Genomic DNA, 222862 nt, shown 5'->3' on the forward strand with positions numbered 1-222862 from the left:
ATAATAGGCATTTGATTTCAGGGATGATTTCAAAATATTTAATAATCCGTGTGGTGCAATCATTGGCCAGTCAAAGCGGGTACTGGTATGGCTGTCTTCGTGTGAGTAAGTAGGTCAGCCCTGAGTTAAACGACGTGTGAAAGTGCTTTGGACCATCAACAGGTGATAGGACATAACATATTTTAGTGGCTTCAAAACCTCATTCACACAACTCAGAGCTACAAAAACTGTATAACTCTATTTTTAAAAGAACCAAATTTAATTTTTTTCCCGAGCCCCCATTTTGCTGTTGATAAAAACTTAGGCACTTCAGAGCCAAGATTTTCTTAGTTGATTCAGACTTTTCCCTCCCTGCCTGTGTCCCTGGGGTTCCAGCTAAGTTCTAGGGCACTAACATAGTGCCACGTGTTAAGGGATCATGCCCCTGCTTGCTGTCGTCGTTTACCTGGGCTGCTGTCTGCCAAGATGCGCCCTATTTCCCCGGCCCGGGGGTTGCAGAAAATACTGAGAGAAACACAGACAAACCCATTTAACAAGATTATACCTCCGCATTATTATTACTATGCTGACAACTGCTTGCTGAATGAATATATGGAAAACGTTAATCAAAAAGAAGACATTTAAATTAGTGTATGAAAGGTCCATGATTCTTTGAAGCAAACTTTACAAAAAATTCAAATTTTACTGTTTCAGTACTGAATGCAAGAGTTTACACGTTTTCTCATTTAATGTCCATCAGTCTCTTTTTAAATCTGATGTTTTTAGAAGAGAAAAGTGAACCCAAAAAAGTTAAGTGACCTCGCTGCACAATCTTGCCAGTACGGACAGAATAAGAACAAGGACGCAGGTCTCCTGGCTTCCCATCCACAGCTCTTCCATGGCATTTCACAACTGGAGGTGCAGGAGAAAAGAAGGGTTGGGGTTCAAAGTTATTGCAGTGGGGCTATCCAGTTGGCTTGGCTGGCAGTGTCGACAGGGTGATATTTTTATATTTGTCTGGGTTCTTCGTGACAGCTCTCGGTTGCAATGCCTTTTCATTAGCTGAGCTTGGTCTATAATTGAGCCATGTTTGAACTCCAGTTCACATCAAAATGAAGCCTCCTGGATGGGAAAGTTATAGATGAAGGAGCTGGAGGCCAGACTCCCAGAAGACAGCCCTGAGGCTGCCAACCTCCTCCCTGCCGGCCCGGCCAACACCAATCAACCACGCTTGGTAGGCAAGGCCTGCGAGCTGCAGCGTCCAGAAGGAAATTTGAGATCAAATTCAGCCCCAAACTTAGCTTCTCTGATTGTCTACTAAAATTAACTGCTTCTGTGATCTTCAGATTTGCCCAGAATTCAGGCCTCTGCTGACGAGTTGGCAGAGGTGAGACGGAGTTCGGGGAGGATACAGAAGTCTTTCTTGGCCAAACTTGGGTCTGTCCTTCTACCAAGCCCAGGACAGTCCTCATCGCCTTCAATTCCTGTGACAAGGCCAGGGTGTGCCTCCTGGCAGGCCAGACCTCACTGTGACGTGTAATCTAAATCTGCCAGCAGTAGACAGAACTGACCCCAAATAGGTCCCCCGTGACAGACGACCTGGCTGGGAGCATGACTGAAGATAGCAGGACAGTGGCTCCTTGGCTGGGGTCAGTGCCCTGCGCAGCCGGGGGAAGAACGTGCCCGCCTGGAGGTTAGGTGATTTGATCAAGAAAGCTTTACCCTGGCCGTGGAGGAGGGCGAAGCACGCTCAGCAAACTTGCGAAACCGGTTAGTGACTGGGTAGGGAGAGTGCGCGCAGAAGGGGCCTGCTGATTCCCAGGGGAAGGAGCCTCACCCTAGAGCCTCAGAGGGCGCCCTGCCCGCACAGGAGCCACGGGAAGAAACAAAATGGGTTTGAGGCCATGACGCAGGACGGCCACTCCAGTGGCACCGCAGGGGCACCTCCTGGCACGCTGGCAGGACTGGGGTCCAGCTCGATGGGCCGTGGAAGGGACTACCCAGAGCACATGACGATGGCTCTCATCACAGGCGCACCTGGCTGCAGCTGAACCACCATCCTCTCCCTCACCCCCTTACACTCCCTGTTTTGGGACTGGCTAGAAACCAGCCTTGTCCTTCCGCCCTGGTCCCCAGAGCTGCCCAGTCACTGACCGGGCACTACGATCCAGAGTCGTCTGTTAGTCTCTCTCTCTCCTCTCCATGCCCTTGCCGGTTGCTTCCAGGCCACTGTCCCAGCCTCCCCGCACACCCGCTGCCTGCAGCTTTCCACACTGTTGCTGGGGACATCTTGCCAGGATGCAAAACAGACCCTGCCGTTCCCTGCTTAAAATCCATCAAGAGCTCCTCCGTGCTTGTAGGGTGAAATACGAATGACCTTGGCATGACACTCAAGGCTCTTCACAGCCCCATCCCTGCCCGTCCCCCCAGTCTTACTCCTCAGCTGCCTGCCAGCACGCTCTGTGCCCTGCTCATTCTGAGCCTCTCAGGTCGCCCAGACATCCGAGCACGCGTGTCCTGCTGCTGCGCTTGCTCTCACCCTGCCTGACACTCATCCCACACCTAGTGGTCCTCCAGGACTCAGGTCACATACCACTTTCTAGAGAAGTCCCTGGCCCCCCTCCTCCCGCTACCCTGGGGTGGGAGCCCCTGCTCTGGGCTCCCTAGCCTCCTGGTTTACCTTCGTGGGCACTAGCATGTTGCGCACAGACCCTTGGCACTGGGAAGCCTTGGTGAGTGTAAGAATGTTGGCACAGGTGCCTGGCCTTTCCCAAGTCATGTTTTTAGCGCAGACCCCCGAGTAGAAACTAAGTTCCACCTGCTGACCGTTTTTCACAGGGAAACAAATTCTTTCACTTGTCCAGGTGTTGTCACCAGTGACAATAAGTCCAACTGTGGCTGGAACTGGACTTTTGGGCAGGTTCCTCAAGAGCTGGTGGCCAATAGGGCTTCCAGGATAGCAGTGAACTAGCCAGACTTCTGCCACGGTCATGGCAGCCTCAGTCCATGCAGAGTGCCCCTCCCCAGGGGAACAGCCTCGTCCCGGGAACTGCCCCCGATGCCTGCTAAGGTTCATCTCCCCAGTCACCAATTATCTGGTAAAGTATCCTAAGCCACTGCTTCCCAGTAGTGAGTACGGGACAGAGAAAGGCTGGACAGCCTCCTCCTTCACTTCCTTCCTGGTGAGTGGGGTGAACAATCCCTCCCATGCGTGGGAACACCAGGAGTGGGAAATCTCTGTATCCCTGGGATCCAGTGCCTAGCACACAGTAGCTGCTTAATAAATGTTTGCTGAATAATCGAATGCAGGAAGAACATGCAGCTACTCATGCAGCACAATAGTTAAGACCCTGGGGGATTCTGAAATCAGACTGGTTCAAAGTCAGGCTCCATCGCTCACGGTATGACGTGCTGCAAATTGCTTAACCTCCCTGTGATTTGTTTCTTTATCTGAAAAATGACTATAATAACAGTACCTATTTTTTAGGGTTGTGAGAATTTAGTGATTGAATGTATGTAAACCAATCAGACAAGTGCTTGGCATATAGTAAATGCTCAATTAGCATCTGCCTCTTAGAAGGAGTGTTGCAGATAGGATCCAAGTTGTTCCTAATGCCAGGCAGTCCAAGAAGAATTTTTCTTTGTAAAAGGGAAAAAAGAAATACGATTAAATATACATGCATATGACCCAACAGACCAAGAATCGTATTACATGACCTGTTAGTGGCTGTTCTGTTAGTTATTCCAGAAAGACTCCAAACCGAATTAAATTCCCCAGGTTCAGCAATCTCCCTGGGGGGTGGAGAAAGGAATATGTTAATATGTGTATGCAAACTGATTTTTTTTAAAAAAGGGGCAAAACATTGTAAGGTAAAATGCCAAAATACATGGAATTATTCTCATGGGAGGAATAAAGTTCTGGATTTGCTATTGGAAACACGGAAGTACCTTTGTGCTAAAGTCATCTCAAGAGAAAAAAGAGTGGATGAATAACTGTAGCTGAAACATAGTGTTCTCCTCTTTAAAATAATGTAGCGGGATCCCAGTTTGAGCCTAATCTGTGCCCACCCTGAGATTTATTCACATTTGGCAATGATGGAGGAACAGTGGGGCACCAGAAGGATATATTTGTTTTTGCTTGGTTTTGGCTTTTTATTTTTCAAATTTATTTATTTTTAATTGGCAGATAATGATTGTGTATATCTATAAGGTACAATGTGATGGTTTGATCTATGTGTACATTGTAACAGGAGGATATATTTTAATGAGGGAGAGAAATAAGAGTATTCTGGTGGAAAACAACTCACCCTAAAGAGAACAAGTTCCTTTGTACAAGTTTGGCCAAAGAGCAACATGCTTGCATCAGCGGGGCAGGGTGCGGACAGCTCTTACACCATGTATGCAGGGCTCTGGCCTGATGTGTGGAAAGGGGACTGCCAGCAAAGAGCAAATCCAAGTTAGAGGAATGAGACAAGTTTAGGACAAGGTGTCTGCAACCGTGACACCAACATCCCAGACAACGCTTGGGCATGGTGCATTTGTGGCCGTCTCAGCAGCCACATTGCAGGCACTGGTGAGCGTCCGTGGCCATGGTGGAAGCTCTGGCGGAAGACTTGTGGCTCTAGAAATCAGGAGCAGTAGAGGAGCAGGGCTGAAGCCGCACAACTCAAGAGGACAAGTTCCTAGAGCACACAAGAGGTACCCCTTTTCTTGAGATTCTCAGAACCATTTGGAAGAACTTGAGGGACGCTTGAGGAAGCTGGAATTCCCTCCAAGTAAAGCAGAGCTGCTTTATTTTTATATTCCATGGAATATGATGCAGGGAGCCACCCTATGTTCCCTCAAGATAGCACAGCCTGGGCAGCAGAAGTGTCGGTAGGGTAGGCCAAATGGAGCTCTGCCCAACAGTGGTCGGAAGATAATTAGAACATGGAAATCCTGGGTTGGTTCCACTATGTCAGGCCCTGTGCCCAAACAGACATTAGAGATTCAAACCGAGACCTGCTGCCAGATTTCCAACTCTCTCTCCTCTCTGGATTTCCTGTTTATAAACAGCTGCTGCCCATTTGCCTGGACGTCCTTGGACAGAAACACTCAGTGATCATCCAGGTGATGAAATGAGATTAGACTCCTCCAGACGCAAATCAATGCAAGTGATATTTAAAACCCTTGGACTTGAAAGGAGGCCTGTTTGCTGGTGATTGAATACTCTGTTACCTGGTCTGTTATGCAAGAATCTGTGCTTTCCACCACTCAAAAACAAAAAACAAATGACCCAGTTAAAAAATGGGCAAGAGACATCAATAGACATTTCTCCAAAGAAGATATACACACGGCAAAGAAGCACATGAAAAGATCCTCGACAGCACTAATGGTTAGGGAAATGCAAACCAAAGCCACAAGGAGATACCACAACAACTTATGAATGGATGAACAAAATGTGGTCTCTCCATGTGATGCAATATCACTCAGCTATAGAAAGGAATAAAATCCTGACATATACTACGACATGGATGAACCTTGAAGACATTATGCTAAGTAAAATAAACCAGACACAAAAGGACAAATATTGCACAATTCCACTTATATGAGGTACCCAGAGTAGCCAAATTCATAGAGACAGAAAGTAGAAGGGTGGTTGCCAGGGGCTGGGAGGACGAGGGGATGGGTTTTGTTTAATGGGTACACAGTTACAATTTTGCAAGATCAAAAAGCTGTAGACATGGATGGTGGTGATGGTTGAACAGCAATGTAAACGTACTTAATGCCAGTGAACTGTATACTTAAAAATAATTAAAATGGTAAATTTTGTTACATATATCTTATCACATTTTTTTAAAAAAGAAAAATATTGGTGTATATATACATACTTATATGTATGTATTATTATATGCATACATACATACACACATAGATATGCATATATATATACACATACATAAATGATATTTTTACAACTCTGAAAATTATGTCCTTTGTGTTATTTTGATATTAAAATGCCCTTCATTTCATCAAAAGATCATGATCATACATAGTCATTGTTGTTTTTAGTGTTTTAACGAACCAAAATATATATTGGTCCCCCAAGTGCTTTTGGAAATGTTCCTGGTCTGTGATTACAAAGGCCCAGAGAACATTCTGCTGTCGGCCTGGCATCTCCAGGGACTCTCTCAGTCATGACACCGTGTAGCTTAGGACAGTGGTTCTCAACCTCAGCTGCACATTGGCACTGCCTGGGGAGTTTTTAAAACAGTGATGCCTTGGTCCAACCCTCAGGGATTCTAACGTCACAGGTCTGGGTGTCACCACTTCAAATCCAGCCAAGGAGAGACAGGCGGGTGAGCCGAGGCAGGGAGCCAGGCGGCGGCCATGTATTTCCTTTTTTGGAGTTCACTAATCAAGCACATATTCCTCTTTCCTTATTACTCCCAGAGTGGAAAATGGACAGAAGAAAAACAAACAGGAGTGGGAAAGGGCAATGAATGGAAAGAAAAAGTAGCAAAACATTTGTCTGATAATTGATTAGCATTTTGAAACCATATCTTAGCAACTATTTTTTCTCTTTATGCCCTTTAAGTTTAGGAACCCCTCAATTTCTAATTATGTTCAAGAAAATCTTCTTTTTCTTCTTATTTCATTTGCAAATAACTTTTCTTGGGAATAATAAAACAACACAAGGAGAAACATCTTGCAAAACATTGCCAGAGAGTCTCTGGCATTCCTCTTCATGCCACGATTATGACATCATCCAAAACATTTGGTCACCCAGAAATGTACTTCCTCTTAGCTTCAAAATTCCTTATATATTAAGATACATTTCTAATTATATTTCAAATAAAAGCCAGATGCTGTGAACACTTTACTTTGAAATATCTCCCTGGGTCTTGTCTGGAAACTACGAGGAAGGGGGTGGCATTCGGCTTATTCTTCCCCTACTCTTTCTGTGTATTTCCCAAAGATTTAACATTCTCAGAAAGTTTTCCTGGGAAGTTAAAAATCTGCCTCTAAGAGAAAATTGTTTACATCAACTGATCTTTCACCAGGCTCAACTGTGAGTATTAAGAAAAGGAACGGGTTAATTTTGCAGGAAGTGGTATTTGAGTTTTCTGGAACATACTTAAAACTAGAAAATAGCTTTCCAGCTGATTACTCCTTTCTCTTTGTCAAACCTTGGCTCTCACCTTTCCTGTGAATGGAACAAGCCTTCTTTGTCGTAACACTCACTTTAACTCATGCTGTATCTTGCCTCCAGCACGCTGGCTGCTCATGTAATAGGGAAGTACAAAACAACAGGGGAACAATTAGCCTTAACTTGGAATACAAATTTTCTTTTCCTCCTGGGATCTTGCCAAATCACTACTAGTTGGAGATCACACATTAGCCTAGATTAGTTTAAGACTTTCCCAATCATGAATTGTACAGAGCATCAGCTTGTCACTCTACACAGAGTCAGTTGCTGGGGTCTGGGTGTGAAGGGGCATCCCCACAGGTAGGACTAATAGAAATGGAGGCTTCCTGTGTCTTCAAAGGTCAAGACCACGCTGTGCTTCCTACCCACAACCAAGGTGGCCGGAAATGAGAAGTGATCAGACAAAAGCATACGAGGCGTCATGAGACTGACTCTGCCAGGACAGTCAAGCTGCGCAGAGGTGGCTCCCCTGGGAGGTAGGTCTGGAGGAGACACCTTCCGTTTGGTCCTTTTCCTTTATCCATGGGAGCCTGCTGTGCAGAAGGTGTAAAGGAGACTTGGCACTATTCCACCCTCTGGCTGGTGCACAGGGTGGAATGAAATGTTTACCTCTTACCCTACTTTTCTCATAGAATATGCCAGAACAAAGGAAAAGCTTCTTCTCCAACTGCATCTTCTGCCCACCTCATCATCCCCTCCACCTCTTGCTATAATTGGGAGATGCCCTCCCTCTACAGGTTTTCTTCCTCTTCTGGGTCTAGTGAACTCACATTCAACCCTTGAGACCCAGGTCAGACATCACCTCCTCCGTGCAGTCTTCCCAGTGCCCCCATTCAGCTAGCTGTTGCCACCTCCATCATCTTGTCATAGTGTAATTTTTGGTTCATGGCTGTGAACCTCACTAGGCTGGGAAGAGAGGGTTTTCTTTGTGTCTCATGAGTCTCAGTGTCTGAGAAAGGCTTAATTTGGTGGAGTCACAAAATATATTTGTTCAAGGAGGGCGAAAGAGAGAGAGAGGACAAACTCGGAGTCCTGGGTGATGCTGCCTCTCCCTGAGTGACCCCTTGGGGTGAGTGAGAGAAACCTGGAGCTGCTGATTCCTGCTTGCTGTGGCCCTTCGATAATGAATGCACCCCCAAACACAAGGCAACTGCTTTATCTAGTGTTAGCTGGAGACACAGTAAACCCCTTCAATCTCAGAGGCAAAATTGGCTATTAGACTAAGAGAAAACAGAGTACTATAATTTATAGGCAACTTAAAAAGGTTTTCTAGTACAATTTTGACTCTATACCAGTTTGGCCTAAATGCTCCTTTGGGAACCCAACCCCACTGTAGGTAGCACGAAAGCCTCATTCCCTTTTTAGGTTTGATGAGCTGGTGGAAGGTAGGAGTGGGCGACAGACCAGAAAATGTTACTGTTCTCTTTCTCTAGGGGGAAAACAACAGAAAATACAACAACAACAATACTACTCTAAATATGTGGTTTATTTAAAACACAGAACACTGCACCATATGGTACTTGCACCAGATATGGGAGGGTGTGACACTGATTAAAGTAATCAGAACACACCTTGCCACCTCCTTGCAGGAGGTCTTCAATCTTCAAGCAGCTTCTGTTCTATGAAATGATGAGTTACCAGCTGCTCTTATCGGATTTGAGATACGCCCCTGTTATCAACCACTTACAACTTCCGAGACATGCTAATGTAGGAACCGCAGGGATGGTACCAGGCCATTTTCCCACAGTAAGGACTTTCCCAAAATATCTCTTCCACAAACAATTTGTTTCTTTGGTCTCTGTTTTCTTTTCTTCATTTGTTCTTCCATTCTTTCTTTCATTCAACCAAAGTTTACGGAACAACTAGCCTGCTCGTATGCAGGCATAAACAAGTCTACTGTAGTTCTAACCCCTCGGGGCTCACAGCCAGGAGAGGAGATGGGTGAGGATACCATTAGGAAAGGATCACACCAAGCTCATTTTTTCTCACTGAGCCTCAGTTTCTTTTATACTGTGGGAAAAATGGTATTTACCTTGTAGGGATTTTTGGAAAACTTAGCAAATATAAAATATCTAACAGGTGTCATTGTTTAAGAAGTAGGTTGTTGTTGTTTTTTTTTTTTAACCTCCTTTGATCTAGTCACAAACAGGAAAGACTAAATTAAGAAAATAGTGTGAGGCTGGGCACAGTGGCTCACGCCTGTAATTGCAGCACTTTGGGAGGCTGAGGCTGGAGGATCGCTTGAGCCCAGGAGTTCAAGATCAGCCTTGGCAACATAGTGAGACCCTGTCTGCAGAAAAATTAGCTGGACATGGTGGCACGCGCCTTTAGTCCCAGCTACTCAGGAGGCTGAGGCAGGAGTATCGCGTGAGCCCAGAAGTTTGAGGCTTCAGTGACCTATGATGATGCCACTGCACTCCAGCCTGGGTGATGGAATGACACCCTGTCTCAAAAAAAAAAAAAAAAAAAAAAAAAAGGAAAGAAGAGAAAGAAAATAGTGTGAATATGTGTATTAATAATAATATAAAAATTTGTACGAACTTTCTTTTCCCCTCTGTTTCATTAAGTAATTAGCAGCCAGGCAGTGGAAAATTATCCGTCAAGACTCCTGATTCTCTGTTCGTGTGCTGGCATTCTGCCACTAGTGAATGTGGAGGCACGCGTCCTGCGGCTGGAATGAAGGCCCTGACTCCTGCCCGGCCTCTGTGCGTGATGAGGCACACCACCTCGTAGGCAATCATGCTGGGAAGGAAGGTGGCCTTTGCTTTAGAGGACTATAGTACTTACCGCCAAGGACGTCCATTTAAGACAGCAGAGCCGAGTGGCCGCAGCTTTCACCTTCTGGCTTTGGCTATCATGTCACGTAAACATCAAGTGTTCATCTCCCCACTACCTAATTCCATGACTGCTGCAAACTTCCTTGGGGACAGAGAGGGGACACAGTGTCCTTTGTTCGCCTGTTCATGCCAAGGAAGAGTTATTTTCCAATTGATTTCCTTCTGTCTATCCACAAAGCACCCAGAACAGATGGGAGAATTTGAATAACGGAAGCTTTGGTAGTTCATTTCAGATAGCCTCAGCCATCTTCATGGTTTGGGAGAACTTTCCAGAAAAAGTCAGTTGTGTACCTGAAAAGGGCCTTATTCCTCCAGGGTGTAGCAAAGATGAGATTTCAAATCACAGGGGTGGAGGTTAACTTCGGGTTGAGCCTGCCACTGACAGGGCAGCTCTTTTTAGTTCCAACTTGCTGTGACGAGGATGTCGTATTTATTATCAGTCCCCCAGTGTGAGGAGGGGGAGCTGAGATTTTCCCTCCTACCTTTCTAACCCTCCCAAATGCCAGATTCAGGTTCTTCTGGGTTGGATTTGTGCTCAGGGCAGAAGCAGCCTCCGTGCTCACTCAACTCTCTGGGTTCCCCCTACAGATTTCAACCTGGTCAATGCCTTACTGTTGTACCTGAGCTTTCAAGATTCTTTTAAAAATGTATTTTACTGAGCAATTTTAGTTGTCTTCAGTGGAGGGCTGTTCCAAATAACCTACCCTACTCTATTCCTGAAAGAAAAGTGTCCTGTTTTATTTTCTTACCAGCATTGTTAAACCTGGAGGGTCCCCTTTGCCCTTGTCTCTTGTCTGCCTCCTCCAACGACCACATGCACTCCACTGCCGCGTGTCAATATCAAAACAAGGAGGATCCTTGTCTTCTATAATCAGAAAGACTTTATCTTGTAGGTTCTTAGAGGCTTCCAAATATAGTTTATGGGGCTGAGCAGTAGCTCTGCTAATGGACATGTTATTTAAAATTATTATCATGCTCCAATTGTTTGACATCTTTTACAGATGGTTGAGAGCCTAATGTTCTTTTGCTTTTTGTTCTTGGTTTATTTTTATTCTAAGTGCATGAAAAATTTCATCAGAGGTCTCATTTTGTTTAGAGAATATAGAACTAGAAGTTAATGCTAATAACAACAACACAAAATTAACTCTGACTCACACTTCTGATCAGCAGTTCCTGTACCCTTGTTGAATTTCTCATTTGCACTATCACTACTGAAGGCCACCACCCTAAAAAACAGAAGCCCAAGATAGCATTTCTCTGATTTCCAGAGGTTGGGTTCTAAAGACGGAAAGTTCCAAGTTATAAAAGTGAACATTTGAAATCTTGTGTCTTCAACATAATGTGGTGCTTTTCTTCTGAAATAGGAGTTGGAGGCTATCTGTCAATTGTATTAATGTGAGAACAAGTCACATCATCATGTCTGGTTGACGACTAAGACCGAACGAAGTCCTACAGAAAGATATGTGTGGTCAGTGTATTCCCTGTGGGACTTTTGCAAAGGACCTAGAGAAGAAGGCAGGAATACTCCTAATACTCCTGCAGGAATTAAGGAGATCAGATTGGTCTGTGGCTAATTTTTTGAACCTCTTTTGTGGTTCAGGAGAGAAGTTTGAGTAATCAAAGAAAATACCCTGGGAAATAATGCGTTTGGGGTTGACAGTCTGACAACTACGGGAAAATGAATCCTACAAAAGGAACTGTTTTATGGATCACAAACACACAGCTAGGAGAAGAAAACAAAAGAGGATGTACAAAAGAAATTTGAAATTACATTTCAGAGAGACAAACTCTTGGAGGCAGGAATATCATAGGCCAAGATACCCAAATCAGAGGCCAGAAATCTGAACCAGAATCCAGGAGACTCAAATTGAAGGAATTAAGGGCTTGGTGACTGGAGGATGCCAAAGGTTGCCTGATAGACGTGCAGCCTGCTTGGAGGTTAAACCAGGTAATGTCTCATAGGGTCTCAAGTCTGACATCTTGTTGATGATGCTGGAGGCACAGTGGTGTGGAATGTGTTGTATCCAGACAAGGTTACTTGCCTCAAAGCTGTCCTTGCTACGATCACTGCCAGAAATACAGGCCTCTCTGGTCACCCAAGGTCACACCTCCACACTGCCGTGCAACGGGGGCCTGTTTCTCTCTCAAACACACACCCCTGGACCCCAGGACCAGAAACAGAAGTCACCATTGTCACTTGCAGACCGTGTCTCTTTCTCCTTATTGCACAGACCACTGTTTTTTGAGACTTTCACCACTCACATGCCACTTCCTCCTCCTAGTAACTGTCACGCACAGATTTCCATAATCCCCCCCACTACACATGCGCTCGAGCATGCGCGTGAGTATGCACACACGTGGGCACACACACACACACACACACACACACACACACACACTCACTTCTTCCGCCACAACTCCTGCAGCATTTTTGGCTACTTCAATGTGCGGGGGGGGGGGGGGGGGGGGGGGGGCGGGGGGGGGGGGTGACACATCCACCACACTGGCCTCTCAGGCCCTTGACTACTCGTCTGGGCAGCAGCCACCCACAGGCAGGTCACACCCTGGACTGTGTCATCACGTTCCCCAATCTCTGATCCCAGCACCCCTTCACGCACACCGCCGCCTTCCGGCCCATCTCTGGCTCCTGTTCACAGGCCATCCTCGACCACCCTCCATCCAGACCACATCGCTCCCCACTCTCCTGCAGCCGGGGCCTTTCTCCTTTTCCACGGAGAAAACAGACATGGACAGGCCCTCCTTTCTCTCTTCCCACCCCCAAATGGACAAACCCACTAGCGCTGGCTCCTTGTTCCCTCCTGTCTCCTCTCCCTTGCCTGTGCGTCGCTGTCCTGAAACAGCACTCTGTCCTGGCGCTCAGGTCCGCGTCCAGCTGCTCGCCGACGGGCTCCCGTCTGCACCGTCCCCAGAAGGAACCTCCCAGGGCTGCAGGTGCCGGCGCGGGCGTGCTGGCTCCCAGGAGCTGACTGCCAAATTTTCAGGGTTTTGCATCACCTTGGTTTGACTTGGGCTGTGCTGAGGGTGTTTGTTTTACCGTAAATGAAGGCTTTGGCTTTCCAGAGGGTGGGTGGCTAAACATTTGCCAGCGCACCACTGCCTGTTCCTCATCCTCCCGCTGCTCCCAGCACCGCTCTCCGCTACCCTCGCCTCCAAACTAACCTCTCAAGAGCCGCCAGGGTGCCGACTCCCCCATGCGCCCTCACCCCCACTCCAGTCCAGCCGCTGTCCTCAGACTCCCCCAAACCGCTGTTGTCCAAGCCCCCAACACCTCCGCAGTGCAAATCCCACCAGCACGTTTTCCATCTCCACCCTACTCCACCCTCGCCCTCCACCTGCCTCACCCCTTCCTGGCTCTGCAGCACACTCCCCGCCGGCCCTGGACACAGAGCTTCCTGGTTTGTCTCCTTCCTCTCAGAATCTGTCACAGCCTTCGCTCTGCCTCCTCACACAGCCGCATGGCTTCTAAAGGTCACCTTCCAACAGCTGGCTCTGGCCTCTGTTTCCTTCTCTGCTCTCTGCCCTGCACTCTCTTCCGGGTGGCCTTGTCCTGTCTTGTCACTCATGCTAAAGATTCCTCCAAGTGTGCCCCAATCCTCTCCAACCTGTCATCTAACTGCCTATTTGACAACTCCACTTAAAGGCATACTTTGCTTTTCCATATATTTATCTATACACTTCGTTATATCTGGTTTTTAATTTTATTTGTTTGTTTGTTTGTTTGTTTTGGAGACAGGGCGACCCTCTGTCACTGGGGCTAGAGTACGTGGCATCATCATAGCTCACTGCAGCCTCAAACTGGGCTCAAGTGATCCTCCTGCCTCAGCCTCCCAAGTGGCTGGGACTACAGGTGCGCACCACCACGCTCAGCTAATTTTTCTCTGTTTTGTAGAGATGGGGTCTATCACCCAGGCTGGTCTCAAACTCCTGGTGTCAAGCAATCCTTCCGCCTTGGCCTTCCAAAGTGCTAGGATGACAGGCATGAGCCAGCACACCCAGCCCATGCTTTGCCTCAAATGTAGCATGTCCAAAGTGGAACTGTCGATTTCTTCACAGCTGGCAGACCAGTTCCTCTCCCGAGCTTCCCCATCCCCATAACTGGTGACACGATTCAACTGTGTGCTCGGGGCACCATCTGGGATTCCTCCCTCATCCTCACCCCCACATCCAATGCACCAGCAGGGCCTAGTTGTCTCCACCCCTGGGCACACATGCATCTCCACCCCTCCACTTCTCCCCAGGGCTACACACATCATCTGAGTTCCTCTTGCCCCTGACTCTCACAATAACCTACTTCCTGGTCTTCTAGACCCCACTGCTGCCCCACTTGTTATACTGGCCAAAAAACAGCCAGAGGCAACTTTTACAAAACAAAATGCTGGAAATCAAAATCACTTAACAACTTTAAGGATATATAGAAAGTAATTATTTCACTGTTGAAATTGCCAGTTACAAAACTGTATAAAATAAGCTGCAAATAAAACAGTGATTTAAATTACATAGGCATGAACAAGTTCATATAAGATTTCAAGTGAGAAAATATAACAGAAAAATGTTACCCATTTGGTAGAAATTATTCATCTTTTAAATGTATGGAATTTGCACGGGTCCCATTTTATCACCTTTCATTTAAAGAAATTATTTCCATTACATTAACTTAAGCTTTGGAGTAGTAGCTGTCATTTTAAAAACAGCAATGTATGCAAGCAGAATTTCACAATTCAAGGCTTAACAAAATCCTTTCAAATGACCGTTAAAGTTTTTTGCATACTAGATATTAAAATAAAGTTTCTGAATATCAAATCTGCCTGAAATTATCTAATCAAAAAAATTACTCAACTAATATTCATTCTTTGCTATGGTATAAAAAGAAAATTAAAATCTTACAAAGGTTTAATATACCTATGGACTTTAATAAATTTGCTTTTTAAAATAAATCAGCTACCCCTCTTAACTCTTCCGATACAGTCCTAGAAATTCAAATGGCTTTTAACAATTTCAAAGATACATGGAAAAGTCACTTTTCCTCTTAAAATTGTCAATAACTTTTCTTTTTAATCTATAGAAGTTTACCTATTAACATGAAAGACTCCAGAGTCAGACAATCTTTTTTAAAACAAAACAGATCATCTTATTACACTGCCTGAAATCTTCCCCTTCCACCTCAGATAAGATCCACATGCCTTTCCTACAAGGCTCTGTGTGGCCTGGCCTTTTCTCTCTATGTCATCCCATCCTTCTTTCCCTCTAACTTTGCAAGCATCAGATACACCAGCTTCCGCTCGGTCCCTGGAACACTCTCTATTTTTCTGGTGAGTTGGTGGGGTTAGAGGAAGTAGTGGGAGGTAGGGGGTTTGTTTGATTTTTGTTTTTGCCTCAGGGCCTTTGCACAAGCTCCACCCTCTGTCCAGGGACACATTCCCTTCCACTTCCTGCTGACTTCATCTCATCTTATCTCAAATACCATCTTCCCAGAATAGCCCAACAGGCAGAGGGTCTGGTAGAGCAAAGATGGGCAGATTAGGTAAACAGCACGTTGCCTCTTTCTAAAGTACGTAAATAAGTCTCTTAAACTTACTGTCTGCTTGGTAAAGCAGCACTTCTTTGTATTTGTTGTTTATTCAACAATCCTTTGAGGGCAGTCTTTGATTAATAGTCAGGATAAAAATATGCAGTGAACATTTATAGCCATCAACATTTATCAAGTGCTTACCATGTTCCAGGAGTTTGCTTTATAATCCAGTCCTTACCTTCCTGTGCAGACACTCTGCATTTACCTGGATAAGCCTGTTAATCCTCACAATAACTTGAGAAGAAGCTAACATCATTATCCCCATTTTACAGATAATGAAACAGAGTCATGGAAAGCCGACCACCTTGTCCAGGGTCTCAGGAGAGCAAGGGAGAGAGCTGGGAACATAAGCAGCCCAACCCCAGAATCTACTTCCTTAAGCACTAAATATACTCCAGCACACCCCAAGTTCTTATTAGGTACTGGGATATAAAATAAACAGAGAGAGTTCCTGAACTAAAAGAATTTAGATTACAGGGAAGACAATGCAAATAAACAATTACGGTAGAATGAGAGCTGCTCCGGGGGTGGGGTAAACAAGGTGTGGTTCGAACCAAGAGAAAGGATCCCCGAAGTCAGCCTGTGAGGGAAGCAGCCTTGTACATCTCAAACTCGAAGGATGAGCAGGAGATTGCCAAGTGTCAACAGGGAAAGGCAAGGGACCAGCATGTTCAGAAGGTAGAATATTTGGGGAACTACAAGTAGGTCTGTGTTTTCAAGGGCTAGATGTATACAATGGAGAGCGGTAAGAGACATGCTGAAAAGGCAGGTAAGGGCTAGATCCCAAGAGCCTCTGTCATGCAATGGGTGGTTGGCTCTCACCCACGGATAACGGGGAGCCTTAAAGAATCGAATGCAGGGTCAGGCTCTGATCTGACTTGCATTTGGTAGAAGATGGCCATGGTGGCCATGGAAATCTGGAAGACAAGAGGCAGGGGACTGGTGCACTGAAGGAGAGAGACCAGTTGGGGTTGTCTCCATGGGTTAATTTTCGTTGTCTAAAACTGAAAGCCGTAACTCATCCTCAGCTAACTCCAACATTTACTAGAAGGATTTAATACTGTTCCACTGGTTTTGCTGATCACAGTGTGTTGTTAAATCAGCTTCCGCAGGAGCTGCCCTCCTTGGCGCTGGGTTGGTCAGGGCTTGGCTGAGCCTCCAGGGGCCAGCGGTCAATGGCAGAAAAGCTCTCAGGAGTGAGCCAGCTCCCATCAGCTGCCAGGGGCTTGGCAGTGTTTGGTCCATTTTTCTGTGCTCTGCCCTCTGCCCACTGACAAACATCAGTCATGGCCTGGGTCTTGGGTCAGGGTCCCTAGAAGCAGAGCTGACAGGGAGATTCTTGTACAAGTGGCATTTGGAGGGCACAGGGAAGAGAAGGGGAGAAGCTAAGGAAGTTGTGGTGACTTGGTCAGCTCTGGCTGCTACAACAAATTGCCCTGGACTGGGTGCATAAGCAACACACATTTGTTTCTCACAGTTCAGAGGCTGGAAGTTGGAGACCAGAAGGCCAGCATGCCTGGTTCCATTGAGGGCCCCCTTCCTGGCTTGTAGAGGGCTGCCATCTGCCTGTATCCTCACACAGCAGAAGGAGAGCTGGCTGGCTCTCTGCCCCCTTTTTAAGAGGGCACTAATCTCATTCATGAGGGCTCCACCCTCTGACCGAATTCCCTTCCAAAGGCCCCATCTTCTAACACCATCACATTGGGATTAGGGTTTCAACACATCAATTTTGGAGGGACACAAACATTTAGTTCATTGCCCAACCCCAGATGTTCTGGAACATGAAGGTACCATAGAATTGTCTCTCTCTGAAGCCAGGGCTTTGGGCTTTTGTACACCTGTATAGGTCAGCCATTGGCTGAGGGTGACTTGGTGGGGGAGAGGGGAGAGTCAGGCAACCTCGAAGATGCTGAAGTGGCTCCTCCTCAAGTAGGAGGGATCTGGGTGGAGAAACAAAGGTTCAAGATCATCTTAGGATTTCTCAAGCTCAGCACTTTGGAGGCTGGCTGGTTCTTTGTTGGGGGAGCTGGCCCAGATATAGAGCATCCCTGCCCTCTACCCACAGGATGCCGGTAGCACCACCACCACCTCGATTTCCAAACATCGCCAAATGTCTCCTGGGGTGCAAAATTACCCTCCTCTCCTGACTCACTCATATGTTCTATGGTGTCCTTGTCCAACCTGGCAGGGGAGCTCTCAGCAATTGCACTACACAAGGGGTGGAGCATCCTACATGCACATTGTGTGTGTGTGTGTGTGTGTGTGTGAGAGAGAGAGTATGAGTGTGTGTACTTGTGTGTAGTGAGAAGCCCCAGGCTTCTCTGAATATGACTTTCCAAAGCAAGACAACTGGGTCAAGCCAGAATGAAAAGAAGGAGCAATGAATCTGATAGCTAGCCAGCAAACAGCATTAACAGAATTAAGTGACTGAGTGAACATGGGGGTTAAGGCAGAGGTGGACTGGCAGGTTTCTGGCTTTGGCAGATACAAAGACAGGAGCAAGGAGTACAAGTTTAGAGGGGGAAAGGATCGGGTAAGATTTGGATACAGTGAGTTTGAAGGGCTGTGAGCTCCCCCATGCCCATGTCTGGAAGGCATATAAGTGTCTGGGTCTGGGCAAAGCTGGGGCACTCAGTCTGGGAGTCATCACTAATCAAAGTCAAGTTCACAGCCACAGTTGTTCAAGGAAGGTACCCAGTGAGAAAGAAAAGGACTGAGAAAAAGCAGAAGGAGAACCAGGGGAGAGTGAAGCCATGGATCATGAAACCAGTAGGAGAAATTTTTGATTTAAAAAGGGGTACAGGTTCCTGCACTATTGTTGGATAGTGGATATTGTTGCTTAAAAGGGGATATTGTTGCTTAAAAGAATCCCATGACTCAGCCCACAAAATGGAAGAAAATATTTGCAAATCATACATCGGATAAGAAGTTAAAATCCAAACTATATAAAGAACTCCTATAATTCAAAAACAACAAAAAAACAAACAACCCAAATAAAAATTAGGCAAAGAACTTCAATAGATATTTCTTCAAAAAAGATATACAAGTGGTCACTAAGGACATGAAGAGATACTCAACATCACTAATCAACAGGGAAATGCAAATCCACCCCACAATGAGATACCTCCTCACACCCATCAGGATGGTTACTGTCGAACAATAAATAAATAAAATAACAAATATTGTCAAGGATATGGAGAAATTGGAGTCCTTTTGTGAGTGGGAATATAAAATGGTACAACCACTATGGAAAACAGTATGATGATTCCTCAAACAGTTAAAAACAGAATTACCATATGATCCAGCAATTGCATTTCTAGGTATATACCCAAAAGAATTAAAAGCAGGGTCTTGAAGAGATATTTGTATACCCATGTTCATAGCAGTATTATTCACACTAGCCAAAAAGATGGAAACAACCCAAGTACCCATCAACAGATGAATAGATTAAATGTGTTACATACGTACAATAGAATATTATTCAGCCTTAAAAGTGAAGGAAATTCTGCCATATGCTACAACATGGATGAGGCTTGAGGACATTTTGTCAAGTAAATTAAGCCAGTCACAAGAATACAAATATCTGTGATTCCACACATATGAGGTCCCTAGAGTAGTGAAAATCATAGACAGAAAGTAGAACAGAGATTTCCAGCTGGTGGGGAGGGAGGAATGAAGAGTTTGTATTTAATGGGCATAGAGTTTCAGTTTTGCAAGACGAAAAAGTTCTAGAGATTGTTTGCACAACAATGTGAATATATTTAACACTACTGAACTGTACACTTAAAAATGGTTCTGATGATAAAAAAAAAAAGAAAGAAAGAAAAAAGAATCCAGTGATAAATTATTTGGAAAAAGAGGAAAAAAGTCATTTGACAAAAAAGTAAAGTAACTGCTTTATAAATACAAATTGGCATATTTTCATATTTGCCTAAAGCCAGCTATACTGTTCTAACAATTAGTGGCAGGAAATTATTTAAATTTGGAAGGGGGGTGTTTTTATGATCTGTCTCTTATATAATCAATTTAAAAAGATAATTGCTAGAGTAGAGAATTATAAGGAAATATGAGTCTTCGGGGTGGCACTTTCATTTTTAGAATCCTTTGCAGGCCTCCATGGGCGTTCACGCAGCACCCCCAGCCAGCCCCTGCCCACGCAGACCCTCCCAATGAAGTCTGCAGTTTTCAATATTAGGTTGGCTGCAGGGAGTTTCCTGAGTTAAGATGCAGTTCCAGGATGAATAAGACTTTCTCAGAAAGCCAACTTGGTACGAAGGCGCTGCTTCCTCCCGGCATAAGAATGCCCTCCCACGCCACCTCCAAGTCATACTGGATCGTGGAGGGAAGGGGCAAGTTGCTTACACAGAGCACAGCGCCTTAGAGAACAGCAGAGCAGTTAACACTCATCCAGTTCATTTCTGTACAATTTGACTTAACTCAAAACAAACTTCCACACAGACCCATCCATTCGTTCAACTATACCAACTCTATGCAAGTCACCAGAACGTAACTATTAAGTAATGAGGACAGTTTTATTAAGGTATAATTTACATACAGTAAAATTCACCCTTTTAGGTGTGTGGTTCTATGAGTTTGACAGATGTATATTGTCATAAAACCACCACCACCGGGATATGGAATATGTCCATCACCCCAGAGTGTTCCCTTGGATCCCTTTGCACTCAAGCTCTGCCTAGACCGCCAGTCCCTGGTAACAACTAATCTGATTTTTGTACCTATAGTTCTGTCTTCTCTGTTTTTATTTTATTTTAATTTTTATTTTTTTTCAGGTTTCATTTTTTCTCTTTTATTTCAGCATATCATGGGGGTACAAATGTTTAGTCATATAAATAAAATCATAAAAGTATGAAAAGTACGTAGCTTTTGTGTCTGGCTTCTTTCACTTACCATAATGCATTCAAGTCTCACCCATACCCTTGCACGTACCACTAATGCATTCCTTCGTATTGCTGAGTAGTACTCCACTGTGTAGAGGTACCGCAATTTATTTAGGCATTCGTTAGTTGATGAACATTTGAATACTTCCCAGTTTTCAGCATTATGAACAAGGTTGCTGCAAACATTTGTGTATAGGTCTTTGTGTGGACGTAAGTTTCCATTTCTCATGGGTAAGTACCTAGGAGTAGGATGGCTGAGTCATTTGGAAAGTGTATGTTTACATTTATAAGAAACTGTCAAATTGTTTTCAAAAATGGCTGTGCCCTTTTGCATTCCTACCAGCAACACAAACGAGTTCCAGTTGTTCTGTGTCCTCCTCACCAGCCAGACAAAGCTTTTTGCAAATATCAGCATCTTAATTATTTCAAATCTGCAATTTTCACGAACACTATGCCATTAGCAATGAGTGGTTGTATCTTAAAACTTCCCAGTCTGTAAGCTGGGGCCCGGAAAAGTGCACTTCCACGATGCATACTTTTTTTTATAAAACAGTGATATAAAAGTACCTTAATTGATCTCATTATGTTTAAGAAATTACAGCAAGGCATAGTTAGCCCTCAGCAAGATGGAAGTAGGCAGATAATAGAATAGAACATGTGCTGTGGTGGCAGGGATCCTAAACACCCCACCTCCATCCCACCATGGGATGCATGCGTCACCTCTTACTACATTCCTGGCTAGGGGTCATCCAGGTTCTACTGTCACTTAATTTCTTTCAGGGATCTCACTTCCTCCCAAGGCAGCTGTATTAAAGAATACACTCATCAGAAATTGTGTGAGCTATAGATAGTCACTCTCATTTTGCGCTTCTCTGGCAGGACCTGCCACCTTGGAACTACTTTGACTACTTGAAATGCTTGTTTTTGGTGGTGGTGATGATTGGTGGTGGTGATGGCGGGTGTGTGTGTGTGTGTGTGTGTGTGTGTTCCAGCCCAGTTTCTCTGAAGTTTTTGCTCATTGGTCTTTGGTGTATGGGAGCCTACATGATTTCAATCCCTATTTTATCTGACATCTTTTCAAATATTTGAAAGCAGCTCTCCTGTCTCCTAAAGTATCTCCTCTTTTCCAGACAAAGAAACATCACTATTTCTTTGACTGTCCTGACACAACAGGACATTGAGTTCCTCCTCCATTGGGTCTCTCTCCTCTCAATGTGCACAGTCATATCTAATCCCTCTTTAAAATGGGAAGCTCATTACTGAACCCAGAACCAGCTGTGCCTAGAAAACACAAGGTGGATTCCCATCCAGAGCAGTCTAAGGCCACATTCACCTTTGCTGGGAGATGTCTCTGGTGCCTTCTCTCATTGAATTTACTGTCAGCTGCCAACTATGTGGCTGGCTACTCAGTCATATCTTCCCCAGTCTGTACTGGCAGAATCAAATCTTGGGAGACTCAAGAGAGAAGGACATTCAATGTTCCCATTATAGATTCGCCCACTGCTCCATTTTGCTAGGTCTTTGGGTGACCCTAACTTTATAATCAATTATGTTTACTATCTCAACTTTATGTCACCTCCAAATTTTATACGCAGGTCTATAATATCTTTGCTCAGCAACGAATATTTTTTGAGTACCTATTATGTTCTATGCACTTGGCCGGGTCCTGGGAATACAAAGACGAATCAAATGGGGCCACTTTCCTAAAGGGGCTCACAGTCCAAAGGAGATGGCTGGGTTGTCTACCACAAATGGAAGCTTCCCGTAGGATTAAACCAGTATTGTGATCAGAACACTATGGGTTCTGTCTTCCAATCAGTCACTAACACACCCACTTGTGCCAGCATCTAACCTAGATGTCTCTATTTTGCCCATGTGGCTGGCATAAGAAAGCCTGAAGAACGTTGAGAAATGTAGATATGCTACACCTGCAAGCCACTGCTGAGCTAGGGGTCAGAGTGGTCAAAGGGGGAGGAGGACATCAGTCTGATACGAATGGTGTTTAGTAAGAGGCCACCCCACACCCTCACCACCTCCTGGCCCTTAACTCTGTTTCCATAATCAAAGAACATTACATAGATGCATTCACATAGCATTAAAGATTACTGTAAAGACAGACTAGTGTGAGTAGATAGTGAGCTCCTGGAGTAACCCAGTCATGTGAGGAGGTTAATAATAAGTGTGTAAGTAAAAAGTAAGCACCCTATACAGGGGAAATTGATTTGGGGGGTATAAGCTTTAATTAATAAATCTCATATGCAATTTGGGCGGTGTCTAAGAGGCTGTTGGAAATACAGGTGTAAAGTTGGACTATTTAAGCCAGCGGTCCCCAACCCTTTTGGCACCAGGGTCTGATTTCATAGAAGACAATTTTTCCGCGGGGGTTGTAGGGGGCCGGAGGGGCGGAACTCAAGCGGTGATGCTGTAAACACAGATGATGAAGCTTGGCTCACTTGCCCTCCACTCGCCTCCTGCTGTGCCCCTCACCCAGTTTCATGGCAGACAATCTTCCCACGGAAGGTGGGGCAGGGGCACGGAGCTCTGCAGCCGAGTCCCTAACAGGCCACGGACTGATACCGGTCTGCGGCCCAGGGGGTGGGGACCGCAGACTTAAGCGGTCCTGCTTGGGCCATGCAGACCAGCAGTCTAGAAATTAGCTGAGTCTTCAAAAAAAGAAAGAAGAGGCCCAGAAAACGCTTCAGCACCAGCTCACAGAGGCCTGGCTGGCTGGGTGGGCCTGGCTCGCTGGGGAAGGCAAAGGACTGCTTTGAGCTCTGGAACGCCAGGTGAGAGAAATCAAGGTCCACCCGGTAAGCCTGCAGGGGTGTATTTTCGACAGATGGTTTATTGTACCCATGGAGCATCTGAGTTCCCAGGTTTGGATTTTGATGCCCCTCCCTTCTGTTTCAACAGGTGATGGAGACTTTCTTTACATCAGAAAATCAACACAGAACCACAGGTGTGAAGGTGGTTTTGGTGGCTGTGATCCCAAAGAACAAATCTTTGGGAAAAAGTTGTATCCTCAGGAAATCCTTCATTCTCCTGGTCCAGAAAAGCCCCCTCATCTCCAGAAAGGTTTCTTCCAGAAAGTGCCCAGGAAACATGCTTCTTAGCCAGAGCGTGACAATTGCCAATCGTTTAAAGGACAAAGTTTGAGGCGCGCGTGTGTGTGGGTGTGTGTGTGTGTGTGTGTGTGTGTGGTGTGTGAGTGTGTGTGTGTGGTGTGTGTGTGGTGTGTGTGTGAGTGCGTGCGTGCGTGTGTGCGTGCGTGTGCAGCGTATGTTGTGTTTCACTCATGTCCACTGGGAGCGACCCCCGGAGGGGAAGGAGCCCGCGTCTGATCCCTCCAGGGCCAAGGCTCCGTGCGCGAACTCTCTTCGGTTCTGTTGTTTACTTCAGGTTTTGTTCGGCCTGGGGAAGCTGCGCTGCGGCTTTTCAGAAGTTATTTATCTTTTCCTGCGAGGGACTGTGACAGCCCAGGGTGTTGTGTATCCTGTGCGATTGTTTATCGCCCGGCCCACGCGGTGGCCCGAGCAGCCTCTGCGCCGGCACTTCACGTCCCGAGCCCCGGGACTACGTGAGCCAGCCCAGGGCGGGAGGTGACGTTAGGGCGCCGGGATGAACCCGCGTCCTCTGCGGCCCGCGCCGTGTCCTCAGGCCGGGCCCTGACCCCGGGGCGCCCAGGTGCACTGACCCGGCAGCTGCGCGCTGCCCCCGCGCCCCCGCGGAAGTTGCCTCCGACCGTCGCCTCGGCCCGGAGCGCGGCGCCCCCGGCCCTCCAGTGCCCCCCCCGGCCCCGCGCGCGCACGGAGCCCCAGCCCGGCGAGGGTCGGGGCGCACGAGACGCTCCCGTCCCGAGTCACCGCGACTCAGGCGGCCGGGTGGCGGGGCCCTGGGGACGCTCCTACGTGCCGGGCTGCTCTCGCCCGCCGCCCCGACGCCGCGGGGCTTCGCACCCGCCCCCCAGCCCGCGCCCTGGAGCCGCGGCCACCGCTCTCTGCGGGGCGGGGAACGCGAAGCGCCGGGCGCTTTCGAGTTTGCGTTTGCCCCGGGCCAGCCGCGGGTTCGAAACGAGCCTCCGGGAAGACTTTGGGGCGATTTTGTTCTCTTTTCCTCTGCCCTTTTCCTTTCCTTTCTTTTTTTTTTTTTTCCTTTTCTCCTCTTTTCTTTTCCATTTATTTATCTCTCTCTCTCTCTCTCTTTTTTTTTTTGGAAGTTTTAGAGGGCTGGGTCTCTTTTGCCATTTTTGGAAGCTGGCCAAGGGAGCAGAGGCAGGGCGGAAAGCGGCAGCGCCCTGGCCCTCCCGGCCGGCCTGTCCTTACACACACGCACAGAAGCACACCCAGCCACCCCCAGACACTGAAACGCACGGACACGCCCACCCACACCGACCCGCGCGCCCGTGCACACCGACCCGCGCGCGCAGACACTCCCACCCGCATGCTCAGACACATCACACTCAGACACACACACCCCTACGGGGAAGGATCAAACGCTCACGCGGCCCTGAGGTCTGTTTTCTCAGGCTCCTTCCCCATCACCACATTGTTAGCGGGACAATGGGCTCCTGTGTCCGTCTTGTTGGCACCAGTGTTGTACGATGCAGGAAACAGCATTTCCTCTCGGCGCTGGAAAATTAACTTGGATCGTGCTTTTCCCTTTTTATTGAGAATCCGCACACACCCCGGGAAACCCAAGCTCCCGGCGAGGGGAAGGAGCGGCAGCAATAGACATCCCGAAGGCTCCCGCCGCGTCCGTCCCCTTCCCGCTCTGCTCGCCGCTCCCTGCCTCCGCCAAAAGAGGAAGCCCCGGCCTTAAACAATGAGATGGGGCTGGTGTCTTAACCGTGACCCTCCCACTGGGGCCATCGGGACGACCGTGCCAAGCCTCAAGCCCTCGTGTGTCCCGATCTCCCTGGAAGGGGAACTTGGCGGGAAGGGCTCCCGCCTGCCCAGAAACCCCCACCTCTGCAGCGACCAGCGTCTGCTCCCAGCAGGCCACGCTTGGGGAAGGGCTGAATGGTCTAGGTGGTCCCGAAATTTACAAACTACTAGCTAACATTCCCCTATTCCACTTAGACTTCTGTTTTGGCATTCATCTCATTCTGTCCTGAATTACTAGTGTTCCTGGTCTCTTGGAACAGCACTAGATTGCAAAATCGGGAGGCAGGGAGGGGTCTTCTTTGTTTATGCAGAGGCCTGGGCTTGGGACATAGTAGGTGCTTTATTACTATAAATATATATTAAATGTATATTAAATGTAAATGTATATTAAATACATAGACATTCTTGCCTCTCCTAGACACCCCTAACACCATCTCTTGTTCACGTTTGTATGCTGGGAATACTATTCATCTGACTGTTGAGTATACACACAGAATTTCCACCGTATTTTATAGGCACAACACATGTGTATACGCACTCATACTACTGGTACAGTACAAGAGTACAGTATGTGTTTAATAACTGCAATCCCACCGCCATCCCACTGTCCCCCACCCTACCCTCCATGAGAAAGGAAGCTACATTGGGAATTACAGATGTACGTCTGCCTCTCGTTAATCTCCTTTTGCCACAGACAAACTCTTTAAACATTTTGTGTAAATTCAATTTTGGAAAATGTTATTTCCCATCAAATTTTAAACTACCGACTTTAGAGTTTCTTATCATGCCTATTTGATGTTAAGATGAAATAGAGAAAGTTGCAAGTGCTTTGAGGACAGTCTATCCTATATAATGGTAGGACATAAGCAAGGATTGGAATTATTGATCAGTTGTTAGCAGGGACTTTCTAACACCTTAGTTTTAAATCTCTGCTTTTGCCTGGCCACCCACATCTCTCCTGCTCCCCTCCCCCAGCTGCAAGAGTTAATGGTCTGTAAAACGATACTTAAATATTTAAATCCTCTAGGGAAGCACCCTCAAGGAACCCTTTGGGACTCTTTGTAATGTGAAAATCATCCTCTAATTGCTTTGCTCCCAGTTGCTCGAGCCTCTGTCGCCTGCCCAGCTAAGCTGAGTCAAGCCAGGGGTAAAAGCCAAGGCTGCTTAATGCTTCTTGAATGAATGATCATATTCTATTTTTTTGTTTGCATGTTATTCATGTTATTTTCTTTACTAGCTCAGAAAAAAGATTATAGCTTATGGTCTGTAGAAATAGATTTGGGGAAAACTAAGTGGAATAATCCCTAAGAGGTAGGAATTGGATGCATCCTAAATGCTTTAATAAACGCTTTTTAATAATGACAAATATGGTTCACTCCTATGGTTAGCCAAGACAAAGTGAGACTTAGGGCAGCAGAGCATGCTGTACCCTGTGGCACTGAGTTCATCTTTGGAGAGTCCTCCCTACTTTTGTAAAATACTTGCCCCTGAGAGCCATGTGGCTGTGGCTTTTTGGTGTAGTGTGCTACTCTGATTTGAACCTACTGTAGTTGTTATTTATCTTTTGATATATGTGTTCCGACTAGATTGGGAGCCCCTTAGAGGACCGCTTTGTATCTGCAAGCCTAGCACTGTTTTCTTACCTAGAAATAATAGATGGATAAATGTCTGACGGTGATAATGGGAATAACCTGGTGACCTGTGTGAAATGAATTGAGGTCAAAAGTCATCATGGAGCAAATTAAATGATGTCTAATGCCCTCCAGTGGCAGTTTTCCAGTGGCATTCCATGGATGTGCTTCAAGGGACCAGTGCAGGAGAGTATTCTACTAGAGCAATTTTATATTTGGGGTCCCACTGTTCAGGACACATTTGCAAACATCTGTCTCAGAAGAATGACAGCAGTAGGCAAAGGCAGGTTGCTACCCCAAACCAGTGAATTGTGTGTAGGGGCGGAATATGTAGAATTGAACTTTCCCCATCATCAACCCTTAAAATTTTTTTTCTGAACATGCTCTATACTCTACGAACTAGAAGGAAAATAAAGCTTTTTCAAAAAGAAATGTGCAGATCTCAGGAGGTAAGAGGGGAGACTTGAATCCTTTGTTCTCTTTGATAGAAATGGCCCTCTGTCCCCAGCAGATCCAGATTCTCGCCCCATCTGTCCACACACCCTTGGCATTTCTACCTCATGTTTTGCTGCCAGCAGAGAGGCAGGTTGTTCCCCACAGTCTTCTCACAAAAGGATTAGCCAGAATTGAAGCTTAACCGGTCAGGGGCTTATTGACTTGTGGGGTTTCTTTGATAACCTTCAGCTGGGAGGATGTCAGGGCCCCTCAGCAGCTGGCAAATGCAGAATGGTCGCATTCCCACCTGCCTCCCTAAGGACCGGTCATGCGCTTACCTTGCCTAGGTTACAGTAGCCAAATCTGTTATTTTCTTCATGTACTGCTGAAACTCTCGGTACAGCTGTTCATTGTCTGCAGTCAATAGCAGTCTGGATGAAATAAGTCAGTTCAGGGACTTAGCCACAAACCATCCTTTGCTACTTGAGGTATCCCACTCTCTAACTTTTTCTCCACTCTATTCCTGGGCCTTGGGTCTGGTCCTAGTTTCCTGCCTAGTGATCTTCTCCTTCTAGGACTGTTGCCAGGTCCCTTTTTCTAGAACTTTGGTCCTGAGGCTGGAGCCTGGCTTGGAGCCCTACCAGATACCTCCTGCCTACCACCTTCCTGTGAAATGCATCCACCCAGATTTCTAACCAAGCTGATCCGCCCACATTGTCAGACATCCTTTAATTCACTTAGACTCCTTTTCCCATTGCTGATTAATTTCCTGGACTTGGACTAGACGCTATGATCACCTGTGCCTTTGACAGGAGCAGGTCACCACCTCTCCTGGCCTCTGTTCCTCTCCTTTGCTGGGAACTCTCTCTTCCTCACTTGCTGCAGCTTTTGCAGGCGTCTCACCATTTCCCCACTGGACACAGTGGCAAGCTGAAAACCTCTCTGAAAGGAGGCAGGTCTAAATTAAAAAAAAAAAAAAAAAAGAGGCTCGTAGTTATGACACCTTAAAGAATAGAAACATGTGCATCACAACAAGGCTTAAAATGCCCAGGGATGTTTGCAATCACCTTGCAGGTTTGGGTCTGAAAGGCTAGATTTCCTGACTGCTATTTCCTCCTGGGTGTTCTGCTCACAGTTTAAGCAAGCTGCCACATGTTAAGCAGGTGAGCAGTAGTACCTTAGATTTTTAAATGACTAGGTTCTCCCATAAGTAAGATTCACTAAGTCCAAAGGTAGAGCATGCCTTTAGTAAATTATACATGTAAAAGATTCTCTTAATACAGAAATCAGTGTACTAAACATTCTTTAAAAATCTTAAACATAAGGCCGGGTGCAGCGGCTCACACCTGTAATCCCAGCACTTTGGCAGGCCAAAGTGGGAGGATCACTGGAGGCCAGGAGTTCGAGGTTGCACTGAGCTGTGTTGGCACCACTGCACTCCAGCCTGGGTGACACAGCAAGATCCTTTCTCAAAAAAAGAAAAAAAAACCAAGAACTTAAACATGAATATTAAAAAGCAATATGTGTTGACTTCCTGTTGGCAATGGTTAGTAATATTTTAAGTTTTAATTTCTAAATAGCTTTACCCTGTCCTAAGTAGTTAGGACCTGTAAGTTAATTTATTTTATTACTAAAAGCATGATTTAATTAAATAAAACATCTGGATAAAATGTAGTAATAAATACAATTCAGTGACTTTGTCACCAATCTTCAGCTGTTTTCAGTTTCTGGCCACATGTATATATTTAAGTTAAAAACACCTTCTAACTCACCCCAAACCCTTCCTGGCTCTGGTTTTCTATCCTGCACCCACCCCACCCCCAGCCTCTCCTGTGTATTAACTCTCGGTTCATAATGACAAAAAGGCTGTCCTTCACCAGTATAGATGGAGCCTTTTTAATAGTAATGCCTCCCATCCCTCTCTAGCCCTCTTTGTTTCCCTCCTGTCTGCTCAGGCTGCTATAACAAATTGCCATCAACTGGGTAGCTTAAACAATAAACATTTATTTCTCACAGTTCCAGAGGCTGATGTTCCGGATCAAGGTGCCAGCATGGCTGGTTCTGGTGAGGGCTTTCCACCACTCACAGGTGGCCACCTTGTTGCTGTGTCCTCACACAGAGAAACGAGAGCAAGGCCACTTCTTATAAGGGCACTAATCTCATTCATGAGGGCTCCAGCCTTGATACCTAAATATCTCCCAAAGGCCCCACCTCCTAACATCATCACATTGGGGTTAGGGTTTCAACAGATGAATTTTGGGGAGACGTGAACATTCAGTGCATTGCACCTCCCGAGAGCCATGCATGAAGGGGACAAGCTGGAATGGCACATGCAGGCAGCACCGTGGGCACCACCATTGTCTCCTTGTTCATCAGAAGAGTTTATTTATTACATTTTGGCCACCTATTTTAACTAGGCTCTTTGCCATTCGAAGCTAGAGTTCATGTTCGGGCATCTGATATGCTGGTATACCCCTCTGGTGCATAGACACACACACACACACACACACACACACACACACACACACACACACACCCTTGTCACCCCACCCAGGGCAAACCAATCCACAGGCTTGACTGAACCCATAAGATTCAATCTCTTAAAAATTTAAACCATGAAGAGATCCAGGCAGAGCTGACTGACAAATGTAGCATTTTAATGGGGAAACCCTAATGATTATAAATACTGGGCATTTATAACTCGCTTGTCACATTAAGCACCTACATGCTTATTCCTTACGATAGTCCTTGCACTGTTTTTTATCCCTGTGCTACAAGTGAGGAAACTGAGGCTCAGAGCAGTTCCGTCCCCTGCGAGGATCACCCAGCTAGTCAGTGATGGGGGTGGGATCCAAGCTTCCTCGATCCCTGGTGACGAGAGAGGAAAGACCCTTGCTCTGGCTGCTGAGGTCTCCCAGGCTCCTCTGTCTGAGGCAGGGTGTGCAGCTTTCCTATGATCCTATTGGATCCAAATCTCAACCACCCTCACTTCTTTTGACACCTTTTTTACCTGACCTGGTTGTTTTGATCTCCAGCTGGTGTCTAAGAACTCTTCAGAGCTACTGTGGAGATGCTGAAGCCTACTTTGTCTCAGGAACTAAAAATTCATTTACATTCTTCTAACTTTAGAGATTAAAAATGTGAAAAATTTAGAAAAGGATTTTATGAAATGAAGAAAGCTTAGTAAAGAAAATTCCCAAGGAGTTAGGAGAAATAATTTCTAGAGATCTCATGTATAAACATGGTAACTATAGTAAAAAGCAATGCATTATATACTTGAAAATCCCTAACACAATAGATTTTATGTTCTCCCCACAAACAAATGATAAGTATGAGAGGTAATACATATATTAATTAGCTTGATCTAGCTATTTTACAATGTATACATATTTCAAAACATCATGTTGTGTACCATACATTTGTTAATCAAAAATTAAAGAAAGAAAAAATTCCCAAGATGAATAAGAAGGTGAATAATTGTTGCTAATGCAACAGAATTCAGTGACGTTGATACGGAAAAGATTACGAATCAGGATTACTTGAGTTTTACAGTACGTGTAGTCTACATACAGCAAAACTGTATCTGTGGTGTAGTTCTTAAATTGCTAGATTACTACGTCTTCCTCTTTCCATTTGTATGACTTCCCACACATGCTCTCTAATTTTCTTGAACACATAATGACATTTTGTAACTTTCTAAACTTATGGCAGTAATATCTTGTAACACCGGGAATTACTAAACAAATCAGATCTTAGATTTCTGTGAATCCTAAAAATAGTGAAGAGTTAAGTTTTGTAATACCCTCAAAATGGTGAATTGAGAAACTGAAGGTTGACTTTTTACAAAAGTAAATTTCTTAAAATTTTTTCACTAGATTTTATTTTTTTAGAGCAGTTTTAGGTTCACAGTAAAATTGAGTGGAAAGTACAGAGTTCCCATATACTCCCTGCCCCAACAAGTGCATATAATTTTTAAATGGAGGAAAAGGTTCCAATAATTTAGTATTTTCCACAAATTTCTGCTCAAAACCTTGGTCCAATTCCTGGGCACCAGAGTTTCACAGAAACATAGTTTATAAAGTTTTGATCTAAACTATTCAAGAGAAAAGACTACTTACTTGGTTTTTAAAGATCTTGGAGGACAAATGATTCATAATAGGCACTCTCGTATTTGTTGAATGAATAATTGACTTAATCAGGAAGCCATTTTTATGTCCTAACTTAATGCCATGTCCACCTCTTAATAGCATCTCTTTGGGATGGGGAAGGAACCCGTGTTCTCCTGGTAATAATTTTCCAAGATGCTACTGCTGAAAACATATGAAGATAAAAATGCCATATTGTGTCTGACCCCTGATCTGCCCAGCTCACAGTCTGATGAACATCCAGGGCCGAGGGCTGGTTTGGAGAGCTCATGCCAATTACCCTTTACGGTGCTGACTTCAGGAGATGGGAAATGTGCCTGGGCTGCGAGCCCAGCAGCAGTGTGGCAGAGGACAGAGAACTGGGGCTTGAGTTCCTGCTCTACCGCTTACTCATGTGTAATCTTGTACAAATTACTTGACTTCTTCAGACTCGGTTTTATCTGCCAAATCTTGCCTATAGAGTTCCTGGTTTGGTATCAAGGATATAAATGGTTGCTGTCATTGTTATCCCTAAAATCCCTTGACATCAAAATACCTTTGAAAATATGTCTACACAACCTGTCAGAGCAAGACTCTGATGTTCTGATCAATACAGCACATCCACGTGTTATTTGACAGACAGAGCTATCCATGCGACGGACTGCATTGAGCCGAGCCCCATTCTGCTTTGTTCTTCATCATTGAGGACCAGGCTGGGAAGGGTTTGGGGGTGAGGGGGGTGGCATTGTGGGGACGTATACTGTTGGTTTGGGCATGCCTTGTAGCCTCCTACTAATGCAATCACATGGTCTATTTTTATAACTTATGTTCCCCTTCAAGATGATGCTTCATGGTTTTGTAGTTTGATTTGGGATTAAAATGTTGAGAATGGGAATAGTTTGAGTTGCTCAATGGCATATACTCTGAGAGAAATAGCCTCCCAGCCTCTATCCTGTCACAGTAGCCTTGGTCATAAACTTTCTACCTTCAGGTTTCATGGTGAAGACGTGATGGGAGAAAGTCTACATTCAGATCAACTACAGTCTTCACTGCCTTGTGGATTTGAATCATGCCCATATCATCTTCTTTCCAGCCTGAGGAATTCCCATTGTCTCTCCCATCTTCGTGGGCCAGTAGAGCTAGCCGGCTGACCATTTTTGCTGCCCTTCTATGCAGGACTTGCTGCATAACTTGCAAAGCCCAGTGCAAAATGAAAATGTGGAGCCCCCTTTTGAAAAAAAGTATTATGAACTTCAAGATGGCAACAGCGGAGCGTGAAACCAAGTACGGGGACCTCCTGAACATGGGGCCCTTGGGACTGAATGGTTGCCCGCCCTTGAAGCTGGCGCTGCTCCCGTAGACTGTTTCTAAATGCCTGTGTCTTTCTCGGGGACTTATCAAGGGAATTGTTGATAATGATATTCCAAGTAAAAAAGTCATGTTTTTTACAATGATAAGCTTTTTAAAAAGATTCAAATATGTTTTCTGAGCCAATTTATTTTTTTTTTTTAAATCAGAGTACCTATTTTTCCACTCTATTAATTATCACACAGTGGAATATTGCCTAAATTATTACTCTGTATCCTTTAAAACATGTGGATACCAAACAATATTTAGATAAAGCAGGAAGCCTGACAAGAGTTCCAGACAGTAGAACCAATTGCTCAATACGATTGAAGCATCAAACTTTGTCATTTCTCTACAAAAAAAGGAAATAACAGAGTGAAGAAACCACCTACTTATTAAAAAAAATATTTGCAAGACAAACATCTGATAAGGGGTTAATATCCAAAATGCACAAGGAACTCAAACAACTGTATAGAAAGAAAACAAATTCAGGTCCCTTGCCTGTTAAAAACCAGGCAATTTTTTAACAGGCAAGGGACCAGAATAGTCCCTTCTCAAAAGAAGACATACAAATGGCCAACAGATGTATGAAAAAATACTCAACATCATTAATTATTAGGGAAATGCAAATTAAAACCACAATGAGATATCACCTCACACCTGTTAGAATGGCTGTTATCAAAAAGATAAAAGGTAAGAGTGGGTGAGGATATGGAGAAAAGGAAACCCTCCTACGCTGTTGGTGGGAATGTAAACTAGTACAGCCATTATGAAAAACAGTGAGGAGGTTCCTCAAAGAGCTAAAAATGGAACTACTGTATGATCCAACAATCCCACTTCTGGTATTTGCTCAAAATATTTGAAATCAGCGTGTAGAAGAGATAATCTGGCTCTTAAAGGATTTCTAAACTACGTGACAAGAGGAGGGTTGGTGGGTAGGAAGGAGACAATTTTTTTTGACATTAGTCTTCTTAGTTGCTATTGATCCATTTGTGTTTTCTATTTTTTTTAGTAAAAAAGTTTTAGTTTACATTTTTAATTTAAAATAAAGTAAAAAGAAGTAATAATAACCTAAATTTCTATCGCCATTTTAAATATTTTGATAGTTATGCTTAACTTTTTTTGAGGAAAAACCTATTAATTTTGTCAAGGTAATACATGTAGAAAAGTACAAAGATGAAAGTTTTTAATGTTATTCCAAACCCCACCATTAAGAAATAACCATCATTAATCAGATCAACATTTATTCCACACAATTTTCAATGCATTCATACAGATAGGATGGATGGATGAATATTTATAAATGCTATTGTTAGGAGAATGTTTATAAATTTAGTTTTACTCAAATTTATTCAAAGAAAAAAGAAATTCAAGTGGAACTGAATTACAAAAAAAAAAAAAAGGAGATTAATTCCTGTTAGTTTTCTGTAAGGTTAAGACAAGAAATTTTTAAAAATTAAGGTATTAGAGCCATTTCAGTTTTTTTAGTTACCTTTTTAAAAAAATAATTTAAACAGTATCAAGTGACTCCCTGCCATGAAAGAAGAGGACAACAGCATTCTCTTACCTCCCCCCACTTCTCTTCACCTCCTGAGCTTTGCTCATTTTACCAGATTTACATTCTATTAAGTTACAGAATTCCTTACATGTTCCATACATGTTTAGCATGTACGTATGTACATGTATGTATGTCTTCAAATGGATTTAATGTTCACTTTCAGGACTTTGACCACGGTTTTCTCACTCCTGAGTTCTCACATTTGATTAAGTTTTTTAATTGGCTGGATTTTATTGTCCAGGCATGCAGCTTTTCCATGAAGAGGGATGGGCATCATATTCCCTGAATTCTTTATTCTTGAGAAATACCTACCTCTACATTTCTGCTTGAATAACACCTTGGCCTCCTCTCTCCTCCTTTCCTTTGGCGTTTTGCAGGCTGTGCTCTGTTGTCATCTGCCCCTGGAGGTTGCAATGGACAAGTCTGTGGGCAGTCTAATTTCTCTTTGTTTCTCTGTCTGAATATCTGACAAATTATTTTTTATCTTTGAATTTCAATAGTTTACTTAAAATATGTCTCCTTGGTATTGTGCCATATTAAATTCTCTTGGAATACTATTTGTTCTCTTGATCTGCAGAGTCAGGCTTTTTCTTTATTTTATGAACTTTTAAAAATATATTTTGAATAAGTATTGTCTTTTATTTTTAGATTCTTTGCTTCAGGGACATCAATTATCTTTAAGTTGGAATAGCTAAATCTTTTTTCCATTTCTATTAATGTCTCATTAATTGCTTAAATATCTTGTCTTTTTCATATGGATTACTTCAAATATTTCAAGACTAACCTTTATGTTAGTAATTCCATTTTCCATGATATCTAGCTATTCCTTTTGTTCCTGTTGTATATCTATTATGGCCAGTTCTGCACGTAAGAAGCTTGGAAGTTGCCACACCCTCTTAACAAGTAAAAAGCTAAACAAACTGAAAAATCAACCATTCTTCTTAGACCCATAAGAGAAGATCCACAGTGAGAACTGTGGCCCCCAAAATTGGACAGACAGGTAGATGCAGAGAATCACAATATCCTAGAGCAGAAGCCTCTGTGGGAACCAGCCCTGGAGTAGGAAAACCTTAACCATAATGACAAATTGTTGGAGGCTCAGTGTGCATAAGTCAGAGAGTTATAGGCTCCAGGGGACCTAGTTTTAGGAAAGCCTCCACACTTTTGTGATTTTTACCTCCAGAAGCTCAACCAGATTCTCTCAAAATTTAGAGAAAAATCCTCTTGTGCTTCCAGCAGGGAGAGGGAGAAAAGGACTATTCTGAAATACAGAGCACCCTGTTTTTCTTAACAAGGTCTGCCTTCGAGAGAAACTAGTCAACCAAAGCCTAACCTGCTGGGGTTTGATTAGAGCCTAAGTGACATGGGGAAAGGGAAATACCCACCTCCAGCCTGCTCTAGCCATCCTGTCCCACCTAAGAGGGGAGGAAATAACTGAGAAGCACTTATGAAGTTCACAGTCCAGAGGCACAGGCTCACTAAAAGACGGAGGTCTAATCACAGGACTATAGAACACTTCCCCTCCCACTACACTTTACCTCTACAATGCTAAAGGCCTATTTATAGCAGTTCCTTTTACCAGCACATCATGTATGGCCTTTAGCAAAAAATTACAAGGCATACTAAAAGGCAAACAAACAAACAAACAAACAAAAAAAAAAAACAGCACAGTTTGAAAAAACAGAGCAAGCATCAGAACAGGACATGGTAGAAATATTAGAATTATCAGATGGAATTTTTTAAAAACTATGATTAATATGCCAAGGGCTCTAATGGATGAAGTAGATAGCATATAAGAACAGATGGGCAATGTAAACAGAGAGATGGAAACCCTAAGAAAGAATAAAAAGAAAAATGCTCGAGAACAAAAACACTGCAACAGAAATGAAGCAGACCTTTGATGGACTTAGTAGACTAGACACAACTGAGGAAAGAATCTCTGAGTTTGAAGATGTATCAATAGAAACCTCCAAAACCGAAAATCAAAGAGAACAAAGACTGAAAAAAACAGAACAGAATATCCAAGGACTCTGGAAAAACTACAAAAGATGTAGCTATTCATAATAGGAATACCAGAAGGAGAAGGAAGATAGAAGGGAGCAGAAGAATTATTTGAAACTATGATGATTGAGAATTCCCCCAAATTTATGTTAGATATCAAGCCACAGGTCCAGAAAGGTCAAAGAACACCAAGCAGGATAAATGTCAACAAACAAACAAACAAACAAAACCCCTACATGTAGGCATACCATTTTCAAACTACATAAAATCAAGGATTAAAAAAGACCCTGAAAGAAGCCAGAGGAAAAAATACATCTTACTTATTGAGGAGCAAAGATTACATCTGACTTCTCCTCAGAAACCATGCAAGAAAGAAGAAAGTGGAGTGAAATATTTAAAGTGTTGAGAGAAAAAAAACCACCAACCTAGTATTCTGTACTCTGCAAAAGTGAAGGAGAAACAAAGATTTCTCAGACAAATGAAAATTGAGGAAATTTGTTGCCAGGAGACCTACTTTTCAAGAAATGTTTAAAGAAGTTCTTTAGAAAGAAGGAAGATTATATAGGTCAGAAACTAGGATCTACATAAAGAAAGGAAGGGCATCAAAGAAGAAATAAGTGAAGATAAAATTTTCTTTTACCCTCTTATTTTTCATATTCTTAATTGATCTAGCAGATGTTTGTTCAAAATAATAATAGCAACAATGTATTTGATTATGTATGCTTATGTATATACCATATATGTGCTTATGTATGCTTATATTAAGTGAAATAAATGACAATAATAATACAAGGGACAGGAAAGAGGGCTTAAAATTATTTTATTTTTATAAGATATTCACATTACCTGTGAAGTGGTATAATGTTATTTGCGAGTCACCTTGGATAAATGTACATTGCAAACTCTAGGACAACCACTTAAAAAAATAAAAAGAAAAAAAGATAACTGATATGCTAAAAAAGAAGAGAAAATGGTATCATAAAATGCTTAACTGAAACCACAATAGGCAGAAGAGAGTGAAAGATAAAAATAGGAAGAACAAGGTGACCAATAGAAAACTATAACAAATGTGGTAGATATTAATTCAACAATATCAATAATCACTTTGAACATCAATGGTCTAAATGCACCAACTAAAAGAGATTATCAGAGTGGATCAAAAACCAAGAAACCTACTTTAAATACAAAGACACATACAAATTAAAAGTAAATGGATGGAGAAAGATATATCATGTTACTACTAATCAGCAGAAAACAGGAGTAGTTATGTTAATTCCAGACAGAGCAGACTTCAAACCAAAAAAAATGATCACGGAAAAAGATGAGTATTACCTGATAATAAAGGGCTCAGTTCTTCAAGAAGACATAACAATCCTTCACAATCCTGGTATTTGCCCAAAAAGGGACCATCAAAATACATGAGGCAAAAACTGATGGAAATACAAGGAGAAAAAGAGAATCCACTGTTATGGCTGGAGACTTCAACACAACTGTCTCAGAAATGGACAGATTCAGCAGGCAAAACATCAGTAAGAGCATGGTTGAATGCAACAAGACTACCAATCAACTGGATATAATTTTCATCTATACACTATGTCATCCAACAACAGCAGAATACGCATTCTTCTCAAGCCCTCATTGAACATTCACCAAGATAGACCACATTCTGGGACATAAAACCTACCATAACAAATTTAAAAGAATAGAAATTATACAATGTCTGCTCTCAGACCCCAATAGATTTAAACTTGAAATCCACATGAGAAAGATGACCAGAAAACACCAAAATACATGGAGAGTAAACAATATACTTCTAAATAACTCAGGGTCAAAGAAGAGATCTCAAGAGGAATTTTAAAATATTTTGAACTAAATGAAAATGAAAACACAAATTATCAAAATTTGTGGGATGCTGGAAAAACAGTGCTTAGAGGGAAATTTATAGCACCAAGTGCATATATTAAAAAAGAATAACAGCCGGGTGCAGTGGCTCATGCCTGTAATCCTAGCACTCTGGGAGGCTGAGGCAGGTGGATCGTTTGAGCTCAGGAGTTTGAGACCAGCCTGAGTAAGAGTGAGACCCTGTCTCTACTAAAAAAAAAATAGAAAGAAATTAGATGGACAACTAAAACTATATAGAAAAAATTAGCCGGGCATGGTGGCGCATGCCTGTAGTCCCAGCTACTCAGGAGGCTGAGGCAGTAGGATTGCTTGAGCCCAGGAGTCTGAGGTTGCTGTGAGCTGGGCTAATGCCACGGCACTCTAGCCCAGGCAACAGAGTGAGACTCTGTCTCAAAAAAATAAATAAATAAATAAAAACAAAAACAAAATAAATAAAAACAAAAACATAAAAAAGAATAACCATCTAAAATCAATACTTTACACTTTCACCTCAGGGAAACTAAAAAACGAAGAGCAAATTAAGTAGAAGAAAAGAAACAATAAGAATCAGAGCAGAAATCAATGAAATGGTAGACAAAATCAACAAAACCAAAAGCTAGTTCTTGGGAAAGGTTGATAAAATTGGTAAGCCTCTATGTAAGCTAACTATAAAAAAAGAGAGAGTATATAAATTACTAATAGCAGAAATGAAAGAGGGGATATCACTACAGATCCCACAGACATTAAAAGGATAATAAAGGAAAACTGTGAACAACTCTATGTCCACAAATTTGATAATTTAGATGAAATGGATCAATTCCTGAAAGACACAGTCTGCCAAAAGTCACAAGAAGAAATAGACAATCTGAATAGGCCTGTGTCTATTAAAGAAATTTAATCAGTAATTAATAACCTTCCAAAACAGAAACCACCAGGCCCAGATAGGTTTACTGATGAATTTCTACCAAACATGTAAGGAAGAAATTGTACCAATTTGCTATATATGAATATATTATGTAATGATGTTGTTTAGGTATTAAATTGGTTTCCTTAGGTCTGCACACTATTTTATTTCATTTTGTTGTTTCATAGTGTTGGTCAGGATGGGCTAGGTTGTGCTACAGTAACAAGTCTAACCACAACTTTTCAATGCCTTATCGTACTAAGGCTTATTTCTTTTTCTTGCAAAGTTAGGTGAGAGCTGACAGCTTTCCAGAGCAGCTCTGTTCCAAGAGATAACACACTATCCAGCTTGCATGTTAAAGCTATGTCACACGGAACCTATGGCTTTTAAATTGCCAAGGCAAGAGAAATAGCAGTGTAAAGAACTCACACCTGCTGGCCTGGTATTGGATTTGGCTTGGAATTCTCGTATGCCATTTATATTTATTGCTAGAATGTGTACTTTTTGACCAGAACTAGTCAGATGGGAGTATTAACTGCAAGAATGCAAAATGCCTGTGTGCCCAGGAAGAAGAAAATGACACAAGATTTGGTGAACACATAGCATTATCTCTGCCACATTTGCCATACTATATCACCCTAGAGTTCTTGTTTTATTGAATTCATGGTTTTTTAAAAATTGCTCTCTAGTGTAAAGACATTGAGAAAAACTTTCTTCTTTTATTTAAGTTTTCTTTTAACTTAAGTTCTTTGCCAGTCTTGTACTTGTCTGCCTGTCTGCTTTTTTCCTCCCTTTCTTCCTCTTTTCTTTCTGACTTCACTCCCCCTCTTGTAGTATATTTGCACTGTTATCACACTGTTTCCTTTCATCATGAACAATTCTGTTCTGACCTTCTATTTTCTCTGATATAATGTGGATAACTTTAAAAAAAAATTCTTTTCCACTTTATCTAAAAACAGGTTTTTTTCTCCAACTTATAACTTGTGAGCTGAATATTTTATATTTTATGTATTTTTTAATAAGAAAGAGGGGATAGTTGGAAGGGAAGAGTTTATCCATGGTGCTACCTAGTATTTATTAAAATATGTGATCCCTTTCTCTCTCCTGAGGTTCTGTTAAAATGCTCACACCAGGAATTACAAGGTCCGTACCAGGGATATCCTCAGGTTTGGGATTATTTCTTGTGATGTGTTGACTTGTTTCTCTATAGTTACTATTCATCAGACAGAAGAGGAAAAAGATAAAGATACCAACATAGCTTGCTCCTCTCTAGTGGGTATTAGTGGAAGATATTAATAAGAATTCTTAGAATTTTTCTACTCACTAGTATGGTTTTAGAGTATAGCAGGTAGGATTAGACACCTAAATTTGCTGTATTTTTCAGCTCTGCTCCAGAAGTTCCTTGGCTACTAATATTTGAAGTATGTTCATTGAGATGTAATTCCATCCTTGCCTGTTTGCTGCTAATGAATACTTTGGGGCTGATTTTTGTGATTTTACTCTTTAGGTATTGAGGGAAGGAAATTCTTTGATATAAATCCCATCTGTCATTTTCACCTGGACATCTCTTCAGTCCAATTTGGTTAATTTTTTCTAGAAATGATTGTCAATTTAATCTAAATTTTCAAAATTATTTGCATACTTTAGTTCAGAGAGGTTTTTTTATGATTTTTAAAAATTCTGGACTGTATCTGAAGATTTAGCCCCTTTGCTAATTTTTGTCTCCTCTGTCTTTTTTTCCCCCCAATCAGTCCCGCTAAAGGACTGTCTAGACTTTGGTTTCAAAATCACAATAACAATAGAAATTCTGAAAAATTTTAAGATATGTTCTCCACCCTTGGTGACCTTTTAACAAAGCTGTGAATATTAGAAAATTAAGGTTTAAGGTCCATTTCCCCATCAGCCAGGAAAAACACTGGTGACAGTGTTGACGTATCTTCCAAGGACAGTAACTACCAGGGCATCCAGCGCTTTGACGGAACCCCAGATGCGAGGCTCTCCGGCCAGGCGCCTGCAGTCTGGTGGTGCCGGAGCATTCGTTGTATCCCTGGGGGCTGCAGCTCTCTATAAATTTGCTGTGACTGCACCAAGAAGGAAGGCATGTGCAGATTTCTACAGAAATTATGATGCCGTGAAAGATTTTGAGGAGATAAGGAAGACTGGTACCTTTCAGAGTAGAAGGTGAGTTTGGAATATAAAGAATTTCTTTGCATTGAATTAAGTAGAACTTTGTTACTGATCTGTGTTCCTGAACCACGAAACATAAATATGTGGGCTAAGAAATAGTTTCTCTTGATAAATAAACAATTTACAAATAAAAAAAGAGTAAGATTTAAATAGTATGTTATTGACTAGAAGATAAAATTGTAGTTTTAAGAATTCGGAAAACCGTCAAGCAGGACTAGGGTCTAAGCTTGCTACGGCTGCTTAGCAAAGTACCACAGGCTGAGTGGCTTAACAGAAATTTATTTGCTCACAGTCCTGGAGGCTAAAAGTCCAGGATCCAGGTATTGGTAGGTTTTTTTCCTTCTCTCCTTGGCCTTAAGATGGCCACCTTCTCCCTGTGTCTTCACATGGTCTTCCCTCTGTACCTGTGTCCAAATGTCCTCTTCTTATATCCAGTCATATTGGATTAGAAACACCCTTAATGACCTCATTTTACTTTAATCACCTCTTTAAAGACCTTATGCTATGGTCTGAATGTGTACCCTCCAAAATTCAGGTGTTGTCAATGAAATGGCATTGTGCTAGGCCCTCTGGAGTTTTTAATGTGGAAAGTGACATGATGTATGCTGTGTTTTAGGAAGGCCAATTTTTATGGCTCTTATGTGTCCTTCATCAGTGACTATGCAGATATTGTGACTGACACTGATTTTGCCCATGCAAAAGATAATTTATCTCCCTCTTGGCTGCTAACAGACCCCCAGTCTTGTTCAGGTTGGTGGGAGGGAAAAGGAAATCATTTGTTCTAGGAGAAGTGCCCTGCCCAGTGTGTGTGTGTGTGTGTGTGTGTGTGTGTGTGTGTGTGAGAGAGAGAGAGAGAGAGAGAGAGAGAGAGAGTATAATCCTGACTGGCACAGGCCAGCCATGTTAATTCCACTCCCCTTTGCCAGTGATTGGTCTAAGGGGTGGCATGTGACCCAGTTGACATGTGACCTAGTTCTGGCCAAGGAGATGTAAAAAGGATTCTGCTGGGTGGCTTCTTAGAAGAGTTTTTCTTACTTAATAAATAGATAGGACTTAGCACGGAGAAGACCTCTTTGCCCCACTTCCTGCCTTGAATGTAGTTGTATAAGCCACCTTGTGACCATAAAAGCAGCATCAAAGATGACAAGGCAAAAAGAGAAGTCCTGCCTGGGTACTTCATCACATTGTGAAATTGTCACATCCAACCTGGAACTTCCTTCTGCAGACTCCTTACTATGTGAGATTATTCAATTTTGTCTTTATTGCTTAAGTTACTGTTTGCTGGATATACCGTTACTTGCAACCAAAAGCATTCCTAACTGGTACAGTCACCATTATATTTGCTTTTTAAGCAAGCACTTATGTGACTGAAAACATTCCCTTTCATCTCCCTACAGTTTCTAAATGAGAAAGTACCGTGTAAAGACTCAGAACAGTGCATTCTAGAGGAGAGAGGGGTTGAGTTGACCAGAGGGCTCGGGAGAGTCTTCCTGGGGCACAGGGTACTTGGGCCAGCACAAGTGGTGAGAGAAATTTTCAGGATGTTCCAGGTACAGGTGTAAGGTCCTAGTGTGAGCAAATGGCAACAGCTTCTTTGGCTACCTGAGAAGACCTGGATTCCAGTCTGCATTTAAAGTCTTGCCTGGGGACTGTCACGGATGCCAAGGGAAGCCTGCTGTTTCAGTCTTACAACACACCCTGGGGACCATCAAGCCAGGCCTGTGTTGAGGCAGGAAGCTCTGAGGCCGAACAGCACAAGAGGAGCCCTCCTCTTGCACCTCCAACTCCAGGCTGCAGTGCCCACCCTTGGCTCTGAGCTGGATGCATTCCCCACCTTCCTAATTCATCTTCCTCCTGGGGCTGAGGTCTTTGTCTCCTTCCTTTGTGGCCAAAGTCTGAATGTTAATGTTGGTGCCAGGGGACCAGACCAACAGCCTGAAAGTTTCCTTCCAGGCCCCAAAGGATTCTCTTAGGCTAATGGTACGCCTGGCGGCCTTTTGCAAACCTTCCAATTTCTAAGTATGATCAGACTCCTCAAACCATCTCACAGTATTAAGGATGAAAAATAACCATAGGGCCGTGCGCAGTGGCTCACACCTGTAATCCTAGCACTCTGGGAGGCTGAGGCAGGCGGATTGTTTGAGCTCAGGAGTTTGAGACCAGCTTGAGCAAGAGCGAGACCCCATCTCTACTAAAAATAGAAAAGAAATTACACCGACAGCTAAAAACATATATATATATATATATATATATATATATATATATATATATATAGAAAAAATTAGCCGGGCACGGTGGTATATGCCTGTAGTTCCAGCTACTCGGGAGGCTGAGGCAGTAGGATCGCTTGAGCCCAGGAGTTTGAGGTTGCTGTGAGCTAGGCTGATGCCATGGCACTCTAGCCCGGGCAACAGAGTAAGACTCTGTCTCAAAAAAAAAAACAAAAAAACATAGATGACAAAAAAAAAAATGTTTAAATGACTCTTCACCTGCAATGCCTAACACTGTGGCTATGGAAGGAAAGCTGGTCTCTGGTACTGATGTATCACTAACTCAGTTATGAGGCCTTAGCTGGATGTGTCACTTAATATTTTGGGGCTTCAGTTTTTTTCATTTATAAGGGATGAGTCGTTGAGACTTTTCTAAACTGAAACTATATTGACAGTGGCTGTTAATTGTAATTGCTGTTCTTCCCAGATACTGAAATCACAGTATTGCTTTCTTTTCCTCCTCCACCATCATTTTAAGCAGAGAATAAAGCAGGCAGCACCTTGCCAGCCGGGCAGGAGGGACTGGTGGCCAGGGAACCAGGCAGGCCAGCCACCTGTCAGCTTCTGCCACCTCCAGCCTTTTCCCCCAAGCCCCTTAGCTACGGATTCTTGCTGCTTGTAGAGCACCGACCACGTGAAATGACTGACTAGGGACAGGTGGGGCTCAAGATGGCAGCAGAAGGAGAACACCCAGTGGGCTCTGGACGGGGCATGCCACATCTGCTGTTGTGTCGTCTGGGCTGTCAGTAGGGTCCTGATAAAGGTTGTGGCCAGTCTCGGTGATGCTGGTGGAAGTTAAAAGAAGCATTTGTCCACTTGTGTGGAAGACCACAGGCAGCACTGCACCCCAGAGACCGGCCTGTGGTGGCAGGGTTAAAGAAATGCCAGGGTGAGATTTTCCCTCCAGTGCCGACTTTGGTGGATCAAGGTTTTAGTTCTACTTAAGGAGCTGGGGTGTGGGGTGCAGGGGAGGTTCTTACACAGAGCTAAGGGTTGGTAGGACTTCAGCAGTGGAGGCTGGTAGAGAGAGGAGATGAGCAACTGGACTGGGGCAGGATGGAGAAAAAGGGAGCAGGGAACGGGGCAATGATGAGCTGCCCTGCAGGGGTAGCCACGCAACCCGGTCTTACCCAGGGGCAGGCCCAGCAGACGGTATCTGAGGCCTTGCAGTCAGGGGATGGTGCCAGCAACCGAAGACTCTAAGCATCAGGGGACACTTGAAGTCAGACAGGAGGCAGGATCTCAAACAAAGCCTATGAGCAGGGGAAAGGGTCCACCCTTGAGGCATAAGGGTAGTAGGTGCAGGCAGTGTACTGGCACCCATTCAAGGCCTGATCCCAACAGAGACTTGGAATTTGAGGGCAGAAGTACAGCTAACCCATGGGGATAAGTACTGGAGGATTAGTTAGGCCGGGTGCAGAGGGGTGTGGCAGGCATTACTAATGCAATCATACTTAACACTTATCCGGCGCTTACTTCGGTCCAGGCACCATTGTAAATGTTTTTCTGGATTCCTCCTTTAATCCTCACAACAACCCTCCTGTTCTGCCATCATCCCTGCTTTGGAGACTAAGAGGCTGGGGCCCAGAGAGGTTAGATGGCTTGTCCAAGGCCAGATACCTCACAGGAGGCAGAGCCAAGATTCAAACCCCTGGAGGTGTGTCCAGACCCACTTCTGCAGCAGAAGCCCTTCGCTCCCTGCTTTCTTTAATGTGGCTTCCTGGGCACGGTACCCCTGAGCCCAAAGGCAGCGCTCTTGACCTGAGTGAGCTCTGAGCTGACTGCAGGTAAATCCTGCCTGCCTTTCACTGGCTGGTGAGATCGGCTCCCACTGCTCCAGCGATGGAGCAGTGGGTCTTTAGGAACCAGCTCTCTCCTTCAGGGAAGAGGCTGGAAGGGTTATGGGGTGGGAGGTGTAGGGGAAGAGAGGCTCGAAGCCATAAGCCCGAGCCAGTCAAGAGTGGCCCCTGCCTTCTGATTTAGGTGTGACTTTGGCCAAGCATATCACCTCACTTCCTGTTTCCTTTTAGTTGATCAAGCAGTGGGATTAGACCATCTTTAAGGTCCATGTGCACACTAATGTGTCATGATCCTACGTTTATCTCCACCAGTCAGTCTTCTGAACTTCTTTCCTTCTCTGATCTTTGGGACAGCTCTTCTTCAAAAATTCTAGAAAAAATGGCTAATTGTCTTGCAGTATTATCTTCCTGTTCTTAAAATCGCCTAGGATGTTTGCCAACAAATCCTGTTTGTTTTTGTTTTATTTTAAAAACATAGTTTTTAAAGTCCTTTTTAATAATGTCATCAGAGGATGAAGTCTGAGTCTTTATCCTCTCACCCTAAGCTTCCTTTTCTCTACTTAATGATCTCCATCCGTGATTCTTAAATAAATGCAATGGAGAAGAAAAGAAAGGGATTCTAAAAGGAATTTATTTAATTTTAAATAAATATAATGAAGAAGAAAAGGGACTTATTTCCCTCTTCTCCATCATATATAGCATTTTTCTTAATTTCCCTTTTAAAGAATTTTCCTGTTTTCTTTCTTCTTCTGCATTCTTAATCTTGTTTCTTCTTATCTGTGTTCCTTCTTTACACAGTGGTACTTTCCATATTGAGTGGGTTTGTAACACTATAATTTGTTTCCCCGTGTGATTGCTCTATCCCTCTTCGTGTCTCCTCATCAAACTTACATTGCATTTGCTGGAACCTCGCGGGGAGGACATATGTCCTCCTGACTGCCAATGACACCAAAGCTCTGGCCACCAAATAACATTCACTGTCCCTCTTTCCTCTCTAGCCTCAGGCTCAGATCCTAAAATTTACTTTGAGCTGATAATCTACATTTCCAATTTCAGGCTAGGAAAGAAAATTAAGTTTTATTAAGAAAAAATTGTAAACATATACATAAGAAGAAAAATGCATAAATTATGTACCCATGACTCAGTTTTAACATTATCAACACATGATCTGTCTTGTTTCATCTTTACACTTCTTGAATAATTTTTTAATATATTCTGTATTGATACCTGATAGAGGTACATATTTTCACAGTACATGTGATAATTTAATACATTCATATAATTTGTAAAGAGCAAATTAGTGTAACTGGGCTCTTGGATAATTTTAAAGCAAATCTCAGACTTTTTATCATTTCATCTGTGATTACTTCAGTTTGTGAAGAAAGGGTTTTTATTTAAATAAACTATTATTTGGCTGGGTTTTAAATTTTAGCAGGAAAAGCCATACTAATATTTGGCTTGAAACTTTGGACATTGATGTGTTTTATGCTTTTTTGTTTTGTTTTGTTTTCCTTGAGAGTCTCACGCTGTTGTCCAGGCTGGAGTGCAGTGGCGTGATCACAGCTCACAGCAACCTCCAACTCCTGAGCTCAAGCCATTCTCCTGCTTCAGCCTCCCAAGTAGCTGGGACTTCAGGCTTGGACCATCATGGCTGTGTTTTGTGTTTTAAAAAAAATTGTTTATCGTAGTTTGGGATTAACTTTTTTCCTCTTATGTGGATAAAAAGGAGTTGTGCTTTAAAAATACAGCAACAGTCATTCTCATATTTTAGACAGGTGTGCTAAGGAAATTTTTATCATAGAAATTATAGAAACAAAGTTATTTAGCAGTCTAAAAATTAGTGGCAAGCAACTTATGATGTTGCAACTTTCAGGTAATAATTTGAAGCAACATTCTCAGTTTAGCTACAACTTAATTTTATGGACTGTTATTTTTTCAACAGAAAAATCTAAAGCCACTCAGTTCTTCCCTCCACAGTTGGGGTTAGGTGAGCTTGGGGATCTGACTTTCTTAAAAATGCCAGCGTTGCCTCTAAGAGAGCTCCAGGGCCATGGGTCTGCACATCTGGCCGACTGCTGGCCCTGGGTCATGGCAGTGTGTGCCTGGCTGCCCCCTGACTGCTGCTGCCGCTAGTCACGAAAAGTGCGTCCAGGAGGAGCCTGGAAGAGGCGCAGGAAGGAAAGGGCTGGTCTTCCACTGAAGTCGCCAGCAGATCTGCCCTGAGGGTGTGTCTGGAGTTCAGGGAACTTTTGAAGAAGGAAGGCTGAAGATGGAGAACTCTGCTAGTGACCCCTCCTTATTCAGAAATGGAAATTAACTTAAACTCAGGCTTTTAATAAACTTCCTAATCACAAAACTCAGCCTATCTACCTATCTGTCTCATATATATGATTTTTCTCTTATATATGGTATATAAAGTTATGCTGTAGCACTATCTGTTGAGTTTCTAGTTCCTTAAAATGTTTGGACTCGAGCCATACTATCGCTTTAAACTCTGCTTTGGCTCAAAGCAGAAAGTCAAGTGGGTGCTGTCAACAGCCCACTCACATCAGCATGGCTGAGCCTGAGTCCTCCCTCCACGCCCCATCCTCCCACAACTGCCCTGTCAGGCAATGCTTGGCTTTCCTAGGGTCCTCCTTGGAACCCTGGGGTGCTCTTGGGCTCTTCCCTCTCCTTCACCTTGACCACAGCATTAATCATCTCTAGCTATCCCTCCTCTGAAGTACTAGCCAGAGCCACCCTGTGCTTCCTCGTTCCTGTCCCACCACCTCCTAATAGATTTGCTTGTTTCTTCATGAATTTATTTCTTAATAGTTCATTCTTTTCCTTCCAGTCTCATTCCCTTTTAACCTACTATTTGCCAGTCTAACCATGCTAAAGCCATTCCTTCCTGTACTGACAGGACAAAGCACATTTAGAAGCATCTACCAAATGCACAAGGCCCTCAACCGTGCGTGCAAGAGCATAGCCAGCACCTCCATCTTCCACGGGTCTCGTGCCCACACATTCTTCCACCTGCTGTTGACCGGTTGTATGCCCTTCTCCTCCCTGCTGATACAAATCTGTTATCATCTTCAAAGCCATTTCCCAGTTTAGTCATTAATAAATCCTTTCAGCAGTCAGAACTGTGTCTTGCCTTTGATTGCTTTAGAATTGTTTCCTAATGTTTCATGGAAGTCTGACCTTCCCTGATACATTGTAAGGTCTTCTAGGCCAATAATTATATCTCCTATGTTACTATTTTCAATCAGACTAGCCCAGTATTGTGCACGGGGTATGGGCTCAAAAAAATATTTACTGAATGAAAGAATACGTTTCCTGGATCACGCACCATGACATGAGCCGTTTCCTTCTGATTGCTCAGCTGGGTCACTGTTGGATGAAGCTGGTGGAGTTTCGAGCAAAGCAGGAATACTGACGAGTATGCGTGTGCATGTGTGTGCGCGTCAAACTGGCTAAAAAACATTCCCGTGTCAAGTTAAAATGATTTTGGAATTATTTATAATGTGGAAACTGGAATGTCTAGCTGTGGGGTAATAGTTTGCAGCTATTAGCCGTAACAGTTATGAAGGCTCTATAGAAACATGAAAAGATAAAAGCATGCTATGAAAAAGGCTTAAAGGAAATACACCAGGGTGATTACAGTGGCTCTGTTGAGATGATGGAATTATGACTCATCCAGACATCCCCATCTTTTCATTTTTCTAAAATGTTATATTTTATGACTAAAAGAATGTATTAAAAGTAATAAAATATGAAAAAAGAATAAGGGGAAAAGTCAATGGCCGGCAGTTAAGTGTTGGGATAAAATCGACCTTAGGGGGATGGTTGAGGATAATGGTTAGATGAGCATCACACAGCTGTCACTACTCCGCTTTTCCTTTGGGTGTTATTTGTGTCTCTGCTTTGCCTTCTCTCCTGCCCCTTGCTTCTCTAATTATCTTAGTCTGAGTTTTTTTGTTTTGTTTTTCACTTTCCTAGGATGCCTTGAATAAAACCTACCTGTCTCATTTCCTCTTGCTAGGACCACCAATTATTCCCAAATAATGACATGGTAATTGTTGGTGAATTAATATGCAGCCTCGTTTGGTGATTATATACTTAGAGATAACAGCACAAAGGAATAATTTCAGTCTTTCCTTGGGTTATTCAACCCCACAGATCTCTACTTTCATTCATTCATGTATTCATTCATTCATGTAGCCGTCATCAATGATTTTGACAATGATCCAGAAGGCATATCGTATTTGTGGATAATTTGAAGCAGGAGGTATAGAAAATCCACTGAATGGCAGAATCAGAGGCCAAAAGGATTTCAACAGGCCGGAAAGACAGGCTAAATCAAACAAGAAGTTGTAAAAGAGTATGTCTAAGGGTCTGCAATATGAGTCATCAAAAGCTGTGGCTGCACAAGTAAAGCCAGACAACAGCTCTCACGAAAAAGCCTCAGGGGTTTTAACCAGGAGCAAGTTCCAGAAGAGTCCAAGGTATGAAGGTGCTGATAGATAAGGCTTCTTTGATCCTAGGTTCCAGTAACAGAAGTATATGTGGTATCTCTGTCACAGCCCCTAGGAGCAAAAGGAGGAGCAGGGCCAACTGAGAGTCCAGAGCTGGGACACACAGCCCCAAAGAGCAGCAAAAATCCTGAACACATCGAACAGAGACCCTATAAACTACAGCAACGCCAACCTATGCAAGGGAGGAGGTAGTCAGGACCAGATGGATGTGTGTGCAGCAGGAACAAGAGAAGTGAGAGTGCCAACGCCAGTAGCCCCAGAGGAGCCACCAGATGCAGGTGCTGCCCTGCGCTCTGTGTCACTGGTCTCATCTCTAGGCAGGGGCAGTCCACTGTGCTTTTTTCCCCTTCCTGCTCTTCCCATCGGAACTACTCTCCTTCCTCATTCACCTCTGGGCCTTCCCACAGGCTTATCTTTCCTCCTGAAAGAAAAACTATCTTAGGGAGGAGGGAAATAATAATTGTGCTGCATTTTCAGTCCTGACTGTGTCACCTGTTGGGACATTGATAAGCTGGAACGTTAAGGGCAGCTGGAAGGGACTTCTAGAGCTGCTAGTTGAGGAGCGGCCAAAGGGATGTGGATGTTGAGGCTGCAGAAAAGATACCCAGGGCTCTGGAGATGGTTTTGAAAGTTCAATAAATTTCGCTCAGAGATAGATATCAGAGCATTGAAGAGGATGTTATAAAGGAAATCCATGAGTTCACTCAGTAGATGGGTTGAATGGATTTTAAAAACCAGTACCAAATGTTTGAGTTCTTTGAAAATGGGGATATTTCAGCCACAGTGGTAGACTGCCATAAGCAAGACTTTTGAGCCAATGAACTTATCAGTATCTGATAAATGAAATCATAAATGTGCCTCTTGGCCTCTTGGTGAGTGCAGCAGAACTTCCTACAGAGATTTGGAGTGTGTGCTTCTTAGACCAAGGAGCCCAAACTCTCCAGAGGCTATGTAACATGAAGCTTTTTTTCATATAACACAGAAGAGTTTTATAAGATCATTTGGTTCTCGTAACCAAGCATACATATTTGCGCTATGCAGAGCATAGCCATGGAGTCTATGTTTTCTTTTGTGTTAAGCTATCTAACCCATGTGAGGAAGAAATTCTTGACTTGAGCCTCAGTGACTGCAAGCTGAGCAGCTCCACACCTGGTCTTTTGGAGGAAGATGAGCCCCTAGGTTCCTTCCTGTCTCTTCCACTGGTCCTCCACCTCTCTCATTCAGTCTTGAATGTTAAAGCTGTTGGCTTTACCAACAGCATGCTTCTGAATAGGGTGAGAAAGAAACCTCAAGAGAATGTTTGTGGCTGATAACAAGAGAGAGTGTCTGGTTTTGCTAACCAAACAGGAGATGAAATGGTCTTTTGTATGTGAGCAGGAAGCGAGCAGATAGTCTACTTCAATAGCTTTTTATACCCACCAGGCGTGTTGAATTTGATCTTTTCCATCAGTATTATCTATAAAACCTCTTTCACTAGTGATTTAGTTAGAAGAGTGCTGTAGCCCATTCTTATTCAAAGGTATTATCTCATTCAGGGAGAGAGTTGAGAGCTATACCTTTATTCCCCATATCTAAGCTAAACTGAAATCACAAACAAAACTTGTGACAATTTGCAGCATTTTTGAGTTCTTTGTGAGAGGGCTAATGCAACTCATAAAAGTAGCAGTAAAGAAATTGCTGCTGGGAGCAGTGGCTCACACCTGTAATCCTAGCACTCAGGGAGGCTGAGGCAGGAGGATTGCTTGAGCTCAGGAGTTTGAGGTTGCTGTGAGCTAGGCTGACGCCACGGCACTGTAGCCTGGGCAACAGAGTGAGACTCTGTCTCAAAAAAAAAAAAAGAAAGAAAGAAAGAAAGAAAGAAAGAAAGAAAGAAAGAAAGGAAGGAAGGAAGGGAGGGAGGGAGGGAGGGAGGGAGGAAGGAAGGAAAGAAAAGAAAGAAAGAAAGAAAGAAAGAAAGAAAGAAAGAAAGAAAGAAAGAAAGAAAGAAAGAAAGAAAGAAAGAAAGAAAGAAAGAAAGAGAAATTGCTGACTATAATCAAAAGCCTGAAACTTTTCAAAAGAATAGTTGGGAAATTTGTGGAAGACCACTCTTACTGCAGCATGGTTTTCACATAAATCTAAGTTAGATTCAACCATGGCTCTATTAACCTTAAATAATTGAGCAATACATTAGTATTGTTGATTAGCATCTTAGAATATAAAAGATCGTTTCAGCTGTTTGGCAAATACCTGTTCTGGCTTCACAAATTTGATGTAGATTCATTTCTGGCAGCAGGTTTGGGAAGTGTTGTCGCTTTGTGAGTTTAAAAAACCAAAACAGCATTTGAAAGAAATTATTAATAAATTAAACCTTGGTAAATTGTACTATGGACCACACTTTTCCCCAGAGTCAGCTCAGTGTCTCTCCTGAGAAGCCCTTCTTGAGTTTCCCCTGCAGGTATATGTGCCTTTTCTTCTCTGAGTCCGTGGAGGACTCACCCTCCAGCGCTGTCATCCTGGTAGCGCATCATCACGGCCTCTTCACCAGCCGGCCTCCTTCTAAGCCCTTTAGAAGGCAGAGATGATGTCCTTCCATCGGAGTGTTTTCAGCCCCAACACAATGCGGGCCCCTGTTGGGAGAGGGTGCAGGAGTGACAAGCTGCTCTGAGGTGAGGCAGAGGTACACCGCGGCTCTGCCAGGGTGTCCCAGACTGTCCTGGGCTGGGGCTCCAGCTCGGAGAAGGATCAGCTCAGCTTTCAGCTGTTCCGCGGGATGGTCCCGCAGTTTGGGAGGAACCAGGTGTGCGGCAGGCAGAGAAAAGCAGCCAGGGAGAGTGGCGATAGGCACTGGGAAAAGCAGAAGGAGATGCGAAGCCGCAGGCGAGCAACGCCTCCCCTCCGCGCGGTCTTCTCTGCGTCTGAACCACGAGGGATCCCGGACCGCGGCTCAGGTGCGCGCGGCGGCTCCAGGTGCCCAAACGCACACGTCCTGCGTGGAGCAGCCGGTGGCCGCGGCCTCTCCTTGGTGTGCAGCCGCGAGATGTGGTAACTTTGGGTTGCCCAACCTTCCCAGGCGGAGAAGCAGTCCAGTCCTTCAGGAAGAGTCGCTGGCCCCATTCAGGAGCCATCGCAGTCCCTGTCTATCATGACCGTCTGACGGGTTCCAACAGAACTATTTTTCAAACCTGCGGTATTTACAGAGGCAAAACTGGACTGCTCCGTGGAGCTCAGGACGATTTCAGCCTTTGAGGTAATGGAGACATAATTGAGGAACAGCGTGGAATTAGTGTCATGGCAAATGATCTAGTGCCTCAAGTTAATTTCACTCGGATTTTGTCGAAGAGCAGCAGAGTGACTTATCTTGTGTAGCAAGCTGCCCCCAGAAAGATTTCTTTTTCAAGCATTTAGGAAACAAAGTTCAAGTGCTCAGCCCTTACAAGTTGCAGGGACAGTTTCATTCCTCAGCTTTTTAAAGGTATCATGATGTTTTTCCTTGTTTTGCTTCTAGGAAGCAGAGGATTGAGGAAATGACTTGGGCGGGTGCATCAAGGCGGCCGAAAAAGACACAGACACGCTCCCCTGGGACCTGAGCCGGTTCCCAGTCTCCCCAAAGGTGCCAGGCAAGCGTCGGGTCCCCTGGTCCAGTGCCTTGTGTCGGGTGTCTCAGGCGCCTTCTTAGGCGTCTTGGGACAGTCTGGCGAGGTCAGGGGAGGCGGGACAGCGCGAGAAGAGCAGGCGGCACGGAAAGAGAGCAGGACTGCGCCTCTTCTCCGCCGTGCCAAGAACACCGTCGCGGAGGCGCGACCAGCTTCCCTTGGATCCGACTTTCCGCCTGGGGGCCGGGCAGTGGAACTTCAGCCCTGTCCCCTCCCCAGTTGCGGGCGGCCCCCAGAGCTGAGTAAGCCGGGTGGAGGGACTCTGCAAGGATTTCCTGAGCGCGATGGGCTGGCGGAGGGGCGGGGGCAGGAGGGCATGGAGTAAGGACCCCGAACCTACCGAGGCCGCGCTCCCCGGCCCGCGTCGCCAGCACCTCCCCACGCGCGCTCGGCCCAGGGCCGCCCGCCCTCAGGGGCCCCCGCCCCTCTCGGAGCCGTGGGGAAGCGGGCCCGGGAGGAAGAAGAGGGTAGGTGGGGAGGCGGATGAGGGGTGGGGGACCACTTGACGTCACTAGAAGGAGGTGCCGGGGTAGGAAGTGGGCTGGGGAAAGGTTATAAATCGCCCCCGCCCTCGTCTCCTCTTAATCGAGGTCCGCGGGAGGCTCGGAGCGCGCCAGCCGGACACTCCTTGCGGCTCCTCCCCGGCAGCGGCGGCGGCGGCGGCTCGGAGCGGGCTCCGGGACTCGGACGCAGAGGCCAGCGGCGCCGGGCGGCGAGGATTACCCCGAGAAGTGGTTGTCTCCTGGCTGGAGCCGAAAAGAGGGGCGCTCGGGGCGCAGGGCCAGAGCGCGGGGCCAGCGGCAGCGGAGCGCGGGAGGACGGGCTCGGACGGCGGTGTGGTTGGCCGCGGGGAGCGCGGGCACTGGGCGAGCAGGCCGCGTCGCGCTCACCATGGTCGGCTGCTGGGACACCGGGGTCCTGCTGTGCGCGCTGCTCGGCTGTCTGCTTTTCACAGGTGAGGTGCGGCCGGGCCGGCGCGGAGCTGGGATGGGGCGGCGGAGGGGCAGAGCCTGTGGGGCCGGGGAGGGTGCGTGCGGGGAGACGAGGCTGCAGCCCCAAGAAGCGAGCCTCGGCGGGAACCTCGGACACCAGTGGCAGCAGGCACGCCTGGGGTCGCAGCGCCCTTTCTCCGGGTGGGCGCCTCGGAGAGTGGCTGGCCCAGGCCTGCGGGCATCACCGCCCAGAACGGGTCTTAGCTGAGCTGCCCTTTTGCGGCAGAGTCGCTGATCCTCTACCCGGCTCCTGGGTGGGGTCTCTCTGCCGAGGCTCCGGACTGCGGGCGCACGGAGCACCCGGACCGGCCTGGCACCCAGAGCCTGTCCCAGGCAGCCTGGCGCCGTTCCGCGGGGTCCTCCGGAGCCGGGAGCAGCGACTCCTGAACGCCCACGAGGCTGCCTGGGGCTGGTTGAAGCCGGAGCGTTGGCGACATGGGGCACTGGCCACGACCTCGCGCCACGAGAGGGAAGGAGGAGAACCAATTTGGTGGGAGTCGCGTGCCCATGGGAGCAGACGGGTCCCAGCAGAGGGCCAGCGCCGGTATCCCTGGACCCGCTTCGGCTCCGAGCCCGACTGACCCCGGGACGCTCGGCGGCCGCCGGCTCCTCCCCGCCGCGCGCGGACCGCAGCAGCCACCGGGCGGGGGAGCCTCGGCGGGGAGCAGGCGGGGTGCGCGGTCCAGCCCAGGTCGCCGACGCGAGAGACCCTGACTGACCAGGGCAGCCAAGGGCCCGAATACCGTTAAGTTACCGTATTGCGAGCTCAGCCTTTAACTCTGAGCCAAGAAAGGGCGGACGATTTGGACCAAAAGATGTGGTTTGAGGAGTAGGTGAGGCCCGCCCCGCCACCTAAGTCAGCCTTCGCTCGGCATCTGGGGCACAGGCGGCGAAACGGTCTGGGGCCGGGACGCTTTATACGGTATGGAGACCGCCGCCATCAGAGGTCCAAGCCCGAAGGGACGCAGGTGCTCAGTGGCGCTGAGCGGCCCAACCCCCAGTTCCGTCCCCCTGGGCGCTGAGAACCAGGTTCCCGAGCGCCTTTCTTTTTAAGCATCGTGGGGAAAAGGTAAAATATGAAACAAAACGCAACAAAACCAGTAACATAAAGTAAGTAATTGCAGTGATTCCCGGGAAGGAAAGACAGTAGGGTTGAGCATATTAAAAAACAAACAAAAACTCTTGTTAAACCCAAAAGGCAATAATAATTAAATATTCTTTGTCGGTGGGAAGACTAATTAGACCGTCAGTTTCTAAGTAACAATGGTTCCAATTGGATCGGGGCAACTTCTAAACCTGGAGGCAGTGCGAAGTAGTAATCCCTGAGCACTCACTGTGAGTTGAGAAATGTGCTAAAATAACGGTATTAAGTAAAATATTGTATTTTCTATCTTATAAATACATTTTTGTTTTGAAAAGTGGCTTGTAGTAAAATATAATTGCTTAGACAATTTAAGTAATTCACCTATTATGTAAAAGTAAATATAGGTAAATAACTGTGAGTCCAAAAATATGGGGGTAGGGAAGTACATGATTTATTGGATTTTCTGCTTCACATATATTTTTGTTTCAAAAAACATGGTTGGCTTTAGTGAAGCATAGTTTTATTTGGGACTAAGAGCATCTTAGACTGGTGGAAACTTTACAGAAACATGAGTGGGATCCTCTTGTGATTTCTCTTAGACTGTAATGTACTTACATGGGACAGAAATCTTGGAACTCTGACTTTTTTGAAAAATTTACACACGTTTTAAGAAGAAAGGGGGACAAACATTGGTAAGATGAGAACCCTTTTCCCTTACAGTTTACAGAATGTTCCGCTAGTGGTATGGGTTTGTCATTGCGAAGCGTGGATTTGAAAACCCGTACCAAAGATCTCACAGTAAACTGATCAGCTGCTTACTTTCTGAACTGCATCAGGGCTTTCAAACTGAACCAAAGGCTACATCTCTGGGACGCAGTGTCCAGAAAGAGGTCACATTTCTGTCCTGTGGATTAATCAGGACTCCTCTTGCACCCATCATGGACTGGGGTCTGCCCTTCAGGTGCTGTAATCTTTGAATATTTGTGAGTTACTAATATTGTGTGTGTGTATGCAGTATGTGCCTGCACTGAGGTGTAAAATAACCAGAGGTTCAGTAAGACTAAAAGATCATGCATTTCCCCCCTAGAGAGTATATTTACTTTCTCCCAAATATCACGGGAAATAAAAAGATGCCAATAATTTAGATACTCTCAAGTACTCTGTATTGCAAATTCTGTCTCTGTAAAGGATACCAGTCCTCTTTCTCCAGCTGGGAGTCTCATTTCTTACTTTTAAGGTGCCACACCCATGATTAAAGCCACAGATCCTTTTCTTCTGCTCCCATTTTTCTTGAGTTCTTGAGCAACTAATATTTACAATTTACTATAACTAAGTGGAAATACTGAACTTATAAATTTTGTGAGGAAAGTCCGCATAAATAATATTCAGTTAATCAAAATGTACACAAAAATAATACCTGTTTCCAAATTGAATATAATAAATCTCTCATAATAAAGTTAATTTACATGACAATTTTTGCTCTTTTCTCCAAGGTTTTATGAAGCTACACTTTTTTTTGGTCCAAATTGCCTATTTGAAATGTTAATTATTTGGAAGCTTTGGCAGTCCAAATAATTTTCCAGCTGATGGATCATGCTGCAGATGAACTGCAGGTAGCCACCACTCTAGTTCCTCAAATATTTCTACTTTATTTTTTAGTACTTTGTTACACTTTTTTCTTTCCCTGTTGAAAATTCTGTAATAGGCTGTCTAGTTTCTTTTCTAATGATCACCAAGTGGGTTTTTTGCTTTCATATGTAAAATGAAGAAGTTAGAATGAATGGTTGATTTCTAAGGCCCTTTTCTGACTCTAAAATGCAATGAATGATTCCAAGAAATAGACTAAACACAGTGTCTGTCTTTCTCTTTTCTCTCCCACACCTTATTTATATTTACTTATAGAGTGGATGATAAACCATATGATGCTGGGGTTGTAAGGATAAATTGGGTTTCCCCTGCCATCAGCAATCAGTAGAATGTACCTAGTCAGCCAATTAACTTGGCTTGTAGTGGGCTATGTTTTGTAAGAGATGAGCTGGTATAGGATGCCCATGCCAGTGGTAATCATTTTCCTGGGTTTTTTCACTAGCAAAATGTGTAACTCTATGAAGTAGACTCTTCTTCATAACTAGTTGCATTAACTCTTTTAGGGATACCAGCCATTTTAAACCTCCATACATTTCTTGAATTTTTAAAATTAACATTTATTTGATGAAACAATGGTTTTATCCTAAAAGAGTTCCAGGTTTCAACAAGGATACTAAACACTTTATTTAAAATTGAACTGATTTTATGTGACTTTTAAGAAACAAACCATTCTGGGAGGTGAAGGCAGGAGATCACTTGAGGTCAGGAGTTCGAGACCAGCCTGAGCAAAAGTGAGACCCCAACTCTACTAAAAATAGAAAACATTAGCTGGGTGTGGTTGTGCATGCCTGTAGTCCCAGCTACTCGGGAGGCTGAGGCAGGAGGATTGCTTGAGTCTAGGAGTTGGAGATTGCAGTGAGCTATGATGATGCCACTGTACTCTAGTCCTGGGAGTGAGACCCTTTCTCAAAAAAAAAAAGAAAGAAACCAAATAATTATTTTGTTCTTTCCAGAAACTATCCAGGCATTTCTAAATCTATTTTGAATGTATATAATGTAGAAGTTGAAAATATGTTGCAAAAAATGGTTTTATATTGACCACAAAAATGTAATGTCCTTGAGGAAGACTATGCAACTTACTGCCATCTACACACAGCAGAGTTATGGCCAATGTTTACCCTGGCTTGGGCGGTTGGGCAAGACAAGAACAGATAGAAGAGTAAGTACCTTCTATAGTGCTTTAAATTGAGATGTGTATGTGAGTGGGCGTAAGAATGAAGAGAAAGTGAGAGAGGCTATCTTGGCACTCAAATGTTAAATGCAAACCCTGCTGGTGTTAGCAGAGACCAGGTATGTCAGGTTCTAGGTTCAGCCATACGGATATCAAGTAAATATTATCATTTTCCAGTATGTGATTGTGGATAGAGGAAGGGCATTTGAAATCATCCCAAGCTTTTTTTTTTTAAGTAAAAATATATTAGTGTGAGTGGTTGAAAGCATAAAACCATCTGTTGCATTGGTTTTAAACAATTTAATAGAACTGAACAGTCCACTCTGCTCCATGGACCTTAGTCTACTGGAGAGGCTTGTGAGCAAATGACAAGTCTCCTGCCACATGCTTTCCAGGATCACTGTTGGTTCCTCACTCTCTTGGGTGCCTTGGAAATTGCATGCTGCTGATTAAATTGCTGGGTTTTATACCAGATTGAGAGAGGGGAAGGAAATGAGAGGAATGGGGTGTTTGAGGGAGGGCTTGAAAGGAAAGCCTCTGAAAGGAAAGCTTAGCACACGGGGCTGCACGGGGCTTCATTAAGGAAACGGTTCCATTGAGTCTGCTGAAGATAGTGGACTAGATTTCCTGCATTGCTGCTGGGGCGGATGTGGGGAGATGTCAAGAATTCCTGGGGATTTCCCATCCGTCTTGGTGACGCTGGATGCCTGAAAGCCATGTCTGATTGCTGCACCTCTCCTTGATTTTGAGCTCTGAGAGACTCGATCTTGTCTCACAGACACACACATTGTAAGAACTAGATGGAACCTCATTGATCCAATCCACTCACTTCAGAGATGAGAAAACCAGCCCAGGGAAGGTCAGTGATTTTTTTCAAAGTGAACAGCTAGCTTGTGGCAGGCCCCCGAGCAAAACCTGACATTTGTACTACAGATAACATGTCTTCTACATTTGTGTATTTCCTCTTCCCCCAACAGAAGAGAGATGTTCAAATATTTGTTTAATAACATTATTACAATGCTAACATTTCTTTCTAAATGACGTCTTTTTTTAATCTGAAATTTTCTTCTATTTTCTTAAAGCCTATAACAGGTTTAAATTAAGAATCAAAATGATGGCTGCTTAGCACACCAAGAGGTTTGGTGAGAAGATTAATTTTCCTTGTGAAGACTTGGAATCCTTCTTTTGAACAGCTGTGGCTTACATAGCTGTGGCTTATGGTACTAGCTTCATCTTTCACCACTTTCCTCCGTACACCCTGGGTTCCAGCTGCACAAGCTCTACCCTAGTCAAACAAATTACTTCTTCAGATGGGCTTTCACTTTCATCACTCTGTTCATGCTGTTCATCTGCCTGCAAGACCCTTTACCTCCCTCAGTGTCCCCTCCTCCCTCGCCTGCAAAATCCAGCTCAACAGTCACCATCTCCAGGAGCACCTCCTTGAAGCCCCAGACAGAACTGATGGTTTCTTCTGCTTCCCTATAGCCCCTCCAGTACTTCTCACCTTGCACTGTTAGGATTTTATGTGTCTGGGTCTTCCTCTTTGGGAGGGAGATCATGTCTTAGCTGTCCTTAGATCTCTGGCAACTGATATAATGGCTGGCACAGAGGCTTACAGTATGTGTTGGGACAAATGAATGAATAAATATGTAGCCACACTATGATTTCAAAGAAAAACTCTCAGACGTGAATTTATTTCCATATATTGAGGTGCTCTTGCCTGTCCATTTGGCCTCAGTTATGATGGATTACTGATAGTGACTCTTCTCAGTACGCAATATTTGTCCTCTTTAGCAAGTGACTAAGATGTAGGAAATCAGCTATAATCTTCAGCTCTCTGAGAAAACCGTCTCATGTAATCTCCTCCTGTTTGGGGCATGATGCTTCACTAGGGTCTCTGAGCCACCAAAGCCAGGCAGAAATTCTGTCTTAGCCTCTATTGGTGAGTGCTAAGCACTTCAGCTTTATCCTACAGTGTTTTATACAATTTTTAGAGACAACAGAGCCCTCAGGTTTTATGGTTTGACTTACTTGCCCTCTCGCTGGGCTGGAAGGCAAACCTGACCAACAGAGAGAGATCTGGTGCAATCTGAATCAACTATATTTCAACAGGAGCCTCTGTTATGAGACCAGACTGGTCTGCCTAGCTCCCGCTTTCCTTAGGATGGCTCTCCTCAACGCTTCCTATAAATGGTTTCCTGGCAGGACCACACTACTAGGTGTGAGAAAGGCTCTTGAAAGTCTGAATCCCATGGGTTGGGCTAAAGCTGGTGCCTCCCCACCCCCACCCCACCCTACACTGCCCATGCCCACAACATATTCCAAAACCTGCTTGTCAAAGTGTGGTCCCTGGTCCAGCAGCATCAGCATCCCCTGGGTACTTAATGAATCAAAGCCTGCATTTTAATAAAATCCCAGGTGTGGCTTTTTTTGGGGGGGGTTGCTTGTTTGTTTGCTTAGTAAAGGATTCATAGTCAGTTGTGGTCTCAGGGCCCAAGTCCTCTTCACTAACACTCTAGTGATGATCTTTGACCTGTGTGACTAAGGGACTAGACCTGGCTCAGCCAGGAGCCTCTTCTGGCTCCCACATTGTTCTTGTGTCCTGTCTTCTGCTGGGAAACCTGTGTCCTACTCCAAAATTCTTTACAGAATCTTGGACTCAGTTTGGACCCATAATCAAAGTAAACAGAAATTGTGGTCTTGAAGAATACCATGGTTAACCAAATCATGGGTGGCAAGATCAAGGTCTCAGAAAATGTGGACTTGGTGGAAAACAGTAAAAATGGCATTTAATAGATGCGTTTTAACCATAAATAAAGTGCTACAAGGCATTTGCTTCTGAAACAGAATTACTTGGTGGTAAAAACCAGCAGTGGTAAGTATCCTTCTCTGGAATCTTTGGTTGTCAAGAACGTATCATCGTGTCACTACATCATGCTGCACCTGATAACACATTTCATGTGCCTCCTAATGGCTTGAAATTTAATGTGTTTTGCACTTGCATTCTTCCTTGTCTCATTATTGCAAATCTTAACAAAGGCTTTTGCCTTTTCACAGGTTATCACAATGCTTGCAGGCACTTTTTCTCAGCCTGGTCTTCTATCCTTCTATTTAATGGGTGGAGCATACATAAATGGATTTTCTTTCAAGCCACAGACACACCCATGTGGTCTACACAAGCAGAACTACAATTATCAGATTCTTCTCTTAAAAGAGGCCTGAAGTGAACCTTGCATAAATGAAAAGCTTTGGCTGTTATTACACACAAATATAAAACCACTTAAACACAAAGCCACCTTCAGCAAAACCCACCCTGGTTATCAATTAGTCTGCCGATTGATTTCCATGAAAGCCTTCGCCTCTCTCTAGGGCTGTGCTCCCCAGCCTGGGCTCTATATTAGAATCCTCTGGGAGCTTTTACAAATCCTCCTCTGGGAGCTTTTGCAAATCCTCGTGCCTGGATGCACGCCTGACCAATTTAATCACAATCTCTTGAGAGGGACCCAAGCATCAATAATTTTAAAGCCCCTGTGTGAATTTTGTCATACATCGGAATCACCCGGTGGGCTTGCAAAACAGCAGACTGCTGGACCCGACCCCAGAGATTCTGATTCAGTAGGTCTGCGGTGGGGCCAAGAATGATTTTCTATCACGTTCCCCCGTGATGCTGAGGTACCTGGTCTAGAGACCACACTTGAGAACCACGGCCCTAGGACTAGTTTGAGAGGCCTGGCCACCAGAGAGGCACCTGCCCACGTGCCAGTCTGTAAAAGACACTAGCTCATCACTAGACATACAAAGTGCAGGAAACTGTATTTATGAGAGTTCCCGCCAGGAGAAGTCAGTGTTAGTAGAGTAGCAGAGTGTGGCAGAGGAAAACTTAGATCAAGTGCTAGGGTGTGTACCCAATGTGACTAAATGAAGTTGCCTTCTAAGGACAGTGGGTCTGCTTTGCAGAGAGGGGTGTGTAAGTTAGGGGCCAGAAGCAAATTGCTGGTCCAGATGATAGAGCTACTAGTAGTCTTCCGTCTCTGCCCTAGACTATGCAGTGCTCAGCCCTTCGTCATACAAATAGTGGCAAACATCATGCTATTGGCCTGTCCTGGGCACCCACGGGCCTGGGTCCAGCCCTGCCTTCCTCCAGTGTGCCCTGCAAACTGCTGTCTGAGGCTCCAGGATGCGTTGCCTCTCCATCTGAGCCTCCGTACTTCCTTGGCAGGGATCAGTGTGTCCCCACCTTTGCTATCTGAATTCTACCTGTTGGCCTGCTGACTTTCATAATGTACCAGGGGTCTATCCCCATTGTGAGAAAAGTTTTTGCTGGTTGGGGATGGAGCTGACCCCCCATCATGCAGAACCGTGGTGCGGGGACGCTTCTTTGTGAAACACCAAGAATCTAAGCTGCTTCCCCTTCCCCAAGAGCATCTAGGGGTACCTCTAGGGCACTGAATTCCTGACATTGTGTGAGATCCACTTCAGCACTTTAAATTTCAAATACAGAAAGAGCATACCCTTTAACTGCCAATCGGTGCTTCTGCAGGGCTGAGTCACAATAACCACTTATGTCTGCCATCTACTGCTACATAACAAGATGTACCAAACTGTAGTGGCCTAAAACAGCAATTCATTATGCCCCATGATTCGATGGGTTAGACATTTGGGCTGGACTCAGCTAAGTACCCGGGTGGTTCATGCAGCTGTAGTCCCCGGCTTTGTTACCAGGACCTTGGTCCTGGGCCTCCCTCTCCACATGGCCTTTCCTCATTCAGTATTCTTGCCGGGGCTTCCTCATGTGGAGGCAGGGGTGTTCCAAGAGTGTGATGGCGGAAACTCCAAGGTGTTTTGAGGCTTAGACTTTGGAACTCCTGCATCACTCTGCCACATTCTATTGGTCAAAGCGAGTCCTGGCCCGGATTCAAGGGTAGGGAAGCAGACTGCTCTCTTGATGGGAGGGCTGTACAGCATTGTGATAGTGTTTTTCCATCTACTGCACCGCTTTTCAACACATCACATTTTCTTTTCAGTCTAGACATTAGGCTGGGGTTTGGCCAAGAAAATAATAGTATATAAAAATAAATACTAAATAATGCCCTGACCCTTTTAAACAGTATCTGGGAATGAAACAGCGGGCCCAGTGGAAGAGCCTTCTGTTCAGGGAGCATAAGCCACGGGTAAGCTGGCATGCCGTGCGGGCCAGCAGCCGCTTCTGACTACCCTGACACCAGCAAGCGAGGATTCCGAGTGTTGGCAGCTCTGCGGCCTTTTGAGGCTTCTATGGAAGGGGCCCTGATTTAGCACTTTCTTCTGGAGGGTGTGGAGACTACAGGGAGAGATATGCTTTGGGGCGAGGGAGAAAGGAGGGAACCAAGTGCCTTTGGCTGTTAGGCACTTTGATTTACATATATTATTTTACTCAGTCCCAAGAGGTAGGTGCAGTGCTCTTCACTATGAGGAAACTGATGCATAGGTAAGTTAAACACTTTGCCCAAGGTCCCAGAAGTGGCAAGTAAAGCTGGAATTATTTGAATCTGAGTCTCTCAGACTCCAACCCTCCCCCCTCTTACGATGCCTTACAGCCTAAATGAAAAGAGGAGAAGGAAAAGGAGTGTGGATGGGAGCGTGCCAGTCTTTCCCTTTTTCTATCCTTGGAGTTTGGCCATCTCCAAAGAATGTGAGAAGCCACTACCACTCCAGCCTAGAGCGGCCTTGGGAGATTCCACTGCTGCATGTGGCAGCCACCGTTCCCGGCTCCATTAAGACAGACTTTTAATCATATGGGTTTTCTTACTACAGGCATTCAAGGACCTTCCAAAAAAGTTAAAGTCAGAGAAGGATCCCCAAAGCCATTAAGAGCACGATTTTTGGTGGGCTTCCAAACTGCTCTCCAATGTGTGGCTTTAAAGTAGTTCAGATGACAAAGAAGAACAGGAAGAGGCCAGCACTTGGATTCTAGAAAAGCTCTTATCAGCCAGGTCCTCTGAAAAAGCTGAGACTGTCCTCTGACAGTTTCCAGGAATCCAGTGCCTACACCTTTGTGCATCAGATCCCAGCAACCTCACAACCTGTAGCTTTTCTTGAAGGAAACTGGAGTACCTGAGGGAAAGACCAGAAGTGTCTTTGACCCTGAAAGCAGATGCTACAAGAATTAGAGGGAGGGAGGATACCAACTGGCCCTGAGGGAAGGGGAAGGAGTACAAGTACTGAGCCTCCCCTCAGCACAGGGCGCTTGCTAGTCAGCTCAAGTAAGTCTCTTCATAGCCATCCAGCGTGTGCACTTGCAACTGTTTATAGGCTGAAACTCTGAGGCTGAGAAAAATCTGATGACTCACTGAGAGTCACACTTATTGAGCAATCAGGCCAAGATTCAAGCCTAGGTCTTTCTGATTTTAAAACTGGTACTCTTTCCACTAACATTTACCCCAAATATCTTCAATGATAAATCTAGACATTAAAGAAAAAGATGAGAGTTTTGTTTTCAGGGTTTAGGACAAAAAGCTCTTATATCTGTGAGAAAAGATAACTGTCCAAGAACTTTTTTCTCGAGGGAGTTACTTGTCATCTGAGGTGGCCACCTGACAGGCTTTGATTTCCCTGTTTGATTGGCAGGCCTTGTACAGTTAGCAAAACTGGAAGCATTTCTCTAAGTCATGTTGCTCCTTGTGTCTCTTTCTCCTCCGTAGATCACTCCCTTCAAATAGTCAGACCTGCTAGAAGTCAAGAAACAGAAAACAGTGCTTTGCTTCTTCTTCCTTGATCTATTACTTGCATAGGGATGCTTTTTCATACCAGAATACTGTCATATTTATCAGAATCTGAGAAAAATCCTATCTTGCCACCTATTGAGGAGTTTTATCTTTCACTCCAAGGGAAAAGATGGGAAGTGTGGTCAAATGGATACATGTCTTACAGGGAAATTATATGGAGTATCCAATTATACTGTTAGATTTTTTTCTGATTGTTTTCCTTCTCTAAGTTGGCATTAGAGAAGCCAAAAATATATGTAAACAGATGGAGAGGCAGGGATATATTAGAGAGGACTACAAAGAAACAATGTAAAGAGCAATGTAAACTCTTGCTACAGCATTTCATCTATGATTAATGGTATTGCTTTCTTTTTGGGAAACATTGTTTAACTGTCTTTTCCCACTTAATGTCTGCTGCTGAATCAGATTTTTGTTCTGTGTTGTTCTTTGAAAATTTTTATAGCTTCAGGATCTTCTCCATTGGGAATTCTGCTAGAACTAGAGAAAAAAATGCACGGCAGTTGAGTCATTATAATGCCCTAGAATGGACTTTGGGTACCTATGACTTCTTGAGAGTTAGGGAATGTTTGACACACATTGTTGGTGTACAAATGAAAAATGGTTCTACCCTTCACTCACCCATCCCATCCTCTATCCTCAAAATTGGTAACTGAAAAATACCCTATGCAAAGTATTTGCCATACGAAGTCACTTAGAAGGCAAATGGGAAATTCAGGAAACTAATAGGATGCTAATTTTCAGGAATTTCTATTTCACTTTAGCCTTTTTGAACTGACATTAAACTTAGTGATTCTAAATCCAGATATATCTTTTCTTTAGAAAATTCTAAATTATGGAAACAAAGTTTGTGTTGTTGTTGTTGTTGCTATTTAAAAAATGTGCTTTACAGTCTAAACAGATAGGCATGGGATTGCCTCTCTGGAGTAATTCCTTCACCATTTTGGGAGAATGTTAAATAAATACAAACTTGAGAGGGGATGTTTAAGAAACGTATTTTCTTGCAACAATTTGGAATGCTCTTTTCTCCCATGATTTCATAAGGAAAAACAGGGATCATATCAAATTTAATTATCCTGATGCCAAATTCATAGTTAGTCATTATTCTAGATTTATGTCCAATTTCCAACTTGAGTTCAGGCTTGCATACAAGACTGTTTTAGAACATTTTAACATATTCACTTAAAAGATGCTCAAGGGATTATCATCAAGTAACCCATTATATTTTAGTTAGAGGTATAAATATGGTTGTGTTCATTATGCTACGGTTTTACCACTGAATAAGTAGTTTTTTTGTTTGTTTGTTTGTTTGTTTGTTTTTTGACAAGAAGATTTCATTGTGTTACCCAGGCTAGAGTGCAGTGGTGTCATAATAGCTCACTGCAACCTCAAATTCCTGGGCTCAGGTGATCCTCCTGCCTCAGCCTCCATAATAGCTGGGACTACATGTGTGTACCACTATGCCCAGCTAATTTTTAAAAAATTTGTTTTGTAGAAATTGGATCTTGCTATATTGCCCAGGCTGGTCTTAAACTCCTGCCCTCCCACCTCGGCCTCCCAAAGTGCTAGGACTACAGCTGTGAGCCACTGTGCCCAGCCTGAATAAGTGTTTTTATTTTATGAACTTAGCTATGAATTTTACTAAGATTAATCACTTGTGTTAGTGAAGAATTTGTGACTACCTATACTAAAGAATGTGTTCCTTAAACAAAAGCATGCATAGTTTGGAGGAGATCTCTATTTGTTGACGTAGATTATCATCTATATTTCTTGGTATTCACCTGTTCTACTTCTAAATGACACCTTCTAAGAGGCCAGCTTAGGGCTGAGAGCTCCTTAAGAAGAAAGGCTGTTTCTGATCCATCTTTGCAGGTGTGAATCCAGCAGAGGGCCTGGCTCATGGTAGTCAGTCCACAAATGCTGTTTGAACTGACCAAAACTGTATCCTAAGCTGTTCCTTTGAGTCTCAGAGTACCTCATAAAAGCTATGGTTCTGCATTGGTTTACCTTCTAGAAATCCATGTGTGTATGTGTGTATAAGTAGAGGAAGTTGGCAGAAATATATCCAAGAGCTGGCAATAATTCTCCCAAAACATATGTGATGTTCTGTTCTTTTAATCTGGGCCATCCTCCAGTCTAGTCACTGCTCTCTTGTGCTTGGCTGAGCTGGCCATGTTGTCCTGAATTGACCTGGGACTCAGGATTGAGAATGTGAGTCTAAGCTGCCCAGCCGCTAGAGAATTGATTCCCAAGAGACTGTCTTTGAGATGAGCCCTCCTGCTGGGATACTCTTCTTAGCGGGTCAAGGTTCCCAAACAGCCCACAAGAAAGACAGTTGATTGAGAACATTTAATTTCTAGGTATGCCAACGAAGCCTGAGATACTAGGTAATGTTGCTATTGCTGCCATTGTTTTTGCCACCTAGGATAAGAACCTTTTGATTGAAAATGATTTCCTCTTGGCTCTGGACCATCCACGGTATAGGCTGGGTGAACAGGGAAAAGGAAAGACAAGTTAAGCCCTAGCTAATGTATCCCATCTGATAGTCTCTTTAATGCCCTCTTTGCTGAATCTCCACCCCAGTACTCTTCCATGGTGCTCTGTTTCAACAAGCACAATGTGACCCGAGTATCTACTAATATTCTAAAACATGGTTACTTGTAACTTGTTTTCCAGTGTCAAGTGAAGTCATGTAGACCCCAGACTAAAAAAATTATGCAAACCAGAGCATTGGAAAAAGACAATAGAGCTTTCTCCTCTCGGTGAAGAGGCCAAGGAAAGCAGAGTTATAAAACACAAGAGAATTTAAGAGAAGTTGTTAGAAGAAAACAATTGTTTAAAAGTAAAGATGAAGCTTTACAGGGTTTGGAGATTTGGAAGTCTTTAAAGAGTGAAGGAGAACCTGGTGTTTCCTTTAGCAAATGCGCACTCATTCCTTCAACTTCATTCTGCTGAGAGAATGCCCCTCGCTCTCTGGGCTGGGTGAGGCACCATCACATCTGGTATTTCTTCATGATAAATATAATGTAATTTTATACTTATATAAACAGTAATTCTATATGTATAAAATTACAGACATCCATATATACTTATTTATCTGTTGTCCAAGCTAAGTTATAAACACTTTACAGAAAGCACTCTTGTTTGCCTTGTTTATTATGGTATCCCTCTCTTAGTGTATGTTCAAAAATATTAAATAAAAGAATAAATGTTGAGGTTAAATGTTGGAGAAATCAACAAGGCAAGGGGGTAAGAGGAAGGGGTCACATAGGGAATTTAGTGGGGAAAAGACCAGGGTTGGCTGGCAGTAAAAGAGAGATAAGAAGCATAGATAAACGAGAGTGAAGAGTTCCCAGACTCCTAGGATTGTGCCTGGGAGTCCAACCCTTAACCCAGTCCATCAATCTCATCCCAGGGAGGTGGTGGCTTAATTCCATGGGAACGGCTCTGGTATTGGGAAGCTTGCTACCTCTCCACAGAGGTTTTCCTTCTGGTTTTATGTAACTTCTACTTATTAGTTTTAGTCTTGGCCTCCAGAATGAGCTGATCCACAAGTTATTTCAAAGCTGTTAGGTTGGTGGCCAATTGATAACAGAAATTGTTGTTGTTTTCTTCTATCAGAGATGTAAAATCTTGGATGATATCAAAAAAGCTAATTTCTAGAAATAAAGTTCTAGATAGAGGAATGAAGATGTATGAGTAAAAGTGCCCTGAGAATGAAAACCAATATTCTCCAGGTTTTGGGTACAAACAACTCTAAAGTCTTCTATGAGTATTTGTAAGGAAGGCCTTAATATCACATACTGAAAGCGAGTGAAAACGTTCAGCAAATTATTTCTGTTAAAAATCAAGATACTTCTGGTGGAAACATATTGCTTTTAATAGGTTACTTTCCCTTCCAGAAACTTGACTCTCAGCAAAACTTATATAACATTAATTCCAGCTGAGATAAGATTAAAAAAAAAAGAGTTTGCAAAATCTTAGGAAGGCACAGCTATTACAAATATTTACTATGTAAATTGAGTCTTAAGAAAATGTGAAAATTAAAAGAACTCAGAATAAGGTCAGGTGCGGTGGCTCACTCCAGTGATCCTAGCACTCTGGGAGGCCGAGGCGGGAGGATCGCTCAAGGTCAGAAGTTTGAGACCAGCCTGAGCAAGAGGGAAACCCCGTCTCTACTAAAAAATAGAAAGAAATTAACCAGCCAACTAAAAATATACAGAAAAAATTAGCCAGGCATAGTGACGCATGCCTGTAGTCCCAGCTACTCGGGAGGCTGAGGCAGTAGGATTGCTTGAGCCCAAGAGTTTGAGGTTGCTGTGAGCTAGGCTGACACCACAGCACTCTAGCCCAGGCAACAGAGTGCGACTCTCTCTCTCACAAAAAAAAAAAAACAAAAAAAAAACAAAAAAGAACTCAGAATAAAAAAGTAAAGTTTAGTCAATATCTCTGCTCCATTTTCTGAGCAGGATTAGTCTCCAAAATATGTGTAATGAAAAGCAATTATATTTCAAATTGTTCAATTTAGAAGGAAACTGATTTTGATAATAGGAAACACAACGGCCAAGAATAGTGTTTAATGAGTCTCAGAAAGTATGCTAATGTAGCTTTCAAAAACTCAATTCCCCTATGACGGATAAGTTTATTGCACACTCTTGGCCATTTAAATCTCAAAGGTCAGAGGGTTTGTGTATAGTATTGATTGCAAAGACAGAGATCTTCTCAACTTTCCTCTTAGTAAGTGAATTTAAAGCATCCCCTTTATGGACAGTGTAAAAGGCTTCAGAAAAATGTTTTCTATGTAGTTTGGGGTTCATAAACTGTGTGAAAGTAAGCTAAAAATTAATGTCAGAGCTTTATCACACTCAGCCTTTCAATCTCATTTTATTTCTCCCCTATTTTAATATGCAAAGCCAACGGTATTCTGTCATTATTTGTGATAGATTTTAAAGTTGAAAATGTTGAAGGGTATATGAAGAGAATAGACAAAACTTTGTGTGGACTATAATACCATTTGGCTTTTCCTGCATGGATAGCTACTGTGCTAAGGTGCATGCTTATCTGTCTGCCTGCTTGCTAGCCTCTCTTCATTTTATTATACAAAAATGTTAAGGCATTATTTTGGATTCAAAATTAAAACTTGAACAAGATGCATTTTTATGATTACTCAATGGCATCACAACATTGCAGCTCCATGACATATTCATTTTTTCCCCAGAAATAACTGTGCAGATCTGAAGATTATCTGTGTCACATGACAGGTTATAAGCCATGGCTGAATAAAATAAAAAGGTTGCAATTTCGTCTCTTATACTTTAATCATTACGTGGTATGCTCCTATACTAAAATGATAAAATATTTCTCAGATCTTCTCTGTGAGGCTTTCCTTCTAAGGGAACCCACAGGAATCCACGTAGATAACATGTCCATGAAATTCAGAGACCTGCTGTCACCATCTCCATAGATTCCTGGAACTTTGACATTGAACAGTGATGAAAGCAGAATGTTTGGTAAAATATTTGGACATAGACCAAACTGTAATACTACTGCTATATAGAATAGAGGAAACTTTCATTTTTAAATTGTGGGTCATGTACATACATACTGTGCTTCCAGACTGTTAATTATTTACAGAGAATACGGAGGATGCCTTTGGCAGAACTGAAATCTGTAATACTAAATAATCTAGAGAGTAGAAAGCTGATATTAAGGCAGTTCAGGCATTTTATTAATATTACTACTACTCCTAATAACACAACTCTATCCAAATGTTTTTCAGCTATCAGCATTTTGTCACTGAGCAGAGACTGGATGATTACATAGCACTATGATTCTGGAGAGGATGTACAAATGTATAAAAGATTAACAACTCTATAAAAAAAACCACTGACTTCCATTAAGCCATGTGTGGTATATTTAATCTTGCGTATATTGAGTGTGTGTTTATTGAAATTGAACCTCTGCTGAGCAATCAGTTATTGTATCTTTTTCAGGTGTTCACAATCTGGAAATGTATATATTCTGGCCTGAAATAAGTTCTGAATTTCAACTTGAACAATAGCAATAACACTACTGGTGATTATAATCCATTCTATAAGACATTACATAAGGGCCCAGTTTCCCCACAGTCCTCTGAACAGTGACACCGGATAAGAACATAGGCCCATGGGGAGTATGTTTCAAATGGAATCAGTTTCCCACTATTAATAGAGAAAATGGAGATGTGTCCAAGTGCTGCCTAACAGACAAAACTTTCCTCCATGCTTTTTTAGGGGGTAAAGAGCATTTGCTCCGTCCACTACCCTTTGCATAACCAGATGAGGGTCTACCAGACATCTCTACTAAGTATTTTACGAGCTATGTCTTGTGCCCTGTCAACCAGATTGTGACCTTTGCTCTGGGCAGCTCAGATAACTTTCATGACATTGTATGGTAAACTGAAATGACATGTTGTTAGACAGCTCTATGGAGGTGGTTTTTGAACTCATTTAATAAAAGAACAGTGGTGTGGGAGTACAGCATTTTTTGGGAAAAGGTAACTCCTTGGTCAGCAGGAGATTTCTCCCTGACCAACCTTAATTAACTCTGATGCCACATGAAAAGGAGTTGTGCATGGCTATAGGTCACTGGAAGGGTAGGCTCCTGAGGGTAGCCTGGTGACAGGCCTAATGATCAATGAATGTGCCCTGTTAAACCGTGACCCTCCGAGAAGGCAGTGTCAAGTAAAAAGCTCAGGGAGGCACACTGAAGACACGCTCGCCTCGTAAACATTGACAGTAGGAATGTTGCTGTTATTAGAGGACTTTTCTCTTGGTAAACATTTTAAACCACACGGACCTTTTTCTTTTAAATAACTTTTATAAAGTTTAAGGAAACAAAATGAGTAAAGTCAATGACCCATGTATGGATGGATGAAGACTGTCCAAGTTCTGATTATTTCAGACAGCAACCACTTCAGTGGCTAACAGTATGATGTCCTTTGTGCAGTGAGCTGCCAAACCTGTTTATGGGTTTTGCAGACTGACAATTAAAATATGAATTGTAAGGCAGCTTTAAAACAAACAAACCAGAGCAGAATGATTGAAATGAACATACTTGTGGGAGAAGTGCCAATGCTAACTGCTAGCACTGGTAGTTTAAATAATATCTTGATTTATTTTTTGACACCTGGACTTAAGACATAAATGCTATTGTGAATTTTCTGTTAAGGCACTGAGATCAGAGACTTTACATATTGAATCCAATGATTTGGATTTGGGGATTTCCTAAAATAGCAAAAACTCTAAAGCAAGAAACCAGTGAATTCTGTGTAGTAAAATAGTGAGTTTAATATACTATAAAGATTTAAAGGAAACTAGCAGGTTCCTGGCATTAGAAAGTTTCTACAAATTAAATATATTATTGCTGGATAGCAACTACCTAAGCATTCAGTCCTTTTGTGGACCCTTAATACCAATAACACAATTTCCCTAATCTAAAATAATTCTAATTTGCAAAGTTGCCCATCTAAAAGTCACAAATAATCTTATCTACATAAGGGATTAGTGAGCAGTGAGTCAGAGCTTCATTCTATTGTCACATACAAGTCAATTTCTAAATCCTAGCCTAGAAAGAGCTTTCCCTAAGACTAAACTGAATAAAAAATGAAATTAAAACACATACCAAAAACCTTCTCTATACCAACCTTCTGGCCACAACTTAAACCAATGTGAAGTTTGCACTAAGAGGAAAGTGTATTTATGTGTGTGTGTATGTATTTATGTGCACATCCTTTCATGACTTTAGGTTCTTCCTTGGTTTAAGGCCAATTGTTTTGGAAGAAAAAAACCCCAACATTTAAAAAATTAATATCATGACTAATTGTGGCACTTAAGTTATGCCTAAGTTCATACAAATCCCCATGGCTTTCCCATCTTCTGTTTAGTCTGTTGGTAGATAGAATATGAACACTCTGGTCTTTCTCCATCTATCCTGAAAGTGAGAGAAAAAGGCGTGTTATAATGCTCTTCATCAGTGCTTGGTCCATGTCAGCTTAGCTAATAGCGTAGTCTTCATTTAATGCAGTAATTCTAATCGATGCATTCAGTTATAATGTCCACTTAATATTATCTGATAAATACTTGAGTAGAGGCATGATACAGAGGTTAAGACCAAGGGTTAACTTTTTATTAAGTACCAGAGCCCTGTAGGAATTCACATCTCAAATAAAAATTTTAGTAGCTTCTGGAAATTTCCAATTGCATCTTAACCCTTCTCTCATCCGTGCTACCAACCAAAAAGATCCTATGAGATTCAGTCTATGAGACCTAAGCTTTTAATAAGGCACATCTTGAGGAAAGAATCTTTTCTTTTATTATGAATTATGTTGAATTAACCTCTCATAACCTTTGAAAAAGGCTCATGATCTTAAATTCAAATTTTAGAAACCTGATACTTGAGAATTTCTATTTAGATAAAGAGGCCATTTATCATGTAGGATTATGTACTACTTAAACCTAGTATGCAGAATCAAAGACAGATGCATCTCATTTGAAATAAATCTAATATACAAAGCTTTGAATTAAAAACAAATCAATTAGCAATCAATATTTTTTTCTTTTTTACTTTTTCATCTTTTCTTTCTAAAGTGTCATTATAAGAAATTAATAATTTTAATATAAAAGGAAATACTAAATTTCTTCAGAAAGTCCTAGCAACATAACTTTCAATGTGACTCAGTTTGTTAAAAATTCCTGTTTAAATAGTTAAAATTCAAACTATGCAATTAGACATGATTTAAAATTAACACTAAATTAAATTTAAAAGATTGTAAATGGAGGGCAACAGAAAGGTTTTTGCAATAAGTTTGCAAAACTCCTACTACACAGTGATGTTAGGGAACATGAAGGAAAAATTATTTCTCTAAAATCAGCCTTCTAAAGCTTTAACCTGGAAAAAACAACTATTATAGAACATCACACTGATAGAGTCATGTGTGGCAACACATTTCAAAATAGCTTGATATTCTTCTAGAACTTCAGCATAACTCTCTGATTCTTTTAGTCATAAGCTTTTTGGTTTAACAAAATAGCTTTATTGAGATAAAATTCACATATTGTAAGAGACTAGAATATGACACCCCAAAATATGACAGTAGGGGACCAGAATATTAAGGTATTTAATTTAATTCAGTGATTTTTAGTATATTCACAAAGTTGTGCAACCATCACCACTATCTAATTTTAGAAGATTTTCTTCGCCCTAAAAAGAAACCCCATACGGATTATCAGTCACTCTCCATTCCCTCTGCCCCCAGCCCCTGGCACCGCCAATCTCCTCTCTGTCCCTATGGATTTGCCTATTCTGTAAATTTCATATAAAAGGAATCATATTATACAATATGTGGCCTTTTGTGACTGGCTTCTTTTACATAGCATAATGATTTATTTTTATTTTTTAAAAAAGAGAAGTTTATTTTCTCATAGTTCTGGAAGCTGGAAGTTTGAGATCAAGGTCTGGCAAGTTTGGTTTCTCCTGAGGCCGCTGTCTGTGGCTTGCAGACAGCCACTTTCTCACTGCGTCCTTATGGCTTTTTGTCTGTGTGCGCCAGCATGATGTTTTCAAGGTTCATCTGTGTGGTAGCACATATTAGTACTTCATTCCTTTTTATTGCCAAATAATATTCAATTGCATGGATATACCACATTTTATTTATCCATTCATCACCTGATAGACATTTGAGTTGTTTCTACTTTTTGGCTGTTATATGTAATACCGCCATGGACATTTGTGTGTAAGTTTTTATGTGGACATATATTTTCAGTTCTCTTGGGTAGATACCCAGGAGTGTAATTGCTGGGTTGTATGTTTAACCTATGACTAACTCAATGTTTAACCATTTGAGGAACTGCCATACTGTTTTTCAAAGTGGGTTGCACCATTTTAAAATCCCATCAGCCACGGAAGAGGGTTCTAATCTCTCCATATCCTCAGCAACACCTGTTATTGTCTGTCTTTTTTATTTAAGCTATCCTAGTAGGTGTGAAGTGTATTCTCATTGTGTTTTTTATTTGCATTTTCCTGATGACTAATGATGTCCTTCATCTTTTCATGTGCTTATTGGTCATTTGTATATCTTCTTTGGGAAAATGTCTACTCAGGTCCTTTCTCAATTTGTAAAATAGGGCTATTTGTCTTTTTACCAGCCATAAGTATTTTTAAAACGTGATTTATAACTTGCACATTGCTATCAATTGCTATGAACTCACAATCAGAATTTTTAGGCTGGAAGGGATTATAAAAACCGAGGTCTAACCTCCTCTGTTGACAGATGAAGAATCTGAGGCTTAAAGTGGCTTGCCCATGGCCACAACAGGACTAGTAAGTACCAGGGCTGGAGGATTAATGACTCTAAATCAAAAGTAGAAAAGCATAGATGTTTCATGATTTATATTTGAATAGAGCTCCTTTCTTACAGAGAATAACACTTGATCTTGATATATTAGAGGCACAGAGGTAGTATCTGGTAGGAAAAGGAGCTCTGGGACTTGTCTTGAAGTTGCATTCAACTAGCAAAAACACTGCTTTTATTTAAATTAATAAAAATAGCAGTTTTCTAAAGACACTTTTAGTCAGACTTTACATAAGAATCTTCTTTGAGCCTTAAAAGCGACAGCAAAGCTGTCTGGTTCATAATGACCTCTAGTGGGGGTTCGAGTTTATTATAGTACCCATTCCAGTAGCTTAAGAGTATTTGAAGAAAGCGCCTCAATCTGCTGGGCTTTGGATTTAGTTGCAAAATAAAGTCATATTTTACTTGGAAATTTATTCGCTTTTCCCATGGAAGTCAAAGAAAGCATTCCATTTTGCCTAATGAAATTAAGATGGGGACTTGAGGGTGGCACTTCGGAATAGTCTGTGTACAGGCTTTTTGCCTGAGGTTTGGCATGTGGGGAAGGAGAGAAGGGATTTTTGTCAGAACTATAAGGTTCTTTTCTACCTGCCAGATAATAGAGAACAGAAAAACAGTGAAAAAAATATTCAGATAAAATCAATGTAAAGTGTCAGTGTTTCAGTAAGTCCACGTTCATGTGTTGGTTTTTCAATGCTATTAGCCCACCCTGCTTGACCTTAATGATTTTTTCTAACAAAGAAGCATGTGATAAAGGCCATTTTCATGGTCTGCATTGAGTTTTTTATTTAAACAATGTTTTTTCTGATATAAGGAGATCTATGCCCCTCATGATTACATTGTAATTGGCTTTGATGAAAACAATAGTTCACAGAAGGGTGAACTCTCAATCATTTATTGAGAGGACAGAATCATTCTTTTAAATCAGATTTTTAGGCTACCATGGCAAACCGTGGAAAGTTTTGCTCCCCATCCAAACTTCACAATGGGGGAATCACTATTAAGTTATAGCACTCCACCCTTGAAAATGCAATAGCCTGTGGATTTATTATCTAAAAGGGTGAGATGACTCTGAGCTACTGAGATGAGCAAACTGAGATGCCTGTGGTGTGAATATGTGCGTATTTAAGGATATGTTCATAGATATATCTTTACATGTATCACTAATGAGATGGAGAAGGTGTCTGACATGCAGTAGATGGTCCAAAAAATGTTAGTTGAATCTTGTGGACACTGAACTGCCTCAAAGAAATGTTTTAAGGCCTAACAATGTGATTTCAAAGCATCTGAGGAATAACTATTTCACTTTCCTTTTTCCTTATTAGTTTTCCTGTTAAACTGCAGTCTTAGCATCTCCATTAATCTTTATGAGATTCTAGTTTCCTATTAACTGAAGAATGGTGATGTACTCAAAGCCACCAATTACTTGGAAATGCAGTTTCCTTCTATTTCTCTTTTCCTCTGTTTACTTATCTACTTTTATCCAGCTTCCTCATTCCAAGTGCAAAGTTCATTGATGTTAGTGATGACAAATTATATAGCCAAATGTATTTCTTAGTATTTTCCCCCAAATTTTCCAATAACCCTAATTTTTTCAGTGTCTCATAACCACTCATTTATGTCCTCGTCTTCTGGTTGGGGACATGTGGCGTGCAGACAGGAGTGAGTAGAGGGCACACTCTCTAGGAATCTTCCCGAGATAGCACTTCTCTCAGCCGGGCTTTGGGTGGTTCTTTGAGGTTAGAGATTCTCTCTGATGAAAGTCAAGCATATTGGTGTTCTAGATTACTGATAAAGAAAGATTTATATGATCTGGAGGCCAAAATGTCAGGCAGTGGGATTCACCTCATACCGTGAACAGGGGGCTGCGTCCCCATGGCCTCTCCTGGAAGGGAAAGCTCCGCATGTCCCCTCAGACCACTGAGATAACTACAAGTAATGCCAGAATTTTCCACAGGAAGCTTTGACGGATCTTTTCCAGCACATGAACAATTGCCCAATGAAACCCCCAGGTTTCCATGCCATGAAGCAGAGCAGAAACTATTCTGGCCTGGAAATGTTTCAGGGCAGTATTATCAATTGCTGGCTGTGGCTTTCGAAAAACCTAGTGTTCCCATGGATCACTGATTTTGAGCTATATGTTGCCTAAAGAAACTCATGAAGACAAGTACAAAACATGTCCCTAGGGACCTGAAGGAGCTAATTTCTTCTATGAGATTATTTGATAGACTGATTGAATTCATATGAAACAGTGATTTTAATGTGGTTGATATCAAGCCATTTTATCTAGGAGTACTTGGATACCAGGACCTATTGTCTATAAAAGTTATTTTAAAAATATTAATTTATATAATCAGCAATACCAGAAAAGTATATAATATTGATATCTTTGCTATTATGTACCCAGTAAAATATTCTCTGACAGAAGGAGCGGGGCAGAGAAGCGATTCCACTAGATGTCAGTGACAGTGGCCACGTGCCAGGCAGCGAGCTAGCCACTTACATGACACGGCACTGAGTCCCACACCCTGCCTCTGAGGCAGGTCCGGGGCTTTCCAGTTTCACTCATGAGGACACTGAGCAGCAGCAAGTTAAGTAACGCGAAGGCCATGCACATGGTCAGCAGAAAAACTTACTGTCTGTTAACAGATTAACTTAGTTAAAGATTCTGCAGATCTTTAACCAGACTTACCTGGTTTTTGTTGAGGTACCAGGACCCCGAGAAACACTAGCGAGCACTGCTGGGTGTAACCACAGGGTTTGACATAGGTATCTCATTGCACAGATCTGTGACCTAACATTAAAACCTAGAGGACCATTCTCCTCAAGCTTCTACCTTGACTTCCGCTGTCTAGACCTCCTTTTTAAGTAAAAATATTCCCGAATATTGGTGCCAAATACTAAACTTCCCCCCCCCACACACCTCTATTCCTGCCTCAGGAGCACCAGCCCTAGCCCTGATCTCCTGCTTTTATCAGGCCTTGCAGCTGGCTCAGCAGGAGGAGGAGGAGGAGGAGGGGGAGGAGGTGGAGGAGGGGAAAGAAGAGGGAGGAGGAGGAGTGAGGAGCGTGAGGGATGAGGGGAAGAAGGAGGCAAGAGCGATCCTTATGGACGTTATTCAGATTGTCGATGAGAGGCCCAACCTCTGTAGAACCTATGGCTCAAAGAATCCTGAGACTGGGACTATCAGAAATGAGAGGTCAGAGAGCCAAGGTCTAGTCCAATCTCTCTTTTACAGATAAGAGAACTGAGACCTGGACAGTGCAGTGACTTGTCTAGGGTCACACAGCTACTCAGTAGGATGGACGTCATGATTGCATTGTGTAGAGATGTATAGATTATAAAGCATTCTCACCTACCTTATTTCATCGCCTCACAGCGATCCTCTGTGAGATATGCTCGCCAAATGTCACGTAAGAGTGTGAACAGGTCCCTTTTTCCTGTATCATTATTGAGGGAACTTGGAGATTATGTAGGACAAACCAAATAGCTTCTAAAACTGATTGTGATTCTAAAATTAGTTTTCCAAATGAGGAAACTAGTTCAGAAAGGGAAATGATTAGCCCAGAATATAATTGCTCAACTAATGATTGAGCTAAGTGTAGAACCCAGGAACATTTGTATACTTTTAATTGACAAGAAAGATCATACAGGCCTGTAGGACCAGAGGACCCACACCTGTAAGAGTTCAGTATTAGAAATATACTTTGGATGATACTGATATTTAATCTTTAGAGTTTTTAATAAGTTATTATATATTCTTAATATGATTGCATTTTGAACTATATATGAATCTGTTAGTATACTGAATAAATGAGCTTTTGAGTATTATTTAGGTCATTTGGTATAAAAGGATATATAATGTGAGCAAGGCTTGGACTAGAAAAATATTTGTGAACTAACAGAAATTTGTATTAGATGTATCTTTTTACACATGTAAGTAAATTAAAGATGAAAACTCATCTTTATGGAAAGATAAGTTAAAGGAGATGAGAAGGCCATTTGCAAATAATACATTCTAAAACTTTGTTTTTCAGGATCTAGTTCAGGTTCAAAATTAAAAGGTCCTGAACTAAGTTTAAAGGGCACCCAGCACATCATGCAAGCAGGCCAGACACTCTATCTCAAATGCAGGTAAGTGACTGTGTTGCTTTGGGAATAATCTAGTTGCCTTTCCCAAGGCAAAATCACTCCCTGGCAGAGTAGAAAGGTTACCTCTCAGAGGACAAAGGTGGGGACCTCAGAGATCCCCTGTGATCTGCAAAGTGCAAGCCTCATGTGTCCAGCTTCACACGGAAGGGAGAGCATTACTCACTCAGAGGGAGATGGGGGAAGGGATGCCCTGAACTTTTTTGCATATTATTTCTGAGTATTGTTCAAAAGCTTTTCTGAACATGTTGCCTTTCAAGGAAGATGACTGCACTTAAGAGAGGACCTCAGAATAGTGCTTCCTAATAAAATAAATGCTTAGGGACTGGTGCTGAGCCCTGGTCCCAGCCCTAATTGTGTTTTGTTTTCTTATCTGTGATTGCAGGGGGGAGGCAGCCCATTCATGGTCTTTGCCTGAAACGGTGAGTAAGGAAAGCAAAAGGCTGAGCATAACTAAATCTGCCTGTGGAAGGAACAGCAAACAATTCTGCAGCACTCTGACTTTGAACATGGCTCAGGCAAACCACACTGGCTTCTACAGCTGCAAATATCTAGCTAGACCTACTTCAAAGAAGAAGAAAACAGAGTCTACAATCTATATATTTATTAATGGTAAGACTTCATTTTCTATATTGTTTGTTATTGCTTTGCAGTGGATCATAAATCTACCCACGGTGACTTTCCTAGTGAGTATGAAACAAATGGGCCAGGAAAGGGATTCTACCTTAATTGTAGATACTTTCTTGAGTATCAATTTTCAACTAGAATTTTCAAGGCCCAGTCACTTGTGTGCTCCATGAAGGGAGAGACTCTGGTCTATTGTTCCCCTCTGTACCCACAGCATATAACCTAGTGTCTGGCACACAACTGCATGAATAAATGAATGAGAGGACTTTAGTTCTATTTCTTAATTATTGAGAGGCCCAAAATAGAATACAAGATTTATGTCCTTCCACACAATTGCATTTTCTTATATGTTGGAATTGTAAAATACTGTTTTTTCTACTAAATTGATGAATGTAATGTTGCTATTGTCTCTTAAGTGTTATAAAATTGGTTCCAGTTGACAATGTTGTATTATTTCATGTTAATGAAACAAGTATTATAATGATATGAGAACTGGGGCATACCATTGTATAGTAAAAAGGGCAAAGGGTAAAAATGGATCATTTTTCTTTATAATTTTTATGGTGCTGTTTTTCCCTCTGTAGAGAACGAACAAATAAAGTAATATTCAAAGGGAAGAAATGCATCATCCTTTATGAAGCATAAATTCACAATAAAATTGGATCCCTGAGAAAGAATAATAAAAATGGCCTGTCACTTTGTTCTTCCCTGTTTAGTTCTAGCCAATTGGCAAATCGTGTTGAGAGGTATTAAAAAACCAAATAAGACTCTAGAGGACATAAAGCAAAATTAGTAAGCACATCAGGCACAAAATCAAGTTAAAAAACAAAACAAAACAACCAACCATCAGTATCAATGGCTAAATATGCATGCAGGTCCACCTCCTGGCGAGTTAAAGAACTAGGTCTTTGCACTGGAGACAGTACAAAAGAATGAAAGTTTTGGCGGAATTGATTTATTCTTTTTAGTTTTTGAAATCAGGCAACTAGACCATGTTTTACCCAAACACAATATGTAATTATCCAGATTCAGGATTAGTCTGAGGAGACAGTAGAACAGTTGCAGAATATTGACAGTAATCTCTTTTTAGCTACTATCAGTCTGATTTGACTGAACCATTTTCATGTCCCTGATCCACCAAACCCTGTTCTGACATTTTGCACTTTTGCAGAGGGTAGATAACTGTAGGGAACTGTAGGGCACTAAACATCCTCAACACCCTATTTGTGGTAGTAGGGATGCAATCAGCCCAGGTAGGATGTAGGCCAGGGAACTTGGCTTGGGGCAGTCAGTCCACTTCTGCAGGAGAGAAGAAAGTGTGGCTGGCAGGAAATGAGGCAGGGTGGAGAAGGTGCGGAATTAAGAACAGAGACTTTCAGGGAGGTAATTCTGCAGCTGAGGGAAAAAGAAGACACACACTTGATAGCGGTGGAAAAGGTCATATACTCAGCCATCTGTTCTCTTTTTCTAGTTCCACATGGTATATTATGTTCTTTCCAGCACTTGTGGAGAAAAGAAAGCACTTTGCAGTGGGTCATAGACTCCCCCTCTCTCTATGGGGGAGTGGGAGAAAAATTCATTCATTTTAAACTTCTCATAAAACTTTCTCCTATGTGTTTATCAGAGTCTGACTTGCAAATCAAACACTTAAATGAATAAAAGAAAACCATCTCTTTTTTTTCTAAAAAATAATCTTTAGCTCTTTTCACCCTTAACTCCTACACTATTCAATAGATATGCAGACAGGGAGTGCAGAGCCTGTCCACTGCAATCCCCTTTTATGATAAAAGAGAAACTTAGCTATTTAGAATTATTTCCATTTCAACTATATCTGTAATGTGTCTCCCTAGAGGTACCTGGCACATAGTAAGAATTCAATATTTGCTAAATGAATTAACAGGTATTATATGGAATATTATGCTAAAATTGACATTGAGGATAATTCCAGGTTTAATGGAGAAGAGTGCCGTGATTGATTATTGACATCTCTTATGGGACTGGGGGAAGTAGTGGCCATCGTGTCATCTGTTTACCATATCTGCTCTCCTGTAATAGTCCACAAACATTAGCATAAGGTTGCAAGTTCCAATCTCAAAATACTTGCACAATTTGTTGGACATTACGAAACAGTCTATCTCAAATATTATTCTTAGAGAAGGAAGGATTGTGAAATGCACGGTGTTTCAAGTTATCACAGAATACACATATACATATACTGTATAAGCTCATTAGAAAAATAGTTATGATAATATATTGAGACTATATGACTATTTTAAAATAGTATTAAAAGATTTTTAAATTGATAATGGTAGCCATAGAAGAGCCTCCTGAATCTTAGTTGTTTGCTAATTAATTTAATCAGCAAATATTTAGGGAACAGTGGCTATATGCCCATAACTGTACTACTATAAACAGTAACATTTATTTTGTTATATGTTTCCTGGTAGAGTCTCATATTGGTCTCATAATCACAGGTTATTAAAGTCTAAGGTCTGCTGTGATATAATCCATTGAACAATTATAACTTTTATCACTTTTTCAAATAGCCTAACATTTTATGTACTTCTATTTTCATTATTTTATTAATTCTCTTTCTGAGAAAACTTGGTCTTCTGCTCCCATTTTTATCGAACACTTCCATGACAGGTTTACTTTAGTTCAGGGGCACAAAACTCGTCTCTGATAACTCAGAAGATTGTCTCTGGGATTAATAAAATGCCAACCATTTCCTAATACATACCTGTGATTACTCACTATTTAGTATCTGGTTATCACTTACTTATTATTATTGAATATTTACTTTAGAACATGTTATTCTGTTTGGAGGATTTCTGCCTCGTAAGTATTTGCTGATTGTTGGTATTTCATTTTAGTTTTCTGTAAACATGAGAAACCCTATTTAGACACATTTTTTTAAAAGGTAGATTTGTAGTCTGATAGGGTTTCAAGAAAAAGAATCAGGAGTATAGCTTTGTCTATATATCACCAAATCCAGTATGCGAATTATGGACAAACTATTATTTGGACATTATTGATTGCCTGCTGTAACAATCACAGTTCCTACCTGAGCACTGATTTGGGCATAACATCTCATATACAGTGTACAGAAAAATCAATATCACCACTTTGTCATTACAGCTTGTAGAAATCTGCCAAACCTCTGACATAATGTATTAAATCAATTTAAGCACTCAGGTAATTATATTTAACTAAATTGCTCAATTGTCTGATAAATTAAAATTTCCATTAATATAATACTTCTTACATTTTTATGTTTCTTTTCACTCAAACAGTTTATTTACATTATGCCATTTAATCCCCACAACAACCCAGGGAAGTGTTACTCTCTTCATTTTATGAGTGAAGGAACAACAATCCACTTCACATCAAGGCTATGCGGGGAGTGATGGAAAGGTGTTAGCAGCAGAATAAGGTGGTCAGATTTCCCTTCAGAGTCTCAGAGGCGGGAAGAGATGGGAAGACTGGGGTAGGGAGACCAGACGGGGGCCACTCCGTGCGTCAGGGCAGGAGGAATGGTGTCCAGAGGGCACCGTGGTAGTGGGGAGCAGGAGAGAGTTGGTAGATTTGAGGGATTCAGTTGGCCTTGGTGATCAGAGGTTGGGTGGGTGAGGGAAAAGGAGGAATCCAAGTGACCTTCAGAATTCTGGAAAGGGCAATTAGGCAACTTGGTCCAGGCCCCATACCTTTGCCCTGCTAAATTACATTGACAAGCCAGGATGGGGATTGAGGTTAGAGCCCCAGGTTAGGGTGATTTCTCTTACATTGGAGTTTTAGCTCCTGACTTCAAACTACAAACTAGTTGTTCATAGATGATATAGTTATTAAATTTTCTTAAACCTCAAATTTAATTTTTTTTTCTTTTTCTTTTGAGGAATGATAGATTAAGCTGGTTTTAGAGTGTTTTTCTGAGTGATAGACCTTAGAGAAACAAAGCCTGATCCCAAAGAGCTCTGTGTTGTCACCTGTTGGAGACAGGGCCTCGTTTTGGCACCTTTTTCCTGTACACTGTTCCCTCCGCACTCCAGCTCACACGACACGGGAAAGACACACAGCTCTATTACGTTCAGCAGAGCTTTCAAAACTGGACATAACAATCGATTAATGAGCTATGGAATCAAATTAGCGGGTTGCAACTAGCATTTAAAAAAACAAAAACAGAATAGAATAGAAAATATTCAAGTAAATTGCAAACAGTAAGAGTATTGTTTAGTAAAACTATTTTTGTTTCCATTTTTTACACATGGTTACATATATATCCATTATATCCACATAAATGTAAAATATGCGTGTGTGTGTGTATGTGTGTGTGTGTGTGTGTGTTTTTAAGGTTCTGATTTAAAATGTATTTCTTATTGTGAAACTCAGTATAATAAGTTTAAAAGTTACCAGAGTAGGCCATATCTGTACTTTTTATTTAGGAAGGCAGGGTCAATCGTAAGCACCATGTTTTTTTGCACACCACTACCGAAACAGAGGCCTGGAGAAAACTTGTTAGTGGAAATAACCCCTCTCCTTTAGTTGATGCGGGTACACTGCTGTTGTGTGGTTCTGTGCGACATTCTCATCTCATTCCTGAAATGGGTTTTCCTACAAGTAGGCTTGGCCTAGAAGTTTCTGTCAGCAGGAGGCTGTCTGCGGATGTTGATTACACACCTGCTGCATGCAAGTCCCTGTTGTGTGTTCTGTGGGAGGCACAAAAAGCCAAATTACAGAATCCTGTAACTGTGACATTCCCTAGTTACTTTCTAGGACCATGGCTCACAGATTTGTGAGTATTTTTAAAAGTGCAGGTTTTATTTTTTAAAAGAATAACCACTGTTCAAAAGCGGTTCTCTCTAAGGAGTGAAGACTCTAGTAATCCTTAATGAGGACCTCTGTCGGTGTTCTGTGGAGCATGGACGTTGTTCCAACACGGCCTTCCATTAGATTCCTTCCCAGATCCGACACAATCTGGCGCACACACAAGATGCACGCGTCAGCACTGCCCAGCTGGGGGATGGTTGAGCAGATGTTTGTTGCCCACTTTGCCCTGCTGGTGTGGCAGGTCCAACAAACATGGCCCACGTCACAAGCAGGGACATCAACGGAAGAGTAGCAGAGTTATTCACAGAGCCTCGCTGCTTCCACCTTCCCCCGGTGGTGACCGGAGTGACACCTGTAAGCTGGGAATGCTTGAAGCATGTGAACCCTTCACACTAAACGGAAAGGAGGTGTGGACGCTTTGGATGCAGGTCAGGACTGTGATGGGCAGAGAGCACCACGTGGCTGAACAGATTGTCAAAGCCTCTAGAATACTTCAATGGAGACATTGTCATAATTTTATGAGAGAAACTTTAATGAGAAAATACTGTCTCTATTCATCAAAATTCACCTTGAATGGAAAGTAGGCTAAAACAGTTAACATTTTGAAGGAAGAAAACGAATCACAAACTCTACAAAAAAAAAAAAATCTTAGTCACATTAATTGGACAAATTATTTAGGAAATCTGTGACACTGTCTATTATTGCTTGGTTAATATCTAGAGTCTTCCCTGGTTTTAAACTTTAGTTGTCAACATTGACTCATTCTCCCCTTTCCCCACCCACCCAAAGAGTTTCTCCTCACCACTCTCTTCCTGTTTCATCTCTATCCCTAACACATGACTCCTTTCACTTAGTTTCTGAAACATGTATTTCTTCTAGCACAAATCTTCCAGTAAGAATCAGTTTCCAAAGTTTCGGTCTCAGGGATTGTCTATAATTCCTACCATAGCGTCAGTTGAGCTCTGGCATCACCAGGAAGCAGCAGATGCAAACAGACTGGGTGGTGGATCATGTTTTTCTTCTCATATCCTTATCTGATGTATTTGCTCAGGAGACAGATGAACACATTGGGGTGAACAAAATTCGGACTCTCAGACTCTGGTCTACACGTGTGGAAACCCAGGTGGGTTTCCAAGAATGGCACAGTCTGAGGCTGATTTTCATTTGCAGAATTCTTCAAATGATCTTCTGTAAAGAATTCCTAGGAATTTTCTGGCCTGTCTGCATACAGCTTCATCAAAAATCTAGTACAAGGTCAAGTTCTGCTGGATTTTTTTCCCCATTTTTATGAAGTTGTGAAGGCAGGGAAACAAATATTTCTAGGGTTTAAAATATACACTGACAATATTGTTGTTTGGAATTACAGATTTTTCCTTGGGAAACAGACCCTTCTATATCCTAGCTATGTACTCCCTCTAGAGCTAAAGCATGAAGGAGATTATCATTCTATCCATCACTGGGCGACAGCTGATGAGGACCACATGGCGAGAGTTTAGAGAAAAGTAACTTAACTCTTAACCATTTTCCTTTCCAGCCACATGAAAATTTGATGGAAGACATTTTTGATATCTTTAAGCCCTGCCATTTCACATTTCCCTTCTAGAAACATTTCATTAAACACCAAGGGAATTTGACTACAGGAAACACATGTGATTGGGACAGAAGCCACTCATGTTGGTGGATTTGTTGGCAGTCAGGAAAGTTTCATCTTCTTTCCTTGGCTCCACCCTAGACCTGGTGTTCACCTCATATGTTCCTAGGAATTTCATCCTCAGCACTCGATGGTACCTGTAAAATGTTCAGGCCATTTCCTCAGAGAGAGAGCAATTCCTGGTGTTCCCTAAAATCCATACCAGAAAATGTGGGCATACCAGCTTTCTAGATCTACATAGCTAAACCTTGCTAGCAACAACATACCTGTGTATCACCCAGCATTTAGTAGACCTGCATAAGTACTCAAAAATAATCAGAATGAACATAGTCTTGAACCTACTTGGACACAATCTAAGACTTTGAAGAGTTGATGACTGGGGTAGAATAATGAAGCCTAAAAATGGTAGTGAAGTCCAAAGACAATAAAATTGACTATATCTTCCCATGTTTCCCCTACAATCAAAAAGTGTGAAAAATAGTAGATCAAAACTTTATGGTTTTAAGGTTTTTTAAAAATCTCCTTCAAGTAATCTTTTAAGAAAAATGAGCAAGGGACTTTTTCAGAAGAAATCCCCTTAAGCTGAAAAAGCTTTAAGTTTCTGACATTTCATAATTTTAAGGATACTGAAATGCCTGTCCTGTGTGGAAATGAGGAGGTGATCTGTTTTGATCTTTATGGTCTTTCCAGTTCTCACACTCTACGTTTTTCCTTTAATTATTTAAAATATTTGTTGTTTTGTCATTTGATGCATTTTTGTTGAGTTACATTGGCAGTCATCTTGACTAACTGATTGTGCTACTATTCAAAATTGGTGCCTTACTGAAGCAGTAAGCACCCCTCCCTTCCTTCCTTCCTTCATCAAATATCAATTAGTAAGCTATAGTTGAAACAACATGATCTGGGCTTCGGATTGGTCTTAAATCTCTGTTCTGATACTTGCTATGTCTTTGACTTTGGACGAATTGCTTAACAAGAAAAATGGTTAATATTTAGGGAGGTCTTACTTTCTGCTGGGCACCATCCTAAGTGCTTTGCATATGTTAACAGATTTCATCCTCACAACAACCCTGTGCAGTAGCACTATCATTTTTTGAATGTTTTATACATATATATATATATATATATATACACATATATATATGTGTGTATATATATATATATAAAACTTTATTTTTTCTTAGAGCAGTTTCAGGTTGACAGGGAAACTGAGAGGCAGGTACAGAGCTTTCCCATATGCCCCTTGTCCCCACATGCATACCCTTCCCCATTGTCAACATCCCCCACCAGAGTGGTATGCTGCCCTAAAAATCCTCTGTGCTCCACCTGTTCATCCTTTCCCCAACCCCAAGCCCTGGCAAACAATGATCTTTTTTACTGTTTCCATAGTTTTGCCTTTTCCAGAATTCATATAGTTGGAATTATATGGTATATAATCTTTTCAGATTGGCTTCTTTCACTTAGTAATATGCATTTGAAGTTCCTGCATGGATTTTCATGGCTTAATAGCTCATTTCATTTTATTGCTGAATAATATTCCATTGCATGAATGTAGCACAGTTTATTTACTCATTCACCTACTGAAGGACATCGTGGTTGCTTCCCAGTTTGGGCAATTATTAACAAAGCTGCTATAAACATCCATGTGCAGGCTTTTATATAGACGTATGTTTTCAACTCCTTTGGGTAACAAGGAGCATGATAGCTGGATTGTATGGTAAAAGTATGTTTAGTTTTATAAGAAATTGCCAAACTGTCTTCCAAAGTGGCTGTACCATTTTGCATTCCCACCAGCAATGAATGATAGTTCCTGTTGCTCCACATCCTTGCCAGCATCTGATGTCAGTGTTCTGGATTTTGGCTATTTTACTAGGTATGTGGTGGTATCTTGTTGCCGTTTTAGTTTGCATTTATCTGATGCCATATTATGTGGAGCACCTTTTCATATGCTATTGACCATCTGTGTGTCTTCTTTGGTGACATATCTGTATAGCTTCTTTGGTAAAATGGGCCATTTTAAAACAGGGTTGTTTGATTTCTTACTGTTGAGTTTTAAGAGTTCTTTGTATATTTCGGATAACCGTCCTTCATTAGCTGCATCTTTTTCAAATATTTTCTCCCAGGGTGTGGTATCTCTTGATGTTGTCTTTTGCAGAGCAGAAGTTTCTAATTTTAATGAAATCCAGCTTATTAATTCTTTCTTTTGTGGATTGTGTGTTTGGTGTCATACCTAAAAAGTCATTGCCATACTCAAGGTCATCTAGGTTTCTCCGATGTTATGTAATAGGAGTTTTATAGTTTTGCATTTTACCTTTTGGTCTATGATCCATTTTGAGTTGATTTTTGTGAAGAGTGTAAAGTCTATGTCAAGACTGTTTTTTTTTTTTTTTTTTTTGCATGTGGCTGTCCAGTTGTTCCAGCACCATTTCTTGAAAAGACTATTTTTGCTCCATTGTATTGCCTTTGCTCCTTTGTCAAAGATGAGTTGACTATATTTATGTAGGTCTATTTCTGGGCTTTCTATTCTGCTCAATTTCTCTATTTGTGCATTCTTTTGCCAATATCACACTGCCTTGATTACTGTAGCTTTATAGTAAGTTTTGAATTCAAATTAGTTCTCTTTAATAATGTGTTGGCTATTCTGGGCCTTTTACCTCTCCGCATAAACTTTAGAATCAGCTTGTCAATATCTATGAAATAATTTCTGGGATTTTGATTGGGATTGCATTGAATCTATAGATCAAGTTGGGAAGAACTGACATTTTGACAATATTGAGTCTTTTTATCCATGAACATAGAATAACCCTCCATTTATTTGGTTCTTTGGTTTTATTCATTATGGTTTTGAAGTTTTCCTCATATGTATAGATTCTTATACATACTTTGTTAGATTTATGCCTATTTCATTCCTTTAGGTGCTAATACAAATTATATTATGTTTTTAATTTCAATTCTACTTGTTCATTGCCGGTACATAGGCAAGTGATTGACTTTAATATTTAAACTTTGTGTTCTTCAGGCTTGCTATAATCACTTATTGGTTACAGGAGTTTGTTTTTTTTTATGATTCTTTTTGGATTTTCTATATAGATGATCATGTCATCTGTGAACAAAGACAGTTTTACTTTTTCCTTTTCAGTCTATATACCTTTTATTTCCTTTTCTTGTCTTATTGCATTAGCTAGGATTCCCAGTACAATGTTAAAAAGGATTAGTGAGATGGGACATCCTTGCCTTGTTCTGATTTTATTGGGAAGTGTTATATCATATTCGTCTCCATTTTACAGAAAGGTTAAGCAATTTGCGCGAGGTTATGTAACTAGTACATGGCAGAGATCGCAGAAAAGTTCTTGCCCTTAACCACATCTCTTAGTCAGGAGTTCATATATACAGACACTTAGGACAGTGTTTGGTGTATAGTATACACTATACAAGTGTTCATTGTTACTATTATTATTATTATATCTTGAGTTTGGGTTCCTCATCTGCAAAATGAGAAGAGTATTACTTCCTGGGAGTGTTAGGGGACTAAATGTGATAATATACATAGCTTAACACTTAAGAGGACTAATCAGTAGTAATCCTATGTGTGAAAGGCACTGTGCTGGGCAGAGTAGGAAGTCCAAAGATGATACTTTCAACTTTCAAGGGGCCTATAGTTTGGTAGGTCAAATAAAATAGGTTACAACTAACCACATTGCAGAGAACTATGGGAAAAGAGCAATAAGAGGGGTATAGAATAGGCATGATATGCCTGGGGCATCCCCACCCTTCTCCTCTCTTTCCCCTAGCTTTTCTGTGCCAGCTTACTCTTACTCATTTTTTATGTTTCAAGTTAAACATAACCCCTCTGGAAAGCCACCCTAGGCTCCCCCACACTAGAGGTGACGCTTCTACTGACCTTCTCCTTTCACACAGAACTCACCTCTTAACAAGCTCTGTGACGACCAGGACTGAATCTATCTTGCTTACCATGATAGCTCCAGGATGTAGTACAAGATCTAGTACATAGAAGGTGCTCAATAAATGTTTGTTAAATGAAAGAAACATGGGATTTTAAATTTATATTAGTCTTACCTGGCTTCTTTGACTTTGAAGAGGAAATTGAGGGCACGCTGAGCAAATGAGCCGAATCTGGGGGCCAAAACTCATGTCATGTGGCTGAATCATGATCCAAAAAATTTCCAACAGACTAGAGCAGTGAACTGTGATTAGCGAAATTAGACTTGACAGGAATAAATGTAAAGGCCTGCATTTGGCTTGCAAAACCCCCCAACTACCCTAGTACTGTATGGGGGAAGCTGTGGCTGAGACAACACACATGGGAAAGACATTAAGCTTTTAGTTGACTCCACATTCACCAAGAAAACAAATCCAATCTTGGGCTGCATTAATAAATATATAATGTCCACAATAAAGGTGGTGCCAGACTTACTGTTTAGTTTATGCTTCAAGAGGGACATTAAAAACAGAAATTTCTGAAGCATGTGTTTCTGGCTTTTGGCTGGACACTCTGCCTCCCAGCCTGTCAGAATGGCCACCTATAGGCTGCAATCCTTTATGAGAAATAAAGATCTCCTTCCAAAACAGACAAACAAAACCCAGAAATTTCAAGCAAATTGTGTAACCCTTCTATACGTCATTGCCATCATCTGTAAAATGGGAACTTGCCTCATAGGGTTGCAAGCATTAAGCAATTAGATGCCTATATTATTTCCATTGGTAAGGAACAATTGAATAGAAATGTTTAATCTAAAAAAGTAAAGAACCGGGTGGGAAAATAGGAGACATGAGTGTCATAGTCTCCTTCAAAGTTTTCTTACATGAAAAAGAGATTAAGCTTCATCTTTATAATCCTAGATGGCAGAACAGCTTTCTAAGAATGAAAGGGGTCAAGACAGGCAGATTTCAGCTTGACATAAGGAAACACTTTCCAACTCCAAAGCTATCCAAAAGTGGAATGAATTATCTTGGGAGACAGTGAGTTCCCCATGCGTCTAGGTATTCAAGCACAGGACAGGCGCTCACCTGGTGGGACTGGAGGAGATGATGCCTCAGGACCTTTCCACTGTTGAGATTCATTAAGTGCCTGGTGTATGTCACTATCATTTATTGATATCTTGCTCAGGCTCACTACATATATCGTCTCATTTCATCGTCACAACAACCCAATGAGATAAGTTCTATCATCAGTATCTTTTTACAGAAAAGTTGAAGAAATTCACTGTCATTTTCAAGGTTGCATACTGCCTAAATTATCAAATCAAGCTTTGGGTCCAGGTCTGATTGACTCCAAAGACCAGAGTCTTTCCAATGTGTCCTTGCCTGCGTTTCCACCCCAATTCCCTTGGACCTTTGTGTGCAGTATGAAGAGGGGGGCAGTTGGCAAGGGTGCGGTGCAGGGCTGCAAACTGGAAGTGTGCAGGCCAGATTCACCTGGCACACATGTTTTGATTGGCAGGCATAGCACATTTGGCTGCCAATGCTTAATCATTGGAAGAGTTTAAATAAAAATCTGATTTCCTACTTATGTTTAAAAACTTGAAATTCTAGCCACACTGGCCCATACTTCCACTTGGCTGCAACTGGCTGCAGCAAGCAGGGACTGCCCTCTTCAGGCCTGGGCCCCACACATTCTCAATGGCTACCACTCCTCTTTTCTCACATCCAGTTCCTCCACTCATGTGCCTTCCTTGCCTCGCACCCCAGAGGGATGTCAGTGTGCCACACCTAGTGTGAACATTCCAAATGAATGCATAAGGAATCATGAGTTTGGGAACAGAAAAGTGCCTGCCCCGCGTCCTAGATGAGGAAGCTGAGCCCCCAAGGGTCCCCTGGTGGCATAGGTCATCAGTGCAGCACCTTAGCAGAACCTGACTCCTGATTCCTCTGCACACAACCATGAAGGGGATGCTTTCCTGATGGGACACATCAAGGCTGCAGTGTTGCAGTGTCCCGGTTTCCCAGCTGGAGAGGAGTCTGACCAAGTACCTCCTGCACTTGAGGGAATTTCTTCCCTAGTCTTCCCAGTGAGATAGAAGGGTCCAACTCCATTTTTTGCACGTGGAGTTGTTCCAGCAACATTTGTTGTAAAGATTATTCTTTCCCCACTGAATGGTCTTGTTGAAAATCAGTTGACCGTAGACACGTGGGTTTATTTCTAGATTCTTAGTTCTATTCCATTGATCTATGTCTGTCCTTAAGCTAGTACCACACTATCTTGATCACTGTTGTCTGTACTTTTAGTTTCGAAGTTGAGAAGTGTTGAGTCCTCCAAATTTTCTCTTCTCTTCTTTTTCAAGATTGTTTTGTCTATTCTGGACCTCTTGTAATTCCATAAGAATTTTAGAATCACTTTGTCAATTTCTACAAGGAGATCATCTGGGATTCAGAAAGGGATTGCATTGAATCTGTAGATCAGTTTGGGGAGCACTGACATCCATGAACATGGAATGTTTTCCTATTTATTTAGATCTTCTTTAATTTCTTTACACCATGTTTTATCATTTTAAAAGTGTAAGTTTTGTACTTCTTTGTTAAATATATTCCTAAGCACTTCATTCTTTTTGACGCTGTTATAAATGGGATTATTTTCTTAATTTCATTTCAGATTGTTCTTTGCAAGTGTATAGAAATATAATTTATTTGTGTACATTGATCTTGTATTCTGTAATCTTGTTGAACTCATTTATTAGTTCTAATAGTTTTTTAGTGGATTCCTTAGCATTTTCTAAGATCACGTCATCTGGAAATAGAGACTGTTTTCCAAAGTAGCTGCAGCATCTTGATCTTTCTAATCTGGATGCCTTTAATTTCTTTTTCTTGCCTAATTGCCCTGGCTAGAACCTCTAGTACACTGTTGAATAGAAGTGAAAGTGGATGATGTTGTCTTATTTCACCATTAAATATGATGCTAGCTATTAGTTTTTTGGTAGATGCCATTTATCATGTTGAGGAAGTTCCATTCTATTCCTAGTTTTCTGAGTGTTTTTATTATGCAAGGGGTTTAGATTTTGGTCAAACACTTCTATGAAATTTTGAGATGATCCTGCGGTTTTTGGTTTTTATTCTATTGATATGGCATATTATATTGTTTTTTTATATTAAACCAATCTTGCATTCCCAGAAAAAAATCCCATATGGTCATTGTGTATAATCTTTTTATATGTTCCTAGATTTACTTGGCTGGTATTTTGTTGTGTTCTTTTTGCATCTATATTCATGAGCGATATTGGTCTGTGGTTTTCTTGTGATGTCTTTGGTACCTGTATCAGATTAATACTAGTTTGTGATGAATTGGTATTAGTTCTTTAAGTGTGGTAAAATTCACTTGCCATCTTGACCCTGGCTTTTCCTTGTGGGCAGTTTTTTTTTTTATTACTAATTTAATTTCTAGTTATCGGTGCTTTGGGGTTATCTAATTCTTGTTGAGTTAGTTTCAGTAATTTGTGTCTTTCTAGGAATTCATCCATTTCACATGCTATCTAATTTATTGGCATACAGTTATAATATTGCTTTATAATGCTTTTTATTTTAGTAATGTCAGTAGTAATGTCCATTGTTTCATTTCTGATTCTAATAATTTGAGTCTTCTTTTTTTCTTGGCTTGTCTGGCTGAAGGCTTGTCAGTGGTGTTCATCTTTTCAAAGAACTAGTTTTTGGTTTCACTAACTTTCTGTTGTTTTTCTATTCTCTTTCATTAACATCCATTCTAATCTTTATTATTTCCTCCCTTCTGCTGGCTTTATGTTTAGTTTGTTATTCTTCACTTAGTGTTCTAAGGTGGAAGTTTAGGTTATTCAGATTGTTCTTCTTTTACAGTGTAGGCATTTACAGCTATAAATTTCCCTGTAATCACTGTTCTAATTTCATCCTATAAGTTGTGGTAAGTCGCATCTTCATTTTCATTCATCCCAAAGTACTTTCTGATTTCTCTTTTGATTCCTTCTTTGACCCATTAGTTATTTAGGAGTGTGTTATTTAATTCTCAACAGATCTGTGAATTTCCCAAATTTCCTTCTGTTATTGATTTCTGGTTTCATTCCACTGTAGTCAGACAACATACTTTGTATTATTTCTATCCTTTTAAAGTTATTGAGGTTTATTTTGTGGTCTAGTACATGGAGAATGTTCCATGGGCACTTGAGAAGTGTATCCCCACCGTGATGGGTGTTCTATAGATGTCTGTTAGGTATAGTCGGCTATTAGGGCTGTTTTAGTGTCCCACTGCCTTTTTCATCTTCTTTCTAGTTGTTCTATTCAGTGTTGACAGTGGGGTACTGAAATCTTCATCTCTTGTTGTTGAACTATTTCTCTCTTCAATTCTGTCAGTGTTTGCTTCATGTGTTTTGGTGTTCTGTTGTTAAGTGAATATATATCTATAATTGTTATATCTTCCTGATGGATTGACCCTCTTAATACTATTAAATGTCCCTCTTTATGTACACTAACATTTCTTATTTTAAGATGTATTTTGTCTAATGTTAGCATAACCTCTCCAGCTTTCTTGTGGCTGCTCCAAAGCTGTGTTTTGAATTGCCAAAGGCTTTGATGGACAGTGTAAGTTAGTGAAGAACTTGCCTCTTTTCTTTTCTTTTTTCTTTTCTTTTTGTGCTCATATTTCAAATGAAATATTTTACCAATCAAAAAACTCTCCTTGAGTATTAGTTATAGTCCACAATATGAAGACCCACATGATGTGAAAACTCTTGCATCTACATAGAGCTCTCCTCATGGGATTGGTTAGTTTCTTATCCTTTCCCCTTCATCCTCAATAAATGAAAATCACATCTTCCTTTAAAATAACTAGGAGTCCTCATGACCAGGACTTAAAGTTAAGAAAAATGAAATTAAAAGGAAAGGACATCAGGAAAAAGTTTATAAAAATCGTAAAAATGTACATGTGCTAGAAAACAAAATGTTTACTCTTGAACCCATCTTCAAATCAAAAAAGTTCCCTAAATTTTGGGGGTCATTCACTTGATCTCAATCCAGCAGAAGAACTCCCCTTTGATGCCTATTAGAAATGGGGTGGAATGAGGATGGCATGCTGGGGCCTCTCTGTCTGTGTCCCTTAAAGTGCCAGCGTGATTACAGATTTCCAAAGGAAAAAACACATTTAAAAAATAGACATAATTCCATTCTGAGCAAGGGTCCCTGTTTGATCTTTCCCTGTGTCTGAGCCTGCTTGTTGTCCCGAAGGATAAGTGACAGCCCAGACACTCCCATTGGGTGAGAAAACCTCATATTCTGTGCCAGTTTCCTGTCACTGCTTTGAGATCTAAGAGTTCAGAGAGGTGAGGGCAGCGTGACCTCTGCCTGTGTGTTGGCACGAGTCCCTGGTGACAGTGTGTCTGAGCTGCCAGTACACCGGCGATCCTTGGACTGGCTCTTCCTCACTCTTTCAACAACCAGCCAATTTGGTTTCAGGAAACCACTCTGCAGTGCTGGCTGGGTTTGGAAGTCATTTTTAATTTTGTGACAAAGACAAATGTGCCCTATGGGAGTAGTAAGTGGTTTTACTGGTGATATTAATGGAACCATGACCTCTTCTGTATCTATGGTCCTACAAAACAAAATATGTTTGTATTATAATATGTCAGGCAAGTTCATTCGTAGCCCTTCCTTGAATAAAATTGCAGAGGAAATATACTATTAATACGCCCAGAGAGTATTGTGTGTGTGTGCGTGTATCTGTAGTCATAAGTTCATCTGCAAACACAGTGGATTTACAGTGCTTCTAATGATTGTCACAAACTATGCGTTTTGAATTGTGTTGGATGGACACAAATCACTGAAGTTCTGACATCTTGGAACAGAATTTCAGTGGGCCCAGTGATGAAATTAGTACTGGCTTTTAAAAGCCAATAGTTATAGTAAAACTTAAGTGTTTGGGGGATCTAAAATAACAAAGGGAAAGAAGAAATTCAAAGGCATATTGAATTAGCATCTTCTATTAATATTTTCACTGGACTTTGGCATTCATTAGTCTAGAAATGGCTACACTGATGTTTACTATTTCCTGTAGGAACTTTTTATGCCAGTGTCATTTGTTGAAATGGTTGGTTAAGGAGACAGTAAATTAAATATGAAGGATTTACAGTTTAGTTAAATGAATTAAACCATTTCCTGGTGTTTGTGTTTACCTTGGGACTCACAAAGGAGACAAAAATACAGACTCACAGGAGGAAGGAAAGGAATGATCAAATCCCAGTAGTCCCTGACTGGATGCCTAGCTCAGCAACTTTACTTAAAGAAGGAATTTAATGCTGATAAGGAATCCTTGTCTCTGTGTAATTAACTTTTCCTCTCTGCATATGTTACTATACCTACTGAGATTTTCTAATAAATATACAACTTTATTCATCATGACAGTTAATGTCTTGTTCTATTATAGAAGACAAAACTAAAGTAAATCAAATGCAAAATTTATAGTTTTCCTTAAATAAAAGTGAATATTCCTTTATAATTTGAGTTTTGACTTTAATAATTAAAAATATTGTTTTAAAATAACATATGCCTATTCTAGAAAGACTAATGCAGAAAATAAATAAGAAAACAATAACGACCTATAAAGCCACCACCCAAAGACAATCATTGTTATCATTTTAGTGTGTTTGTTTCCAATATTTTTTCTATGCCACTATATGAATACATATTTATAGTTAAGTTGATGAGTTAATTTGTGATTTTTCACATCTACCTACCCGTCTTTCTTCATAAGTTTAAATGTCTCATAATACTAATAAAAAGAAAATTAACAGCTAATACATAGGGCTAAAGAATGCCAGTCACCATTTTAAGTGCTTGACACATATTAAGTCACGTAATCCTCATGACAAACCTTTGACATAGATTTTACAGATAAGTTGCAGAGGGTAAAACGATTTATTTGCTCAAGGTCTCATAGCTACAAAGGACCAGAACCAGGATTCAAACCCAGGCTGTGAGGTGTACTCTTAACCACCACAATCTGGGGCCTCCCTCCGACCTAAGCCTGCCACGAAGCCTGCCCTCACAACCCCATTCCTTGATGTCTCCTTTTCAGAATTTCTCTAACACTATGCAGTATGACATGGCACTTACTTTCCCCACTGGACATGCGAAAATCAGCCTCCATCTCGGAGAAACCATTGCCACCTGCAGCCCCTCCTAAGGTGGGGCTCTGCCTCCAGAAAAGACAGCCAGGGACTCAGCACCCAGGGTGGTACAGTGCAAAGAGCCCTGGATTGGAGCAGGAGAAACTAACCTCCAGGCCTGGCTCTGCTCATCCAGCCAACTCACATCTCCCATTTGCACCTCTTTTCTCACCTGTAAAATGCTAGAGCTGGGTAGCTATTGGCTCATTCATTCATTCAGTACACATGAGGCATAGAAGAACACAATCCATTTCACCTGTCTAGGAATTCACCATCCAAGGAGTACCCAGAGAAATAAATTGCCAGGTCAGTGCTTGGCATTGCAACAGGATCACTGGGGACACAGGGAGAGTCCCTAAGGTGGGCTGGGGTAGAGGAAGGTGCAGGAAGGGGCCTGGTAAGACTTCCCAGAGGACACGAGTAGGAGTCATATAGGTGCCTAGGGGCTGCGGTGACAGGTCCCTCTAGGGCCCTCTCTGGTTCTCACATCTGTGCCTCCATTCCACACTGCTGTGTGCCAAACTATCCCATCTGCAGCAGGGTACAGCAATGCCCACTTTTTTTTTCTTTTTTGGCTTAAAACTACAGGAATTTATTGTCTCGCAGTTCTGGAAACTACAAGTCTGGGGTGTCAGCAGGGCCAAGCCCCTTCTGAAACTTGTAGGGGATCCTTCCTTGCCTCTTCCTACCTTCTGGTCCTTGTCCACAATCCTTGGCATTCCTTGGCTTGCAGCTGCATCACGCCTCTGTCACAAATCTCTGCCTTTGTCTTCACGGGGAGTGAGTGGCCGAATGGCCTGTATGTCTGTCATCACATGGCCATCTTATAAGGATTAGAGACCCACTCCTGCTTAGCTTAAGTAATTACATTGGCGACAACCCTCTTTCCAAATGAGGGCATATTTGCAAGTACACGGGGACTAGGACTTCAATATATCTTTTGAGGGAGACACAATTCAACCCATAAAAATCCCCGTAGCCACCGTCTCATTTAGGCAGCCATTGCCTGCTTACTGCTCTTATTTCTCTCCAATTCATTCTCCACTCAGCATCCAGAATGAGCTTCCTAAGCTACAGATCTGAGAGCAGCAAGCAGGCCCAAATGGAGAGAGTTCACAGGACTTCTTTCCCCTTGAGCATATGAGGCGGGAGCCAAGGGAGTAGGGGAAGATCAGAACCCAAGGACTCTTGAAGAGATCAGATCATTGCCTGAGGATGTCAGTGGATTCCTGAGAACTGGGACAGGGTAGACTGTGAGAATGTTTTGAAAGGATGTCGTGCTCATTCTGGTTTCCTGGAGGAATTACAGGGAAGCTGAGCAGAAGGTGGTTTGAATCCTACTTGCCTCTGAGACTGGCCAAATGCCACACTTTTTAAGGAGGCATTTGGTGGTTATTTAAAGCCTTTCCAGACCTCTCTGCAGGCACTTGCACATACTTTGCTATTAGTAGATAAGAAGTGCATGCTAAAGAAACAGACCTAATATGCATATGAAATATACTCAACACTACTTCTCCTGCCTCTCCGCCTCCCCCTAAGCAGCCCAGATCTTATTCATTATTATTAGTCTGCCAGAAAAGGCCTAGAAAACCTTTCAGTCATGCTTCTGTCATTTAAGTGATAATCCTCTCCCTAACTTGCTACACTTCTGCATCATCTCTAACTCTCCGGAGAGTGTTGACTCTCCCCACTGCATCTGTGCCCTCTGAGTTCTTACAAAGGCACTTAGCATAGCTGTGGTAAGAAGTTTATGCAAAATAGTCTCCTTTCTCTCTTACTGCACTTTTATGGCTTTTCCCCACAGCCGTCCCCCCATATCACAACTGCATATTAGGGTATCAGGGCGATGTGATCGAAGGCCAAGAACTGAACAAGAAATCAGGTTTTATTCTTTTTCTGAGCAAAAACACAAAGGGCCAAATTCAGAGACAAAGAATGTGAACGTACAGATTACATTAAGGGGAGAACGGTGAAACTGTGGCAGTGCCCATTTTACCCCACCAGCTACAGTGTCTAGATGCTTGTGTTTTCAATTGTTTTTATATACACATATATATATTTCATTTTTTTCTCATTCAGATACAGGTAGACCTTTTGTAGAGATGTACAGTGAAATACCTGAAATCATATCTATGACTGAAGGAAGGTTGCTCGTCATCCCGTGCCGGGTCACATCACCTAACATCACTGTTACTTTAAAAAAGGTAAAATTGAGCATTGCTACTCTCAGAATGTTTTTATTGCAAATGAGCATAATGAAGTTTTAATCTTTTTACCTCTCTCGAATAATTTCCTTACAAACATTTGGGCTTCTCAGTGGACTTTTCTGGAACATACTTTTACTATAAGGTATAATAAGGCTAGAAGTTATACCCACGCATGTATTTAAATAGAATAAGATGACAACACCATAAGCATAAATCTCTGTGAATAATGAAAGAACTGAAATGATAAAAATTTTTATGTATTGGCACAAATCTAAGTGTGTGCAAATGTGAGAAAAACCAATTCTACTGCTTATATAAATTAATAACTTGGCAGAGAGTGGTTCATCCAGAGTATGGCTAAAGTCAGAACTGTCAGCAGGGTGCCTGATTCTCCAGGCATCCCCAAGTTCTTACTTCCTGAATACACAGCTACCACCTTTGGTTTGAATTGGCAAGTTCCTGGCGACAAAAGGCTGGCTTATCTCCTGCTGGGCACCCACACTTAGCCTTTTAGAAAAAAAACAGGGATGGGGGGATGAGGGAAAACCATCCATGACACTTTTCTTTATATTATGTTGTAAATTGTACGTGTGGAAACGGATTTAGGGTAGAATCTAACAAAGACAAAAATTAAACGTGACATTCTAGTTAATTAATCAGCAGTAAGAGTTAGGGGTATATTCAGACTGAGAATTAGATAAAAACTCCCCCAATGGAAAACTGCACTAAATTCGAAGAGTTTAGAGCTTTAAAACAGAAAGTTAAGGCTGCCCGAGGCAGCACCTAGCACTGTCCACCACACAGCAGGTGCTCAGGGAGCATCTGGTGCTGGTGCTGGTGCTGGTGAGGTTGGAAAGGTGTAGAGTGGTGTTCAACGTCACCTGCTGATCCTCAGTCCTGCAGTGTGGTAGGGGTGTCTCCCTGTCTTCTTCCCTGGCATTCGCACTCCTTTGTTGTTAATTTAAGCCCTCAACATGGTGCATCAGAGGCAGGTTTGGGCCCCCATTACATCTGTGTGTCATCACCAGGAAATATAAAATCATTGTATGTCAGAGCTGGAAATACCAGAGGAGTCAAACTCCTCATTGGTCAAGAAAAAATGAGGTTCCCAGGGTAGTAGGGACTTCCTAGGCCACACTGGGCACTAGAGCCGATATCCTAACTTCTCGAATAGTCTTGTTTATGTAGGAAAAAGACCACAGTGGTTAAGAGCAGAAGCTGGTGTCACATTGCCTGAATCCTTACCACACTGCCACTTACCTGCTTGGCAAACTAACAATTTATTGACCCTCTCTCCACCTCAGTTTCCCCATTTGAGGAATGGGGTGACAACAGTAGCACCACCTCACATGGTTGTTAGGCAGGCTAAAGGCGCCAATATATGGAAGGCAGTTAGAACAGTGTGTGTTCTGTCCTAAGCACAAGATAAGCCCTATTCACGGGTTAGTTATTAGTATTAGTTATTCAAACCTAATACTGTACTTGATTCATTATCAAGTCATGTTTTCAATAGCATGGCATTACTACTCTCAGTCTGAGATAATAATTGCTATATGATTAATATGGAAAACACTATGGGGAGAGAGAACCTCTCTCTTCCATGTAAGCCCTAATGCAGATAGGTTTTTGGTCATAAAGAACATTCCAGCGGCGTGTGAAAATCTGGGGCAGAGGGGTGTTTTATTTACTCTGTTTTTCTACCTAAGATCTACAATGCACGATTTTTTTTACAAAGAGAGAAAGAAGTGTAAAGTTCTAACTGGGATTTTGATCTGGTGTATATATATACATAATTCAAAATATTCTAACCTGTTACATATTTTTGCTGACATGACATTAATATCTTTCCCTTCCATTTCTCTTATTGCCCCTTTTCTTCTAATTTACTGTCCCCTCCCTCTCCTCTTCCCATGCCTGGCTTGGCAGAGCCATGGTCAGCTGAAGACAGGCCACCCTGTGCACACCCCCTTTCCATACTGAGATCAGCCTGCCCACCTGTCTGCGTCTTTAGGACAGTGCAGTGACGGCCACAGCTGACGGGCTACACAGTCTTCTACTATATTAGCTCTTGTCAGCTGAAAATAAAGTTACTTTGTCAATGGAATACGACTAGTGGCAGTAATGGATAGGCGAGAGTAAGAGAAACACTTTAAAGGAAATTTTAATATATTTTTAAGTTGTGCTGAGGAACTCTGTCAACAAATCTTTCTTTTAGATTCGGCACGTGCTTGTTTTCACTTATTTTTAAAGTACCATAGATCTCAATCCCTGACTTAAATTTTTCTTCAGTTTTAACCTTAAATGTTTGTGCTAAATTATAAGAAAAGGTTCTTTTCCCACTGAATGCAGAACATTCCTGAGTTTACAGGTAGAATCTTGATTTACTAAAGCATGAAATGAAGCCTTTCATTGCTTACAGTTCTTTGTAAACAGGATGTAATTAATTTCAAACCCAAGTAACAGTGGTAACACATACCAGTGTAGATATATTCACTGGGAGGGAGGTACAAGTGACTTTTGGACTAGAAATTTCTGCCATAGGATCACAAATCCAGATTAGCTCTTTCAACAAGCAATATAAAATAAATATAAAAGATAAATGGATAGAGAGAGGGATGTCAGATGTACTTTTAAAAAAAGAGATGGAGCTGGGTGTGGTGGCTCGTACCTGTAATCCTAGCACTTTGAGAGGCTAAGGTGGGAGGATCACTTGAGGCCAGGAGTTTGAGACCAGCCTGAGCAAGAGCAAGACCCCGTCTCCACAAAAAACAGAAAAATTAGCTGGGCATGATGGCATGCCTGTAGTCCCAACTGCTGGGGAGGCTGAGGCAGGAGGACAGCTTTAGCCCAGGAGTTAGAGGTTGCAGTGAGCTATGATGACACCATGGCACTCTACCCAGGGCAACAGAGAAAGACCTTGTCTCAAAAAAAAAAGAGAGAGAGAGAGAGAGAACAGTTCTTTATGGCTGTTTGGCCTTTCCTTTATAATCTGTTGAGGGAAGGTAATCTCATTGGGTTTTTCCTTTTCCAACCGAGGATAAGTAATAGTGGCAGTCAGAGTCCACCACCTCTGAAATTCAGCTGGTAACCTGGCATAAGGGGACTTTGGCTGGGCCACTCTATGGATCAATGACCCTTTATAAAGTTTAATCCCAAGGGAGAGTGTTTGTATTGTACTCTTTAAAAATTAAGTCCTTAATGTAGGAAGAAGGCAAAGGAGAAAATCACATATCATGGATTCTTTTATTCCGTGTGTGTGTATCATGTTTGGGACGACTACTAAGAATTTGAGAGCCTTCATTCATAATAGTGTCTCTGGCCTCCAGAGGCTCCCCCATCAGCAGCGTCAGCTTCTGGATGTTTCCCCGCCAGAGGCAGAGTCAATGGCTTCCTTGTGATGCAACAGGATTGACAGAATGACAACTCCAGCGAGTGCCAAGTTAATGTTATGAATCTTGGAGGGCCTGGGATTTATAGTCCTTTGAAGACAGGCACCTCTTTAGTAAACCATGCAAAATGGGGGAACAAGCTGTGGCCTGTTAAAGGCTCCAGATAAGGAAGACACATAAGGATAACCCGGTAGCCCCAGTGGAAAAATGCTGATTGGTCTCTCTGTTGAGTATCAGACCAGTTTACTATGATTTCCAGAGGCCAGAGAGGTACGGGCTCCCGCTAGAAGCCTGACAGGACAACTAGATCTATCCTGGGTAGGTGCTGCTTATTGCCAAGGCTGATAATATATTATCATAATTGCTCTAGTCTATCACAATACAAATAGGTTTTGATATATGCAAAGAAAACTAAAGAACCAATTATAACATACTAGAGTTTTTATCTGTACTATTGTTATTTTATATGAAAACTATGTTTTCACAAACTATTAGTGAAGCAGTGGTTTCTCCACATGCTAAAAGGACTTTGTTAACGCATGTTTCTTCCTTTGCAGTTTCCATTTGACACTCTGATCCCTGATGGAAAAAGAATAACCTGGGACAGCAGAAAGGGCTTTATAATTTCAAATGCAACGTACAAAGAAATAGGGCTTCTGACCTGTGAAACAACAGTCAATGGACATTTGTACAAGACAAACTATCTCACGTACCGACAAAGTGAGTGACACTCCAAAGGCACAAGCATAGCCAAATGCTCTCTGGTTTGTCTGCTTAATGAAACCTTAATTTTAAAAAATTTTCTCTCTTATGCTTGCAGCCAATACAATCATAGATGTCCAAATAAGCACGCCGAGCCCAGTCAAATTACTTAGAGGTCATACTCTTACCCTCAACTGTACTGCTACCACCCCCTTGAACACCAGAGTACAGATGACCTGGAATTACCCTGGTAAAGTGAGTGGCTCATTTTTCTATTTTTTGTGCAGAACAGTATTTATTTTTAGCATGTGAAATCCCACGGGATGTTTGAGGTGGGAAAAATCAGAAAATTATGACCCCTGTGACAGTGCTAGTCAATAAAGAGGCTTTGGGTTTGGTTTGGGTGCTTTCCTTGCCTGGCATTTCGGGACTGTGGTATGCATAGATACGGTCTTTTGATGTCTGGGGCTTTTGTTTGGAAGTGTCTAGCCTGGTATTTCTATTGCATGATTCTGTGTGGAAAAAGGGATTGTTTCATTCTCGGAAACTGTTCTCCAGGATTTAGAGATGAGAGAGAAATTTATCACTAAATGCCAGGCAGGGACTGTCTTTTGTAACAACAACAACTTTCCAGGAGGCTGTCTTTGTCAGCGCATTCATTTCAGATACTGGCAGACAGTCAGGCACCTGATTGGAGCATGTTTGGAAAAGATATTACAAGCCAGCCATTCAATATTCCATTTGTTAAGTGTCAGAGGAGCGATTCTGCCCTTCAGAAAAATGAGAAGAATGAAGACAGAGTTGGGTTCCCTTATTGAAACATCCTTGTAAACAATAATTACTTTAAAAATATTTAAATGGGGAAACTATGATCAACTGTTAACAAAATGTCAACAGTAGTTCCAGCTCCCATTTCTTCTGTGTTAGTGTGATTTATGTGTTATATCCAAAGTACAGTCATTTGTTATACCATTCAGATTAACCAATCACAAAGTCAATTTATGATTAAATTATGGATTGAAAATTAATGCCTAAGCCCCTGCAAGCCATTTTCTTTTAATCAACATTTCTTGCCAGGGAAATAGAATAACTTGGCAACGAAAAGGTGTAACAAGTGTCTATATTAAGGACTTAAATCAGTCATAAACTATTTTCTAAAAAGTGGTATTGTTTCAGTTAAATAAAAATCCTGTGACTTGTAGCAATATTTTCTGAGTTTTGATAGAAATCAAATATTCTCAATCAATGCCAAGAGGGAAGATACTTTTATCCTGCTAGTGTTGCTACTGTAAGTAAGAGCATCGGTAATACTTCTATTGAATGCCAGTAATCTTCTAAATTGGCACTGCCCAATAAAACTTTCTGTGATGGAAATATTCTATATCTGAACTGTCCAATACAGTAACCACTGGCCACATGTGGCTAATGACTATTTGAAATGTAGCCAGTGCAACTGAGTAATTGAATTTTTTATTTTATTTAATTTTAATAGCCACATGTGGCTGGTGGCTGCTGTACTAGACACGGCAATTCTAAGACACAGATGAATTATTTTCCAAGTCAGAAACAATACCAACATTACTCACATTTGGGAAGGAAAGAGTTCTCAAAGGGAGAAGTAATACCTATATACATAGAGTTGTAGAAATTCCCCTCAGTCTGTTATTTTAGGAAGCCGATTCTCTGACTTTAGATAGTAGTGGTGGTTATTACCGGGAATGAAGAAAATGGCCTAACCATGTGTCTGTTCCAACATGAAAGTAAAAGGACAGGTGGGTAGATGTTTATTAAACATGCCACAGAGGAGAGCTAAGTTCAAGACCCAAAGATCAGTTTTGGACAGCGTCCAAAGTCTTTTTCATGCCCGCCTACCATGCTCCCACACCCTTCCCCCACCATGGGGAAGGATTGAGAGGAGGAAATAACATGTGTTATAAAATATAATGCTTAAAAAAAAAGGAACAATTAAAGGACAACGCAATGGGATCTCGTCTTCTCAAAGCAGTGAGCAGGTCACGGTGGCCAGTTCCGAAGGCTGAGCCTAAGGCCTTCTCTTGGGCTTCTCTGAGATAAACATGGGACACCTTCCAAGTGTTGGCTAAACTTGCTGATGGCTTTGTATGTCCCCAGATGCATTTATTACGGTTGAGCAGAAATTGGAAACCATTACTCAAATAGTGAAATAATGCAACTCTAGGCTTATTAAGCCAGGACTCATTATCTTTTCCTTCATTTCTGGTAGGGAAGCCAAAGAAAACCCACCTGGTAATTTATTAAGAGAAATACTGTCATTGAGCCGGACGCTAAAGTTAATTATTGCCTGCATTTGTATGTGATAGCTATGCCTGGAGAACAGGTCGCTATGTAGAGAGGTGTGTGTGCAAGACGAAGGACCCTAGATTTACACTCAGGAGACCTGAGGTCCTGGCCTACTTTGGACAGTGTCTCTGTTGATTCAGCTTCTTTATCAGTAAAAGGGTAATAAGCCTGCCGATCTCACTAGGTTGTTGTGAAAAACAAATGCCATAAGATACCTGAAAGTCCATTTGAAGAAAATAAGGTGCTAAATAAATGTTACTATGCTACATATTTGAAGCCTATTTACAGAGAGATGTGGTTTCCAAACATCTTGCTCTAGGAAGATTTGATATGCTTCTTAGCATAAAAAAAGAAGCTGTTGTTAAAACAATGGTCTCAGACATGTTAAATGCTGAATAACTTTAGGCATGAACAACTACTCCCATGTTTGTTATACATTTTCTTTCTAGATAAATAAGAGAGCTTCTATAAGACGACGAATTGACCAAAGTAATTCCGATGCCAATGTGTTCTACAGTGTTCTTACTATTGACAACGTGCAGAACAAAGACAAAGGACTTTACACTTGCCAAGTGAAGAGTGGACCATCATTCAGATCTGTTAACACCTCAGTGCGTATATATGGTAAGCAATTGTTCAGCATTGCCAACTTACACACCCGGCTTTCTAGTCATTGTGAATGTTTGGGTTCTATAAACAAATAAATTTTCTGTTGGCCAAGAGTTACATTATCATGACTGAATACAACTTTGCCAATATCCCCTCCTCCCCTCTGCCAAAAAACAAATCACATTAAGTTCTCTTTAAATTTAATACTTTTGAATTGGACAGAGTCTTTCCTTTAGAAGTTTATTATGGTTAATAATTCAGTTAGGCCATAAGATATTTATGAAATTCTTTATTTAGTGTTCCATATAAACAAAACAGAAAAAAATGATCAGGTTTACCTTTATTATCTGGGGTAAAAAAACTTCCCAGTTACTACCATGACTTAGAGAAATAAAAATATGGTATGATAAATTATTTAGAATCAATGCTATTTTATCCCTGGTTTTACTGTCATGGAATCCTAATGTTGTTTAATTCCAATATGCAAATTCTATAATTCCTTTCCATTCTGAGAAGGAAACAGTGGGAAGAGCAGTTGATTTTTGATATCAAATTAGGTGTTTTAGGGTGCCCAGAGTAACTTTCTCCTATCTTACCCATATTCGACAGGTAGATTTTTTGAAATATCTTCCCACTTTTTTGTTATTGTGATGTACATACTTAAGGTGTTTCATTTTCTGTTGCCCTGTCACTGTCCCTAGGACTTGGTACCATTTGATTTGAAAGTATTTCACCAGTTAGGGCACTTTTAAAGTATTTTCTTCATTGATCAACATTTGGTTCTATCTAGCCTGGGCAAGAGTGAGACTCTGTCTCAAAAAAAAAAAAAAAAAAAAAAAACATTTGGGTCATTGATAGGATGGACCATAATTCAGCTCTGCTTATTCATTGATTGTACCCTCCCTTAATGAGGCCATGAGATTTTGTTTCCAGAAATATATTCTTTTCTAATGTATTTATCACTTCTCCTTTCAAAGAAAAAGCATTCATCACTGTGCAACATCGAAAACAGCAGGTGCTTGAAACTGTAGCTGGCAAGCGGTCTTACCGGCTCTCCATGAAAGTGAAGGCATTTCCCTCACCAGAAGTTGTATGGTAGGACCATAATTATTTCCATATCAGTTTAAGATACACTTTGTAAGTAGGAAGATGCAAGAGCCCAGAGACTTGCATTCCTGACAAAATATCAAGAGAAGTTCTTGAAAACAGCCCTAGCGAGCTAGGAACTACCTTGATTCCTGGGTGGGTACTGGAGGATGAAGCTAGGTTTGTCTGAGAGCTCATTTCAGTTTAGTCAATCCCTTACTGCAACTACATTTCTGCATCTCTAAACCTTACTATGATGTCAGCATTGTTGGAATGGGAATGTGTTAGGCAATGACTAGGAAGCATCTTGAATGCGTAACATGCTCCATTAACCCTGAAGAAGTGGGCTCTTGTAATGAGAATGCTGAAAATAATTCTTTTATATACAGCTGGGTTGAAAGTTCCAGTCTTGTTTCAAAATTAAACAAACATTAATAGAGACAAGATTTATTCATTGGAAGGGGGGGGAAGAATGGACCACTTGAACTAATTAAGTTTTTTTTGGCTCTGAGTCTGCATATTCAGAAACTCCTTAAGCAGTTTGTGTGTGTGTGTGTGTGTGTGTGTGTGTTTAACACCAGTACAACACCTGATGGAAAACAATGTAATCTGTTTATAATCTGCAGTCATTTTGTTAAATTACTTTTAAATGACAGTATCTTTGGTTAAAGTCATTATATTTTAAACAAAGGATAGAGTACAAAACTGATTAGGAAAACAATCCATACAATATAGAAGTGGTGCCATTTTAAAATCTCCTCAACCAGAGCTTATTTGGCTTTCAATATCATGAGTGTAGTGTTTGTTTTCAGTTTCCTCAAATATTTAATAGGGAATTAAAGAGAAAAATTAAACGTTGCGCTATGCCTTCATGCTACTGAAGTAGAAAAGGGATTTCTTTTTTGGTTTTGTAATACCTAAAAAGCTTAATAGTAATTTTTTAAGTTTAATAGTAAATTGAATATTAATTTAATGACTCTAGGAGATACGTTTACTCTTTTAGTGTCTGAGAGTACACTTGTCTGCTGGTATTGATTTCCTCAGTAACTTAGTAGCAAGGACCTAAAAAAAATCCAACCCACTTTTAAAAATTGCTCGCTTGTTAATATGAAATAATTTAAAGTAATACTAAGATGACACTTGTATCACAAAATATGGCATGGTAATTTTAACTGCTTTAGAACCGAGACCCACTAGTTATAGGAATTTGTTTGCAGGGCTATGTAATACATGCATGATTATGAACTAAATTTCCAATATTATACCTTTATACAGAACACAATAAACTTCTAATAGATCTAAAATGCCCATTTAAAGAACTATGCATTTTAATGAAATCATAGAATTCTAGAGTTACATAGGATCTTTGAGAACCTCTCTAGAAAATTTGAGAAAACGGAGGCTCCAACAGGTTAGTCACGTGTGTGGCAGCAGACAGTGGGGCAGAGCCAGGCCTCTGATCTCAGTTCTGCATGCAACTGAATCATACCAAGGCACTGATTTTTTTTTTTTTGGTAAATTTCTTTAAGTTAATACTTTCTGTTTTGTTTTGTGCCTTAACTGTTCTTCCTCAGGAGAAAAATCTTGATAATCTTGATTTCACTATAGTTTATGAAAGGGACAACTGGTGTGACCATTTATGTAACTAATAAGAACTCCACATGAGACCACAATAGGAAAGTCTATTTTTATTTTTATCTGGATAAGTGATCTCGTTGATCTGACTTACAATGGCCCTTGTACCTCTGATGGAGCCTCCTGGAAAACTCTGAAAAACATCTCAGATGGAATCAGAGCTGGTGCCTCTGGGTTAATACTTAAGCCACAGTGGCCACCAGCATCCCTGTGGGTACATGAAGCCACCACTTTTCTTTCTTTCCTGGCTTTACTTCTTCCTCTTTGCCAATCAATATGAAGCACTGCCCAGTCTAAAAATCATATCTGCCTTTACTGAAAAGTTAGTGCCTAAATTTTTAAAATCAATGGTTTTGATCAAAGGTTCAAAACTGCTAAACTTGAGTCCACAAACTTAAATGACAGTGTTATCAAAGTGACATCTGAGAAACCGTGTAAAATGACTTACTAATCACGCTTTTAACCACAGGTTAAAGGATGGGTTACCTGCAACTGAGAAATCCGCTCGCTACTTGGCTCATGGCTATTCGTTGATTATCAAGGATGTAACTGCAGAGGACGCGGGGGATTATACGATCTTGCTGGGCATAAAACAGTCAAATGTGTTTAAAAACCTCACTGCCACTCTAATTGTAAATGGTAAGTTTACTGCTCATGCTTTCTTCTGATTCTGGTAGGGGACAAATTAATGAAGATTTATAAATTCAGAAGTTAGTATAACAACATCAAAGAAAATGAAATTTTAAATAATTGCTTAGAAACCACTTCTGTTCCCATCATAACTATCTCATGTTTGCTTGTTATCTTCCGTAGGCGATATGATTTTTTATCATTGTAATCACAACAAACATACCACAGAATCAAATTATTAAAGCTCTCAAAACACTTCTACTATTTTTTAAAACTGGCATTTTCTTGACAAATATGAGGGTTTCTTTGTTGTTTGTTTCTGTGTTTGTTTCCCTGACATCAAAACCAACGAGAATGTGGTTCTTCATGTGTGGCCCAGGAGAAAGAACAGTTCTTGACTTCTGTCCCATTCTTCATCTCCTTTCCAGTGAAACCCCAGATTTACGAAAAGGCTCTGTCATCATTTCCAGACCCACCTCTCTACTCGCTGGGCAGCAGACAAATCCTGACTTGTACTGTTTATGGTATTCCTCAACCTACAATCAAGTGGTTCTGGCACCCCTGTAACCATAATCATTCCAAAGCAAGGTAGGGACAGTTAGTTTCTTGACTAACTTTCATATACTTGTTGACACCTGGAATTAAGATTCTTTAATGGACACAGATGGGAATTTGCAGGTGGAATGTGCCGTATATTTGGGGCAAAGGCTCTCCCTGCCTTGGAAAAAGGTAGGCAACCTACTCTTCTTCCTTACTGAATAGACCCTACCATTGGCTAACAATTTCATAATTTTTCTCTCTAGTTTATAGTTGTAGGAGCACAGGAACAGAATTAAGGTCCCCCTGAGAGCCATTATTTGAGCTTGGGTCGGAACTCTAGTCTCTTGTTTCCCAGTTGAGCATCCCCACACTTTGGCTGTACCACAGTGTCACACTGGTCTTCCCGTTTGTCATTTTGTATTCACTGGATATGAACCAAGATCTTCCCAACATGATGATCACTATGTTTCCTACTCTGGAGCTTTGCTCATGTTCTTCCTTCTCTCTGAAATGCACTTGTACCCATTGTGTGCCTCGTAAGAAGTCCTTTATCAAACCCCAAGGCTTAGCTCTTGTGCCTCCTTCTCTGTGAACCATCCTGACTGCCTCATTCAGACTCATTTCTCCCTCCTCAATTTGAACAGCACTTTGTTCATACTATTGTTACATCATTCAGTGTGCACATCTGTCTCTGTCTAAACTAGGAGCTAATTGAGAGTAGCTCTGTATCCTTACAGCCAGGCAGTGTAGGGCACACAGTAGATGCTCAGTGCGTATTTGCTGAATGAACATCCCTACCTTCTGTTAACTGTGCAGCATTTCCTTGCATCCTGTTGATGACTGAGCTCTGTTTGCTTTTTCCCCTTTTTGTTTAGTCTAGAGGGATGATACTAAGGATAGTTCATGGGAGCCAATTTGAAGAACAGGAATAGAATCGATATGTACAACAATAAGATATTATTGAAACTGCACAAGAATTACCATTATGCCAGAATACTTTATTACTTTTAACTCCAATTGCAGAGTGTTTGGGAGGATTGCTATTTTTAAAAAAACAAAAACAAAAACAAAAGTAGGTTGATAAAAAAGTAAGCAAGGCATAATTCTAGCATGAATAGATAGAAGTGGCTATTTGGTTTTCTAGATTCTTCCCACAATTCCAACTCTTCATCCTGTGTTTTAATCTTTTGTTTAGGGTATAGTACTCTGATAGTGGAAAGTTACTGGTGAGTTATGGAATTCCTGAGAAGTAGCTATTTCCACACATGTCTGATTTCTCATTTATGTCATTTTCTAAAAATAGAAATTTAAAGAACTTACAAATCTTGAATACCTTCTCCACCATTGTGGATATTTAACTCAAAAGACGGTGAGATCTACTGAAATTTTATATTATTTTGCCAATTTGGGATAGGCATCAATATTTACAGACCCATCCCTGTGGGGTCTTCATATGTGTGCTAACCTAACATGCAAATAAATTTAAAATAACTAAATAATTTAAGCTATTAGATTTGGATAAAAGTATAGAGTTATAATTATGTGTGATAGAATATATTATTATAAATTTGATACTAATAAATTATGGTTTGGGGAATGAGACCAGCTGAAGTAAAACTTTGTAAATATTAGCTCTCTTTCCAGTTTCTTTGTGGTATATGGGATCTTTCTTCTGTGTTATAGAATAAGCTTGCCAAGGCATGAAAAGATGTCTAATTCCTTTTGGAATTCTCTCAAGACTCAGAGTGCTCCCTTGAATGTTTGTTGACCATTTGAATTATTCTCTGTTAAAGGCATTTGTTTCTTTACTACTCACAAGACAGAAATGAAAGCTTTAAGTTTCCATGCTGCTTTATTTCTTTCATATGTTGTTGCTTGAAATTATCTGCCAAAAATGTGCACGACCGTGAGAAGCTCTCATTCTTTTAGTCAGCAAGTACTGATTGAGTAGCCTACCTGTATCAGGCCCAGATTTGGTGCTTGGTAGTGAAATCAGTCCACTTAGCTTAGAAGTATGTAAGCGATATAGATGGGACCTTTGTACTCTAGGAAACAAACAGAATCACTCTATTTCACCCTGTTAGAGAGATAAAGCTAAAATTTACAGATAAATAAAGCCCTCTTTAATTACTAAAAATTTTTAAATATGTCTTTATATGGTTTGTATACACTTAGATTAACTCAGATTCAGTTGTAGACAGGAATTTTAAAGGATGTTCCATTGCACGTACTTATTTGGAGTTATATAGTAACATATTCACATAGTGGCATCTATATGTGACCGTCAAAGGTGACTAATGTATACACATCATTGCTTTTAAATATGTAGACTAATTCCTGGCATTTAAACTTTAGGCTCTGATTAAAGAGAACATCTATGTACGGCCACAGCCAAGGCTTTAGTTTAGTTTTGAGGAAGAATATATTTGTTTAAGTATCTCAAAATTATTAATTGGTTTAATATGGTCAGCTATTTAATGTATCTAAGTTAATGTAGAAAGAGGTTCAGATTTAACTCAAATTATGTAGTTTCCTGGAGTCTAATAAGTATGTAATTATATTTTAAAACTATCAGAACTACTGATAGTTCAACTAGAAACTTCCTCCCTTTTAAAAAAAAGTGGCAAAATGTTTTATGCAAGTGAGCTATGTTTTAACTAAGTAATATTGTGGTTTTGGTTTAGCCTAGAATTTATTCTTATAAAATATTAGGAATAAAAGAGAAGGAGAAAACCCACAACTAATGAGCCAAGAAGAAATAAAGCAGAATCCCCCTTTTACTTTTCTGCATTAAAAAAAGTAAAGTGGTAAGTAATAGGAGAACTAGGATATTTCTTTTGAATATTAATAACATTAAAGTAAGTTATCAACACTGAATGAGATGGAATTTTTGGGCTTTTCTCATCCTCAGCAACTGGTAGAAATTTCTAAATAGATATTCCGAAACCTGCTCCATGTTAGGCTGGGCGTAAACCCAGGAAGCACCCACAGGCTGTCGAGCGTATGGTACCTTCACATGTCTGTGGTTCGCAGCTTCTGTTCATATGAGACAGAGATACACACCTCATAGAGAGAACGTGAGGATCAAATGAGGCAATACATGTGGAAATGGCACGGAGTGCCACAGGGTTGTAATAATTGCTAGCACTGGGGTACCTATCTCTAAGTAAGATCCAAAAACTTTTAAGGAAATTTCTGCCTACTATAGAGCTAGTTTCACAAAAGTAAGAAATTTTACCAACCATTTCTGAGAAATGAACACAAATGGAGAAAGTAAACTACAGTTTTGTTGTGCTTTAAAAATAGACATTTAGTGGGTACAGGGGGGAAGTGAGTAGAATTGAGGAAAATATGGCTTTTCAGAAGAAGAGAAATTAGGGAACTACAGAAGAGTTAGGCAAAAGTGAAAGGAAGAATAAATAGAAGAGTGTCGTGGGGGAATGAAGTAACTCTCCCAGTTTGTGTGGCCTGTCCCATTCATTTGTTTCCCGGCATGGGAGGAAGTGGTTCTGCCCTGTGGGTTGGCTGAGGCTGGGGTGGGGCTGAGTGGGCATGTAGGAGAGCCGACTCCTACTGGGCCAGGGCACACTCGATTTCTGGAACTTTACATTCCCCCTGCATCTTAAAGGACTAAGTAGGAGTACCGAACGTACGGAGCAGTGAACTACTCTTGATCTCATGGTCCCCGGCGAGCTTTGCCACCGTGCTGGTACAGTCTCACAGATCAGATTGCCTGTGAGAAGGAGGTTGGTCTCTAAAGGAACAAGTCACAGTACAGGACTGGACTGGAGGGAAGGGCCCCTCTCTGGGGAATGGAAGGGGTGGATTTGAGGAGAGGGTGGGGAAAGGGCAGTTTTGGCATAATCGGTTTAGACTCCAGATCACCATTTTCTCAGACAGGACCTCAGATGTTGAAAGGTCCCTTTTATTTATGTGTGCTGGAATATCAAGGAGACCCTCAGGTAACTGACTGGAGAATTCTATGCCCGGGATGTGTCCTGGAGCTCGCTTTCGTCTATTTCCCACAAACAGGAGGTGGTGAGGGGGGTCTGCTGGGTCTTCTTTGCTCGCACCCTCCATGCTCTCTGATCACCCCCCCATTAGTGTTCAGAGTCAACCTGGTTGTTTCTGGGGTTATCTTTTCTCCTTTTTTATAAAGTAAGGTCTGTTTCAAAAATGCTGAATGTGTTTGGGTCTGTAGGGAGGTTCAAGACCTGCAACGTTTGATTACTGCAGTTCTGTTTTGAGAGCACATGCTCTTTAGGTCCCAAGGCACTTTAATTATCTCTCCCTATCTATCGCAAATCATAATCTCGGAGTTATAAATAACACTGATCTATCATGAAAGATACAGTTGTTACACATACTATGCTATTGCCCCTCTAATGGAAAAAAAAATCTCAGGTAACATTGAGTTCTTTGTGAAAATCTCATTTTCTTTATAAGCTTTCTTTATAAGCTATCTTAAAAGCAAAAATAGAGAGAGAAACTTCTACTTACACTGTATTCATATTGTTCACATCTTACAAATTTTGTATACCATTGGTATTCAGTCTAACTATACTGTCAATCCTCTGTTCATCACAAGTATTTATTAGGCACCAACCGTGTGCAAAACAGAAAGATGAGCACCATTTGTCTTTAGCATTTATGGCAATTACTTATTGGATCTATGTATGTACCTGCAAAATGTCTGTTATACAGTCTCAGGGGTAGAGACCTGGGAATCAAGGAAATGGGTTCTATTCTTGGCATAGTCCCTGACTTCTGCGTGACCTTGGCCAGTTATTTAATCTGTACTTCCATTTCCCCTTCTGGAAATGGTCACTGCTGTGCTTCCCCTTTCCTAGGACACACAGCTATGAATGAGTTAAGTCAAAATATCATTTTAAATTACATTTACATTTTCTTCCTTCAAAAAAAGCTTGAAATAATTTTCCCAGTTGTTGCACAATGCTATTTCCATTCAGTTTCTTATAAATTATAAAGCAATTTGACCATTAACTCTGAGGATCAGTGCCAAATTATTAATAACAGCAAATTTCAACTTAAGAAAGTAGAAAGCCTTACATGTAAGAATAAACTCTGATACAAAACTGACTCTGTGATTATCATGTTAATAATGACCCAGTAAGAAAAAAAGTGCAGCAGCTCCTCCACCATTGGTGTCAACCCACATTCTATTCGGTGCCAACCTGGACCACCTTTGCCAGCCTTTGTCCAGCCTGTACAAATGAAGGCATTCTCATTCTCTGCCCAGTTAGCTCGAAAATCTTGCTTGCCTTCTTTGATCTTTTGCCAATGAGGCCCTTCAAGATGCAAAAAATGTTGGATTCTCAACTCATGAAACAATGAGGGAGTACAGTATTCTTCATCACTTTCTTAGTTAAAATGGTGAGTTTTCTAAGAAAACTCTACTAGACATACATAGACTCTCAAGGAACTGCTTCCAAAACTCTAAAGTAGGTCAGAACTGGAGTCTAAAATAATTACATGCTTTAGAAGTTAAATAGAAAATAATCTTCCCTGCCATTCTCAATGACAATTTGATGACCCATTTCTGAAACACTCTTCATCTGCCCGAGCAGTAGAGTACTACTGTGGGGGTCTAGAAAAAGCTGACCACTCCAGGATTAAGTGTGGTTTACTGTTTTCCTCTGGGGAATTGTGGGGGTTGGGGGTGGCCTACAAAATCAGGGAAAGGCAGCCACATCTAGGAACTCTGAGAAGGGCTTGCCTAATTGCATTTCTCTATTGTTTACGTCAGCAAATTGGCAAAGAAAGGAAGGCCTGAATCATTAGCGATGTGTTAGGGATAGATCATTTGGGGAAACACAGCTTTGGGCATCAGTGGGGTATGTAAAATTAACAGGGCAAAAACAAAACAATTGTTAATGGTAGTTAATTAGAAATGTACTCAAGGACCCAAATTTAATTGACTGCCAACATGAATGTCTATTATTTTTATGCTGTAACGGTTTTATGTCCCATATTTTATTTTCTGTCTACAAAACAAAAGTTTAAACAATTGAAAAATTGAGAAAATCAGTATTTCCTAGGGCAAAATGTAGGTCAGGTGTCTGAGGAAAGCTGTAATTTAAGCTCTTCTTTTGGAAATATGACCACATAACTCATGTTTTAATATTTATCACATTCTTCTTATGTCTATAGACAATTTCTATCTATGTGTCTCAACATATATTCTATGCAGCGTGGGTATAGGTATGCAGCCTCAAATCAGGCATGCTACAGAGAATTTTAATTTGCCACAAGCAAAACCTTGAATCAAAATGAGGACTTTAAAGAAGACCACTTGACTAAAGACCACTTTAGCAAAACTTTGAGCTTGAACACACAGCCAAATAAAACTGGCCATCTTATCCAGGAGGCTTTCATCACAAGCCAAAAGTGAATGTTCACTTACTAATGAGAAACTTCTTGCATTCTGTTATATAATTACTGGATGAGGAAGTGCACACTACCCAATGTGAATGCTCAGACAACTGCCCTTATTAATATTTCATGCAAAGTCCTGAGAACAGGGTACGAGTTCATTTGCCAAATGCCTCTTTGCCACTTTTCTATGCTTTGTGAGATTTTCCTCTTTTTCCCACTCTTCATAATAATACAATGAATCTGATGAATAATTGTTTCTAATGAATTAACTGTCTCCTGTAATTGCTATCAAACATTTCATTGTGTTTTAAATTAAACCAAAAGGCTGAGTCATGGGAAGTCTATGCTGATTATAGGGATCTATTCAACAAGATTCAATGTAGCTTCCCAGGATTTGGGATACCAGAAGATAGTGACGTGCAATTTGGGAAGATTCCTTAAGAAGATTGGCAGAACCTCTCAAATTTTCTTTGGCTATATTCACAGATTTTTTAAAATTTTCATTCTTAAATCTAGAAACTAATGTCCTGACACAAGATTGTTAGGTAATAGAGAAATAGAACAAATCATTTGTAAAACATGCACCTATGCTTGGAAATCTACATTTTAGATATATCTCCATTGATGTGGTAGATTGTTTCTGGAAATATGGAATCTACTCTGTGGTTTTGATGTAAATTCACTGCCGTTTTAGTAAAAAAAGCAGAAGCTGGTGGATTGAGAAGATGGAAAGGTGCCTGATGGATTTAGACTATGGCCCTGGAGGTGCCTTATAATGAGCTTCTAGTCATGGGCCCTTGTTTCTTCACACTTTCTCTGGAAGCCTCATAGGATGTTTTGTCACCTTGAATGCAATGGTCTACTTAATTATAATAGCTATAGTAGACTTCATCAGCGAGTCCTTTCTGGTGCCAACATTCAGAAGCTTACTTTTCCTTGATGTCCCATGTGGCTTCTCAGAGTGGATCCCTGTGGATTCCCAGAGGAAGAGGCGGAAGTCCTCAAGGGGACAGGTTTGGGATAGCACTGGCCCAACTTACTAGGTTTGCTCTTGTCAGCAGTGAGTTAGAACTGAGGCTATTTGTTGAGTTGGAGTTGAGCGGAGAGTTGGAGAGAAAAGGAGAAAGAGGGTAGCAGCAATTAGAAGAATTTGGCTCAAATTTCACAACATCTTTGGGAACCAGTGATGACCTGCAGTTGGTTTGGGCCCCAAACCTGCAGGAAGAAGTGGACCCTTTGAAGGGGTATAAACCCCAGTGGGATGGGTAGGTCTAAAATAAGTCCACCCTCAGGAGGGTGGCAAATCAAACAGTTAATGGGCCTATTTATTGTGGCACTTTCCCCTAACAGTACTGTCCCTCTCTGTGACTTTCTCGCCATGCTGGGGTATTTGATCTCTTGCAGGAAAGTACCATTCTCTTGTGTATTGTTCAGGATTAATGTTCTGGATTAGGATTCAGCAAGCACTCAGCCCACAGTGGGCCTCAAAGCTTGTGGATATTTAGGCAAAGAAGACATAGGAGAGTAAAGAGATGAAAGGAGGGGTCAAAAGAAAATGAAGGAGAAAACGTGAGAATTTGCACTTGATGAGTGAATGGAATGGGGACATGAGGCTGCAAGTTTCAGCCTCACCACACCTTGACCTAGTCATTTCAAATGATTAATTCACTTAGAATTAAGGGATGTTAGAGATTTAATTTTTAAAAAGAGCTTGTTTTATAGATCAGAAACTGTGGCTCAAAGATAATTATCTCTCATCTCACAGCTAGTTAGTGACAAGCTCAGGACTAGATGTGTGTCTCTGGTTTCCTGTTGATTATCATTTCCAACACAACATTGTGTTGAGTCTCATGGGAGATGCTTACAGTGTGGTCAGCCGTGGCTGGCAGATGGTGAGTGCAGGGGAGCACTGTGGAGGAGGTGGGATTTGAGCCCTAAAGATGGAGGGTAGGTCCTGAGAAGTCAAATGGAAAGGGAAAGGAATAAAGATGCGACAGAGTGACATGGGGGGTAGGAATGGGTTGAAGAGCTGAACAAGACATGTCAGAAGACAATTTGGTTGGCTCATCAGGCGTGAGTTAAGAAAAAAATAAAAACCCAAATTGGAAAAGTAAGTTTGGACCCATTGTAGAAGTTCTGGAGTGGATCCTGCATAGTTGAGCCAGGCAGTCATTTGGCTGCAGCTCACCTTCCCCAGCCAGTGCCTGGGTGTCCCGCTATCTATTGGCCAGAACCCTACCTTGTCCCTTCTTACTGATGGAGGGACTTTTACAGACTCATTCCTGGTCATCTTCTGCCTGTGGAACTTCTTCAGCATGTGTTATCTGTATCCCTGAAACTCTGCCTTCCACGTCTGAAAATGAAAGTCTTGGATTTTCCCTCGGGCTTTTAAAAAAATTACATGGGTATATATTTTTCCAGTTTCTTGGGTCTTTAATGTTCCATATGCTTTGTCATCATCATTGAAAATTATGTAAGGTGATCATGGATTGCTACCTTATTGACAAATCCTCCCTCATGACCATGAAAACATCCTTGAAAGAGTAAGATGAGGAAAACAAAAATGGGCATTTAAAGACCATCTGGAGGCAAACGGAAGATTGTGGCTGGTGGGAGGCTGTATGGCCTAGGATTTCTGCTTTACTGACAGCTAAGTTATTAAGCACTCACCTGTGGGATGTGAAGGGTTGAGTACTTTTACATGCATTTTCTCATTTAATGATAACAGAACTTCTAGGAGACAGATATAATTTACCATTTTCCAGATCAGGTACAGAGAGTACCTTGTTAGGAAACCAGTCCTGGTTGATGTGTCACAGAGACTATAAATGTGTGGCCTCCCAACACAGCACCACCGGGCGATTGAAAGCACTTCATTTGTCACTACCAGATTGGTTCTGTAACAACTCCTCAGACATTAAAATGAGTAATTTTTGGTCAAAAGTTTGTAATCCAGAAAGCAGATATGTTTTAAGAAGCCTGTGTTGTGATATCAAGAGAGGTGACATAGTCTAGAGTTTAAGGACATGAACTCTGAAGCCTGAGTCCTGGCTCTGTCACCTACTACCATTTGCTAGCTGTGTGTTTCTGGGCAAAATAAACCACCTCTCTGAGTCTGGGTTTCCTCATCTGGGTTTCCTCCTATACAGTGAAGGTAACAACACTGACATTGTAAGGTTGTGCGGGGGAATTCAATGAGAAAATATATGTGAAGTACTTGGCCCAGTGCCTGGCACACTGCAAGTGCTAAGTTTGTTTGCTGAAGGTTGCCCAGTGCTTCTAGCACTTTTAGGCAGCTCTGGGGCTACTCACTGCAAAGTCGCTTCCCTCTGAAGTGGCATCATCACACACTAAAATCTGGGAAAGTGGACAATAATTCAACAAGATGACCCATGCTGTTAGTTAATGTTTTCCCAGGAAACATAGTTGCATCTTTGCACAGGACCTCTGACTATGATGACTTATTCCCAAGAAATCAGAATGGGATCAGAGATTGTAGACATTTCAGGTTATTTAGGAAATTAGAGGAGTTATAATATCCCAGGATCTCCTCTTGTTCATGAATTCTACCTCAGCTGTTCAAACGCTCATTGACCCAAGTCTTGCACAGCCTATAGCAGCATGTGGGCTCTGGGCACTGTACTTGCATATGCTCAACTGTATTCTGACATTGTTCCATGAATTTGACTTGTCTCTTCAATAGACATATACATCCTTAATAACAGAAGATGCTAAATCATCTGCTTGCTTCAGGGGACATGATTTTACATCTTACGTGGAATATGAGTGAGCTAATTGTGTTTTATTTGAATAAAATGGTGCTAGGAATTATGAGCCCATATTTTGCCCACCCCTGAAGAAAGGAGGAGACCACTACTGGTCCGTTTTCTATCTCCCATTAGGCCAGAAGACGCCTCTCCACATGTCAGCGTCACTGCCTGAGTTGAAACTGCTCGTGACTATCAGTTTGTCAGGCGCTGATACTGCTGCGCAGAGGTTATCCAGGTCCCCAGCAGATCCCGTCTTCATTAATATTTGTCATGGCGAAAGAATAGGCACGGATGGTGGTGACATGGTGCTTAGGTTAGGGGGTGTGTGAGAGGTCACTTGACGGTCACTAGTGCCCCTTTTTCAGCACATTTGAGGACAATGTGGATGGCAGGATTAACGCCTAATGGGAGGTTGGGTCCCCATGTCATCAGGCAGTTCTCTGTTAAGATTTCTCTCTCCTCATCAAGCAGTTACCTAAGCAAAGACGTGTGTTGCTCTTCTACTGTTTACCACATGACTGGGCCGGAAACTGAAGCTATAATGATGAATAAGACACAGGCCTGCTCCTAAGTAGCTCTCAATGTTGTCAGATAATAAAATGGCAGCGCTAATGGTCTGTCTACTGCAGGCCAGGCACTGTGCTGAGTGTGTTACACAAATTGACTCATTCAATGTTAGGTATCACTCTAACATTTGCTGATGCCAAAGGGATTTGCTGTAAATTCTTTATTTCCTTTCTGTTTATTTTTTAATGCTTTTCATAAAACTAGTAAGACATGGTATCATGAGGTTGCCTTTTTGAGTTGGCATTGCTAAGAACACATCCATTCCTACAGAATTTGAAGTGGTTCACAAAAAGTACAATAAATAATTGAGCAACTCTGGATGAAGTGAGAAAATGGGGTAAGACCTTAGAGATACGGCCCACATGCTCTACTTTCTAGTCGTCAAGAGACAGAAAGAGAAAGGAACATGTGCAAGATTAAGTGGCCCATGAGATAAAAACAAACCATGAGAAGGATAACCTTTCAAGAGATCCAAAGAAATGATTTCTTCTCTCATGCTCTGTGGGACAGAGTAGGCAAACACCTTGACCACATTTCCACTGCAGTGAGGGTCACAGGACGGTTAATTTTACCATCTTCAATGATGGCGATGATATAGCTTCAAAGGGGAATTTATTAAAAGTGATTTTTGTGGGCTGTGATCTAATGACAAAATTTCAGAATGGTATAAGAAATCAAAAAGACTTCTGAGCAATTTCCTATGACTATGATTCTCTTAATTGGGCTTTTGTTATCCAGGATTACATAACTAGAAAAATTATAAAACCATGGTTTCAGCTCAGGTCTGGCTAGTTCTAAAATCTGTGTTCTTTGTGCTAAACTATTATTCCCAAAGCTTTCTGGTTGTTTCAGAATCAACCACCATGTAATAAGTAAGCCATTCTCCTTTTTGTGAGAACCAAATATAATGATAGCTTAAAATATTCTTCACTGAGTGATTGGAGGTAACATCTTAAGCCTCCTTCTTAAATGTTTTAAAGGATATTACTTGTTGCCACTCCTATCATTTTCCTAAAGATTTTTAATTTATCAAATCACCCTTCCTCAGCTGAGCAGTCCTTCACTAAGTAAAAGAACGAGTGAACAAAATAGGTGTTCCCTTTGAGCCTCCTATCTGGGTGTAACCACGGAAACACCCACACTTTTAGCCTCCAGTCACCCAGGTGTGGGGTGGTAAGATCCCCTGGCCCTGGCTCAGAGTCTATAAAGGAGGGGGAAGGGGGATGGGAGGGAGTGTCTGGTTGTGGGGGAGGGGAGACTGCCGAGCCCATGCTAGAAGCAGGCAGAAGAGCAGGGGAGGAAGGAAAGCAGGGGCTGGGAAGAAAGGCCTTGTTGGAAGTGTGAATGGACCGCAGGGCCCTCGAGAGCAGGAAGCAGCACAAGCCAAGGCGCTCACGGAAAAGCTCTTATCTAAACAGAGGTGGCCCGGGATGCTGGATCCCCTCCACCATTGTCCACGGAGCTGACCCACAGCCTACAGGCCCCAAAACCCTTCTCCACTCCCCCTTCTCCATCGAGACAAGAAGTAATTTTCAGTATGGGCTCCAAGGCGTCACAAGGTCTCTCAAGGCACAAGAGAGTCACTCCTCCAGAGTCCCCTTGGCCTGACCCTGTGACCACCCTGATGGCCCAGGCCCTTTTCCTGGAGCAAAAGGAGCAGGAACCATTCTGTCTAAACACTCCTTCCAACTCTGCGCCTTTTTCTGCCAGCATCCTCTCCCCTATATTGTTTTATTTGTTTTAAGAGAATGTGAGAGGAGGGGAAAAGATAGTGTTTGCAAATTCTCTTAATCTGATGGCTCAGACACACTATCGCTGATGTGTTGACACGGCGCCCACGGTGGCAGAGGAGTGTTTACATCAGCCCCTCCACAGGATGGTGAACCACGATGGCCAGCAGCCTCGGCCGTGCCCTCTGGCACTGTTCCAGGTGGTCTTTTTTTCTTCCATTTTTTTAAAAATACATTTTACAGCCTCAATTTGCTCATTATTACTCCTCTACCCTTTTGTTTCCTAACTTGAAATAATTCAATATTCTTTACAAACAGATTCTAATCACAGGCGAGCACGTGCAGTAAAATCCCATTAAACAGATAAGCAGAGTTCCTCAGATTTCATCATCCAAAACACAAAAAAAGAGAATGGGAGATTATTCTCTGTCTTGGGACTTTGTAGAACTTTCCAGAGCCTCTTTTTTTCCTAATTAAATGTGCTTTAATTATACATTTAACATAGACATTCATTCCTCAGGCTCAAATAGACCACCATTGGGCGTTGGGGTGCTCAGCTCACCACTGCCCTCCTGTCCCCCTACTGCAGAGCCCTCTTTAAAGTACCAGAGTCCACAATGAAACAGGCCAGCTCCAGCCCAGAGCACGCCCACTGATCATGCAGGCAAAAGTAAGTTACCAGGAAGAGAAAAAAATGGTGATAAAAACTGAATTGTTTTACTTTGTTTTAAGATTCTTTTAAATGATAAAATTCATTAGCCAGTAGAAAGCAAACATTTCCTATAATTTCAGCATCAAAGCATTTTTATAACCCAAACCAGAATTTATGTAAAAAATGTAATTATAAAGCATTCTTCTGCCCTCTACCCTTCTCCACCAAAAGACTAGATACATTTTTCTCCCTCTTGAAAGTGAAAATTTAATTTTTCTTGATGTCTGACTTTGTGTCAGCTGGAATTCAGAGGACCCCTCAGATTTTTCCTTGGGAACTCTGAGTCAGCTTTCCTCCTAGGAAGCATGGTAGTAAGGGTTCAGGGAGGTTCCTGGGGAACAGAGGTCCCCCTGTGTGATGGACTAAGCTCTGGTACAGCTGAAAGAGCTAGGAAAGTCTGGGCTCTAATCACAGCTCTGCTCCTGTCCCTGTGAATCTGAGCAAGTCACTTGATCTTCCTGAGTCTCAGTCTCCTTATTGGTAAAAGGGTTTGTGAAATAGGGATCATACTACTTGCTTCACTGGGTGGCTGTAAGGATTAGTCGAGGCAAAGTATGTATTGCTCCTAGCCCAAGCCTTAGTAGCACAGAGTAGCAGCTCAGTAAGAACAAGTTTCCCTTCAGACAGCCAAGAGTCAAACGTTAGCACAACAGGGATTTTGAAAGAAAAGTTCAGTTTAATAACATTTACGATAGGGTGAAAGAGCATACTAAAAACAAACAAACAAACAAAACAACTCTTCATCTTAAGACTCAGGTTGTAGAGTTGACCTTGTAGAATTAGCATGGTTATTAAACTTGCACAAAATCATTTCTTATACCAGATAACTACAGCAGTCTTGGGTGCTATAACAGGCACTCAACAAATGGGCAGTTTCTAGAAAGGCTAAATGAAGGGTTGAACCATGCCACCTAATTCTCCAGAGAATCTATCATTTTCTCATGAGAGAGCCACTTCAAAGAAAACACAGATACTCACCATCAGTAGCTAAAGCTCACCCAGCTGGACTCTTCCTTCTGATTCCACCAGATGCGACAGTCCATCCTCTAAAGAAAAGAACATACCAGCTCTAAGTTTTAGGTGGGAGAGGAGAAAGGAAGGCAGGAGGAATGAAGCAAATCCGAAAATCAGAACTGTTAAAAACCAACAATTAAGAAAAAGCCCACGTGAACACAAAAGGGTGCCTTTGGGTACACACTGCATTGTATTTCCTGAATGTTGGATTTGTAAAGGTGAATGGAAACTGAGTTGAGTTCAGGAACTGCAGGGTGACAAAGTGAGCTCTAATGTAAACTGTAATTGTAGACTGTGCACACATTGCGCGTTCAATATATTTTGATTATGTAAGATGAGAGATGTTTACCAAATTTTGCAAAGAAGCTGACCATGTCATGCAAAAAGAGCTAAAAAATACATTAAATCCCCAGGATAGTAATGGTGTTTGTGTAGTGAATATTTGGGAAAGTTTTTCTTACTAGATGCAAAGAAGTTTTGGAGTATAATAATTTCTTGTTACATGATGGTCGTGCATGGGTATCAGGTTACATATGGTGTCAGGGTTAAGTGCACAGATTCTGAAATGAGCCAGAAATGAGTACAAATTCTGCCAGCAGTCAATGTATTCATCATGATTATAAGTTTGACCCCTGTGTTGGCTTTGCCTTTTCCTCTGGCCCCATGCTGCCTTCATCTGTCTTTGGTCACAGAGAAGCCAGATATTTATGAGTGTGGAGGGAACAGGGCAAATCCATCACCACTACAAGAAAACCAGCCCAAAGCATGTAGGTCAGCAGTGTCATCTACATACATGGAGGGTGGCAGTTTCCCATCCTATGTAGAGAGAAGACTAGTAACTTAGACCAGATGGGAGGGCTCCACAGATGGCTCCCACTTGGAGCTAAAAAGACTGACATGTGACATGTAGGGTCCAGCTTATGTGCTGTATACATAATTGGCTGCTTTCTTTCCATTTATTTATACCAATCTCCTGTCTGAAACTGAGTCGTGTCAACCCCAGAACAATCGACAGAGATGACATGGAGTACACTCTTACCCCAGAAATTTTTTTCCTTTCACTGGTTATAAATATACCTCCATGCTATTGTACTTGGCGTGCGGTATGCAAATGGAGGCAGGAGTCCTAAAGCTCATTAGGAAAGGGACAGAGGCTTGGAGCATAGGGAGGACAGCACCGAGCTAAAGCTGATAACAGTGGCCTTGTCCAGAATAGTGCATGGGAGCTTTCTTATCTCGCTTTGGCAGGAGGCACTGTGGACTTCCTGTGCGAAATCAGGAGCGAAGCTGCTTTCCTCTTGTTGTTCAGCTTCCTCCCCCCTCAAGAAGGTTCCCAGCACAGTGATTATCTTTGCATCTTCAAACATGGCACAGTCTACTTCCTTAAGAGCTTGATGTATTCTTAAGGCTCAGGCAAATTCCCCTCCCCCTAAATCTCTTTTCGAGTGCTGTTATAGAGTAAGGCTCCTAAATGACATTCTATTTTTATGGTTCCAATTACAAAGAGGGAAAAATAACAGCCCCTAAATTAGAAAATAGCCACAGAATCTGTCCTGTTCATGTGGAGGACCTGGCAGTAAGTCTGGCCTATAGTTTCCATGCTAGGGCTTATGTAGCTAGTAACTGCTCTTAGAGCCGTGGGCGGGGAGTTGGGCCATGGGGGAAGGTGGGGGGGGTCAGAGGTCGACAGCCCCAAGTGAACTCAGACAGCAGACCGTATTTCCCTTGGGAAACACCTCGACTTGCTTTTTACTCTAACATATTTCTCTGCATTTCCTGAAGACCGAGTGTATGAAATTAAGATCTTCGACTAAGGCCTCTCTTATCTTTTTTATTGCTTTGGGGACTTCAGTTGTTTGATGTCACAATCCCAAGAATGCACACACATGTCTAATCTAGGTGCACTCGTGTATACATATATATTGCATATACTTATACATGTACTGAGTGTGTGTGAAACAAAGCCAAATAGAAGTTTAAGGTATGGATGTTATTATCTAGAAAATGGAGAATGCCAATAATGAAAGATAGGGCAAAGTGACTTTTATATAATGATTTAAAAATGTTATCGTTAAAATATTTCTAATAAAGGAGAAAGTGTATAATTTCTCTTTGGTTCAGTTATCACTACTAATCAATAAGGGTTAAAATGTTCACTTATTTTACCTGTTGAGTATAAGGAATAGCTATTAGATATTGCAGAAATTCCATAAAGAATGGTTAGCTCTTATTAATTCTTTTTTATTTTAAATCTTATAATCTAACTGTAAAAACAGACATTTTTAAAAGCATTTGGAAAAATCTGACCTATGGTCTAGGTACAAACACTACCATGGAATTATTGCTAATTCTATCAGGTATAAAAGTAGCATGTGATTATATTAGAAAATTTGCATATTTTAAAGAAATACTTAAGTATGTAGCGCTAAAATGACAAGAGGTCTGGAAATTGTTTTAAAATACTTCACAAAAGAAAAATCCAAGAAGAAATAAGGGATAGATGAAGCAAATGTGGCAAAATCTGAGAAATGGGTATATGGGGGTTTATCACACTGTACTCCATATTTCTCAGTATGTTTGAAAATAATAAACAATTAAAACAAATGAAAACTCTTACCAGAAACAATGTATCACGTACCTGGTACCTGTCCTGTTGGTATGTATACAGATGTCTATGGAGTGCCAATTACATGCTAGGCCCTTGCTTGGCTATGAGACAGAGTGGATAAGTAGATTTGGCCCCTGTCCTCCGGTAGCTTTTGGCCCAGTGGCATTAAGTGGACACCAAAAGGTGGTGAGTACTCTGCAGGGGACGTTGGAGGGCACGCAACGTGAGGGACAGGAGCCGAATCCAGCAGACTTGAAGTTTAACATTCTAGAGTTTTTTCTTGGCCCAAGAACCAGAAAGGAATAACAATAGAACTTTTTCTGACCACAGTGCCTTTTATCTCACCTTTTTTTCCCCACTTACTTTTTCCTCTTACTTTCTTCCCACATAAGTCATGACTGCTCTCGCCTACTTAAGATGAACCACTCATTGTTTCTGGAAATTAGGCTTTAAAATTCCTCTTGCTTTGAAAATCTCTAGAATCTGCCCAAGCCATGTACAAATTAGAGACCAGCAAGCTTTCTGCTCACCAAAAATTCTAGTCCAGAAGGTAAGAATGCAAAATGATTAAATGTTTCAAATAAAGAGAAAGAGAGAGATTTTATGGACCTTAAAGATAAACATCAACACCCTTATTTTATATGTAAACGCTTGAGGCCTGAGTAGTTAAAGAGCTTGCCATGACATCCCAAAATTTGAATAGAAATAGACTGAATTTAATAACTGCTTCATGCTGTTTGTTTCCATATGCACTTAATTAGCCCTGGGAAAAATTTGTTGTATAATTGAATACTCTGATTAAAAGCCAGCCTTTTAGAGATGTGAAATGCTGTTATTTCCTCAAGGTTTCCATTCATTAACATAATTTCATTTATTTCCCTGTGTTTGCATGTTACTTCTACTAGGAACTAATGAAAATCTAGATATTTAATTTTCTAATTTATGTATTTTATTTAATATTTAACATTTAGAACAGGAAGGATATATGGTGGCACATTGGCATGGGGTTTTTCTCATATTGGGCAAATATATTTTTTAAGTTTTGAGTATGAATATAGGGAAAAAATCTAAAGGAAAGAAGATTCACATAAAATTTTTGACATTGTTATCTGAGGACTTATCCAATGGTTTTCATTTCACTTGTCACCACTGTCATTGGCTGTACCATGCTGCTAAGCAACATTATGATGACTTATTTTTTTTTTAATAGGTATGACTTTTGTTCCAATAATGAAGAGCCCTTTATCCTGGGTCCCGACAGCAACATAGGAAACAGAATTGAGAGCATCACTCAGCGCATGGCAATAATAGAAGGAAAGAATAAGGTATTGTTCGTAAAAATGAGCGCTGGGATATTTATTCTAAAAATACACTCTCAGCTCCCAGTTCTAGGTTTATTGGAACCAGAAGTAACTCACATTTTCAAACAATTCAAAGAGAAGAAAGGCAATATCTGAGCTATGTCTTCATGGAGATACACACTGAGACTACTCAAGCTGCTGTATTCTCCAACCAACCACAAGTTCCAAGAAAATGAGTACTTGTTCCTAATGGAAGAGTTGGAGCTGTCCTCTTGAACATCAAAATGTTCCACGTCAGTGCTTCTCAGTCCTGGCTGCATATTAGAATACTTTACCAATTACTATTACGTCTTAATCTCTGGGGTGGAGCTCAGGGCTCATGAAAGCTTTCCAGATGATTTAGCAAATAACCAGGACTGAGAAGCAATGACCTACATAAAGTGGGGTCCCAGTAAGAAAAGCTATTACAAGACTTACAGCTAAAATTGAATGTTTCCATTTCATGAAATACCATGTTTTACCTTCTGTCTTTCTTTGCAAGGGCAAAGCCTAAGTTGGGATATGCAAACATACACAGTCTATCAAGATTCATGACCTAATCGGTGTGCCATTCATTTTCGACTCCCCTAACCCCCACTGAGCCTTGACAATGGGTAACAAGACTGTGAACCCCACAAGTCTCAGTGCGTCTCAGACCTAGTGGCTTTTTCCTGTTGAAGTAGTAAAAAATACACTTGAAAATGTGCTATCGTCCAGCACAGGGATAGTGATTTTTTAAAAAAGAAAAAAATATATCAAATTACCCCTTGCTGAAATGTCTATTTACACATGCATATCTTGATTTGGAGTAGAGGCTATTAATACAGTGCCTATGTCTACTTGGAGTGTGGTTATGTTTATCTTATCTATTTATTCAGCTGTATTCTTTGCATTTGAAGATGACAAAGTAGATGGCATCATTCTTCATGTAGGATTTCACAATAACAAGAAATAACATCTGTATTTTACATTATGTAAAATTTTTTGACATATGCTAATGTCAACATTGTTCTTTGGCAGGCCAGAGTGGTTATCTCCATTTTAAAGATAAGAAAACTGGGGTTATAAGTTGATTAAACCAAAGCCACACAACTTAAAAGTGTAAATGAGAAATTCAAACCAAAGTCTTCGTAGTCCAAAACCCAGTCAACAAGGCCAACTAAGCCAACACAGAAATTAGCTAAAGTGGTAATGGTTTATATAACATCAACAGTCACTTGCACAAATAAGCAGTGGTCAAACATTCCGTGATGTGTAGCTATTGATGAGAGAGTTTAATGAAATACTTAGAAAACAGGAAATTCTATAAACTTGAAAGTTTAAAATGGGTGATACCACATATTTTTAAAAAGGAAATTGCCTCAGTTTACTAGCAGTAGACAGCTTGTTGTCACAAAATGCTAGAAAAATTTCAAGATGCCATTGGTGTATCAATTTGTTTTGCCTTTTCCTGACTATATCAGGTGACTGTACTGTTCACTGCTAGGTATTCAAACAAGAATTTATGAACATAATTTCAGTGGTAACTTCTAGTTCTATTTTGGTATTCTATCCACAAAAATATACAGTAGGAAATAAAATGGAAAATGAGAAAGCTAGGTGAGGTTTCTGATTAGCCTGAACTATGAAGTAGCAGCCTGACTCCATATATAATATCTGTCAAAAATGGTTGGAGTGGAATAAAAAACCTGGCTGAGATAAAAGAACATCCCTGATTTTTTCCATGCATATTTGAAACAAATTTATTGTCTTATAATTTTATAGTCACACAGAAGATTTCAAATATAGACCTCTGTACACAGTTGGCACTTGTCCCGCCTAACCTGCCAACAAGAGCCCCAGGGTCAAGTTCTGGCACTTTCTATCTATATAACCACATGTAAATCAGTTCTCTCAACCTGAGTTCTCTCCTCCAAAAAACAAATGGAGCAAATGATATTTGCCCTACCTAGCTTCCTGTTATAAAGATGAAATGAAAAAACATCATGAGAAAGCCCTATACAAAGACTACTTTAATAAAGTGATTATCTTATATACCCTACTATGATTTCCTAAACTGACTGTGATCATATACAATGGAGACTTTGTTAAACAATTGCTTACACTGAAAAACTTTTAATATTCTTGCTAAACAAAGTTATATAGGGTGCACAGCCTACTAACAACTGTCATTGTAATTAGACTTTAAGTAAATTATTGATTTCATGTTCTGAATTTAGGAGAATTTACTAATTTTACTTTTAGCATCTACTAATATATCTTTTTGTATATGTGGAAAAAAGATATCTTTCATATGATGGTGACAAATGGAAATTTTGCTATTTGTGAATTATATGCAATGCTCTTTCCTTTACAGTTAAAACTGTTCTTATTTTCTGTATACTTTTAGAAAGTAAATTAAAGTCCCCATTTAGACCACGGTGATCCCTTTACCCACTGGCACACAGTTAGCCTGCCCAGTAACGCCACGCTGCAGACCAGTAGAGCAGCACTCACTCGCTCACGCTGCAGCACCTGCCGAAATTTTTTCTTTGTTTTTTTTGTTTAACTCAAGGGTATAGAGGACAAAAAGATTCAGTTTCCTTATTGGTAAGTTTTGGCCCAGATTTGTGAAAAGTGAGTCATCAACTGGAGTTGCTAATAACAAATGTAAGGGGTTTGTATTGTTTAAATCGGGTTGCCAGACTGTTGGGTTTGTAGATATAGAGTAGGAAGTAGAAGGAACCCTGTGTTAAAAAAACATACAGGAAATACATATCACAGCATTAATTCTGTAGGGCTGGATAATGATGACAATTTTAATGTTTTAGCAACATTTCCATTGAAATCATTTTGACTGCACATTGAGAAGTATGTGTACTGTGTGAGACGCATTCAAGACTAAAGCAATAGGCCGGGCGTGGTGGCTCACGCCTGTAATCCTAGCACTCTGGGAGGCCGAGGCGGATGGATTGCTCAAGGTCAGGAGTTTGAGACCAGCCTCAGCAAGAGTGAGACCCCGTCTCTACTAAAAATAGAAAGAAATTATACGGCCAACTAAAAATCTATATAGAAAAAATTAGCCGGGCATAGTGGCGCGTGCCTGTAGTCCCATCTGGGAGGCTGAGACAGTAGGATCACTTAAGCCGAGGAGTCTGAGGTTGCTGTGAGCTAGGCTGACGCCATGGCACTCACTCTAGCCTAGGCAACAAAGCGAGACTCTGTCTCAAAAAAAAAAAAAAAAAAAAAAAAAGAAGACTAAAGCAATAGAACTAATCACAGAGTTACAGCTTGTGTTTCAGTTCCCCCCCACACATCAATTTTTTCTAATTCTCACATTCTATTTGCCCATCAACTGGTTCAAATGTGCCACCTTATGTTAATGTTAGATTCTCCCATGACCTTTACACATCTACTTTTATTTCTCCCTGAAACACTTAAAACGAAGCTATATTAGAAATATCCCGAGATTAAAATCACTGTTCCATATATAGATTTTTTTAAAACTAATGCTGGAAGTTAAGTAGAATGACACATCGTCCCATCCATTCTGTTCCGTGAGGTTCAAATGACATGGTAGTAATAAATTACTAATGCTTAGCGAAAGGGAAGGAAGGAAGGAGCATGAAGCAACTGCAGACTTACAGTACTTAACGATAGCTTTATGAGCATTCTTGGCTCATACAATAGAGCCCAGAGAATGGACTTGAAGGATCTGTTTCTAATATCTACATCCTCGAGGTCTGCACAGGCCAAGTGGAAGCACCCCCAAAGCGGAAGCACCCCAAAAGTAAAATCAGTAAAAATGAGGAGTAAAAAGATATGCAACCTTTAAGAATATAGAATTACACTGGACTGGAAACCTCACTGAAAGGCTGCTTATCCTAAACTATTAAATCAACCGCAGAATTGAATTTTTTAAAATGTTGTAGGTTGATGTGTTTGTCCTATCTAATGAGGCACGGTGAATTTTAAGTAGATGTGAAAGAATTGTTACCTCTTATCTTCTGACTGATACGAACTTTGATATTCTGATGTCATTTTGGCACTTTCTCATCCTCAGTCCTTTCATTTGATTTCAGTTATGGAAAATGAAAATTAATTATAGAATTAATATAAGCAGATATCCTTGAGAATTTTTTTTGGTGCACCTTAATAAATAAATGATTATAATTTCAAACCTACATTAGAACTGAGATTCTTAGCACTTTCTCTTTTATTTAGTCAATATTTGGTGCTCCAATTGTTATTGCTATTTTGGATTTTTTCCCCCTTGAAACCATAGTTATGAGCAATGGGAACAGACTTGTCCCTTTAACTCAGACAACTAACACATTGAAATTTACTGCCCTATAAGAAGTTGTCTTCAAGTCCAGCCAAATACACTGACCTACAGCTCACAGTTGAGCTCCTTTCTCTGACCCTATAACGTTTAAACTTTGCTTGTCAAATATCTTTTGTCTTTTATGAAAATACATTTTAATTTATAATTTAAAAATATATCCTCTGAAAGAAGAGAAGTACCCTAGAAATCAGATAATTTTTAGTAAAGTTGATCACAGGATGTAAGTTCTACTTTATTTTTAAATTTTCTTCTTTAATTATAACCTTTTCATTCATCAGTATTTTCAAACCACATAGCATTATATCAATTGAAAAACAACTTGAAGCTTACGTAAAATGCTATCAAAGAAGGAAACTAGCATTTCTGTACATAGTGGCATTTAGCTTATGTGCCCATCTCTGCTGATTAAAGGAGGTATTCTCAAGAAAAAAACCAATTCAAAGAGTAGAGAGAACCAATTCAAAGAGTAGATAGATCTGTGTTATTCATTTTAAAGAGTTTTAAGGCGAGAAGCAATGTCTGCCCAGGCCTGTCTGTGATGCTGTGTGTCTTTGGGTGGATCACTTAACCTCTATAATCCTCAGTCGCTTTATCCATAGAACAAGGTAATACATCCATCTCATAAGGTTATAGGGAGGTTTAAATGAGAAAATGCTTGTAAAGCGCTTTTCACGCTGTCTGGTGCATAGCAAAGGCCACATACAGGTACCCAGAAACAAAGAAATGATGCAAATTCCCATCAACATCATTTCCTACTTCTATTTTAATAGAAGCTTTGGAGAGGTGAGTTCTGGGGCAGGCTCCACTGTGGGTAACGTGTCTGTTTTAGAAGGCCTCACTCAGGCAACAGAAGACTCCAAGGCATTTCTATCGCCATTTATCATGTAACCTGGATTCATTTCACTGCTGGGTACCTCAATTTTATTCTCTGATTGTACAAAAATTTCGACTTATCTGACTGTTTGTGGGAGACCTGCAAAATGGCTACAGCCATGCCCAGATTACCTGCACAGGTCCTCAGTATGGCAAATGGGTACATCTGAATCGACTTTCCCTTGCCATGAAATCCAGTTGTTGTTTTCAGTTGCTCTGAATTTAGCAAAATCAACATCATTTTTATAAAAACCCAAACATAACTTATAGGTGGAGGTAATTGCTATTTATAATTTCAATCTCAAGCCAACAGAATGGAGTTTTCCACTTACTTATTGAGCAACAATAAATCTGAGAATCTAAGCAAGTTTTTCTACTTAGGCCCTTTACAATAAACACTTGAGAACTAACTTCTTAAGAAGAACAGTGCTGGAGCAAGCACGGGAAGGCTTCATTTGAGCTCCCTGTTTCTGATCTTCAAACTGCTTTGAAGCACCTGAGCCCAAACTTCCTGAGACAACGTGAGGGAGTCACAGTCTTATTGATGATCTCTGCCCTTCCAGCTGCCACCAGCTGACAGCCGTTTATGTTGCCACCTAACAGCTTCTCTTCCAACTATTTCCATTTTCTTCCATGACTCTAATGTGGTGGATACAATAATTAAAGGAAATGTCTACCCAGAATTTTTTATTTCCCACCTCTTACAAAGATTAATAATCAAAGTAAGGAAGGAGATACCTGAGCTCTCTGTCATATTCTTCTTCATGGATTATTTGCCTTCATTTGAGTGTTTCCTTGCAAAAGACAGAATAATTTACATTTGAGCTTCAAGTAAGGAAATTTTCTATCACCTTAAAGGTTGTTAAGAGCAGGGATTTTGTCGTATTCATCTCTGTCTCCCTTACAACATCTGGCAATGCCTTGATAATTACTCAGTAAATGTCTGCTAAATTGAATGAAAAATGCCACATATTGCAGATATTTTCACTACCAATAGTTTCAATAATACACAGAGAATATATATGTGGATGTCATTAAGCACATCCGTCCAACAAACAGAAGAGAAAGCATTGTGCAATACCCACTATAACCTGTGAAAATTACTGAGAATTAGGACCAATGAATTTGCTGGCTAAAAAATCAGGAGCATGTTTTTAAGTCTTTCTGATCTATAGATTAAAGATAGAAATACCTTAATTTATTAGCTAGGATAAGAGAACACAAGTAAAATGCCTAGCACATTATTTAGAAACTCAGGAAAATGTTAGGGCTCTTCTTAATGGCAAAACCATTTATTTAGTATGTTCACCACCTTGGAAAGGTCACATTTCAGCTTATACATCACTTTAGCCTGTAAGCCCACTTGATCATTATGCTTCAGCTAGGACACGCTATTAGTCTGGAGGCATAAACACAGCCTCTACAATTTCAAAGCCCATAACCAGTTATTCATGTCCTAGGAGACAGGCTGCAAAGATTTGTAAATAACTGGATCAACTTTATTTTTCATAATTTTAGGCACGAAAAACTAGCTTTTTCATTTTTTTCATATAGATGCATTACTTTTTATGCAAGGTTGGGTTAAATTTAAGAACACTCAACTCCTAGCACTCTGGGAGGCTAAGGCGGGAGGATCACTTGAACTCAGGAGTTCAAGACAAGCCTGAGCAAGAGACAGACCCCATCTCTACCAAAAATAGAAAAAAGTAGCCAGGCATTGTGGTGCACACCTGTGGTTCTAGCTACTCGGAAGGTTGAGGCAGGAGGATCACTTGAGCCCAGGAGTTTGAGGTTGCAGTGAGCTATGATGACACCACTGCACTCTAGCTAGGGAACGAGACTCTGACTGAAAAAAATGCTCAACAATTTGTTTCATATTGCTAATTCTTTTCTTTAATAGAAGACAGTGCAAATCTTTAAGCTGTCTAAATTTTGTTTCGTTCCTTTGTTTCACTACTTTTTAGATATCACAGTTTGAAAAGTGCTTTCAAGTTTGTGCAGACTTGACTACTAGTTTCTTTGAGGCTAAGATGTCAAATAGCAGCACTAAAATCTAGTGAAACAGTATTGTTACATTCATTCATAACTTCTATCTTCCATTTTTTGATTAGGAATTGACAGAACTAGAAATTACGTAATTTACAAACACTCACACACAGTCCCCTTCAGAACCATTCACGGTTGCGTTCCACATTAATTGAGCACATTAAAAAATGTGCCAAACTTTCTCTTCTGTCCTTGCTCACTTAACATGCCTGTTACACAACCAAACAGCAGAGAAAGCTCCCGTTCCCAGATGGCATCCATGCTCTCAGGTCACCCAAACAAAAGGGAAGGCCTCAGCCTCACCTGTTCCTCTCATTGACGTGGAACTGACCACCTCGTAGGGTAGGACGTGCAGTCCCACATCTCGGCTTCGGGTCTGTAATTGTTACGCCAGCAGCATGAGATAAATAAGATTGAAACCCTCATATGAGTCGGATGTCATAGGCCCCGGTCTCCTGAGGACCTGCTTTCCTGTTATTTTTCCATTCTTGCTGGGGCTCGGCAAGGGGAGAGCTTTCTGGTAACCACCACCCATGCAATACTGTCCTTGCTGAATGAATGGAATAGCTGAATCATTTCAATGCTCTGAAGTAGCTTAGGGATGTTCAAATAGGTCTTTGTCCTATTGCTAGCTAAAGCTTCTTTTTCTTTTGCAGACGGCCAGCACCTTGGTTGTGGCTGACTCTAGACTTTCTGGAATCTACAGTTGCATGGCTTCCAATAAAGTAGGGACTGTGGAAAGAAACATAAGCTTTTATATCACAGGTAAGCCACACATCCTATACCCACCGACAGCCTGGTGACCTCAGTCCCTCTTCAATCTTGTTTGCTTTTATTGTACTTATAGCTTGAGAGATTTAAAAAAAAAAAAAAAGCACTCCATAGAATTGTCAAATTTTGAGTACTTTCATCCTTGCTCTCAGAAATAGAATTCTACATCATTGGATCTCCTAAACTGTTATTTCCCTGAATTCTCTTTTAGAGTTATTTGTGTATGCCTCCCTCCCAGACTGAATTGTGCATGTTGATTTTTTAACTCCCTTCAGTACTAGCATAGGGTCTGGCATACAGCAGTTGTTCAGTAACAATCAAGGAAACCAATTATAATACATATGATGACATGGTATTTGTTTAACTAACAAGCTAATTGTTTCACAACTTGGGTAATATAAACTTTTGGGGGAATGAGGCTCTCCCATAGAAATCTCAAAGTGAGCTTTGTTAACAATAGTTAGTGGGCTATTTTTTGATAGCATTTAAGAATTTTTAGCCTTAAATATGATGGTCTCTGCAAATCTTAAAACCTCCAAGGTATACAAATGGCACTCCTTGGGTACAGGAAGGAAGCAAGTAGCTCAAAGTATAAAAACAATTGCCTGGCTCCACACTCCCCCAATTGCTGAGGAAACCTGGGCAGTCTGCCAACTCTCTGGAAACCGCACTGTGTGGGGCAGGCCACAGAAATTGCCAAGGGGTCTCCAGAAAGAAATAGGCAGATCTGATTCCATAAGACATGTGGGTTGTCAGATTACAGGAGCCTCAGGCAAGAGAGCCACGCCCCAGCAAAGCTGTGCCATGAGATATAGCCTGGAGTAGACACCCACATAGTGTCAGAGCTGGAAGAGACTCTGGAAGCTACTCAGTATTATAGCTCCCATGTTTTCCAGATGAGGAAATGGGATTTTGAGATGTGGAGAGGCGCACAGCAGAGCCACTCTAGATGAAGTCAGTCTCTCTCTCATGTTGGAGAAGTAGAAGGGAAACCATGTTTGCATTCATTCCAAGTAGAAACAGGCCTTTTTTAGAGAAGGATTCAGACAGATTTCACACAGACTGTTTCTCTAATAAATCTCAGATGATTTGGACTAATTAAATACAGAAGTTTGTATTGTTCTTTACATTTGGTTGGAAGCAAGTCACCCTCTAAGTCAACAGTCGCTGTACGCCCGATTTAGAACACAACAGCATGAGCAAAGCCTGTTCTGTCCTGAACATTCCACAAGTTTGTGGCAGTTTAATGAGCACCATTAAACGGTACAGTTTACCTCTGTACTGAGCACTTGAAGGGACATCACTGAAGCCTTGTCTTTCTAGGAAGACAGTCCTCACACTAAGAATACAAAGAAGAAATGATAAATGACACATGTCCCAGTATCAAAATGTGTGCAGAAGCAATGTAATGAATGAACTGACTCTCTAAAGCCATTGATGTCCAATAGAGATATACTACAAGCCACTTATGTAATTTAAATTATTCTGGTAACCACATTTTTAACAAGTAAAAAAAAAAAAGGTAAAATTCATTTTATTTAACCCAATATATCCAAAATATTATAATTTCAACATGTAATCAAAATTTTAAAGAGTAGCACACTATTGCTTCAGTTTTTAAATTTAAATCAACTTAATAAAATAAAATAAATGAATACACTTCAGTTCCTCAGTCACACTAGCCACATTTCAAGCACTCAAAAGCCACATGTCCAATATATACCATATTGGACAGCGCAGCTCTGAGGAAGGAGGCAGGATTCGCAGCAGTTTGGGGTGGCAGGGAGAGGGATGGAATGTGAATAAGTAAAGAAGAGGACAGGCTTGCCCTGACGTTTTCAGAGCCAAGGCAAGAGTACCAGTGGAGGCCCACAAACCACGTATCTAACTACTGACAAGTTCTAAATCAATCAAACAAGCAGCTATGTATGTTTCAGCCTCCTATGCACAAATATACTTTCATGATGACTCGAAAGGCTAGGCTAAGTTTAGAACTTCGGGACTACTCAGAGTTCCGGAGCAGATTGTAGTAACACCTGGCAATGTAGAAGGACTGGCTCACCCATCTCCTCTTGCCACCCTTCACTCTGTCGCACACTACAAGGGGCCATGCACCCATGGGTGGTCTTTCCAGCCCACACATCCAAACTCTGCCCATGCCCCTCACAAATTCTTCCCATGGCCACTTCTTGGACGGACCTAGAGGTGTGCACGTCTGATCTCACGAGGCCAGACCTAGGGAAGAGGGAAGAAGACTGAGCCAACCTGGAAGCAGACTTGAGATCATCTTTATAGGGAATTTTGAGATCTCAGGGACCCCCAAGCATGATGTAGGAATAGAGTGACACAGGCTCTGGGTAGGCATGTCCACTTGGCCCCACAGACTCTTCCCTTTGTGGGGAGGGGTACTGCCAGAACAGAGCCATCTAAAGGCCCAGGACAGGGACCCTTCTTGCCTGGGTCTGAAGACAGTACTATAAGAGGATGTGCTAAGAGCAGAGGAAATGTCACGCTCACTTCCTCATTGTTCAGAGTTCTCAAGAAAAGTTAAGTGATGCCGAGCATTTATTACAGCACCAACATCTGGCCGTCCATTGAGTTTTTCATTGCTGCATCATATTTCTATGCATGGTATTGTTGCTGAAAGGGCCCCAGCTGATAAAGTTGATCACCTGCTGAATTCAGGCAGAAATTCCCTCCCACTTCTCACTACATTATACAGTTTATAACTATGGAGGGTTTGAAACCTGCTCTAGATCCCTAGGCTTAACCATAGAAAGGAAAAATGAGAATTCAATTCAAACATAGCTACTTGAAGCTACAATACTTTTCCTCTAGAAATCCAAGAGCTTTAATGTTAAAACTGAACACAAGTTCAGCCAATCAAGCCCCCATTGCCTGGAATATACTTCCTCTGAATTCTTTTCTACTGGTCCTGAAAAGTTCTAGTTTTGATTAGTGACACTAGATTAACTTGCTTACATTTATTATTTATTTTTAACTAATTGTTTTGGTTTTTCTTCCTCAAATCTTTGTTAATGAGATTTATTCTCACTAGAGATGAGACTAAATACTCTTAGGAATGATGCACCTTACATGTGCATTTTCTGAAAATATGAATGTATATTTGTTCAGTGTTTCTACTTAACTCAGGGCAATGCTTTAAAAAGTACCTGTCTAAAATTTTAATGCTCTAAAGATCTAGATTTGGATCTTTATTGAACCTCATTGTAGTCATGTTGCCCCTTCCTTAAAATACAGTAACTTACAGTTGCTTCTGAATTGATGAAAACCGGTTAACTGTGGCCATTAGAATCCTCAGCCGCCTCAACTCCAAACTTTGGCACTCACTTGTACATGGAATCTACTTCAAACAAGTCAAACTTCCTAGGAACCACTTACTTTGTGTTTAGAGAATGTTATTTCCATTCTTTAGTGGAAGTAAACCCTTCTTTATTTCCACCTGACAAATGATCCCTCTCATCCCTATAAATTTCTATGCCTGTCTCTTTCGTGAACTCAATCCACATGTCTGATTCAATCAGGCCAAAACATCTACTCCTATGCACCTTTATAAATAGATAACTCTTTCTCCTAACCCTTAGTTGAATGTCTCTTCTGAGCAAGGGTTGATTCGTCTCCCTGATGCCTCGTAAGATGCCATGGATGTGCTATGCGTTAGATGGACAAGTGTTATTTGGTGGTGATGATGATTGTGCTGAATCTGCAACAGATACCTAAATGTGGGAAGACTTCTATTTTTCATTTTGAGGGTCAGAAGGCAATACTTTCTTGGGTCTGTTTTTGTACTCAGACTAAAAAAAAAATCAGCGTGAATTAAGGGGAAAATCCCTCTGGGTTCATTAAACAGTTGAGGACATTTTATTCATCATCATCCATGGATCAAAAGAGAATACCAAAGAGGTTATACTGAGAAATAACCATTTCCACGAGGCTATCTGATAACATAAACCAAATTAGCTTCAGTAACCATGTCTCCAGTATAAGAAACAGGGCTCAAAACAAATTTGGTACTTTTCTGTCCCTCTATGTGTGTTTTTGCTGTTTTGCTGGCACTCAGCATGACTATGGGTGTGTTAGCAATTACCGAGGGTGAAACAGGAACAGCACTGCCTTATCTCCCTGGTTTCCCAATGTCACTAAATGCATTTTATTTTGAGATTCCTGGTGGTGCTTGGCAAAGATAAACAAAATCTTCCATCAGGAAACCTGTGAGCTATTTCCACAGGAAGTTTCAAATCACTAAAGTAAATAGAAACTCTCTACATGATCTCAATGGTGTTACTTGGGCTCGGTTGGGTTCTAACTACCAGGATGAGACCTCACAAATGGAAAGCCTGTGGTCTTGTAAGAAATGATTTGATTGCAACCAGTGCACAATACCTCTGCTCTAATATCTGTGTAAAAGTTGATGGCTGTTTTATTCCTCATGCTTGGAAAATGTCCCAAATATAAAAAGATGCTGAATTAGAGGAGCTATTTCTGACAACTTATTGTTATGTGAAAAAATGACTGTCAGCTACTCCTGCATCTTCTGGCGCATTCTTAGATTTTCATTTTAAAAGCAGAAAAACCTCCACTGGTATCCTCTCTCTTCAACCATTGACAGCTTCATAAGCTACTGTTGCACCCCCGCTCCCAGGTTTCAAATGAATACTTTGGCATTTCTTCAGACGTGACACTTTATAATAAAGCCAAACCCAGAAAAATCAGAAAAACAAGCAAAGTGAGATTTAGGAAAGAGTTGATATGATATCTAATTTTGGACTATTGTCCCCTTAAGGTTTAAAGGTTTCTTTATAGCTTTGTGTGCAAAAGATAATAATAAGAATAGCATAACATAGTGCTTTTCATCTTCAAAGCACTTTGTAAAAATGTTGGCCCAAATTCTTTGCTTAAATACAGATACACCACTAGTATTAAGCAATTGGAGGGCTTTGAGAGCAGGCCAGTTCGGGGCCAGTGACCAGTGATTTTTTTAAATTCTCTGGTGAAATGGTCCAATATGACACTAAGGAACTCTCAACCCAAAAGTTAAATGATGGTCCAGGTTAGGAATACTGAGGAGGAGGGCTCACGGGGTGTTGCGAGAGGGACTTGGGAGATGGAGATGAAGGTTAATTGGGAATTGACAATGAAAAAAAGTGGCTTTTAATGACAGTCACCTTCAGAACATGTTTATAACGTTTTTGAGAATAAATTTGATTTTTTTAATTATTCTTTCACCATCCCCCATCACATCCACTTTATAGTCTGGCAACTTTTCCAGATTATTCGATTTTCAGAAGAAATCTTTGCTTCTTTATGTCTGAGTAGAACCATCACCATAAAGGGGGTCCTGAGCAAGTCAGCTGGTTCTTCTCTGGCCCACTGTGCCACCAAAGACCAGGGCAAGTAACCTGGGAGAGCAGCAGGAGGAGGGCAGTGAGTGACCATTGCTTTTCACTAGAAAAGTTTAGAATCAAAGTGGTGTTGACTGGCATGTACCTAGGACTTCCTATTCTCACCTGTTTGCCAGCTATTTTGGATAAGTTTGACCATAAATGCATCTTTGGTTTTTAGCACAAATTGCTCTCATGTTACTTCATTATTTTGCCCACTTCACATATCCACCTCCCAGTAGGAGTACTGTATGTGATAATGAAATGGGAAACAAAGTTAGCATCCCAAGTTGGAAAAAACATTCCACTTTGAGGAGCAAGTTTGGAGAAATAAGGAGAAAGTACCATCCTAATAACTGATCCGTTTTGTATTTCCTACCTCATTTCTGATAGAATGAACTTCTACCTGCCATGTTTGATGAGTTACCCTAAAATGAAAAGATAAATACTCATCCTTTTTAACGCTGATCCTGAGAGAATTTGTATAGCAACAATTCTTAAGATCTTTGAATATCTCATTATGAGACATTGGTTTTTCTATGAACTGAAGTTCTGTATTCTTATTTTATAGACGTGCCAAATGGGTTTCATGTTAACTTGGAAAAAATGCCTACAGAAGGAGAGGACCTGAAACTGTCTTGCACAGTTAACAAGTTCTTATACAGAGACATTACTTGGATTTTACTGCGAACGGTTAATAACAGAACAATGCACCACAGTATTAGCAAGCAAAAAATGGCCGTCACTAAAGAGTACTCCATTACTCTTAATGTCATCATCAAGAATGTTTCCCTGGAAGATTCAGGCACCTATGCCTGCAGAGCCAGGAATGTATACACAGGGGAAGAAATCCTTCAGAAGAAAGAAGTGACAATTAGAGGTGAGCACTGCAACAAAAAGGCTGTTTTCTCTCGGATCTCCAAATTTAAAAGCACAAGGAATGATTGTACCACACAAAGTAATGTAAAACATTAAAGGACTCATTGAAAAGTAACAGTTGTCTCCTATCATCTTGATTTATTGTCACTGTTGCTAACTTTCAGGCTCAGAGGAGATGCTCCTCCCAAAATGAGTTCGGAGATGATAGCAGTAATAATGAGACCCCCAGGTCCCAGCTCTGGGCTCCCTGTTCAGGCCAAGGGGTCTGCTCTCTGGGGCCAACCTGGTGCGCATTTGGATTTGGAGGATCCCTGCACTGCATTATTTGTGTTTTTGCTCTTGCTGTTTCCTCCTGCCTGATAAACAACAACTTGGGACTGATCTTTCCTTCCACTTTGATGCCAACCTCTTTTTATTTTTAAGTTTTGAAGCTGCACAAACTGAATAATTTAAACAAATGCTGGTTTCTGCCAAAGATGGACATGAATAAGTTAATTTTCCAGCTCAGAATGAGTACAGTTGAATTTGAGACTCTGTCGGACTTCTGTCTGGTTTTATTTTGTACTATTTCATCTGCTCTTGATTTGTAAATAGCACCTGGATAGCAAGTTATAATGCTTATTTATTTGAAAATGCTTTTTTTTTTACATTAAGCACATTAATCTCAAACTGGAGCTTCTAAAATGGGCCCCAGGGATGTAAGATGTTGGTGTAATTGGGAAATAGTAAAGCTTTATCAAGGTGTGAATTATGACAGTCCACCAAACTCAAATCCACTTCCCTCCTGTCCTGCAATCTAGGTAATTATGCAATTAATACCACATAGACTAGTCCAGCAGAAGATTTCCTCCTCACTGCCTCTGACTGGACTGTACAGCTACCAACAGCACCTGAAAGAAAGTGGATCATGCCTTAATATTAAATATTCTTGCTCCCTGGTTATTCCTTTAAAGAACTTTATCATGTTAAAATAATGGCATTCAAAGGTGTACCACAATCAATTTATTAAGGAAATAAAGGATTTTTTAACCAAAGTTTTAATGCATTTTTCTAAATGTAAATGTAAAATTTGTCCATTAAAAAGTCCACTTTTCCCATATGCAAATGTTAATAGGGTTTTTATGGGGATTAAGAAATGGCAAAACTATGCAAGCAGAATTCAAAGTCATTTAAAAATACATGCCATTTTTAAATCAAGAGAGACTGTAATTAATATCTTGTTTAAGCTTGCATTTGAGGGAAAAGTGACTTTTTCATTTTTCATCAATTTAATATACATTGTTCTGTTGTTTTAATTTATGATTGATCATTATATGTGACTTGCATGAACTATAGAAAAAAAACCTATAATGACCAAAATAGCCATGGCTGAGAAACACAGTGGCTGGGCAGTTCAATAGGAGGTGACAATATGACAACTTTTCAAGCTTGGGAACTCACCAGACTGTTTCCTCCTTTAGGTAACAGACTCTGTCCCACGCTAAACTTGTCTTTCACGTGGGAATTGCTTTTGTCAAGTGTGAAAGAGTAAACAATAGCATTTCCCCAGAATGCCAGTTTTATGGAGCCCCTAATGCTCTGAAAACAATTAGTAACCTGGAAGTTGTCAGCCCAAAGGAAAGAATAATCAATTGTATCTTGAAATTTTACCTATGGCTCTTTAGCCTGGCGTCTTTGTTCATTATAAGTTAGTGTGTTCGTTCAGGAAACAATGCCTTAGTACCACAGAACTTGGGGGCCTCGATTTTTGCTAGCCTAAAAAAGCAAATAGAATGATTTAGGGATCACTTATGAAAGAAATGGTGAATTGGGCGTACAGAACCTACTATTTCCTTCCCTCTCCTTACTGCAATTTTTGTGGAGAAGGGAGGATGTTAGTATTTACAGAAGATGATTTTAAGTACTTCCAAGAGATAATTTTAAGAATTCCATAGAACAATTAATTGCTCACTGTATAATTAATCTTTCTGGAGAGGATTTAAAAAAAAAAAAAAAAGAAACTATTGGGAGGGTTTTGTTTCTTGTTACTCCTTGGGGTATGAAGTGAGGTGAGGATAACAGAAAAAGAAAAAGACAAAAAAAAAGAGCCTAAAATGCAGAACGATTGAGATGGAGCAGGGGATGTGAGGCTGGTTCCTCAGTTCCCGTTCCAGATGGAGAACAGAAGCTCTGCATCTGCGGGCCCTGGCACATCTCTGGGGCCATGACGCTGAAAAGTAAGAGACCCTGGTTGGGAGCTATCTTTGGCCACTGATAACCAGCGGAAATATCCTATTAATTCTGATTTTCTCAGTTTGAAGGGATCAGCTACACTTTGTTAAATTTGTTAAATTTTGGAAAGCTATTATCTACTTCCATCAAGTAACTTCAAACATCAAGGTTTTCAAATATAGGTTCAATGTACCTTTCATGTTTAAAATGTCAAAATAGATTATTATAATGTATAAAGTAGGAGTTGATAAAATATGATTCCTGGGTTGATGGGCCATTTAAAAAGTAGCCAAAAATGACTCTCCTTTTAACAGAGGAGAACATTTTTCAGAAATGGGTACAAAGAAAAATTTATAATACTGTATGTTTCAGAATGTTGATGTGAGCCTTGTATTTAATTGGGAGTCCCATGTTTATCCTGCAGCCTTTTTGCTGCTTCTATTGTCTGAAGTTTGTGTAGTACACATAGGGCCTTTGGGAGTTCTTCATGACATTAATGTTAAAATAAAATGTTCTCTTCTATGTAAGCATTGTTTTCCAATACACCTGTCAGGGAAGTCCAAATCCTGTCTGTGTTGATGTTAACAGTTTGTGGCTATGAAAATAATTTGGGTGTTGTGGGCCCTGTATTCAGACTTCCTTTTTATAAGACCTATGGGCAATGACAGATTATTTTATCATATTTAATGCATGGGAAATAGTAAATGTGCTAGAGGAAGCTATTAAAAGTATAACTCAGTGAACTGGGTTTTAAATAAGCTATTTCAAAGTTGGCTTGCCATTGTAAAAGATACTAAATAGTAATATGGTTATGTTTTTTATTATCTTGTCATGTTTCACTGATATGTCTGAAGTCTTTACTGTGTAAAAATGTCAAAATTGTAACGAGCAAGCATGTACAAATTATCATAAATTTAAATTTTTATGCAGGGTTGCATTTTCAATTAAGAAAAGCTGTTTGACAGACTGCACAGAATGCAAAACCAATATTGTAATGGTTCTGCTTAGGGGACAAGATAAGATAGGAAAGACATGCTGAAAGAGGCAAAAGGGTCGTTGCTGTCATTCATTCCACCCTATGTTTGAAGAAGTTTTTATAAATCAGAGCACTTTCTTCAACACTCTTTTTTGCCTTCAGATTTCATTTTTTATAAAATGAGAAGACTAATGATAAGCTACAGAAATCAAAATTTATTGAGAAATCTGTTTCTCCTAACAGTAACTCTACCATGTTATACTACTTCAACATGTTATAAAATTTATATGATAATACACTTTTTAACCTGGGATTTCTAAATTGCTTTAATGAATGCTAATCCTGAGAGTTTCCCTGCAGGAATCAAAAGAGAAAGGTTTTGGGACTTGGCAGAATCCTGCAGGGACATGGAATCAAAGCCATTGCAATGTATCATCTCTTGTAGCATTGTAATCACTCCTAAGCTGCCTTCCCAGTTTTAGTACACTAAGGTGAGGAAATCAAAAATGGTCAGAGAAAGCTCACACTGTATAATTGAGACCAGTGACGCAGAATGTGTAAGTTATACCAAAACTCTTCTGATTTCTGTTCCAGGATTTGCAACAAGAGGGGAAAGGGATGATTTGGGAGGGTGGGAGAGACATTAGGAGTTGTTTCTATTCTTTTATCTTGGGAGCTTGAGCTACCAATCCAGTACCCGCCTAACTAGAATGTATACACATCAGCAGGACTGACTGACTACTTCATTAAACAGAGACACTGTACTCATGGAGGCCTTGGGGGTACTGCTGTTGCTATGTGGGGTTTTAATGTTGTAATGTATTGCATCTTAATGTATTAAATTCATTTTGTTGTACTATATTGGTTGGCATTTTATTAAAGTAAATTGTATTGTATCATATTTGTATGTTTTAAGAGAAAATAATATAAAATACAATATTTGTACTATTATATAGTGCAAAAACTACAAATCTGTGCCTCTGCCTCTTGAATTAATCCTTTGGTCGCTTGCATTTGGGAAGGGAATGGAGGAAAGAAATAATCAATAAAGCTTTCAAAGTTCAAGAAATTCTCCTGTTTGGTCTGCTGCCTTACAATTTAGGTTACTGACAGTTGAGTGACACAAACATGCCCTCACAAACACATCAATAAAAATACATACAAGATTATATTAGCCCATCACTACAACACCATATATTTATGTAGAAATTCATTACAAGCCTATGTGCAAAATCATGTTTTTGATTTATAGCCCCTGAACTATTATGCAAAATCCTTGGGTGTAGAAAAGCTTCTCTCAAAACAAGGAAGGAAACTAGCTGGCCAGGCAAAGAACCTTTGTACTGAAATCTAAAAATATAGAATGTAGTCCTTGATATTACTATGTCCTAACAAATTTCAATTTATTGCAGCACCTTATTAAAGAGGAAGTAGTAGGTTAACCATTGAAGAGAAAGTTAGGGAACAAAATGAGAATGAAATCTTACAGTTGAGTTTTGCTGTTTCTCTATATACTTATAATGTTGATGTGCATATACAATAAAAGAATAAAATTGACAAGCAATCACAGCTCCCTTTCTTTCTTCACTAGATCAGGAAGCACCGTACCTCCTGCGCAACCTCAGCGACCACACAGTGGCTATCAGCAGCTCCACCACTCTAGACTGTCATGCTAACGGCGTCCCAGAGCCTCAGATAACTTGGTTTAAAAACAACCACAAAATACAACAAGAACCCGGTAAGAGATATTTTTTCCTTGTGTTTATGGTTTTCTTATCCTTCATCATCCCCTTTTTCCCTAACATTTCTATCACCTGCTTCCAATAGATGTAGAACCACTTACTGAGAGCTACAAACATTGGGCTCCGATTCATGCTTATATCAACTTCAAATGAGGAATATCTGTGCCAGTTCTTACGCAGACCATATTCCTAACCCTGTAGAAAGATCCCTACAGAATCTTTAATCCCAGCTGGAAGGATTTCAATAGTGCATTCAGAAAGGAATGAGAAGGGGCACTTTGAAAATGATTCAGTTCACTGTGACAGTGGGGAAAGTGAAGAGTTAGTTTCTTGGCTTGAGGTATTGCAAAGCTTTGAATACGTGGCATGTATAAAGTTCAGAGAGGTAGATCTATAATATTTTAAATTCACCTACACCAATTTTAATGATTTAAAAAGGATACTATTTTGAATGATATTTTATCATACTGGTTAAAAAAAGAATCTAAACTAGTGGGTATAGATTTATTTTCTTTCAACAATAATACAATCATCCCTCCGTATCCATAGGGGATTAGTTCCAGGACGTCCTGCAGATTCCAAACTCCATGGATGCTCAAGTTCCTTATATAAAATGGTATAGTATTTGCATATAACCTATGAATCCTCCCCATATATTTTAAATCATCTCTAAATTACTTAGAATACCTAATACAATGCCTATACATCACTTCATTCATGTGAATTCAAGTAGTATTTAGTGCATAGGAAATTCTTTGCTTTTTGGAATTTTGTAGAATGTTTTTTCCGAATATTTTTGATCCACGGTTAGTTGAAACCATAGAACCCACAGATATGGAGGGCTGACTGTATTCTTAAAAACAATTAGACTTAAACCAATAAGTATGAGCACTATCTATTGCCTGCCTCATAATTCTATGGTTAAATAAGATTAAATTGAACTTACTTTTGATTGATAATTATATTTGCATTAAAAATAAAATTGCCATTTATTTGCAGTATTCCAACAACCTAAATCAAATAAGTGGCAATATGGAGCTGTCCTTAAATGTGAGTCCTGCTCAAATGAAACCTCCATATGAGTTTGAGGCACAGAATGGGCTTGTGGTATAACAGCTCCAAATTTTAAGGTAGCTACAAATGCCTTAGAGAGGCCTTACACTCAGCAAGTCCAAAACCAATCTTCTTACATCATTTTTCTCCATAAAGTAGCATTTCCTGTTATACTGACATCATATACTTAATCATCCAGACTAGAAGGTGATGACTCCTTCTTCAGCCACCTCTTCTAATCAGTCACCAGACTGAGCAGGTTATACCTACAACATACTAATATTTCTCAAATCCATCCCTTTCTCTGCTTCCCCATTATTCTCTCAGTTCATGCACTCATTATCTATCCTATGAACATCTTCAGTAGTCTCCTAACTTGTCTCCCCACATCTCCTTTCTCTCTTTGCATCTGTTTTCCACACAGCAGTATACAATGCAGCTGTGAACATGTCACTTTCCTGATTCAGGTCTCCCACCGGCTCCCCATCACAGTTTGACAAAGCTTGAACATCTGACAGAGACAGCCCTTAACGCCTGGCCCTGACTACTCCTACAGCTTTATGCCAGCTTCCCCTGCTTTGAACTTCATATTCTAGCAATGCCAAACTCTTGTAGATCACAGCGCACATTCTGCCACTTCAATTCCCTATGCTTTTTTTTTGTTCTTGTGTCCCGCCTGCCTGAGCACCTTCCGTTTCTTTATCTAACACCTACCCATCCCTTAAGACCCAGATTGGGTGTTCTCCCTCCAGAAGGCCTTACACAATTCCCACAAATAGGAGGTAGCTCTTCCATGAGTCTTTATTACTTGTAAATGTTTCTACTTCTCTCTTACTGAGTTTTTAAAAATAATCATCAGTTCATGTGTGTCTGTATTAACTATGCATATTTCTACTGCTCTCTTACTATATTGTTTTTTACTCCCAGTTGATATATGTCTCCCCTCCAGAGGGCAGACAGTATATCTTATTTGTTTCATTTGTATCTTGTCTTTATATCTTCAGAACCTAGCACAGAGCTTGGTAATCAATAAAAGTTCCATGAATGAACAAATAAGTGGTTCTCAGGAAATCTTAATCTAGCCTTGGCAAGTTCATTTAGTGGTACAAATGCTTTGATTTGGGGTGGGGCTGGGGCCTATATCAGAATTTTTAAAGCTGAAGGAACCTTTGGAATATCTTTAGTCCAATATGTAGAATAGAAAACTTAGGCTCAAAGAGGTAAAGTGATTTGCCCAAGATGGCACACTACCAAGATGGGTAATTTCATGGAAAACTAATCCCCTGAGATGTTCTACCAGAATAAAAGGAGGAATGAATACAGGAATAAATAAATAGCTTTTGGAAGAATGCATGCAATATCCTCCCCTTAGAGATTCAGAGTTCACATTAGCATATTAAAGAGCCAAAGAAGAAACATGGTAAATGGTGGTTTTCAGTTCTGTACTGCCCAAACTTACTTGATCACAAAATACACTTATGAAAAATTAATATAAGATGTTGAGTGATTCTTTGAAAGAAGTAAATGTGATACAAGTTTAGTTTCCATAATTTGGAAGTGGGTTAAGGAATCAGAATTAAAACAATTTTGAAAGTTCATGACTATTATGGGACTAGAGGATAAACGAGACAAGAGAATGTGCCAAGGCAGCTACCACCAACAGAGAAAGACGATGACGTGCTGGGGAGATCACGGTTTGGGTCCCAGCATTGCCCTCCTGAGTCATGTAAGAATTTGGGCAACTTTCTTGTCCTTACCATCTAAGCCCTGATTTCCTTATTTATAAAATTGGGATAATACTGACCTCCCAGGGATGTGATGAGGTTTAGATAAGTAAACATTAAGTCATAGCTTGGTAAATGCTACCGCTGACCCACCTCATTTATACAGAAATTGTCCAATGAGTTGTCAGAATTCACTGGAAAGTGTCAGAGGTAATAAGTCAGCTGAAATGCCAAGCAACCCTAAAACAAAATAATAAAGATACCTCCACCACCACCTTCTAGCTTTCTTTGATGTTCTGAGGCCCAAAAGAAGAATATCTAAAATAGGTCATATAAATTCTTACATAAAATTTTTCACAAATATTCTAGTATGCTACTATTAGATTTGTTAAGCTCAACTATGTTGTCATCAATTGTATCTCTTTCCCTCTTTCTCTTCTCTTTATTCATTCACTCTGTAAAACTACTGTAGCCCCCTGAAAAGGGATTTCATAATTTTCTGGAGACAATCTTCTACATGTATATAGTTTCTATAAAGTTTCATATGTAATATTCCCATTTAAGGCAGCAAATTCAGTAGCAGATGCAATATGTCCCATGACTATAGCCGTTATGTTTGTACACAGAGATATCTTCAAAATGCCACTTCTTTTATGGTTATTTCTTTTCACAAACCTATGACTAAAGGTAACCAAAGTGATAATCCTTGATTCCAAAGCTGAAATGGAAGAACATTACAATCATGGCCTGAAAAGACTGAAAACTAGTTCATTATATATTCAGCCTTTAGCAAGCTAGACTGAGTTTAAAAACCCTGAAAATAAAGTGTCTATCTTTTAGAGACTTGAGATGCATCTTTCATTCAAAGCTTGGCAGCTCAAAAAGGATGTATATATTGAGGCCAATTTGGTGGCCTTGGATCATTGATAGTTCCAGCCCATCATCATTGTTATGTGTTAAATGATAACTTGCTCCCATTCCAAAGAAAATATGAGAGAGGAAGTGGGGCACACATGAGAGCTCACGCTCTGGACAAGTGGCCATAAAATGCCTTCTTAGGGTAGTTGGAGCTTTTTCCTCCCTCCTCATTTCCTTTCAGGAAAAAACTTTCAGTGGGGCATAGCCATTCACCAAAAGAAATGCGATTTCAAGAAAGTGTTATGAAAGCTGAGTAGTAAATTCTTGGGCCAAAGGGCATGAAGCGGGAACAAAAGGGTTCATAGCATGCAGGCCCAGGGAAGCACACGCACAGGGCCGGAGAGGCAGTCTCCACCAGGGCGACTCCAACAGGAAGAGAAGGGCCCTGCAAACCACAACGCTTGCGCTCCGGGGGGCACTCTCTGCTGCTGCCACTCAGCGCCCGCTGGCAAAGCTGTGGGCTTCCCGGGCCCTCACCTGCACGGGCCCCACCCAACTCGCTGCCACTTACTTCCCACCACTCCCTGGCACCCTCCTCCTCCTCATTCTTTCCTTTCTCCTCTTCTCCCTGCAGTCCTGTGGGCCACACACAGGCTGCTTCGATTCCTGCCTGAAGAATCTCCTTCCTCTAAGTTCTTCTCATCTCACTGTAATTCTTGATGTCCTAAGGGGTCTTCTCTCACATTCCAGGGCAGTGATTCTTTGGGTCTATTTACAATTTATGCCACTGTGCACATCACTTAATTGTTCTCCGGTTTTGTGTGTGTTCATTTTGACAATCTTTGAAGTTAGATGTACTATCTTAATATGTTGTCTTTATTAAAAATAATAAAGATGTACTGAGCATTCACCAGGTATCAAGGCATTGTGTTAAGTGTCTTAGAAATATCTCATTTAATTTTCACAACTGTCATATGAGGTAGGTGCATTTCACAGATCTATTTTCCTTGCAAGCACTTATTAGGTACTGCTGGAAGCACCTTACCAATGTTAATTTGTTTACACCTCCTAATAATTCTATGAGGTTTGCTAAATTATCGTGCCTGGTTTATGGACTAGTGGCTGAAGAAGCTGAGACACAGAGAAGAGAAACAACTAGCCCCAGGTCAGAGTTAGTGAGCAGCTGACCAAGACTCTAAAGCTTGCACCCTGAATATCGAACACGTGGAAATAAACATTAGTTCAACTCACATGGGAACAAATAAGTACTAGTTTTAAATGACCCAGTGAGCATCAACAAACACATATTTAAACAGTGAATATCTTCTTGTTCCTAACCCTTAAAGTCTCTTGAAGACTTTAGTTTATTTAAAGCAGGTTTTTAAACAAATTTAAAGCATATTAAAAATATATAAAGCATTTTTGAAAACAAGACATAAAGTTAAAAATTATCTTGAACTCCAAGCTAGTTCCTTTTAAGTTTTAAAAGGTCCAGGGTTCGTGCCGTTATCAGCCCAACCCTCATTTATTCACTTATCTAACAAGTATTCCTAAGGCACTGCTTTGTGTCTGGCACAGTGCCAGCCTCTGCGAATACAGCAGTGAACAAGAAAACTAAAATTTGAATAACCAAAAATCTAAAGTAATTAATCTATGTATGTGTTTAAATGAAACACAGCTTCTTCAAGCAACGCCCATGTGTGTCCTGCCCTACTCACTATCATGTCTATTCGTCTAAAAATGGAAGAAAGTGTATGAATGAGGCAAGTTGAAAATTCTATGGCTCAATCACAGTATTAAAATATCTTTAATACATTAGCAAACAAAAAAGTACATCTTCATGCTTCAGTTTTCCCACTTCGCTACTGAGCGCACAGTAGATTCTCAATTGTTAATTTTTAGTTGTATATACAGAATGGAAGTAAGATAAAGAGGAAAAAAGAGAAAATTAGTAGAGCCTCCAAATTAGAACTGAGTAAAGAAGCAACTGGGAACTACTAGGAGGGACTGACAGGTGCAAAGTATTGAAAGATGAAGGTAATTTAAGACATATTTTACTTTGAAGAGACAGGTGAAAAGAGAGGATTCAACCTAATGTGAGTACAATACACAGGACCAGAGATGAGAGAGAAAAGTGTAGTATGAAGGGACCAATACCAAGACAGCACCACACAAAAGTTCAAAGTTGGAGTAAATCCTATTTGATAGTGGTGGCTTTCAGTATGGTCTGGTTCCTAAGGTTATATGGACAGCAGAACTCCTTTTAGAAACATTTATTTCTGTTGGGCTAAAAATTTTAAAGTTTGCACCCAGACTTGGACAATGGTATGAAGTCATCTTGGAGAATCTGTGATTCCCAGTGTCCTTACTTCTTCTCTAGGCCACCTGCCCAAAGGACCAGCAGCTCCTCCAAAATAATCAAAAAGTTACCTTTCTACTTCACACTCTTCCCAGATTCTCCACTGAGGTTGTGAAGTATTTCAAGTTGTGCCACTGCCGAGCAAGTGCTGTAAGGGAGGCTGTCGTGGCAACGCTCTTCGTAGTGGCACTGCAAGGAATTAAAATGGGTTTGCAAGGCAGATATGGCAGAAGGCCCATCTAGCTTAGGTTTGCACGGAGATACAATCACAAATCATCTCACAAATGATTGTGCAGAGAAAATGGAATTTCCGAAAGAGTCATTAAAATGCTGAAAAAAAGTAACAGATTCTCCCTCTCTGAAAATATTTTAAAACACAGAAAGCAATCTTGATCTTAGATGTTTTCAGTAAGGCCCGCCTGAACCAAGAAAGCATCATCAAACTATTATTTAAACTAAATTTCTATGACAGCAAAACATTTTTAGAATATTTTAAAGTTAAAGCAGTAGTACTAGAATAATAGAGTTCAGAAAGAGTAAATTCTGTCTTAAATAGACTGAGGCTGGAGCGGGAGAGAATCACTCTAACCCAGTAATTAATATTCCTTCTTTTTTTTTTTTTTTTTTTTTGAGACAAAGTCTTGCTCTGTTGCCCAGGCTAGAGTGAGTGCCATGGCATCAGCCTGGCTCACAGCAACCTCAAACTCCTGGGCTCAAGCGATCCTCCTGCCTCAGCCTCCCGAGTAGCTGGGACTACAGGCATGCGCCACCATGCCCGGCTAATTTTTTTTCTATATATATTTTTAGTTGGCCAGATAATTTCTTTCTATTTTTAGTAGAGATGAGGTCTCACTCTTGCTCAGGACGGTCTCGAACTCCTGACCTCCAACGATCCACCCGCCTTGGCCTCCCAGAGTGCTAGGATTACAGGGGTGAGCCACCAAGCCCGGCCACTATTCCTTCTTAAATGAGATCTTCTTGATCACTAGGATTAAGTATTTACCTAATGACCTGAAAGGGACAACTTTCCTGTCACCAGCATATCACTATATCACTGCAAATACCTGCATCTGTAGGTACTATATTCAGATCAAGGTGACCTATCATCCCAGTACCTGGGGGTATGGAATCATGTCTGAATCGTAAAGTGGTTTGAACAGATCTAGGAAAGATCTTAAGGAAAAGTAGAAGAGAGAGATGAATGAGGATGTCAATGCCCACAGGTGATAAAGTGACCATCTGTCACCCTCTTGCTATTGGAATCAGAGGTTTTGTTTGATTTCTTAGTAATAATGAAATTCAGAAATGTCAATTATCTTTTGCAAAACTTTAGTAATTGCCTTTTCTTTCTCATGAAATCTCTCCTCATGGTACACAATGAATGAAGACATATTACTGCAGAAAAGAAATGTGTACGAGATTCCCGGGGTAGACGCAGGGCAGTGCACAGGAAGGTGAGCTGGCTGCTCGACTCAATACCTCTGCTGAGGCCAGAGTTGATCTGCTGACTGACTAGCTAAGCAGCTGTTCTCACTAGTGAGAATGACACGCAGTATGTGTCATTAAGGTCAAGGGGTCTCTGCATCCAGACCAAGAAAAACCAAGCTTCACTACTGGATATACAAGTAGCTCTTCTCCCCTGCCAGGACCTCCAAACATGTCCTCAAGGTTTATTTATACCTAACAACAACACAAATATGAGGCACACTCTGAACATGCTGCAGAATCAAGGCTCAGCTCTTTTCCTAGCATAAACTTCCCCTTAGAAGGTGAGGAGAGAGAAGTGGAACTAAGTGAGGAGTGGAGTGGGGTAACAGCACGAAAAACATCTAACCTGTTGGCATTGCCCAAGTTCAGAGCTGCTACACTGACATCGGCCCACAGAGGGACCCTGACTTTAACCACAGCCCTCACATGGTGAAAAAATGGAAACTGTTACTTTACGCACTTTCTGCAATTCTGCAATTATTTAATGTTTGCCTAGTTCTATGAGACTGAAAAGTACAGCTGTAGAGTTCTGTAATTTACATCCAGAGAAGTAAAGTAAACCTGAGTAAAGTCCCATTTCAAATTGGAAATCAGTAGAAGCTATTTATAGAGAATCAATCTTAGCCCCCTTATCTCTTTATTGGCAAGTTCCAGCTTACTTAGTTAGGTCTTACACCTACGTACAGAGGTATATACATACATACATACATAGCACCATGTCATATCCTCATGCTTTGCCCAGTGAAAATTTCTTGGATGCATTTTACGGCATAACATCCTCATCCCCATTCAGCCCAGAAAGCTGCTGGCCACAGCAAGACCCAAATGAGGGATCACACATCAGGCAGCGCTAACATCTATTCATATGAATAGCAGGACCCCCGCTAGTTGTTTGAGTGTGCGTGCGTGTGTGTGTGTGTGTGTGTGTGTGTGTGTGTGTTTTAAGTCCTCTTAAATCTTTAAATGAAAAATTTAGAAAGTTTGCAAATGTGAGCATCACTTTAGACAAAGCCTCTACTTTTTTTTAATTGTAGCAAAATACAGGTAAATTTTATAATTTTAACCATTTTAAAGTGTACAATTCAGTGGCACTAAATACATTCACAGTGTTGCACAACCATCACCACTATCTAGCTACAGAACTTTCTCATAACCCCAAACAGAAATCCCATACTCATTGAAGCTTCTCCTTTTTGACTGTGAATTAGCCTGCTCCCTTGACTTTTTCTGTGACCTCTTGCAACACAGGGAATTGTACTTTGAGCATGGCCAAGATCGGCAGCTTATTTTATCTGAAGGGCAGTCAATGCTTGAGGGACCAATGGCTAAAAAAAAAGAAATGGGGAATGAAGAAAATCAAAGAAAAGAGAAATAAAGTGATTTGGGGATTAAAGGTGGGGGTGGTATACTTTCCCAGCAATCATCCCAGGGATCTGTCAGGGACTGTACACTGTGCAAAAACATTAACCCAAGAACTAAGAGCTAATGTCTGGGTACTTCAAATTGGGTCTCAATCTCCAATCTACAAATTCCTCCTCACACTGAAGACTGTGTAACTAAAGAAGGAAAACTCATACACTACCTTTCACTATCTTAGATATCCTTTCTCCTCCATCTTTTAGCAAAATAATTAAATGACCTTTTTCTATTTCACATGTCCAGAATTTGCATGGAAATCTCTCCTCCTGAGCACAAACTTGAAAACAGTTTAATCAGGACCTAAAGTGACACATACACAGCCATTCAACCGTGGTCACTACTATGCCCAATTCAATTAAGGAAAATATGCAAACAAATGTACTCTCAGGTACCCTGTTTAGTGGACTCAGCCCATTTGCATGACTCTAAATCCCTGCTGAAAAAGTCAAATCAAGAAAGTCCACCCCCTCCCGACATTGAAATGATAAACTTGATTTTTACATAATCTGCTGCTATCAAGGAGCCTTAAACAATCAAGATTGTATATTAGCTTAAGTGGCCATCTCATTCAACTGGGTCATAATTAAACTGACCATCACTGAAAAACAAAATGAAATGCAGAAAATACACTCTATGTCATGTACACACACACATCCCTACCTCACAGGGGCCAGTCTTCTGATAGAATGGGTTTTGTTTGTCCTTTTAGTGCTTTAATCTATAATTGCAAATTGCCAGAAAGTACAAATCTACTTTTCTTGCTTCAAAAACATTTGCTCATTCTATGCATAGCCGATACTACAAAGTTTTGCAGATGTTTAAGTATTTGGATCTATATAGCTTTTAAGCTTTTACTCAATGTCTCTTTGCTGATGGTAAAGAGGCCTACAGTTTTGTTTTTTAACATATTATTTTATTCATTTTAATTAAACAAGTAATACATGGATTCATTTTTACTGTAAAAGATTCACAAAGTACAGAAATAGAGTGAACTAGAAAAATTTCCCTTGTGGAGAATCAGCACATGTTAACTGATATGTATCTTGTCAATGATTTTTCCAAGTTTTACCTATACCTGTGCATATATACAAATATGTGGCTTTTTAAACATATAAATGGGATTCAATCATTCATTCATTCACAGATATACACTGAGACCCAACTCTGTGACAGGCATATACTAGGTGCTGGGAATAAGACGGGTACCTTGAAATTTACATTCTAAAATACAGGCAATACATTTAACAAACAAAACTACAGTAGCCCCCACCCCCTTATCCATGGGAGATACATTCCAAGACCCCCGGTGAATGCCTGAAACTGCAGCTAACACCAAACCCAATTGCCATCCATTGGAACACAATTCTGTTCATGTCTTCCACCCACAAATTTAATGCCTTTTCCATCTTAACTATGCACTTATCACAGGTAGCTTTTGCAGACTGAGGTGCAACAGTAAAACTAGCACAAATTTCTTTTTCCTTCTTCACAATTTCACAGATGGAAGATTTATTGTTACCGTAGATCTTAGCAACCTCAGCATATGATTTTTTTCCTTTGCTTATTACATTGAGAACTTCCACCTTTTCACTTCAAGGAAGCATTTTATGGCTTCTCTTTGGCATGTCCTAATTGCTAGCATCACTATTCCTGTGCTTTGAGACCATTATTAACTCAACTAAGGGATTCTTGAACACAAGCACTGTGATAACACCACAGTCAATCTGATAACCACGCCAGCTCCTAGGTGACTCATGGGTCAGTAGCATCTACAGCACGGATCTGCTGGACAAGGAGAGGATTCATTTCCTGGGTGGGACAGTGGGACAGTGCAAGATTTCATCATAGTTCTCAGAATGGGGTCCAATTTAAAACTTATGAATTGTTTATTTCTAGAATTTTCCATTTAATATTTTTGTACAGCAGTCAACTGAAGCCATGGATAAGCAGGGACTACTGTATAAGTATAAAGTATACAATCAGATAATATTAACTGTTATGATAAAAATAAAATAAGATAATGGATTACAGTGAGTGACTGGGTAGTGGGCTTATATGGGAAAGCCAGCATTTCTGAGACAAAATTTGAGTTAAAAATCATACCATATGTATTGTTATATGATTTGCTTTTATCATTTCTGGATCATATCTTGGAGGTCTTTCTATGTCAATACATATTGTTCTACCTCATTCTTTTTAGCAGCCATACACTGTAATATGATATATATTCCCATAATTGATTTAATTATTCCTCTAGCAATACAGAAACACTTTCTTGACTTTAATCTCTTATATAGTGCAACAGTATTTCCCTATCTTAAAATGGTCATTAGAATTGCTACTTCATCATACACAGAAAGGCCACTGTAGGTGAATGTTTATATCCTGCAGTATGAATGGATCCAACTTTACAGACAGGCTATAGTAAATCTGAACATACTACAAGAGTTTATTAGGGCAGGGGTGTGTGCATATGTGTGTGCACATGTAGGTGTGTGCATGCATGTGTGTGTTTACAATTTATAAATATAGCTAATTGATAGCTAAAGGGTTTTTTGTTTGTTTGCTTGTTTGAGGCAGGGTATCACACTGTTGCCCAAGCTGGAGTATAGTAGCATGATCATAGCTAACTGCAACCTCCAACTCCTGGGCTCAACTGATCCTCCTGCCTTAGCCTCCCAACTAGCTAGAACTACAGGCACATGACACCATACTCATCTAATTTTCTTATTTTTTTGTAAAGACAGGGTCTCACTGTGTTGCCCAGGCTGGTCTCAAACTCCTGGCCTCAAGCAATCCTCCCACCTCAGTCTCTCAAAGTGCTGGGATTACAGGCATGAGCTACCACACCTGGCCAATAGCTAAGGTTTTTATAGCCAATAACCATAGAATTAGCACTACCTGATGCATTTCAAGTGCCTGAATTATCCTGAAATACTTTATTAAAACACAAGCAAACTTCACAGTGAAAGGGCACAAAAATGCTTTCATTTTTGAATGTTTAGAAATATGTATGTTTTTGGCACAGTTTCAAGGGGTTCAACTCAACCATAACCTCTTCAAGTCAATCAGTTTACAATTTCATGAAAGCTTTTAGAAACTATACTGTTACCATAACTCATTTGTGTAAGTTAAATTAGTGAAGCAATAGACATTATCCCAAATGAAGGGACCTTGGTTTATGGCATTTCCCTTATTCGGAGGTTACAAGGAGAGGAATATTATACAGCTTTTTTTCATCACTATCTTTAGACTTATTCTTTTCTAAGTATTCCTCTTCTTTCTCTTTTTCATGGCTAAAGCGCAAATAGTCTTATCCGAGATCACACTGCCCATCAAGTCTCCTTTAGACCATATGTTTTGCAACATCCTCATGATTCTCTTCCAGCTAACACATTATGGTAAGGCTGCTTTTCACTGTGTCTCAAGTGACTTCTTTGGAAGCATTGGAATCATTCATCTTTTTAGCGTCATTTAATGGATCCATCATTCTTCATTTTCCAATTTTGTCAGCCTTTGCCATTTTACTTAAACTTGTACTTCTTTTCCCCAGACATAGTTTTCCAAACCCCAAAGTTTGACTGGTTATATAAAATCTCCTTTGTGGGGGGTCAATCAGACATCCTGCCTCTAGCTTTCCTGGGTTACTTTTAGCTGTCTTGAATCTATGTTATGCTCCTCTGGTCCTTAGTTCAGATACAGCTCTTAGGCAATCAATTCCTTTCAGAGCTACTACCCTAAAGATATGATTATCTGCTGTGTACCAGAACTGTATACATCATGATCATTATCATAACTGCCATTTATTGAAAACATATTATGTGACAACTTCAAAGAACTTATTTAGTTGGAAAGTCAAGACTATCATAACAATAACAAAATTCACTTTTTATCATATTAAATTTAACATACATATATTAATTACCTACCCTGAGCCAGACACCTTGTTATATTCTAGAGAAAATGAACATAAGCAACATTTAGTCCCTACCTTTGAAAAACTTACACATAAAAGTTACAAAATCAATTCATATATGTGCAATGTGAGTGGTATAAAATCCCATCAGATACAAATTAGCACTTCTGGTGGCTGATCAGGGGAGGTTTCATGGGAGAGATGTCATCTGAATTGGACTTTGATGATGAAGATTAGTTTGAGGCCAAATTGGATGGACGTAAGATTCTCTGAGTCAGAAGAACAGATGGTCAACTGAGCAACAAAACAGACTGATCAGACTAAGTAGGCCAGTTTAGGAAAGTGACAGGTCATTTTTTATGTGTATAAGCAACAGTAGGCAAACACATGATGAACATTTATTTAATCAAATAGGTGAATTGAAAAGCTCTATAGATTTATTTACTCAGTTGTGAATTGGATTAAAGTTATATTCCCTGAGCAATGTGATGTTTATATGTAAAATGCCAAGACTTCCCTTTACCTTGTAGTATAATGGGAAGAAATAAAATTATTTTCAAAGTCCCTTGACAATTAAAAGAGTTAGACACATTTAAAATTTAGACTATATCCCAGGGATACATGTATAGACCAATAGGCTCACAAACTGATCCCACAACCCCCATTAGCAACCAGCACAGTAGGTAATTCAGGTCCTTCCACTGAGTCTCATCATCACATACTGCGGAGTACATGACAGGTTCCTAAAATATAGCCCAGTGTAAACTTTTACTTGTCCCTTTGGGGCTAATGTCTTAGCAAGCCCATGAAACCACCTGAGTTTACATTTCTAAGCTCCAGGAACTGGGGCTTTTAGAACCTTAAGAAGACAAAATTAACTGACATGCAATTTTATAAATTCTGAAGAGAGCTGGACATGCTACAGGCCATCAGTCAATACTACCACGTAGAGAGTTAGCATTAATGACTAGCTTAACTTCATAATATTCAGCAGGTATTTCAAAGCTCACTCCCCTACTTCACCTCCTCTATTCCATTTTCCTTTATCTTCATTTATTTAGTCATTTCCTCATTTACTGAAGATCAGCTGTCTGTCATCACAGCACTAGACACTGAGGACTCAGTAACGAATTAGGCAGAGTTAGCATACTCTGGGAGCCCACAGTGCAGTGGGCAGATAAGAAAGTCAGCAATGTTGCTACAAAGTGGTAAGTACCCGGTTAGAGGCATGCACAGAGTAATAAGGGAGTAAGGGAAGGGGTCTAAGAGCAACAGAAAATGCTTTCCAGAACAGCTAATCCTTCAGCTGAATATTAAAGAACAAGTAAATGTTAACCAAGTGTCAAGGGAACATGTGCACAGTCACTGAGCCTTAGCATGAGCTGTGAATAACCAGCATGGCTCATACCAAGGATACATTTAAGGATATAATATGCACAGAAGCTGGGGAGACGTGGAGAGGCCAGATCATGAAGGTCGTTGCTTAATAAAAATATAAAAGCTTATCCCCATGTACATCCCTTAAGTCAAAGTTGTATCTAATCTATCCAGCATACGTGTTTTTATTGGCCCTCACAGTAAGTGTATGTAAGTTGATCTTGTTGCCAACATTTAAAAATCATGAGCTTTAGCATAAAAAATTCATATTTCTGTCTTCTCTTTAAAACTCAGAAGACAATACTGGACTCAAATTTCCAAATTCCCAAGCTAAGTAGAAGCTTCCAATTTTAGATGGGAGAGAGGCTTTCCATGCTCCACAGTCACAGTCCCCCTCGCATTATCTCACCCTCAACTCATTTGTGTCACGTGCCCAGCCCCTAAAGTCATCTGTATTTGCAAGTCCTCATCTAGGCCCTGTTGGTTCAATCTCATATGGCATCTTCTGTTAAAGAGAAATAAATAATGAGTTTCCATGGGAATTGTGTTTTCAGCAATTGAAGAATCTATATGCAGTGTCAGAAGCCATGTAGATACACAAATAAGCACGTGGAAATGACTTAGGCTATCCCTTTAGAAGCAAGCAGGCCTACAATTAAATTATCTCAGCAACACAAAGTTCTTCAAATTAGTTCTAATGTCTAATACCCAAAGAAAGAGAAAATTCAGATAGAGTGACCCTACAGAGAACTCAATACCATTTTGCATAACAAGAAAAATTACAACATATCTAGGAATAAATATAATTAAAGACAAGCAAAATATTTAAAGAGAAAACATAAAACTATTAAATGATATAAAAGAAGACCTAAATGCCTCAAAGATACTTGACATTCTTGGACAGAACATTTATTATTAGGTAGAACCATATTGCCATTTTTGTAGGCTGAAATACCGACAATTTCATATTATTCAATCCAAAAGCAAATATGACAGTGTCCCCTAAATTATCATATAAATTCAGTAGAATTCCAACCAGAATCCCATAGTGCTTTTTACAGAATTTGACAAGCTGAACCTGAAATTCATATTAAGGAATAAAGGGCCAACAATAGTCAAGACCATTTTAAAAAAGATCTGGTCAGGCCACACCAGATACCAAGATGTATTATCAAGCCATCATAATTTAAAAGTTGTGGTACAGAGATCAAATGGTCATTGTGAACAAACAGAAAGCCTAGAAACAGAACCAGGAATATATGGAAACTTAGTATCTGATAGAGCTGGCACCACAAATCAGTGGGAAAAGAACAGATTATTCAATAAATGATGCTGGGATAATTGGCTATTTATATTGTAAAAATTAAATCCTTACCTCATACCATACACAAACTCCTTCCCAAAAGAAAATTCAGATAGATTAAAAACCTAAATAAGAAAAAGCAGGCTGGGCACGGTGGCTCATGCCTGTAATCCTAACACTTTGGGAGGCCATGGTGGGAGGACTACTTGAGCCCAGGAGTTCAATAGAAAAGTTAGCGAGGGGTGGAGGTGCATGCCTGTAGTCCCAACTACTTGAGAGACTGAGGCAGGAGAATCACTTGAGCCAGGAGTTTGAGGTTGCAGTGAGCTATGATGACACCACTACACTCTAGTCTGGGCAACAGAGGGAGACCCTGTCTTAAAAAAAAAAAAAGAAAAAGAAAGAGTCTAAATAAATCTTTTAAATAGATTTTATGAAGAAAGGATACAAGGCACGTGCTTATGATACCAGGGTACTTTTTTTTTAAGTAACAAAAAGCACAAAGTATAAGAGAAAATATTGATGAATCTCACATTAAAATTTACAAAAATTCGCCATAAACAAAGTTTATAAGACTGTTCATAGAATGGGGGAAGACTTGCAACATATTTAACCAACAAACCATTCACACCCAAAACATATAAAGAACCCTAAAATCATTGAGAAAAAGACAAATAAGACGATAGAAAAATGAGCGCAGGATATGAACTGGCAATTTGCAGAAAAAGAGGCCCGAATGACCAATAAAAATGTTCTTTAAACAGAGAGAACTTTAAAATCCTCTTTTAACTATTTTGAAATATACATTATTTTTAACTACAGTCACTTTGCTGTGTAATAGAACACCAGAACATATTCCTCCCATCTAAGTGTAACTTTGTACTGAGTAACCAATGTGTCCCCTTTCCCTGTCCACCTCCCCCAACTCCAGCCTGTGGTAATCACTATTCCACTCTCTACTTCTATGAGTTTGACTTTTTTATATTCCACATATAAGTGAGATCATGTAATATTTGTCTCTCTGTATCTGGCTTATTTCACTTAACATAATGTCCTCTAGGTTCATCCATGTTATTGTAAGTGACAGAATTTCCTGTTTTTTTAAGACTGAATAGTATCCCATTGTATATATGCTACATTTTTAAAATCTATTCATCTATTGATGGACACTTACGTTGTTTCCATATCTTGGCTACTGTGAATAATGTTACAGTGAACACGGGAGTGCAGACATCTCTTTGGCATACTGATTTCAATTCCTTTGGGTATATACTCAGTAGTGGGATTGCTGGGTCATACGGTAATGCTTATTATAATTATTTGAGAAATCTCCATGCTGCTTTCCAAAATGGCTGCACTAATTTACAATACCATCAACAGTGTATAAGGGTTCCCTCTTCTCCACATCCTCAGCAACACTTGTTATCTTTCATCTTTTTGATAATAGACAATCTAGTAAGTGTGAGGGGCTATTTCATTTGGGTATTTTTTTTAAGCTGGCTCTACTCCATTGATATAATATATCTTATTTGGTTTTGATTTGCATTCCTGTGATGATTAGAAATATTGAGCATTTTTTCATATATCTGTTGCCCATTTGTCTGTCTTCTTTTAAGAAATGTCTATTCAATTCCTTTGCCCATTTTTAAATAGGGTTGTTTTCTTATCAGTGAGTAGTTTGAGTTTCTTGTATATTTTGGATATTAGGCCCCTTATCCAATATATGGTTTGCAAATATTTTCTCCCAATCTGAGGGTTGTCTCTTTACTCTGTTAATTGTTTCCTTTGCTGTGCAGATTTTTAGTTTATTGCAATCCCATTTGTCTATCTTTGCTTTCATCACTTGTGCTTTTGGTGTCACATCCAAGAAATCTCTGCCCAAACCTAAGTCATAGAGTTTTCCTCCACATTTTCTTCTAGTAGTTTTATAGTTTCAGGTCTTACATTTAAGCCTTTAATCCATGTTGAGTTGATTTTTGTATATGGGCTGAGATAAGGGTCTGTTTTCATTCTTCCATATGTGGATATCCAGTTTTCTCAACACCATTTATTGAAGAGACTGTCTTTTCCCCATTGTATGTTCTTGGTGCCTTGTTGAAAATCAGTTGCCTATTCCATTGGCTGATGTGTCTGTTTTTATACTAGTACTGTGCTATTTTCATTACAATAATTTTGTAATATTAAATTTTTTTATGCTTTCAAATATTTCTCAAATTTTCTATATTGAGCATATCTTTTATGATAAAAGGAAATATACACTATTTAAACTAACAAATATGGCCTATGGTCTGGTCAGGCCCATTTTATCACTATTCCAGAATAAGTACTCAATGTATATTCAATTCAACATCATGCCTTTTCTCATGCTTCCTTTCCCCCTTTAACCTCTGACAATCCTTCAAACCTCAGCTCAAAGTCCACCTCTTCCATGCAGCCTTCCCGGAGTACCCCCTTCCTTACTGATCTCCCTGCCTGCACCAGACTTTGTACTTAATTGGGTAGATAACTGTGCTGCATTTATTCATTCTCATTCATTAACATTTTCTGTTTGCTGGTATGTGTGTGAGTGGTGTGTGTGAGTGTGTGTGTGTGTGTGTGTGTGTGAGAGAGAGAGAGAGAGAGAGAGAATGTACATATGTGTGTTTGGTATGGATTAATTTTCTCTCCTCGGCAGATACTATGTCCTAGCTTGCCCATGTCTTGGCCTGCTATCTGTAACACAGACTGATGCCAGAGTAAATACTCAATAAATACTTGGTGATAGTAGTAGGTGTTGAAACTATTAGGTCTTGAAATTTTTCAGGGGTCTGAAAATTCATGGGGCTCCTTCCATTATACCATGCTCTGTAGTAATACTTGAGCTTACGTTTATGGAGCACTTACCAAGTACCATGCATGTGCCATTTATTTTTTCACTTATACAGTAAGAACTGCTTTCATTTTCAAGAACAAGGAAACTGAAACTTAGGAAGGTTAAGTCACTTACCTAAAGTGACAAAGCTTAAAGTGGTAAGGCAGGGATTAAAACACAGCCCTACCTCCTTATGCCCAATGTGCTATACTGCCTCACCAGGCCATATAACAAATGAAACATAACTTCCTTTGGCCCATATGCCACAAACGTGCATTCAGTCAAATTGCAAATTGGTCAAGTTAAATAGAGTTGTTTCCTTATTATTGAGCAGCTTAACCTTGCGGAATCTCAGTTTCCTCATTTGTAAAAGGGAGACAACATTACCTTGCTAGGGTGGCTGTAAATGTCAAGGTATGAATAGTGTGTCACATGGTGCCTAGTACGTAGTGGGCATCGAGTAATGGTGGTTGTTGTTATTAGTTATGCTACCTTCTTGGTACCTGCAACTTGAAATTTGGGTGTGGCAGCTCCCTCTCATTCCTTTCTTCACAGTGAGTGGCTCTGCATCTCCAAGCTGGGGTCACAGCTCTGCTGGGTGGTGAAGGTGCTATTAGAAAGCCTGGACCAAGAGCAAACAAATAAGCAGCCCTGCCCCAGGTTAACTAAAGCTCGGATTTCCTCGTCTGGATGCAGAATGATAGGAAGAAGCTTGTGTTACAGAAGTAGCTGTCTTTGTTTGTCACCCAGGCCCACTAATCTAAACATCTCACTCCTCAGGAATTATTTTAGGACCAGGAAGCAGCACGCTATTTATTGAAAGAGTCACAGAAGAGGATGAAGGCGTCTATCACTGCAAAGCCACCAACCAGAAGGGCTCTGTGGAAAGTTCAGCATACCTCACTGTTCAAGGTAAACAGCTGCTTAAGAAAGCAACAAGAAACTGGTCAGACATGTATTTCCCTGTTTGTTTAACTTTCCACCTCCCAGTCTCCTGCTGCCTGCTCCAGTCTGTTCCTTTCCCTGACCTCCTTCCCCCTCCCCTCCCCCTCCGGGAAGGGACTGTCTGGTGCTGTCTGGCGAGGCAAAAGGTGAAGACGCTGGCTGGCCATCCTGGAGGGCCCACAGTCTGAACCCAGTCTCTGTAGAAGTAATTCCAGAAGAAAGGAACCCCAGCTGCTGACAGCGTGATTATACCGACCCACAGAAAATGGCCGCAGTGCCCATACCTGTGAGAGAAGGAGGAAAAGGTTGGGGGGTGGCCACACACTTGAAATTGCTTTTCTTTTCTAACTTGCTTTCCTTTTCTAATTCCCAGAAGTTAGACAGATGCTGCTATTCCAAATGTTTTCATAAGCAGGTTTTTTAAATGATGTAGGCTATAAAATATTATCAGAGAGAAGCAACACATAATAAACACACCACATTTAAGAAAAATATTCCAAGTGCTTCTTCTTTATAGGCCTCAGATACTTTGCTGAGCAACAAAATACAAAGAGGCCTCATCCTACCCTGGCTGTGGCCATGCGGCTTCCACTTAGAAAATAGCTTAGACTTCGGTTTCAAATTTCCAATGTCAAAAATCATCCAAAACAAAAAATTTCCAGCATTGTACAATATCACATTGGCACCTCTTAGATGTAAGTATCTATGGTGTATTGATGTTTTACCGGAAAAGAAGGAATGTGTTCAGCAGCCTATTTCCAAATGCTACCTAGTAGACTGCCAAATACGCAAGGATTTCTCAGGAAGGAACTGGGAGGAAGGCAATGTACTTCATTTCTAAATTTCTTGGAAATTTACATTGCTTAAAGGGTGTAACTCTGAGAATTCAGACTCCTTTAATACAGAATATTATCTCCATTCTTTTACAAGGATATGATTTTAGAGTCTCCTGAAAATCTGAAACTACCACAAATTTATACTTTCAGAAAAAGTGAGAGATAGCATTCCCCGAATAGCTTTAGTCACGTTCCTGTTTGTCTCCCACATGATTCTTGTTTCAAAATACTTTTGACCCTTCCGCTCACACATGGGGAAAGCAGCTTTGAGTGTGCATCTCTTTAACACCTCCTTCCTCAAATCTGTCTTGCAACAAGGACCCCAGCGAGGCCCTCAGGAGTGGCTGCATGAGGCCAGGGAGAGCAGAGAGCAAGGAGGCCTCCCTAAGCCTCAGAGCGATGGTGGTTTCCCCCACATCCTCCCCAAAACCCCTTCAGATACACAGAGCAGTTGTTATAAACCGCCATGAGGTCCCAAATGACGAACCTAAATCATGCAACCAGGTGATGGCAGACCCGAGGTGAAAACTGGACCTCACCCCGCTGAAGGCTGCCTTCCTTGCCACGTTATCTGTTCCTCTCTTCTCTACCAGGGAATGTGGGGGGACATCTGATGGCTTGGGGAAAGCCCTGGCATGGAACACAGGCATTTGTGTAAGTTTGTAGGTCTTCCCAAAGATTTTCCTTCCTTTCCCTTCCCCTTTTCTGCCAGGCTGATCTGGGTTTCTCAGAAGCCACTTTGCTTAAAATTGTGCTTTACAACAGCCGGTCTGTGAGTTTCTTCTGCCCACCAGTCAAGACCACCACCCTTCTGTTTGCATAAGCCTGCTCTCCAGGACGCCTGCTCTTACTCTCTCACTGCCAAGGCCAGATCAGTGCCACTGTGGGCCTCCCAGATTGGATAAGAGCCAGTACTTTGGTCACCACATACTGCTAAGCCTGGCCTTTGTTAGTGATGCTAACGCATCCTGGATTGTCCTTTGTCCAGGCTCCATTCCCCACTCCAGCACCCCAGCCAAACGCTCCTTATCCTCTAAGGCCGGTGTACAGGCTTTCTACCCGGTGATAACCTCCAGCGTGAACAGCGGAGCGAGACACTCATTCTCTGCTCTGCCCTCTCACTCCATGGTTCTAGAATCATTAGTCAGTACTTATTTTATTCTGTCTTTTATTATTATTTTGGCATTGATATGCTTCTCTTCCCTACCAATTTGTAAACCTTTTGAGGCAGGAACTCTCTGACATATCCTTGTATCCCATACCCATGCCCAGCACTTAGCAGGAAACATATTTACTTAGTAACTTTATGTGCAGGCACTGTGCTAGACACTTGGCATACTTAATCCTGTTAACCTTGTAAGAATCCAAAGAAATAAATAGAATTCAGTCTACAGAAAGGAAGATGGAGACTCAAAGAGGTCAAATAACTTGCCCAAAGTCACACAGTAAACACGTGGTGAGGCTGGGCCTCCAGTCCATATCTGTGTAAATCTCAGAATATTTCCACCTTTCCTCTGCTCTTCTCATTCCTGAGGTGCCTAAGACAGTTATCTGCAAAAGCTTACTATAAAGTTGAGCAAAATCACTCTTGCAGGTATCCTATTATTTTGGTTTTCTCTCTACATACCTCTAGATTTCCTACACTGATTCCTTTTCCCACTGCCGTTATGCTTTTCTGAAAAGTCAGAATACTGCATTACTGATAATTTCTAAAAGTTTCTATCAACCTATGTCATTTCCTCTTGAGGACGTAGAGATACTTTTCACTTGAATTGCCCATACCGGCTGTCATTGCACACGTCCTGACCCTTACCGTCTCTTGGCAGCATCTTTCAGCCTGCAAACCAGCCTCCCCTCCCCCTCCTCCAGTCTAACCCCCTCGATCTACCGTGATCTTTTCAACAACTCATCTTACGACCTGTTACTTCACAGTTTAAAATCTCGCATGGTTCCTGGTTGCCTGTTACCTCCTCCAGGCACGCAGGTCCTCGCAGGCTCCTTCCCCAGCCTCGTCTTTTATCCCTGCCCACGAGCCCCCCAGCTGCAGCTAAGCAACGTGGGACTCCCTGCACACACTCCGGCTCCTCCCAGCCTCTCTGCTTCGCATGTCTTCTTTCTCATGTCTGCAAAGCCTTCTTCCTTCCCAACTTGTCCTCCGCCTGAACTATGCTACTCATCCTGCTTTTGCTCTTGCATCACTTTCTCCAGACCTGACCTCCTGTGTCGCCATCGTTTTCTCTCTGCACTCCCATAACACCTCGTACATACCTTTAATGCAACGCTTACCATTGTTTATTGCTCATTGTTCTATTCCAGAGTGCTTGATAAATGTTTGTTGGATTAGTCTATTTGGAAAACCACTACTTAAAGTCAGAGAAAAAGAAATACATCAATACATTGCTTAGGGCTATAGAGAGAAGCCACATTCCATGAGTTGTTAACATCTTATTTGTTTTCCCAGGGCTATGCAGGATATGGGAGTGTTAGCCGTGACCCCTGCCCTCAGTGTGCTTTGAAAATCTAGTTGAAGAAAGATTAAGGTGCACATGAACCAGATCACCAAATGTTTTCAACTCCTCCTAAGGGTAAAGTAGAAGTACTAGTTTGTACAATACAGACTACACCACACTACTAATAAGGGCTCAAGGAGCTCCCAGAGGCAAAAAAGAGGCATGTGACTTGACCTCTAGGAGGGGTCTCATGGGGTGTTGCACTGGCCAGGTGTGCAAGGCAGTAAGTTATGCAGCAACTGTGGACCCTCTGCCTGGATATTCCCCTTGGCAACAACAGAGTCTAAGTAATTCTAAATAGTCCCTATTGGCCAGCACATTGAATTTTCTGAGGAATTGGTACTTATGACTCACGCATGGCCTGTTTTCCCTCATGTGGCATTAATCTTCAGTATCACTGAGAGAAATGCTGCAGTTTGCAAGGCTGCTGTAGACACTGTACACATACATATACAGACATGTGTGTGTGTGTGTGTGCATGTCCTTCTTTTTACCCCTTATTGCTCTAACTGCCATGCTTACTGAGTTCTTGTTTCTGCTTTTTATAGTTTTTTGGCCTTCTCCCTTCCTCTCTTTTATAATTTTTTTCCCTGCTCTCAGAGTGATGGCTGTATCCAGCCTCTTTGCTCAAAAACTGTAATTAGCTGAGAAAACAGATTACACAATCTGCAATCATCAAATTACACCTGGAATATTGTGCACATTTATAAGAGAAATATAAATAAACGCAGCCATATCCTGGATAGGGTAATGATAGAATAGTGCCAGAAAATTAGGATATTTAGTCTAAAAAAGAGATGACTTGGGAGTGACATGATTGTTTTCTTCAAATACTTAAGGAGCTTTCTGAGACAGGGAGCATTTAACTCATTCTTTGACACACCAGAAAAGATAACTAGAACCAAGGAAGGGAGATGGTGGTGAAGTGTCCAGGAGGCAGGTGTCAGCCCCATGTAGGGATATATTTTGAATAGAAAGAATTTTTGAAAGTTGGTATTATGCGGCTCCTAGGAAAGCCCGCATGTAGGAGGCAGGGGCAGTATCTTGGGTTGAAGGACTTCGGGCTCACTGGATTACACTTTGATCCCTGGGTGCTGTTCACAACAGTTGAATCTGGTACCTGCTCAGTGATTTTACAGTTGAAATTGGATTCTTGCTCTAGAGTGACTGTGCTGATCACCTTGGTGGCTATGAAACATTTCCTAGAGTTAGGCTTGATTTCCTGTTAGATGCATGTGGACCCTTCACACTGACTTATCTTGTCAAATTAAGTTTAGAAAATGAAACCAAGCAAACGAGTTGTGTCTGTGGCTATGTTTAACAGATTTGAAGAGGTTCATGAATTAGCCAGGAAGGAAACTGTCTGCTCTTTTTATTTCCTTTGAAAAAGGATTCTTATACTCATAGATAAAACAATGTGTTATTTTTGTATCTGAAAAGGATGAATGGACTGTGGAGTCAAAGTAGCTTCTTTAAATAATCACAGGTCTTGTTTGGTTTGGACCAAGCACCCGCACAAGCACACGTGGAGCTCTCAAAGGGGAAGTTCCAATATCAAAACCAACAACAAAACTGTGAGCAAACAAAATCATTTCTGAAATTAACACAGCACTCAATAGCCCATGGGATTCAACAGGACTGTTACAATGAAAGCATGGCACATTTTCACACAGGGACTTAAGATAAACTATACTTTATAATCATTATTGCAAGTAATAACCACAATATACACAAGAACATCTTTGTAACAGATTTAGGCCTTACTATATTTCAATAGCATTTATAATTACACAGGGGAAAATAACAACTTGAAGAACAACTACCACCTTAAACAGTTTTTGAAGATAGTTGATGGATACAAAAATCATGAAGGCACAAAAAGACTGCCTCAGCGTCCTTTAGTCTAAATACTTGACATGGCATTATAGTTTTGATTTGCAAAGTTTGCGCCACAGCGATTGCACATTAACACTTATTTGAGAAAGGACTCATAAAGCAGGAAGTATACACTACGTTCTCTAATAAAATCCCAAGAGTCAAGACCAGAAAAAGCTCAGAACAAAATTGCCATGGGTCTCCAGACACTCCTTTTTGTCACCTGTGGTTGGCCAACTGTTTTCAGTTCTACTCTTTGACCCTCCTGTGCTCCCTGACCGTCCTCCACTTTAGCTCTTCTCTTCCTGAATCCTGCCCCAGATTCACCTTCATGGCTATCCTGGCACTGAGGATGGATGTGATAAACTAATTCACATGAATACGTCAGGGATTGATGCTATTCCTCTCATGGGTGTTGGTAATTTAGAAGGGTTTCCCAGTGAGAGAGTAGGGCTGAAAACAGAGAGATGAACAGGCTGTTCACTGTGCCACACAGAAAGGCTCTATCCATTGGTTAGATTGGATGCCAATCTAACCAATGACATAAAGCTGGCCTTGATCAAGGATTCAAAAAAATGGTGGTGGAATTCAGTTAGGGTGACTTGAGAACTTTGTAGATAGTTCTTGAGGCAAAATAATTTAAGCTCAAAAAAAATACCCATCTTAATTCCTTCTTTGGAAACTAGGCTGGCATGAAACCACATAGGACATTATAGAAGTGGGTGTTAGGCTTAGTGAACTTGGTGTTGGGCTCTGTGAAGGCCTGGGACTTTGTCATTACATCTTATGAGTAAGTGCACACAATGGACTTATTCAACATGCAGTGCACTGTGGTAAGCATGTAACATGCATAATCTTACTTAATTTTTGCAACAATCCTACAAGAAAGTGCAGTTATTTTAAAAGTGAGAATCTAGGCACAAGAAGGTTTAATGACTTGTCCAGGGTTGCACAACTAGGAAATGGCAGAGCTGAGAATTGGCACCAGGCTTTATCATTCTGCTCTATCACGTCTCAATGCTAAGGCAGCAGAATGTGGTGGCCAAGAGGACCTGTCTGAAGGCGGGTGCCCCACTCCTCGTGAGCTATGTAACCTTTGGCAAGTCACTGACCTTTTTGTTGCCTCAATTTTCTCATCACAAAATGAGGATGCTAATAATGGTATACTAACTAATTGTTGTAAGGATTAACACATTTAAAATAGTCTCTGACATATAGTAAAAACATTTTAAGTATTAGCTAACATTAATGGCTTGTTAATATGATATACCAAATTCCATACCAACAAAACCTTCTGTATTATAATTTTCCTGGGTTTAACCAGTGCGTCACCCAAATGGTGTTCCAACCACAGAATTCCTATTTGACTTAAGAATTAAACTGTTATAATAAAAACATGAACTGGGCACAGTGGCTCATACCTGTAATCCTAGCACTCTGGGAGGCCAAGGCAGGAGGATCCCTGGAGCTCAGGAGTTTGAGACCAGCCTGAGCAAGAGTGAAACCCCATCTCTACTAAAAACAAAGAAATTAGCCAGGTGTGGTGGTGCACCTGTAGTCCCAGCTGCTCGAGAGGCTGAGGCAGGAGGATCGTTTGAGCCCAGGAATTGGAAATTGCTGTGAGCTAGGCTGACGCCACAGCACTCTAGTCCAGGAGACAGAGCGAGACTCTGTCTCAAATAAATAAATACAATAAAAATGTGCTCCAGACCTAATGTCACATAACAGCAATTTTAAATATACTTACTTAAAATTATTCTTGAAAATGTACTTTAAATTTAATCTGAATACAGTATTTCCATACATCACCACTGGCCTGAAGAGTGGTTCCAAATTGGTGCACACAGATTCTTAAAAAGCTTCATAAACAGTAATAAAGGTCTGCAGGCCAATTTTAATACTTCAATAAGCTCTAAATAACCCACGTAGTCAGGCTAACTGGCTAACTGGTTACTGGGTTTTTGACAGAAGGGGGCGGCACTGTTGATTGGCTAACCTTGGTCGAGAACCCTGAGAATCAGGCCCAGGTGGATCTATTTTCTCCTCATCCAGACACGAATCTTCCTTGAGACTTCTCTGGGCCAGTGCTGGAGAACAAAATGAACACAAAACATGGCCTTCTCTTCAGGTTCTAAGAGTTTAGTGGGCAATAAACCCATATAAATAGTTACTTCAAATTAAAATAACCGTAGAACTAGAGGATAATGTGTAAAGCCCCCTTCAGCGGCAGGCAAATTTCTCAGGGAGGCGTGGCCCAGTTGTCTGCAGAAAATGGTGAGTACTTGGGTCAAAGTCTGATTAGTTTCAGAGAGAAAAGACAAATTGTGTTACTTGCAATGTGTTTGGATGAAAAAAAAAATTATCCTGCAATTGAGGTCAGAAAGTGATAAGGAAAAAAAGAAAAGGGGAAGGGCTGGGGGTTGGGTTGGGGGTAGATGGACAGGGAGAGAGAAAGGAAGGAAAGAAGCCTTCAAAATAGCTGACACTAGGTTTACACATTTCACCTGCACGGTAGAAGCTGTTCCCACCTCCACTTCTCAAAGATGAGGAAACTGTGGCACAGTGTATAGCACAGCTACTCAGAGGGTCACATAAAGGCCTCTTGCCCTTTCCTGATGAAGCATGTGCTCATTCCCTAAGTCAAGGCAGGCCCTGGGCCAAGGTCCTCTGCTTGGGTTCTTTTCTTAAGTTCTTGAGGAACTCTGTCTGGCTATATTGCATGAGCTGAGTTGACTGGCTCTGCTGCCTGTCGATACAGGCAGTCTGATGCCACAGAGTGACACATAATGTCAGGGCTGGTATGATGCTGCCAGCCCAGGCCATATGTACAGAGAGCTGCCATTGCCATCAGAAAGGCTCAGGACACTGTGCAGCTGCAGAGACTCTATACAAGACACACCACCCTTCAGAACTCAGTCTATGTGGCACCTGCCCTCCCTATTCCAAGAGGGATGGTATTGTGCCTGGGAGGGTAATTGACGTGGAATACCCTACAACAGGGTCAGCAATCTGTAATAAAGACACAATTACCATACACTCTTCGAATTGGCCACATTCTTATAAGTATCTCAGATAAAAGTAACCTTGTTCTGTGTCCCAATACTGGCCTTCACACACATCACAGGGGAGCGAGGCGGCCTGAGACCCAGAGGTGACTTCTAGTTATTGTCCAATCCCATCCATGTTTTCGCTGGCCTCCCTCGCCCTGCCTTGTGCAGCTGGGCTATTTCATGCACTGAGCTCATCAGCTGTCACCAGTGAGTTGAAGCTGGGTCTAGTCAGGCCAGTGTGTAGATGTCTGGCCGCTGAGAAAACACCTAAGGGCTTACTTAAATCAGTCACACAGCATAAGGTTATCCTAACAGTTGTTTTTCAAATAGAGGTAGAGATTGAGCTGTCAAATGAGATAGAGCATTGAGACTACATCATATGCTGTAAAATGCTAATTTTTTTCAGTAAGCAGTACTGAATATTAATATTAAATAGGTCTTTCCTTCCTAATAAATATTCGTGTTGAAGATTTTTTTTAAATAAGTTGCTTCCTTAAATGTGTAAGTGTTTGCACACAAACACATTTGGTCCTACTGAAAGGAATTTTGCTTGAGTAAGGACTGTGGAATTAGACTTTGGGGGTCAGCTTCCTGCCCCACGGAATGCAGTGGGAAAGTTCCCATAATCAGAGGGGGCCTCTCTCAGCGCATTCCATGAGGGAAGCATCTGCAGAGGTTTTATGCAGACAGTGCAGTGTCTCGAGATGCTATCAGCGTCTCTGACAGCCAAAGGCCACTGTGTCCTGAGCAGATCCCAATCAGATTCCACAGGACTTATTTGCAGCGTAAGCAAGGATGTGTGTGCGCATGCACAGACACGTGTGTCTGTACAGCAAGGCGGCATTAGACCTCACACTGTTGGGGAAGAAATCCAAACTCATGAACTTGAGCTTACAATGTTCCCAATTGTGAGGATGTGTACTGAGAGAAAAGGTTATCGTACTTTGAAACTTCTTTAAGGAAGTGGTTCTCAATCAATCTCACAAGGTTCAAGGAAACTTAACCACAGCTGACAAAGCAGCAAATGAAGCCAAATTCATTCACCCAACCATGATTTTCAGGATGTCCCTTTGGTGCCAGGCACTCTTCTCAACACTGGGGATGCAGCAGTGAACAAGAGAACCATCGTCCTACCTCCTGCTGCTTTGCTCAGAACCTTGAACACGCTCGTCAGTTCAGATTTGAACACGAGACTGTGAGCTCCATCCATGTCCTTTCTCTTGCTGCTATACCAGCACCTGGAACACATCTGCGACACAGGGGGTCCCCATGTTTGTTGAACTAATACACAGGAACAAAGATCCCCCATGAAACTCTTTAGACACAGGTAAATCAAAACACAATTTATCCATGCAGCCGGTTATCACCCAATCTGATAAGTGGGGTGGATAAGATGAATAAGGTGTGGCCTCAGCCCCCAGGAAGCTCCCAAGATGGTAGGGAAACAGCAGGGAAGTGCAGAAGGGCTGGGGTATATAGAAAACTGTAAGTACTGTGATGTGACTGGAGCGAGTGGGAGGACAGCAGGAGGTGAAGCAGAAGAGATGGCAAGATCAGGCATAAAGAGCCTAAGAATTTAGATTTTTGTCCTGACAGTGATGGGGAGCAGAGTGTGGAATTTAGACAGAGGAGTGGTAGGATTAAATTGGAGATTGACACGATCACTCTGGCTGCAGAGGTCGGGGAGAGACGAGGGAGTCCTGGCTGGTTAGAAGGCTAATGAGGTGGTCCAGGAGAGAACTGATGAGGCCTTATTTTAGGGAGTGACAGTGGGGTAGGAGAGGAGGTGATAATTTCATGAGCAGAGGAAGTAGCATGGGCAGGACTTTGTGATGGACTGGATGGAGAGAAAAATGTCAGTTTTCACTCCAGACTAAAGGATACTTTGTGGCAGGGACTAGGGCTGATAGGAAGTGACTAATGTGCATTTGTAAAGGTTGGAAGAAAAGGGAGGAGGAGGAAGTGGCATACCCTTGGAAGCTTAGCAGTTAAGCAGATGGAATCAGTTTATCCGAATTAAAATCACAGCTCTAGCGTGTGTAGGCTGTGTGACTGTGGGCAAGAGGCTTAATCCTTCTGTGTCTCAATTTCTTCATTCATAAAATGGGAATAATGTAGCTTGTAGGGCTGTTGTGAGTCTTGGATTAATTAATACATGTCAGCCCTTAGAAGAGTCCCTAGAATAGAAAGGATTGAATAAGTGGCAGTGAGTATTATTATTGTTATTCTCAGGTTTCCAGCTCGTGTATTTGCTATGACTTGGGGCAGGAAACCTTTCCTGGGTCTACCTGCCTGCAACATACAGTTCAAACCCACCATGTGCAGAATCCTCTATGGTCTGGTCCTGTCCTCTGTCTTGTATCATACCACCCCCCATTTCCGGGTCTGGTTCTTTACTCATACTGTTCCCTCCGCCTGGGATGCCCTCCCCTGCCTTCATCTCTGCAGATCAAAATCCATTTCAAATGCCGCCTCTTCCTAAAAGCATTAGATTCCCTCAACCTCTGAAGCTTTTTAAATCTAATTTCTTTGCGTTTGCCTTAAGTCTATTGGTTGGGTTTTAATGGGCCCTCAAGAGTGGCCACTCTCCCTTACTCATCTTCCTACTACAGCCCCCAGCCTCGCCTGTTGCAGGACTCAATACTTTGAGTTTCATTGTTGAATTGAAACAAAGAGTCCACAAGATGAAGTACTTATAAAATTGGGATGATACTGCCACCACTTCATAGGGTGGTTTTGAGTGCTTGGCACATAATAAGCACTCAATAAATTATCTCCTCATCCACATCATTGTTTCTTTTTTTTTTTCCCCACACAGAAAGTGCTAGCAACATATCATTTCTAAAAAGAAAAAGTTTCACTTGTTCTTTGCCTACCTGAAGATGAACCTTTGTTTCATTTTAATTAAGTTAAAGGATAAAGGCATTACTTTAGAATTTCTGGGAAATTGTTCACTGGGCTCAATACATAGGTAGCCACTGTTCTGAACCACTGAGGCATTCCTTTACAAATTCCGAAGAGTGTCCTCTCTAGAGGCATCACTTGAATACTTTGGGTCTTTTCTTTTTGGTCTTGGAGGAACAGTGCACAGCTTTTGACCTCTGTGATTCTGGGAAATGAGGAGTCTGGGGAGGATCCAGTCCAGCAGTTACCTCTTCTCATCCCAGCCCCTGCAGGCTGCTACTGACGAGGTCAGAAACAGAGCCCAGATGCTGGGAGTAGGGTGTGGGGTTTGGCCTGGCTGTTCCAAAAGAAGCAAGCAGGCAATTGTGACAGTCCTTGAGTTTTATTTTTATTTTTAAAATCTACTTTGAAGAACTCTGTGAGTCCCAAAGGAGCCATTTATGTCATTTTTTTTTCTTTTTCTTTAGAATTTCCTCTAAAACCCATTGGGGAGATTTAACATATTCCAGATTTAGCACTTTTATGGGCTTTTGTTTCTGCTTTAATTTTTTCCCATTTTTAATTTCTTCTCTGACTTTTAATTAGCCATCTCTGGGATTACAAAGTTAGCAAACTCGACAGCAAGATTTCTGGAAAGTCTTTTATGTGTGGGTTCTTTATGCGAATGTCATGAACACTGCCTGACTCTGAAGGTAAGAGAAGATCTGTCCCAGAGACTAATTTTGTGTCAGCAGATTATGTTCACTATGATGAACCATTTAGGGGCACCAGGCCTCTTTCAGAGAACCACAAAGACTGAAAGTTTAAGAGTTTCTTTTCAGAACCATCTCTGTGATTCTCTGTCTCTAGGAACCTCGGACAAGTCCAACCTGGAGCTGATCACGCTGACGTGCACCTGCGTGGCTGCAACTCTCTTCTGGCTCCTGTTAACTCTCTTTATCCGAAAAATGAAAAGGGTAAGAATATGCTCCTTTCTTCTAAAATGCCCTGTCTCGTGTCTAGAGCAGGCACTAAAGGAATGTTGGACCCTCTTCTTTCCCTACCCCCTCGTTCTTACCTCTGACCTCGTGGACACCAAAGATAAATAATTAAAATGTCCCTAACCACAAAGTGGGGTGCTCAAAAGAAAAGGCAGAACAATGAACAGATGAATATTTCTCTGGGACAGAAGGGATATTTTTAATATACAAATTATATAATAGGGTCTTTAAATTCAGCATGAGACCTGCAAAGTCTTTATTTTCTTAACCTCACTCTCTGCTAAGAAATAAAAAGGAAAGGCAAAATAAAGACCCACCTTTGACTTATTTCTTATAACATTATGGAAATACAAATAAGTGCACTGTCATTCTGTATTCTCAGAGTCCCATCACAAAATTAAGTTCTTTAGAGTGTGAGGCCCAGGATTCACACCCTAATGAGGCGAGCATTCAGGAAGCAGAGTTCTATACTCAGGCCGGCAATACAACCTGCTTCTGCGGAACGCAGTGGGAGAAGAGCTAACATTCATTCATTCATCCTTTCATGCTTCAAATATCAACTGCGTGCCTGCTCAGTCCAGAATGCCAGGCCCTGTGCAAGGGCCTCTGGCGACAGTGCAGAGCAAATGCTGGAGTGGGCAGGCGAGGAGACTGACTTTAACCAGCTGCAGACATGTCAAACTGCAACGCTGCGTGAGCTGAAACAGCTAGCTGCCTAAAAGATGTGTAAGAAGAGTGGTCAGGCAAGGAAGGGAAGGAACAGTGTTGTAGGTGGGGGGAACAGCATGTGTGAGGCTGGAGTAGGGGAAAGAGGACACAGTGCAGATGAGAGACTGACAGAGGCCAGTCGGGCCACAGTGGGGAGAACAGGGAAAACGAGGTATGAGGTGAGCCTGCCAGGGAACAGAAAGGAAAGGCTGCCAGTCCCGGCCAGGCAGGAACTTGTAGGCCATGGTAAGGAGTTTAGTCTGTATTCTAAAAGCAATGGGAAGCCTTGGGGAAGAGAGGGATGTTAGGCCAAGGTGGGGGTATTAAGTGTGACAGGTATGTGTCTGGAAAGATTATTTTGGCTGCTGTGAGGAGAACAGACTAGAGAAGGCAAGAGTGAATAGAGAGGCACGTGGTAGGAGACTTTATAGCATTCCATGTACAAAATCAAGTGACTCTCACTAAATGATTAAAGAGATATTTATTATAGAAGGTAAAATCAACAGGACTTAGAAGTGTCAGGAGGTCTCCTCAATTTCTAGAGATTAGCCAACTCTTGTGGGAAGCTCTTTATGTAGTATCTCAGTTCATTCTTCCAAAATGCAAAGAGGTAGATATACTATTATTCCCATTTTATAAACAGGGGAACTGAGGCTCAGAGAGGGAAAGTAACTGGTCCAAAGTCACTGTAGTCTGAGCTTAGTTTTGGAGCCTGGCTGTTAGACCTTAGACTTGGTATTTAAAACCAATGAGGTATATTTTATAATGTTGGGATGGAAGGCAAGACTAGCAGCCATTCTCTATGGTGACTGTAACATTAGGCTTTGGCCATATAGGGTGACTGGTTTTGAGACATTACAATTAAGGTCACTGCTTTTTAGAAGAAAACAAAGGTCACATAATAGTTTTGAAAGAGGAGATACATCATATAGGACAATACATCTAACAAAAGCAAAACTTGCCAAATCTGTAAGGGAGGTACAAAGGCTATAGGAGTTCAAAGGAGGAGGGGGAGGGACCACTTCAGAGACAGCGATGCCTGAGACAGACTTTGAAGGCTGTGGCTGGAAGGAAAGAAGCAGAAAAACACAGCACGCCCTGGCCCTTCCTACTCCCCGATCGGGGAAGCGGTCTGGTCACTTAGGACAGAGGAGCATGGTGGAAATAAAACTGGAAAGGTAAAGTTCAGACTAAATCAAACAGGTTCCCCTTCTATTTGTAAAATTCTGTGAAATTTTGATGTCAGTAAGAAAGGATGAGACCTAGAGATTATTATCTCGAAAATCTAATACCTGTAGAATTTGAAAAGGGATGGGATGTGAGAGGCAAAGAGGACCAAGGCATTAAAATACACCTCCACGTGGTTTCTCTTACTACAGTGCAAATTCCTCACTGGGAGAGACCATGTTTTACCTTTTTATCCTCACCCTGCACAGGCCAGTGTTGTAATTGTAGCTAACATTTATTGATGCTGACTATACACCAGGCCCTGTTCTAACAGCTTGTATGTGGATTATTTCATTTGATATTCACAACAACAACCCTATGAGATAAGGACCTGTATCATACCTATTTTATATGTAACGGAACTAGGCTTAGAGAGGTTAAGCAACCTGCCCAGAGTTATGTGGCGGGGCAGAAGTTGAGCTGTGATTCAAATCCAGGCAGGCAGCCTCCGTGCCGGGCTCTGAAGCCCTGAGCTGTGCAGCCCTCCCCCCGTGCCGCGCACCCAGTAGCTGCTCGGTGCTAATGTCAATTGAAGGGCTAAATATTTGTCAGCTAACATTTTACTATCAAACCCCCCTCAAAGCCCTTACTTCAGGTTTGTCTGGTGTTTCCTGTCATCTGCCTTATTGAGATAAACCAAAAACTTCCATGGGTACCACCTGGGAGACTGTCCACCACTGCCTTCCCCTTCCTCTGTCGACACCACTGCCCACCCCCCACACATCCTGCATAAGCCCAGATACCCCTCGCTAGGTTTCAGCCACCTTATGCTCTTTGAGGATTGGAGATTGTTTCTCGTGGTCTTGGCTACACTGGGCATTGAAGAGTTTAATCCGGCAGTTTCTCTAATGAGCGCCCGGTGCCCTGGCGAAGGCATGTGTACTGTCTGCAGTCTCACAGACTCACACAAGTGTCTGACAGTCTAACTAACACCAGTTCATGACAAACGTGCTCCCTTATCTCCATTTTCCATCCTTTACGGAGGCCCAGCAAACCTTTCTGCCTTTAGCTATTTGTCACACGTCTTAGTGATAATTTCTGTGAGGACTGCAAGTGATGGATGAGGTGAGCAGTGATGGCCCAGAACGCAGTCAGGGCTGAGGAATGTGGGCAGGTGTGAAATGGTAGGTATGGAGATGTTGCCTTCTCTACTCCAACTCGGATCCTGTTTAGGGAAAAGGACCAAAAGGAAGGGCCGCAAAACTCATTTAAATTAAGTTTTCATAATTTCTTGGCCAGAGTTATATGGGAAAGCATGCTTCCTTCCCACCCTGTCCGAGCATCTGATAGAAATGCAGTCATCAATTCTGGAAATTTGCCCACTAACAGGAAATATGCCCATTGATATGAATCTAAGACATTAAAAGTAAATCCATTTACGTATAATCTGAAATAAAGGGTATTTTCCGAGATTGACTTGCATTACCAAAATAAACACTAGAAGGCAGATGTCTGCCTTACTCACTTGACATCCTACCAATGATCTCAGAATATACTTGTATGTAAGTCGTACAGCATATTTACTCCTTGGCCTTTGAAATAATCTACTTCTGTTTCCTCTGAAGGTAAACCTTATTCTAATCTCACTTATGGACCCTACAGACTTTTCAGTTAGCTAAAGCAAGTAATAGGTCAGAACTTCTGAGTGTTTAAGCACTTCATAAGAAATATGCCTTTCATGGGGTGGCACGCACCTGCAGTCCCAGGTACTCAGGAGGCTGAGGCGGGAGGATCGCTCAAGCCCAAGAGTTTGAGGTTCCAGTGAGCTATGATGACACCACTGCACTCTCACTTTAGCCCAGGCAACAGAGCAAGGCCTTGTCAAGAAAAGAAAAGAAGGAAAGGAAAGGGTGGAGGTAGAAGGGAAAGGAAAGGAAAGAAAAGGAAAAGAAAGAGATATGTCTTTCACTGCACCAGGAATCCTGAGTTTTCTTTGCCACTTACAGCCTTTCCTGTAAATGTAGAAAAGCCACAATATATCCCAGTTAGCCCATTTGTAATGTATGTTCCTGCTTGTACAGAAATGGCCATGGAAAGTTATTTTTAGTCATCATTTGGAATGACTTTATAAAAATGTTTTGCATTTTTTAGAAAGATATCCTATAATTGTTTAAGAGCAAGCACAACACATAAGGTCACAGGAGAATTTGAGTGCATTTTATCCAAGTTTGGATGGTGGAGCTAGCATTACAGAAATGCAGTATGGGAATAGTAGGGGGCTGTTTAAGAGAAACTGTACACTCAAGTGTGATGTGTGAGTGTGTTTGTGGAGTGTTATTTTCTGTACTGAACACACAGTTTTAACCGAATGAGTCAGAGTAGCAGCAGATGTTGACTAGGTATCCAGCGTTTTTTAAGTTATTTTCTTCTTGGTGACTTTGAGATCTCTTTACTTCTCAGTCTTCTTCTGAAATAAAGACTGACTACCTATCGATTATAATGGACCCGGATGAAGTTCCCCTGGATGAGCAGTGTGAGCGGCTCCCTTATGATGCCAGCAAGTGGGAGTTTGCCCGGGAGAGACTTAAACTGGGTAAGGTATTTGTTCAACAGATTCATAAACCTATACTAAGCACCTACTACATGCAAAACTTTGTGCCTTCAGGGGTGTAGAAGTAAAGTAGACCTGGGATTCTACCCTCCAGTTGCTCGCAAACTAGCAAGGGAGAGGAAAACAAAGTTAAATAATTCCAATGGAATGCAGAGATAACAGCACAAGGTGACAGGGTGCACCTGATTGTTCATTCACCAGTTGTTAAGCACCTTCTCTGAGCAACAGACACTGGTCTAAGTCCTGGGGATGCAGAGATGTGTGTGTCTCCTCCCTCAAAGGGCTCCGTCTGGAGAGATGCAAAAGTGGATAAGGGAGGGGCTCTGACAGGAGGCTTAAATAATGAAACTGTTGAGGAGTCAGAAATATGTGACCCAGAACATAATGGAGGACAGTGAGGAACAATGAAATCGAACATTTGCTGAAAGAGTTGGTGTTCTTCAAGGCTATGGATCAAAAAACCCCTCTGCACAAATCCACGAATTACACGCATTGAACTTCCTGGAGTGTTGGGAATGTCCAGAGAAGAAAGCCCTAGGGGAGCCATTCAGATTTCGTTTTTGAAGAGCAAAGACTGTTTTCCAGGTAGTGCAGATGCTGTAAACAGCAGGCACGTGTGCTGTCCCTCAGCTTAGCCCTGTTCCCCCAGCTCAGACGTCACAATGCAAACTAATCTCCAGCCCATGATGCTACAAAACAATTGCAGCCTCAATTACTGCTACCCAGAACGTTTGGATCGTGGCTTCTGAAAGTTTTCCATGCACTCCTGTGTGTGCCAGAGTCATTAGTAGTTGTAACTGGGAAAACAGATTGTGGATCCAGTGTTCCTGGAGCTCCTCACTCTCAGTGTGACGAGCCCATTGTTCCAAATTCAACAGTACTGCCTCTCTCCCCACAAGCAAACTATACTGGGGTGAGCGGGCAGAGGGGAAAATGGCTTTTCTTGTTTTTTTCTTGGGCCTTGAAATGATTCTGCTTACACTGAGAAAGGACTGGCTTCAGGAGTATGTTCTGTTTGGCCTGGGGAGGAAACTTGGAAATCAGTTAAAAGCTGGGGAGACAGGAGAAAGCCAGCAATGGCCACTGACAGGAAAAAAATCAACTAAATTTAGAGTCGTTAAGGGCAGGTGGCACACTGGATTGGTTCCTTCTGCAAGTCCGAATTATATGGCAGCTAGCCCAACCCCTCAGTGACCTTGGCAGGGAACATGGGATCATTTTCCCAGTATCATGAGCCATTCTCAGGCCACACTGCTTTCCAGAGTTATTAGTCACAATCAAACATGCTTCCTCCAGTGTGGGACACATGAGCTTTCTGTCCTGTCTCTTCATTCCTTCCTGGGATTACTGTGATCCACATCATAACCAGGGACATTGCTAATCCTACCAGAATTCCCCGGGGGTGCTGTGGGTTTACATAATCCCATTTCAGGAGATTCTCCAGGCTGAAGATCTTTCTTATCATTCTGTTCTTTCCCAGAATTGCCACATGCTATGATTTGGCTGATGTCCACTTAAGTGTCTCTGATGGGTGAGAGCACGTGTGTCAAGCCTGCTGCGTTTGTATTTAGTGCATGTCGCTGTCAGGCCTGGAGGCACGCTCCTCGGATTGATTAACGTGGGAGCCGGGAGGCCCAAGACTTGTTTATTTTTTAAGCCAAATACATGACAGAAAGTGATTTGAAGTAATGTCTATCAAGTGAAGGTAACCAGGATTAGTCCAGATAGCTAGCGAGAAAAAGCTGGTTTAAGGGGCAGAGTTACACTGGGATTGTAACTGTAGAGAAATACACAGACCAAGTTGGGTCTGATTTCAGTTGTTTCTACCGTAGGTTACTATCAGCAGCCTTGGTGAGGGAGTGAGAGTTTATAGTATCTGATAGATGGCTGTGGTTGGAGCTTGGGTCAAAGGTGTTGCTACCATTGAAATTCCTGAAATTCAGAAAAAAAAAGAAACTTGTTTGAGTTTTTGTTTTTTGGGTTTTTTTTTTTTGTTTTTTCCATGATTCCTCATCAACCCCAGGAGAGAATTCAGCTCCTATAAAATTTATCACAGAAGTTAGGGTAATGTCTACATTGCATCTTTCTACTGGAAAATAATTGAAAGTCAGAATTACCTAATACTGAAAACAATACAGGGCAGCAGAGTTTGGCAAGAGGACGGTACCCAGCCCGAATGCCAGCAAGGGCCCAGCCTGTGCTGCCGTTCACTCTCCCAGAGCGGGCAGGGACCCCGGCCAGCCCAGGACATTGTTGGAGGAGATTCCAATATCCTCACATTGTACGACAATGACCTAGCACATTTCCGAGCTAGTAAGTGGCATTCCAGGCAACACCGAGGAGAATTTTAAGGGAAAAGAAGGATCAGGCAAGGTCAACTCCAGGACGACTGGGCTCCCCTGGAACTGGAACCACGGGTCTGCAGGAGGATTCCAACTTATCAGATGACTAAACAGCCCATAATAGCTGCATGCTGTTTCATGAGGCAGCAGTAGGCTTCCAAGAGAATGCATGAAAAGACTGAGAGAAGCCAAGTGAGAACCGCTTTATTCTCCCTGATGCAGCAAAGTCCCCAGACACTTGCTAAAACAAAGCGTGTTGTGAGGGCTGCACAGGGGTGTGGGGCTGGAGCTGTGGAAGGGGAAGGACTCCACCTGCCCCAGACAAGTGCGGGTCCTGGGAGTGTGGGGGACACTTTTCATAGCAGATGATAGAAGGCGCTGCAGAAGAAAAACATTGTTCTTTTATCCTAAATAAAGCAGGGAATAAACTTCCAACCACAATGCACCAAAATGCAGTTTTTACTCGTCTGGGGAAGCTGCCTGCTAGTGCTCTTCCCACACCTGATTTCCATGCACAGCCCTTTCGGGGTCCACTGGAGTCAATTTTATTTTAGAATCCCCATTCTGGTCTATTTCTTGGCCAATTTTATGTGAAGAAGGACCCAGACTATAGCTCTGCCCATGTTGCATGCGCTGGGAGGAATGTCATTTAGTAGTCACCACAGGAGCATGTTTGAGCTGAGAAGAAGCATGTCATCTCACCAGCATTCCCCTCCTAATGCAGAGCAAGTCCCTATGGGACAGACCAGCCCCTAACTGCGAACACTGCTAACTGAAACTTTCACGTGTCCTCACTGGACGCTGGGGTGGTGAGGAGCAGACGGCATTCAGCAGAACAAGGTGAAGACATTTTTGTCACTGAGTCGTGCATAAAAGTATAAAGGTTCTAATATGATAAAGAAGCAGGAAAGCTTCTACAAACTTTACAAGAAAGTTTTTAAAAATGTCCTTTGGGGAAAGGGACTGGAGTATAAGGAAGGAAGGGAGGAAGGAAGGTTAATTAACTGAAGGCACATTACCAGGACAATCTGAGAAAGAGGATTTGGTTGGGAGAGGAGGAGTTGTGTTAAATTAACACTCTAACTGCCAGAATTTACTTTTAACAAGTGGAGTTTTTGGAGTTTTGTTCTTAATTATTTTTGCACCCCAGAAGAGCCAAAAAAAAAAAAAGACTTTTTTGGCTCACTCTTCTTTTGGCATACCATGCTGGAGGTGCACTGTTTCTTTGGGTTCTATTTAGCTATTTCCTGCTATGAAAGGTAGCTGAGGTATTCCAGGGAGTAGCTTGCCAAGGGGCATCAGTCTCAAGGTCACATCCCACAGGCCCCTGTAGCTACTGAGGACTATATGAGACTTGCTTTGAGCATCCCACAAATTCCTGAATGTTGTTTTCCATTCTGATCAAATAAATATACAGGGACCTTCTCTCCACCAGGCACCCGGCTATGTCCCGGGAAGATTCAGACATGGTCCTTACCCCTCTGAGTCAAGCTGACACCTTTGAAAGTGGGGAAGCAAAAGTGTTCACAGTCATTATAGGGTAACGCTACAGGTACCATGAAAGAAACGTGCTTTGTTATCATACTTAGCAGCCACTTCTCTGGGGTTGAAACAAATTAATTGCCACTGGTTGACAGGCTCGTGTGCTGAACATGAAGACTTGTAATCTTCATATAGGTACATTAGAAAGACTGAAAATATTCTGTCTGGTGCGAAAGACTGAGAAATGACTTAGTGATTATTTTTTGAGTTATGAGCATGATTATAATCCGTAGCAGTAAGTACCATTCACTGTTTCTCCCTTTTTGCTAAAAACGGATCAGAAGAAGTGGCAAGAAAAGGAGCTTAGGTTAAACACAGGAAAGTCTTCTTGGTATTAATGTTATTAAACAATGGAAGAGGCCACACAGAATTTGGTGGCATCTGTCCTCTGAGAGGATACTGTGAAAAGGAAACTGGACAGCTGCCTTCACTGAATGCCTTCTGTGGACTCTCCTAGCTCTGAAGGATGTGGGGCCTCAGAAGCAGAGTTAAGAGCCGGAAGAAAGAGACCCCAGAAATGTGTCCCTTACTTGGTCTCCCTTGGGGTCAGTTCATTGGAGATGCCATTTAAAGCAACATGCCTTTCAGACACACATAGGAAAAGCCATTTCCTTCCTGAAAAAGACTTAAACTTACCCTTCTCGCTTGGCAAACAAACCAATGTCTTCTCTTCATTGTAGGCAAATCGCTTGGAAGAGGGGCTTTTGGAAAAGTGGTTCAAGCATCAGCTTTTGGCATTAAGAAGTCACCCACATGCCGGACTGTGGCTGTGAAAATGCTGAAAGGTCTGTACGCTGCCGTTTAGCTTTCAACTGACCCACCACCTTTTTGCCTTCCCTGCATGTTGGTGCAAGATGGATATAGCCTAGAAACAGACACAAGCTATTTCTGCTCTGGCCACATACACTCTTTTGCTCCAGGAGTTTCAGATCAGGCCAGCATGAGCTCAGAATAAACCTTAGAAATGAAACAATCCAGCATTGTCCATGGGAAAACCATCTCTGTCGCCTCAAAGGTCTTTCTTCTTTCCCAGCTCAGACTCTAGACTACCAGGGACTTTTAAGCCCATTGTAACCACAGGTTCACATTTTGGCATGATCCACTGTGATGGTGTAATGGAAATTGAGCTGCACATCCTACATCCCAAAGGCTTAGCTTGGGCTTGACCTAACTATAAAGTGAAACAATACTGCTAGAACAACTGAGTTCATCAGAACTGTACACTATTTTATACTGTCAAGCCCCGACCATAAAACATTTCTTTAGAAATAATAAAAAAAAAGAAACTCAACTGTCTTTCTAGTATTGAAAGATACTACTCTGTGAAGTGCTGGGAGGCAGAGCCAAATTGCACAGTGACATGACAACTGCCATAAGACACATTAAAAATAAAAATCAGTGAACACTGTGTAAACCAAATGTCTCAAAGACTCATGTCTCCTTTAAATTCTATAAAATACTTCATTTCCTCCTTCATGACAGAATTTTTGTGTTATTTCAACTTGTTTTTACGGAACAGGACTGAAAACTCAAAGCGCAGTTTTTAACTTTCCAAAGTCTCCAAGATATTGCCAAGTGATTTTAAGGCCCAGGAAGCTGTGAGCCCAGCTAAGCAGGTACCTGGGACAGGCTCCAGTAGGAAGGGTCATTTGCTTAGAGAGACTCCAAAGTTCTCAATCTTCTTACACTGACCCCACTATTCCAAAAACTCCATGAAAACACACTTTCTACCTCAAAAGGCTGTCCTCATCAAGGAAGGACGGATAAAACTCTGCAAAGAACCTGCCAGTTCTACTCTGAAAGTAGCCTGGAAAGGAGTTTTGCAGGCACAAGTCAGAACTTTTGTTCAGGGTGGACTACCCAGATGACGGCAGGCATTTCTGTGAGAATCCCTGCATGTCAGCACCCTTTCTCTGAGCCCAGGTTCTGAAGACAAGAGGCATCCCCATGTCTTCTACATGAGAAAGCACCAGACTAGCTACTTCAATATATTAGGCTGAACCACACAAAGTTGCCATTTTTCTTATTTTCTCTCGACAGCCTTGTGAGGTAGATATTATTATCCCCAGTCTGAAGATGAGGAAACATTCCCAGAAAGGTTAAATAGCCTCTGTGAGGCCACACAGGTGCTCAGTAAAGTAAGGGTCTGTGTGCAAAAGTCTTCCAGCTTTGGGTACAATGCTTTTTCCTTCACACCACGGTGCCACAAAAGAGGGGCGCAGAGACCTGGCCTCCTAGAATTAGCTTGGTGCTCCAAAATCCTGAAAGTGATCCTGGCCTGCTTTAGGGAGGTAATCCAATATCCAACCTAGAGATAAGTCAAAACTAAATCTGGAAGCATCTGCTTCCCCAGCTTGTCCCATTTCCCTGCTTACTACCACACATCTTGTGGGTCCAAGATAACACCTGTGGCCCTGCCTATAAACGGAATGATCTGAGAAACAGAGCCTGGTTTTTCTCTGTGCCAAAGGGGCAGAAATGCTTGGAGGGACCAATGAGCTCTAAGGGAGAAAATTCTGACTTGAGGTTTTTTTTGAAGGCCCAGAGAATGTCTTCTATGTAATACAGAAATTGTGTACATAATACCTTTATAAATGTATTTTTTCAGCCATCAGCATTGATTGAAAAAGACTGTCATATTACTCATTCGATAGAATTCCTAAGAAACCATTTTAATTCAGCTTTCTTGCTTAAATTGGTTGGCCATCTGTTTTTGGAAGAAATAGAAAAGGCAGATTGTCAAACAAAGGCCACGAGTCCAAAGGTTTTTCAAAGTGTCCTTGAGCAAAAACCTTAACCTTTTTGGACCTTACACTATGTCTGAAATAAGAAGAGTAATCATGTTTATTTAACCAAAAATATTTGTTGCGCATCTCCATGAGCCAACCCTAGCCCCATTGGGAGGCTTCTGGAGTTTATCTGGTTATTATTAAAAAATGATTTGTGCTTATGAAATACTATGTCAGTATCTACAACTCTATGACAGAGTTAACTGCACATACCTCTGACCCACTTCCAGGACTCTGTCTTAGAGAAATATTTGCATATGTGTACAAAGATTATACATAGGCTATCATAGCATTTATTTATGTAATAGCAAGAAAACTGTAGAAACTCTAAATGTCAGGAATACCATTAATCAATTTAAAAGAATGGAAAAACATTTCTGATATACTGAAAAGGGGGAGAAAACAAATTTTAAAAATACATTTATATATATGAGTCCATTTATGTAAACCTTCAAAAAACGGCCTTCGATTGGGTACACATATTTATAATCACGGAGAAAAAGGTCTGAACCCCAGACTATTAACAGTGGCTGCTTCTAGGAAGGTCAGTGGGTTAGAGTAGCTTTCACTTTTTACTCTAGATCCTTTTACTTCATATCTTTTTACTCTAACTCATATTGTTGGAATATTTTACAGCAAGATTAATTGCCTTTATATTTCTAAAAGTAATTCAAAAATTTTAAATACCTTAAAAATTAACTAGTAAAAACAAACAGAACAGACTCAATTTAGGCTTTAGACTTTGCTAATTCTTAGACTTCTGTTGCTTATCTGTGAGAATGAAGTTGAGATCAGATGCTAGGGACCCACACAGCCTGAGATAACCCTGCGAACTCCAGGGAGAAAAACGTTACAGGGAGAAAATAACACACTGCAAAGATGTTTACAGAAGTGGCTGTTCTGCCCTTGCAGACCCTGTGTCCCCCTTCTTTGTGACTTGCAAAGGGGGAGAGTGGAAGAAGAAGGGAATGGAGGTGTATCCCCTGCCTGCAGGGTCCTTGCTGCACCTGGTTCTGACAGGAGGGAAGTCTCTGGAAGGCACTTTCATGAGGTACCCAGCTCTGAGTCAGCACATTGCTGAACAGAACTAGGTCCACCAAGAGGAAATGTCCAGTGACTAACCCCACCACTGCACTGGGCCTTACTGTAATCAAAAGGATGTTGGCTCAGGAGGGTGGGAGTAATGAAAACAGTCTGGAGACTTGGCCTTTCTGTAGAATGTGGGGAAGTTAGTAAAGCAACAGGCTGAGCACTGACAAACAAGGAGGGCAGGAATGCCGCCTTGGGCGGAAGGAGCCCCATTGTCCTGTGGCCCTGACTCTTCCTTGCTTCTCACACAGAGGGGGCCACGGCCAGCGAGTACAAAGCTCTGATGACTGAGCTCAAGATCTTGACCCACATCGGCCACCATCTGAACGTGGTTAACCTGCTGGGAGCCTGCACCAAGCAAGGAGGTAAAGGAGAAGGGGAGAACCTGTTACACTTCCCCGACACACGGTTCCTTCTTCCCAGCCGGTGGGAAAACAGCCTCTCAATAGCTCCAGAGGAAACAGTTTGTCCATTTACGGAAAGGTGCTCCCATCCTAGAAGTGCCTTCCCTGAACAGTTAATTTAAAGGTTCTGAAGAGGACTCCCTTTTAGGTCTCCTTTCACAGGCTCTAGGCCAAGTGGAGGATATTTTTCTCTCAGGCTGACTTTGAAGGAGTCTGAGCGGAACTAAGGTAAAGGCGTAGAAGGCTGAGCATTCCTTGAGGCTTCACTCACTACCGGTAGGATCCCAGGAGGAAGGGATGTAGGAGGCAACCACAGGACCCTTCCTCCCTCAGATCCACCATGCAGACAGGCCTTACTCACCAGGACAGGGACAGAGCTGTGCCTTATGACTAAGAGCTCCAGCATGTTCTCACAGACCTTTCTTCCCTCCCCTGTGGCAAGTGCTTGGGTATAGACGTCTGGTCATTGTTTTTTGCCAAAAAGAAGGGTGCAAAGGAGCTAGGCACACAAATGTTTTCCAAGCTCTCAACAAAGGTAGTAAGGAAGAAGGGTAGTTGCGGAAGACCTACCTGCTGGGGGTGGCAGATAGAGAGAGGAGATCAGGCCTGGGGAGGGACCTAGATGCAGCCCTGCCTGCTTCTCCATTATCCCTTGATAAACTCTTCTCAGGTTCTTTGTAGTGGCAACCGTGTTCTATTTGCCCCAACTTTGCATCTGTAAAACTGAAGGGCTAAGGAGACAGCCCACCTCGGTGTGCACCCTCAGCTCCTCAGCTCCCAGGAGGATGGCTGGAACCCAGGCAGGAGCCAAGATCTGCTGAATCCTCCTCTACAGCGGAGATAAAGGGAGCAACTTCCCCTTCTGGGGCCCTGAGGGAAGAGGAGGTGCTGTTAGGATTTCTAACATACATTTAAAAACTAGCAAAGTCCTCAAAGTAACAGAAAACCACCGAACCTGTACCAGCCACCTCAGAACTAGGGGCCCTCCAGGCTCCCAGCATGCCCTGGGGCAGAGCAGTTCCGGGTCATTCCCTCTTTGACCCGGAAGTGGTCCTCGAGCTGTGGGCCTCGTGTTCAGCCAGGGCATGCGGTGGGAGCACAGGGCAGGGCCGGGGAGAGGAGGCTTCAGGGCACCGCATGGGACCCACGATACAGCGGGACTTCCTTCCCGACACTCTTGTTTCCTTTAGACCCTGGGTCAACAAACCATAGCCAGTCTGTGAGCTTAGAATGGTTTGTTTGGCCTTTCTAAATTAGGGGGCAAATATCAGAAGAAGAATAATACTTCGTGATGTGAAATTATATGAAATCCAAATTTGTGCGTTCATAAAGTTTTGTTGGAGCACAGTCATACTCGTTTGGTTGTAGTATCCATGGCTGTCTCCAGGCTACAAAGGCAGAATTAGGTAGTAGTTCATTGGCCTGAAAATCCTAAAATATTACTGTCTGAGCCTTTACAAAAATAGTTTGCCAACCCCTGCTTTAGGTCCTCTCACAAACCGGGAGGCAAACTGGGTGCAGACAACGCAGGGCAGCTCAGGAAACAGGCCGGGTAGGCTGTTCTCTCCCCTGGGAGGGAGAAAGGAGCTGTTCAACAGTCCTGGGGCTGGTGTGACAGTGATCAGCCCCTCTACTCGCCAGGGTCTGGCTAAGAGGCAGAAAGGGTGGCTGGCCTTTGCTTCTCCCCTCCTCAAAGTTATTTCTCTCTTCCTTCTACTCTTTTCTTTCTAATGCTTCCCTGCACTTTCCCACCCCTTTCTTCTATTTCTAGTGTATTTTTCAAACCCCTTCTCAGGTTTAAATTGGAAAAGTCATTGTGTTCATGGGCCTCTCGTCTCTAAACTGCATCTCTAGACCCCACTAATGTAAACACAGATTGGTTTGAGGTTTCTCAGGCAGGCTGAATGCCTGACTGGCTTGGTGTGATGGAGCATGTGCTGTTTTGGCTGCAGGGCCTCTGATGGTGATCGTGGAATACTGCAAATATGGAAATTTATCCAACTACCTGAAGAGCAAACGTGATTTATTCTTTCTCAATAAGGTAAGGGTTTTAAAGGTTGGAATTTTTTAAAGACAGCAATGAGTTTCCATTTAGGCTACAGCAGCATGAAGCAAGAGAAACCTGTATTCTATTAATGATTGGGCTTAAAACTCACTCTCTGCCCTTTCTCCTTTTTCCATGTTTTCCTTCCATGCTAACCCGTCACACTCTTTTGTGGATAGCACAGGGAATCATTTGGTCCCAGGGTGTGCAGTGATAACTGATGATAAAATTTAGCCATTTATCTAAATACCTGTCAAATCATCTTGATAATTTTATTTCTGTCTCTTTCTTTCTCTCTCCCTGTAGATATATGTATGTGTGCATATATATATACACGCAGACACACATATACAAGTCACTTGTTTCTTGAAGGCAGATGATAGCAAATATAATTGTCTCCATTTATTAAATTAGATTATGATTAAAGACATAATCAACGAGTGAATTTTACAATCAACAATAGACCAACGATGGCACCAGAGCTAGAAATCATTATCTTGCCTTCCTACTGCCCTTCCTCCTGCTTCCTGACACCCTCGCCATCATGTTTTCCCTACATATACTGTGAAGCAGCCTGATCCACTCAGTAAAAGCTGTGTAATAAAAGGAACACATGGGTCTGAGACCTGAGGAAAACAAGGCTTAAAAGAGATTATTGCATACAGAAGAAATAATTCACTAAAACTTTGCCCGTATGACATATGGCACGGATGTTATGTCCTTCTGTGGGCTGAAGAAGTCCACGGGACAATGATTCAACATTATTAAGTAGTCATCAGCAGAATTAGTGATGAATTCTTGTAGTGCAGTGGTTAAGCACTCAGACTCCAAAATGAGACTTCCTGGATTTAAATCCTGTCTCTACCTCTCGGAAAATCTGGGACCTTGGACAAGTTACTCAATCTAAGTTTCAGTTCTCTCATTTATTACATGGAACTAATGATAGAACCCAACTGATAGGATTGTTGAGAGAATCAAAATGTCTCAGTTAAGCACTCAGTAAATGTTAATCATCACCCTCACCATCGTCACCATCATCGTCATTATCATCATTGTCAACCCACTGAGATAGAAAAATTGGGTGAGTTCAACTTAATGCTACTGATCTATATGGTGGATAAAGTGTTGATGTCAAAGAATGATGCCCATCTTTGTCATGTGGGCGAGAGTCTTCGCACACAAGTAAGAACCACTAGGCAGCTGGCCCATTCTCTCATCCCCCAAACTTTGATCTAACCAAAGACACATGTGTTCTACCAGTCTGGCAATATGTGCAATATATTTAACCCAGTTTTAAACCATGCCCTCTAATAATTAAAATCTTGAAGCTGGAAGGGATGTTTGTGATTAGCTAGTTCGAACTCTTAGATTATAGATGTGCCCATAGAGGTTGGCTTAAGGACGTACCTTCCACAAGGTAAAGTCGGGGGCAGGGAGCGGGGCGGGGAGAAAGAACTCAGCTCTCTTGATGCCCCTTCCAATGCTTTCTCTGTACATCACAATGAAGAAGGTGAAGAAAGCATAAGAAAAAGTGGAAAGTGGTGCTCCAGCTGAGAGCAGCGCCAATTCTACTCAGTCCTGGAATCCTGGACTGGCTTCAGGAAGAGCTAAGCCAGCAGAACACCCCAGGGACCTGGGCAGGATGGAACGTTTGGGTTTGTGCATCCTTTGTTTTGAAGAGTTTGCTTCCTTCTCTGGCTATATTTAATGATTCGCCTCCCTGTGCAACTTGGTGGAGCTTAGTGTGTGCATGGAAAACCCATGGCTGTCTTTCATATTTGGAACCTAAAGGAAGATAAAGAGAAGGTGAAGGAAAAACAAAACCAAAAGGCTAAATTGAAAGTGGAATATTTCATTTTCCAAGTAAACTCACCAGGATCCTTAAATAATATTTGTAATAAATTCACTGTGCTCTGCCAGAGTCCTGAAAGTTCAGTAAATTAACCTTTATTTAACAGAGTTGGTTACTGATAAGAAAAGATGACTATACCATTGCCTGGGGGTTAGAAAGTGGGTGAGAGAGCTTGAGCTTTTGTCCTTGGTTGGGGACCTTTCACAGGCTGCCTCTGGGAGGCTTGAGGAAGAAGGCTGCCCAGAGACAGTTTTCTTGGTGCTGAGCCGTGAGTGCCCCTGAGCACTTTTCTCCTTAGCTGTTACCAGCACTTTCTCTGATGCCCTCTGTCCTGGGAAGGGTCTTGTGAAAAATAAAATTCCAGTCCCCACCCAAGCAGAATCAAACCTAACTGCCTCATGGAGATCCAATAACAAAAAGCGATATTCTTTACCTGCCCGCAGGTGGGTTACCTGTGCTGACAGTGGGTGTTCACCCTGAGGTCTGCCTCCCCCTGCAACACCGGAAGGTCTCCTTTCAGGGGACAGGAACCTCTGTGCCCTCCACACCTTCAGAGTGTGTTAGCTGTCCCTTCTGAAGCTCCCTCCGTCCTCAGCTTGCTGCCACTGTGCCCTCTAGTGGAGGGATCACTCCTGCTCTGTGACATTTCTAGAAAAGCCAAGGAAGGATGGGGAGGCTGGTTAGTCCTAGCACTGCCACACACTGTTCAGGTGGAGCCCCAGCCCCTCTCAGCCTCTGTCTCAGTATTGCCATTCCGCAGGACCGAGGCTAGGAACGTGGTCTGGTCATGCAGCCACTGGAAGTGCTAGGATCCTGGTGTCTTAGTTATTAGATGAATTACTAACGGCAATGAAAACCTTTTCTGGTTCCACATGAACACCCAGAACCAACGACTCCTTTTCTACGAGTCATAAAATCACAGGATGATGGAGCTTTTCAGATGCAGAAAATTAAACCCAGAACTATAAGGTGACCTTGCTCAAGGTGGCAGGATTAATGGAAAAGCCCAATGACAAACCAGGGCTTGGGTGCCCAGTCCAGGGTGAAAGGCCTTTCCTACCCCTGTTATGATCAAACTGTATCTTTATTTTGAATGGAAGGAAAAGAAATGTTCATGTTCCCTCCTTCCCCAAGGAACCAGAGAAATTGCCATTTATAGCCCTCTCTTATAAATTCTCCCGGGGATTACAAAGTGAAGCCCCAAGTGCACTAGGGATCCTTTTCTGTCACTCGAGGCATCTGTCACAAGATGGTGTGTGGTATGGAAAAGTGGTGAAGGGCACGGATTTGGGAGTCGGCCAAGCCTAGGGTCAAGCTTTACCCTTTACTAGTTGTGTGTGACTTTCATTACTTAACTTCTCTGAACCTGTTTCTCTGTGTGTAAGTAAGAACTGCTTCATAAAATCTAAGGCTTGTAACACACTGGCTCACACGGAGTAAGCGTTCAGTAAATACCAGCTGCTGTTAATATTCTTTTATCTGACCTAAGATGCTATCCAGAAGCCCAGTCAGGAGCAGAACAGACTTCACCACCGCCAAAGTAGCCAGGCACCTGGGCATCACGGGCCCTTGCTGCTAATTTCACTTCCCATTTTGTGAATGAAATGCTCCCAGCTCCTGCGATTGCCCGTTTGGGGGTCTCGTTTCCCCGTCGCTGTGCTGGAGCTCCCTGTCACCTGTGCTTTGGTCTCTTCAAAGGATGCAGCATTGAACGTGGAACCTAAGAAAGAAAAAATGGAGCCAGGCCTGGAGCAAGGCAAGAAACCGAGACTAGATAGCGTCACCAGCAGTGAGAGCTTTGCAAGCTCCGGGTTCCAGGAAGATAAAAGTCTGAGTGATGTTGAGGAAGAGGAGGGTAGGTATTAATTCCTTCCTGTCCTACAGTCTGAGATATTTTTACAACATACTGTGCATCTCTGAAATTTTTTTCTTATTTATCACCCTAATAAACATCCGTGGGAGACTCGAAGGGTAGTGTCCTGAAGAGATAAGATTTGAATTAAGATTATTTACAGAGTTACTAATTTTGACAGGGACCGTCCAATTGTCTCCTCTCGGGCCTTTTTTTCTTAAGGGCTCATCATCCTCCTTCCCCCTCAGAGCCTGGGTAAAATAGGCTGCAGGCCTGGAAAAATCTCTGATGTTCATGGTGAAATTTATATGCTCCTGAAAATGAACTCCCATCTACTTGTTGGTTTGTTTTATGTTTTGCTAACATTGTTCCAATAAACTGGGATTTGGTAGGATAACAAGAGCCATTACAAACAGTTACAGTTCTAATGCTTTCCAGATTCTGACGGTTTCTACAAGGAGCCCATCACCATGGAAGATCTGATTTCTTACAGTTTTCAAGTGGCCAGAGGCATGGAGTTTTTGTCTTCCAGAAAGGTCAGCCTCGCTCTTTACTGTTTTTTTTTTCTTTGCTAGGCCTGGACATACACCTTTGCAATAATCCATTGCCCCTCGTATTTGCTTTTACCTATGTCCTTAAATGGAGAGTAAACATCACTGCAAGTGCCTTCATTTGCCCCGATAAGAAGAGTTTTGAGAATGATGAGCTTTGGATACCAGTGGGTGGAACATAAATCTAGGGGACACCTCTCCGGGTTTCGGACTAGACCAGTCTGGCGACCATTGCCCACAGTGCCCTCTGGCAGGTTTTCTGAACCGGCCAGAATCTCAGAATACCTGCCCTCACCAGAGAGCTTCTCTTCTTATGTCCCCGTGGGGCCCTCCCACAAAACTGCAGCTGGGTACAGACCTGAGCTCGGCAGCTCAGGATAAAAGGCTGTAGGGAGGTTTTGCTCACCGGTAAAACTCAGATTGCAACTTCATCGACCGGGATGCTGTCCTGCAAAACAGTAGCCCTGCAGATTCACAGCATTTCTTGACTTCGGGGCCTCAAGGGACCTATAATTTTAAAGAAGTGTTTCATGTTTATGGTAACTCCATGTGCTCTGAAAGCGGCTTCCTTCACAGTATGTGAAATGGATCCTCAAATTAAAAATAATGACACTGTAAAGGCGCAGGAAATTAGTCGGTTAGATTAAGGAAATGCATTGATTATGCAACTGTTTTATTATAGTGCATTCATCGGGACCTGGCAGCGCGAAACATTCTTTTATCTGAGAACAATGTGGTGAAGATTTGTGATTTTGGCCTCGCCCGGGATATTTATAAGAACCCTGATTATGTGAGAAAAGGAGATGTAAGTCAGTTTGATGTTTATTTGACTCATTTATACCCTATCATTTTTAAACCACAGACCGAAGCCCTTGGTAAATATTTACACTTCCTCGGCAGTAGTCCCTGAAATCCATCATGTGCTTTCTGTGAAGACAGGAAGTCCAGATGAGCTGCATCCCGGAGAGCCCTCGTGTGGGGCTCAGAAAGGCCACTGTCCCCTGGTTCTGTTCTTCCCTGGTCCCTGGCTTGCTACCGTAGAGCAGCGAGCACCGCCTGAGACTGGCTAAGCTGAGAAACGTTGGTGGGGCCTTGCTGAGACCTTATTATTACCTTCCTTTGACTCCTGTGAGAGTTCCTTGTACCACTGAAAAGAACAGCCTGGACTCTTGCCTTGGATTAACCCGATGATTGATTCAGCAGGTGTCTCTCTCAGGAAAGGGCGGGGGGACCATCAGCGGTATCTCACTGCAGAGGAAATGGCTTACCTCCCTCATGTGTTTTCCATGCCTGGCATCTCCCCGCTGGTGCACACTGCTTCTCTTGCCTACTTATTTTTGGACATAGTGTTGTTTTTCATTTTTGCGGGTGACCTCCTGTGTCCTCCCTTCTCCAGCCTGTACCCCAAGGGTTCAAGCCCATGTCTGGGCTCTGATGATTACAGTAGTGGTTCTCAACTTGAGTGAACATACAACCCCCACGAGAAGGCTTGTTAGACTAGTTTGCTGGCTCCCACCTCAGAGTTTCTAAGTCAGTCAGTCTTGGGTGAGGCCTGATAATTTGCATTTCTAACAAATTTCTAGATGGTGCTGTCACAGCTGGTCCCAGGACCATGCTTTGAGAACCACTGCTCCAAATCTGTTTTTATAAAAGGGGAGAAAAATAAACAAACAAACTTTCCTCAGAGCCCTGGTCTGCAAAGAGGGCATCTATCTATGTGTCAGTCTGTCCTTCTTTTTCGTGCATGTGTCTCTTTCGACCTTTCTCTGCCCCGCTTCTATAGTATTTTCCTCTTTGTCTCTCTGTTTTCCTGTACTTCCCATCAGTCTCCATCCATCTAAAGAAGTGAGGCCTAAAGCACTGGGATTCCCGCTATCTGGAAGAGAAAGAAGATTTGTCTGCATGCTGGAAAACCAGCTGTACTTTTTGCTTAAATACTGATCTTCCTTCTTTCCAATGCCTTTGCCTCCTTCCTTCTTTCCAATTTCCTTGCCCACTTTCCACATTCAGTGACTTTTGAAATCCTGTCTGCATAGGAGTGCCTTCCAGAATCCTCCATCTTAGGAAAAATTCCTGGAAATCACCATCAACTTTCAGGATGTCTTCTAACTCCAGTCACTCTTTTCCAAGCCCTCAGCGTTCCTGTAGCATGCAGGCCCTTTTGTAGGGGAGGATTTCTTACAGAGCCATGGAGTTAGAACGTGCAGAACACATCGGAGGGGCTTACTGAACACCTTTCGCCTTCCTGGGACTCAGTATTACTCCCGTACCTCTCTCTCTTAGCATAACACTGCATGCCAGAAGGGTTTTCTCTCTGTTAGGAAACTGTAGCTTCTCTAGGAAATGACTTATGGGCCAAGTGTTATCTGGAAGTTGACCCCATGAGCGCTTGGGTTGGATGTGCTTTGTTTTCATGCCCTTCTGCTCAAGGCCCCCTTGCCCTCTTCCAGACTCGACTTCCTCTGAAATGGATGGCTCCTGAATCTATCTTTGACAAAATCTACAGCACCAAGAGCGACGTGTGGTCTTACGGAGTACTGCTGTGGGAAATCTTCTCCTTAGGTAAATTTGGGGGAAGGAAGAGATCAAATAGCCCAAAAGTAAATGCTGCATCTTCTGCTGAGTGTCCTTGAGGTAGACACCTTTAGATCAGCACCTACGACAACCGAAAACCCTTAGGGAAGCATGAGTCCACGCAGAATCTCAGATGAGTCATGGTGTGTGTACATGTGCCCCATACTGTAAGAGTAGTTTATATGCTCATGAACAGGGTCACACCAGTGTAAAATCTGAAGTCAGGTTTATCTTTTGCTGTACTTAGCCCTGTTCTTCTAATTCCTCAAACTTACAGATCTCTAACGCTCTTACCCCATCCCTCCCCGCATCTCCTGCCTTCTCAGAATTTCTCTTAGGAAAGGCCCTGGTATGTGCAGCTGAACCAGTGGGGAAGGTGTTACTAGAAGGCCTTCCTAGTGCCTCTGATATTAGCACAGGATACAGCCCCGGACACTGGTCTCTGCTGGATGAACAATAAAGAACACTGGTTATATTTATTCCACTTGCAATAACATGCACTATGGGTGGCTGGAAACCTTGTTCAAGGCACACAGATGTGCACAGAGCCCACATCTGCTCGCAGACACACGTTCATGATCTGAGGCCTCCCAAACTCGAGTTCTAGCCAAGAGTCTTTTGGGCTTTGCCAAAAATTTGCCTTTTGCAGCAAATAAAAGTCACCCAGTAACATCCCTGGTTTCCTGTAATGTGTAAAAATCATTCCCCTGCTTTCGATGACAGGCACCTGTTGCTTCCAGTCTTTGAAAGCAGCTTGGCGGCCGCAGTGGCCCCGCAGTGACACGGTGCCAGCACTGCACGTCTCCCAGCTGCTTCCTACCAGCAGTAATCACTAGAAAGTGCAGACAAACAAATGCTGAGATAGCCTAGATTTGAAGGCTGGAACAGAGCGGAGTGGGAGGCCCTGCCCACCGCCACCCCGGTCAAGACTCCCCCTAACAGGAAAGATTACAGGGGAATCTTAGAGAGTAAAACCGGCAAAAGGCAAAGTCCCGGCCCCTACGGCATCCTCAGGTCTGCAGGCTTCTGCCCGCAGGCAGCCCCCACCCCACCCGGCCCCTTTCAGCCCGAAGCCCCCCTTCCCTCAGGCCTGTCACAACTCCGAGTCCCCCAGTGCTGTGAGGAGTGTGCAAGAAAGTTTCAAATTAAAGTCATCCTCACTGAGGTACGAATGATCCACAAGCAGCCACGGCTTTTTAACGTCAATTGGCTTTTTAAAAGGAAGCTCATTAACCCAAAGGATGGATCTCTAGTGATGGGATGTCTTTAGAGTTCCTCGTGGGGAGAGGGCGGGACCTTTCGCATGGTACCCCTTGCCCCCCCAGACAGTCCGGAGCAGCCATGGGAGTGGCCTGGGGGGCACCAGGGGACCCCTGCCAAGTGCGTCACTAGCAAGGATTTGCCGAGCTGCTCTGTGTGTTGTACTGTGCACTGAGATCCATTCTGATCGCTGGGAATTTGTTACTAGAACATCCTTAAAAGGGAGGAGGAAACACCCAGTTGCTCCCTGATGGTCTTCTGTGCCCTGAGCTTTGACGAGCCGCGTGTCTCCCACCTTGTCTCCCACAGGTGGGTCTCCGTACCCCGGGGTGCAAATGGACGAGGACTTCTGCAGCCGCCTGAAGGACGGCATGAGGATGAGGGCCCCGGAGTGCGCCACTCCTGAAATGTGAGCCCCGCTTCCTGCATTCCCCGCCCGCAGCTCTCTCCCCACCAGCACCCCCAGGGGGGGTGTTTTGTTGATTTTTAGAATCCTGGTCTTGGAAGATGCGAAAGTTCTTTTCTTTCGGGATCCCTTTCTCAGCCCGTTGGGCCCAGTGTGCTGGGAGTGTGCTCTAGAAGTGGGGTGCGCTGTCCTTGACCCATCCCCACCTATTTCCTCTCTTGACCAGTGACCTGACTTTTCAAGGCCTCTAGCTGGCAACTGAAGTTACAAATCCAGTTTCTAGGTATGGATCCGGGCAAAAGTAGTAGACTGCCTAGGAACTGAGTGCAGGATTGCGGCCTCCCGCACACAGTGGGGCCCAATGAGCCCCCCAGCCGCCGGCACGGAGGGCTACAAGCCGCTAGTGACCAGACCTGCGTCCACCCTGACGCCCCGTGAAGGGGTTGGTCCGGACTGCACAAGAGGTGTTGGAGAGGAAAAGGGGAATTTCCTCACTGAAATCGTAATCATCCTCCCCAGAAGGCCCTGTGGGCAATACGGGTTCTTTAGAAGCCTTTAGGAATAGGCTCAGCAGCTGTGTGGAGCTGCCTGGATCGGATGACTTCTCGAGGTGGCTCCCTGCTGTGCTGTACGGTGACTCTAGGAAGGTGACAGGCTCCATATGAAGGTTTTCTCCATTGTGCAAATCGTACTTGCCTGCCTCTCTTGGACACACTTTTTTCCTGAGGCTTTGTGGATGTTTTGCACTTTGAGGCCTGAGCAGGAATGTGATGATGCGTGCAGTTTTGTTGAGCTGCTGACAAGGACGTGGGCCTCCCTGAGGCAGCACCACCTTTCCTGAACTGGCCCTCCCCGTCCCACCCACACAATGGGGTCCTGTCAGAGCCCTGGGATGGCCTTTGAGGAGGAGTCAGAGGGAATGAAGGAAGCGCGGGCTTGGCCAAAGGGCTGGGTCGCCGTCTCTTTCCTTCGTCATCTTGGGATGAGGGTAGGCCAGGCCCCGGACGGGAAGCGGGATGAGGTGGACTGGGGACTTGGGCCAGTGAAGGCAGGGCTGGGAGGACAGCCTGAGCCGGGAGGAGGGAGGGGACCTGTTCTGTCAGTCTTGCATCGTGTCCTTCTCCTCAGGAAAGTGCCGGGAGCTTGGGGCAAGGCCTCTTCCTGAGAGCTGGGACAAAGCTAGACTAGCCCCAGGGCTGTATTTGGGCTGCGTGTTGAAGGCCGTGAGAACTAGCAATGGCTTGCGCCCTTATACTCAGCCAGAGGGGCAAACACGAACAGACCTGGTTTGAAACGAAATCGCTTTGCACTTGATGGTTTCTAAATGTTTCCACATCCGTAGTCTCATTTGAAGTTCCCAACAACCTTGAGCAGCAGGCAGGGCAGACATTGTAATCTGAATGTAACCAGTAATGAAACTAAGACTGAGAAGTGAAGGCCGTGCTCTCCGTCGGCTGAGAGGCAGCGGAGGCGAATTGAGAAGCCGCTGCTCCAGACTGATCTCCCTGGGCCTCAGGGGCTGCCGGAATATACCCGCATACCTCAGCAGAAATGCTTCTCTGATATGCCCACCCATGCTTTGAATTAAATATGTCCCTCCACTTTTCATATAATCTCAAAATCACAAGAATAAGTTAAGATCTCAATTACTAACTAATGATAAGGACGGTTATTAAATAACATTATTTTTCTTTATCTCAAAATACATGCTAAAGAGTATGAAATTAGTTTTTATTTTAACCTCAAAATAAATGCTAAATACTATGAAATTAGTTTTTATTATAATATTGAATAATACTTAACTAGCTATTTAGTGCTTATAAGTGCCAGACACTGTTTTAAGCACTATTAACATATATTAATTTAATTTGCCTAATGCTCCTAACAACCCTATAAAGTAGGTGCTACTATTATCTCCGTTTTACAGAGGAGAAAACTGAGGCACAGACCATCTGAGTGGTTTGCCCAAGGCCACATTGCTAATAAGTTAAGCAAACTCAGTCTGAGTCCAGAGTGCACCTCGCCGTCCTGCGTCCCTGCAGGGTGTGTTCCAGTCCTCACCCAGGACCTGGTGCGGAAGTCTAGAGATGCAAAGTCACACCCACTCTGGGCTAAAACCTCCCTTGGACTTTGTCAAACCTTCAAGTCTTCACACAAACCTCATCCGGGCACCCTGTAGAGAGAAGTATGGCTCCGCAGTTCTGGGGAGGGAGAAGTTTCTTTGAGAAATTTTAAAAAGTAAGAAGACGATTTGTGAAATGTTCCTTCAGAAGGCCAGAATTCAGAGCTTCAGCCATTTGCCCAGCATGTGAGAGCTGATGGAGCAGTTTCCTTCTTGTTTGCTCCAGGAGTAGGAAGGTCTGGGTGAGGACAGAGTGCAGCTTCTCGGAACTGGGATTCTGTGACCTGAACTTGGCCTGCAGCAGGGTGCACTTGAGAACTTGGGCGATAGCTTGCAAGGGAAACTCTTCCCACAGGCCCCTGGCCCCTGGCTTGGGGGCAACTGGTGTCTCTTTACTTTATTAAACGTATTTACTTAGTGGTGTAAAACCGTGTCACGTTGAGTCGTTGGTTCCTCGCCCAGAGTCTGTTTAATCAGATGTCTTTTGACTTCTTTTCCTTTCTTTTGGTGTTTGCTGAGATGATTCACATTGGGTTTTAGGCAAGAGGAGTGGAAACTAAAAGTCAGAGACCAAGAACTAAAAATAAAAAACAGCAAGTGGTCGTAGGTGGTCCCTTTCTCTAGTTCAGTGGAGCAATCCGGGAGGGTCATGCTCCGGGTGGCCATGGCTCCCACATGGCTGCCTGCTTGCATCGCAGGGACATGGCTCTGCAGGCGGAGATAAGCCCAGGCCTCTGCGTGTTGAAGGGCCCCTACTCCCCATTCTCAGGGCCCTTTTTGTTTGCCTGGTTCAAGCCTTTCTTGCTCTGGCTACCTTTGATAGATTAGCTAGGTATATATTTAATGTTCTTCTGCCCGCCTCAGAGAACTGTTTATTGCTAGAGATAAGGAGCCTTGGGCTCTAGGTTTGCGTGTGGTAAGGTGGGGGCAGGCCAGCCTCTGCCACAGCCAGTGCACCTTGGGCCCATGACAACAGACTTTTGTCTAGTGACCACCTGTCTCTGTAGCACATATTTTTGTACCTATCTCAGTAAACTAGTAAAATGTGTAAACTTGAAGGGAGAGCCATATGGGATTGTGCAGACTGTGTGTCTCACACTATTTCTGACCTTTGGCCGCTGGCAGGCTGGCCCAGGGTGCCTGCCTGGCCTGGCCTGGGAGCACTCGGGAGCAAGGGCCTCGAGCCAGATGCTGCTGGTCGGGACTAGTTGGGAGCTTGGGTGCTGCGGCTGCCTATCCTGTGTCTCCCAGAGAACGGGGACAACTGTCCAGAGTCAGAGAGTTAGAATTCCTTTCTCATTCCCGGTCTTCTCGGTTTCTGTAAACTGAGTCCCAACACAGCACACACCGCACTCTCCAAGGGGCCCTCACAACTCTTGGAATTCGCTGACCCCCACCACGCCCGTGGGAGTCAGGTAAAATAGGTACAGCAGATGTAGGGGTGGAGGGAACCGAGAATTGCCTTCTGAGAAGAGTCTGAGCCCACAGGTTTGGACAAAGATTAAGGGACAGAAGCTCATAATGATCACACGTCTGAATGGCAGATCCCTGACCTTTGTGTAGAACCTGTTTTCCACCGTGCAGCCGGCAGGAAAGCTTCCTTGTGAAGACTGATGCCCACGAAAGGCGTCTGTAGACCACACGGTGCCTCTAGTCCCCCGGGGACCCAGAATTTTATCCTTGGGTTCTACCAGAACCTTAGGACACACACACCTGTAGCACACAGTTTTGCTTCTTAGAGTTGTTGTTACCGAATGGTATTTTTTGCTGTTAAGGCTTTTGCCAACATTGAAAGACATTGCACAAAACAGTCTCAGGAAGTCATGACCGCCTGACTGGTAATGATGTTGTTGAAACAGGTCTAGAAGAAGCTCCTTTTAGATTTCAGTACTAGGAAGAGCCAGAGTTCTTTCAGGCAATTGGTTTGTTTTTAACTTCTGTCTTTTGTGCATGATGTAATTGATTATTCCTTCTTTGCACCAGCTGCCTGGAGGATTAGAGCCTGCCTCTATCAGAGCGCTCAGGATTGCGATATCAATTTTGCATGTAACTTTGCCAGTAGCGTCACCTTTTTTCTTATCTGCATTGTACCTTCCTCCTAATATTCTTTTCTTCTCTCTTTTTTTTTTTAACCTTCCTCTCTGCTGTCTGTGTCAGCCATCTCATAGACTTTAAAATAGGGAGATACTGAAGGTACATTTGGAGCCGTCGGTGCCCTGACGCCATACAGCTAAGACGCGGCAGACGTAGGGTATGAACTGGGGTTTCTCAGGCTTTTCCCCCGGCAGCACCCGGCTCCCAGCACAAGCCATGGGTGCAGCATGGCTGCAGATCATGGGAATAGCAGAGCTGTCTTCCCAGAGACCGGTCTGACTTCCCTCAGCAGACACTTACTGAGTGTTCATATGGCAGGCCCTGGGCCAGGTGACAGGTGTGGAGATGGGGACCCTCCACCCACGCTGATAGCCTGGTTCTGACCGGTCCCAAAGCCCAGCCTGTTCAGATTTTGATCTGACTCAGTCAGAGTCATCTCTGGTCCAGATGATCTTCTCAGAGAAGAGATGACTCACAATAAGCATCCCCTGAAGAGAGCAAAGGGCCCAAAGAGACTAAATCCTCAACCCGGTGTGTGTGTGGACCTCGGGCAGGTGTTTTGCCGAGCGAGGGGTAGGTACAGACCTCTACTCCGTACAGGCATGACCCTGAGAGGAGCCAGTACCTTAACTTCTGAAGTGTAAGATTAGAAACATCGCAGAGGAACCTGTTGACACTGAATCCCAGGACAAGACTTGGCCTCTGTGCTGTAAAGCAAATGTTTTCATCTCCCGAAGCCCAGTCTCTGCTTTCTGTCCTGAGTTGTGGGAGGCCAGTTTGTAATAGCCCCTTGGAGAGCCAGGGAATGGGTCAGCCACGCACAGGAACCTTGAACGCAGGCCCGGGAACTGCCCCCACTGTGCATGCCCTTCACCTTCTGGAAGTGCCACGGGTCACGTATGCAGTGCCTTCTCCACCAGTCTCCGCTGTTGAGCCCAGTGAGGGCTCTGTAAGGACTTGGAAGTGCCACATGCTTATTAACAAGCTGGCTCAAACCAACCTTTGTTACAACCCACAGATGAAATGAGTACCGCAGACTGTTCACCCGTTGATACTTGTGGCTGTGTTAACGTTTTTTTAACTTCAAAGACATTGTCCTGCTTTGGAACGTGAGGGGAGGAGTGCTTGGGTCCGTGCCTAGCTGCGCGGAACAGTGGGCTTGCCTTTCCAGGGGCTCTGCTCCATCCTCAGACGCAGGCCTGCCGCTCTGCCGCAGGCACGGAGCTGCCACGAACGCGGGGCATGCTGAGTCTGGAGCTCTCGTTGCCTGCCCTGGCAGACACACGCTTCCAACTGCCGCAGGACCCGGCCCACGCGGCCTTTTCACTGTTGGGGGTACAGACCCAAACGTAAAAAACGTGAAGCATCGACACACACCACAAAAAGCTTGATCTTTACACATGTGGTGATGCTCATCAGTGTATATATAATTATCACTGCTCTCCAGCTATTCTGCTGTGCTTTTGCCCAACAGCTATCAGATCATGCTGGACTGCTGGCACAAAGACCCAAAGGAAAGGCCAAGATTTGCAGAACTTGTGGAAAAGCTGGGCGATTTGCTCCAAGCAAATGTACAACAGGTAAAGCTAAATTTTTCTAGAATATCAGAAGGCAAATGCCTTTGAATGTAAGTCAAGGGGGTGTTTTATTTGTTTGTTGTTGTTTTAAGAGCTCTTAATAGAATAGCTGAGATCAGCAGTAAAAAAGTGTGTGTGTGCGCGTGTGTGTTTGTGTGCTTAATTATCTTCTCCAAACACAAGCAAGGTTGTGTAAATGGCATAGCTGAAGTTAACATAATGCTTCACAGAAATTGGGTAAAGTCAAAATTTGTGCAAATACCCCTATCTTTGGTATTTTAGGATGGTAAAGACTACATCCCACTCAATGCCATACTGACAGGAAATAGTGGGTTTACATACTCAACTCCTGCCTTCTCTGAGGACTTCTTCAAGGAAGGCATTTCAGCTCCGAAGTATAATTCAGGAAGCTCTGATGATGTCAGGTAAGATTTCTTTCCCCAACTTGCTATTACAGAATTTTCCAACATGTCAAAAAGACAAAATAAGAAAGAATTGTGTAGTGATCATCCATATGCCGTCCCCCTAAATTCAACTGTTAACATTTTGCCCTGTTTTGTCTATATACTCTATGTTTGTGTGTATGTATGTTTCTTTTTGCTGAACCATTTTAAGGAGAATTTAAGGCATTATAACACTTTACCCCTAAATACTTGGGTGTACATCTTGTAAGAAGTGTATTCTCCTGTGTAAGCCATACAGAAATGATCACACCAAAGAAATTCCTTAATACCTAATGTTCAAATATCTATAACCTATGCCAAATGTCTTTTATACCTTTTTTTTAAAGCAGGATCCAATTAACACATTACATTTTCTTAAGTTTCTTTAGTCCATCTTATTTTAGAACCATCCCTCCACTGATTTTTTCCCCCATGACATTGACTTTTTTGATGACACCTTAGATAAAACTAAACAAACAAAACTGGCTTTTTAAAAAATTTAACTACTATATCTCGCATTACTGCAGAGGAATTGGAGAAGGGGCAAGGGAACAAGTATTTACTGAGGCCCTCGGCCGGCGGGAATTTGCCCTTCAGCACTGGCAGTTCCATGTGCGTGAACACATTCAGTACTAACGGTTCCACAGACACATGCTGTGGCCTGGCACTGTGCGTGCATCGCCTTTTAGGCTCAAAACAATTCTGTGCAGTACACATTATTCCTGTGATACAAATGGGCACAGAAGGCTCCCAGGAAGAGGGCTTGGCAGAATTGTGAGGCTATAAAGCGGCAGAGTAGAGTTGCTAACCCAGGACTTCTGACCCTCCCTCCCTATACTGCATACAGTCCGGACTCCTCTTAGGACGTTCGGACTGTCTTGTGGGCTTTCTAGCATTTTTGTCTGCAGTAGGCACAGCCCTTGGGCTCTGACCTCAGCCAAGCCACCAGGGAGGGCATGGGGAAGAGCTGCGAATCAGAAAATACCGCCAGCCACCTACGACAGGCTTCAGAAAAACCCATCCACCCGACTTGCGGTGATGGAGGGATTACAGGTCAGCATCACTGCTCAGGCCTCACAACCAGCCCAGGCGGCTGGAGCAGATGAGTCATCCATTTTCAAGTTGAGTAACCTAGTCTGGATTAAATAAATTGTCACAGTCCGACTGGGTTAGAGATGGAGGGGTGTGACATGTCAAAGTTATGTGGGCCCTTCTAGTACATTGCTCAGCCGTAGGCCCCATAGGGAACTTGCCTAAGAAATTGGGACTTACAGAGGGTGACAGTATCAGATGGAGAAATTCAATCCGTAGGTGAACCTGCCTTGGGAAAACCACATAGTGGGTATCTCTGATGGTCTTTCCTATAGGTCATCAGCGCAAGTCAGGTGGGTATGGAAACACTGTACAGATACTACCCATTTCTCCCTGTCTGTAATCACAGAACAAAATATATAAGACTGGGCCTTGGCCGGGCGCGGTGGCTCACGCCTGTAATCCTAGCACTCTGGGAGGCCGAGGCGGGTGGATTGCTCAAGGTCAGGAGTTCAAGACCAGCCTGAGCAAGAGTGAGACCCCATCTCTACTAAAAAATAGAAAGAAATTATCTGGCCAACTAGAAATATATATAGAAAAAATTAGCCAGGCATGGTGGCGCATACCTGTAGTCCCAGCTACTCGGGAGGCTAAGGCAGTAGGATCGCTTAAGCCCAGGAGTTTGAGGTTGCTGTGAGCTAGGATGATGCCACGGCAGTCACTCTAGCCTGCGCAACAGAGCGAGACTCTGTCTCAAAAAAAAAAAAAACACTGGCCCTAGCACTTGAGTATGCCGTGAAATCAGCTGTGTAACTTTGACAGGTCATTTTCTTTGTCACCCTCGTGTGCTTTTAGGAAGTAGGTAGCTGTAAGTGACCAAGTCTTATCACTTCCCTGGTCATCATTTCACTCCTTTGTACTGTAGGGTGTTCAGACCAGACGATGCCTCAGGTTTCTTCTGGGCCTGATGTTTTCCGATTCCACAAGGGACCAGAGTGGGTCCCTCTGGGGTTTTGCTCAAAACTGTGGAACATGAATCGACAACCACGACAGGAAGGGGCCTTACTGTCAGGATTCCCAGCGGGCACGACAGGAAGATTTGAACCTCAGGAGTGCGGCCTGCTGGTATTTTGGTTCATCTTAGCTAGGATACAGTGCCCACGGTCTACTCAAATCTGGATGCATTTCCTGTCTTGATTATTCTTTCTGCTTCTTCATTAGATACGTAAATGCTTTCAAATTCATGAGCCTGGAAAGAATCAAAACCTTCGAAGAACTTTTACCAAATGCCACCTCCATGCTGGATGTAAGTGTGAAGTTAAGCTACACAGCGCTCCCCAACAGCACCCTTTGCCAGATCCCACCCAAATGCCAACTGCAGAAGTCTGGTAGCTCTTGGGCAGTGAGGGCCAGTAATCAGTGGTGGCTGAAATGACAGTGTCAGGGGGCCTGCAACTAGACTTAGCTCTGTAGAGCTAATTTGAAAGTAGAAGTCCATGAATTCACTCCAGGGGCCAAGTCCTTGCCTGGTAGGAATTTCATCCCTTAGGAAACTCCATCGTGTGTTTCTAAGCTTCTTGGCTGCCAGCAGTGCCTCTTTGCTTTGAGAGTAACAGAGGAACTCCCAGCTGTGTGGGTGGCTGGGCCTTGTGATGTAACAGAGCTGTCTCTTACGAGCAGCCCCGAGACTGGGAGAAGTTGCGCTAGGCCTATGCCCCTTCCCCTGAGGCCCTGCAGGCTACACGGCCAGGTTCCCACCCAGCCTCCCTGGGAGAAGCAAACCAGTACAGCCTGCCAAGGAAGAGCTCTGCTCTTTAGAGCCCTGGGACGTGGGGTTAAGATGATAAGATGGCTCTGCTATTGCAGACTGTTGTCCTCCAAGCGTGATCTCCAGCCCAGCACGCTGCCATGACCCAGGAGCAGGCTAGAAACGCCAGCTCCCAGGACCCACTGAGTCAAGACTGTGCCTTGTCACAAGATCCCTCAGGGATTCCTGTGCACGTGCAAGTTTGAGAAGTGCTACTGATGACTGTGTCCCCTAAAGGGCCTGGGAGAGCAGCTATTAATACAGTGAGAAGGTGATCACCACGATCAGTGTGGCCTTGAGACCAGCACAGTCATCCTTTAAAAGCACCAAAACCCTGTCAGACATGCCAGATCAAGGGAAAAGATGATTTAAGATATTTTAAAAGCATTACAAATAAGCTGCAGAATACAAAGGAGATGGAAATTTTGTTTTGTTGCTTGTACATTAGTTTCAAGGCCAAGGAAACAATATTGAGCAAAACATGGAAGATTTCTCTCAACCTTGGCCCTCCCCACCCTAATACAGTGGTGAATTATGCAGCTGCTTTGTGTGTTTAGGTGTTTACTGATAGGTAAGGACATGAACACAGCCCAGTGAGAGCCTCAAAGGGTGGCAGGAACAAAGTGTGGAATCCACTTACTGGAACGTACTGTATTAACAGAGTAATGAAGGGGCTGCATAAGACTCAATGTTAAAGATGAACCAACAAGGAAATCTACTTGTTGGAAACTATAACCGAGGAAGGCCTGAAAATTCCATAGAATCTTCAAGAAAAAAATTTGAACCATGTATTTATAATTTCTCAGAATTTTTACATATCATGGCTACCAAATACTGTAGCATACCCATAGGCAATTGTCATCTGCCAAAATCATTTTTAATATATGTAATAATTTGCATAAAAGCTTACTACGGAAAATGCTAACCTGTTACTTGCAGTTTTCCCTTTTATTTAAATTTATTTATTTAATAGTTCATTTTCAAAAATAAGGGCCTCAGAGTCACTGAGAAGAGGCATTTCTTGCAACTGACCAAGTCTGTAGTTGCCCATATAGGAAAATGCTTTGTCTCCATAGGCAGGGACTGTGGAGGGTGAGGGCACATCCCAGTATCATCCCTGAGAACTGGCCTGACCCCGCCAAGGCCAGGCGAGAGTACAACCTCTCTCCTCTTCCCCACCAGGACTACCAGGGGGACAGCGGCACTCTGCTGGCCTCCCCAGTGCTGAAGCGCTTCACCTGGACGGAGAGCAAACCCAAGGCCTCACTGAGGATCGGGTAAGGCGGCCGGTGTCTTTTCTGTGATCAGCTGGTGGAGGGCTGCGAAGGTGCCGGGAAGATGGTTTAATGGGGATAATTGAGGGCTACTTGCCCTCCTGAACTCTCGTGTTCAGGCATTGCCGGAAAGCATTTTTCCCTCCAAAGGGCAAGAAAGGAGGCATAAAATTGGATGTACGAGCACCAAGCTCTTGGAAGGAAGGCTGGGGTATTAGAGGGTAAAACATGCAGAAAAATCCCGCAAAGACAGGCAGCGCGTGCACGCGAAACACAGTGCCTCCGCTGAAAGGAGCCCGATGTGGCCACCTGTGAATGGTGCGGATAGACACGCCCGTTGGGGGGAGAGAACGCTCCCCATCATACCCGGGGCTGGCAGGGTTCACACGGGAGAAATCTGAGTGCTGCTTTCAAGGCCTAAGACAGGCCACCCTGGTCACTCAACCCGGCCACATTCTGAAGGACTTTCTGCTTCCTGTTTGATCCTGGCATCCTTTTCTCACTTGAAGATTTCCCCAGCACCCCCTGTCTCCTCCATACTGTCCCCACTGCCATCAGAATTATTTAGGCTCTTGCTTTACACTGCCCTATCACTGCAGCTCCTCTGCGCTAGTCTACCTAGAAACGGGAGCTGGGCTGGGAAAGCCCCTCTCACATAAGGACACCCGTGATCCTACGTAGGATAAGCGCCTCCTCTCACGATCCCTAACTTGATCATGTCTCCTGCCATGTGAGGTGGTCTTTACAGGCTCCAGGCACCTGAAATACACATATATTTTGGAGAACAGAGAGCATTTTTCCACCTGCCACAGAAGCTATTTGACCTAAGAGTAGGCGAGGGCTGTACCCAACCAAGTCTTGGAGTTATTTTCCACCTAGAATTATGGATTTACATGATCTAACCATACATGTCACCTCCCAGCCAGTGGGAGGCATCCCTCTGCCCAGAGACTCCAATCTGGGATTAGGGAGGCGCGTGCAGCTTTAGCACAAAGGGAATCCGACCAGAGACTGAGGTGGATTCAATAACCATTAACTCTGGGACAGGGATGAACAAAGGACCCACTAAGACAGAGTGGATTTTAGTGTTTGTTTGCGAGAAACCAATTTTGTACATTTGATTTTTTTGTTTTCTTTCTGTAGCTTGAGAGTTACTAGTAAGAGTAAGGAGTCGGGGCTGTCCGACATCACCAGGCCCAGTTTCTGCCACTCCAGCTGTGGACATGTCAACAAAGGCAAGCGTAGGTTTACGTATGACAACTCGGAGCTGGAAAAGAAGATTTCGTGCTGCTCTCCGCCCCCAGACTACAACTCGGTGGTCTTATACTCCACCCCGCCTGTCTAAAGTTTGACACAAAGCCTTATTTCTAGAAGCACATGTGTATTTATACCCTCAGAAAACTAGCTTTTGCCAGTATTATGCATATATAAGTTTACACATTTACCTTTTCACAGGAGCCAGCTGCTTTTTGTGATTTTTTTAATAGTGCCTTTTTTTTTTGACTAACAAGAATGTAACCCCAGTTAAATAGAGAAATAGTTCACAAGTGAAGAACACTACTGCTAAATCCTCATATTACTCACTGTGTTAGAGAAATCCTTTCTAAGCCCAATGACTTACCTGCTGCAACCCGAGACCTCAGGGCACGCAGGACTTCGATGCCTCAGGAGCTGCACTGACTATGCCGGGCAACTGGACTCCACTGGGCCAGCCCCAGGGCCCTGAGACCAGGGGCAACAAGCCCTCCAGCTCTTGCAAGCACTAGCTGGCCAAAGCAGCATCTCCGGAACCCTCTAGCAGGCATAAGACATGCAAGGAAGAAAAGGGAAGGAGGAGGGAGAACAGAGAACACAGGAGAGGGCCTGAGAGAGAATCTGAGACGCAGCCTACGGGCAGAGAGCAGGAGAGGGCTCTCAGCAATGTCGTGTCACTGGCTTCTCAGCTCTGACCTGCATTTGAGAGCCCAGACAGGACAGAGATGAGGGGGCATTTTTTGGATTCTGGGAGACAAGAAAAGGACAAACATAGTTTCTGGATCTAAAGCAAATTTTAAAACTTTACCTGTGGAACTGGTTCTATGCCCATTCCTCTTCGTGGCCCATTTTGATTTAGAGCTCTGAGCGCGGTGCTCAGCTCGGAGCCCATGCTGTTGGCTCTTCTGGCAAGATACACTGAAACTCACTCAGAGTGGGTCAGCTCCATGGCATGACAGCCTCACACTGAAAATATCAGACTCTATTTCAAGTATTAATGTCTAGTCCGGACACTTAATTTTTTGTACTATCCTGTTTTATACAGTTGGTTATAAAAGAAAGCTGAGGAGAATGAAAATGCAGTCTTGGAGAGGGTTTTCTCTATACCAAAACTAGCATGGATGGAATAAAGTATCAGTAAGGCAGAATGAAAACCCCACCTTTATAACATCCAAACCAACTCACCGAAATAGCTGGGACCTAAAGCATGGAAGTCAATCATGTTTCCCTTTTATTTAATGGGGAGTTCATTATCTCGTGCTAATCTGGAAGATGTGGAAGAGCATTAACCAATGTTTATTAAGCACTTTATGCTCCTTGAGAGAAAAGGTCATATGTAATTTATGCAAGATAGTTGAACAGCTGGGACTCAGGATCTTAGTTAATGAGCCATCAGTAGAAGAAAAGCCTATTTTCATCTGCTTTGGACCTTGCCTTGGGTGCTGAGTATGAGGGAATAGGGGGTCAGGGCAGGAAAGGTGCCTGCTCGTCAGGACCTAACTACCAATGGGCCTTGGATCTCTAAACTGGCTGTCTGATGCTATTTATGCAAGTTTGGTTTATGTATTTAGGATGTGTGCACCTTCTGCAGCCAGTCAGAAGCTGGGCAGGCAACAGTGGATTGCTGCTTCTGGGAGAGAAGACTGTGCTTCCTTTGATGCATGTAACTGAATCTAGAATCTGAACTCTAAGTATTAGAAGAATGTATGCTTCCTCTTTCTATGTGCCACATTCTTGTTTAAAGGTTCTCGTATGAAGAGGTGGGAAAGTCAGCACATTCCTGAGTGAGACAGTGGGTGCCCCGTGGTGGCTCTTCCGGAGGACTCACCAGCCAGGAGAGAGGAGTGAGTCAGGCCTGTCCACTAAGAACTAAATCCGAACCAAATCAGGCTAGAGCCACAAGAGGGGAAAAAAATCTTTGTTCTTCCTCTTCTTTACATACACAAAAACGCCTGTGACAGCTGGTGATAGTATAAATCAGGTAACTAGGAGGAGGTTAAAACAGAGAGAAAATAAAAGAAGACTCCAATAGGTCTCTACTTTTTTCAAATCAGATAAGGACCTGGCAATTAGTGATAACAAAGAAAACCTGAGCTATTCATATGATGTCTTGATTTCAATAACCTAATATCTTAATCATTAAGAGACCTTAGTAATACCCTTGTTCCAAAAGAGAAATATCTGTTAGAATTATGTTGCTCAGCTTCTTCAAAGACCCAGGTTTGTAGCCTACATGAGTCATCAGTCAAAAGATGGTTCCATCTGGAGTCTTACCGTAGAAAGGAAAATGGAGGTTTATAATAATGAGTATATCTAGTTGCATGCTTGTTCATTAAAACAGCACTGAAAATTAAAACACTAATTAACTGATGGTAATATTAGAACCATTTGCCATTCATGACAAAAATGGTTGGCACTCACAGCTGAAGAACAAGCACTTCCTTTCAGGGTTTGTGAGAGAATGTGCAGCAGGCTGAGTGGAATGGGACTGAAACCACCTGCAAGTCTGTGTCACATTAGTTCAAGAAATGATGCTTAGACGTTAAGTTTTGGCCCGTGGGACACATGCCTTGTTTCCCAGCATGTAAGAATGTCCGACATCAAACAGATACTTGCTAGCCCCATTTAAGTTGACTAAGGGAGGAGTGCATCTTTGACCAGCAGTGGTAGTAACTATATATGTATGTGTGTGTGTGTGTGTGTTTTGTGCAGAACTATTTAAGGAAACTGGAATTTTAAAGTTACTTTTATACAAACCAAGAATATATGCTACAGATAGATATAAATGAGACATGATTTGGTCCTGTATTTCTAGTCATGATGAATGTATTTTGTATACTATCTTCATATAATAAAATTAACTTCCAAAAATATGTACACATTTTCTCTCTGATTTGTGCATAATTGAAACAAGGAGTATGGGCATCCCTGGGGGTGGGGACTGGTGTTCTAGAAGATTCCTTCAAACAATTACTAGATACAGCATAAGAAAAAGTGAACATGGCTAAAGAGAGGGCAAAAAGCTTCCTATCAGTTGCATACAATGGCTGCTCTAAACAATCAGAACACTGCCAACAGTAAATAAAAAAATCAAACTAGGCAGACTGCCCAGAAAACTGAACACTAAAATGAGTAAGATCACAAACAAGTACGCTGGGTGTGAGTGCAGTGCAGATGGCAGTGCCCTCAATTAAGGATAGTCTTCCCCAAACACTAATTTTCAGCTGATAAACAATTTCCATAATTACAGGGTGTGTGTGTACATGTACACACACGTGTGTGTTCATGTACACACACGTGTGTGTTAGAGGTTGCATGTGGGAAACCACACAAAATAACAGGCAAAAGCCTAAAACACAAGAACTTCGCTAAGAAAAGAAAATCAGCTAAGTATTCTTCCATTTTGTTTTGTGGATTACATCGTAGGGAGAGAAATAAACAACGCAGGTAGTAACTACTAGATGTAGAGTAAGTCACCAACACTGTCTTAGAAAGTGGCCCATGCTACTACCTGCTTAATAACATCATGAGGAAACTAGATTGAAGAGACATGATCAGGAGAAAAAAATTAGGCCATTTTCTTTGGGACACAGATGAAAATAAGGGATAAATGACTAATCTCAGTAAACTTCTAGTTAACTAAAGAGGGCAAGAGGCATTTTATCTTCAAGGATCTGAAATCTTTTAAAAATAATGGTTTTCATAACATAAGAGTAAAGTCACTCACTTAGGCAAATGATTTGAAGAATGCTTGAGGAATCTGTCACATCATAGTTTAGAAATTTTCTCATGACTCTGGAAACTTACCGTACATCTGGGAATTGTTTTTTTTTTCCCTCTAGCAGGATGGCCTAGTAAGGTTTATTGGACTCCTTGGTGTTAAATACATTACCAGACTTTTGGGTGTCTCAGGCCAAGAAATTTTTTTTTTTAAATCTTGGGTCCCAACACAGGGATGACCAACCACCTATTCTGTGAACTAAGAATGTATAAGGGAGAAAAAATAAACTAAAAATCCAACTAGATGCTATTAATGTTCTATTTCTTGATTTGGGTAGTGGTATATAGGTCTGTTTGCTTTGTTATAATCCATTGAGCTGTACTGTTAATTATGGACTTATATATATGTGTGTGTGTGTGTGCACTATTCATCAGTAAAAGATTATTAATAGGAAAAAAAAAGCTACCATCTAGTACCACAACTTTTCACAGAAGAAAAACCCATTTTAAAAGGAGGAAGGCAGAGTCTCTCTGAACCTATTTTGGTTCAGGGGGGCTGCCCAACTCACAGTATTAAATTATACATTTTTAAAAATAATAAAAGGAGGAAGGGCTCAACTTTGTATTTGAAATATCTTTTCATTTTAATTTGTATTAGACAAAACTCTAATGAACAAATGCTATTCCAAAGATTGGTATTTAGACCAGTGATAGCTAGTAATTGCTATCATTTGAGTGCTTCATATGTGCCAGCAACCATGCTAAGTGCTTTAAAGGAATAAACTCATTTAATTTTCAAAGCAATCTAACACGACAGGCACTATTATTAACAGCATACCCTTTAATAAAAGAAGAACTTCAAAACCCACTCCACCTACTAGCATCGGTGCCCATAAACTCTGCCTTCCCTTCTAGATGCCCAACCCCAAACACACCATGTTTCCCTTTACCCTTCCTCTCAGACTCCAAGCCACTGCTTTAGACATTCTCCACCCAGTCAACCCCATCAACTTTCCCCTTTTCCACTGGATCATACAAACATGCTGTGATTTCTACCATCTTACAAAACACTTTCATCCCTACTTTATCCTCCAGCTACCACCCCATTTCTCCATTCCTCTTCACAGCAAGATCCTGTGAATGAGTTGGTTAGACTACTTGTTTCCACTCCTCTCTTCTCAGTCACTCTGAAAGCTGCTCAAACCTAGCTTTCATGGGCACTGCTCATGATGAGGCCATCGGTGACCTCCGTATTGCTAAATCCGATAGCCAATTCTCGATCCCAATCTTGCTTGACACATTGGCAGCTTGACCTTTATACCTGGAAACACTTTCTTCACTTTGATTTCAGGCCATGACACTTTCTTATTCTTCCTATCTCACTGGCTACTTCTGTCTCCTTTGCTGGTTTTACCTCTTTTCCTGACCTTTCAACATTACTCCAGTTACCCCAAGGCTCTGCCCTGGGAGCTTTTCTTCTCAGTCTATACTAACTCCCTTCCTGATCTTGTGACCTCAGGGCTTTAAATGGCATCTGACTTTCATGTACAGACCAGATCTCTCCCCTAAACTCCAAACTCATATATATAAATATGTAAGTGCCACACTGACATCTCTTGATGCTCTGGCAGAATGTATTTTCCGCAGACAGCTGTAACAGTTTCTCCTATCCCACATGACCTTTGGATGTGCCCTTGCCACTCCCCCATCAAATTCACCTCTCCTAGAATCAGAGCTAGCTTTGTGACTCACTTTTAATCAACAGAATGTGGCAGAAGTGACAGGGCATTACTTGGAGGCCAGGTCAGAAAAGATTGTGCACTTCCCACCCGAGTCTCTTGGTACACTTATTCTCCAAAAGCTCCCAAAGGGACCCAGCTGCCATGCTTGGAGAAGCCCAAGCCACACCAAGAGGTCACGTGTAGGTGCTCCTATAAACAGCAGCCAGCCGAGCTCAGTCTTCAAGCCATTCCAGCCCCCAGCCACTGGAATTTTCCCAGCTGAGGCCCCAAACACAATGGAATAGAGACAAGCCATCCCTGTTGTCACTTTGCCAAATTCCTGACCTACAGAATCCCCGAGCAGAATAAAATGCTTGCTTTATGCCATTAAGTTTGGAGCCGTTTCTTACAAAATTACACATCAACATAACAAATGTATACTAAGTATCTCAAACTTAACCAGGCCAACCTCCCTGCCCCCCATTCAGTAGAATCCTCCATCCTGTCAGCAGCAAGCCAAAATCTCAGGAGTCATTCTCAGCTTCTTCCTTTCTTACTCTACATCCAATAAATTGGGATGTCCCGGTTGTCTCTACCTTCAAAATATGTCAGGAATCCAGCCGCTTCGCACCACCTCTACTGCTACCACCCTGGTTCAATGCCCCAATACGTCTCACTTGGAACGCTCCCGAGTTGCCCACTACCCCACTCTGCTCCTCCCCAGCCTATTCATGACGGAGTAGCCAGAACGATCCCTTTCAATGTCGTATCATGTCACTCTTCTGCTCAAAATCCCGCATCTTCCCTTCACGGAGGGTAAAAGCCCAAATACTTACAATGGTCCACAAGACACCACCTTTCCCCCTTACCTTTCCGACATCACCCCCTATTTGTGTGGCTCTAACTGCACTCACCTCCCAGCAGTTCCTCCAATACTGCCGGCACGTTCCCTCACTGGAATATTCTCCCTCAGACACCCACAAGGCTGGCTCCTTCACCCACAAGTCCTCACTCAGCTTTCGTCTCAGGGAGGCCTCCCAGCCACCACCACACCCCCCCCCACATCTAGAGCTGCAAGATGAAGCACAGGCTGGCCAGGTACATATGCGCTGCAGATAAACAGAGAATTTCTTAGCATAAATAAGTCCCATGTAGTATTGGGGACAATTTTTTAGTTTAAGTCCCATGCAATACATGAGACATACTTTACTTAAAAAAAGTATCCATTGTTTATTTCAAACTCAAATTCAACTGAGTATTCTGCATTTTTTATTTGCTAAATCTGGCAACTCTACCCATACCCTTTATGCTGCTTTGCTTTCCTCCCATAACCATCATTGCCTTCTAACAATAATATACCATATACTTAATTGTCTATCTTCTCCCTGCTACAATGGAAGCTCTTAAGAGCAGAAAACTGTGTCTGCTGCAGCCAAAGTTTTTCTCTTGGTTTCTAGAACAATACTTGGCATATAATAGGCACTCAATAAATATATAATGAATGAATGAACCCCAATTCATTCAACTGTGCTACTGATTAAGTGGTGTAGTCAAGATCACAAGCTCTAAGTGGAGGAGCCAGTATTTTAACTCAGCTGGCATTGTTCCAGCCAGCTGATTTCTTAACCACCACGCGCCATATTGTTTTCAATAAATTTTAAAGACACGGGTTTTACAATCCTCTTTCCTCCCCTTCCCCCCTGCCATTTACACAGAGGGAGATTTTACAGATGTGTCTCTAAATGTGCACTTGCTAAATAAAAGTGGAGGAATAATCTGCTTTTTCAGACCATTCAGAGCACAAGAGATGACAATGCTTGTTTTAAAGAAAACCGTTAAAGCTCCATTTACCTGAGTGTATCAAATGTAATACTGTTACCTTTAACAGTATTTTTAATGTTTTCTCTTAAGAAATTGAAAGCTAGAAGATCCTCCAAACACACACTCTTTCTAGGCAGACTAGTCTCTTTTTCCTCCATGAACCTAAGATGGTAATTTTGATTCCCATCAAAATCCACAGATTTCTTTCAATATCCTTCTACACGAAAGCCTTCCTGCATTTCTCTTCTCTGAATTCCTAAAAGCACTTCACCTGTCCTTCAGCTGGAAATAATCCCTCCTTCTTCTCTACTCTTGCTACCCTTCACCTAAGCCTCAAGCCCCGCATCACTTTCTAGTCTGTCCATTAGTTCCCCCTTCTCCATGGGGGTATGATCCAAAACCCCCAGTGGGTGCCTGAAGCCACAGACAGTACCAAGCCCTATATACACTATGTTTTGTCCTATACATACCCACCTATGATAAAGTTTAATTTAAAGTTAAGGCACCATAAGAGATAATAAATAATACCTAGTAACAAAACACAACAATTTCACTGCAATAAAAGTTATGTGAATGTGGTCTTGTTACGTAGATAGCGAGAGATTCTGGGTCAACTCGGGATGAAAGTGGGTGCCGCTGCGGTTCACCCCCCGCCCTATGGGCTTTCAGAGAGGCTCATGGGAGGCACACATGTGCGGTAGGATTCAGGCCAAATAACTCCCAACTGTCCATGGTGATGTCTGAGCCATGAGAGAGGCCCAAATCTGGACACTATAAAATA

General features: G+C 41.9%; 1 protein-coding gene across 2 annotated transcripts; it reads left to right on the forward strand.

Moving 5' to 3' along the window:
* Window positions 1–54249: 54249 nt before the first annotated feature.
* Window positions 54250–217692, forward strand: FLT1 (fms related receptor tyrosine kinase 1). Of its 2 annotated transcripts, XM_045566841.1 has the most exons (30): window positions 54250–54620; window positions 79748–79844; window positions 80245–80471; window positions 100179–100303; window positions 104253–104415; window positions 104516–104652; window positions 107166–107340; window positions 108303–108420; window positions 110516–110685; window positions 111105–111264; window positions 129224–129338; window positions 137253–137361; window positions 143341–143649; window positions 148427–148573; window positions 167706–167837; window positions 179895–180001; window positions 184361–184493; window positions 189076–189180; window positions 192525–192638; window positions 194630–194718; window positions 198272–198428; window positions 198864–198961; window positions 199659–199781; window positions 201427–201538; window positions 203120–203219; window positions 208907–209012; window positions 209292–209434; window positions 211706–211790; window positions 213474–213568; window positions 214709–217692. In XM_045566841.1, the coding sequence occupies exons 1-30, from the start codon at window positions 54557–54559 to the stop codon at window positions 214908–214910; spliced, it is 4017 nt and encodes a 1338-aa protein (XP_045422797.1). In that variant the 5' UTR covers window positions 54250–54556; the 3' UTR covers window positions 214911–217692. The 2 variants fall into 2 exon arrangements, with proteins under 2 accessions (XP_045422797.1, XP_045422798.1); XM_045566842.1 differs by lacking the exon at window positions 189076–189180 and having other exon boundaries at window positions 54267–54620.
* Window positions 217693–222862: the final 5170 nt, after the last annotated feature.

This window comes from Lemur catta, chromosome 13, assembly GCF_020740605.2.
Source record: "Lemur catta isolate mLemCat1 chromosome 13, mLemCat1.pri, whole genome shotgun sequence".
NCBI classification, from domain to species: Eukaryota; Metazoa; Chordata; class Mammalia; order Primates; family Lemuridae; genus Lemur; species Lemur catta.

Coding starts and splice junctions, on each gene's coding strand:
- FLT1 (XM_045566841.1), top strand. CDS start 54,557: ATGGTCGGCTGCTGGGACACCGGGGTCCTGCTGTGCGCGCTGCTCGGC. Junction 100,304..104,252: donor TCACTGTTACTTTAAAAAAG/GTAAAATTGAGC, acceptor CTTCCTTTGCAG/TTTCCATTTGACACTCTGAT. Junction 180,002..184,360: donor TTATCCGAAAAATGAAAAGG/GTAAGAATATGC, acceptor TTTACTTCTCAG/TCTTCTTCTGAAATAAAGAC.